The 288358-nt window shown below is 38.2% G+C and overlaps 1 protein-coding gene across 5 annotated transcripts; it reads right to left on the reverse strand.

The window, feature by feature from the left end:
- Positions 1 to 4356: 4356 nt before the first annotated feature.
- Positions 4357 to 155354, reverse strand: FAR2 (fatty acyl-CoA reductase 2). Of its 5 annotated transcripts, none has more exons than XM_076007530.1 (12): positions 155267 to 155354; positions 51193 to 51421; positions 33435 to 33610; positions 30581 to 30760; positions 23448 to 23625; positions 22051 to 22095; positions 20241 to 20359; positions 19403 to 19470; positions 13979 to 14150; positions 11503 to 11632; positions 6151 to 6278; positions 4357 to 5289 (listed from the first exon to the last, which is right to left on the reverse strand). In XM_076007530.1, exons 1-12 carry the CDS (start codon positions 155278 to 155280, stop codon positions 5127 to 5129), a joined length of 1602 nt encoding a protein of 533 aa, XP_075863645.1. In that variant the 5' UTR covers positions 155281 to 155354; the 3' UTR covers positions 4357 to 5126. The 5 variants fall into 5 exon arrangements, with proteins under 5 accessions (XP_075863645.1, XP_012603400.1, XP_075863646.1 ...); XM_012747946.3 differs by lacking the exon at positions 155267 to 155354 and adding an exon at positions 154594 to 154698; XM_076007531.1 differs by lacking the exon at positions 155267 to 155354 and adding an exon at positions 146709 to 146772.
- Between the last annotated feature and the right edge of the window lie 133004 nt (positions 155355 to 288358).

The raw sequence follows: 288358 nt of genomic DNA on the forward strand, positions 1-288358 counted from the left end.
TCATTTGAGTTTCAGGGTTTCTTTAAAAGTAGGAAAAATATTATTGATTTAAGATTCCTTTCAGTTAGGATTATGATACTTATACATGATTTTTAATTATTTCCATGTTTTCCAAATACCATATTTTAAAGAAATCTGTCCTATTAAAGCTGACTATAAAAGGAATTTCTTTAAAGCAATCCTGCTTTGCCGTTGATTTCCATTTTAAAGGTTAAGAAAGGCTTCTGTCTGAAATTCTTCAACTAGGGTCATATTTTTGGCAATAAAAGTATTATGATTCACACTGGATGATGAAGTGTATTTGCAAAATAGGATTTGTTAGGAACTTTTGACCTCACCAAGTGTTTCTTTTCCAGTGCAGAGAGCACTTGACTGACTTACCTATTACGCAGCTTTCTTATGCCTGAGGTATCTTCAGCCAATTCTCCTTTTCATTTTATTAGGGTATTCATAATACCTATATGTATATATATTAGACTACGTATTTAAAAGTCTGAGGTCTCATTATATGAAATGGATTTTTTAAAAACTATGTTTAGATACACTGGCCTACAAAGAAGATTAAACATTTAGGTGAATAATTCACTGTTGCAGTATATGTATACTTCAGCCTACCTCTTAGGAAAAGCTTAACACAAGATTAGTATTAACAACATTAATATCACTTTTCTCATATATTTTATGATAGCATAGAAGTTTTATAATTTACTAATGCAAACAAAATTTGCAGTCTTTAATAGTCTTAATTTTGGAATTTATAAAAGAATGACTTAAGAGCTCCTAATTTTTTAAGTGTAAGTAGAGATATGCTGTGCATTCTTTTTATGTCTTTGATTAGTAATCAAGTACCAGAAAGTGAATATGCAGTTCCTGCTTTAAAATTCAGAGTTTATGTTTGAGTTCAAGAGGCATATTGTTGATTGTTTAAAAATTACTTAAATCTGAGCCATAGGACCTTTAAAATCTCAGCATGCCTTTTAATCTAGTATTTCTGCTTCTGTTTTGAGCTCTGCAAACTTTCAGCAAGCCAAAATTGAGTTATTACCCTTTTTCAACACTAACAGAATAGAAGGGTTGCTATTTGTTTACTACTTATGATATAATGCCTGGATAAATGCTTGGGTGTCCCTTTATGATGATGATACAATCAAAGCATAGTTTTTCCCCCTTTCTGAAATATTTCTTTAGTGATGAAATTGCTTTGCATTTAAGAGGAGAAAACATGGTCGGGTGTGGTGGCTCATGTCTGTAATCCTAGCACTTTGGGAGGCTGAGCCAGGAGGATAGTTTGAGACCAGCCTGGGTAACATAGTGAGACCTCATCTCTACCAAAAAAGATTTTTAAAAACTAGTTGGCCATGATGGCCTGTAGTCCTGGCTACTAGGGAGGCTAAGGTGGGAAGATGACTTGAGTCCAGGAGTTCAAGGCTACAGTGAGATATGATTGGGCCACTGCACTCCTGCCTGGGTGACAAAGAGACACTGCATCTCTAATTAAATACATATATAGTTGGAGAACAAACTGCTCTGGAGTTTTTGGTTTTCTTTTGTTTTTAAATTTTATTTTAAGGAGAAAAAAGAACATAAGACATTCATTTAATGTCTCAACCACAAACATTTGCACTGTAAACAAAATGACAAATTATGAAACAATTTTCTTGTCCTTTTAATCCTAGGAGAGAAAATTAAGATCATGTACCCTCAAATAAGCTTCAGTTTCCTATATTTAAACTTTATTTTTCTTCATAAAACTATAGCAATGTTTATCACTTGGTTACATTTGCTTTTCCTCCAGGGAAGCTAAATTGCTGTATGTGATTGGATTTATTTTATATTTTTCATATTAAAGATGAAAGTGATAAAAATTGAACAATTGACTCAAAAGGTAGGTTTATAAACCTCTAAACAAATTTGAATACAAACAAGGTTATAATCAATGAAACACATTGTTTTGGCAACTTCAAATAATATTGGATGTTTAACAAAAGGAATTAGGGTAACTCTTCTAAATATAACTCATTTGTGCCTTTCAAATATAATTTAAAGTAAAACAACTCAGGATGAGAAGGCATGGGGAAAAATACACGTTAATGAGAGCTATATCCTAAAGCAGGTCTTCAGCAACAGCTTATATAACTATGTAATAAATGTTTAGAAATTCTTTGTATTCTGTTTTCAAGCAGTTATGCAAGTGGCTTTTTACCTTTAAATTCTTCAAGGTATTTTTCTAGAATTGACCCAGGTTGCCCTATTTCACATCTCACCCATTTACAGTTCCAGGTTGGGATCAGTATTTCAAATAAAGTAGGGACACATCTAAACTGTATATCGATGGGATGTTTCTGGCAAAACTCAGTTTCAGCTAAGATTCTTTTGCCACAGTAGTATCGATACTTCCCAGGGCACCACTGTCTAGCAAACCAATTGCATCCTAAAACCAGAAATTGCTAGTCTTACTTTGTTAATTTTTAAATTCTTTTTTTCAAAGTAGGCAGTGAGCATTTTTCCATACCTCTATGTGGGCGTATGGTACAATGGTTACTTCTTACTATAGGCAGTTGCTTATGTTCCCAGAATTAGAATAGCAATTCCAGAAAAGTAGCCATGTGGAAATGTACATCTTATTCCTGTGAACTTTGAAAATCTTTGATATTTTTGGAAACTTTAGGCTGTCTTTAATTTTTATGTTCACTGTGAGACAACACACTATTTGGGTATTATGAGGCCAGTCTACCTTGAGATAATTAGTTATTTAAATGAGGTGTTAAATGGAGGTAATGTTAGGCTAGTATAAAATTATAAGAGGTGTTTTTCTGAGGTGTGTGCCCATTTGCCTCAACTTTTTCTAGTATTAATTGCCTCAGGCAGTGGCTCTTCAGCTCTGTAATACCTGATTTTATTTAAGGTATCTTGTGATTACAGAATATAAGGATTACTAAAGGTTTTTAAATATAGGTGCCTTTTCTTTGTACTTTCCATCCTATTCCTTCCCAACATGGAGGTTCTTTCCCATTTCTTTGTATATATTAGGCATTCAAATAATTGTTAATTGGTCTTGATGTGAAATAGTTACATACTAGGGATTTTCTTTTATACAGATACCTACTTTTACTACTTAATCATCAAAAGAGAACTTGTGTCATTGCTCTGACGCCACAGGTAGAATACTCAGGTAAATGTAACCCTATTAATGGTGTCAGAAAAAGTGAAGCATTATGTACCTATATGTTAATTTATATTCATCTGATAGGTACTCCTGTGATTGAATTTGGTTGAAAGAGTACTTTGGAAGATTATTCCCTCCTTCGGGGGATGGATGAGATTTAATGCAATATTCAGCAGTTAAAGACAACACTAGAAGAAGGGGGAAATTTAATTCAAATTTTTATTTACTCAAAAGTCAAAATGTGAGTATTTCATTAGTAGAGTTATTAGTGAAACATACAATGAAAAGATAGTGAATTCTTAGAGCTATCATGTTTTAATCCAATCCCACTGAACTATATCTTGATTTCATGTTTATTGTATTAGTTTGTATCTTGATGTAACTCAAGTATTATGTAGACATCTCAAACTAAAGATCACCAGGTGCTTTGTTTCATAGCTGGGCTATGTGCCATGGAAAGTAGTTCCCAGAGTTTAGATGAGATTGGGAAAGACATTGCCCAGAAGAGTTCCCCTTACGGAGCTCGGGATAATGTAATATGGGGCTAGATACTGCCCTGGGGCCTTCTATACCTAAACTACCTGAATGTGCCTTTCTGAATATTACCAGTTATTCCAGAAAGTGAGCATAAATTTAACTGCCATTCTTTGTTAACATTTTATGCCTGTGTAATTTTCAAGTAGTTGTGTGATGGATTATTACTTTTTAGTTGCTTAAACCCCCAATACTACATTTGAATAATACTCCATGTTTTTAACTGGAAGACATGCTGCAATCCAACAACACTCATCTCAAATATGAGGAAAGTTGGCATAAAAGTTATTTAGTATAGGAATTTGAGAATATATGTAGTTTTTACTAGTTTGTATTATACATAAAATATCTTTAAGCAAAAACCACCTCTAAACTTAATAAAGTATTTACTTTTCTGCTGTACATTGTACAGTTATTGTGCAATTGGAATGATCAAGATATTAATAAATCCTCTGGTGATCACAGAAGAGTACTCTTCCCCACTTTATACAAGATGACTAAAACTAGAATTTAAAATTTTATTCAAAATTTTGCTTTCCTCAATGGCAAAGATCAAGTGTGACTGGGTTTTTACATAATTCTAGTTAGGACATTCCCCCCGCCCCACTCCTTGTTAGCTTCTCTCATTGAGGCCCGAGTGAAAAATAGCTTAAATATAAGGAGTTTGAAAACTTTAATGGACAAAAAGGAAACTCTTGAGAGAAGGTTATCAGGAAAATTGGGGATTAAAAAGATTTAGAAATAGTAATTGTCAAATTCAAATTATGAGAATCCTCAATGCAAATATGCTTAATTCCTCATTCTGTACATACTTGTTCCTTTTTAGGTTTAAGTGGTGGGCACAGTTAAGAAATGTGAACCCACTTTATTGATCCCCCCCACCCCTCAACAAGGATTCCTAGATAAAACATGGGAAGGCAGGAGAGACATTTTTCTTTTCAGGAGAATTATTTCTCTGTCAGCATTTGCGAGGATATTGAGGCCATTCTTCTACTCATCTTGACTTTAAATCTTTGTACTGGTAGGTACCCCAGAATGGTTCCAAGGTTAGTACTGTCTTTCTTTAGCTTATTTCAGCTTCTACCATGTGTTCTTCCATGTTTATTGAGTCTAAATCCGCTCAAGGAAAAAAGAAATATAGAACAGTGGGAGTACTTTCATATTTAATATGCAAGGGCATAGAACTTTAGGAAACAATTTGGAAATATTTTTTCCTAAAATATTTGTGGTTATAGGCTAATTTATGACTTTCCTTCTCTCACTGAAATAAAAAGAATATATAGTTAAGGAACAGGGATGAATATATAACAGCACATGTGACATTTGACAGCTTGGGCATGTTGTTACTTCCTAATCTTGAGAACCACAGTTTGCTGTTTTAGAGGTATCTGAGAGGTTCCGGATAAAAGGTGTTTCCCGAATGTTCTTAGACCTTGAGTGTGCTGGATGCCCTAAAGTAGGAAAGGAATTTGTAACAAAAGCTCACGATGAAGAACCAGACATTCCGGGCCATCTGAGATCTTGCAATGAGAAGGCGCCAGGCGATAAGGAAGAGTGCAGTATTAAAGAGGTAGTGAATATTTCGGAGCCTGGGGAACAGACATACATAACCAAAGTTAAAACTACCAGATATCCAGCTACATTACCTGAAGATAAATGTTTCTTTTCCTGACTGTGACCAGCAGATATTTATGAAGTACTCACAAGGTATGTGGCATGACTTGATGGCCTTAGGTTTTTGTATCTTTCATTTCCATAATGTTCTTGCTGAATAGTCAGATTTCCACCATATTTCCCTAATTTCTCTTGTATACCTCTCTCTGCTTGAAGCTATTTACAAGCATGACTCACTTAATCTTTCTTAAATATACTTTGATCATATTACCACCTCAAATTTTTCACTAGAGGGTAAATTCTAAAGTTCTTAGCCTGCTATTCAAGGTTCTTCCTGTTTGCAATCTGTTTCCATCCTTATCTGTGCACTACAAACCCTCTGCTTCAAACCAACAGAGTGCTAATAATTCTTTGTCCTGTAGGGATTATGACTGAAAGAAATTTCAGGAATTTGAAGGAACTGGAGCGTAAATTGTTTTTCTCAGGTCTCCTAACATCATGTTGTGATAGGTTGTTGTAGAAGAAACAGAAACTCGGGTTCAAATCTGCCTCCTGTACTCACTATATGTTACCATGGACAAGTTACTTGTGGTGGTTGAGCCTAAATACCTGCTTGATAAAATAGGGATAATAAGAAGACTACTTGCCTTTTAGGAGTGTGGTGAAGTCTAAATGAAACAGTGTATTACAGGCATAGTATAGAGCACAGGACTGGTAAAGCAGTGAATGCTTAAGAAATGTTAATTTCTCCCCTTCCCTGCTCAAATTTTATGTCTGATATAAAATCAGACACATGGTAGGTGCTCAATAAATATTAACTGACTGATTATACTCACCTTTTTAAGTGTTGCTTTGCTTCTGGGATCCCAGCCATATCTTCTTTCAATAAGTACTTTTTTATTCCTAAAACATAATTTTCAATGTATTCTAACCAGTTCAGCTGGCGCACATCAAAGTTGAATACCTGAAAGGAAACAGAGATTGTTGATTACCAAAATCATGCTGCTGAAAGTTGATGAGGTTTCTTTTATATATATGAGTTATGTTCCATTTGGTAGACATAGGTTGGAGCTCTCCAAAGGAGAGATTATTTGAGCAATTTTTTCAAAGGTACTGATAGTATAGATTACTATTGACATAGGAGTATTTAAACATGGGCCAAGCAAAACAATTGATATTTAGGAAGTCTTATGAGGAAAATTTAAAGGAACTGATATATTACTTAGTGTAGTGAAAGCTTATGGTTTGGCTTGGTATACTTTTTCAAGTAAATGAGGAGTAAATATTTTTAAAAGTGATGAAATAATACATTCGTGACCAAAACCTAAATTATGTTTTTTCCCTTAAATTTTGGTGTTGTGCCTTTGCCTGGCATCCTTTCTGGTAGGGTTACCAGGTCATTATGCAGATTAGAGTAAGCTTTGGGAAGCAAAGCCTTAAGGAATAGGTTAGCAGAACTTGTATTAAAAAAAAAAAGGAATGGTGGTGAAAGAAAAGAGGAGGGAGAAGAGACAGACTGATTTATTTATTTGGGAAGAGAAAGTTTGCCACATAGAAGATAGGTATTGAGAGCGACATTAAGGAAAGAAGATTAAAACAATTTTTTTGCATCATTAAAAAAATATTCTCTTTTTGGTTACTGAAATGCTAGAGTAAAGGTTTTAATTGCTTTCAATAGATTTTATTTCTTCTGTACTTTCCGTTGAAAATGATGCTATGCTGAGACAGGCTTGTGGGGCTCAGCCTTATATGGATTACAAATAGAGACAGAATGAGTCGAGAAGAGAAACCTGATAGGTCATTCTTGAGCCATGTAGGCTACCGCTAAAAAGAGCTAAATTGGGGAAAGAGAAGAAGAAAATGAGTTTCAAATGTGATTGACTATAAAGAATTTGGGGCAATAAAAGTTGTTAAACAGTGGAAAGAGTATCAGGAAGATTGTGGTATCATCTCTAGAAGTATATGAAGTATTAGGTACGTTTGGGTTTGGCCCTGTTGAAATAATATCAGATAAGAGATTGCATCACTGGGTGGATTTGGTTTTATAGGTATTCATTTGGTGTATTTGGAGAGACTGCCCTGGAAAATGAACTTGCACTAGCATTAAAAAGTTTCCAAGGCCGGGCGCTGTGGCTCACGCCTGTAATCCTAGCTCTTGGGAGGCCGAGGCGGGCGGATTGCTCAAGGTCAGGAGTTCAAAACCAGCCTGAGCAAGAGCGAGACCCCGTCTCTACTATAAATAGAAAGAAATTAATTGGCCAATTGATATATATATAAAAAAAAAAATTAGCCGGGCATGGTGGCGCATGCCTGTAGTCCCAGCTACTCGGGAGGCTGAGGCAGAAGGATCACTCAAGCCCAGGAGTTTGAGGTTGCTGTGAGCTAGGCTGACGCCACGGCACTCACTCTAGCCTGGACAACAAAGTGAGACTCTGTCTCAAAAAAAAAAAAAAAAAAAAAAAAAAAAAGTTTCCAATATTTAATAGATCTTAGCAAGTGGAGGGTTTGCTTATAGTACCTCAGTCCTCCCCATTGTGCACTTTTCTCTCTCCTTTGATATAACACACTCTCTGATCACTTTTTGCCTGTTTAAAAGCTATTATCAGCAAAGAGTTTCTCTTGTGTACATTGAAGGAGAATTGCCTGATTAGTCTTAACTGACTAAACTTAGTCCTCACTGTGAAGGATTTTAAAAGCAAAAAAGTCTACATTCAAATAAATGATGTTCTTAGAACAATAGCTGGCACAAAGTAGGCATTCAATAAATGCTTGCTGAATACATTAACTTTAATATTAATTTTAGAAGCCAAAATGTTTCTTTTTTGTTAAACAGCATTTTTTTCTGTTGTTTGAGCTTCATATAAGACTTGTATGAATATGACCAAAGTAAAATCTTAGTTTCCTTTTTACAGACAGCTACTCTTTGATGGAGGCTTAGATTGTACCAAATAAAAGGCATAAATTGTCAGAACCAAAAAGCCAGTTACCACTAAAAGTCAAGTTTATTGACCTTGACATGGATGTACTATTTTCTGAGAATCTCTTGGGTTTCATTCATAACTTGCATCTTTCCTCCAGAGTCTATAATTAGTTTTGTTCCCCTTTATCTAAGAAATGTTAAGCTTCTAAAGAATGTAATTGAATTTGACATCTTAAAGATTTAGTAGTTCTCTAGGGCTACTTAATTCTGTCTCCTTTATGTGCAAGTAAAATTTTTATATATTAATCACAGAAAACCAGCTTAGACCTGGGAGGAGAATAACTAAATATTAATATCCCCATTTAACATTCTGAGTATTCACTAAACATTTAGCTCATTTAGTAATGAGCTCTTTGCTGAGTCATTATCCATATTGCTTTTGGTTTATCCTCTCACCTTTCATGGAGAACTATGACAAGAAATAGCTTTTTAAAAGTTACTAATTCATTGGCTGTAGAGATGTTATCCATTGTGTCTCTTGCTTATAAACATTTCTTTTTGAGTTAAATGGTAAGAAAAACTTTGCTTCTCTTGGAACACTGGTTTATTTTCTCCTTTTGGACAATGAGTTCGATGAAACTATATTTTTCTTTTCACTTTGCCACCAGAAAGCTCAAGAACAAATTCCCTAACTACAGCAACTTAGTAGGATCTTTGAGATTATATATGAACATTCTGGTTTTTTTGCTCCAAACTGTGACTTCATATTCTGATTCATATTTTCCCTGGTTTTTGTGTTTTATTTCTGTTTTATTCTTTTATTGTATTTAAGATATCGCAAAGCTTTATGAAATTTGGAGTATTAACAAAGAGAGCAAATGTAACAATCTCTAGAGAGCTTCATAGGCGTGTCCAAGAACTGAATTGCTTTTTGAAAGTAATTCCATTATTCCTTTGGACATACTTTTTCACAATATCACTAAATATCATTTATTCATCTATATATTAATAAACAAGCTTTTATTTTTATACTGTTTTAACATTTCTAAGTTAGATTTCAACGAGGCCCTAGTTTGGAATTTTGATTCCATATGGCAAGTCAAACTGAATTCTGAGCCACACTGGAATTTGGCAATTACTTTTAGATCTATTACTTTTGAAAGTTAATTTGAGAACATATGTTAAATCCACTGAAGCTTTGATTGTTTCTTTTTGCAAAATTTTCAATCATTTTAAGTTGAAATAGTAAAATGTCAAAAATGAAACTAAGCTCATTACCTTTTTAATTATTTACATGGGTAAATTACATGGAAAAGTACAACAAGGATAAGCCTACATAAAATTTGAAGCTAATTAAAAAATATGATAGCTTGAGTTTAGTTATTTTTTATAAGTTGGTTTAATCATTTCAAACACTAGTGCTCGAAGAACTTTGTCTATACAAGGTATGTAAACATTTCTGAATAGCTCTATTTCATGTCAATTTGAGAGGTACTCAGCACTGATTTCAGATAAAATAGCCTTCTAAATTTCACCTGGTTTACTTAATACAGCATTTATGGTGTTTGACATTGCAAGTAACTCTTAGGTTCCATGGCAGAAAATAATTCTAGGGCTTGATTTTGAATTATGCTCCATGAGGTTGATATATAGAAGTAAAATCCTTAGTTGGTAAGTGAGGAGAGCTAGCCATCTTGCATTTACTTCTTAGTGTGACTTGGTTTCTTCTATATAATGTCAGGTACAACATAAACCAAGAAATACTTTTTAAAAAAATTTATTTCAGGCCAGGTGCGGTGGCTCACACCTGTAATCCTAGCTCTCTGGGAGGCCCAGGCAGGTGGATTGCTCGAGGTCAGGAGTTCAAAACCAGCCTGAGCGAGACCCCGTCTCTACTATAAATAGAAATTATTTGGCCAACTAATATATATATAGAAACAATTAGCTGGGCATGGTGGGGTGGCACGTGCCTGTAGTCCCAGCTACTCGGGAGGCTGAGGCAGAAGGATCGCTTGAGCCCAGGAGTTTGAGGTTGCTGTGAGCTAGGCTGACGCCATGGCACTCACTCTACCCTGAGCAACAAAGTGAGACTCTGTCTCAAAAAAAAAAAAAATTTTGTTTCTTAGTGGAAAATGTTAATCAAGAGAGTGAAAACTTTAAAATTTAGTTGAAAACTTTAATAATGGCATGAGGACATACTCGGGGAACACATGATTCTTTGAGGAAAAAAGAGCTAGGTACGAAGTATGGAAGATTTCTGTGTTTGTGAATTTCAGAATATGCAAAGATTTGAGGACTTATCCTTTATGGCTGCCAAGAAGCTAAAGAAATTAATGGTGTTCATACTAAGCAATTAAACTGAAGGCTTATCTTGAGAAATAAATGTCTGAATTGTTGAAGAAACATATTGTAGTAGGGAGGAAGATTGACGATGCTAGTGAGAGGGGAATACTGGGGGAGGGAGGTCTCAGAAGAGATACAGTGCATAGGTGTGTAGAGATTAGCTTTAAAAAGATAAGAGAAGGCACCGTGGTTCATGCCTATAATCTCAGCTACTAGGGAGGCAGAGCTGGGAAGATCACTTGAGCTCAAGAGTTCAAGACCAGTCTGAGCAACATAGTGAAAAAGCTGTCTCAAAAATTTAAAAAACTAGCCAGGCATGGTGGCCTGCACCTGTAGTCCTAGCTACTTGGGAGGCTGAGGTGGGAGGATTGTTTAAGCTATGATCACACCACTGCACTCCAGCCTGGATGACAGACTGACACCTCATCTCTAAAAAAATAAATAAATAAATAAATAAATAAGGAGGGAACTGTTTATTGTGGAGATGCCAAATGGTTTTCATGTGACAAGAACAATGGATGAAAGAGTTTATGAGCAATAAAATCATTATTTTTCATTGAAGTCACATGCTGTGGAGGGTCGGAGAATGACAGAGGTACTGAGGGTTTGTATAATATTAATAGAAAAGATGACTGCTGAGGGGTTAAAGAACTGAAGGTGCAGCAAATGAAACGACTACAGAACAGCAGTGAAGATTTAAATCCAAGAACCTAGGTCTCTTATGTACATTCAGCTTATTTCTCGTGACTGTGTTAATAGCATTGACTGATTTTTTTTTTTTTTTTTTTTTTTTTTGTTAGCAAAAAAGACCCCAAATCTGTGTATATAACCAAAGCTCCCTGTATTCATCAGCTTTCCAGGTCAAATAATTTTAAATTTCAAATGAGTAAGATTTTCCTGTTGTATAAGTTATTGCTGTACTTACTCTCTGGTCTTCAGGACTCAGCTCGGACATCAGCATTTCTGTATTGTATGTGCTCCATTCCCAGCTCCGGTTGATGAAATACTCTAGCATGGAAGTAGTTCTTAAAAGTCGATTCATGAGCTTTGTCATCCTGAGGTGAAAGATCAGATAGGAGCAAATATCAGCACACCACAGATGGCTGCTTCCCTGTCACTGTCTAAGGATAGATAAGAAATTATTTTTAAGAAAATATAAAAATTATCCCTCTCTCTTTCTCCCAATTCCTCATGAAAATTCTTTTTTTTTCTTCCACATTAACTCTGTCCATTCAGCAGGAAAGGAAAGGGGGTGAATCTAAAGGAGCTTCTACTAGACATTTTAATACCACCAAACTCCTCTTTTTTCGGATATCTCTTTCTAAACTATAGCAAACCTACTTTAAAACCAAGCTAACTATTCACCCTTAGTAACATATTGTTTATTTTTTGAATTCTGAAGTAGATAACTAGAAAACCTATTTTTCTTCTTTATTATATGTTCTTGGATTTTTTTTAAAAAATTGATGGGACTTGAGGTCTTAGTATATATTAATAATTTCTGGGCAGAAATATTGGCTATATTAGCATCTGGCAAACCAATACCAGTTGTCAATTATAACACAGATTTAAGAGAAAAGAATTTATCGTTAATATCCTAACACACAAACAAGTTCCCATAAATTAACAAGGATGATCCAATAGAAAAATAAGGAACAGAAGCAGGCAACTAACAGAGGGGAAAACTTGAATGTCCAATAAACGGATGTCTCCAGCAATCAGGGGAATGCAAATTAAAATAACAAAGAGAAAGAGTTGTCATTCCTTATCATGAGTTTGACAATTCAAAAAATTAATTTTTGCAAAGTATTGATGAGAGTGAGAAATACATACTGCTCTGTGCCCTCATACACTGTCGTGGCAGTACAAATTGACAAGAGTCTTCCTTTACGGCAACCTGGCAGTAGTCACAAAATCTACATACCCTTTAATCAAGCAGTCTCACTTCTCAGCATCTTCCCCAGACATAGGGGCATGTTCTACAAAGTGGCGTGCACACTGATATTCATTGCCCCGTTGTTTGAAGTAGAAAAAAAAGACAATGCTAGGCAGAATGACTTAGATTTTCATGAAAAATTAGTGAAAAAAGTTTGAAAATTGTATGATTGTTTTATGTATACTACACCTCAAAGCAAAATTATATTTAAATATATCCACTATGGATATAAAGGCATAGAAGATTACACACAAACACACCTGGAGAAGGATAAACCCCAAATTGGCTAAGTTTTAATCATTTGCACTGCTAATAAGGATGAATATTAAACGTGCTGAGAGAGACTTCCTCCCTTATAAAGGGACTAGTACGGAAGGCAATACCTTTCATGTTTCTGATTGTTGATCACAGGAATCGCCTTTGGCAATTATAATAGTGATGACTCCCATGACACGTGTATAATTATTCAAGTGAGGGATGTGTCCTATGTCACACAGCTAGATGGTGACAGCCGCCTTAGCATCAGCACACTTTGTTCCTTCTAATTTCTTCACTCATCTCTAGGTGGCAGTAAATCCAATTCAGAATACTGGCTTTGATACTCTTCTTTCCTGTCACTTTGTGACTACTTCAAATTCTTCCCTTAGTTTTTATTTCCTCATTTGTAAAATTGGGATGATAAGGATATCTTCCTTGGGTGGTTGTGAGAATGAAAATGGGATCATCGTGCATTGTCCTTAGTCTAAGAGTGCCACATAGTAAACGCTCAGTGAGGCTGTTATCATTACTGTATATTTTAAGAATATCTAACCATTTGGAAAACACCCTAGTGCCAGAGTCTCAGTTGCTTTTCTTTTTGTGTGGATGATTACTTGTTGAATTCAACAAGCAAGTTCCTCAACATTTAACTTCCTTTATTATGCAGGAGGATTTTCAACTTAGGAGTCTCTCAGCTTCTCATTACAACTGCTTTGTTTGTCCCTGAATTCATATGGGTTGAGTATCCCCCATCCAAAATGCTTGGGACCAGAAGTGTTTTAGATTTCGAACACTCCTGGATTTGGGAATATTTGTATATACATAATGAGAAATCTTGGGGATGGGATCCAAGTCTAAAGATGAAATTCATTTATGTTTCATATATACCTTATACACATAGCCTGAAGGTAATTTTATATTTTAAACAATTTTGTACATGAAACAAAGTTTTGATGACATTTTGACTGATCTGTCACATGAGGTCTGGTGTGGAATTTTCCACTTGTGGCATCATGTTGGTACTCAAAAAGTTTGGAATTCTGGAGCATTTTGCATTTCAGATTTTTGGATTGGGGATGTTCAGCCTGTATATATGTGTCAGATTCAGTTGTCCCCTTTGATCCTCAGCTGAAAGGAGTGCTATAGACTTTGGGGTTCTGATCGCCCATGCACTGAGACTCTCAAAGCCATTGACTCAGCTTCTCACCTGGGCTTCCTTCCAGTGAGCCGCAGATAGAAGTCATAGATGATGGCAGGGGCACGGTGGCTGACTGCATTCCAGTACTGGTTCATGAAGTTGTTGGATGTGAAGTCAGCATTTGGCCTCCTGAAAGCCCTCTCAAATGGGATTTTTTCAAAGGTTGCCAAGACTTGGAATCCTGGGGGAAAAAAAAAGAGTAAGTGCTAAGTCTATGAGAACATAAGCCCATCATAGTGGAAGGCGTTTGCAATGGATAAAAATAATAAAGACTAAGATTTTGCTATATGGAGTCAAGAATCAATTCTGAGAACCAAGTAAAGATTTTTATGCTGGGCAAGTGGTCATCTGCAAAATCAAAACATGTGAATGGGTTAAGATTTGGGTCCTTTTCTTGAAACATTTACTGTAAAACAAGTTGTTGGGGAAATAGATTAGTCAATACAAATACTATTCAGAAAAATGTAAATCCATAATTTAATTCCAAGGTTATCTAGTCTATTTTGAAAGCCCTAAGACAGGTGAGGAGCCTTATTTCCTTGGTTGAATCATTACTTGCAGAACCATTAAATAAGTTTCTTAACATTTTACTTAAGTCTTTATTAAAGGTTTAAGTAAAAGATTATAAAAGGCAGATTCCCTTGTGTTAACTAACTCACTTTAAATACCACAGTCTTTTACTACTTTGGTGTTTTTACTTCTCTGGGAGTATGTCAGACTCAATTGTCTGATCTGGTCTCCAGGGATTTTTCATAATAATATTTTTCTTTTTATAAATTATTTAGATTAACCTTAGTAAAAACTTTTTGTGTACATTTGTGAATTCAATAGTTCTTTTCAAAAGATACTCATTTGAATTCAATTTTGATTTAATCTATGTAGGTTTTTTTCCCAAAGAATATGCCTCAGCTCATTATTCAATTATGATAAAGATATCAGTTATTATGGTAACATTATTATTGTCCTCCCTAAAAAGATACCACCTAGAAATCTATATGAACAATATAGACCCTATACAGACAAGATTGTCAGGAAACATCCGGTCCATAGGTATATATGCTTGAAAAAGGAAGTCAATCAAAAAGTTATGCACAGTATATAGCATAAAAGATCCAGTATTGACATTGACCTTCTGATCTATATAGTCATGCCTGTTCAACATTTTCCACTTGGATGTGTAATAAACATTCATATTTAACAGCTCTAACATTGACCTCTTAATACTCTCACTACAAACCACCCCTTGCTCATTATATACACAAAACTTGCTTCTCCACAATTCTCCACCACTTCTAACTAAATGGTAATTCAGTATTTTTAGTAGTTCAGCCAAAAACTTTGGGGTCATCTTTTATTCTTCTCTTTAATGACCCCAAATTTGTCAGCTCTCTATTTGAAAACTATCCATTATTAAAATTTCTATTGCTATCTCTCTAATCCAAACCACCACTCTAGCTTGGAATATTACAGTAGTGTCCTAAGTGGGCTCTGCCACTGCTCCGACCCACTACAGTCTGCTCTCCAGAGTGATTCTTTTAAAACATAACTCTGAGTGTGTTATAGTTACTTCTCCATTCAGAACCCGTCAGTGGAATCTCATTTAGAGGGAAAGCCAAACTCTCACCCATGGTCTGTAAGGCCTTATCTACATCCTTACTCCCTATGCTCATCACTCTGCCTTTTATCTCCTGCCATTCTCCCTCTCAATGCCTCTCGGTCATAGCCATACTGGCCTCCTTCCTGTCCTTGAATACGAAAGAAGAGCTTTAGCACTAACTTCACGTATCCCTCTGCTTTGCCCCCTCATTCTTTCAGGTCTCTGCTAAGATCGTCCCTTATCAGAGAGGCTTTCCTTGGCCACCACACGTAAAATAGTAGCCTTCCCATTTTACTCTTCCCCTCTTTAGTCTGCTTCGTTTTTCTTCAAGCACTTAACCGTATCTTGTGTACATGCCTCCCTACTAGGATGTAAGTGTCGTGAGAACAAAGTTTTGTCCATTTTGTTCATACCCATAAAGCACCTTGAAAAGTGGTTGGTAGGTAACTAGTGCCCAACAAATATTTTTTGACTAAATGACTGAATGAATGTCTCAGCAACATACAATTACTTTCCATTTCCTAAATCTATCTCAACTCTTCCTTTAGTCATTCCAAAAATATTTATTTGGCATTTTAATACTTGCCAGACACTGTGCTAAGTGCTAGGGTTAAAAAATATATCTGACCTGTTCCCTGTCCTTAAGGAATTGGCAATCTGGTGGGAGGTGTGGATGATTAGTGATTACAATATTTTCCCTGAGTATTCTGCTACAATATGTTCTGGAGGAACATATTATATTGTACAATATGTTCTGGAGGAATTACAAAAGCAGCATCTAACTCTGGGTGCCAGGGTTGGTAGGGGTTGAGGGTAAGTTAGGAAAGGCTTTTGAGAAAGCTGTCTAAATGGCAGTAACCAACATTCACTGATATATTTACTGTTCTAGTCACTTTATCTCATTAAATCCTCCCAAGAGCTCTCTGAAGTAGAATAATTATTATTCTCATTTGACAGGTGAGAAAGTTGATTTATAGGGAGAAATAATGATTTTCCTAAGTTCATACAAGTGGTAAGTAGTGGAGTCTAGTAAGTTGTGGGACCTACACCAGCATATAACCTCTATATGGGCATGGATTTCTGTTTAGTGTTAAATCCTCAGCACAAAGAGTAACGCTTACTCCATGAATACAGAATGAATCAATGAGCAATGATTCAAACCTAAGTCTATTAGACTTTAGAGCCTAAAACTCTTAGCCATTAAGCTACTACTGTCTTTCTGACCTGAAGGACAAGTAGGATCTCATGCAAACATAGAAAATTTAATGTGACAATTATAAACTATACTTCTACATATTCACAGGTCAAAGAAGAAAGTAAAATGAAAAATTTTAAATGCTTAGAAAGTAATAACACGAATACATAGCAAAATGTGTGGGATACAGCAAAAGTTGCATTTGAGGGATATATAAAGCCTTAAATGCTTATAAGAAAAAACCTGAATATTCATGAGCTATATTTCTAAGTTAAAGGAAAAGAAGAATCAATTCAAAGATAACAGGGAAAAGGGTATAATAGAAGACAAGAAATCAGTGCAATAGAAAACAAAGCAGCAAAGAATCAATAAAGCCAGAAGTTGGTACTTTAGAAAAAAATAAACCCCTTTGGAAGAATAATTGAGAAAAAAGAGAAGATACACTCACAATTATTATGAATTAAAAAGAGAAACATTAACTATGGATATAGCTTATGGCAAAGGAACAAGATAATATCAAAAATGTTATGTAAATACATTTAAAAACTTAAATTCTTAGAAAAGAGACAAATATAATTTACTAAAACTGTTTCAAGCAAAAACTGAAAGTCTGAAAAATCCTTTAACTAGTGAAGAAGTTGAAGCAGTAAAAATCTTCCCACAACAAACCATGAATCCAGATAATTTACAGGTAGTTTTACCAAATTTTCAAGGAATAGATTATTCCAATCTTACACAAACACTTGTAGAAAATAGAAAAAACAAAGGAAATATACTTCAACTCATTCTATGAAGCTGATACACCAAAACCAAAATTAGACAAGGTCTGTATGAAAAAAAAAGGTAGAACCTTATTTGATTGAAGAATAGCTGTAAAAAATCCTAAACAAATTACCAGCAAACTGAAGCTGGGTTTATCCTAGGAATGGCAGTATAGTTTAATATTTGAAGCCTTTTGTTAGGAACAAGACAATGACATACACTATTGCCATTTCTATTCATCATTATGTTAGAAGTTCAACAAGAAACATAAAGACCTAAGGTTTAGAAAAATAATACTGGAATTTTTGCAGTCTATGTGTCTACATAGAAAACTGAAAGGAAATGCTATACATTCACTAGCAACAATAGCTTATAGCAAGATGGCTAGCTATGAGGTCAATGTACAAAAGTCAACTGCATTTCTATATACCACCCACAAATGATTAGAAAACATATTTTTACAAAAGACATTTAAATTAGCAAATAAAGTATAAATTATCTAGGCCCTAGGTATAAATCTGATAAAAGGTATTAAAGACCTCCATGCAGAAGATTAAAATTTTTCTTAAAGAACACTAACAGAAACAACTAAATGGAAAGAAAGCCCATGTTCACCCACCCAGCTGTCAATCCCTTTCTGTAATATCACCTGAGGCTATGGATATTAAACCTATTATCACATGGCTAGTGCTCCTAATATGAAACATTTTGTTCCCTCCTAATTGTCCTGATAGAAAACACAAGTGAATTTCAATTTGAATGCAAAATCAAATTAGTTGGTAAGAGCTTCCAGAAATGCTGGATTAGAAAGGATTCTTGACTGGGGGGGGGGGGGGGTGGGAGATACTGTGATCAGCTGACAACATCTGCTATGTGTGGGAGGAGAGTAGAGAAAACATGCATGCCGGGTATTTGTCATTCTTGGAAAGGCATTCTTCAAGTCAAAGTCTATTCATAAAACAAGCCACAGTGTCTAGCTGCCCTGTAACAGAATTCTCAGTTTGGTACCATGGCTTATCATTGGAGTATGTAGAGGTAGTGTTACCCCATGTAACAGGGAAAGGAGAGGTATGTTAGTGGATACTAAGGAATCCTACAGGATAGTTAAACTGCCTACTTTTAACCTTTGCCATCATTAGATGTTTAAGTCGTACATAGATTATAGACATTGAACAGATTCAGTCCCTTACACGTAGTCAAATCAATACTTTGCATAGTTCAGGGTTTCTCAGAGTGGGTTTCACCTGCACCAAGAATCATCTGGCTGCTTATTGAAAATACAGCTTCCTCAGCACCGTCTAAGACCTTGGTCCTAGGATCCAAGGAATCTGGATTTTTCTTCTCCCACAGCGACTCATTCACTTTTACAAATCACTAGTGAAGTGATTATTGTGCACTCATGAGCGGCAGGCTGCATACATTAATGAGTTGAGTTACTGATTTAGTAACAAAGATACATTATTTGGCTTTTCTAAATCTCCTTGGTCATTGATCATGTCACTTTTTCAGTGATATATCAAGCAAAGAAGGGATGTGTGTGTGCTGGCCATTGCCCCAAGGGGAAGGAATATTTTATCACCAAGATTGTTTATAACTGCCAACTTTTGCTTGGTTTTATCATTGTTTTTAAAAATCTCTATAGCCAGTGGATTCCTTATTACAATCATGCATAATGTTCCCCTCTGACTCCTTTATTTGGTATACCACAGTACATTCTAGTTAACGATTACACATTTACAATTGCTAATTATTTTTTCTCTTTACTTACTTTTTGTTTTCCTTTCCCACTATGCTGGAAGCTTCACAACACACTGTTTCTATTTGTCTCCCCTGTGGCAGACACTAGTGGTTATGTGGTTACATTGCTACAGGTGCTTACCCATTTTGCCCCAGTTACAGGGATTGAGGTTACCAGATGTACAATGGTAGACTAACGTTGACTTAGGTCTGGAAAATGAAATAAAAATTAGGTAAATACAACAAAATGGAGAACTAATGAAAGAAAGATAAGGGGAAAATAACATTTTGATAATTCTCATGACTAAGGCAGCCTTTGCAACACTTCCTTTTATCTTTTTGTATCTTCTTTGGGTTAATAAGTAAAACAGAAGAAGTGTAGGAAAAGTATGGGTGTGTGTGTGTGTGTGTGTGTAAAAGTCCAAGAGGTGTGACATATTATGGCACACACGTCTGAGTTCATATAAAAAAATTTAATTCTGTTTACCATTTACTGACAAGTGTACAACAATGTATATTTGAACTGAATGTACAAACCACCTTTTGTGTGTGTGCGCACACTAGGAAATTTTCCCACACATGGTGATCTGAACCTTTGGCATTTACCAGGAACTGAGCAGTTCAAGAAAATATAAAATATGTACTCAACTTCATCAAATTCTATGTCTTTTGCCTTAAAAAAGGAAACCGTGTTTTAGATTACTGAATAGAAAGAAAAGCCTTTTGGTTATATCAAGAGTCTTCTGGTTAATTGATTTAAAGGGTTTATTGCATCATGATCGACCAAGTACTAAGCAGTATTTATAAATAAACAACTCAAGGCCTATATAGATGGCATATTAGGAGCTATATAAAAAATTTAAATGCCTTCTCACATTGGAGGTCTGGTATGATGAAGTGCCTATTATTTTGAAAATGTGCCTAACATATTCCCCCTCCCCCTCCATCGAGTCTTTGAAGGCCCACGTCAGCATTCACACCTGTGAACTGCAGTGTACCATCCTACTGCTAGCGTGAGATTGACGACCGTATCAACTGGAATTAAATCTGCCACAGCCATCGGAGTAGCTTTTATGGCCCGAAGAAACCCTTTCCCAGCCTGTATAGGAAAAATAACATAAAATATTAAACCAGGTCTTAAGTAACAGCTGGGGCTCAAGTATATATCAAACAGACAATACTAGTGCTGTTAGTGAAAATAGCTACCGTTGATTCACTGCTTACTAGGTTATTGTGCCGAGTCTGATTTCTGTCAGCCCAGCCAAGCTTCCCAGCCAAGTGTATCTCAAGAGCTACTATTTCCATCAACCACTAGTAGTTCTCAGGTTCCTTTAGGAAATAAAATTCCTCAAGTTTGTGAGAGGTTAATATACAGAGTTAATTAACAAGTTTTCACATCTTAAAAATTAATTCATAAGACATTTTAATGATTAAGGTTTCCCAAATCTCCCCATTATTATTTGTTTACCATTTTCTTCAATGATTTTGTTTTCTGTTAGTGCTTACCCACAAGCAACAGCAGGCACTGAAAGTTTAAAAACATTTATTTGGAAAAAATTAATTGATGACATCATACCATTTAACAAAGCAAAAATGTTGGGGGGGGTGTGCTTGGGAAAAGGCCATCATTCTTTACTTTATTCCTCAGTATATCTCAGTTCACCTCACAGATCACTGATGTTATATAGGTATAAAAATTTTGAATTATTTGTGCTAATAATTTGTTGACTTTATGAATTAAGCTGATTCTTTATACTTTGCATGTTTCCAACATCGACTTGCAATGATTAGCACTTTCGTATGTTTCTGGGATCATTTTAAAATAATGATGTTCTAAGTCACCAAACATTGAACCCAAATAAATTTCGAAAGAGAAAGAGGAGAAGGTAGGTAGGGAAGAGAAAGAGGAGGGGCTGCTAGAAAAATCAGAAGAAAGGTTGTCACTGAATTTGATAAGTCATAATTCACTGTCTCATGTTCCTATTTTGGTTCATATTGAACCCAGTTTTGGGAAGAACAGAAGCAGAGTCTGAAGCACTGTCTGAGTCTCTAATTAAAGATTTACACTCATTTAGATAACTGAATTCCTAGTCATTGTCCTAAAGAATAAAGTGGTGGTTCTGGTCCTAAAATGCTTCAGTCTGAGCTGAAAGCACCACGGCTCAGCTGTGTCGATCTGAACTGCAGGAAGGTGTGCACCAGGGCTGCTAACCCAGAGAGCCACGTCTCTCCTTGCCTGTGAGAAGATGATTGTTGAAAAGGTATTTCTTGTATTCACCAAGTTTTATGCTTGAAAAATTTGCTCCAATTGGTAATTCTCTTTCTTGTATCTATTAAGAATTAGTGATGTATATCTCCTTTTCATACACACATGCAAACTCATATATGTGTTTTATAATCGATAATTTAATCTATCAGGATATGATTTTTACTGCGTTTTTAGTGAATTTGCTGCACCAATTCATGCTATTAATAAATATTAATAGCAAAAAGGGAAGAAATAGCTCCATCTTGTGGTAACTAAAGGAAAATCCTTGATGTTCAAGGATTTTCTAAAATAAAACATCTTGATGATATCACATTACCTCTGTTTTCCTGGTAATAAAATTCTCAAAGAATAGCAGCAATTTCAGCCTGCCTCTATCTCTAAAGGAAATCAGCATAATTGAGATAAGTTGCTACAATTTTTGTTAGTAAAGTGCCATTTATGTTTTTGGATCAATGAAACTATGCAACACTAAGAATTCTGTTACTAATTTCAAGGAGTTATTTCCTCTTCATCATACATACCGCAATAATGAGCCCACTAGGTCCATTTAGATTATCAACCCAACCCTAAAAAAGAGAAGATTTCTTCTGGTTACACATTTCATAAAGTTGTCATATCTTTGAAATACCTGCAATTTAATCTTAATAAATTTTAAACAGAGCCCTGAGACCCCCAACAAATAGAACTATATAACCTAGTATATTTCTAAGATCCCAAACAAAGATCAATGCCAAAGCACAGGCTGTTTTCTGCACTTGATTTGACTGTGTAGGAATTAAAATTTTGCCAGCATTGCTTTTCACAGCAGGAGTCATGGATGGTTTCCTGTTGTTTTATGACATCTTATGAGTTAATTTGGATCTTGTCTTAATATCAGGATCTGCTAAGCAATTAAAAAACCATAATTCTTCTCCACCTCAGTGTTGATTGTAAGCTCCTTAAGGGAACATTTCAAGCATGATTTGTAGAAATTATCCATTTCTTGAAACATTTCTTGTTAACATTTCTTGTTAATCCATTTCTTAACACCTGTAGAGTCCATACCAGATATATGTTCGTACATGTGTGTGTTAGCTTGCTTAAAGATGTTATAGGAAAGATTATGGTTAGGAGCAGTAAGAGGGAATCGTCTTGAGTTGGTTTCCTAAGCCCTAAGCAAATCAGATGACCTTGCTATGTCTGTTTCTTTATCTTACAGTGTAAAAGTCAAAATGTGTGTGTATACTGGGAGAGGAGAGAGAAAAGAGGAGAGGATAAAGGGACTAGTACTTATTCAACCTTTTACTAGGGACCAGCCTTTTACTAGGGATTAAGCACTCCTCATATATTATCTTATCCACTCTCCAAAGGAAATAGTGTTAGTCTAAGTTTTACAGAAGAGAAAACTTAAAAGATTGCATTGCCAGTAAGTAGTGGAACTCAAATTTATCTGGCCCCCAAAGCTTCACAGAGTTTCTCTGAAAATGATGGTATAATTCAAAGTACTTTCAAAAGGATATGAGAGTATACAGAGGTAAAAAAAATTAGTATTCCTAAACTGAGAACCCTCAGTGAGCTTGTGACTTTTACTCACCCTGGCAGTTGGAAGACTACCAATTTGGCCATCAAGAATGAAACTATCACCCATGGAAATTTTGAGACTAGAGTGAATTTAGAAGCTAATTTAAGATCTCTACCCAACTCCAGGACAGAAGTAACTCCCAGAAGAGCTTCATATGGGTAAATCCTGAACCCGACATGGAACTTTGCCCTAATATAATGAGTTCATGTTTGATTTGCTGAACTCAGCTATAAATCCTGAGATGAAAAAGGAAAACAAACAAACAAACAAAAAAACCCAGACACTAGTCAGAAAGTAATTGGGTTAGAAGAACCCTGGTTTGAAAGCAAAGCAAGGAATCCAGGTGAGTAGGCTTACTGGAAAAGGCTCCTGCCAAGTTGCTCCCACAATGGACGGCCTTACGATGGCAATGTTCAGGTTCCCGCTCTCTTGCTGCACCACCATCTCTCCCAAGGCCTTGGTGTAGGTGTAGGTATTGGGCTGATCTCCTATCAGCTTGGGGGTGATCTCATCAATAATAGAGTCGTCTAACCACCTGCAGGCAGTCAGAGTAAAAAGACTTCTAGCAACATACATTAAACAATAGACCAAAAAGAAAAGGCGAGGCACACAATCAAATACAACTTCTACCTTCTGGATTGAGTTCCAGAATTCAGAACAGTCACAGGATACCGTGGTTGAGTGTGTACCTGATCAAGTCATGCATGATGGATGAGCTGTTTGCTCTCCACTGCTAAGCCAAATCTTATCAGTCCAATCCTATGTCCTCTCACCCAGATAGATAGAAAGAGATTAATAGACACGATCTACTACTTTATTACTACTACTATATAATACAGTTTTTTGGGGGGAAATTAACATGCCTGAATACATCAGTGTGATTTTGATAATGTGTTTGATACATTTATTCCTATTTTATAAGACAGACATTACCCATACTATTTTGATTTTTGATTATAGAAAACCTTAACTGTTACCACTTTGCTGACATGACACATTGTTGAGCATTAAGATATGCTTGATGTTAAGACGTATTCAGAATTACAACGCCCAATTGTAATAAATCATTTGATACTGAGGAGGAACATGAGCACTGTCTATAATGTTTTTATTTTTCTTACTTTGGTTCTACTAGTGCTGAGTCTGGATAGTTAAGTGCCTTTTGATTTAAATTGAATCAGGAAAGTTTAAGATGTTCCTAGAATTAAAAGCAACTCAACTATGTAGAGAAGTAGAGACTATTTCAATTTTATGGCCGCCTAGGGGCTGGGAGAAAGTGTGGAATAATGCAGGTTCCTCTCCATCTTTATGCTACTACTACTGCCACCTCATCTCATTTATGGGCCAACAGTGGATCTAGGAACTGACACAGAAAGTGAGGGAGCAGGAGAAGGAGGAAGCGTGGATTACTGGAATACAAATGCTCCCCATCTCGGTGGAAGTCGCTCAATGAGAAAGCTCTTTAAGGCACCAGTCTCCAGACTTGCCTGCTCATAAATAAGAATTACACGGGACGCCTGTTAGAAATCCAGATTCCCGGGTGCCATTTTAGAACCACTAAATCAACCTGCAGGAGTGATAGTCTGATTGCTGGTATTTTTAGCGAGCCTTGGTGACTATTATAGTCAGGCAAATTAGGGAATCACTAATTTAAAAGAAGTCCACTTCACAAACTTCAGTCCTTAAGATTTGAATGCGTTGGCGTTAGCTCGCAAGAAATACATGGCATAAAAATTTCAGTAAGAATTGGAGTAAGAATTTCAATAGAATTGAACTTTAAAAGAAAGAAATCCTTGGTGCTAGAAATGTAAGGCATGACAATTATGCATATTCAAATCTGACAGCTAATTAGATACATGCAACTCCATATGCAAAGCAGTAGCCATGTCCTATTGGTTTTTCTTCCCCAAAATACATAAGCATTTTTTGTAATTGGTGTCAGGCCCTTGTTCCAGTCCTTCACACCACTTCTCCATCCCTGGTGATGGGTCGCTCTGCCCCTGGCTACTCCCCAACCCAAGCTAATCCACTGCGTCCCTCCAACCCCTATGACCATAGTAATATTCCTAAAGCCCACTTTCATCAACGTCTTTCTGTGGTTAAAACAAATGAGCACTCCTCCCTCCCTTACACACAACCCTCTGCATGGTATTTGAAACCCCCACAGTATGGGCCAGCCTACCTTTCCATCGTGATCTCTACCTGCTTCCCTGTACATAACACGTGTGCTGCCCAAATGGAGTCGTGGCTGTTTGCTAAGATGCCCCGGGCTTCCCTGCTCCAGTTGCTCTGCCTGGTAGGTGCTCTGTCTCACCTGTCCAAACTGCCCACTCTTCCAAGTCTATCTCATACGCCTGTCTTCCAAGAGTCCCCCCCCCCCACCTCCTCCACAGCACTAGACTTAATAGGTCCTACATGTATAATTTCCCCCTGTTCTATTCGTGTTGGATGTGAGCTCCTTGAGAGCACAGTCTATACTTTTTTTTTTTTTGAGACAGAGTCTCACTCTGTTGCCCTGGCTAGAGTGCTGTGGCATCAGCCTGGCTCACAGCAACCTCAAACTCCTGGGTTCAAGCAATCCTTCTGCCTCAGCCTCCTGAGTAGCTGGGACTACAGGCATGCACCACCATGCCCGGCTAATTTTTTTCCTATATATTTTTAGTTGGCCAATTAATTTCTTTCTATTTTTAGTACAGACCCCTCTTGCTCAGGCTGGTTTTGAACTCCTGACCTTGAGCAATCCTCCCGCCTTGGCCTCTCAGAGTGCTAGGATTACAGGTGTGAGCCACTGCGCCCGGCCGAGAGCATAGTCTGTACTTTAAGAAAGCATATTTTAATCATTAACACTGCCAAGTATGTGGGTAACCTGGAAAGACCATGGGCTTCCGCATCAAATGGCCATGAATAAAAACGGTCTCTGTGCCTTACCAGCTGAGAGACTTTCAAAGAATTACTTAGCCTTTCTGAGCTTTTTGCGCCTTTGCTAGCATAGCAGTGATAATAGCAACCCTATAAGATTATGTTAAGGAATTAGATGTCTGTAAAAGTGTCTTGCTCACAGTAATTGCTCAGTAATAATTCATTTCTGCACTTCCCTTCTTCATGCATATTTACCAGGTTTATTTACATATGTTTAATAAAGCAATAAATATTTATGGCTCCATTTTTCTAGCTCCTAACTCTATAGTTATTTCAGGTTTTTATACAGGTGCAAAAGCTCTTTTCTTTTCCACTGGTTTCCCTAAAAGGAGTTACCGTGGCCTGAAAAATCAGACAAGCAACAACCAAAGACCTATCTTTCCTGGTCCATTATGTACATTTTAAAAAATAAACATCCTACTTAAACTGTTACTCTGGAAAACTGGAATTTCACTGGCAATCCCCGATGCGTTTACATACATACACTTCTAAAGGTAAATATCACCAAATGGGTAGTAACAGATGAGTCAGAATGGTGACACAGTTGGATGGGGACAGAAGACAACTGCAGGGACAAAAGCCAAAGAAGGCTTAACACTGATTAATGGCCATGCTTCTTATTACTAAAATGTGTTTATGCTAACATGCTAAAGTTTTTGTACTAACAAAATCAAATTTCATCTTTTTGGAATAGTTCAGGACCAAGGTAATTCTGGCAGTTTTCAGTTAGGGGCTGAAAGAAGGGAATGGAGGGCTGACAATCTTAGGCTGTGGGATGGACAGAAAATGGGGGGGCCAAGCAAGGGGAGAACCTGAGGCCTGCAAAGGATGGGGCTGGGATGGCTGGGGTGGGATTTAAGTTCATGATTCCGTTGCCTTTATTAACAACACTGAGCAGTAACGCTATAGCCCAAGCAATGGGGAAACTTCCTGTCCAAAAATGCAAATCCTCCTTTATTTCCTAGAACTGGTATTCCCATTCAACTGATTTTCTGGAAAAAAGAAAGGCTCATTTTATATATTCACGAGTGATTTTCTTGAGATCACAAAGCCCAGAGCACAGCTTCAAGATCATTTTGTCTAACTTCTGTTTCCTTTTTAAAAAATGAGAATGACTGGAATACTAATAGGAATGGCAGCTGCTAGGCCCTATGAATTTACTGTTAAAAAAAAAAATTCCAGAGGAAATAGGAACCTAAAGACTTTGGAAAATAATTTTATTTTAACCACAAACCAATTAATAGAGAAGAAATCAGAGAAAAAATATTTTCTTAAAAGCAACTAAACCTGTCTTTAGATGAATTAATATTTATCAGAATAACTTTAATGCTATTTGTTATCCTAAAACTTCAGAAAATTCCATCTGATATAGGAGTTATTGAAACAGTCATAAATGATGGAATAGTTGGTGAGGGGTTGCTAGGCTTATTCAAAGTGTTATTCAAAACTTAACATACAGGTTTCATTTGAAGTTTAAGAAGAAAAAAATGGGCAATCAGAAAGAGGGGTAGGATGTGGAGATATAGATATTTTACACATAAAACCTCTGCATCCCAAAATATCAGCCTGTTTGGAATTCTGTCATCTATTCTTGCTTCTGTCAAAACAAACAAGATCCCAGCCAGAACAGCATGAACAGTGATCATCTAGTGCCATCAAAAACTTTTTATTCATTCAGCAAATATTTGAATTTCTACTACGTGTTGGCACTGAGGATGCAAAAAGGAGGAAGAAATATTCTCTTCCTTTGAGAAGCCCATTGTCTATTGGAGAATATAATAGATAAGCAACCAGATATTAGAACCTGTTAAGAGCAAGGGCTCGACGTAACCATTATATAAGGTATCCATGCAACAAAAACATCTGTACCTCCTTAACACATTGACTACCACACTGGAACAAAATTTTTTTTCCCTGGGGCCATAGTGTTTTATTATGAAAATAGAATAAAAACTTTGGAAACAAAATGATCCTTCCTAATTTAATGAAAAATTCGTTATTTTTCATTGTTCTCTCTGCATGAGTTATATGCAACTCACACAGCACTAGAATCAATGTTTACACTGCACGCCACTTGAGTTGTATGTGACTCATGACGTACTTACTGAATTTGTTTCAGAGAATTGAGTCTTCATATGCTTCATGAGGCCCTGGGCTCAAAACTAGCATGAGTTAACTACAACTCACATGGCAGTTAATGTATTAATATTTTGAAATTAAAAAAATAATAATTTTTTTTTGCCCAGTGTAATATGCATTTTAATTGAATACATAAAGAGCTAAATCTGGGTTTTGTATTATACATCTTTCAATTTTAGTGTACGATGTTGTAAATATCTGAAAAAAATGTAAAAAATAAAGACATATTGGACCTGAACAACAAAAAAATGAGCATTGGGTGCCATGGGAGAATTGGGGAAGGCTGCCTACGCTGGAGGGCTTCAGGGGAGAGCTTTGCTTTCTGAGTAAGAATTCCCAGGTAAAGCAGAAGTGGAAACAGGCTCAGGAACAGAGCCAGCATAAGCAAAGCCAGAGAACGAGGGAGAAGAGGAATTACTTCGCTGTGACTTTTTTCCTGTTTGGAAAAAAAAAAATCCCTTAATTCCTTAACTGCATTCAAAATGTATTCTGGTGAGATAAAATCAATTTTATTCCTAGTGCTGCAGGCTGCATATTTGCTTAAATAACTGTCATCCTCGGAGAGCAGTAAATGACAGATGGACATAACAACTTTTGTACAACTGTCATTTGCAGTTTGATCATAAATCATGCAGCAATTACCTGCCTTTTCTGGTTGGCACACACTGAGGGACAATGGGAAAGTGCTGCACACCTAAAGATAAATCAACTCTTCCTCTGGGAGGTGAGTTTATTCTTCTTCGAAACCTGGAGGTATTTAGTGTCTGGACACAGTTTGGGAGGGAGAAAGTGGGAAGGAGGACCTAGAGAAGCCCTTCACCTTGGGTGAACTCATTGTTAATAGCCTACCTCTTCTCTCTGGTGAACTCTCAGAGATTCCTTTGCTGTCTCAAACTGTGCTGTGATCTGTCAGGTGTTAGAGGAATTAGCAGTCGAGTGAGTCCCAGGAAACTCAGTCTGGAATCAAAAGGGCCCTGCCCCTTCCCTGGGCATATCAAATATTTAAGCATCACATCTCCCAAGAGGCAACAGCAGAAGAGGGCAACTAATCGATAAACAAATCAATTTCATCCTGAAAATGCTCTGAGGCTTTATATATATAACTTCCTGCATAGACTTTGGGCATCAGAGTATACCTGCCTTTTCTACAACTATCCTGACAAACTTAGGACTCCAAAACGTTTCTTTGCGCGTCATTTAAGCGTCATTTATTACCAACTTTAAGCAACCTCTAGAAGTCCTTTAGTTGACTTTCATCCTTCTTTGTCCTGGATGTTTTTAAATGATAGACAAAAATATCTATTCTCAGAGCTGGAGGAGATAAAAATGTTTGCCCTTAAGGGAATGAGCTCTTAATTTAGCTAAAACTTTTTAAAGAGCATATATTAAATATAAATACAGTATGATGTGAAATTACAAGGTGACAAATTCACTGTGAAATAGTCCATTTTTCTGCTGTAATGCTTTTTATGTAAAGTCTAAACACCCAAAAAGCTAGGTAATCTTAGCAAAATGGAGAAGAATGAAGAAGTGGAAAACAGAAACATGCTTATTCTGAGACCAGAGCCTGTCCCAAGAAGAAAGTTGTTTCTGTCAGTTGGCAAGACGACAAAAATACTAGACGTTATTTCTCCAGCACAGTAGGACAGTAAGGAAAGTATATCCCAGCCAAATAGGTCACGAGATTGTCACCTTCTGTCAGATCTTAGAGGAATTCTTAATCTGGATTAGTTCTTCTTTGCTAATCATTTGATTATCTGCTATTAGACCTTCCCTAGCACTGCAATAAGTGTTTTATATAACTTAATTCACCATCACAACTATAAGATGGACCCATACTACAAATGAAGGAACTGGAGCTTAGAGAGGCCGAGGAATTTGCTCAAGGTCACACAGCTAATGAGTTGTGGAGCTGTACGTCAGCCACAACGAGTAAGATGTGCAACATTTGGGGGATGGACACGCTTGAAGCTCTTACTCAAGGGGGGTGAGGGCATGCACAATATATGTAACCTTAACACTTGTACCCCGATAGTATGCTAAAATAAAAAAAAAACAACCATATATATAAGTGTGCATCTACGATTTTTCTCCTGAACGTTGATGCTATATATCATACTTCCTTTATTGAGTGATAATGCTGAGTTCATTAAGAAGTGAGAAACCACTTTCTATGTACAGTATTCCCAAGTACCCCATGCAATCCTGAACTATTTAGCAAAACTTTCTTTAAGAATTTCCTACCCACCTTCCCCCCTTCAGCAGTATCTCCCCACCGCGTGGGGTGAGGGCACTAGCAGGGCCAGGGGAGCGGAAGCCAGCACCTTTGCAAAAGCGTTTTGTTTCAAGGGCCTCCCACTTGGCTGCCTCGACTACAGAGAATCAAAGAGAACACCAGTCTGCCCCCCATCCCTTCATTTGGCCCCACTTACTCCATGGAGTCAATGATTTTTTTGGGTTCCACAGGGCACGGATAAACGACTTCGTCGATGTGCGTCAGGTTACAATTAGAAAAGGCAGTAGAGATGTGTATGAAGGCTTCGAGCTTTGGCATCTGACTAGCCATAAGCAGGAGCTGCTGGGTGGCAGTGACGTTAAGCTGCACGGCGTGTCTAGGGAAGATGGAGCAGAAGGAAATACAACGAGCTTAGGTCGGCACCCGGCCTTGCTGTCACTGCACCTACTACTGGCACGTCTATCAGATTTCGGTGGCTGTATCAGAGGAGCAGGAAGGAAACGATGGGTCGTGGCTATACAGTTATGTGATACTTGGAATGTGTTATGTATTAATGATGTTCTCTGTGTACGTGAATCCTATTCGCTGAAGCGTTGTGGGTATTGTATTTAGAGATCACTCAGTTCTCATCAACTGGAAGGTAAAAAAAAAATCACAATCCTTTCCATTTAGAAAGGGGTTTCTATAAGCAGCCACTAAAAGAACAAAAATACAAAATCAAGCATCTTAAGAAGTTGGAAAATGCAAATAAATTGGAGGGGGAGCAACAGTGGATTTGTGATACAAGTTGCTATTACTGTAAAGGTCCAGGTCAGACATGAAAATTGATGTCAAAATTCTAAACTGTAGCTACTAGAATACAAAACTATAGAAACACAGTGTGCAATGACAATGAAATAGTTCATTCCAGGAATACACATTTTATCCAATATATAAGGAAACCCACTAATCTAGTTTAACTCAAAAAAGAGAAAAACTATATGATCATTTATGTATATTTTGAAAAAATGTTAAATAAAATGTAATGTCCATTTCTAATTTAATTAAAGAAATTTGCTAAACTATGGAATGATTAAACAATATGTATTTCAATTTGCTAGCCAATGTTTAATAGTGAAAAGCTAGGGGCACTGTTTGTAAAGTCAGGGCTAGGAAGAATGCCTAAGCATCACTACCACTACTTAACATTACTCTGAAGTACTATCCTTATAATTAGAGAGGAAAATTAAATGAACAGATAAAAATATTAAAAAGACATTCATAAAAATCACTATCAGATTATGCAATTGTATACCTGTAAAACAAACAGAAGCAGCTCTAGAAGAAAAGCTGGGATGGACAACAAGTTAATTCAGTAAGGTGTCCACTTATAAAAATTATGTAAAAAAAAAAATCACTTCCCTATATATAAACAAAAATTAGAGAATACAGTGGAAGAAAGGCACACATTTGAACTTGAACATTAAAAAATATATTAATCATAAATGAATATGTAAAGAAAGTGATAAAATTTCATTATGTGCCAGAATAGAAAAATCGAATAAATGGAAACACGTATGTTGTTCTTGGCTAAAAGGAATCAATCTTTTAAATATGTTAAGTTTTTCTAAATTAACCTACATATACATGGTAATTCTAATAAAACTCCCCAAATTTTTAAAAACTTGACAAAATTATTCTAAATTTAATTAAGAAGTATAAGCAGGTGATAATAGTCAAGAAAATTTTATAAAAATAAGAGTGCTGTGGGTATACTTGCCCTAACAGAATAAAAAAATACAGTAATTAAAATTGTGTGATATTGGCAGAGAAAGTCTGAGTAAAGGAACAAAATAAAAAGTTTAAAATTTGGAATTTAGTGTAATAATTTCATTTCAAATAAAGAATAAATCATTTAATAAATATTTTTAAGACCTAATCATCTGTTAGAATGAGTAATAAAGCTACTCCACTTTCACACCTACATCACTCTTTTTGTAATAGAATTTTCCTGACTATTCCTCTTTATAGCTAAATAAATTTTAAATGAGTCAAAGATCTAAATGTAAAAATTAAACCATAAAAATACTAGAAAAAATTATAAATAACTACATAAAAAGAGTTAGAAGACATAAAGTTGTTAAAATATTTTGAACCTTATAAAAACAAAGAATAAATATGCTGAATCTTCTAGGAAGTCTTAAAATAAGAAAAAATATTTCAATAGAAAAATAGGCAAAGAACAATAAAATGCATCTCACAAAAGAATAAGATGCCAAAAAGCATTTAAACAGCAGTAACCTTTGTAATCATTAAAGAAATAAAAATCAGAACATGCAATACCATTTCTACTATCACACTGGCAACATTAAAAAAGAAAGAATTCTAAGACGTATTGTTGAGTGTAAAAAAACTAAGCATTCATTTGCACAGGGACAGTATAAATTTACAACCCCTTTCTGGAGAGCAATTTAGCATTACATGTAAAAATGTAAACTGTTCATACCCCAGACACATCTGATATGTATCTGACAATTCTTACTTCTTGGAATTTACCCTAAGAACAACATACAAAGGAGTAAAAAAATTTATGCACAGGCCTGTTCACTGTAGAGTTTATAACAGTGAACAATTATTATAAATCTGAATGTCCACCAACACAGAACTGGTTGAATATATTATATACATGCACAGTGGAATGTCATGCAGTCATCATAAATTCTAATATTTATTGACAATGAAAGATATCCAAAAATATAATTGAGCAGGTTGCAAAACATCATTCTCAATAGGATGCCTTTTTTTTTTGTAAAATCGAGCATATATTTTATTTATTTATTTTTATCGAGCATATATTTTATATAATCATAGATGCATAAAGAAAAGTGGGAACAGATGTTCTCTAGAATATTAAAAATTATTACTGGGTGTTGGGGTTTTAGAGAAGTTTTGTGTTTTTTTTTTTCATTGAGGATTTTTTTTGTTTTTACAGAAACCATAAAGAAAGTTACACGCATATGTGCCCATGCACAGAAATGTAGACAAGCCACAAGAGGGAAATGGGAACATACCTCAGTGGGTCATCAAAGCGTACAGTGGCGGCACAGTGGAAGATGATGTTTGTGCAGGAAAGAAGCTCTTGCATGTCCTCCCTGCTAATGGCAAAGTCATTCTGATTGAGATCTGCATAAATAGCTCTGATCTTGTCATGCACAGTTGGACAAACTTCTTTGACTTTCTCAAACAGCTGAAACATAAATATATTAATAGGTCATTGTACCAAGATCATCATCATCATCATCATCTTGTTCTCGTTTGTACTGACCCAATTCATTATACTTAAAAACTGGTTTTAGTTGTAATAATATTACCTAGAGAAGGCATTTACTCAAGAGCCATCTGCTTTATTTCATGCAATTCAGTCAGTTTAGTATAATTTCTGCTCCTTTTAACTAGAGAAATATTTGAAAAAGTCAGTTCCAATAACAAGTAAAGTGTTTATTTTGAATTTTTCCTCTGAGGAGAAAAAGTGATAGTAAGTCATCCACATCCTGCCTTTATACTCCTTTCCCCTTTTAAGGCAGCCTTATGTTTACACAGGGTGACAGTTTCCATTTTTGGCTGGGAAATAACTGTTTTCAATGCAAAATTACCAGCCTTTATGCAGCCTTCACAAATTACCAGCAAAATGACCAACAACTCGGTTAACTGGCCCAGATTAACAAGATGTCTTAGCAGCACAAACATAATTAGAAATTAATAAATCAAGCAAAATTATAACGAGACAAGTACAATTTTTATGTAATCTCATTTTAATACAGTTGGCAGTTATTGTCTAGTAAGAGAATTACATGAGCTCATGTACTTTTTATGGGATAATAATTGATTTTTTTAATATTCTAATTTACTTATAAAGGAAAAAGAAGAGCATTGGCAGGTTTAACTTTTATTACAATTATTCAAATAAGATAGAGCCTCACTTTCTCCTCCACACAGAAATTCTTAGATTCAATTGGTATGTTCCATTTTTTTTCAGAAAATATGATGGGCTCCAACTTATTTTGATTAAATGGAATTTTACTGTAGTGTTCGTATAGTATGTTAACAGTGAGGAAAATAAATGTACAACTAAATGTTTAGAAAGGTTAAGAGCAGAGAAATTGAGTCTGTGGTTTTTATTTATTTATTTATTTTTTTGAGACAGAGTCTTGCTTTATTGCCCAGGCTAGATTGAGTGTCGTGGCGTTAGCCTAGCTCGTAGCAACCTCAAACTCCTGGGCTCAAGCAATCCTCCTGCCTCAGCCACCCAAGTAGCTGGGACTACAGGCATGTGCCACCATGCCCGGCTAATTTTTTCTATATTTTTAGTTGGCCAATTAATTTCTTTCGATTTATAGTAGAGACGGGGTCTCGCTCTTGCTCAGGCTGGTTTCGAACTCCTGACCTTGAGCAATCTGCCCGCCTCGGCCTCCCAGAGTGCTAGGATTACAGAGTCTGTGGATTTAATCATAACATAGTGGCAGAGGCAGTCCTCTTCTCCCCCTAAACCACAAAACAAGGCTTTCATCTACTTCTTGATCCTGAGTAACAGGCTTCTCTCCATTAGAGACCTACCCCAGGTTTTTTTTATAGAGTAACAAAAAGTTGATCTCAGGTAGTCAGAGAGATCATGAGCTATTTGTATCAGGCAAGACCATGCTCAGAGGCCATCCTGGGAATCTAATGAAAATGACTAGAGAAGGGAATTAAATTCATGTATTGGTCTAGCAAGTTAACATACCTCCGTTTACCATTTTCCCCGTACTGCAGGGTCAGCCTTTTAGTGGGTGTTACTGCAATTCTGATACTAATTTGGAAGTTAGGTCAATCCTCAATGCTTCTTTGACATCCGGGATTGATAAGGTTGATAAAATGTCCTAGGCACATTCTCAACAAAGAGGTCATTTCTGTGTCTTCCAGAAAGATCTTTAACATTGCTTCCAATTTCAATCAATCACAAGCATGCTAAATGTTTGCTTTCCAAACCAGATGTTGTCCCTCTTGATATTTCATGTGAATTGTACAACAAACGTATGTTGAATATTTTTGGATAAGCTTATCAAAAATGGGTACAGTTTCCCTCTTTTTTGATAATTGAATTTGTAGGAGGCTAGCTTTGAGTCTGCATTATAGATTTTGTTCACTGGCAATTTATTTAGGGTTCTGTGGACTCTGACTTTGGCTTGTGATGACTTCTGGCTACTGAGAGCAGGAAGCGGAGGATGACTTCAGCATCCACCCTTCTCCCAGGGGGGTTCCTTGCATGTGAGGTAATCTGCCATGCACGGGTTTTCTTTTGTCTTTGGTTTTTATGATTCCAAAAGGCAGAGGATGCTTTTATACCATATTATGCTTTCAAACAACCTGTGCAATGTTGAACACACCAAGATAACACATTTACAGCAGTACTATTTTAGGAGATAATTACAATTTTAGGAACTAACGTCCCAATCTATGTTCCGTCTAATGATCTGTGTTTTCAAACAAGAGGGCGTGTCTCAATGAACACAGTACAATTTTTAAAAGTCTGAGTTTTCTGATCTGGATATTAGCTGATCATGGTAAGTTGAAATAAATCAATGAATAGGCTGTCTCAATTCAAACCACAGTATTAAATGAGGATTTCATCTTACTACATAGCCTTGCCTAATAATAGGACTTGCCTTGTCAGGAATCTCACTATCCTGCTATAACTTCTAAAATAATACTCTTTAAATATTGCCACACTCTGAACAGAGTGCTAGAGATGACAGACAACTGCCATCCAGAAGGCCAGAGGTTTTGGCCAGCACTTTTCAAAGAAGAGTTATCCACAAACCCAACTGCACTGGAATCACTAGCATGTGTGTTAAAAATGTAGATTCCCATGCCCCATCCCATACCCACCAAATAAAAAATTACTGGGGCATACCCAGGAGTTTGTATTTTGCATCAAGTTCCCCAGTAGATTTTAATGCATGCAAATGATGAGGATTTCTCCAGTTAGAGTGTTAACATGGACAATTGCAGATGAACAAATGTGTATGACTCACTTCCCTTTATAACAGCTCAGAACATTCTTCACATCAGTGGTTTTCAAACTGTAGGCACAGAAAAATCAGGGAACCTAGTTAAAAATCATTTCTTTACACCATCCTCAGAGACTCTGACTCAGTAGTTAAGATGTGTAACCCAGGATGTTGTATTTCTTAACCACTTCCTCAGATAGATCAGGTCTAGGTACCATACTTGGGGGAACAGTGACTCTGAAAATTCATGTCTATTCTTAAATTCGGGGCTTAAGTTTCCCCCTCTAGTTTGTAAATTCCTTGATTCTTATTCATTCCTTTACATTTGACATTATGCAGTTCATTGAAAAGACTCAAATTTCATTTGTTGAATTATAATAGATCCCTGTACAAGTAGTAATAGAACCATGAATGGGAGTTTAATTCCTGAAAGTGGTTACCAGCTCTTTTGTCTTGGTGTGATGAAAGATAGCAGATAGCAGCTGCTAAAAGAGGACAAAAAGTGTTCCTCGGGTCCACTGTATTAACTGCCAATGGGAGCTCAAAGTGCTCAGAGCTGACCCTCTTTATAATAACAAGACCAAAGGATAAGACAAAATGGTGCAAATGGTTCCTGGAGAGGCTCCAGCTCTTCTGAAAGTTTTTTTGTTGTTTTACTGATGTGAGTGATTAATTAAAATTAAGAAAATTAGATAAGATAAAAATGAATAAAAATAAATATTTCAAAAATTTCATTGAAAACCCACCAATAGAGAACTTAAATTTATTATTTTTAATTCTAAGAGCTTATCACGTTCCTTCTCATTGTATATAAACTCATAGATTCTCTGTTCAATCAGTGGCACAGGGCTGAGAAGAAAAAGAGTTGAGTAACTACTCCACCATCATCACAACTGAAGCAGAGGAATTTCTGCCTTTCCGTTTTATGAACCCTTGTTCCTGACGAGGGTAGGACATATTTCTGTGGTCACTGAAAGATAACAGCTGGGAAGTGATCTAAACATTTCAAACTGTAACAAAGCTACAAATTTATCTTGGAAAGTTTGGGAGTGTTCCATTGATTTGACATTACACAGGCAAGTATTTCTGTCTCTTAATTTGTTTTTAAACATGAGAGACTATCCTACTTACATGAATAGTCTTGTAGCCCAGAGGCAAGAGAGAAACTTTGTAAATGCTTAGAAAGAAAATTCAACAGAATGAGAAAATCAGAAAGAGAAATCTTTTGGTTTCAATAAACTCGTTGGGTATGACTTCTGTAGTCAGACACAGAGTTTTTATTAGAAGCAGGAATTGGATGAGGCATGGGGACATCTAATTTTTATAATGCTTTTGAAACAATGCAGAGGCCCTTACCTTGGACTTTTCTGATCAACGAATCATCCATATGACCTCACTTTGGAAATATCCACAGGAGTTTTGACCTCTACTTTCTGGGGGGGGGGGGGGGGAGGGTTTGAGAGTAGTCATATTTTTCCTAATCATGAGAGTCTTTGATCTTTATGCATTTTATTCAGTCCCTCTCTTCAAATATAACTACATTTAGTCCCAATAACCCACCAAAATTTGCTTAATATTTTTATCTTGTGAAAAAAGGGTAAAGACACTTAAACTAAATATGGAATATCCGATATCCCAAAGTGGAAGAGACACTGTAACATTTTTAAGAGAATTTTTAGAGTGCTGAGTAAAAGAAAATCAATGGATTCTGCAAATTAGCTCTAAATTGAGAACAATTAAACATAAGTGCATGTAAATTAAAGCAGAAAAGATCATACCCGAAGCACAGATTCACAAAAATGCACAAAATGTTAGAATTTTGCTAGTTCACTAGTAATTCCCATAAGATGTAAAGGATTAATCTAGAAGTTTTTATTGCTTTAATGAGGACCACTTCTATAAGACCATAAGGCAACATGGTGTGGTAGTGAGGTTATCAAACTTTGGCATTATAGCAGGGTTGCCTGGGAAGCTGTTTAAACAAACAAATAACAAAACCCCACCCCAGATGTCCTGACCTTGAAGATCTCATTCAACAGTTATGAGTTGAAGCTTGGGCATCTGTACTTTGTAAAAGCTCCCTAATGATTCTGACACCCACTGAATATGAGAACTATTGGTGCATTGGAAAGAGCTCAGGTTCTTTGGAGTCACGAAGGGGCTGGGTTTGAGCCCTCATTCTGCCATTTATTTGTTGTGTGACTGGGCAAGTTACTTAACCCTCTTTGGGCCTTAGTGTCTTTATTTGCATATTTATCTAAAATGCCAATCACCTGAGTATCTTCCTCTGTGATCTCAGAGAATTAGCGATTAAGCATATATCAAAATGCTTTCCTTAAAAACAATTTTGCATTTAACAAATTGTAGCACACATTACGTAAGTTTACTGTAATAAACGGTAAAGATGTCACAGTGTTCAGTTCATCGCCTTCTCCCCAGACCAAAGGTCAGTTTCACAGAGTTGTTCCTTGAGAATAAGTAGCAGGTCAAGAAAGGAGCTTGGGTGGCTAGGAAGATTGACCTCAACCTTAAGATTATCACTGCATTTTCCATGTTACAGGATGGAAAAGTGCTGCTACTAACCCAGAAGTGGCAAGCAATAGTTTCACCTTTCTGGTGGTACTATCATCCAAGAAAGTGGTTACCCGGGGCAGGCAATGCAGGCAGTAGGGAAAGCATGGGCTTTAGAGATAAGAGAACTGCATTCAAATTTCACTGCTTCAGCACAGATTACTTAACCTTGGATATATGACAACTTCCTTGGATTAATTTCTTATGTGTGATGCAGGAATAGGCGTACTACAGAAATTTCTGAGTAATAAATAGAGTAATGAAAGTCAGGTACTTGGCATGGTGCCTGCCTCTTAGTAGGTCCTTAATAATAGGAAAATCCTATCTCCACTTCCACAACTGTACCCCATTTCCAAAAGCTGTTAATCAGAAAGTTGTGTGTGTGTGTGTGTGTGTGTTTCTGTGTGTTGGGTCATGGCAAGGTTTCTGAGTATATAGTGTGATCCATATACTTCTGAGAACTGAATGTATTCCAGAATTATACTGAATTTCATGGCTCGATGGCTTTTTAAATGAAATGATTATGGGCAATTTGAAGTTTTTAAGAAAATGGCCTGATGTGATTAAAAGAGATTTTTAAAAAAGGAATGTGAAATCATGCCAGTGATTGAATTAAATTAATTTCATGAAAAGAAAGCAAGAAAAAGATTGAGAAAATAAATTGCTTTTGTTTCTGGAACTGTTTGTACATCCCAAGGACTGAATGAATTTCTTTTCTTTTTTTTCTATTCTTAAAAAAATGAAAATGGCCCACAGAAGAGAGGTTTAACATGCTTCAGATGATAAGAGTTGAGTCACTGGCAAACTGAAGACACAGTTACTTTTTCAAAAGTGTGCTTTTGCTAATCCTGGGAAATTTGAATTCCTGAGAAATTTATATTCCTTCTAGTTATCCCAAGTTGATAGAAGCCTCTTGCTTTTTGTGGGGTAGTTTCTTAGGAAAAATAAAGAACAGTAATGGAACAAAACTGGCTTTGGAAGTTTAAAATACAAACTTCTGTTTCTAATTGCCTTTGCCTTATAGAGAGATTTAATAGAATCATTAATGTCAATCAGAAATTCATTTTGGAAGTTGAGAACAAGTAGTACCCTTTTATACAGGGTGGCCTGGAGCAAACATGAAAACACTTTTTTTTTTTCTTTCCTTTAAACAAGAATTTTTGAAAATTAACAAGGAACTCATAAAATGAAAGTAATACTTCTATTGTGCACTTCTTAATAATCAACAATGTTACATTGTTGGGCTTTTTTTGCAGGTGTTATTTAGGTCAAAGTTTTTTTGCTTTTTTAGTTCAAAGTTAATTTGTTTACCTCTTAGGGATTAAGTTATCTTACACCTTCTAGGAACTACCAAACAGGGAAAGGATTCAATAAACTAGTTCATAAAATGTTACAATCTTCCATTGTCTTAAATCTAATCTGTTGTTCTGTGCACTGAGGACCCAGAGTATAACCCTGCATGGTTTATCACCCAGCACTCCCCATTGTATTTCAAAGTTGGTTTACCTAAGGGGCAACTGAAGGTTTATTGAGTAACTCATATTTTCCAGAGAAGATGACTTTAAATATCCAGCGCAACCTGCCAAGCTCTTTGTTTATAAATCTACTCACTAGTGACATTATTCAGGATAGTCCTTCCCTGGAAATCTTGAATTTTGTCTGTTTTTTTCAGATGATACATTCTAAAGCTGGTACAATATCATTGTAACCCTTCCCTCATATACTATTAAGATATACTGTGTGTATATATGCTCTCTCTTTATATACACACACACACACACACACACACACACACACACACACATATACACACATACATCTCCCTTAACAAGAAAAGTCCAACCATTTCCGGTATGCCCCCAATGAAACACTGTTCAGATTCTGAGCTCCTAGCCATTCTTAATTAACTGCATCACTCTTAATATAATTTCAAGTACTTGGGGTTTTATTTTCCAGTTATGGATATTGTCTTGATGTTTTCCTAAGGAATTATTCAGAGTAGATTATTGCACTAGAAACCTCAAAATGCTCTCAACATTTCTTTGAACTTTACAACTGACTAGTTTATTTGCAATTCATTACCTACTATAGTGGGGAAGAGCCAAGGCATATTCAAGATAGCAATATATAATAAATATCAATTAGAGAAATTGGTATTTTTCTAGTTTTGTTCCGATACAATGGAAAGCTGATAGGTTCAAATTCCATGAGCCCATTTTTCATATTGTTCCATTATTGTTTATTTGATCAGTCCTCTATTGTGGAACATTCGGATTTGATCCAGCTTTTGTTAGTATACTACTACAATAAATATATTTGTACATTATTTGTGTGTCTCTGGTTGTTTTCTTTAGAGTGCCACGTTAATTATCTTTGTGAGAAAGTCCTCAAGCATTCTGTTATTAATTCAGACATTTTCTCTTCTCTTGCTATGTCCCTTCAAGTGCTCCGAAAACACTTAAGAAAGTTAGTAATAAGTAAGAAAACTAATCCTCTAATTCTTCAGTCCCAGTTCTGTGCGGCCAAAGGATTTAAAAAAAATCCTCCCTTCCAAAGCATCTCCCCCATTTAATTGTCTCTCTCTGAAACCAGGCAAACAGGAAGTGAGAGGTGGTAGCTATGCATACCATGAAAGGAAAAGAATGAAGCAGATGTATGAATTTTGATAGATAGAACAGATGTCCTTTTGATCATATTTCCTGGGGATATAGTGGTAATCAAAGGAAAACTGGTAACATTTTTGTTTATTATGTTTTAAAGAAAAATTTCCAAGCCTCACATAGCTGACATGATTTATGTATCTTCAGGAACAGTATAGTACTTAGGACTGGTTAGAATTCATTCATTGCCATGCGTGACTGCAGAGACATAGTGCTTAAAAGCTGTACCAAGCCCTATTTAGGAATATGTCATGACTGCATTTAAATCACTCTGTTTATGTCAAAAGAGTTAAAGGTAGATGGCAGAATCTAGACTGGGTGGTCTTGATTCCCAGGAGATACTCAATAAATATTTGCAGAATCTGAGGTCTACCAGAAGAAACTCTAACCTGGACAGAAAAGTTGTTCAAAGTAGAAACCAAGAAGGATAAGAGTGACCATACACAACAGAAGGAAGACTAGGCTTGGACACAGACAAGACCATTGAGTAACCTCTGCATGGAGAATGGTTTCAGAAGTAGGTTTGAGATTAAAGGTCTCAAGTGACATGGAGGTGACGTTAAAAAAAAAAACAAAACAAACAAGCTCTTCTTCATTGCTTGACCCATTTCTAATCAGCTTGGTCTTCATTCCTGGTAACTGTTGTAGCATAGTGGGTTCTGTCTTATTTCATACTTTATTTGGTTAGTATTTTTTTTTTCGGGGGGAGGTGCAGGCTAGTTATTCCAAAGGTGTGGGCCTCCTCATCAACCTTCTGATATTGGGTTATTACTTAAGTGAATAATACCCATAAAACTTCCATTCCCTACTAATTCTGTCTGCTTTTATGCTTTCCTAATTTAAGATTCAGTGAGAGCAAAAGAGTTTTAGGTTTGGCAAACACTATACCATTTTCTCAAATGTTTTGGATTTGCTAAAACCAATAACACATTTATTGTCTATTTGTTTTCCCCTTGAGCCTTTAAATCTAAGGCCTTTCATTGTCTTTACTCTCATGTGTTGCCACTGTTATCCTTCATATCTGACTCAGTGCTTGACACTCAGTAGATGCTCAACTAATATTTGTTGAATGAACAAGTTTAATGCATTCCAGTTGTTTTGCCCAATAGATACTCCTCTTTTTAACTCACTTCTCTGTTAATCCTTTTTCCCATGTCTTTCACTTATGCCAAGCTGTCGTACTGTGTGCACGAACCAAGGGATTTCTTTTTCTTCCATAGCCCCCAAATTAGGGAATGACTGACCTTAAACCAGAAAACATCCATCGGTTCCCACCTTTATTCTTGCATAATGAATTATGAAAGCTGTAAAATCCTAGAGAAGACCACACTACAGAGGTGACAGCCAGGCAACAGCAAACCTGGAAGAACCTTCCAGAGGACGGAATCATTGACCACAAAAAAGCGCTGGAAAGGAGGGTTCCTTCCAGAGAGTTGATTCAGATCTATTTAAGGAATTTCCCTACCCCTCAGGGTAGGTAGGGAGCTTTCTCAATACCTGCCAAACAGGATTTCCTAAGGCTTATAGCCCAGGGATTGCTGCTGGCCTGCTACTCTTCCTTTTCTTGAATAGATTTCTGTGTTTGTTTAATTTGATTTCTTTCTTAAATTGTGGTTATTTTGTCTCTGTTCTACCATGATATATGGGGAGGTAGAAAATTTACCTTTTTATTTCCAAGCATGCCCAACCATGACAGATCTGGACCTGATGGAGTGTGGCCTATACCCTTAGACTTGGAATTGGTTGCAATAATGGCATGAGACTTTGGGGAAGGAAAGGAGGGAGGCAAATATTTGGTGACCTGAAAGGGAAAGCTATAGCTGAGCCTTTAATCTTTTCCAATAATCCAATAGATTAACCCAAAAATTAATCCAATAATCTTTTCTCCTGGGCCAACAGCTATGCATTTTCAAGCCATCCTTGTAGTCAGGTGCGGCCCAATGACAGTTCTAAAGAGCGGAATGTGGACAGAAGTGATGGGCATTTCTGGGCCTGGACCACATAAACCTTCCACGCGATGCCCAGTGTCTCTTTTCCCACGTCCCCAGCTGGATGTTGTCATTAATGGAGACTCTGGGTGGCTTCGAAGCCATGTGCAGAAGATGACAACCCTCCCATCCGCCTAAGTCCCTAAATGACTGTGGAGTGCCACCTCTTCTACCAATCAGCTCACTGAAACTGACAAACTTTACGTTTACTTATGAGTTTCTGATTATACTCTCCTTTCTTGTTAAAAAAAATTTTAAATTATAAGTTCTAATATAAATGTGAATTCTTAAATATCTTTCTAATGAAACAATGAATAACTGGTGGAAAAGAGAATGCAGGAATGTATACATCTTTCATAAACATGTGAAACTGATACAGACTATCTAGAGCAGGGGTCCTCAAACTTTTTAACAGGGGGCCAGTTCACTGTTCCTCAGACCATTGGAGGGCGCCGTGCACATTCCACACATGCGCACTGTGGGCCCGGGGCAAGTCAGCTGCTAAGCAGGACAGGCAGCAGAGGCAAAAACACCCTGTGGGCTGGATAAATGTCCTCCCGGGGGCCATAGTTTGAGGACGCCTGATCTAGAGGGTTTGGCTTAAGGGCTAATGAACAAAAGAACCTATCTGTGGTGGAATAAATCAGAGCTTATTGATAATGAAACTAATCTTTATATTGTACAATACAACATATTTATTTTATACTTAGGATCTCATTTAATCTTTGTAAATCCCTATAAAATAGCTATTGTTATCAGATCCATTTTACAGATAAAAGACAGACAGACTCAGGTGGGATAGGCAACTAGGCCAAGGTCTCTCTACTGAGCTGATTTGGGAGGGAGTATATGGAGCTTTAATGTTCTTGCATTCTATTTGAAAGAGCTTTTAAAATGTTCTATGCTATCTCCCAGTACAGATATAAGAATTAAACCTGCTAGTAACTTGTTATTGAGTGTTTAGACTTTCTGCAACTTTAACCATCCAGAACACAGCTGTGAGACCCAAAGAAAGAAAAAAAGAAAAATAGTTGACAAAACTCTCATATGTGTTATATCAAGAAAAAGCCAGGTTCATGGAATGGTATTTAGAATTTGTGTATTACACTTAGCATAATGAATTAACAAACTCAGTGACTTCATTTTCTCTTAAGTTACAATAAGTAAAATATTTTAAGATGATGAGAAAAATAAACACTGAAAACTTCAAGTTAACAGGGTGGAGGATGCCCCATCGAAAGATAGAACCTGCAAGAGTCATCTGCTGTAGGTTAAGGCAGGTCCTATGAATGTTAGCAGGTCCTGTATGTGTTCTCTCTTTCTGTTGTTTGATTCTAATTTATGAAAATTGAAGAAAGGGGCCTTGGCCTGGTCTGTATCAACTTGGTACGAAGGCTGTGTAGAATGAACGATGATCCATAAACAGAACTAATTCATTCCAAGCAAGAACAGAAGTGACCATGAAAAATTAACTACCTGAGAATTCTCAACATTCTCAGAGATGACTTTGAATTGGGGGTGTAATTAATCATTACTTTATTAAGGGGCAGAGATACCCAAGCTGACATATGATTTGCAAAGGCAAAGTAGAATTTTATTCTAAGGGTTTTGTTAATGTAAAATATAAAATAATCTGCTTTTTGCTTTGGCTAATCCAAAACATACCCCCAAAATTAGTCGTTTCCAATTCAGAGACAACTAGAGTTTGATAGTTCTTTTTATTTATTTATAAATATTTATTTTTCTAGATTTTATAAATCTCTAGAAAATTTTAATTTTCTAGATAAATATAAATATCTAGAAAATATAAATATTTTTTTATTTTCTAGATATTTATAAATATCTAGAAAATATTTATAAAAATATTTAAACTTATTTTATAAATTAAATAAAAATATGTATTTTATAAATATTTATAAAAATTTATTTTTCTAGATTTAGGGAGTACAAGTGCAGTTTTGTTCCACATATAAATTGCATAGTGGTGAAGTCTGGGCTTTTTATGTAACCATCATCTGAATAGTGTACCATTGTACCTATTACGTAACTTCTCATCCTTCACCCCCTCCCACCCTCCCACATTTTGATGGTATCTTCAAACCAAAAAAACTCCAACCAGCAGCCATTTGCTGAATTCCTAAATGCTTAGGACTCTACACATCTAGTCCAGCAGATGTCTTCCAGTTGCAATTTTAAAGCTTTTTCCCTATGTCTTTCATGATACCTCTAATAGTATCAAGTCCAGCACACAAGGCTAGCTTTCTATAAACTATCAGTCTCACCTACCTACTTTTATAAATACTAGGCCTTCACATAGGCACCTAAGTTCAACCTCAGAATAAAAAGTATTCCTCTTTGGTCATTAAAAATCTATCTTCTGCCTCAAAGGGATTTTGTTGTTGCAGTAAAACTATTGAAGTATGTATAAATGAGAGTTTTAAAATGGAATAATAACTATAGCATCAAAATGCTCATGAGATTGAGATATGGAAATTTATTATATCTCTATGCATTTCTGGTTTTGTAACAAAGGCATTATTCATACTTCCATAAATTTTTCACTTATGTGGTCAGACAGAAGCACACGCAGGGTCCCTAGTACATAGAGCCCCTAAAAGAAATGCACTCTTGCATTTTCTTGAATATACTAAACTCTTTCCGAGCTTTAAAGACACCATCTCTGAGTCCTCTTCTGGGCACATAATTTTAAAGCAGGTTTCAAGGTTGTTATTCTCTCTCAAAGCACCTTGTTCTTCCTTCACAGCACTTTTCAAAATATTTAACTATACATGTATTTCTTATAAAACTCATCTGCCTCACTGAACTTTGAGATCTATGGGATTAATCCTCAGGACTGGTTTATTTACTACTTTACCTGCCTGTTCCGCAGACACAGAGCAATACATGCCTGACAAATATTTGGCTCTCAATAAATATTTCTCATATTTGCATATTCATTCAAACTCTCCTGCTGTCTCTCTCTTTTTGCATGCGCGCGCACGTGTGTGTGTGTGTGTGTGTGTGTGTGTGTGTGTGTGTGTGTGTATGTACTTTCTTGTCATTTCTGGACTCCTAGGAATTTCCTTATTTTGCCTCTTGTTCAGGTATGCATTAAGATTATTTTATAAAAACATATTTTATCTAACATCTTTAGGTATTTTATATCAGAAGGCATTCTTCTGAGCTTCTATTCCAAGAGTTGGCAAACTTCCATAAAGATCCAGATAGTAAATATTCTCAGCTTTGTGGGTCATGTGATTTCCATCACATTTACTCAACTAATTCATTTATCTTTCCTATCTTCATCAACATCACTTGAGTACTATTTTATCATTATTATTATTTAAGTGGTAGAAAATCAGCTAGTAGTCAGAAAACAAAAAAGACCTTCCATTGTAGTGCCATGCTCTAAAAGATAAAGCTCCAACTTCCTCCCATATTTGAATACAAATTTAATGCTAATGTTTGCTGAGTTTTTACTGTGGTTCAGGCACTAGCCTAAGCTCCTTTCCCGTGTTAACTCATTTACATTGCACAACAGTACAAAAGACAAAGACGATCATTATCTCCGTTTGGAAACTGAGGCTCCATTATGTAAACCACACCACTGAGGACACCAGCTCAGGTCTGTCAGACTCCAGAAACCATGATCTACTCAGATGCTTGCTGCCTAACATCCACTCTTCTGTCTCATGATAAGTTGCTAATTATCACACAGGTGTCTCCCTTCCCTAGCAGTCCCTTGTGCCTCAGGAGCGAATGAACTTATCCCAGCTCCAGGGAAAGGCTTATTGATCTCATGTGCTCTTACCCTTCTGGACAATGACTGGCTTAGGTCTGAGATTTCCAAAGAAATGGGCACACGACATACCTCAGGCCACAGAGGTTGCTCAGAAATGAACATGCAACCTCAACCAGGTTGAGGAGATGAGAGGGTTTCTGGAGAAGAAGTTTCATCAGTCTTGGGAGAGAGCCTCAGAGAGAGTCAGCCTCTCTTCATCCAGAGATTGCCATAGATGGGTGTGAAGCCCGAAGCTATAGCAACCATCGTATTGATAATGGGGATAAAGCCAGAACAAAACAGCAGAGTTGACAGACACACAAAGCAAGGCAGCTAGAGCTCTAGTTGAGTCATAGTAGTGCACCAGTCCAGTGCTGGATTTTTTTCCACTGTATAATCAACACATCATCTTTGTTTCTTTAAGCCAATTTCAATTGGCTTTTCTTTCACCTGAAAGTAACCTGATACAATTATCTGAAGTCTTCCTGGATTTGGCCTCAGCATACCTTTCTAGTCCTTATTCACACTTGTCTGGGGCCAAATACATCACCCAGAGTTTCCCAAACATGCCCTACCATTCATGCATTTGCAAGTACAATTCTTTCCTGCTTAGAATGCCCTTTGCTCTCCTCTTCCTGGAGAACTCACATTGCATTGCAATCCTGCGTTTCATATGTCTGTCTCTACCACTTTATGTGGCCGTGTCATTTTTGTCTTCAGATCCATTGTGCCTCGCATGCACTGAACACACAGTAAAAACTTCAAAGTGTCTGTAGAATTAATAAAGTTGATGGGCAGTATGAAATCTGAATCACAATGGTGCTTCTCTACAAGATACTTAACCATTTAGATCAATGCTGCCTAATAAACCTTCTATGAGAATAGAAATGTTCTATACCTGTCCAATGAACTAGCCACTAGCCACATGTGGCCACTGAGCACTTGAAATGTGACTAGTACGACCGAGGAACTGAATTTTAAATTTCACTTTATAATTTATTTAAATTTAAATAGTCATATATGGCAAGTAGCTGCTACACTGAATTGCACAGACATAGACAACAAATTAAAAAATTTCAAAAGGTGGGAATGGGTCATTCTAAATGATTTTAGCTACTAAACTAAGGGAAAACATCTGGAGATGGTGTTATTTTGACTCTAACAATTCTTTTTATCTTAAAAGTTAAAAAAAAAATTAATATAATCCAGAGGTTTCTTTCACCTTTCAAAAGTTGTCCATCATCATAATTTAAAATAATATAAATTTAAGCTTACTTTATTGTGAATTTTCAGTTTCAAATCACATAAGAGCAATAATACCTTGTATCTCATAAGTACCCTTGTTGGGTATTTGCTTACTTGCACAGAGCTTTATCTACAGCTAATTAGTAATAACACCCTTATATTCTGAAGCATACATAATTTGTGGAGTAGAAGCTTTTCGGTCTTGGGACATCCAGAAATGAAATACAGCAGATTTTTTTTTCCCATGGAAAATCTCTCTACAGGTATCATATTCTACATAGTGCTAAGAAAGTAGGCATTTGCATAAGCAATGGATTGTTTTTTAATAGGTAGTAGAATCTGTTTTTGTTACCCACAAAATGTCCACATAGACATGGTGGTTTACACAGGTAAATTTTTCAGCTATATTATGCACATCAGATTTCTTTACTCCTACAATTCTTTAAGGGAAAAAATTATGGAGAAAAAAATCTACATAAATATACTCTAATTAGCATAGATTAGGAAAAAATGAGGCCATAGGGGATAGTGGTGAAGGCCATACCTTACGATGTCAGACCTGGATTTGAATCCTGAAAGCTTTGAGTAGGAGGGGAGAGAGAGAGAAAGAGAAAGAGGGGAGAGGCAGATCCCTGGGTAAGCAGGATATTATTACTGCACTTCGCAGATAAAGAAACCAAGGCTTAGCAAGGTATGTATCTTGTCTACTCTCACACAGCTCATAATTGGTAGTACCCAGGTCATGCTGATAAGTACCAGCTGATTACAAGATAGTTCCTTGCTGATATTCATGCTGCTGGTCCTGGACCACACTTGGAGAACCATTAAGTTTAGAAAAGTTAGCAACTGACCATAAATAGCCCAATAGGGGAAACAGGTATGGGAATTTGCAAGGTGGTTTCATAGATACTGTATATACAGCATAACCAAGATTTCTAGAACAAAAGCAATGTTGCTCTGTAATCAAAAACAGTGCGTTGAAAGGAGCTGGTAGGTAAAGGCTGGGTCAACCGTAAGACTCTCTACACCACAATATTTAACTAGAAATCCACAGCTGGCAACAAGGCCACTGGACTAGAGAGGAATGTCTGCTATGTGATGAAAACAAAAGTCCATTAGGGATGGAAAGCTGAGCACAGCTGTCCGGAGAGGGATCTGTGAGTTTACTCCAGGTTCTGGTTTTATGTCATATCAGCCTCTCAGTCTCATTCTTAAGAACCTCAGTTACCACGAAGGCAGTGGGACTGGGGGACTTGAAGTCCGACTCTCCCATGGACTAGGAGGGGACCCTTTGGTAAGTGAACACTTCAGGTCTCAGTTTCCACATCTATACAGTGAGGGTATTAATGGTTCTCACTTCACAGGATTGTTGCAAAGATACCCAGGGTAAGTCGTGGAAAACACGTCTGCACGTGCTGATATCCAGTAAGTATTAGCTATAATTGTCATTTGTCCCACTGCTGAGTCAGGCCATGACATGTAGGAGAGGCTTTTCCAATTTGCCTCATGGTTGGTACCAAAATCTTATGCTGGTGCCGGCAGAGAAATTTGATCATCCGTGTTTCTCGGCAGTCTATAATGTGCTGCGCTATCGGATACACTATTCGACATTAGTGTTCCTATACACTGGAAAGGAGATTTTGTAAAAAAAAAAAAAAAAAAAAAAAAAAAAAAATCTTTAAATTTTCCTTTTGCCAACCCCACGTGACCCTGTGACATTCCAAAGGGCACTGTGAACAAGACACTTACATTTTCTCATTTAGTTCTTATGGGAGGCAGTTGTTGTTGCTTCTAGTCTAAACACTGGAATTCTTAAGTTTTAGAGGTAGAGTGTCAAACATATGGATAAGCCTGAATTTGGACCCAGATGTGTTTGAGACCAAAGCCTCTACTGCCTTTAAATTTATAAATTAAAACATGAAAAGATATATATCTTTTTTCTGAGAGGAGAGAGGGTTTGATACCTAACTGCTCATGCACAGATACAATAATTCATCTCCAATGTTTTTATCATAGAAGAACTTATGGGATCATAGAATTATCAAGTTTCCATAAATAAAATATATAACAGATGAACCTTACAGAGTTCAGACAACTTCAAATATTACTGCATGGCTACTTAGTAATCATGTCTGTTCCAGATGCAATAGAAAAGAATACAATAGAAGAATATCCAAAAATTTGAATAAACACCTTATTTTTAAAAACCACCTAAATTTAGAAGAAAATTAGTGAAGGGTTCAGATGAACTTGTGGCAGATTTCAAGCCTGGAGCATGCACTCTGGGAGTTTTATTATTTTGATGCTTACTTAGTGCTCCAGAACATAGATGATCTCTTCACCTGCCCCAGGCTGAGTCCGGGCACTTTTTCCCCTCTTTTGAGAAAACACCCTGGGTTTCCATGAACAGCTGGCTGTTTTCTCTGCTCTCTTCTGCCTGCACAAATAGCCTGGTCCCCACTTGTAATTTGGGGCTATAAGAGAACACTGTAGTCAGTCGCCTTGCCCACCACACAAGCGTTTCCTATAAGGCATACCTTACTGTTCAGGATCTGGAAAACCCTCTGCTGGAGTGTCTGGCCAGCCTTGGGCCTCATGAGGATGTAAATGACTTTCAGGTCAGGGCTGGTGCGAAACAGCTTCTCCATCAGCACTTTGCCCATGAAGCCTGTGGCCCCCGTGATGAGAATGGACTTGCCACTATAGAAAGCTGCGATCGTGGACATGGTTCCTCCCTTTCTCTCTGACAGCTCTGGGAAGAGGTTCCTAAAAAGGAAGAGGAAATAACAAAAGATTACATTCTCAGAAGTTCTAAAAGGCAAAGTCACTGAAAATGTTTCTAGTGCTTCCAGGAGTTCTGAATGCAGAAAAAAGTAGGTCAGACAGAGTGAGAGTATCATGGCTTTTAGGCAACACGATTCACTTCAGTCGATATCTATCGAGCTTACTGTACATGCTAGACTTTATGCCAGGAACTGGGGGCAAGAAACGAGTAAGACCTGCTTCCTGCACTCAAGGAACTGCTTGCAGTCTAACGGAGGAGACAGACACACAAAGAGATTGTTAAAGAGAATGGTAGGTGCTAAAATAAAGGGAGCACACAGGAGGGGTGCATAGCAGGGTCTGGAAACTTCAGGAAAGCATCTGTAGGTGGTGACACCTAACCTGAAACTGGAAGGCAGAGAAGGGCTGGGGTCAGGGTGTTCCTGGCCAAGGAAAGAGCAAGAGCAAAGGTACAGTGGCATGGCACAGCGTGCTGTAGGGGGAAATAAAAGGAGCTCAGTGTTACAGAATTAAATGAGGAGGCTAAGAGCCCCACAGCCTATGAAACCAAAGCTCAGAACAGCTGTCACATTTTTTAAAAATTATGATATAATTAGTATTTCAGTTACAGGTTTACTTAGAGAAAATATCGGAGCAAATAACATGTTATTCTCGTCCTTGAGCTGAAAATGGGCTGAGTGCCAGCCTTTCCTTTACGTACTGCTTATGGGGCCGAGACATGGCAAAAGACAAAGGGCAAAGGAGGTTGAACAAGGGAGGCCACAGCCTCTAGGCTTTGGTGTGCCCTGAAATGGCACCATAAGGCCCCTGTTTGCAGGAACTCGGGGAGAGTGTTAGCCATCTGGTAGGAGGCCAGACGCAGCACTTGGATTCTGGGACGCTCAACAAAAAGCACTGCATGCTGTAGAAATGCAACACGAAGGGTTTTGTCTTTCAGTTCAGGTTGAGGACTGTTGACTGGAGGCAGCAGCAGAGAGCTTAGAAATAAACAGTGCTAGAGGTGTGGAGGAAGATCTTCCTTTTTGGCCACTAACTCAGTCCACTGTAGAAAAGGCTCCCACTGCCTGTGCAGACCTGGTTTGGGCGGATCCTGCAGAACACAACTCCAGGGACTGCCCTGACATCAAGGCTTAGGAAGAAGAAAAAACAAATAAAGGAGTCAACACCCTGCTCTTCAACTCTGGTCCAGATGGCTCCGCTAGCAACTCCTTAAGAAACAATGCCATTTCATGATCATAATTTATGTTCTGAGGATCTTGAGGAGATGTTCTCTGGCAGAACTCTCTGCCGCTGGGGGATAATTTACTCAATAATCAAGCACCTCCCATGCCTGACGCCACGCTAAGTCCTAAAGGCACACTGATGAATAAGGCAGACTCTCTAGCACGGGAAGCCAGCAATACAAAGGCAAATAAATATAAAAACGAGTTAACTACACACTGTTACTCATGCTATGAAGTAGATAAAACAGGGATCAGTGACAGAAATCACCCCCCAGTCATCAATACTATTCACTTTAGGAAATCTGGATTGCAACCCACATTAGCTATGTTCACTGAGTGACAAGTGAAGTCCCTTGTCATTGAGGATCGATGTGAGAACTATTATCGTGAAGAGTATTTTTGCATCTTGTGCAAACAGCAATTCATGTTTTTTTGTCATGTTACATAATGTTACTCCTATTACAATCCACCCTAGGACTTTGTCAACAATTTAGCACTTGGAAAAAGTGCTGAGTATTCTTGCCTTGCCTTCCTTGAAGCTCAGAAAAGTGGTATCCCCAACTCTGGAAGGCAGGATAGCATCCTAGATTCACATACGAGTTCTAAGCAAGACTATCTGAAGTCTACTACTTCCTAGCTGTATGACCTCAAGCACACTGTTAACCTCTCTTTACTTTAGTTTTCTCACCAGTAAAATGGGGCTAACAAAAGAATCCACTTAGAAGTGCGGTGGTAAAGATGAAATTAATTAATGCGTGTAAAACCCTTAGAAATATCAGTTGCTTATAGCATATACTTAAGTATTAGCTACTAGTATAGTCACTGGTTTTATATTTTTCCTCTTAATGATTTCTAGCTTTTCCTTCTGACATTATTTTAAATGTCCTATCTTATACATTTTATATGCCCTCTTTTATAAATAAGAGGAGACAATTTATAACTCAACAAATCATAACAGCCAGGTAAAGTATTTTCACCAAATGTAACTATAATTGATGATGAATCTTGTCTTTTCCTTTATATATAAAAATGTTTAGGTTACCACACTCCTTTAATATGATATTGGGCATAAATGAACATGGCTGGCCAGAAACTAGAGAAGGAAAACTGAGTTTGGATAGGGTGACTTACCAACTTCATTTAGGCTGAAGATGTCACTTGCTTGTCTTGTGACATCATAGACCCTAGCAGAGTCATATTTTCTAGACATGCAAACACACTGCTAAGATATTTTGGTCCCAGACAGTTTGGCAACATATGACTTAAAATTTTTGAGACAAGGTAAGATATATCTAATGAACCTATTTCTTATAGACAAAGGAAGGCTCAATTGTGTCCCCAAAGAATAGAATTTGCCTGTTCTGTCCAGAGTACCCAACACTTCCCAAACACAACAAAAACCACAGCAGAGTACGCCAAGTGCTTCAACAGGAAACAAAACAGAAACTTCTGGCCCTTGTTATCCAGTTATCACGAATAGGTGGCAGAGGAGCTATGGCCATGATTCTAATCAATTCAAGTGATGCTGAAAAAAATGTCAAAAAGAATTGCTCACCCTCGGATCAAAGCTGCATCAGACATATTTCTTCTACCTCTTGCTTCTATTGCTAAGATAAGTACTACTGGCCCCAGAAACTCCCATATAAAGTTTGAGTAATTTGTATTACTCAGATTTGTACAATTTTGTTCGGTCTAGGAATTTTTAACCTTAATATATAATTCATTAAAATAATTAAATTAATCATGCTAAAAAAACTAAAATAATTTTGCATCAGTAATGGAGTACATGCAACTCTACAAGTTCCTCCCTCTCCATTAGAACTGCTGACCGGGGCATGGCCTGCCTTTCATATCTTCTCAGACTACCAGTGCACAGAACAAAGGATAATTTCCTACCCCTCATGCTTACAAGATGGTTTGTGAGAAGCCCAAGTCATGCTGATAATCTCCAGATTATTAATCCTTCCAATGATCCTATATAATGCAGAATATCTGATGTTTGAATGAAAAAAGAAGGGACCTATGGGAATCAGTCTATATATTTTTATTGAATGCTTATTATGTGCCAGGAACTATCTGGCAATAAACAGGCCTTATATAGGTTGTATTCTTCATTTATATTCTCAAGTATTTTTTTCTCATAAAGATCACCAGTTTTCCATGGTCATAGTAGAAGTAGATGGTTTGTACTCTCCCTTTGGTAGTAAATTCTGTTCCCATTCCTAGAGAACAGATGTTAAAATACTGAATAATTATAGGTGTGTTGCTTTATACACTTGCTACAGATTTCAGCATATGGGAACTTTAATTATTGTTTAGGTGATTCTTCTGGAAAATAAAAAATTAGGATTCGAACACTTAAGGGAGATAATTTTTTTCCCATTTTACCAAATGTCTTGGTAGTTCTTTGGAGAGAAACATTTTTAAAAACAAATAAAGTACTTTGCCTCTCAGGAATCTTATTCTTGACAGGGGATTTTTGACCTTGGCATTATTGACATTTTGGGTCAGACAAAGCTTTGTTGTGGGGGCTGTCCAGTGCAAGGTGGGATGTTTAGCAGCATCGCTGGCCTCTACCCACTAGATGGAAACAGCCACTCCCCTCATCCCCACCCACTAGCCAGGTATGACAATTCAAAATGTCTCCAGCCTGAGCATGAGCGAGACACGTCTATATAAAAAAATAGAAAAATTAGCCAGGCATGGTGGCAAGTGCCTGAAGTCCCAGCTACTTGGGAAGCAAAGGCAGGAGAATTGCTTGAGCCCAGGAGTTTGAGGTTGCTGTGAGCTATGATGGGGCCACTGTACTCCAGCCTAGGCAACAGAGTGAGACCCTGTCTCAAAACAAACAAACAAACAAACAAAAACCTCTCCAGACTCTGCTAAATGTTCCCCCGGAAGAAAAACTGCCTCTCCCTTCAGAGTACCATTGTTCTAGAGCTTCCTTTTAATCTTCATCTTATAATATCAGCACATCCTATTAAAAAGTCAAAATTTAAGACTTAAAATTCTGCTTAAAAAGATAAATACAAATATGATCCACTGCCAATCCCTATTTTATCTCTATTAAATCGTTGATAACTAATTACATTTACTCAAGCAGATCTTGTGTGGCACATCTTGGTAAGAATTATCTTTAAGTATACATTATTAAATTATCTTTTAGAAATCATGAAAAGATATTAAAGACATGACGCAAAACTATTTACCTTTAATCCCACCACATTATTATATAATTACTCTCATTTCATTTTCATTAGTGTAGATGAAGGAAGATTTTTCTAGAGAAAGATTTCCTACTTTTTATTTCCACCAAATTTCTTTCAGTCTCTGTGCTATTGATTAGCCTATACCCCCAGCTTTTACATAGCTTAAGCCTTTTAATTTCATTCAACCAAACGTATAATGGGCAAACTCAAGAACTAATGGCGATTGAGCTAGCATGCAATCAGAGTACAAAAAAGACAGTTAGCATTGGTTGCTGTCTATGAATGATTCTAAGGATAATCAAGTCAATCTCATATATGGGGAGTTCTGTTGTTTTTTTTGGAGATTCAAAAAAATGCTGTGTGTGGAGACATATTTCATGTAGACCAATAGAATATTGATTGGCAATGGGCACAATAATATGGGCTGGTCTATTGAAAATAATGAATGCTATCTTGTAAAACTCAGTAAATGAAAGTTGTTCTGCTCTATCAAAATTAAACATTGAAATTATTTCAGTGTTTGTCAAATGAAGGAAAAGTATTTACAAAACAATATTCAATGAACAAAAAGGATAACACAAACTACTATAAACATAATGTCCATTTCAAATCCCTGTGATTCTATCAGTGGAAGAGATTAGAGGAAAATGAAATAAATGAGAGTAATTATATAATCGTGTGGTAGGATTAAAGAAAGATGAAGAGTTTTGCTTCATCTCTGTAATATTGTTTCATAATTTCTAAAAGGTAATTTAACAATATATACTTAAAAAAATAAAATTCTTAGAAAGTAGCGATAGCCAGTATTTCATAGTCTCTTCTTTTTTTGTAGGCACTAGAAGTATAAAGAAATCTGCAAAACAAACTTCCTTAGTTTATGATGCATTTAAATTATTTTTAAAAGTGTGGAGCCCAAATGACATTACACACTGTTATGGACTTAATTGTGTTCAAAATGCATATGTTGAAGCTCTCACTCACAATGTGACAGTATTTGGAGACAGGGACTTTGGGAAGTAGTTAAGGTTAAATGAGGTCATAAGGGTGGAGCCCTAATCCTATAGGATTTATGTCTTCACAAGAAGAGGAAAAGACACCAGAGAGCTCGCTATCTATGCAGGCACAGAGAAAAGGTCATGTGAGGACACAGGGTGAAAACAACACTCTGCAAGCCAGGAAGACAGGCCTCACCTGAAACTGATCTTACCACCACCTTGATCTTGAACTTCTAGCCTCCAGAACCATGAGAATATAAATGTCTGCTGTCTAAGCAACCCAGTCTGTGATATTTTGTTATGGTAGCCCAAGAAAACTATTACATACACAAATGCACGTGATAAGAGACATGTGCATTTTCTAGATTAGTGGAGTAAAATAACTCTTGACAATAATTCATATCAACCTTTTAAATCTGGAGTAAACCTTTTTAATGTAGCAAATGTATGTCTCATTTTCCCATTTTTGTAGCATTAAAGTACAATATTGGTTCTTGGTTTTTACAAATTTGTGAGGATGTGGACAGGTCTCTTAGGACGAGCTATAGGGACCTCATTAATCCAAGACTTAAGCATTTGCATACCAGTCACATATCTGTTTGTCAAGCACCTAGTGAAAAAAAAAACCTCATCAGAGATTTCTTTCTTTTTATTGCTTTAGTTTCCTGTGTGTATCCCACATCACACAATTCAGCAATGAATTGTGGGCTTGTTATATACAATTTTTCTGAGAGAACTTTGAAGTTCTTGGTGGAAGAATATTTACCCCCAGGGGTACTGTGGGCAGCTGCTGGGAATAGGCCTCGCTAATTGGATTAGCGGTCCTTCAAGTCAAGAAAAACCAATTTGGAAACAGTCCCAGCTGGGGAGAGGTAGACCAAGCTGGACTTAAGAACACCAAATTTAGCAATCACCTCAATACATTCTTCCTGGTTTGTTTCTGCTTCGTTCATTAGTCTTTTTTTAAAACAAACAAGTCTAACGAAAATGAAAAAGAAAAGGATATGAACTAAATCCACCATTTTAACAAAATTGATTAAACACCTGTAATTGAGTGTCTATTATATGTCACATACTAAGTTAGGTGTGGATAGTAAAGCATTATAAAAATGCAAGTTATTGTTATTTGTGTTTATAAGAAGTAAACATCAGTTAGCATCAAATATCAAGGGAATCACAATCAAATGTAAATTGATGCATTTTATTTCCTCTATTTATAAATTGAGTCACCTTACAAATAAAAGAATGGTTGACCTACTAACCCAATAAGAACAGGAATTCAACCGAACAGATAGTAAACCAAAAACATTTTCTATACTTTGCTTAGAATTAAAGACTTTGTAAAAAGAGATGACATAGATTATCATTGTATTAGAGTTCTCCAGAGAAACAACCAACAGGATATCTTCTATCTCTGTATCTATCAATATCAATATCTAGATATCTCTAACTATATCTATATCCAGAGAGAGAGAGAGCATATAAGAGAGAGTGACAGAGAAATATTTATTTTAAGGAACTGGCTCACACAATTGTGGAGGCCTGGCAAGTTCAGAATCTGCAGGGCAGGCCAGTGAGCTGGAGACCCAGAGAAGAGTTGCAGTTTGGATCCAAAGCCTATCTGATGCATTAATTCCTTTTGGGTCTGGAGAGATGAGTCTTTGTTCCATTTGGCCTTCAATGGATTGGATAAAGCCCACCAACATTCTGAAGGGTAATCTGCTTTATTCAAAGACCACCAATTAAGTGTTAATCTCATCCAAAAAACACCTTCTCAGCAATATCCAGAATAATGTGCGATCCAATATGTGGGCACAGTGGCCCAACAAAATTGAAACAAAGTTAACCATCCCAAGTCCACCTCTTATCAACTTGGCACCCATGTGCATTGCCTTAAACTGTACTTAACCTGCAGTTAGAAACAATAACAAGGTCATAATTCTACCTAACATAAAACTGCATACAAACAAAAATGCACTAACCCTTTCCCCAGAAGAGAATGCAAGGGTTGATGTTTGCTCTTTTCCTTGATATCCTTATAACTTAAATACCCTGATGAAAGGTTAACAATATTTAAACACTATGCTATAAAGTCAATATATCTTATATTACATGATTAAGGGGATTAAGAGAGAGAAGAAAAAATATCTATTTGCTATACAAATACACATCCATCACAAAATAAGGAAGGTATACTCATGACAATTACAGTCCTTGTTTCTGTAACTGGTCACATGGTCATAGCTGGTATGTATACCTACGTTTTTCCACTACTCATTCCACGTTGCTTTTGCCTTCAGCAAGCTCCTCAGCTGGCTGTGGTTCTCAACTTGGCAAAGTGACCCAAACCTTCATTTTTGAAGGGTCTGGGCCACAGTAACTTTGCCTGGGTTGGGGTGTTGCAGTTTTCTATTGACCTCAATCACAGGGCATGGTCACACTAAGAGACACCCCGAGGGATCTCCTATATTCCAGACATACTCTTCTTTAGCTCCATGGTGGAGTAGCAGTCCAATGTCCCCTTGGTAGTCGGGATCAACCACCCAAGCCAGCACAGAAAGTCCCTTCCCTGCCCGTTGATTCAGCCGTAAGGAGCTCAGAGTTGACAGTGACAGCCTTAACTTCCAGGTCAATGGAATCACTGTTGCGTCCCTTGGTGGAAACATTCCTCCCTCTGGAACTAAGACCTCTAGGCCAGTGGGGCATGATGTCATGGGGGCAGGAAAAAGCTTTGCTAGTGGCTCACTAGGGGTCATAGTGCGTAATATGCCACTCCCATTTCCAGCTCTTGATCTTGAACCCATGAATCCTGGCTACGGGAGAAACAGCACCATATACTAGACACTGATTCAGAGCATACACAGCCTTCTGGAGAACCTCCCACCACCCTTGATGGTAGCACTATTCTCCGCAATCTCTCCAGGAATGCAGTAATTGCATTTGGTTTCCTAGATAGAGGCAGTTCTAGTGACTTCTACTTGGCCTTTTCCACCTTAATAGCCCTCGCTCCATAGGTCAGGAAAGTAATGTAGGGATTCTGCCAGTTGCTGAGCATGTCTATTCCAATTACGCATTCCAGAACTGGGGGAATGACCACGGGATGGATTTGGGGTCCCACTGGGCCCACTGTGAGACAGACCTGAGCTCAAGCTAAATCAACCACCTGACTTCCATAAGCCCCTACTCTGACTGGAGGGCCACAGTGACATTTAGGGTCTCCTGGAATTAGTGTCATTTCAGAGCCTGTGTCCAGTTACCCCCCCCCCCAAAGTATGATTATTTCCTTTTCCCCACATCGCAGCCACCCAGGTAATAGGCTTTGGGTCATTTTGGGGAAGACTGAAGGAAAGATGAACAGTATACATTTTTGCCAGTGCATCAGAGTCCTTTCTCAAGGGAATCTGGTGTCTTCTTCATTCAAAGGGTTCTAGGTCTGCAAACTGGCTCAAGTCTGGGAATATTTCTGTGACCCAGCCAAGTTTACACAACATTAATCTTATATTTTCTCCTAACACACTTACCCTCTATGTTGGGCTTCTCTCACGTTTTTAATGAACAGAATTCTTGCTTGATGGCTTGGTAGCTAAATGTAAAATAATTATTGACAGGAAGGAAGTTTTATTTATTTGGTTTGGAATTACTTCCTTTGTTTTTTGACTGAATTATTCATTAATGAGATAATTTCATCTTTAAATTCTTCTATTTCTAGACTGTTGGAGCTTAAATAAAAACATAAACTATATGAAGTATAATACAGACACACTCAGAAGATCATTGGGCTAGGAATTAGAAAATCTGAAAACTAAATCTGATTTACTGCTAACTGGTCATATAACTGAATCTTGAATCCTGACAGCTCTGAGACTCAATTTTCTCTTCTGTTAAATAATATTCTACCTACCTTGCAGAACTATTTTAGTAAGCAAATAAAGTAATTTCCAAGAGAGATTATTGCTCCAACCAAAACAGAATGATGTCTCCTTGTTCAGGATGTTACATGTTAAGACTATTTATGCTACTTTGACCTTGGATCCAAATACCTTGTGGTTGTGTATTAATAAATATTGAGGATACATCTTGTTACCATGACTGGCCAGTTAAACACTTAAAACAGAGGCTGTATTTTATTCTGTGCAGTACTGTGCAATGAAAAAGAGCTCAATAAATATAGTTGAATCAATGAATGAATGAGTCAGGACTGAAGATACAAAAAGTCAGGGGATGGTTCACAAATGCTGATGGGCATTTGAGTCACTTGGAAGGCTTGTTAAAAACTGTCCTTTACGGGCTGGGCACAGTGGCTCACGCCTGTAATCCTAGCACTCTGGGAGGCCAAGGTGGGAGGATTGCTTGAGCTCAGGAGTTCGAGACCAGCCTGAACAAGAGCAAGATCCTGTCTCTACTATAAATAGAAAGAAATTGTCCAAACAACTAAAAATAGAAAAAAAAAAAAAATTAGCCGGGCACGGTGGCACGTGCCTGTAGTCCCGGCTACTCGGGAGGCTGAGGCAGGAGGATTGCTTGAGCCCAAGAGTTTGAGGTTGCTGTGAGCTAGGCTGATGCCATGGCATTCTAGCACAGGCAACAGAGTGAGACTCTGTCTCAAAACAAACAAACAAACAAACAAACAAAAAACTGTTCTTTACTAGACCCCATTTTCAATTAGACCTCTTTCTAATTTAGAAAAAGGATGGGGTAGGGCCCAGGTAAATGCATTTTAATGAGCACACCCCTTGATTCAGATGTAAGTGGTAAGAGACATGCTGGTGTAGGGTATTTGAATCTGTTCTGATTTCAGATCATTTGTAGTACCTTAGACTACATCCTTAATGTAAGCCTATGTTCTCTCCCTATGAATTATTTGAGTTTTTCTCCCCTTTAAAGTGGCACACAAAATAATCTGCTTACTTGAGAATTCACATTTCTAATGATAGTAGAACACGGATAATACAGGCAATAGCAGAGCTTGACTCCAGTTTGCTCAGAGCCTAAGTCTGAGCTCTGATGGTCTCCAACTGCACTAAGGTAATTTTGATGGAGAGAACTTTCTACATATTTACTATAACCATCAGAGCTCACAGATGTCACCCATCACAATACCTGCATTGGAAGAGGTGGAAAGGGGATACAGCTTTTCAAATAAATAACTAAAACTTTACAAAAGCATTTTTTGCCTTTTGGTTCCTGCTTCCCAATGCTAAAAGTTGAAACAAATGGCTATTTAAAGGCTCTTGAAAAATATAGGGCAAATACATGCACAGATAATAGAATAACACATCAATGATTCATAAACATAGTGTATTACCCTGGCATGGGAAGATTATATATCAAAGCATCCTAATTTCTTCTCACAAGACAGTCATTTCCTTGGCCATTCATGGGTTAAGTGACTTATTCAGGTCCATTCAACGAAAGTTTAGAAATAAAACTGGAGCTTTCTATTTCCCAGTCCATACAACTGTATCTTAACCTTTTATTCAATAAAGGAAACCACCTGGAAACAAAATAGTTTAAATGTGTGAAGATCTTTAAACAAGGCCTTGATTAAAAGTGGATTGATTTAACATCATGAACTCAGTCCACCAAAAAGACTATTGATTTATGGAATAACACTGCAAAATGGCTACAACATCATTGCACAAATTACTGTTTGCAACCAAAAGATTATAGCGGTTCACATAGAAAAGCACATAGTTCTTTTGCGGATATGTGAATTACCAGAATTTGTTAATGTCAATGATTAGACATGGTATTTATTAACTCTATCTGTCAAAAGAAAAGATGCAGCTTTAGTCACTTCATGTAGTATGATTCCAGGACCTTACTGATTACCATCTAAGAGCTAATTATTCTAGAACCATGTGGGAAGTCATATTTTTTGAAAAGGTTAATATAAAGATTATTTAATTATATGCAAATCCATACAACATGGTAAACTGAAAATCCTTATTACTTAATGGAAGTTACTGATCATAACCTGTCCCAATAAATTGATGGTCTCTCAAGAAACATCTGAATAAATGTTAACATACTATTCGGAAATATGCAGTTAGGCCTTTATGAAGAACTAATGCTGAATGAACGCAAATCCTTCCCCTGACAAAATTCTCTCCATAGAACCTTGTCAGAAGCATAGTAAGCCACACACAGTACTCTTATTTTTCTCTGATAATGTACAATGAAATCTATTAAAAAATCAGCAAAGATTTTAGGTATCTGTCTTGAAGAGAAGACACTTACAGATCTGAGAAAATTATTTTGTGTCTGTATTAAGCTGTGGATAGCAGCTATACAACATGAGAAGAAAAATACAGGTTTTGTACAACAAAGTCCAAGCTCTCAGAAAGACAAAAATCCATCAAAGCTGCATTTGGGACTCCTTATACCTGAGGGTTTAATACTACTTTAACAAAGAAAAAAAACAGCACTTTGTTCTCTCCTTGGAGTTGCTGTGTTATTTAAACACACATTAACTCCATTTTAAACTCTCCTTTATAATAGTAATTAAGGTACACTATCCAATCAAGTCACTTATGTCTTAAACATTTTTCATAGCATTTAGTGGGATTGTAAAATCCACTCACTGTTCTTTTTACCAGGGACGGGGACAGAGTATTTTTCATCTTTATTAAGGCTGCTGTTTTACAGTCTAACCTCTGTTGTCTAGTTTTTAATCTGACCCCTTATTTTAGAATCTATAGGCCAACGCAACTTATTTGCCCTGTTCTGTGTCTAGGGCAAACACCTATGTGTACTTATCAATCAAAAATGAATTTTTATTTCCTTTGGATTTCTATGTTCTCCGTCTTAAGCTACTGTAAGGGTGTGAGGCTAAGGGAAGATATAAGAAAGAATTTCCAATCTGGACTCCTGCCTGTCTTCCAAGGGCCTGCCACCACGTGCCATGATGGTAAAAAGCAAAACCCGGTGTACCTATATAACATATATTACAAGATAAAATATTAAAATATAAAGGTGACTACAGGGAGGAGTTTTTGCATCTGTTGGTGGTGAACAGTAAATCATTCGTGTACTGTAAATCATTCATGTACTGTGCAAGTGGGTATTAAATAAGAAGTGTGATTGGAGATGCAATCAAGAAGGTATGAATTCTTGATTCACTGGAGATGAATTCAAGAAGGTATTTGAAGCAGGGATGATGGCAAAGCAAGGGAATGTGAGAAAGTCCAACGTGTGTTCCCAGTGCAAAATGTGGCTGTGGAAAATAATTCCTAAAAGCAAGGAGGCCCAGGCTAGAAGAATAGATGATAATAGACTGTGGGAACTTCGATGCCTAAAGAGGAACATTTTCATAGGGACTGGAGATTTCTGAGCAAGGGAATGGCAATGAACAGGAGAGGCTGAGCATGGGAGGGAAACGCACGTCTAGGGTCTATTGCAATGGTCCAGGACAGAGGTAGGGAGCAGCTAAGCCAGGGGCAAGACCTAGTGGCTCTCATACTTTAGTGCAAATCAGAGCCAGTGGGCATGTTTACTTATTGAAGATTTGGACCCTCTTGCCCCCAACCCCATTCTGATTCAGTGGATCGCTGATGTAAAGAGTACTGACACTTATTTATAAGGCAGACGTGGGTTTGAACTTTAGCTCTACCAGTTACCAGCTAAGGTCTTAAGTAAGCGACTTAGCCTTTACCAGATGCTGTTTCCTCATTTGTATTTGGAACAATATTATTGGGAGGATTTATTTCAAAAGGGAGGACAGAACCTGGCATGTTTTACAGTTGGGTTGATGAGGCTGGAATGTAATATGGATGGTAGATATTTAAATACATTGGAAGGACATTTTATTTATCTCTTACATAAGTCTTATGTTCTATTTTGTATACTGGTGTCCATGATTTTCTGCTGTACAAGCTCTTTAAGGGCAGAGACTTTAGTCATCATTATGTACTCCAGACAGTGTAACTGAATGAATAAGTTCTGTCAGATCTTGTCTCTTGCTGCCTTTATGTTCATCATTGATTTAATATCATACCCTTGAGCTCTTTAGGGCAGGGGTAGTAGGTTCGCTAGTATCTCTAGTGCCCAGCAAACTCTCAGTGTCCAATCAGTGCTGCTTAAATGACCAAAAGGAAGGATAAATAAATGGATGTTTGGAGGATGAAGTGCACACCAGCCATGGCTAGATTCCAAGCCAGGTCACTTGTCTCTGAACTCCGGGTCTCCAGGGACTCTGCCATTCAAAATGCAAGAGGCTTTGCTTGTCACTTTGAGATGTACAGTCCCTGAAAGGCTGTGTGAACCAACTGGCTTGGAACATATTTCTGTGAAATCATTTGAATAAGCTTAGCATTGCAAGTTCAAAGTTGGCACCGCTTTACGTTGACACTAATAAGAAGCTACTTCACGTCATCTTTCTTTCCTGTTCACTGAACAGAGCTTTAAAATTCCATTTAATGTGTTCATTGGCATGTTCTTTCCAGAATTCAGCATTTTGGAGGAAGGAAGTGACCAAAATAATCATTCTTGACTTTGTATAAGTTCCATGATCAATCATTTGATTATTTTTTTTTTTTGTCCTTTTAAAGCAACAAAATTCTACACAACAGGATTGATTATTTTTTTTAACTCAGTCAGGCGTTAGGAGCCCTGATGAAAAAAGAACATACAACACTATCCAAATGACATAACAGATAACAGGCAAGGTAACACCTACTATCATCATAATAGTTATTTAATCTAGGCCAGGAAATATACTCATTCACTCATTCATTCATTCAACTGCTGATTAAGTGTATATACTATGTTCCAGGCTTTGTGCTACATGCTGGGGATACACTGAAGAACAAGACACCTACCTGCTCAGCATAAGGTACTTCGTCTCTCATCTTGTAAGAGCTCTTATTATTGAGCTTTTAACTACTGCAAATGGCTTTAAACTCATCGACATCCTCAGAACACATCCTAAACTCAGACCGACTTTAGATACCTATGAGGACTCCTGGAGTTTTCTTCTGGGCTTAAGACAGTTCATAGAAGTGAAATGACTGGGATGGGTAATTTCAGACTTCTTTGAGGAATTCAGGTATTTTGCCTATACATGCTACGCCATTCCAACTCTTTCCTAATGCCGCAGAAAAGGACCAAGTTATAGCAGCGTAATCTGAGCTTCCCCACCATCTACCCATATCTGATCCAAACTCCAGCAATGACATCCAGAAAAACACACCAGGCAGCAGTGGTTCCGAACACTTGGTGAGATTGTACTATTTACTGAGCACCTACTACATGATCACACTGTGATGAATGCTTCCCATTGAGACTGAATATACAAATGGGAAATAAAAATAAAAATAATAAAATAGAACTTTGACCTACAACCTATAGCAACCCGTCCAGGAAACCAGCCCCTTATCTGTAATAAACAACCCGAGAACCACTATAATAAGTCAGGTTTGCAGGAAGCCAGCTTGCTAACTATAGTGAAAATCCAGGAAGATAAATGATAATTTCTCTAACAATTGGCCTCAAACAGCCAGGACTTAACTCATAACTGACAGCTTCCCTAATTTTTGTTCCCACTTCCAACTTAGCACCAACCACAGAAAGCCAGAAATCCTCCCCACCCAACCAATCACAAGGCGCCTGCCTCTAGCCAGGCTTCTCGAAGCTTCTCCAGGCCAGTGGCCTCCCATCAAGGCACACGTGAAGCGTTCCCTTTTTCCATTGTCAATCTTTCTGACTCCCACGCCTGCCTTTGAGTCTCTGCTCAAACGCAAGTGATGGTGGCTGACTCCCTTGCTACAGCAAGCTCAGAACAAATAGCCTTTCCTTTTCTCATGGGGCTAGGTCTTCCCTTAGTCCCACACAACAATTATACCCATTTTATAGGTTATGGAATTTATGGAGATTAACTTTTAAACGGGCTACACAAGAAGCAGAGCAAGGGCTGTGAACCTAATCTCACTAATTCCGAAGTTATCCCATTAACCAGCACCCAAATGCAGAAGAGAGAGAAGAGAGGCTTTTCCTTCAGGGTTCTCTGCTAAATCTAATTTGTAATTGTGAGGACTTTTCCTCTTTCCTTAAAGGGAAGTGACTTAGAGGAGTATAATGATATTAGTCTGCAGGCCTGAGGGTTTAGCAGACAAATTCAATTCAGATGCACTGCTAAGAGTTTAAGGTCATACCTAGGGTGGTAATAGCAACTCTACTTCAGTACTTTTTTAGCATAAATTAAACACATGAATAGGACTGGAGCCCAGTAGGTGGTGAGATTTAAATTGCTCCTGGGTGGGGAAGGAGTTCTCTTACTGTGTTCCTTGTTGTGTCGTGAGGTCCCAGTGCTGTTCCTTTCTGCTGCCTCCCTGTGACTGGATTAGGGCATTTCACTTGCTGAATGTGGGCCGTCTCTGTGTAACTTCAAAGCATTTAAGCATAACATGCTAGCTTGAGGATTTTAGCACATGCATATTCACTAATTCAGCGTACTGGGTAAACTCCCTAGCATAACGGTGTTCAGAGGTCAAAAAGAGGAGTTGATTAAGAATGAGAAAAACTTAAAGAAAAGCAGCTTTTTTGGAGCACATAACGTGACACCTTATTTGTCACGTTGGGTCACCTAATTCTAAATGGAGTGAAGGTGCCAAGGGAAAGGCCTCAAACTCACATAAACTTCCTCTCCCACTGCTCAGACATCTTGAAGTTTTGTGTCCTAACTTGCGTGAATCCTTCTGTGTTAAATAAAACGTGCGCGCTGACACGGGTGTGTGCAAATACGCCAAGGCGAGGTCTACGCCCAGCATTCAGACTCAGCGCGTGGAGAAGCCCGCTTGGTCCCATGTTTGCTGTCTCAGCTGTCACTGAATACATGGCCTAAAGTGATTCCTCCCCTAGAGATTCTGGGGAGGAGAAGGGAGTCTGCTCACAGCACGGAGGGACGCACACCCATCAGCAATTCTCTCAGGAATAACCACTCCCTGGAGCAGCAGCTACCTCCTCAGGAATGAAAGTCAGGAAAAACAGCAAGCAGGAAATCCTGCTGCTGGAGTACACAACAGAAAAAAGGAGACTATTTGCTTTGAAGGTGTTTGCTCCGCTTTTTTATTTCAAATGTTGACCCAGCAAAGAATGGAAAGATTTTCCATTTCATACTTTTTTTTTTTTTTTAAATAGCTCGGGATACAACATCAAAGGAAACATTGAGAACATTGTCAGGTTGCAATAAAGTCTGCAAAAAACACCTCAGTGTGTGAAAATAAAAAAAAAAGAAATAAAGGGATTAGCTGGAGACACAAGAGGAGGGATGGGGAGAACAAACTTTTTTTTTTTTCTGGAAAGAAGTTAAAAAAACCGAGTAATGCATACACAAAAACAGAAACCATGATTTATAGAATACCTAGGTAAAATAAATCTAAAATTTACAAAAATTCTTCCTTCATTTTCTTGAGAAAGTCTTTCTAGATATTCATCAAAAATAAAAAGTCACAGTAATACCAAAGAAAGAAAGAAAAAGATAAAGAGGTGGAGAAGTGTATACATACACGTTTTAACATATACACACATAAACATCCACACATCATATATGTACACACACATACACAGCTTAACCTCTCTTCAGTACAAATTGAGAATGGCATTTTCAAAACTAGCTTTAAATATACAATGAAATTTCTAGTGCTTTAAAGAAGGATACATATACTCAAAGAAGTGTACACCTTGTGTCTGTGACTAATTATGCAGCTCAGCTACGTTTTTCAACGATGTCATCTCTGGGTACACTTACTAAACATCGCATCTGACTGACTACATTCCCCAGAGGGGCCAGAGAGCCTGAGTGCTGGCTGGAAATGTGGTTGAGGAGGGAGGAATGCCCAGGAAGAAACCTGGGCTGTGGAGTCAGGGGCAGGGCAGGGAAGTCAAAATTTCAATTAAAAATGAAAGTCCCTCCCATTGCTGGGCATCTACCCAAAAGATCCAATGACACTCTACAAAAAAGACACCTACACTCGAATGTTTATAGCAGCACAATTCATAATTGCAAGGCTGTGGAAACAGCCCAAGTGCCCATCAATCCAAGAATGGATTAATAAAATGTGCTATATGTATATCATGGAGTACTATTCAGCTCTAAGAAACAATGGTGATATAGCACATCTTATATTTTCCTGGTTAGAGCTGGAACCCATACTATTAAGTGAAGTTTCCCAAGAATGGAAAAACAAGCACCACATATACTCACCAGCAAACTGGTATTAACTGAGCAGCACCTAAGTGGACACACAGGTACTACAGTAATAGGGTATTGGGCAGGAGGGAGGGGGGAGGGGGGTGGGTATATACATACATAATGAGTGAGATGTGCACCATCTGGGGGATGGTCATGCTGGAAACTGAGACTTGTGGGGGGGGGAAGGGCATTTATTGAAACCTTAAAATCTATACCCCCATAATATGCCGAAATAAAAAAATAAAAAAAAATGAAAGTCCCATTTTGTGCCATAATCTCTCTGCGGCACCCTACCCTGAAGCAGGAAAGAGTCAGCTATCCATTGATGCTCGTGGTGCTCTTGGGAAACAGAGCAGTGTCTGTCACCGGAAATGGAATGGAAAGAGAGCCCTGACAGGGGGTGAGCCAGTCAGCAGAGGGGTGGGGCATCGGTGGAAGCAGGAACTCGCAGGGAGAGTGATGGTGACACTACACACCAGCCAGGAGTCCCAGTAGGCATGGAGTGGGGCCTCAGCTGTGTCCGTCACAGATTAAAGGGAAGGTCGGCCGCAGCCTGGCATAAAAACACCTGAAATTGTACTCTGTATAAAGCAGTGATAAAAGTGACTCTTGTGAGGTACACTGTCAGAAGCTGGATTAAGGGGAATGTGAACATCTTAATAGAGAAAGAATGATTTTGGAAGCTCTTGGAAAGATGGAAGAGGTAAAGGTGAAAAAATGTGGGCGGAAGATACCATCTCAAACCTAGGACAAAAGTAATTATCAGGCCAGGCATGGTGGCTCACGCTTGCCATCCTAGCACTCTGGGAGGCCAAGGCAGGAGGATCATTTCAACCCAGGAGTTTGAGGCTAGCCTGAGCAAAAAGCAAGACCTCATTTCTACCAAAAACAGAATAAATGAGCTGGGTGTCGTGGTGTGCACCTATAGTCCCAGCTACTTGGGAGGCTGAGGCAGGAGGGTCGCTTGAGCCCTGGAGTTGGATATTGCAGCGAGCTATGGTGATGCCACTGCACTCTAGTCTGAGTGATAGAGTGAGACTGTATCAAACAAAAAATAAAAAAAAACAAACTAATATTACAAGTAAGAGCAAGATGACTGGATAGTGGTTGTTTGAGAAGAACCGATATGAGGAAAATGATGAAATACTCAAAATATAACAATAAAATTTAAATCATCAAGAAACAAATCTCAGGGGATATATATTAATCCTCTATTTAGAAATATTTTCAAAATCTGAGCTCATACATGTAAAGGATTTATCGAATTTTAAGTCAAAATTACATTGTTGAAGGGTAATACTTCTGTGCCTTTGCACACTGGAGAGTTATAAGATCTTTGGGTTCTGATGACTTTGGGGCATTTATGACTTTCCAGCATCTCTTTCTCATTCTACTCTGTCATCACCTCCTTTTGGGGCAGGAACGTCCATCTCTATTGTGGGTAGCCTTTGTGGGGCTGTCACTCAGGATGCTCTCTCCTTCTCTGAGCCAAGGGATAGAATTTAAACTTTAAGTAAAAGGATACAAAGTTAAAAAAAAAATATATATATATATATATATGGAGTTGATTTACTAGCTGTGGCACATTAGTCAGATAGTTTAGCAAATTAATACTTGTCTTCTTGATGCAAAAAGTAAGACTTTGATAGCTCTTAGGAAATGGAAAAAGGCTTCCTGCCCTTTCTGAGACGACCCCAGTGACTCATGCCCTGCGAAATCTCCTTTCCTTGAGAACTGGCAGGTCCAGAGACTCGCTTCTAACCAATCACATGAAGCAAAGGTGGTCAAAGTTATCACCTCCATGATTGACTGTCACCTCATATGACGAAGGTGATGGGATTTTACAGATGTAATTAGAGTTCTTAATCAGCAGACTGCAAATAAATTAAAAGGGAGACTATCCTTGGTGGACCTCACCAAATCAGGTGATCCCTTTAAAAGAGGGACTGACTTCCTGAAGAAAGAGATGCTTCTACCGGGCTTTGAGGAAGCAAACTTTCATGAATTCTAAAACTGCATGATCTGGAAGTTCTAAAACTTCCATGAGTTCTGAAACTGCGTGGAAACTGCAAGATCATAATTACATGCTGTTTTAAGCTGCCAAATTGTGGGTAATTTGTTGCACAACAATAAAAAGTGAATACAGTTGTTGCCTTAGTTGGCTGCTTCTGCTTTCAACCAAAAAAACTCTAATAAAATGTTGGCTCTCCTTAAAAATTCCTTGGCTGAAGTCTGTGAAGTGTATGTGTATAATATACATAAATATAATATATAATATGTATATTATCATATGCAATATGTATTATATATGTATTAATGTATTATATATGTTATTATGTACAACATATTATATATTATGTATATTGTACATACACACACTTTTTGCACATTTCAGCCAAGGAATTTTTAATGTGTAATATTTTATGTATATGTGTGTGTGTATATATATATGTATATATAATTTTTTTTCTCTTTTTGGTCAGACAGGGTCTTACTCTGTTGCCTGGGCTAGAGTGCAGTGGCATCATCATAGCTCGCTGCTACCTCAAACTCCTGGGCCTAAGAGATCTTCTTCCTGCTTTAGCCTCCTGACTAGTTGGGACTACAGGCACATGCCACCACACATAGCTAATTTTTCTATTTTTGGTAGAGACTGGGTCTCACTCTATTGCTTAGACTGGTTTCAACCTCCTGGCCTCAAATGATCCTCCCGCCCAGGCCTCACAAAGTGCTGGGATTATAGGCATGAGCTGCTGCACCTGACCAGCATATTTTAATCAATAAGCAACAAAACCAGATATATTTCTCTTGGCATAAAATGTCACAAATGTTGATTTCTACTCTCATATAGTTTAGCAGGAGTAAAATAGCCCTTCCCTCACTATGATCGGTGAAACTAGCTGTTATCAAACATTTTTGTCTCAGGATGACTTTGTACTCTTAAAAATCATGAAGTACCTCAAAAAGCTTTTGTGTAGTTCCATCCACCAATATTTAGCATATTAGAAAAGAAAGCTGAAAATGTAGTTAGATAGAATGAACTATATTTGATAACAAAACAAAGTGACTATAGTCAACAGTAAGTTACAATATACTTCAAGATAACTACAAGAGTGAAATTGGAATGTTCCTAACACAAAGAAATGATTAATGCTTGAGGTGATGGAAACTCCAATTAGCCGGATTTGATTATTACACATTGTATGCCTGTACCAAAACATCACATGTACTCTATAAATATATATAACTATTATGTATACATAATTAAAAATAAAAAATTTTTGAAAAAGAAAACAGACATTTAAAAATATTTATCATTTAAAACAATGATAAGCCTATTATACGTTAAAAGAAATAACATCTTTTCTTTAAAAGTGACTTTATTTTCCATATATATGCGTGTGTGTATACATATATAGAGAGAAAGAAAGAAGATAGGCACTATTCTACATTTTTATAAGCATCTTTAATATCTGCCTTAATAGAAATAGCTAGATTTTCATATCTGTTTCTGTATCCAGTCTTGTTGCTTTATATTATTTTGGTTGAACATATAAAGAAAAAAAAAGGAGTATTTTAGAAAGCCCTTTTTAGATAATTGCAGATATTCTCCTTTGATATTATACCCCAAACTTGGCAAACTATAGTTTCTTAAAGTCCAGTACAATATAGAATCTAAAACCATATCAATGACCTTTTATATTCTGTTACATTAAAATCCACCGGTCTACATTGCTATTCAGATAAATATTTTACCCATGCCTAATTTTATGACATCACGCATTGGTCACTTGGGGAGAACAACGGTTCCCTTAGTTATGCATGTTGACACGTTTCATTATATATCGAAATAATAATGGTTGCTAATATCACAACCAATCTCATCAGAAAAGTCTTTACAGATTTGGAAGCTGTCAAGTTCACAGTGACTGAGACAAGTCTTCCAAAACATTAATTTTCGTCTGGAAACTCAAAGTTTATCCTTTGCAAAAATGCTGTCAGTTATTTTCCTCAGGGACAGGTTCACTTAATTTATTTTGAAAAAATGTCTGCCAAATATCCAAATATGAATAACAATAGTTTATCAGTGATTCTGTCAGGTAAAAAATGATATTCCATGAAAAGATTCAGCTACTGCAGCTTTCAATTCTATCACACAAGTGCTTTTCTTTGAAACAACCATCCTCCTTTGGAATGCTGCAGAAGCTCTTTCTATATACTTTCCATTTCATCACACGAAATATTAAAGGCATATGCACCAAGGGCTGAAATATAATTACTTTTAACTACTTCTTCAAGGATATCTTAAGTGAAATTGGCATTTTTTTGTTGTCGCTGTTAAAACTCTGATTGCCTGATAAAGAATACAGTGACTACTAGTACAGTTTGAGGCCATTGTCTCAATTTGTGGCAAATTTGACCCACTGTTGCTTTCCCCTTAGTGTAAATATCAACACACTAAAAAAAAAAAGGTAAATAACATTTTAGTGTTTTTATGAAAATAGTTTTGATCCTGTAGACCCCTGGAATTGTCGTGGAGACCCAGAAGTCCACAGACCGCGCTTCAAGAACGGCTGATCTAAACTATTAATTGAGGTCACTGTTCCAAACACCTTTGCGCTTAGCTCAAAGGTGAATTTAATAACTTTTTTCAGTTTGGGTTTAGAACTCATTAGGTATTTTCAAGCTGAAAGGAATTGCTGATGCTGTTTATGAGCACGGAAGTCCTCACCTTTAACTTAGTTAGTATACAAATGTGCTAAAATAAGGCAGGGAAAAAGTTTCTTTATATTTTAAGTTGGGCTAGTGATTTGTAAGAATTAAAAATATATCCTATCCCAACCAATCTAAATAACTTTTAACTAGCTTTCTTAAAGCTAAAGATGACAACATATTTTTAAGGCAGTTGACGCTTTGTTGCTCTGGTTTTCTTATGTTTCATTCACAAGTTCGGTCATTTTAAATTTGTTATCCCATGAACCAGAAATTAAGCTCCAAAGTTACCAAAGGGACCAGCATCTCTTCTTTTCTTGACCATGTCCTGGTTCCCCTTCTTTGGTTTAAGGGTAATTTGGTGTTTCAAGAGGTTGGTTAGGGACAATTCTTTCTGAACATTAAAATTTTAGTAACAAAAACACATGTGTTCTACTAGTCCTGTCTCTCAATTGGCAGATTGATTCCACAAAAGAAGTTTTTTTCTTTTTTCTTGGTACATAATAATTGCACATATTTATGGACTAGCTACAGTGTGATGTTTTGCTATATGTGTACATTGTGTAATGATCAAATCGGGGTATTTAGCATATCTAATACCTCGTACATATATCTTTGTGGTGAGAACATTCAACATCCTCTCTTTTAGCTATTTTGAAATATACAATATGGTTAACCATAGTCACTCTAGTGTGCAATAGAACACCAGAACTTATTCCTCCCAACCAGGCAACTTCATACTCTTTGACCAATCTCCCCCTTCCCCCCCTTCTTCCTTTAGGTTTCCTATTTTTTAACTCAACCTAGAGTTTACTGAAATTATTGGAAACTCAATATGGTATTGACTGTCAGCACTCGATTTCCTGGCAAACACATAACCCTCATCTCGTTTGCTCCCACCACGCATGACATTTTTTCCCAGAGCTGGGCACAGCCCTGGCAGAGCACAACGCCTGTGCATTGTAGATGCCCAGTAACATTGGTGGAACTGACTGGTATGCGTCCCCGGGCACATTCCAAAAAAGATGACATGTGGTAAAAAGTTCTGGCATGGTTTATATGTCTAATTACAAGAGGAAAAAAATCCAACCATTGGTAAATGTATCTTTGCTATAGACTTATTTTCTTTTCATGGCTTGGACTTCTCAGTGTGCCTCTGTACTGACCACTCACCTCAGGACTCATTAGAGGAAGTGGTTTGGTAATAGCCAGTTTTCAAGTGAATGCGTTGTGGAAAAATACTGAGATACACAAAAGCGTACATTTCCACAACACACAAATCTGTTAAAGTTGCATTGCCAGCATGTACTACAGTGAAAACACGATGGTGTTTTCTAATTGGCACTTGAAAAATTCCAGACATTGTTTGGAATGCCATCCTGACTTAGGCTCCTAACTTTCATTTCTAGTCTATTAATCTTATCTAGCTTCTCTATGAATGTCTTTCCTACTGCTAAATACCATAGACCCCCTCAGTGAGGCATTATTCAACAAGTATTTACTAAGTGCCCACTATGTAGCAGGCACAAGGTAAAAGTCGTAAAGAAGAATGTGCTTTCTGCTCTGTAAAATGGAAATCATGTTTTTTGTGAGGACGAAATGAGTCAACACAAGACTTAGTACAAGGCTTGGCACATAGTAAAACTAGGTTAAGTCCTATTATTATTGTTCATCTCATATTCTATGGGAGAAACATACACTTACCAAGTTATTGCAATAAAATGTGATAAGTACATGATGAGTACTTGAAATATATAAGATGGGTAATTGAAATAAATGATAAATAACTAAAATACACAATTGGGGTGTTACAAGGACACCTTGGATGGGCATCTGACAGATAATTGAGAGCTGGGGGCCATGGACTAGTCCCCTGAGGAGAGAATACCTGAACTGCATTTGGAAGGATAAGCATTACTATCAGGAGAATGGTGAGGGAAGGTGTTCTAGGCAGAGATAATGGCTGTACTCAGGGGCTATATCATTAAAGTGATGAATTTAACCCTTAAGGCTATAAGTACCACTGAAGAACCTTAAGAAGGGAAGTGACATGAGCAGATTTGCAATTTAGAAAGTTGATCTAGTTACAGGGTGGAGGGTGGATGAGATGAATAGAAACTGGAGGCAGGGAAACTGGGTAAGAGGTCTCGGCAGTAATTTCACAGAGGAATATTGAGAGCCTAAGTCAAAAGATAGGAGTGGAAATGGGGAAAGGAGGGATGGATATTTAAGGTGAAGAAAGTGAAAACATCAGGACTTCACGGGCACTGGATGTGGAAGGCGAGGCAGAGTAGAGATGACTTCCTGGTTTCTGGCTGAGGTACCTACACAGGTAGCAATGACATTAACTAGAAAAAGAAAAAACAGCAGAAATACTGGGTCTGCTGAGGGAGATTATGAAGGAAGTCTTTTGCAAAATTTCTCCTGCTTTTGGGTATCTAATAGAGCAACTAGATATTTCGAGAAGTTTGGGTTAGAAATTCTACTTTGGAGAGTTGGCACACCAGAAACATCCAATGGTGTGACATCAATATTTAAGTGACAGAGGAAGGACAGCCCAAAGAAGCATGATAAAGAGTGGACAGAGGAGGGAGCCAGGACACGGAAGACAAAGAGGAGATGGCTCATCAGTGTCAGATGGGGCAGAGGCACCTTAGTAAAGAAAGAATAGGGAAGTGTCCATCCGTTTCAACAACTGAGACATCATTGGCAGGCCTTGAAGCAGGGCAGGGGAGGTTCATTGAATTGGTGGGAGGCAGAAATGAAATCAGCAGGAGAGAAAGGAAGTAAAGCTATGGAAACTGTGTAACAGGATAACTTCTTCCAGAAGCCCGGCTCTGGAGGAAGGAGGTGATAGAATGGCCATAGGAAGTTTTGCTCATTTTTATTGTTTTGATATATGAGAATGTCTTTAAGCATGTTTTATACTGATCTAGAGACAAAACTAAACTAATAATGAGGAATAGGCTCTTGACATAGTAAAATATTAGGAACACTGATGGCGAGAAGTCCCCCAAAGAGAAGAGAGAAATGCAAATGCAATCTAGAGCCAAGTTCCAGAATTAGCCTTTGGCAGGAGGAGAGACATATATAATTTGTTGTAAATACAGATAAATGCATGCAGGCGTGTGATTGGCGAGGGGGCAAAAGGAAATTAACAACCTATATCTCAGATAGCTACAGAGGAGAAGGACTGTCCTAATGGATGTTCAATTTGGGGCTTCCAAAAATGTGATGGAAAGATTAGGAGGGAGGGAGGATGGGAAGAAAGAGCCATGAGGAAGGGAAGAAAACACAAATGGATATGGAGATGAGAGTGGGGGAGGAGAGATGACTAAAGGGTTTCACAGTTTGGATATTGGCCAAGGTTGGAAGAGATTTGACACATAATAGAACCAGGATAAAGCTATTTAGGGTCTATGCAGATCCCAGGAGTTGTTGGAAGGTTGATGACACACACAGGCTAAAGCCTTTGCTATAGCTTTCAAGGAGAAAGTCAGCGAGAAAATGTCTTTGAAGAAATCTTAGCATAGAATTTCAAACAAATATCCTGGGACCCTCACCTTATACTGGCAACTGCATTTGCATGTCTCCTCCCAGGGGTTAATTACACAATCCAAATTCTGTCTTTAAGAGATTCCCAACCCCCTGGAGTTATGCTCTTTTTCATCCTTCAGACAGACGTCAGTGTAATTGTCACTTCCACAGGGAAGCCTTCCCTGGCCTTCAATAGTCTGTCTAATTGGTAATTTAAGGACTTTCCAAACACCCTTCCTCTTTAGCACTCGTCACAGCCATAATTTTATGCTCATCTGTATGATGTATTGATTAAAACTGCCCCCTCACTAGACTTTAAACTCCACCAGGGCAAGAACCCTATCTGGTTTTGCTCATCAGTGTTTCCTCAGAACTTGTCTCAGAGCCCAGCACTTGGTAGACATTGAATAAAGACTTCTTAAATGAATGAATGAATGAATCAAGGAACAGATAGATTTGGCCTTTGAGTTTCTAACACCTTGACTTCACCAACCAATTTAGTTTTGTTCCTCGGGACTACTTTATTTTTCATTGCATTTTTCAAATTGAGAGATGAAATTGTCAGCAGGTAGATCATGAATTTAAAGTGGGCTTGCTAGAATAACCATTCCCATATGGATCACCCGGGGAGCTTGTTTAAAAATCAGATTACTAAGCCTCACACCTCTGTTTTTCATATGGATTAAAAAATACCAGATATATCTTTCAGGAGCCTCATACCTTATCTTATCTTGTTTCTCTATCATTAGAAGAATTAAAAGCAGACCATAACCCCAAAATATGTCAATTATCATACAACAGGTGAACTGCAAACTGAAGCTCAGCTTGCTATGCTCAGTGGGAAAGATGGGCTTTAGAATATACTCTTTCATGGGTGAAAATGCTTTTAAAAACAACCACTGTTGACCTAACTGCAAAGAACGTCCAAATTGAGCAACTACAGAAAGAACATTGCTGAGTTCTGCACATGAAAGAAAAAACCCTTAACAGTCTCCGTGTGTTTCTTCAGCCCAAGACAAAGACAATCTTTCAAGAGTTTCATCCTAATATGCAGAATGCCAATCGGGGACATCCGCACTTCAGAGGAGATTAAGATTTGCCAGAATATGATGGAAACAAGTTTGAATGAATCATTATAAAAATAATCAATTTTATAGCAAGTTTCCCAAATGAAGTTTTCTTTGATAGTACAGTACTTAAAAATAATTGCTTGTCTAAAATTTAAATCTTTAAAAGTAATTGCAATTCTAAGAGGAGTGCCACTTCCCACAAGAAAGAACAGCAGTATCACTCCACTTATTTTAAAATGAAAAATCCTGACTATTTTTTGTTTGATTTAGAAACAAAATAACCCACATCAAAAGCTGAAATGTAGGGCTATTAGAATATTTTGCTGAGGAGAAGGTAAGTTAGGTTGGTAAAGGTAATGAAGTTTGAAAAGCCTACTTTCTTAAAAGAAAAAATGGAAGCCAATTTTTTTGACCTTACTAAAGTATACTAATGAAACATACATAGTTTTTGACTATTGTTTTGTTGCAATATTAAGTCTAGAAGAGGGCAAATTTTAATTGTCCTGGGAAATTAGATGCAACAGAAAAATTCTTAGAAAAGTTTTCCTGTAGTCAAGAGAATACTGCTTTTTCAGACATTTCCTTATCTCTTATTTCATAGTGTTCTTGAAAAATTGATTGATTTTTAATGTAGTCTGTCCAGATAAAACTGCCCAGAGACAATCAGTTGCTATATTTCTGTCTAAAGGACAGAATGACATCTGGTCAATAGAGAAGAAAGTAAAGGAACCTACTTCTTACTCATAACTAAAATTACCCTTTCATTGCTTATTGACCCTAAAAAAGATTAAAAGAGTGAATGCATGTTAATTGTCAGAAGTTGAATAGATAATAAGTAATCACTGTGTCAGGAATAGTGGATGAACCATTATCATTTTTATATTGGCAATGTTTTGTTTCAGATATATTCATTATAATGTTTCTATTTCCTCTAATTTTAATTCCCTGCTCAAAAATTTTTAATAACTTCTATTAAAATTACCACTCAAAATGACTTAAATGAAATGTTTCATAGCTCTCAGCCACAAAGGAGCCAAATCTAGTGACAAACATCAGAATTAGAAATGTAACAATTGCAGGACATAGGTTGCCTGGCAGAAATCTGGGCACCTCCACACTCTGAAGAAATCTCTCATTCGTCACAAAGATAGAAAAAAGAAGTCTCTTATAAAAGGGGGAAAGTGACACTTGCTTTAAATTATATTTTCTAATCTTACTTCTAAAACATCTAAGTAAAATAAGTCTTCAAAAAGTATTATATTCCATGTTCTTTCAAACATATCATCTCACTGTGTTTTATATGCTGTGTACCAGGATATCTCCACCATCTTCCCAAATAACTTTAATTTTTGCTCTAAAAAATTCAGTAGTGTTCTACACCATTCTACAAAAAAAACTTACTTACAGGGATTTAGAGATGCTACATACAAGCTCCAAACCAGGATGGGACTAGAACTAAAGTGATTTCAAGGTGGAATGAAAAAAATATGAAGACTAGATACAGGCCGGGCGCGGTGGCTCACGCCTGTAATCCTAGCTCTTGGGAGGCCGAGGCGGGCGGATTGCTCAAGGTCAGGAGTTCAAAACCAGCCTGAGCAAGAGCGAGACCCCGTCTCTACTATAAATAGAAAGAAATTAATTGGCCAACTGATATATATATAAAAAATTAGCCGGGCATGGTGGCGCATGCCTGTAGTCCCAGCTACTCGGGAGGCTGAGGCAGGAGAATCGCTTGAGCCCAGGAGTTTGAGGTTGCTGTGAGTGAGGCTGACGCCACGGCACTCACTCTAGCCTGGGCAACAAAGCGAGACTCTGTCTCAAAAAAAAAAGGCCGGGCGCTGTGGCTCACGCCTGTAATCCTAGCTCTTGGGAGGCCGAGGCGGGCGGATTGCTCAAGGTCAGGAGTTCAAAACCAGCCTGAGCAAGAGCGAGACCCCGTCTCTACTATAAATAGAAAGAAATTAATTGGCCAACTGATATATATATAAAAAAAATTAGCCGGGCATGGTGGCGCATGCCTGTAGTCCCAGCTACTTGGGAGGCTGAGGCAGGAGGATTGCTTGAGCCCAGGAGTTTGAGGTTGCTGTGAGCTAGGCTGACGCCACGGCACTCACTCTAGCCTGGGCAACAAAGTGAGACTCTGTCTCAAAAAAAAAAAAAAAAAAAAAAAAAGACTAGATACATACCCAAACTCTCTGATAAGATGAGCAGAAAGTTACAAAAATATATGATCACTCCACAATACTAAATCAAAATTATTTCAGATGGATTAGAATTTCATTTTGGAAATAACTATCATAAATAGGTATTTTTGATATAGTTTAAAAGAGACTCCTGTAGCTTAACCCTTTTTCCTTCCCAGGGAAAATTGTAATATGAAGTTTTGCTAATTAACTCCTTAGAGGAATTTTAGTAACAAAGATCCTATCCCAGTACTTTTCAAACTTTCACTATAAGAAATGGAAAGCACAACAGCTTAAATCTGAAGATAATTCTCAGATCCTATGTTACTAAATTAATAAGTAAAGCAAGTACAGAGGCTTCACTATAGGTTTTGGGAACAAGACTTCTACCACCCCTTTCCCCCAATTCTTTCACTCTAAGTCAAATTAACTCATGGAGGAAACTCTATAATAAAACCAGAATGATATCTAACTTAGTGAAAATATCATTCAACAAAAGAAACCATAAGGATCACTAACATCTATTGAGCACTCACTATATTACAGATGATGTCCCACACGCCATGCAATTACTTTCTCATATAACCCTTACAATGACTGCATGAGGTGACAAAGGAGAATGCTTAGCTGAGAATGCTTAAGAGCAGGAATTTCAATCCAGGGTCTCTGTTTCCAGAACCATATAGTTTCCCTTCTCCTTCTGTATGAAACTAGTAAGATGATTCTGGCTAAGTACTCTCTAGGCTGAAGAGCATGTGCTGTCACTTTCAGGTGTTGTCTTTTGGTTTGGAAATAGGGAAACTGCAATCGCTTTTGGAATAGAAACGAGGTGAGGCCTTGAGGTGCCTAAAGGTACGTTAACGTGATAACTGTTGAGCAAAGCTGTGGCAGGTCCAGGTGAGGGAGAATATGATTGCCTTCATTAATCTTTGCTACTTGTTTATTTTGCAATTTCCACATCAGCATTTGTCCCACTGTCTTACTGGGTTAGTCAGAAAGCCCAGGGATCTATATAAGTTCTGATCCTTACTTGAGACTTACCCGTACTAAAAATAGTATTGTAGATGGAATTCACTCCAGAGCCCCTTCATCCAATTTCCTCACTGGAGAACAAATTATGTTAATTTTTTAGAGCATTATGTAATTGGTGCTGTCCTGCAATGGTAAGCTTCGATCAACAATAATACTACAGTAATAGTAACAACAATAGCAAACATTTTTTGTGCCAGGCCTTCTGGTAAGGACTTCACATATCATTGTCCCATTTGGTCCTCATAAATATACTAAAAGGCAGGCATTATTATTACAAATAAGAAAACTGAGGTTCAAAAAGGTTAAGCAAATTGCCCAAAAGTTCTTTATTTACAAAGTTAACTACTTGTTAATTCATGTTATTTTTATATCCTTTTGCTTCTAAAAAGGACATAAGGCAATTAATATTCATTTGGTAACTCTCTGATAGTTCTATATAAGCATGTATCTTTCATACTATCATAGTAACTCCACTTTGCAATTTAAATACACTGTTATTATCTTTTAAAAACACTGCTTAAATCTAATACATCAGGACTTTGGTATGTACTGGATTTGAACATGGTCCCTGGAGAAGCCAGATGAAGAAAAAAAACAGGTGAGATGTTTATGGAATGAGGCTCTGTTCCAACTCCCTTGTACCCAACAGGACAATCAGCCTTCTGAGTACTTTGGAGTTGATTAATTAATGAAAAACAAACACCCAAACCAAAAATCTATTGTCAGGCACAAGCTGGAATGTATAATCTCTGCTTTAAGTATAAAAACTAAGTTTTGTGTTTTAATTGATTTTTTCTAGTTAAATTCAATAAAATGATCAAATGCATTTGAAATATCATATTCTTCCCTGGAGCTCTCAAGTTCCCTTCTACTTTAATCTATGTTTGACTCCCAAATGAAAACCCTTAAACTATAAATTTGCACCAGATGTGCCAAAGTGACAGTTGGTGGTACACATTCTCACTGCAAAACTGAATTTCAGAGGCTGGAAACAACTATCTTCCTCCACTCAACACCACCCCCTTACCCAAAGTTCAGTATTTCATGTCATGCAGAATGAACTTTTTCAATTTTTTTTTTCATTCAAATGCTTAAATAATTTGCAACAATTATTTGGTGTGGACTTCACAGCACAAGGTGAGCCGAGTACTTATTTTTAACCAATGTACAACACTGCAGATTTCCTGATTCTACTTCACAGAAAATTAGTCATTGATTTCTTAGGATAAATGAGTTCTGGCTTAGCTATGGTGGAGACCAAGGAAAAGTGTAAATGAGGTAAAAAGACCAGTCTCTCATCACCCCAAGACTCATTCAGCTTGTCACTCCTATGAATAGCATTAGCAACATCTGAGATTGCATTCATTGCTTTTTTTTTTTTTTTTCCTTACCTTTTTGCTTATTTCTCTGGCTTCAGGTTTCTCTAGGACCAGAAGGTATGAATAGAAGCTGAGCAGAAAATGTGGCAGAAGAATTTAAATTATTTCTAAAGAGCAATGAGACAGCCTCTCACGGTATCCCAAGAGCAGCAGCTTTTCATTAGGAGAGCACTAGCACCTCTGGGAAGAAAGATTCATTGCACTATTATATCCCCATGCCCGAGGTCCGGCTCACCCCAAGCTGAATTGGAAGGCTCTGTGGGCTGGGCTTGCCATAGACAACTGCAATCACCTTTGTGTTGTGAAACACAAGTAATCCCCTCTGGTCCCAAAATGCCATTGCATCCCTCAGCACATCAGAGTTTGAGAAACATAACTTGGTTATCTCTTTAGTAATTAGGAACTGAGCAAGTTATCTTGTTAATTCATTCAATCAGTCATTTATCCAACAACAAAAATTATCCACGACCTGTTATGTATTAAGCGTTGCACTCTGTTTTGGAGACAAGGAGTCCTGAATGTGTCAAAATACACAGACTTGCACACACACATGTCATTCCACATCCCCTCACCTACCTCCCAGTTTTATATGTTTGCTCAGGGAAAGAAAGGGAGAAGAGATTTTATAGACCCAGGAATGCACCGTGGTTAACAGCACTATCTCAAAAGTTATGTTGCTATGTTTCAATTACAACCCTGACATATCTTAATTAATTTCCTTTTTCTTTTTGAGACAGGGTCTCATTCTGTTACCTGGGCTAGAGTGCTGTGGCATCATAGCTCACTGCAATCTCAAACTCCTGGGCTCAAGCAATCCTCCTGCCTCAGCCTCCGGAGTAGCTGGGACTACAGGCTATGCCACCATGCCCAGTTAATTAATTGAGTAACTTTGGACAAGCTCTGTAACTGCTAAGTGCTTTTGTTTCTCTGTCTGTAATACTGGGGTAGAGATAATATCATACTTCCCTGAGTATAGTGTTGGGGGGATTAAAGGGGATTAATTTACATAAATGATCTAGGAGAGTGTCTGACAGCTAGTAAGCACAGTATAAACATTACGAATATTCTCGTCGTCCTCTGAAGTCGATCAGATTTCCTAGATTTCCTATGGAACAAATTGTCAGCATGCATGCAATTCTGCTAAAAAAATGTTGTTCTGATGAAGACAGCTGGTGTCAGTTATCTATAATAGCATTATGAATAATGATGGAGCTTTTTTCCCCCAGGGCTAGAAACGAACAAGTACTGTATCTCTAGCATTCTAAAATCAGACCTTATTAATGGATAAATTCAAATTTAGAGAGATTAGGGTGACAAAGATTCCCATCTGGACCGAACTTTAGTCAGGCTCCTCTGAGCCCTCTTCTGAACCAAACCTTGATGGTGACCTGGTGAGCCCAGTTTTAGCAAAGAATCCTGCTAACCAGTTTATTGAGAATCCTCCTCACCCTTGTTAGCTAATCAAGTTCCTCTCCCTCCCCACCTTCCTTGATACCTTAAGTAAGTGTCTCTTGGTAATTTTTCATCTTACCACTCACCCTGCCCACTGGCTCTAAATCCCCACTTTGCCCCTATTTATACTCAGAGTTGAGTCCAGTCCCCCTATATATACTCGAGTCCAGTCTCTCTCCCCTATTGCGACAGTCTTGACCCCTATTACGATAGTCTTACATAAAATCTTCCTTGCCACTTAAAGAAAGTGTCAGAATAAGTTCTCTTTAACAATCAAAACAATGAAATAGCACTATAATTGAAATATTCTTCTCTACCCAGGGCAGTGGGGGAAAGTTCAATGAGATTGGAACAGTCTATGATGCTTGGAGACAGACTTTCTTAGGATAGGAGGGTGATGATCGTGGAGAATGGCAAATTCTAAAAGCCAGCTCAGAAAATTAGAAGTACTTCCCAGGGCATTATCTATAATTGTATTTCCCATTAAAAATAAAAGGTTTAAGGTCAACTCAGGTTCATCCTAATGCAAACTCATTTTCTAAGATTGGTAGTAATAATAATGATATATCCCTCTTAGGCATATAACATCATGCCTGGCTGTAAGATTAAATGGGGGGGAGAAAACTGGCTATGAGGTAGCCCATTTAGCAGGAAATAAAGTGACTGAAATAATTTGACAAATTGGAAAGACAAAAATGAAATCAAGTAGATGGGGTATTTACAGAAGTCAAAATTTGGCTCAGCTTGAATATACTAGAAGACAAGGAATTAATAAGTAGTTATGATATTTGCATTTTTCCAAATTAAGAACCACCCTTTAGTTTTCAGAATACATCAGTTCGATTCTAAAAACCCTAATTAGGATATGTGGAAGAGGTTAGTGAGAGAAAATGGTGATGAATGGAGAAAAAAATGTGCATTTACACTAATCATCATAAATGATTTTTTTTGCCATTTACTTTTTAAACAGGCAATCACTATTTTTGCCGGAAAAAAGTATTTATAAATAGAATAAAGGCCTTGGTTTTAAGCTTCAATTGTAGATATATCACTACTAATGTCAAATTCAGCCATCAATAGGGATATATAGTAAATAATTTATGACATTAAACTCCACCTCCCTTTAGGATTACCGCAAAGTAAAATCTTTCTGATGTCCTCAAAGACATTCACGCATAGGATTCCTAGAACTTCTGATTTATGGGAGAAAACTACTCTAAGCCTTGCACTTACTCCCAGAAACAGTTTGGATACTGCTCTAAATCTATCTGACATTCATTCACAGGGAAAATTTAATAGAGAAAGAGTCCGCATGTAAGAAGTGAAGGAGGCCCTTAAAGAAAAATTGACAAAGCCAGAGTCCATTAAAAACTAACCTTGAACATCAAAGAAAGCCCTGGTTCTAATCCCTGCTCTATTTCTAATTAGCACTGTGACCTCTGGGGCTCAATTTGATCATTTATAATGTGCAGGGATGATAATCTCTAAGTATCCCTCTAGCTTCAAAATTCTCTTGATTTGTAAGCGCAATAAGTACCATAATAAAAGGTTTGCTCATAAACACTTCAGACGTCTAGTTTTCTAAATCTGGCTTGAATGCCTCTCTTTATATCATTAAGTTTTTCAACCTCAAAAAGGAAATTTTTCTGTGTTTAAATTATAAGAAACACTAAAGCTTTTTGGATAAAGAAAAACAAATGATTCCATCACTTGCCTCGTTGAGGTCTTTTGAAAATGAAAAAGCTGCTAATTGTACCACAAATATAAGCATTTGCAAAATTACTTATATTTATGCAAACAACCCCATTTTAATTTTTAATGATTTAAATTGGTCTAAATATTAATTGTTCCTCTTCTTTTTCTTTCTTGTCTACTTAGAGTTACAACACATATATTATTATCAGATTAAGATTTTCTCATATTGATAGTATGAGCTAATTTACAGATTACCATTCTAGGTGTTGAGGTACAGCAGTGCACTAAACAAAGTCCCTGTTCTCATGAGACATACCTTCTTATCAGAGTTGTCCTGTTTTAATAATATTGATAGTCTTGCTTGTAGAAAAGTGTGAAGAAGAAAATAAAATACCACCTATATTAGAGTCTTTACTGTTGTCTCATTTGCTTCAGTATTTTTTTCCCCCCAAAAGAAATTGTAGCAATTTACATTCCCAACTGCAATGTAATTTTTATTTTATGTAACAAACACTATTTTAGTGTTTACTGTGGGCCAGGTAATGATCTAGGTGCTTTACAATATTAACCCATTTGATCTTCATATAAATCCTGTTAGGTAGGTAATAATATGCCTACCTTGGATATCGAATTCTAAGGTGGCAGGTTTTAATTTTCAGCATCTTAAAGGTACCACTCCATTATCTTCTGATTTTCATTATTTCAGGGGAGAAGTTAGCCATTTCCCCCTTTCTAGCTGCTTTTAAAATTGCTCTATTTTACAGTGATTTTCTAAGTGTCTTTTTTTTTGGCATTACCTAAGATTTTTTAATATGCGAGCTGACATTTTTAAAATCAACTTTGTAAAATTCTTGGTGATATCTGTTCAAATATTTCTTCAGCCCTATTCTTTTTCTTCTCTTTCTGGGACTTCAATTACATATACGTTAGATTATTTGATATTGTCCATTGGCTTTTTCATTCCTGGCCCAGTTTTACTTTCCATTCTTTTTTTTCTTGCTTTAGTTTGGATAATTTCTATTAATATGTCTTTGTGTTCACAGGTTTTTTTTTGTTTTTTTTTTTTCTGTGAAGAGTATACTATGAAGTCCATCTTCAGTTTGGATATTTATCATTCAGTTCTACAGTACCCATTTTATTTCTTCCTCCTCTTTTCCTTTCTCTCCTCTTCCTCCTTCCTCCTCCCTTCTTTGAGATTCCATTTTTCCTTTGAAATTCTGCATCTCTTAATCCATTTTATTTTTATTTTTCCATTAATTTAATATATTTATAATAGGTATTTTTAATAGCTTGCCTGTAAATTCCAACATCTGAGTCTTCTAGGAGCTGTTTGTATTGGCTAGTTTTTCCCCTTATCTATGGATTACATTTTCCTGGCTCGTTATTTTTTATTTTATGCTGAAACATTATATTTAAAAGAAACATAAAGACAGGAGTGAATGTAGTTTCCCCAGAGAGGGCATGTCTTTGTCAGACAGCTTGGGAGAGGTTAATCACTTCAGTCCAATGAGAAACTGAGTTGTGGGGAGGCTGAACTGAAATTTTAGTAAGTTCCAGCTCACGTCTGGTTTTGACTATCTTTAGGATGAGGTATGTCCTGTATTCTAGACTTCTTCACCTAGCACGACTCTGGGTTTTGAGCACCATGTGTTAACGGGAATCTCTCTTTGCCATTCTACCTCCACCTCCAGCTTGCTGTACTGCCTCCTCTGCAAACTCGGCAAAGTCCCATGAGGGGCAACTGGCAGCTTGGAAGGATCGGCTCTGTGTTTGGGGTTCAATTCTTACTGTTTCAATCTGTCTCAGCAGCTAAGGTGGCTGCTGAACATTCTACACATTTCTCTTTCCTTCAGAAAAGTCTCTGCCTAAGCCAAGACACATTCTCCATCCTCCCATACCTAGACTGAGCAGAAGCCTCCAGGACAGTGGCCTCTGGCATTCACCCATCTAGAAAAAGCTTGTCCCTCTCTGGGTTTTAATTTCTTTAGACCATTTTTATCTGTCGTTTTCTCAAGTTTTTAAGAGTGTATGATCATTTATCCATTTTTTCTTACATTCTAGCCAGACTTTTCCCATCTCCTGTGCTCTAATCAGGTGCCTGTTAAGGGTCAGCTATGTTAAAAAAGCAAAAACTACTTTTAAAATGTGTCTTTTTCTTTTAATCTTGAAATGCCAAACAGTGATTAGAGAGTCTCATTTCATGACAGAATAGCCCTGGTGTTGTATTGTTGTGTCCTTTGCTTTTCCTGCAAAGTTTTGTGAATATCTGAGAGTGTATCTATCACTGTACACCAATATGTGTGTGGCCCCTTGGATAAAATATAGTTTCTACTAGATGATATGAAAAGTTTAAGTAATTTAGGTTTACTGAAGCAAAATGTTGGACTTACTCTTTGGAATATTTTGGGGAGTTTAAAATATTGAAATGCCTGGAATTAACTTGAAATGCTATATGTTCTGGAATGTCAGTAAAAACAAACTCCCTGAAAAGGCTAACATTGCCAGCCTCCTTTATTGCTGGTTTCTCATTAGCTGCAGGTTGTTATGATGTCATGGTGTAAAATGCAGGTAATGGGGTTGGGAGATTTGGAAAGGTTCTGTAATGAGAGCTTATATGGAAAATATTCGTAAAAGTTCCTCTCTCTCTGAATCAAGCTTAAAATAACATGGATTCTGATCTCATTGCAGCATCTGCTGCCCACATGAGAGCAATAAGAAGTTCCCAGAGTAGGCCGGGTGCGGTGGCTCACGCCTGTAATCCTAGCACTCTGGGAGGCCGAGGCGGGCAGATTGCTCGAGGTCAGGAGTTCGAAACCAGCCTGAGCAAGAGCGAGACCCCGTCTCTACTATAAATACAAAGTAATTAATTGGCCAACTAATATATATAGAAAAAATTAGCAGGCATGGTGGCATATGCCTGTAGTCCCAGCTACTCAGGAGGCTGAGGCAGGAGGATCGCTTGAGCCCAGGAGTTTGAGGTTGCCGTGAGCTAGGCTGACGCCACGGCACTCATCCTAGCCTGGGCAACAAAGTGGGACTCTGTCTCAAAAGAAAAAGTTCCCAGAGTCAAGGAACCTAAGATCTCCATCAACTTGGTAAACTGTGTGTGACCAGAGCCCTATGGGGCAACAACTAAAGGGGAGTATGTTGTTAACATAAAATCATAACAATATTGGACACAAAAGAAGATATAATAGTCATTGAGTGGAACATTCTAAACAAGACTGCTGAAGGAAAGGGCTTTTTAAAAAGACTTCCCTGAAGAAAATTACTGTGGAGTAGCCTGGAGGTAGACAGCGTCAGGAGAGAAATGTTTCTAGACTAATTAATTTACGGTAATTCTCAACAATGTGGAAATCGTCACAGTCCTGTCAGGTTTCGGAGACTAGCTGAAGATCTGGGTAATATCTTACTTATTGAGAAGGGCAAAGAATACAGTTAGGGATGAAATTTATGGGAGCCTATGGTGCAATGTGGGGTGCCAGAACTTAGCCCAGAGGGCTGAGGTAGATTTGTCTTGGCTACGAGGATGCAGAGGTTGAACTCTACAGGGAGGAGAGAGAAAAAGAGGCCCATGGTTATATATTTAAATTCTCCTTGGAGCCCAAACTCATCAAGAGTAAGGGAAATCATCATTATACTCTTTTTAAAAAAAAAATTTGTACATATCACATATTCATTCCACGTAATGACTTTTCTTGGTTCATATGTTGACATACTAAACTACAACCACAGTGTCACTATGTGAGGGCTTGGTGACAGTGGAAATAAGACAGAATTTGTAGTTTGGATTCCAAAAGATTTAGTGATAATTACCTCAAAGATTTTATGGAGCCACTACTGACATCCTCAAAATTAAGACATTGAGTTTACCTAAAAGTGCATATTAGTAACTTATTATTTTTTATTTTTTTATTTTTTTTAGAAATGGAACATTTTTTAATAAATGAAATAAGTGAACACTATGATTGCAGTAATGCCAAACATTCACATATTGCCTGTATATGAGTAAAGTCATGAAAACGTTAATATTAAACACTGGTTACCCATAGTCCTGAATATTTTAAAGAGCCTCAACTAAGCATTCAAAATGGGGCAAAAAAATAGGGAAAGTGATTAAAGTTATTTAATCTTAAAAGAGAGAGTCAATGGATAGTCACCTCATTGGGCCTACATAATTAGGTTTGCTCTAGTTTATCAAGACTCAGAGTAAAACCACTTATTATTGTTTTAAAGACAGGATCTCACTTTATTGCCCAGGTTGGACTGCAGTGGCATCCTCATAGTTCACTGCAGCCTCCAACTCTTGGGCTCAAGCCATCCTCCTGCCTCAGCCACCTGAGTAGCTAGGACTACAGTCACGTGCCACCACTCTTGGCTAATTTTTTTTAAAAAATTTTTTGTAGAGACGGGGTCTCACTATTATTGTCCAGGCTGGCCTCAAACTCCTGGGCTCAAGTATCCTCCCACCTCAGTATCCCAAAGTGCTGGAATTAAAGGCATGAGCCACTACACCTGGCCTAATAACTTATTTTATTTTTCCTAACCTCTAAATAACTGTTTCTAAGAAAGCTGAGATTTCTCTTTCTTTGGAAGGTAATATTTCTTAATTATTTGATCAGTTTCCATGTCAAAAATAACGTACAAATGGAAAGAGGCCTGTATCTATCTATGGGACCTTACAAAAAAACAGCAGACCAAACATAACATCAATATACAGCTTAAGCTCATTTGCCAATCTTCTTACAAAAATTTATTTTTATTTTTCTTTGTTCTTTTTTTTGTTGGACACACTACAAAAGTATGAAGTTTGTTATTTTTTAAATTTAACAAAGCTTTATGTATTATTTTTTTTTGTATTTAAATTGGAAAAGACTTACCCGTTTTTGTTAATCGAATAAAACTCAAACTCCTCATCATACTCCAAGACCCCACACGAGCTGGGTCACGTCTCATGTCCATTTCTTTCTCATAACTAAATTTCAGGCCCTCTGATCATTGTTCTGATCCTTGAACATGCCAAGCTCATTCCTGCCTTGGGGATTTTGCATTTGCTCCTCTCTGAATGTAACACTCTTGCACTAAATCTTAGCATGACTGGTTTTTTTACATTCAGATCTCAGCTCAAACTTGCAGCTTCTTGCAAAAGACTCTCTCTGACTTCTCACTAATCTAACTCTATGCTCTGCTCTGTCATCTTCAGTCATAGCACCTAAGTTTATATTCTTTTTTATGTTCATATTCTTATTTTATGATCATATTCTCATTTGCTAAACCAACTATTCCCAAATAAATTTGTGAGAAATTCCCCAAATAAATTTTATGAGCAGGAACATCATCTGTCTTGTTACTTCTCTTTCACCAGCAATTCAGATACTTCTTGACACATAGTAGGCATCCAAAATGAAGAAATGAGTGAATGATTTTTTTTCTCTCTCTACGTAAAATGTGTAATAAAGTCCTATTTAGGCCTAGTTTATAAGCCTGAAGTCTAGATAGAAAAAAATATTGCATCAACATTTAATCAACAATTGGTATTCTCAAATACCATGCATTGAATCATTAATCAAATCAGATCAATATTCAATCAGTACTATTGTAATAATGTGTTCAGGCTGATAGCTTCTTGAAAGACAGGTTGATAGGATGGGTGCATTTGCTCACTCCTGTAATCGCAGCACTTTGGAGAACAAGACGGAGGACTGGTTGAGGCCAGCCATTTGAGGCCAGCCTGAGCCAACATAGTGAGTCCCTGTCTCTAGGAAAAACTAATTAAATAAGTAAATAAATAAAAACAAATTGGTTTTTTAAAAAGGAAAGAAAAGAAAGACAAGTTGACAAATTAAGATGGAAATCTATGCATTGGATGATGAAATATGCACAAATATGCAAATATTCTCAAATGTGGTAGCATTTGGGAAGATAATATAAGAGGAACTTTGGGCCATGGATTTGGGGTAATTCTTGAGTAGAACTTCAGATCATATCTATTATTAATCCAAAGCTCTTATACAACTTATTGGTTCGATTCAGACTTCTCCTATTAACTGACACGAGTTTGTCACTTTGGGGTTATTTGAGTGGAGCTGGGTAAATTCGTTTGAAGGAAATTTTACTTCAAGGGAGGCAAAGCATGAAGGATGGAGATAGTTTAGTTTGACTGGAACACACATTGTGTGGCAGGCAATGAAGGGGACAGTGCAGGGAGAATAAAATAATAGGTTTGGGACTGATTATACATACGCTAAATTTCATTACAGTCATTTATGGCAGAGGTCTTTATGGTTCAATTCTCATATTTCTCTTCATTTAATATTTCTATTAATGTTCTATAGATTCTATAGTTTCTGAAGCTGAATATTGCAGTGAATTTGTGTGGTTTTTGCCCATAGTAATTTCATTCCAATAATAGCTATTATTAGACTCCCGCTTGTCTTCTGCCTGTTTGTTGCTACAACAAAACATATACCAAAGGGTCTAAACTTTGTCACTTTGAGGGGGGGGGGGTGAGACACCAAATGCTTCAGAATAGGGGAATTACAAGGCAGAGATTTGTTTTAGAGATAAGTCTGATGGAATACCCACCATATATAGGAAAAGAGTTTAAAGCAGGGAGGACCACTTAGCACGACAGTATAAATTTTAGGCAAAAGACAACAAACCTAAGCTGTGCCAATGTTAGTAGGATGAAGAGGAAAGGATGAATGAAAATGACACTACAAAGGAAAAATGTTTTTTATTTAGCCCTGGTTTTGTGCCAGTTACTCAACTAAATATTTTATGTGCATTATCTTGATTGATGTAAGCCCATGATGTTAAGAAATGTGCCCAAGGGCATTCAGCTGTTAATTGCAGGGCAGAATGCAAACACAAGCTTGGCTCCTGCAAAGGCTAGTCTCTTAACCATGGGACTAAACCAATGGATATGAGTCTTTTTGTCTTTTTTACTTTTTAAATTTTATTTATTTTTATTAAGGATATTACAAACATTTTGGTTATATGTAATGCCATTTGTTCCGCCTAAGCCATAAGAAAAGTAATTAATAAGAAGCTTACGTGATAAAACTTGGTAATGCAGTTTTATGAAGGAAAAGGATGAATACTAATTTGGGTATCTTGAGGTTGCAGTATTATTGGCTAGGCAGGCAGAGGACTGCAGGAGATGGCAGCAACGCAGGTCTGGGGTTCTAGAAAGAGGTCAAGGCTGGACACAAATTTGCGGGTCATCTGTACACGGAATAGAACATAAACGGATAACTTCACCAAGCGACAGTAAAAGAAGAAATAAGAGGAGGAAATAAAAGCCTTCTGAGTAATTCTAAGCACAGAAGATTAAAAACGGCATAAAGAGCAGGTGGAAGTAAATGAGAAAGCCAGGGTAAAGATCACGATCATGAAGTGACACCGTCAAGGCTAGTTATTGATTAGTGTTAAACGGAATACGCTGGTCAGCAAGAATAGACACTGAAGTGGGGTGCTAGATTTAGCCACTGTTTTGTTCCTAAGAAAACATATTTGTTTTAATTTTAAGGCAGAAGTAGAAGCCAGATTATAAAGAATTTGCCTTATATTATTTTCAGGATTAGCTTCCTATCCTTTTATTGGTAGCAGCTTGATTAGCATGTATTTACTGTCAATAAATAAAATATTTCTGAACATACTTTGGGAATTTCTAACTAACATATTTTTAGAAAGCGGTTAACCAAAATATCGCTAATACAAACAAGGATATGTCAACCACAGATTTGCATGTAAAATATATTTCCTACATAGATCAAGCAAAGTCTTGTTGACAGGTCCTCTAGGTTTCTGTTAGAGCCAGGAGTATCTTCCCAATAAATAAAAGGATAATTCTGGGGAAAAAAAGTGTATTTTTGACATTGTCCCTTTCTCTCTGGTACACATTTTCTTTGTTTCTTTGTTTTTTTGTTTGTTGTTGTTGTTTTTTTTTTTTTTTTTGGTTTTGTTTTCTACTGGTAAGATTAACCAAGTATGATACCCACTTTCTTTTTCAGTATTGTACTTCTAAGGCTCCCCTCAATCTCACTCAGGATTTTCATTCTTTCTCCATTTTGTGGGACATGCAAAGGTAGGTCCCCTGCTCCATGATTTTCTATTCTCCTTAATAAAATTTTGTCCTTGTTCATCATTGTATTGCTTATAACAGGGGAAGAAAACTGAAAATAAATCCATGACAGTAGGAAATTAATTAGTTTAAGCCTTGTAATAAAATACTATGAAGCTATTAAAAATGGCTGAAATATAATTAATATTATGGAAAAAAGTCAATATATTAAGTGAAAAAAAATATGTATTGCCTATATTCTGGTTCATAAAATAAAAATTTTAAAAAGGATACTTATGGGATAGAACAGAATATTTAAAATTGGATTTCCCTGAAAATAAAATATGGCCACAAGTACCATGTGAAATGGTTTAGGGTAGAAAGCCCTTTATTGTGCCAAAATCTACAATCATTTAAGCGATGTGCTGTAGTAAGAGGTACCAAATGGTATATATACAGCTCACTTTTCATTTCTTTTGTCCTTTGAATGATTTATAGAGTATGTCATGTCTCAACACAAAGTCTGGATTTTCCATTAGGAGATTAAAAAAAGAAAAATCATGCTGGCATCATCCTTTTACCAGAAAAGTTTAGTAGGTCTTCTAACAAAGATGAAATGGGAGCCCCTTGAATCAGTGCTCATTATCATTACATGGCTGTACTCTCAGTTGATTAATTTGGTTTGACTGTATGACACTAAAATAAAACCTTCTGGACCATCTGTTTTTGTGTTTTCTTTTAGAATTTTTGATTGACATTTAAATGGAAAATTGAAGATTTGTTTATGTTTCATTTAAAAAGAAAAAGCTAACATGAAACATTTCCTCAAATGACCATAATTAAATTAATTTGATAGTAAATCAACTAATAAGAGAGCCAAAGCATATCAAATTGGGAATTCAAGCTATTAAAAATATTTCTTGTGAAAAACCACTTATTTATAAAACAATCTGAAACACTGATTTTTCTTTTTCTTTTTTTTAGTATATAGAGTATTCATGTCTCCATCAAGATGCTGTCAAAGCAGTTTTCCTCTAATTCAAATAGTGCTTTCTAAATAAACCCCATCAGCCCTCTACTGTCCCTGTAAGTCAAGGAGAAAAAAAAATTCTTCATTTTATATATAGAAAATCTAGCACAAGAGATTAACTCAATTATTTTAGGAGACTGAATAATTCATTAGGAAAATGGAAATAGAATGCAGCTCACACTCTTTCCTCCTTTATATAAAGTTATAGTTTTAGGTTATCATACACAATAGGCAGAAGACTGATCTCATGAGTCACTACGTTATTATTACAACTATTAACAAAGAGATAAAGATAGCCTTTTCTTATTATCAAAATCCAGATGATGTAGTCATCTGTAAATATGTGTATATACATGCATACACAATCTACTAAATTCACACACACACTAAATATTATGTTAGCACCATTTTACAGATGGAGAAAGCAGAGGGTTTAAGCACTTGTCTGGAATGTAGAGCACTTCTTAGTTGAAGAATAGGATATACCAAGTCTTAAAATGGCCAATTTCCTCAATAATATTTGAGTGTGATGTAAAAGCAATTTGTAAAAACAAGAAAAATCTTTGCTATATGGAAGATATGTGACGAACAGTAGGATTTTTGATAAGTAAGGTTCCCTCCTTGGGATCAAAAAACTAACCAACCAACCCAAACCAACCAAACTGAAAATTCAAAAGGGATAAATGGTTTAGTATTAGTATTAGGTACATATTCACTCATTCATGCAATGACCTGTCAGCTCCTATCATATGCCAGGCCTCTTATGGTACTTGACAATTAAGCCTGAACTTACCATCATCCAGCTTATCCAGTGAGAAAAATGATAAAGGAATTTTAATTAGTTTTAGTGCAATAGTACTGAATACTGTGACATCCTCCCAAAGCTAATATAATCCTACACTGCATTTGTTGAAGGAGACTATCATGAATAATGGCATAATTATATTCTAAACTGTACTGTTATGACCATAACCAAGATTTGGATGTTCTGTTTGAAACAGGATATGACAAACTAGGACATATTTATTATTATTAATTATTATTTTTAGAGATTGGGTCTCATTATGTTGCCCAGGCTGGTCTTGAACTCCTAGGCTCAAGAGATCCTCCCACCTCAGCCTCCCAAAAAGCTGGGACTAAAGGTGTATGCCACTGTGCTCAGCTAAGGAACACATTTATTATAATAAAGCTGATCACTGGCCGGGCGCTGTGGCTCACGCCTGTAATCCTAGCTCTTGGGAGGCCGAGGCGGGCGGATTGCTCAAGGTCAGGAGTTCAAAACCAGCCTGAGCAAGAGCGAGACCCCGTCTCTACTATAAATAGAAAGAAATTAATTGGCCAACTGATATATATATATAAAAATTAGCTGGGCATGGTGGCGCATGCCTGTAGTCCCAGCTACTCGGGAGGCTGAGGCAGGAGGATCACTCAAGCCCAGGAGTTTGAGGTTGCTGTGAGCTAGGCTGACGCCACGGCACTCACTCTAGCCTGGACAACAAAGCGAGACTCTGTCTCAAAAAAAAAAAAAAAAAAGCTGATCATAGAGGTTAAGAAACTCACAACTGTGTCATAAGACTAATGGCTGAAAGAACTCAAGGGCCAGTTTAAAGAATAAATGACTTAGGAAGGATGTGGTATCTGTGCAAACATTAAAAGGACACATGAAAAGGGAGTTAGATTTGTTCTTTCTTGCTTTAAGAAACTGAACTACAATAAATGAGTGAAAGCTATAGAAAGATACACTTCAGCTAATTTTTTCTATATATATTAGTTGGCCAATTAATTTCTTTCTATTTATAGTAGAGACGGGGTCTCGCTCTTGCTCAGGTTGGTTTTGAACTCCTGAGCTCAAACGATCTGCCCGCGTCTGCCTCCCACAGAGCTAGGATTACAGGCATGAGCCACCACGCCCGGCCAAGAAATCATATTTTAATCATCAGAGCTGCTAAAGATAGAGTGGGTTGTCCTCAGGAATTAGCACATATTTGCAAGCAGAGACTGAAAACCCACTTTGCTGGCCCACAGCTGAAGATACTCAAGTATCCAATGGATGACTGAATTAAGTAACATTATTCCTTCCCAACATGAGAGTCTATTATGATGCAAGTTAGAATTACACTGAATTTATCTTTTCAAAGTGTTTGATTCTATCAGAAGATTTAATATCTGGATGACCTTAATCAACACTGATGCTCACAGAGAGATCTTAAGTTGACTCTATTCCTGCCATAGTTCATATTACCTTGCTGTACTCATTGCTCCATTACTCGCTGTATTCGTTTCCTAGTGCTGCTGTAACAAAGTACTGCACTGGGTGGCTTAAAAAAGAGATATTACCTTACAATCCTGAAGGCCAGAAGTCTGAAATCAAGGTTTTGGCATAGCAATGATCCCTTGGAAGCTGCAAAGGTAGGATCTATTCCAGGCCTCTCCCCTAGCTTCTGGTATTTCCTTGGCTTGTGACAGCAAAACTCAGTTATGCACATGGTTTTCTTCCTGTGTATGTATCTCTGTGTCCACATTTTCCCTTTTTATAAGTCATACTGGATTAGGGGTCCACTCTGCTTCAGCATGACCTCATCTTCACTAATCATATGTGCAACAATGTTATTTTCAAACAAGGTCACATTCTGAGGTACTGGAATTAGGACTTCACCATATGAATTTTGGTGGGACACTATTCAACCCATAACACTCATACAGAACCATCTTTTTCAACCTATTTTTCTACAGCTATGATTGGGGAACTTCCAGGGGAGTTGATTCTTTAGGAATTCATCATTACAGCTAGGTCACTTAAAGGGGTCAGGTGCGTGCTTATGATGGCACAACTCCTGCAATGGGAGCGGAAAACCTGATTCTGTTCTTGAGCCAACCAGTTATTAGCCATGTACGTAACTTTTCTGAATATAGTTATCTCAACTTGCAAATATACTTACTTTGCTATGACAGACTTAGGTGACAAAGTTGTGATTGGTCAAATACAACAATATGTTTGCATTTCATAAATGTAAAGCACTTTTGTAAAAGTCTTAGAAAGAGGCTAGGTGGAGTTTATCTTTTTGACTGGGTTGTTTAAGAATATCCACAAGACATTCTTAAGAACAATGCAACTCCGCAGATCTCAGACCAAACATTAGTCCCACAAAGACCAGTCTGCTCCATGAAAACCTAAATATGTCTAAAAAAAATAAACGTATATATGTATGTACATATACATGTGAACAAAATAGGCATGAGAGTTAGCCTATATGATTTTTCCTATCAACAGGAATGATATATTTTTACAAGAGTCAAAAAAATTAAATTTGGAATGGCCAACCTAGTATTCTGCCAACTTGTTATCAAAATGAATATTTAAGTATGAAATGTCTGATTTCCTTAAGTACTAAGTTTGACAGTCGATATCTCTGACATTTCACTTTGACACTTCTTGTTTTATTTTTATTATGAAGGTACATCCTTAAGTCTTTCAAATGCACATTTTGGGCTTGTGATTATCTTTCAGATTTTTTATAGCAATTTTTGTGAAACCTTGGATAAGTCAAAAATTCGTGTTATTTTTGAAAGTGAGTTCTGTCATGAAGAAATGCAGCTCAGGCAGCTTGAAATATCAACCAAGTGTTGGGGAAGGATGTGGTTAATGAATGCACAGGTGTTGGTGTTTTGAGAAGTTCCATTCTGGTGATTTTAATCTTGAAAATGAGCCAGATGGGCAACCTGAGACCAAGGTGGATAATGATGAGCTGAAAGCTATAGTGGAAGCGAATCCATCTCAACATAAGCATGAATTAGCAGCAAGGTTTGACGTTACTATTCCAACAATATTGGACCATTTGAAAAACAAATCAGCAAGGTAAAAAAGCTGGATAGATGGATTAAACAACCATTACAAGAGAAATCGTCGGGAAGCTGGCCTTTCTTTGCTGTCATGACATAAAGGTGAACCATTTCCACACCATATTGTCATATGTGATGAAAAATGGATTCTTTTTGACAATCGCAAGTGTTTGAAACAATGGTTGGATAAAGATGAAGTGCTAAAACACACTCCACAACTGAATATTCATCAAACAAAAGCTAATGGTGTCTGTTTGGTGGACAACACTGGTATCATCCACTACAGCTTCATGAAACCTGGTTAACTGATTATAGCAGATGATGTCTACTGCAACCAACTGGATGAAATGATGAGGATTAAGCAACCAAGACTGGTTAATAGAGACAGGCCAATCCTCTTGCAAGACAATGCTAGACCACATGTCATACAAACAAAGCCACTCATACTACAGCAGCTGGACTTGGAAACTCTCATCCACCTTATTCACCAGATCTTGCATCAGCTGACTAGCATTTCTTCCAGGCTTTGGACCACTTCTTACAAGGAAAAATTTTCAGTTCTCACCAATTTGTGAAAAATGCCTTTCATGATTTCATGGCCACTTGCTCTCCGGGCTTCTTCACTGCTGGCATGAACAAGCTACCATTTAAGATGGCAAAACTGTGTCGATAGCTTAGGTGCATACTTTGATTAATTGTACTGCTTCTTGTTTGAGATATAATAAACTACACTTCTGATTAGAAATCATACATTTCATATTTAATGACCTAATAATATAATGCTTAAGTTGCTATAAAAGAGTCAGCCATTCTTATTGTTGTAGCTAATGCATCCAGATTTTCTACCATTTTTATTTATATAATAACATTTATAAATATATTTTTACTTGCAGTAATGCCAAACCATTGCCAACTGCAGAGATGGTCACTTCTGGCTTTGCTCTATCTGACCCATGCACTGGCGCTGGGGTGGCACAAAGAACCGCAGCATGGAAGTCAGTCTTGGCACAGACACTTAAAAACTCCTGACTTTGGACAACTCTTTGAGTTTGTTTCCTTGATTATGGTCTCTACCTTACAGAAAACATTGTAAACTGTCTATCCAAGGATATCAATGGTTATGATGCTGATAAGATGAAGAAACGTAGAAGAAACAAAATTAAATGGCTTGCCAATATCACAAAATTAGTGTATAGGGGAGCAGGGCTGGGGTTGAAATCAGCTCATCTGCTTTTGAGTTCACTGTTCTTTTACGTTTTGCGTTGTGTGTGTGTGTGTATGCTTTGTAGGTGAAAAGAATACTTTTTTTTTTTTTTAAACTAGCGGCAAGGAGGCAGGCTCATACTATTCATTTCTACCCAGCCTGCCTAGCAAACTCAACTTTCAGTTTTCTACCAGCAGAACTTGAAATTCGTGGGCAGAGATGACTTCCCAGAGTCTGAGTTGGTGAATTCACGACTCCCACTACTGACCCAAGCTCGCCTTCATAAACCACTAAAGGGTCTTGTCCTAAAGGAAGACATCACTTTCTGAACTGAACAGGTTCAGGTCTAGATGACTTGGAGCTCAAGTTAGTTCAATCCCAAAATAAATACAATGATCACTGACCCAATCCACCTCATCTATAGGAAGAAAGAAGAACGTAGCCAGAGAAGACTTTAAGCATAATACACTTGTAAAATCAAAAGCATTGCTAAAGACAATAACTGCTGAAAAAACACTGACACCAGTGGACAACATTATGTTATTCATTAAGCTATATGACCTTCCTTTTTAATTTGAAATATTGTATGATCCTTGGACTCTTCCAGTGAAATTCCCCTTGGATTTTCCCATTCCTTTTTCTGTGCCATTTTACCTTAGTTCAGGTCTAAATTACCTCCTACCTGCATTTCTTTTCTTTTTTTTTTTTTTTTTTAGACAGAGTCTCACTTTGTTGCCCAGGCTAGAGTGAGTGCCATGGCGTCAGCCTAGCTCACAGCAACCTCAATCTCCTGGGCTCAAGCAATCCTCCTGCCTCAGCCTCCCAAGTAGCTGGGATTACAGGCATGTGCCACCATGCCTGGCTAATTTTTTCTATATATATTAGTTGGCCAATTAATTTCTTTCTATTTATAGTAGAGACAGGATCTCGCTCTTGCTCAGGCTGGTTTTGAACTCCTGACCTCGAGCAATCTGCCCACCTCGGCCTCCTACCTGCATTTCTGCAACAGCCTGTCTTCTGGCTCGCCTTGTTCTCCCCTCCAGAACATTCTGTATATCTTCTCCAGCCTAATCCACCTAAAGCAGGTTGCTTTCCTCACATTAGTTTCTATTTTGCCACATCAAGGTTGCGTTTTGCCACTGGAACATTCGCCCATGATTTTGCTCATTTTCCTCCCACTACTAAGAAATTAAATCCTACTCATTAGTCCAATCCCATGTTTCAGATAAACACTCCAGCGCACATGATGATTTCCTTTTCAGAATGTGTACTGCAGCTGTTCTGAGTGCCTCTCACTTTAGTATTCATTCACTCTCTAATTGGCTCATATTTTACAATTTTGTTGCCAGTGCAAGATTGCCCAACACACGCTTTGCTCTCTTTCTCTTTTTTTGGTCTCTGGCACTCAGCTCTAGACCAGCATTTTTAATAAACACTTCCTGATATCTGAATAATAGAGAATTATATTTCTGCTTATGAAACCAACCACAGGAAACCTTTTTAGTAAGATCTGAGAGCAGGAATGTAAGTGATGAGTAAATAAGATTTGTGATAGTTGCATAGCCATATACCATGCCCTGTCAAGAAAGATTACACCATAAAACGAAGAGGTAACGGTCTCTGCCTCCTGGCCTCCAATATGAGACTTGCTCCTTCAACAGACCAAGTAGCAGGGCTGAAGTTCCCATCTCACTACAGTTTGGGCTACAGACTGCCCTGTCTAGCTTATGGGTGTTCAGTGATGCCGAGTGACAGTAGAGAGTGGGAACTGAGACCTTTGCGGGGGTCACCGGGAGTGCCAACGGTCTTCAAACTTCAATAGAGGGGAAGATGCACAGGAAGAAGATTTCTGTTGCTTTTAGAATGTGGTTTTTTCTTTTTTCTTTTTTTCTTTTTTTGCAAAGGGGCTGCAATTACGCTCCCAGCTCTTGCCCAACGGGGAGACGCTGAACTTCCAGTCAGTTGTGAGATAATATACTTCTTTTAATGCTAAAACACAAGCTGACTTAAAATAGTACTTTATACAGTTATTATATGAATAAGCAGAGACTTACAGTCAATGTGCTATGTTCAAGTTCCTGAATTAGTACAGTGGTATAAAATTTATTTCCCTTTTAAGATCTAACAGAATTTTATCTGCAAAGAGACTTATGAAATGCCAGCTGCAAGCCAAACCATTTCCTTCTAGTTAGGCAGCCCTTTTTTTTAAAAAAAGAAAAAAAAGAAAAGAAAATTGAATCCCTTTCTATCATCACCTATGCAACCTATTTCAGCCCAGCATTAGCCATGATATGACTGGAACTTTCCCCAGGCCTATCCTGCAGAAACAGGAGAAAGAGCAGAGGCACCGAAACCACCACAAGTAGCCAGGGGACAGGAGTCACGGCACAAGATTAATTCTGGAGGTGCCGGTGCCAATCCCTTCATCCTAGTAAAGGGGACGAGGGCCCAGGGTGCCTGCTTGACCTAGTTAGAGAGACGAACTTGCTGCCCGAGTGGTAACCAACCCCCCTCCCGGCTATTTTTCAGGGCAATTCTACACAGCAGTTGTCCTTTCTGAATCACATCCTCATAGTATCAGCCAAGATGCCACCTCCGAGAGAACGAGGAACCCGTGAGGTATTAGCTCGTGTCTACTCTTATTTTCTGTCAAACTTAGCTTTCCAAACAGGGGGCGGAAATGCGAAGTGAGGAATTATGTGATACACAGGAAATTCGAATCATTTCTCCAGCTATAAAAGTCGGGTGTTGTGGCTAAATATACCCCATTATCCTGAAAGCAGAAGAAAGATCGCCAAATGTGTTTCCAAAATTCCTTGGCCTGGCGTTCACGGTGACTTAAAAAGACTTTTCTGCCTTCTCTCTTTTCCTCCCTGACACCAACTTTTCCCCATAACCAAACTAGCTTTGTTCCTTTAAACTTCTTTTTCTTCTTCATGCATTCCTACTCCTCTTTTATGCCAGTCCCGTGGTTTTCTCACTTGGCATTTTTTAAAACCGTCCCCAGCTGGCTCTTATGTCCAGGGAAGGTTGAGACCCACTGGCCTATCGAAGGCCCGAGTCAAATCCGACTTCACCCACGACACCTGCCCGGGCTGCTCTGGGGCGCCAGGCACGGCTCCCTCCGCCAAACCCACCGTAGTTACAGGTTTTCAGTCCTTTGGGCACATAGGCATGAAGTGCCCTGTGTCATTTCATATTACTCTCTCTCTCCTTTTATTCTTATTTAGCACCTTGCCTATTCTTTCCCTTCCTTAAATGTCTGTGGGTCTTAATTCCCCAATTAGAGGTGGAAACCCTGAGAGTTGAATCCCACTGCACCTTCCACTTAGTTAGGGGTCAATAACCATTTTTGATTGCCTGAAAGGGGCCAGAGGCAGAGAAGCAAAGCCAAAGCATTATTTTATCCATGGCAGCACCAGGTGGGCTTTGCAGGAAGGTTGCGTGCCTTAAGAGTGCTGCGGGGTGGGCTCTCACGGTCTGAGGCTTCTTGCCAGGTTGGTTGAGGACAACGCGGTGTTTAGGAAATTCCGGCACGGTTTCTCAATCAATCTTAGCCTCAGTGAGCTGAGCGTTCGCAGCAGGTAAACTCTGGTGTCACTTTTGGAATACAGTGTCTTAACTGTCCCTGGTGTCAAATCTTATGGGAATATTGCAACAATCTGAAAACGTTCCAGTAAGCAATAGAAGTCGCTGTGATCCAAGACTCAAAAGGTGATAAAAGATCGTTTAATTCTGCACAAAGGTGAGGACTGCTGGGTCCTTTGCGGGATCCTCACCCAGTTCCTTGGGAAACAAGTCAGACAAACGAGTGGTGTAGGAGTGTTCTCATTGCCTGAACATGCTTTCTAGCGGTGCCAAGTGAGTACTGGAGGCTAAAAGACAGGAAAGCACCATTTAATAAATGGCATCTTTACTAGGTTTCCACTCCTGGGGGAGGGTGATCATTAAGATATAATCACTAGCCTCTAATAGAAGTAGGGGGAATTGATTTTCTTCAAAAAAATAAGCTTTTCATAATGAGGATCTGGTAGCCACCATCCAGAAAAATAAAATACAGCTTTTTTTAAAAAAAAAAAAAAGACAAATAAGAGAATAGCTAAGCTCTGGACCTCTCTAACATTTAACATTAAACATCTGCAGTCTCCTTTGACATTCAGCTATCCGACCTTGTTGCTCTTTCCTAGACACTGAGACTTTGGTGACTTTAATGAGTCACTGAGACCCTTTCAGGCTTTAAGGGTGCTGTGTGTTTTCCCCTCTAAGTGAGAACCTCTGATTTTGGTTAGTACTACTGTTTCAATCAGATTTAAAGTGTCATGTGAGGCTTTTTCTCCATTTCATTGGTCTTGTCTTCAGAGCCTGCTCTGTAACTTCTGGTAGCATCTGGCTATACTTTCGCCGTACACTTACTAAAATAGCAAGGGCTTAAAATAGGGAATAGATTTTAGTATTCACACTTCACTCTTTTTTTTTTTTTTTTTTTTTTTTTTTTGAGACAGAGTCTCGCTTTGTTGCCCAGGCTAGAGTGTGTGCTGTGGCATCAGCCTAGCTCACAGCAACCTCAAACTCTTGGGCTCAAGCAATCCTACTGCCTCAGCCTCCAGAGTAGCTGGGACTACAGGCATGCACCACCATGCCCAGCTCATTTTTTCTATATATTTTAAGTAGGCCAGTTAATTTCTTTCTATTTATAGTAGAGACAGGGTCTCGCTCTTGCTCAGGCTGGTTTCGAACTCCTGACCTTGAGCAATCCGCCCGCCTCGGCCTCCCAGAGTGCGAGGATTACAGGCGTGAGCCACCGCACCCCGGCCTTAATTCACTGTTTTTCTTTCATTTAATCATTCAACAAACACTACGAAGTGGAAATCTTGTGCCTTCAGATCAGTAGAACAGGTGGGGTAAGAGAGCACATGTATAACACATCAGGAACACTGGAAATTACCAGACCTGTTCTTTGCTGAGACCAAAGAAAATAATATTTTATTCCTATTTGACAGACCATTCTCCACGACCGCTGAAAATCTTCTTAATGATTCAGGCCCAGTAGGGGACCAATAAGCAGCATTTCCCGAACATGGTCAAATGCATAAGCTTACACGGCCACATCCAATCACAGGAACGTGGGGTGATTCTCAGAGACAGAAAGGAATGAATACTTCCAAATGCTCACTTTTACTGTATAATTCCATGAAGAACCTCAAATTTCTTCATGAAAGCAACAATATAACATATTTGTAATTGTTACAGTATTGTAAGGGAATTTTAAGTATAGTTCTGTGGAGAAAAAGGACCTTGTAAAAGCATGTAGTGCCTGTGTAGGTATATAACCCAGTCTCAGCCAGGCCATTTGTGCAAGTTGCTCTCTATGTTGACAAGGAACTTCACAGAGTCACTTCCTGCCTCACACTTCAGGTCTCAGCTTAAATGCCACATTGTCAAAGAAGCCCGCCTAAACGCCCGATGTACAGTAAATGAGTCTTCATTTTTCTCTCTGTCAGACTCTTGTCAATTTCCTCCATTAAAACATACGGCAATTTGTAATTGTCTCATTGTGTATGTACTTTTTGTCAATCACGCCATTAGAATATCAGCTGTATGCGGACAGGGGCCATGTCTTCATTGTCTCTCCAGGGCCAGCTTAGTCCTGGTTTAGAGGAGGTACTTAGAAAAAAACTGTGTGAAAAAGCTAACAATCTGCATCTATGTGGAGAACAAATTTATCTGCATTTTACCCGCAATGCCCAAGAAGCAGAAACAAGTTGCTCCAGGTTGACTGTGCTATTTGCCAAGTTATTGGTTACAAAACCATTCTGAGTTTTACCACTTTGGGTCCTACTGAAACACTGCATTTTACCTCCAACCTAATTTCAATCTGACTCAGAATCTTCTGCAATTTATGAGGTACTGGGTAGTATCAAAGGCCCTGCCCAATTACATTCTTTACTCCTACACTGAAATACAGTTTTTCATATAGGTAAAACAATATTATAGGAAATAAAATGGTTTTGGTGGCCTCAGAAGTGGACCACCACACAAACAATACAATTGCCATGACAAGGATTTTCTCTGGCCCCAGTACAACTATGTAGACCATTCCCACTAATTAAGATTAGTGATTTCACTCTTGGGTATTTCTCCCATGTACAAAGAACCAAGGAAACCTCTCACCTAGGTAATAGGTGGGTGGATGTGCAGCATGAATTGCTTTCTAAACACGTCCATCAGTTAAACAAATAAATGTTCATTTGAGAATACAAACAGTTCCTAGAGCAGTCCAGAGAGTTCTGTAATTATCTTCTGAGTATGCCCCAATAATTATGTACCACCCATCCTTATTTTACTTACAGAAAAGAAAATTCAACCATGGGGTGATTTTTGGAAAGCAGCATTGAATAAGTAGGCTTTGGACCAAATAGATGTGAGTGTGGGTTGTGCCACTTGTCCTCTCCTCACCTTGTTTTCCTCATTTGAAAATGATGATAACTCAGGATTAGGAGAGATTAATTAAGATAGTGAATATAAAGTACTTGGAATACTGTAGATACCAACTGAAAGCTAATTCCCCTTTCCTCAAATTATTATATCAAATAAACACCACCCCCCACATCCTCTATGGAGTATATTATAAACTGTCTACTACTGCAGAGGGAATCCCTTTTTCCTCAAAGTTATCATCAAAAGCCAAGAAAGAGACAGGAACAATCAACTCTATTCTGGTGCAGCACTGTCCACTGTGGCAGCCACTAGCCACGTGTGGTGACGATGCACTTAAAATGTGGCTAGTATAAGTGGGGACCTGAATTTTTCTTTAACTGTAATTAATTTTAATTTTATATCATCACATGCGGCTAATGGCTACCGTATTGGACAGGGCAGTTGTTGTGAAACAATGGGCTCAGGTTTGACCCAGCTATAGCAAAGTCATCATTCACAGTTAAAAGGATGAATAATACTATTATCCATATAGCTTATGACTAACTAATTCATCTTATTACACGATTCACTGTAATACAAGTGAAGTTCTTTTCTTGATGAGAGAAGTCAATCATTTGACTTCTATGCCCCTAACGATAGCCTACTTGTAGATGAAGGAGGCAGAAATCTCTTTTGAGTTAAGGGGCCAAATTGGTTTGGTATGACTAGCTGGAATCGGGCTCATAAAATTTTCCTTATCCAGAGAGATGATTTGCATATGAAGATGATGTGTGTATGAAGGAGGCCTCAAACTCTCTTTTATCCCTTATTCAGAAGGTGCCTGTATTCAAATGTAAATGTATATTCCCAAGTATATCTAAAGGCGAAGATGTCTATGAGCATCGTGTTTGAAACAGGTGTGCATTACAAAGGTCTAAAGGGAAGACTGTAACCCTAGGTGTGTGAGCTCAGGTATAATGATGGCAGCATCTGAGAACACTAAGGGGAATGAGGAAAATTAAAATGCATCCACATTCAAATCAGGAGGATAAGAAAACCCTCAAGCAAAAGGGAAAAAGAAAGACAAGAAGAAAATGTGTAGAGTGTCCAAATGGTAAAGGGGCTGGACCAGGGCTATGGCTGGGGTCGAACCGTCTGCAAGAGGCAGGAGAGAGAGAACATCCCAGACACAGGAGACTGTTCATTGACTGCTTTCAGACCACACTCATCTTTGTCACACTTTGCAGTACTGTATTGAATACTGAATACTTTCAGTACTCAGAGCACTTTGCAGTATTGAATACTTTCAGACCACACTTGTCTTTGTCACACTCTGCAGTATTGATCGCTCTTTCCGCTTTGATGTTTCTATGCCACCACTTGATTTCTTCTTACCTGCCTGGCGGCTGCTTCTTAGTCTCCTTGCCAGCTAATTTTTTTACTACTGGTCACTTGACATAGTTAGGGGAGACTGTGTTCTTCTTAGTGCCAGGGGGTGTCATTTACATTGTAGAATTCACAAATTCATTATAAATTCATCACAACAAGTTTCTGGCTAATAGCAGCAAAGGCACATATGACCTAGAAGCCCCTCCGATTTGGACCTTAAAGAAGGCTATGCTTCTTCCCTCGAGTGCCACCCGAGGTCCTTCTTTGTTTTTATTTTTAATGTAGCTACTGATGACCTCATTCACACAGGGCTTCAACTACTACTTACATGACACTTACAACTCTTAAATTGTTACACTACCCATAGCCCAGACTTCTCTTCTGAGCCCTACAGTCATCCCTAATTGGGTTTTCCATAGTTCTGCTCAGATGTCTCCGTGGTCTCACCGATACTACACGCTAAATACATGAATCAATTTCCACTCCTGATTACAGACACCACCATCCACCTGGTCACTCAAGCCTGAAACATGACAATTATCTTCCTCTCACTCCCCACATAAGATGGGGTCTATAAAGTCTGCCTCCACTCACCTCTTTCGTGTATGTCCCTGTCACATTCATCCTGCAGGTGCGTGGGACCTCTCGACGCCCCCCCCCCCAGGAATACTGCCATCTTTTATGTGACTCTCATCCATGCTGCCTCCACATTGCTGCCAGTGGGAAATGCATATATTATCACGCCCTCTCCTCCCGAGGTTTCTTCAATTTTTATGCTTTCTCAATGTGATTGAAGACATAGTTTGAAATTCCTGATCGTGGCCCATAATGTGGCATATGTGAGCTGGTCCCTGCATGCTTTTCCACTTTCAAATGTGACCACTCCCCCTAACGTATGCCTGCACCTGGGTGACACACATTACCTTTGGCTTCCTTCACAGGACCGGCTCAACCATTCAGACTGGGCCAATGGCCGGCCTTTACCTTTGCCAGGGGCAATCATTTCCAAATCTGTCTTCTTTAGATTTTAAGCACCTTGATAACAGGAATATGATTTTTGTCTTTGTATATCTAGCACCTGCCTAGCACCTGGCACTCAGAATAAATGTTTGACCAGTATGTGGATGAGCACAAAGGTCAAAAGAGATGGGAAAGGGAGGAAACTAATGAATTTAGGATGCCTCTGCATGATCCTGAGAGGCAGGGAGTGTGAGGAGGTGGGGTGGGAGAGGAAATAGTGTCTGAGATGCAGAAAGTACCTTGATGTCTAAAAATAACTCTGCTTTTTTTCTACCCTTTTAGGTAGAAATGTAGAGTGGATTGCATCATTGTTTCACAGAGATCTAAGATTTTTATGCTTCAGTTTTTTTTAAAAAAAAATCTATGAAAGGAGAAAAATACTTTGAAATATTAATACTCTAAAGCCTTTGTCCTCTATGACAAAGCTATGAATATTCATGATAAACATTAAAGGAAAGATGGTATGATATCTAAATGTAAAAGAATAATGGGAAAGAATATAAATACATTGCCTTTAAACAAAACTATTTCAAAATAGTAAGCATCAAAAGAAACTCCCCAAGCATATTTTTCTCTCTTCTATTCTTTTTTCCTCCTTAAAGAGTTTGTTATTTTGAAAAGTACACAGCTGTTCACAGCTATAAATAAAGAGCCAGCAATGTCACATCTATCTGAAATACATTTAATGTCACCATTGAGCTATGTTGATCATTTGCTATTTGTACAATCCAGAGAGATGAGTTTTGGGTTCATAAAAATGATCTTGTATTAAGTCTGAGATTTTGCTTTTTCTCAAGTATCAAATACCTGAGGTGTGTTTGCTTGTTTGACTGCCATGGTCAACAAAGCCTGTGAAAGAGTATTTCATTTCTTAAATGAACACTCATAGTTTTGGAAGAAGTCAATTCTCTATACCATTAGTTTGGGCTATAATAAACCATAAGGCTAGAAACTGCATTTCATAATTTCAAATATGGACATTTAAAAATATAATTAATTCAAAAGAACTTATAGTTTTAAAAGTTTACTTAGTCCACGTTTTGTTTCACTTATATCTTTCTCTATATTATCAGACATTCAGCAGCTGCTCAAGTAATTCTTAGGCAAATTATTTAATCTTTTTAACTTTCAGTTTACTCGTCAATGAAATGGGATTAATGCCCATAGCATAAGGTTGTTGGAGGATTAAATGAGATAGTGCTTTGTACTGTGCCTGGCACATCATAAACCACTCAATTAAAAGTTGCTATCCACCACAGGTACTCACCATCAAATTGGTATTAATTGATCAACACTTAAGTGCACATATAGTAACATTCATCAGGTGTCGGGCAGATGGGGGGCGGGGAAGAGGAGACTGGTATATACACACCTAATGGGTGGGGTGCACACTATCTGGGGATGGACATGCTTGAAGCTCTGACTTGGGTGGGGCAAAGGCAATATATGTAACCTAAACATCTGTACCCTCATAATACACTGAAATAAAAAAAATTTTTTAATTGCTATTATTATTTTGCATGTCTGATTCTTGTAAACCTTGGTTAAGGGGCTTTTTTATTCTAAACATATTCCTAGGAGTATAAGACTATGTATCTTATGTTTCACCTCAAAAAATGGGGTATTAGTTGAATAACAAATACAAAGAGATTCTGAGATAAATTGGAAATTCTATATAAACACAGCCAGTTGATAATGAGAAACTGCTCTAGTAAGGACTAAGTAGTTCATGTAGCAAATTCTTATCCTTTGAAATGATTTTTAACCTTGTGAAGAGTCTAAAGTTAGTATTGAACAGCATAATGCACATGATATATCAAATGCAAATGTTGCTTCATTTAACACCAGGGATTTTCATCAATTCTCACACAGATGTATAACTCCACATAGATTAAGAACCACTAACTCAGACTATTAGAATCGTAGAATCTACTTTGTTCTTTCACTAACAAGAATGTTTAAAATAAACAGTTTAAAGGAAGACCTTTAAGAAGAGATTTTTTTCCTCTGACTCTTCCTTAAATTTGCAGATGTTTTTCAAGCATACCCTGAATCTTGCCTGTTTCTCTTTGAATATATTCTTTTGCTCTGTCCTCAAGAGAATAAAACAACAGTTGGACACAGTCATTCAGAATTGATGTCAACTTTGCTACATTGACTCCTCATGCATCAAATGTTTTTTGATAGGAATTTTGACCAATATTCCACAATACATTATTTTCTTTTTAAAAGATGACACGGAGAGTAGAGTCAGTGTTCTGTAATAACATTCAGGATGAAATTTCATAACCCATAGAAAGAAGATGCTATCATCCAGTTTGTTAAAAAATTGAAAGTGATTGTATTAATAGATGGTGGAGAATACGGTTTCCTTGGAACACTATGGGTTAAAATAGTCTAATTATACCCACAAAAGATGGGTTTTTCTAACCTGAAGAGATCATCTAAAAAGATATGTTCATACCCAGGCTAAAGAGCAAGGACTGGGTCAGAAAATGTACCAAAGTCTCTAATGTCAAAGAACGTTTTGAAGAGAAATCTCACGAACAGAAGTAAAGAACAAGTATTTATAGGGTTCTTTTTTTTCTAACAGTGATCAAAAGGTAGAGTCACAAAATTCTAATATTCTGGAAACCAGAAAGGCTTATACCATCTTAGGACAGAGACTCTACTTAGACTTAACCTTATAACCATATGAAACATTTCAAGAGGATTCACTGTACTTTGCTCAATTTCCACATTTAAACAATCTTTTTCTTACGTATCTGAAGACCCAGTGTAGGAAAGAGTCTAACTCTATTTTCTGATGTTTGACTGCAGACATCTTTTAAGCCTCACCCTTTTTTCTTCCCTCTGTCCAACATCAGGACAAGCTGATAAGAAAGCCCAGGTATTGTTCCTTTGTCACCAGCCGTTAAGTCCAAACCAATCCTGACAACCCTCACCCCAGCCCCATCCCTTAACCACAATAAAAAGTCCAAAGGCAGTTTCTTTTCCTTCTTTCACAGCTCTCAAAATATTTTCAGATCAGCTTGAAAGACCTATCCTGCCCTTCACAGAAAGCCTCGTTGGTATATGGATGGCATAATCAGTCTAGAAACCCCAATCAAATTTTGGGTAGTAGGTCCATTCCAACTCTGTGAATTGGCCACAATACCCAATCAACATGATACTAAAAGGTGGGTCCCTTGGAATGTAGACGCAACCACGTTAGTACCAAGGAAGAAATCTGCATCTAGCTTAAACATCGATTATCCATGAGTTTGTATACTGAGAATCCATTCCACTGAATCTAATCAAATGCTAAAGTGATGCTGAACTGAATTTCAGAACTTGAGAAGTTGAAGACTAGCCTTTGGAATTTGGTAACCCTTCCAACAGAGTATAGAAGACACCTTCACTTTTTACTTCTATTAACTATAAGGAAATTCAATTTTATTCCTCTAAGACATAATGCATACTCCATATGAAAAAACAGTTCTACATTAGAAAGAGCAAACTTAAATGCCTTCAGGGGGCAATAGTTAACCTACACGGGGAGAGGTAGGGAAGACTGGTGTGCCAAGACTGATTTTGTGCTATAATCCAGAATAATCTGTCTCTATTGCACTGTCTATTGAAACACTGTGCTGTGTTTTAAAAGGCAAAGTAAACACTCCACACCAATTAGAATGCCTAAAATCTAGAACACAGGTAACACTAGATGACAGTGAGGATGTGGACCAATAGGAACGCTCATTCATTGCTGGTGAGAATACAAAACGGTATAGCTACTTTGAAAGATAGTTTGGCAGCTTCTTCTAAAATTAAATATACTCTCACCCTATAATTCAGCAATCATGCTCCTTGGTATTTACCCCCAAAGAGTTAAAAACATGTCTACACAAAAACCTGCACACAAATGTTTATAGCAGATCTATTCATAATCATCCAAACTTGAAAACAACCAAGCTGTCCTTCAGTAGGTGAGTGGGTAAACTGTGGTATACATCGAAACCATGGAATATTATCTAGTGCTTAAAAAAAAATATGAGCTATCAAGCCATGAAAAGACACGGAAGAAACTTAATAGCATATTACTAAGTGAAAGAAGCCAATCTCACAGGGACACATACTGTATGATTCCACACTTTGGAAAAGGCAGCACTATGGAGGTGGTAAAGGATCAGTGGTTGCTGGGGGTTAGGGTTGAGGGAGGACTGAACAGGTAGAGCACAGAGGATTTCGGGGGCCGTGAAACCACTCTGTGTGATACAATGGTGGAAACGTGACATTATATGCTTTCCCAAACCTATGGCATGCACAACACCAAAAGTGAACCCTAATGTAAATTATAGATTTGGGGTGGTGAGGATGTGTCAACGTAGATTCATTGATTCAAACAAATGCACCACTCTGCTGTGGGAGCTTAAGAACGGGGGGGGGGGGGAGGCTGTGTGTGTGTAGGGAAGGGGGATGTGGAAACTCTGTATTTTCCACTCAGATTTGCTTTAAAAAGGCTTTTTTGGCTGGGTGCGGTGGCTCACGCCTATAATCCTAGCTCTCTGGGAGGCCGAGCCGGGTGGATCGTTTGAGCTCAGGAGTTCGAGACCAGCACAAGCAAGAGCAAGACCCCGTCTCTACTCTAAATAGAAAGAAATTAATTGGCCAACTAACATATATAGAAAAAATTAGCCAGGCATGGTGGCGCATGCCTGTAGTCCCAGCTACTCTGGAGGCTGAGGCAGCAGGATTGCTTGAGCCCAGGAGTTTGAGGTTGCTGTGAGCTTGGCTGATGCCACAGCACTCACTCTAGCCTGGGCAACAAAGTGAGACTCTGTCTCAAAATAAATAAATAAAATAAAATAAAAAGGCTTTTTCAAAAAAAAAAATAAAAGGGGTGGTGGTGGTACTGCAAGGCCAGCTTTTGACCTCCTGCTATAAACTAAGGTGGAAAAGCTGCATAGCTAGAAGAATTTTAACCACATTGTTAACAAATCCTCTGATACCTGCAATGTAGAAGACAACTTACACATTTGTATATACATGAAAAAACAGTGTCAACAAAGGAACTAAAGCCTTTGATTCTCTCTTGCTTTCCATCTCCCCTTTCATTTTTATTTGTGTCAAGCTGACCCTCACGTGTCATTCATTAACTGTTATAAAAAGTGATGTTCAATTTATGGACCTCATCCCTTAAATAAATTTAGACATATTGGCAGATATTGGTATTTTGTGCACAAATGCAATATTTTATGGAACCGTTGAGCTATTTGATAAACGTATTCAAAATATTACTTGCTGAACTAGAAACCAGCAAATACATAGAAGGTGTTGAATAAACCCAAAGGTTTTGGAGTTACCCAAAACTAGGCTCGAGTACTGCCTCCACCAGCTATTAACCATGTGACTTGGGAAAGTTGGTAACAACATCTGTCACTGGAGAATCTCAATGATTAAAGTATATTGTACACATATAGCATCCATCATAGTGCCCAGCATACAGGAGGTGCTTAACAAAGGTTAACCCCTTTCTTTCCAAGTTAGTCTCCTTAATTTCTTTGGGTTTTAGTACTCTGAAATCTTGTAGGGGATTTATAAGCCTGATAGTTCATATTTACTCAGAATATTCAAATTTGCACAATCATAAAGGAAAGTTTAATTGATTTGAGGTGGTGCCATAATAAAATAATGGAGGGAATAACCAGAGTGTGTTATTCAGTCATTTTTGAATTTGATGTGATGGAGAAAGTGAGAGAATTAATGATGGTTATTTCTCACACGTGGCTACTCACTGGGCCATGGCTATTCCTCTCCTACTGCTTTCTGAAAGCCACAGGAAATCTACCTGCTTAGAGGCTCTAGCCAAAGTCCTAATCAATGGCCACAAATAGGCAACTCACTTCCCAATAAGTAAGACTCCTCTATTTACTTTAAAGGAGTAGTTGCCTCTATACAAGAGTTCGTTACCTAGCCGTGAAAAGCACTGTTATAAGCTAATTCTGCAGAAATAACCTCTGATGCTTGGAGTGGAAGAGATTCTGAAAAGAATCAGGCTTTTTACTTTCTCCTTCCCTAACAATCTTTAGTACAAGTTACTTTCCTTCAAAGCCTAAAACAAAGCAGCCTAGAAACACCAGGTAAATGCAATAGTCTGTTAATGCAGCTTATGGTTGAATACGGAAGTGTATCAGAGGTCAAATTTCAGTTACAGTTCCCATAGCAATTGTAACTTGGCCACTTGAACACTTCAACAATAACCACTCATAGAGTACCCAGATACTAGGAGCTCTGCAGTGTGTGTGTGTGTGTGGGGGGCTTTCTTTGGAAAGTTTCAGCTATTGTGTTGCATTTGTTTTTGGTACGTTTACACACAGTATTTCACAAGCATCATATTTAACTTCTATCACTGAAAGATCTTTAAACTGGCCTCAGTGGTGATGCCTTTAGCCACAGGTAATCTTGCAGTTGTCCATGTCAGCTTATAGCATTATAAATGTGTCCTTATATTTTTGTGGAGAGACACTTGTAGCAAATCCTGGATGAGCTGGGACACTGTTCTTAAACTGTGGTGTAAGTCAGAAAGTTAAGGAGTGTTCACCACTCAGCAAAGGAACACAAAGTAGGAAATGTATAAAAATGAAGGGCAGAAAGCTCGGAAATGATGGTTCCAAAGCAGAGGGTGAGGTTTTATGGAAACTACTAAATAAAACAACAAAATATTGGGTAAATATTGGGTAAATTTTGTTTGAAAGCAGAGGTATAAATGAGTTTTATAATGCACTTAGCTGGAGAACTATAAAGAAAATAAACACAGTTTCATAGACAAGAATCGGTAATCCCTGTACCTGTCTTCTTTATAGTCAAAGGTTATTATAACAACTCAGTATCATTCTAGAATCACAATGGGAAATGGTATGGCCAGTCTACCACGAAAGTGAAGGGAGTGATTCTGGAATATCTAGAACATAATTTGCCATAATCTAGCAAAACTATGGCTCATGGGACAAATCTAGCCCAAATCCTGTTTTTGAGAATGAAGTTTGATTGGAATACAGCCAGGCCCATCAGTTTGCATGTTGTCTTTGGCTGCTTACATGCTATAATTCGACGCAAAGCTGAGTAGTTGTAAAATAGATTATTAAGTTGGCAAAGCCTAAAATATTTACAGTAGGGGCCTTTACAGAAAGATCAGCCAGAAAGCTTAGACAAAAGAAGACATATAGATCCACTGTTCAGATTATACAACTCTCTGTTTTGGTTGAAAATAACTAGACACACACAAAAACATACATAGACTAGAAAAGACCATTTATTTTACTCTGTTCTTAGGATATACAGTTACCAAATCCCAGCCAAGTGATGGATAACTCATTCCCTTAAATTTTTCCAACAAGATGATATGACGGCCTCTTTTTCATAATCTAAGCCGCTTACTATATGGGCTCAATACACTTCAAAATCTATGTCTTGCTGGGGTTAAAGACTTCAACTTCAAATGTCTTGTATTTGAAATCCAAATAAAAAATATATATCTATATATATTTACACTCCTTACTTCAGGGGTATTTTAATTGAAAGTCAAGTAGAAATCAATGATTTATGAAATATTTATGAAAAATAATTACATAATACCCCAAGCATAATGTTATCATTTAATAACCAAGCTCTAGAGAAATGATAAAATGGTTATATTCAATACAGCATGAAAGAATGCCAGAAGGAGCTTAGTTACACATAAAATCGATCTTATTTAAAAAAAGAAAACAAGGTAAGACATAAATACTTTTATCAGCTGGAGGAAATATGGAAACGTTTATGGAAGTTTCAGCAAGGCAAATTTAGACAAATATTACTAACAAAAGTAGAGCCATAAGAAGAATTAAGGCATATAAAAGTCTGACAAGAAAGGCTGGACATGTGTACTCAGGTACCAACCTATGTGAATGATGAAAGCAATTAGAGCAAGTGGCAAAGAGACTGCATATTTTTCAGGGGGAAAAAAAAAAATAAATCAAGACTGGAATTATAAAGTGGGCAATTTAGTTTCATACCTAAAAAAAATACTCAAGTGACTCATGCCGAAATCAATTTGCAACTGCGTAAAAGACCAGAAGATACACAATAATAATTAACATGGCTTCGGCTTTCTGCAAAACAGTCTGTCAGATCAATCTCATTTCTTTCTATGACACTATGACAGGAACAGTAGATAGAGTCAGCTGCGGTCTTTCACTCAGTGGCTTACAACATATATCTGTAAGAAAGACACATGATCTCCTGGAGCTACAATATGGGGGCCATATCAGATTTTGAAAACCTAGCACAACAAAATCGTAACATGTCTCATGATAATTTTATATCGACTATATTATTATATATAGTATTATATATATTATAATATTATAGTATTATATATAGTATATTATATGTAGTATATATTATATAGTATTATAGTATATTATATATAGTATATATATTTTATATTGACTATGTAATATTAAATATGTTGAAATAATGCTTTACATAGGGTTAAAGAAAATATATTGTTAAAATTAATCTCACCAGATTAAAAATATCTTAATGTGACTATCAGCAAGTTTAATATTACATGTGGCTTGCATTTATGGCTCACATGATATTTCTAATAGTATTGTCTGATAGACTGTGCTGAACTCAGTAGATTATGGAAAAATTTCTTATCCTACACAAGCATCTGTTTCTCCTTCTATGTAAGAGGGGGCAGGGAGGTTGAGAGGCTGATAGGAGAGGAGGAGGACAGGACAATTCTTTCTTGGGTAGGTGTGTCCCCTGCATTTTGAAGCATGTTTAGCATTTCTAGGTCCCACCCACTAATGCTCCCCTACCTCTAGCCATAACAACCAAAAATACCCTTCTAGTATTTGCAATACCCCTGGGATGGGGCGGGGTGGGGTGGGGTGATATCAAACCATGTCAAAAACCAGCAGGCTCAAAGATAGCTAATGTCCTTCCCAGTCCTGAGTTTTTATGATTCTATAGTGTAATTTCATAAAACTCCCCCCTTTTTGTCTTGGTTTTATGAAAATTACTTTTTTATTAATGTATTTACCCAATGTCTAATGACAGCCTACTTGAGGGCTGAACTACAAAATTATTCTTAGTGTTGACCCTGTATAATGTTATAAGTTTGTATGAAGTTTATTTTCTGAGCATTCTAGCACTTAACACTTGCTACTTTCTATTTTATTCATTTGGAGTCATGCCTTGTGCTCCAAGCAGGATCATAAGCTCTGATAGCCGAAACAGTTTCTTACATAAACTTTCTCTCCCATAACAAATGAATAATAAATACCAGTGAAGTAAAGGGATCCCGTGGACAGGATAGCTTGCTGGACTGACTTAGAATCTAGTGTTATTTAATATTTTCAGCAGTGACTATGTTGGTGAAATATATCATTAATTTGAAACTTGACCATATGCTGCCTTGTGCAGTATAAAAATTTCATAGACTTAAATTCGTCCAAACTAAATAGAATTTGTTGAGGGCACAGAATTATGTCTTCCTGTGGTAATAATTACCTTTAAAATTAACTGTATGTAATCATATACATTTTCTAATTTAGGAATTGAAAGAACCATATAAAACAGACATTATCATCATCCATTTTGCCTAAAAGGAACTGAGTTTTAAGAAGGCTGGTAACCTGATAATAACGTCAGAATTTGAACCCAGGACTTGTACTCTGGTCATTTAATGCCTAGGCTCATGGTCTAGTTACCTATTCCTACTGAGAATTTAACACAGAAGAAATGGACTTTTAAAGCTGAAGGAGAATTAACTGAGCCTCACAAACTTTGCGGGTCAGAGTGATATACTAGAATATGCCATCGAAGGTTAAAGAACAAATATGATAGATCAACCTTTACAATAGATCTTGGGAATGAGCCCATGTAATTTATCACAGTGAAAACAGTGAATATAATTCAGAAGAAGTACAGATCTTGGACTCTGAGTGGTATTTAAGAATTCAGTGACAATTTAACTTGCCTAGGCTTAGGCTTCTTTATTTAAAACCTGACCTAATCTCTCCCAGAACTATAGATTCAAATTGATTTCTGTGGCCTGGATAGATAATTATCCCAGTGGAATTATGTAAGATCCTTTATAGAGGATCTTGGCCTCTCAGAGATTTTCTGCCTTTGTGTTCATATATTTTTTTAACTGAGGTGAAATTCATATAACAAAAAACAAGTCATTTTAAAATATGTATTCTGTGTTATGTGGTAGGGTTTAGTACATTCACAATGGTATGCGAACACCACCTTGGATCAAGTTCTAAATCTGTGTTCATATTTGAAGACAGTTTTAACATTTTTAAAAAGTTTTCTAATAAAATAATGAGATGGTACATATTCTGGAAATCTGAAGTTTTCTAGTAAACATTCATTTGGAATTAAACTAGCCATTTACTCCACAAATGATATATGCTTGTGTTTGATATGCAAATGATAAAGAAATAAGGTAGAGTGCTATGGACAACCAAGGCAAAAATGCTGCCGAGAGAATGTCCTGGGGAAAAGTCCTACCTCTTCATTCCAACTTATGGAGAAACATGAAAGTTACACTCCAGAACATTATAGGCATATGTCATACAGAATTTGGTTACTGTTAATTGCATCTTTATTGGGAAAAGATGTATTCCAGATGTATCTGGAAAGTATAGTTAACAGGACAGATGGTGAGGTGGCTATTCCACTGAAGGAGAGGGGTTTGTCAAAGATAACCCTTAAAATTTAAGCTCTATGTTCTCCAGTTATTTTCTTACTATCTGGGGCGCTGTCTCATGTTCCATTAGTTGTATACAATATAAATTCCATCTTTAGCAGTTTTTTTCTCACAGTACAGACTTGGGAAATTATTTTAATTTTGCAATAATGGACCGCTGCATATGTCACAATTTTTTTTTTTCCCAACAGTATTAAGGCAAGAGTTATAGGAACCCTTTGAAAGTCTTAGATGTAGTTACCACTGGCAAAAATTTTCATATCCCTGAACTGATCATTGATTTGCAATTCTGCATTTCCATGTGGCCTTTGATATAACTGCCTTCTAATTGCTGCAGCATTTCTTTTTGTTTTATTTTATTTTATTTGCTGTGTTGCTCAGGCTGGAGTGCCGTGGCTATTGATAGGTCCAACTGTGGCACACTATAGCCTTGAACTCCCAGGCTCAAGCAATCCTCCCACCTAAGCCACCCAAGTAGCTGGTGTGCATCACCCCACCTGGTTGCTTTAGCATTTCCTTTATAAGAATACTCAGGTAGAAGCTATGCCAAATTTGAAGGATATCTTCTAACAACCTTGCTACCCTATTTTCTTTCCTTATTTCCCATGAAATAAATCCGAAAAAAAAAAAAATTCAGACTTTCATAACTGAATGGCTGGTGATAGCTTTCACATAGGCAAGGAACACTAGAAGAACACTAGTTTGGAAGGAAGAGTATGAGTTTGATTTGGGCTGGGTTCAGTTTCTAGTCTCTTTTAGACAGTCAAATGTGTTAGGAATACAGAGGAGTTATTTGCATAGTAGATTGTAAGTTTAAAAGTTACCAGTACATAGATAATAGTAATCAAAGTGGAAGGAATGAATGAAATTGCCAAGAAAGTTGCAAAAGAAGGCCAAGGGCAGAATGTTGAGGAACCTTTAAAGACTGGATTACTGAGGTTTGAGGTGGGGGCGGAGCAAGATAGTGGACAAGAAAAACCACCAGCCAGAGTGTCTCTGCAAAAAAGACAGATGCTAGAAAAAAGTAGAAGCAAGCAAGCAAGCAGACAAGCATACATCGGATGAGGGTCGGAGGGAGGGGTACCGGAAACTACGGGAGACACTAGGGGAGGAGGTTACGGAGGAGAACTGGAAGGAGAGCTTCCAAGAGGCTTGGAGACCAGTGACAAGGCTAGGTGGAGTGGCCAACTTTCCCCTCCCTTGCATCTCAGACTGCTGGTGGGGTCCCCAGCAGTTGGAGAGACCTGCAGACATCAGCCAAGAGACGGCAGCTGCCAGTGAGTGGTAAGCCTGTTGCTTATGTGGCACCAGGCTCCCAACTCCCTCGTGGCACCTCCCTGTGCACAGACCTGAGCCGAGTGGCAGGTGCCATATTGCTACATTTTTCCCTCCCCCTTCCCTATCTGTGGATGCCAAGAGAGACAATATAGCCACCATCCAGAGGCATCTCCAAGGAAGGGGACCTTTTCTTTTAGGGCCCTACAGCTGACTGAGGGGTACACTCAGACGGTGAGCTTCCTACCTGCCAGCCTTCCCGGATGCTGCTAGCCTGGTGACTCCAGAAGAATGGGGTAGATCCTAAGGCTGATAGACATTGACCCACCAGCTTGGGCATCCCGGGGGTGAATTAGGACTGGCACTCCTCACCCTGGTGGGGTTAGAGATTGAATTCTGGGGCCCAGAAGTCAGACCTGCAGACCAGATCCCATTCATCCAGGTCTCGCGTTGCCTCAGGCACAGAAGGGATATTCGTGAAGAGCCTACTAGGGTGTGTGTGCCCTCAGGGGTGGTTCAGCGTGCTTAAGGGCAACCCTCCTCCCACAGGAAGGCTGTGTGCCAAGCCCAGGCTGTGATCCTGCGCAGGTAACCTCCTGCTCCACATAACAGCCAGGGGAGACCCGTTGGTGTAAGGTCTTGCCTATTGGCACAGGCCCAGGAGAAGCTGCAGAGTTGGGGAGGTTGGAAAGGAGCTAGGCCTGCTCCAGACTCCAGGTCTCAGATAGCCCCAACCCCACACACAGACTTTCCAGCCCCTCCATGACAGATTTGCCCAGAAGCAGAGAACAGACCTTTGACCCCTGCAAACACCATTTGTGGTGCTTGAGGGCAGGCTTACCCAACCCAGCTCTGCCCAGACTCACTCCCAGACCAGCCCTCACTGACAGGGAGAATAAGGACACATCTGGAAGTCCTAGGGCCCCAAACACCACCTGAGGCACTAGAGTGCCTCTTCAGAGGAACAAGAGGTGGTTACAGGACCCCAAAACAACATTGTAGCCTGCTCCTCCCAGCAAGCACCACCTATTGACAAGGAGGTTATTCTGTACACAATTTTATTGCATCTACTGACTCGTCATACAGGGTGTGGTGGACTCTCACCCACAGACACCACTTACTTGCTCAGAGACTAAACAGGGCATGTCATTATCCAAACGAAAACCTAAAGGTAAGAAGCAACAGCTGATCCAGATGGGAAGAAATCAGCAAAAGCACTGTGGAAATATGAAGACTCAAAGGGAAAGCACATCCCCAAAGAGGAACACCAGTCCTTTAGAAATGGACATCAACAAAAATCAGAACACTAAAATGACAGAAGAGGAATTTCAAACATGGATTCTAAGAAAATTCAATGACTTGTAAGAAAAAAATGGATAACCAACACAAAGAAACCGCAAAAAAAAAATATCCAGGACCTGGAAGAAAATTCACTAAAGAAATTGAAATAATAAAGAAAAATCAAACCAAACTCCTGGAAATGAAGAATCTATTCAGGGAACTACAAAACACAGTGGAAAGCCTTAAGAACAGGGTAAATCAAACAGAAGACAGAATCTCAGAGACTGAAGATAATACTTTCCAATTAAATAAGTCAGTCACAGAGATAGAGCAGAGAAATAAGAGAAAAGAGCAAAGCCTACAAAAAGTGTGGGATTAGGTGAAGAAACCTAATGTGAGGGTTATAGGGATTCCAGAAGGGGAAGAAGAAAACACACAAGGGTTGGATAAGCTATTTGAAGATATAATAGAGGAAAATTTCCCAGGCCTTGCTAAAAATCTAGATATCCTAGAACAAGAAGCTCAAAGGACCCCTGGGAGATTCAATGCAAACAGGAAGACATCATGACATACAGTCATCAGACTGACCAAAATATCAACTAAAGAGACCTTCTACAAGCTGTAAGGCAAAAGAAGCAAGTAACATACAAAGGAAAGCCAATCTGAATAACGCCAGACTTCTCTACTGAAACCTTACAAACAAGGAGAGGCTCGGGCCCCATTCTCACTCTTCTAAAACAGAATAATGCCCAGCCTAGAATCTTGTATCCTGCAAAACTAAGTTTTGTATACGAAGTAGAAATCAAGACATTCTCAGATAAGCAAAGACTAAGGGAATTCACCAAGACAAGACCAGCTCTCCAAGAAGTACTCAAAACAATGTTACCCACAGATCAGCACAATAAACACTCATGAATGTAAATCCACTCAAAAGCTAAAGATCAAAGGCCAATTACCACAATGGCTCAAGAGAGAAAACAAAGCAACAACATTCAACCCATCAGAATGAACAAAAATCTGCCCCACTTCTCAGTTCTCTCAATAAATGTGAATGGCTTGAACTCTCCACTCAAGAGACATAGGCTGGCAGAATATATAAAAAAAATACAAGCCAAGTATCTGCTGCCTTCAGAAAACACATCTAACCTGCAAGGATGCATTTAGACTAAAGGTAAAGGGGTGGAGAACAATATTTCAATCAAATGGAAGCCAAAAGAAGGCTGGAGTGGCAGTTTTTATTTCAGATAACTTAGTTTTTAAATCAAAAGTAATAAAAGACAAAGAAGGTCACGGTATAATAGTGAAGGGTACAGTTCAACAAGAAGACACAACAATTCTAAAAATGTATGCACCCAACTTAGGTGCACCCAGATTCATAAAGCAAACTCTACTTGATCAAAACAAATGGATAAACACCACCACCATAATGGCCGGAGACTTTAACACCCCGCTGACAGCACAGGACAGATCCTCCAAAAAGAAATAATGGACTTAAATAAAACTCTAGAACAAATGGGCCTGACTGACATTTACAGGACATTCTACCACCAAACCACTGAATATATGCTCTTCTCATCAGATCATGGGACAGACATTCTCTAAGATTGATCATATCCTAGGACACAAAGCATGTCTCAAACAATTTAAAAAAACAGAAATTATACCATGTATCTTTTCAGATCACACTGGAATAAAAGTAAAAATAAACCCTAAAAGGAACTCTCATTTCTACACAAAGTCATGGAAACTAAACAACCACCTGCTGAATGATCACTTCATAAAGAGGAAATCAAGATGGAAATCAAAAGATTCTTTGAACTAAATGACAAAGGAGACACAAGTTCCCCAAACCTGTGGGAAACAGCTAAAGCTGTCCCGAGAGGAAAGTTTATTTCCATAAATGCATATATCCAAAAGTCAAAAAGATCACAATAGACAACCTATTGAATCAACTTAAAAAGCTGGAAAAAGAAGAACAGACCAACCCCAAACCCAGCAGAAGTGAAACCATTAAGATCAAATCAGAACTAAATGAAATTGACAACAGGGAAACTATATGAAAGATTAATAAAACAAAAAGTTGGTTCTTTGAAAAATAAAGAAAATTGACACGCCTTTGGCTAGGTTAATGAAAAGCAGAAAAGAAAAATCTCTAATAAGCTCCATCAGGAACAATAAAGGAGAAATTACAACTGATACCATGGAGATACAAGATATAATTTGTAAATATTACAAAAACCTTTATGCACACAAACCAGAAAATGTGGAGGAAATGGACAAATTCTTAGAAATACACAGCCTCCCTAGGCTCAACCAGGAAAAAATAGAATTCCTGAACAGACCAATATCAAGTACTGAAATTGAAACAGCAATAAAAAACCTTCCTAAAAAAGAAAAGTCCTCGACCAGATGGTTTCACACCTGAATTTTACCACACCTACAAAGAAGATCCGGTGCCTATCCTGCAGAAATTATTCTACATCGAGAAAGATAGAATCCTCCCCAACACATTTTATGAAGCCAATATAACCCTAATAGCAAAACCAGGAAAGGGGACACAACAAAAAAAGAAAACTACAGACCAATATCCCTTATGAATATGGATGCAAAATTCTCAAGAAAATCCTAGCTAATCCAATGCAGGTGCTTATCAAGAAAATAATCCATCACAACCAAGTGGGCTTCATCCCAGTGATGCAGAGATGGTTCAACATACACAAATCTATAAATGTAATTCACCATATAAACAGAAGCAAAAACAAACACCATATGATCCTCTCAATAGACGCAGAAAAAGCATTCGACAAAATTCAACACCCTTTTATGATAAAAACACTTAACAAAATAGGCATAGATGGGGCTTATGTAAAAATGATACAAGCCATATATGACAAACCCACAGCCAACATTATACTGAATGGGGAAAAATTGAAAATATTCTCACTTATTACTGGAATAAGGCAAGGTTGCCCCTATCTCCACTTCTATTCAACATCGTGCTAGAAGTCCTTGCTATAGCAATCAGACAAGAGAGCAGAATTAAGGGCATACAAATGGGAGCAGAAGAGATCAAGCTCACTCTTTGCTGATGACATAATATTATACCGAGAAAACCCCAAGAATTCAACCAAGAGACTCCTTGAACTGATAAATGAATTTGGTAAAGTCTCAGGATACAAAAATCAATACACAGAAATCAGAGGTATTCATCTACACCAACAACAGTACAAATGAGAACCAAATCAAAGACTAAATTCCCTTCAAAATAGCAACAAAGAAAATAAAGTACCTAGGAATATATTTAACTAAGGAGGTAAAAGACCTGTACAGGGAGAACTATGAAACATTGAAGAAAGAAATAGCAGAGTAAGTAAACAGGTGGAAGAATATTCCATGCTCATGGGTTGGCAGAATCAACAATGTTAAAATGTCTATACTACCCCAAGTGACCTACAGAGTCAATGCAATCCCTATTAAAATATCATCATTTTTCACAGATATAGAAAAAATAATTTTACATTTCATATGGAACCAGAGAAGACCCCATATAGCAAAAGCAATCCTAGGCAATAAAAACAAAATAGGAGGCATCAATTTACCAGACTTCAAACTATACTACAAGACTATAGTCATTAATACAGCTTGTGACTGGCACAAGAACAGGGACATTGACCAGTGGAACAGAACAGAGAACCCAGGTATAAAACCATCCTCATATAGCTATCTAATCTTTGACAAAGCAGACAAAAACATACACTGAGGAAAATAATCCTTATTCAATAAATGGTGTTGGGAAAACTGGATAGCCACACGTAGAAGACTGAAACAGGACCTACACCTTTCACCTCTCATAAAAATCAACTCACACTGGGTAACAGATTTGAACCTTAGAAGTGAAACTATTAGAATTCTGAAGGAAAACATTTGGAAATACTCTTCTAGACATTGGCCTAGGCAAAGAATTTATGAAGACGACCCAAAGGTAATCACAACAGCAACGAAAATAAATAAATAGGACCTGATCAAATTTAAAAGCTTCTACGCAGCCAAAGAAACTGTCAAGAGAGCAAACAGATAACCCACAGAATGGGAGAAAATTTTTGCAAGCTACACATCTGATAAAGGGCTGATAACTAGAATCTATTTAGAATTCAGGAAAATCAGCAAGTAAAAATCAAACAACCCTATCAAAAAGTGGGCAAAGGACATGAACAGAAATTTTTCAAAAGAAGACAGAATAATGGCCAAAAAACATATGAAAAAATGCTCAACATCTCTAATCATCAGGGAAATGCAAATCAAAACCACAATGAGATATCACTTATCTCCTGCAAGAATGGCTTTTATCAAAAAGTTCCCAAACAATAAATGTTGGTGTGGATACGGAGAGAGAGGAACACTCCTACACTGTTGGAGGGACTGCAAACTAGTTCAACCTCTGTGGAAAGCAATATGGAGATACCTTAAAGTGATACAAATAGATCTACCATTTGATCCAGCAATCCCATTGCTGGGCATCTACCCAAAAGATCCAATGACACTCTACAAAAAAGACACCTGCACTCGAATGTTTATAGCAGCACAATTCACAGTTGCAAAATTATGGAATCAACCCAAGTGCCCATCAATATATGAGTGAATTAATAAAATGTGGTATATGTATACCATGGGGTACTATTCAGCTTTAAGAAACAATGGTGATATAGCACCTCTTTCATTTTCATGGATAGAGCTAGAACTCATTCTACTAAGTGAAGAATGAGTTCCCAAGAATGGAAAAACAAGCACCACATGTACTCCCCAGCAAACTGGTATTAACTGATCAACACTAAGGGGACATACAGGAATAACATTTAACAGGTGTTGGGCAGGTGGGAGGGGGAGGAGGGGATGAGTATATACATACATAATGAGTGAGATGTGCACCGTCTTGGGGATGGTCACACTTGAAGCTCTAACTCGAGGAGCCAGGGGGAGACATGGGCAATATATGTAACCTTAACATTTGTACCCCCATAATATACTGAAATAATAATAAAAAAGACTGGATTACTGGGATTTGCCAGCAAAAAACCTTGAGTGTGAGCAACTGGAGAGGCAGGAGGAAAACCAGGAGAGTGTTTATCATAAAGGCCAAGTAGAAGAGGAATTTCTAAAAGAAAGTACTGGACAATAGTTGAATACCATTGGGAGTCCTGGCTGAATGAGGACTGTCATGCAATTGGACTTAGTGGTGTGATGGTTGCTGAGAGTTGACTTTAGCAAGAGCCATTCAGTGGAGGGAGGGAGAAACTGGATTAGAGGCCAAATTGGGATGGGTCAAGGAGCCAATGGCAAGTAAAAAAAAAAAAAAGTAGAGACAATGAGTAAAGATCATTCTTTCTGAAAGTTTTTACTGAAAAGGAGAAGGTACATAATAACTCTGGAAGGAAGAAGTATGAAGGGAGGTTGGTTGTTTTTATTTTCTTCTTTGTTTGCTTTTCAGATGGGGTATTTTGCAACATTCTTAAATGCCGATGGATAGAATCTAGCATTGGGGAAAATGTTGAGATTAAAGCACAGGAAAGATAATCAGTTTGTAAAGTGCCTGAAAAGGCTGGAGGAGATACAATTTCAAGACCAGGTGAATGGATTTACCATAGATTGGAGGAAGGACAGCTCCTCTTAACACCAGAAAGTAAGGAGGAGCTGCTTTGTGTAATTGCAGTTCAGTTCATCCTTCTGGTGGGAGGCAATTTATCTCAACTCTCTCCCATTTTCTCTGTGAAGTCAGTCATGTTGTAAGAGTAAGGGTGGAGGAGAAGACTAACAAGTCTCCGGAGAACACTGAAAATTGGAGTGGGTGACCATGCTGACCAGGGAAGATACTGTTGTCATTGCTGTTGTTTTGGTAATTTTGTTAAGCTGAAAGTTTGAAGTAGGAGCATATTTTCCATAGAATATGCTAAGAAAACTGACTAGCTTTTTAGAAAACTCATAAAAATCTGCTTAACTCATAATGAAGTAGAAAAATAATATTAATGATATTATTTCAGCTTTAGTCACTCAAAGTAGGTGTTCAATAAACACTTTTATTAAAAAGGAAAGAAAGAAATTCAGTCATTAGTGGGTAACTTTGTGCACAAACTTCTAAAAGTCTGTTTCTCTATTTTTCCCAATTGTTACATATTTGAAAAATTGTAAGAAGATAAACACTCATAAGTAAAAAAAACAAAAACAAAAACAAAAACACAGGCAATTCTATATTTTATAGATAAGTACATAAGAATTAATGAATATTTAAGAGTACTAAAACTAGATACAATAGATTTTTATTATGAAAATATATATATGCTTAAAAAAGAGAAAAAGGAGCTGTCTTCCCTCTCTCACACTAAAAATATAGTGAGAGGATATGTCACAAACTGCTACTCTTTCTGTACACAGAATGATTAATAAACGAGAAAACCAAATGATTTCTCAGGTAATCCAGAGATTTCCAGGCCTGTATATTTTGTGGGTATAAATGGAGGTTAAGGGTGATTTTATAGATAGAAGATAGAAAGATAACTCATTAATACATGTGATCTTAGGAAAATGCATGTGATTTGAAGAGAAGAAAGATTGCCCAGATCTCTCTCCCATAGAAGTCTTTCTTGGGGCCTAAAAAACGCCATCAGAAACAATGAAGTCTCTGGTTAAACTGTAAATGTGTGTTCTGGAAGGGGTCACAACATCTTTCCAACTAGTTTAAGAGATTGGTCTAGTAGGTCCATGAGCGAATGAATACATTTAGATAAGGGAATGCCATCAATGTCAAGGATGTGGGGCAGAGTCCAGTTTGGGGGATCAGACCGTAAGTAGCATAAGGGCACTGGAAACCCACTTTTTAAAGAAAGCAGAGCTCAGAGGCATTCTGAACACCCTTGAGTATCTTTATGTCTAAAGTAGGTGGTACTGGACTTCGTCATATGATCATTTACTCATCATTTTCTCCACAAATTATTTCGGGTATGATGAGTAACATTTCCTGTATTGGGAAGTGAAACCATGGTTTGCTCTGTTTTGTTTTCTATCAAGAAAAGTGATATATCTACAGCTTCACATAAGCGTCCTGCTGTTATTTCACCAACAGTGAATGTGCCTTTAGCTTAGGTGCAGTCAGCACACCGTTTGCTGGTAATACCCAGCCTTTGAAGGATGTTTGGCTCTTCTGAAACTGGTTGACTTCCAGCTTGTCTTGACCCATTTTATAAATGGTTGTCTCAAAGTTCCTCTTAAAGAGAATTTTCCCTTGCAAATATGAGATAAACACCAATATTCACACTCCTCAGCCCACCTACTTTGAAAGGCATGTTTTTTTTTTACCCCCCCATCAGTTACTTTTCTCTTCTTGGCAGTAGTCATAGCAGAGTTTTAAATTTTATATGGCAAATGGCCCATCTCATTCCTATCAACAAGGATCCCTGCTGCAAACCTCAGTATCTGACTGATGCAATCGTAGCTTACAACTGATTAATTGATTCAGACACTGAATCACTAAAGTGGAGCAGGCAGATGGGCTAGGCTGAGTTTGGGTCTCAGCTTTTTCACTTATGATAAGGAAAACGTTCCTGAAATTAGATCAAACAAGCTGGAATGGCCACGGATTGCCTATCAAGAATCTGAGCAGACAGCATCGCAGGAGTCTTGTTCTGATAGGCCTGGGTGCGAATCCTGACTCTGGGAAGTACTTATCACAAAGTTCTGTCTTTTGTTAAGTGGGGATCATGCCTGGCTTGATGCTTTGTTGTGAGGATTGAAGAGAATGTATGTGAACATCCTGGCATCGAGATGCAGCAAGTGGCTATGAGTGGAAATCAAGTCTCTAAACTACCTAGCCCAATACTGCACACACAGGAGACACATAATACACGTTGGCTTCCTTCCTCTTTCCTTTTCCCATTAAATACCTCATCAACCTTCTGCATACTGACATCAGGATTCAGATGCAACGCAGTTCAAAGACTGTTATGGGCTGAAAGTGCTCCCCCCAAATTCAAAATTCAAACATTGAAGTCCTAACTTCAGAATGTGACTGCAGCTGGAGACAGGTCTATACAGGGGTAATTAAGATGAAGTCATTAGAATGCATCCTAATCTAATATGGCTGGTGTCCTTATAAGAAGAGGAACACAAACACATAGAGGGAAGACAATGTGAAGACACAGGAAGCAGATAGTTGTATACAAGCCAGAGAGAAGCCTGGAACAGATCCTTTCCTTCTGGCCCTCAGAAGAAAAGAACCCTGCCAACACCTGGATTTCAGACATTGAGCTTCTAGAACTGTAAAAAAGCGCATGTCTGCCGTTTCAGCCAGTCTGTGCTATCTTGCTACAGCAGCCCTGTGAAAACTCACCCTGTGAAATAAAGACGGAACATTCAACAAACACGTAAATCAGGCCATATACTGTCAGCAAAGAAAGCTATCTTTTCAGTAACTTATCTAGCAAAAGGTTTGTCTCGTTTCCTATTCTATATATACTACAAGAAGCAATATCAAAGAACCTGGGCCTCACCATACAAGAAAAACAAAGCTGTTCCCCCTTTTATAAGAAAAAAAAAAAAAACCTAAACATTTATTTTATAGGCATACTTTAAAAAAACAGTTATTACTTAAAGTTTTAAGAACATAAAAGAATGGCAGGATGAGGACTGAAATTTACTGAGAATTCTTTGTCATCATTATTTTTGTTACAATTGTTACGATACACCTGCATCCATTTAGACCATTATTTCTGAGGACTTAATTTTACACTGACTACCAGATGAAAATCATTAGTTCAGTCTTCACGTAGCAGACCATGAGTATGTGTTTCCTAGGTCAGGCCACTGGTTACATTTGTAATTTTCAAGGCAAGGTTGTGGATTATCCACTGCGTTTGTATTGCCATTGAGATCCTTCACATGAGCAGCGCAGGTACATGGAATTTTCCTTACTTGTTTTTGCATGGTTCTTATTCATAATGGCGATTTGTCTCCTGGACAGAATATATAGTTGCTGAGTTTCTTAGGCTTGTATTATAGTTGCTATCTAATTATAAAGTTGATAATTACATATAATCCTGGGGAAATCTTGGTACATAGCCATAAAAATGGGGATAATAATAGCCTCTAGGGACCAGAGCAAATGACCGCCTGAGAGTTTGTCCAGCTCTGAAATCCATGAATGTGTGAATTTGATTATGGTTCAGCCTACTGTGGCAGAGTTTTGTAGTTTCAATGTATTTCAACCCAATACCCATTTTTATCATTTGCAAATATATCTTATTACTTCTCCATCTGTAGGAGAAAACCCTAGGATAGCCCTTCCTATATTAGCCACAGGGAAATTGGTTATATTCCAATTTCTAGCTGGAAAACTCTGCCACTGGCAGAATTCTCAGTGACATCATTCTTCTATTTAAATTCTTTCCACCAAGCCATTTGTAGAATATGTTCTAGTAAAAATGTAAACATAAGCAGAAAAGAGCATCCCTTAAAAATCTCTAATCAAAGCCACAGCCAACTCTCTGTTGTTTTCTCTACAGATTATTTGGAATCTACAGGTCCCCACTTGTATTGTTACCCTGGATCCAATGCAGCCGGAATAGACTGGAATAAGACTGATGAGATTTGGGTCAAGTATCTGAAAGTCTGGGTGTGGATCCAAAAGCATTCAATTATTACCTTTAAATGATTTGGCTCCATTCACTGTTGCATTATTCATAAGAGTCCTTTAGGCTCTTAATCTGGGTTATTTTGAATTGACTGCACTGCATAAAGATCTTTGGCTCTAGATAGGACTGGCCATTGCTTCATTGTGTGAGATAAACACTTGGATGTCAGTCATTCTTGTTTAACCCAGGTGATGAAGGCTAGGAGGTCAGCATTGCAAAATTAAATTCACTGGTAGTTTATTAAAGAATACTAAGTCAGCCAATAATTTCTGCCTCCTCCACAAGCAAACATATCACTTTTTCCTCTGTAAAAGTATTCAGATGATTTATGTAAAGTTTCCTTTTCTTGCCCTTTTTCCCATTACATTGTTGTGTGTTCACATTGCCCAAGTGAACACAGAGCAGCTAAGGCAGAATCAAAACAGGAACACAGCCTAAGTGATTACACACTGGATTCAATATCTGGGGCAAAGGGAACACATTTAGATTTTGGTAGATTAGATTCTATAGCATCATTTCCTCAGCCTCTGTTGTAAGTCACTGTATGATTTCAACTTTTTGTCCAAATATCATGACAGTTGTTAATATGAGCATGACAGTTTCAGTTATAGCTCTTATTTCATTTTCTTCTAGAAGGTGTTTTCAGTGGTTGATCTAAACTTCATTTTCTCTAAATAAAAATGATGTGGGTTCCCCCCCCCCCCAAAGAGCTTTTTCTTTTCCAGGTTGAAAAAAAAATAATGCAAACTAAATAAAAATGTTCAAAATGTTGTCTTTGCCACTAGCAAATTACCTGTCTGCTTTTGTGCTTCTCATTCAAACTCAGCTGGAATTCAGAAAACTGGACTATCACAGGCAGGCGTCCTCAAACTACGGCCCGCGGGCCACACGTGGGCCCATTTGCTTTTTTACTTCAAAATAAGATATGTGCAGTGTGCATAGAAATTTGTTCATAGTTTCTTTAAAACTATAGTCCGGCCCTCCAATAATCTGAGGGACAGTGAACTGGCCCCCTGTTTAAAAAGTTTGAGGACCCCTGATCACAGGGCTTAGTGGCAGGCCAGTAGCTACACCACAGTTGGGAAACTAAGAAAAACAAATGAACACCTTGCCTTATTACAAATGATTATGTTTTGCAATTACTGAAAAACAAGTATCTTTTCTCTACTAGAAATTCAATCTTTACTTTAAACAAAGTTGCTAAGCATTTCCCCAAAACTTTCAGATGAAGAAAGAGCAACTTGGGGAGCTTAAAATTAAAATTTGATATTGAAGATCTTAAGACATGACCTCCTATGTTTAGTGCTTTTGAGAACTCATCTAACAAGTAAAAAGTTTTATAAAACTATAGGAGCGCAATTATTTAAAATTTCCAACCTTTAAAGTTTCATTCAACTGTGGTCACCTAGTTTGTTACCCTTGATATTAAATTTGAGTATTTTATTTTTCAATTTTTACGCTAGCCTTTTTATAAGATGAATACTAAATTATTACAAATATTAGTTTGAATTATTTTCTATTAATTTCTTTCTGAGCCTGTTCTTTAGAAATTAACTTTTGAAACATCTAGACATGCACCAATCAGGATGCCTCAGAGGGCTCAGTCCATCAGTGAACACCTACTCTCAGGCCCCAGAAGTGAGCTGACCAAGAGTACCATCAGGGTAACCCGACACTTGCCAACAGTAAAAGGTCCGTCATGTACCGTCACCGTGTCATAAATCTCAGTAATTTCTGTCAACAGAGGCGAGGGTTCATCTAATTGCACTCTCTCCTTTTATGGAACAAGAACCAAAGTTCAGCAACTCCCAATCAGCATCTGGTTCAAGTCAGGACAAACTATACAGGAAAGACTTCCCTGCCATCTGTGTTTACTTTTGACTCGCACGTTATCAAGATCCCACCTTCTGGTACTTTCTAGAATCCTGCATAAAGAAACCATTTGTATATCATCTATGATAATAAAATAATAAAAATAAATATGCACGTTTATTTTGACTACACTTTTTATGTATGATGCACCATCTCTCCAAGAATTTCATACTGCTCAGTGATAATGAGGAGTTTTTTTTCACAATTCCCATCACTATCCTTAAAGTTCTTGTTCCCCACATAAGGTTTAACAGTTAGTGCTCTGATAATATCTCCAGTTATCAAAGCAACGAGTTATGGTCACATTTTCATCTAAAGCAAACTTCCTTATTGAGGAAGGCAAAAATGTCAACGTAGAAGAAACTGACTCAATAATGCACGAAATTAAGTGTCAGGATAATGCATGAGCTATTGTTTGATTGTAGTATTTATATGACAACTTTGTGGAATGATTACTTAATCAGAAGAGCTAGTGTAAATCACCTCTGGGTGACATTCAACCATAGAAAGAAAAGTGATATAGAATGATGAGGGAAGAAGTGAAGGACATAAAAATAAGGGCATGTGTGGGAAGCTCATTTATTTGTTAGTGAAATGAAATGTCTGAATATATGCAGGATCTGAGAGGAATCAAAAACAAAGAAGAGAATGAAAATAAGTAGAACTGAGGTTCTGAAGAAGTTCAGAGGGAATACACTTTTAGAAAAGGTAGAGGGGTCAGCCTTGAATGGGGAAGGTCATTTCATCCTCTAAAAACAAGGAAAAGAGGGAAGGGTGGGTGTGGGGGTAAGATACATTTATAGGTTGGAGCAGAACCTGAGACAGATCTCTGGTCACTTTTCTTTTGGAGTATGAGGCAAGATCATATTTTGTCAGTTAAAGAGCTGTGAGTAAAGGAAGGGGCTCCTCAATATTTGTAACAACTGCTCCGGATAAGAAAGAAAACACTCTAGAAACCAGCAAAGAAGCTGAAAGCAGCAGAGTGTCCAGCTGAAGATAAAGGAGGGATGGTACGGTCCCTATTTCACACAGATACTTACTTGGTTTTCTCCAGCAACACCTGACTGCCTGTAAGGTGTTGGAGCAGGGAGAATGGGTGTTGACAGACCCAAATTTGGGGACAGCGTAGGAGTAGAGGGAGCTCGAAGGGAAGCAGTTAAAGGAATGGACCTAGCCTGCAGAGAAGGAAGCAAGATCAGAAGGAAGCTCACAGAGCATAAGAAGGGGTGGGGCGTGTGTGTGTGTGTGTGTGTGTGTGCGTGCGCGCACACGTACGTGTTGTGGGGAGTCAAATGAACGAAGATCTTGCTGAACTGGAACCATAGCTATAGGGAGAGAAAGAAACTAAGAGAGCTGCAAGTAAAAAAAAAAAAAACAAAAAGTCACTGTCCCAGAGTGAACTGACAGATTTAGCAATTTCAGATATAGCAGTCTGAAGCAATGTCAAAGCCCAAGGACTTGCCTTAGAAGTAGGTTTCTAAAAACTGGGTACTTTAGTGCTTAAAATGAAAACCAATGAAAGTGTGAGGTCAAGGTGCTAGAGTGCTGAATGTTCATCCACATTGACTTTGAAGTTAAAAATACTCTCAGACGTTGGAAAGGAGTGGACATATGTGAACCACAGATTTAATAAATAATCTAGAGGTGACAGGTAACAGCAACAAGGACTGACAGAAGCTACAGGACTTGCAAAAGAGAAGAGACAAGCCTTTCTTTTGGTTAGAAAATAGAGGTCTGCATTAGCAACACAGAAAGGCAGGATAACACTTGGACCACCTCACAGGATTATTCTGGGACTCAAGTAAAATGATGGATGTAAAAGTCCTCCAAAGAGTATAATGTATAATTAACATTATTATGTATACAACTATATGTTTATATATATTAAAGCCTATCAGGCTGGGTACAGTGGCTCACGCCTGTAATCCTAGCACTCTGGGAGGCTGAGGCTGGTGGACAGATCAAGGTCAGGAGTTCGAAACCAGCCTGAGCAAAAGCGAGACCCCGTCTCTACTAAAAATAGAAAGAAATTGGCCAACTAATATATGTAGAAAAAACTAGCTGGGCAAGGTGGCGCATGCCTGTAGTCCCAATTACTTGGGAGGCTGAGGCAGGAGGATTGCTTGAGACCAGGAGTTTGAGGTTGCTGTGAGCTAGGCTGACGCCATGGCACGCTAGCCCAGGCAACAAAGTGAGACTCTGTCTCAATAAACAAAAATAAATAAATAAATAAATAAATAATATATTAAAGCCTATCTACACACCTAAGACCTTATCAATCTTATATGCTATCAATATCACTTATTAATGTCAACAACTCTTGCAATGCCTCACATTTTACATTAAGTTCTTAAAGTATTTCAAGCACACATTTTAGTATTTTCTCACAAAAAAGCCTAGGAGATAAATAGTGTAGGTGTTATTATTCTCAGACGAGGAAACTGAAAAACAGAGACATTTAGCGATTTGGCTAAGGGCAATATCAGAGATGGAGCCAAGACTTAAATTTTGATGAGAAAAAGTCAGGTTCTTCTGCCTGCCATGGGTGATGAGGCAGCGTTTCACCAGGTGTTCATTTGCTTCCTGTTTTTCCTACGTCACAACATCTAGGGCACTTGTACACCTGATAACTCTCTGTCCCATGATTTTTTTTTCTAATATTCATATTAGAATATTAGAACTCTGGGAGCTCAAAAGTATTCAATTTGCAATGAGACTGTAGCCTCTACAGCTAATTTCCTCTTCAAGGGTCCAAATGTTTACCTATTGGTAAAATTATCTTCCAAACTGTTTCTTGGTAATAAAGACAAACCCACAGTTCTGTTCCTGAGAAATCTGTTCATCAGAAATGAACATAGAATCCTTTTTTTATTGATTTTCAGAAAAATATGATGCTACTTTTAACACAAACATGCCTACTATATGTTTAGAAAACAGCAGTGTTTCAATACCAAGGGCATTCCGTAGGTTAGCTCTTAAAGCAGATTTTTGAGTTGGAAGTTTCTCTCTTAACTGAAGTTATGCTTCAATAATGACTGTATTTTTATGTTAATGCTTGCCTAATGATTATATTTTAAACTTCATGGGCCTCAATTTCCTCATCTGTATAACATATGGATCCCCAGGATTGATGCGATAGTGTTTGTAAAGTGCCTCACACAATGTCTTACTATTTATTGAAAGCTTCACAAGTGCAAGGGTGATTTCAATCAGCCCTCATTTGTTATTCTGCATTTAATCGTTAGAGTATTTCCTTCCTTTGTGTGAAATCTGTCACTAGGGTGATACCCACAAGAGGAAACAGACCATTGCAAACTTGAGCCTGAAACCACAGTCTAACTTAGGAGAAGTTCGTAAACTAATTACCGAAAACATGAAGCAGACAGGGAGTGATCTCTTTAAGCAATTTACAAAGAGAAAATATTTGGTAGATTCACCTACATTAACAGTGAGAACGTCTGTCCTTCAAGAAAACACCAAAGAGGAAGTGAAAAGACAGTCACAGACTGGAGCATATATCATAACCCAATAGCATGAGTCATGATTCATATCTGTATGACACTGGGCAACAGCAGGTAAACAGTCTTTAACAAGTACTGCTTTTACTTAGGAAAGGTACATTTTTTTTTTTAGTTGTCTGTTTCAGTACTTCTCTAACATCTCTCTCTGCATCTCAGTTCATGCACAATTAGAGCCTCACCATACAAGCACATGAATGAATACCTGTCAAAAAGGTCGTGCATCTAGAACAGGGTTCCTCAGCAGCCTGTGTCTGTTCTGCTGCCCAGCTCAAGGCTTAGAGCTGGAGCTCCTTTCAGCCTCCTCTCATTCTCCCCTCTTCTGGCCTCTACCCAAGAGTGCACATATATCCTCTCCTCCTCGCCCCTCCCTGCAGTGCTAGCAGGGTGAATGCCAAGGGGCTGCAGGTGGTGGATGGCCAGTACGATACCAATGTTACGCTGTGAGGGAGGTAGAAACCAGACCTGCTGGGGCCAAGGGTCATGCTGGGGAATGGGTGAGGGTAGAGGAAAATAAAAGAAGAGGGAGAGGAAGCTAGCCTCAATCCAGGAGTTTTGAAGTTAAATTTCCCTTTGGAGCAGAAACTAATGTCTGTTGGGGGCACTGGAAACAAGCAAAATGGCAGCAGGTGCCAGGAGTGAAAGTGAACCCAGCTGTACTCTCAGGGACTAATTTGCCTCATCAAGGCCCCGTGCCTGCCTCAGCGTAAGAATGGGAAAGAGGCCTAAATCGGCACAGCCTGCAATTCCTAACCGCTCTTCCTAAATTAAGCTTGGTGCCATAGATTCTGAACATGCTGAATGGCCTTAATAATAAGGGAAACACTTGCATAGCACTTTGTCATGTGTCAAGCACTGTCCTAAGCACATGACACACACAAACTCATTTGCTTATCAATACAACCCCTTAGAGCAGCAGTCCCCAACTTTTTGGCACCAGGGACTGGTTTCAGAGAAGATAATTTTTCCACCCAGGGACAGGGGCGGGTGAAGGGGTAAGGGGGACAGGAGGGAGTTGGGTGAGAACTCAGGCACTGATGCAAACCCCAGTTCCTAACAGGCTACATGGCTGGGACCACAGCCTTGGACCGTATCTATTATTAGATTGAACCATATGAAATTACCAACGTTCAACCATTTTGACCTACAAATGGCAACTATGAGTGGTTCAACCTGCATTTTGTCTGCATTTTACAGATGCAGAACACTTAAGTAACTTTGCTAGGAAGTGGCAAACCTCAGTCCAGGCTACTGGGCTCCCGTTTCTGTGGTCATTACTAACCACTGAAATATCTGCCTCTGTACCATATTGAATTAAAATGGCAGAAATGGTCTCTTCCAACCTAAAAATTATATCCATGAATCTGTGCTTTACCATTCCCAGTCTCCACACACCAATTTCTTCTTGACTTATCTATTTCATTTGAAATGGTATCACTGCTCACTCAGTCCACTCACTGGAAATCTCACAATGGACTTTGATTTCTTACTTTACTTACTTTCTTACTTTTGGATTCAACCACCAGAATCCAAACCATATTTACTAAAGCTATCTCAGCAGGAGCTGCAGAATCACAGGGCATGAGAGCTGAAAGGAACTTTAGAGATAATTTAGTCATTTTTTTCTAATGCAGACATGGTCACTTAGCGAGCTGGTAGCACCATCAGGACAAGAGCCTGTACTCCTGAGTTCTGGTCACTGCTCTTCTCCATCCACCTCAGCTCTCATGGTGGACAAATGCCATAGGTGACACCTCTTTGCTTCTCTGGAACATCAGGACCAACTGTGATACCCTAACCTTCATACATGATAATAGCTTGATTCACTAAATGCTTACTCTGTTCCAATCGCTCTTCTAAACAAAAGTGAATCAGCACAACTCCCCTATGGTACTTACTATTATAAACCCCCTTTACCAAATAGGAAACTACAGCACAGAGAGATTAAAGTGGTTTACCTAAGGTCACACATTTTGTAGCCTAGCTCTAGAGGCCATGCCCTAGATCACCCGGCCATACATCCTTCATCCCAACCTACCTTTCATTGGGCAAGCCTCAGACTTGTTTGCTTTGGGAAGTGGTTCCCAATTCTCCTCTCTTTCTGGGCTGAGTTGAACATCCTATCTGCCAAACTCTCAGAGCTTCCATTCACATCACATTTATGTAATTAACTACTTATTTGTCTGTTGTCTCCACTGGATTGTAAATGATTTGAGGGCGGTAACTGGGTGTTACTCTTCTTAGTATGCACAGGATTTGATACAATACCTGACACAGTAATCCCTGGATAAATACTTGTTGAATGAATGTATGAAACAATGAAAGGCACCTAGCTAATCTCCCTGTCTTCAATCTCTCTCCTTATTCCAATGATCTTAAAGTAAGCTGGGGAAATATGTGAGACATTTCATGTGTGCGGGCAACTGAGACAGGTGAGTCCTTCATTTGTCTTCCTTAGTAACCAAATATAAGCCTTCTGTTTATTACTCTGCAAATGTTTGGTCATGAACTTTTCACACTATTAACACAGTAATTTTTTTTCACCCATAGTCACTGTATCTAGGATCCAAATTAGTTTTAAATATTATGTTTTGATTTTTGAGAGTGAAATATTTCCAAGAGGATGCATTCATTTGTTTTATTTTGCCTAACACGTTAGAATAGAAATTAGGTTCTTTCAAACAGGTTACATAAGTATTTGACCTTAACACTGAGCATCCTAGACAATTCATAGTCACAATGGACTTCAGAAATCTTTACAGTGATATGTTTCAAATGACTTTATGGTTATTTAAGTGTTAGCTCTAACTGAGGTGTCCAGAGTGCTATTGTGTCCCGATTTAAAATCATATGCAAAAATCTAATAAATGATGTTGAATTGACTGGGAAAATATATTTTTATTTCTTGCATTGTATAAAAAATTAATTCTGATGGATATTATATCTTAGGATAAAAGGCAAAACAATAAAGATTTTATTTATTTATAATCCTCCTGACTTATGAGTAAGCAAAAAAACCCCACTAACTATAGAAGAAGAAGAAGAAGAAATTGAACTCTATTAAAATTAAGACTTTGTTTCCATCAAAAGAAAAAATTAAGACAGTAAAAAGGCAAGCTATAGATTGGGAGAAGACATTCACAAAACAAAGGAATTATGATAGGCAAATGGGCAAAAACGTGGGCACTTCACAACAGAATTTATTCAAGGGGATGATAAATATATGAAAATGTGCTCTATCTTTTCAGTCATCAGAGAAGGTACAAATAAAACCACTGTGCCATATAACTACTGTCTCACCAAAACGACTAAAATGAAAATGACAGAAAATAGGATATATTGACAAGCATGTGGAATGAGGGGAATTCTTGACTACTCTGCTGGGAGTAGACACTGAACAATCACTTTGGAAAACTCTTTGGCATATTTTATTAAAGCTCTCTACATAGATTAATTTCACACCTAGATATGCCCAACAGAAATGTGTACATATGTTCAACAAAAGACATCCACAAGAATGTTAACAGCAGCTCTGTTCCTAAGAACGTTGCAGTCTTCATCAACAGTAGAATGGATAAAGTGTGGTATAGTCACATGATGGAGTACCATACAGCAATGAGAAGGAATAATCAACAAATACACACACAATCTGGATGAATCTTGCAAACATACTGTTGAGCAAAGAAGCTAGGCACAAAAATGTGTATACTACATGATTTCATTTATATAAATTCCAAAAGCTGGTGAAGCCAATCTATGCTTGAGTTTAGCTAATCTATGACTTAGAAGTCAGGTTACACTGGGGAGCAAGTGACTGGCCAGGAGCATGAAGGGAGATTATAGGGGGCCAGTGATGTTTCTTCCTCTCTTTTTTGACCTAGAAGCTAGAATCTGAGAGATGCTTGAGTGTGTTAAACTTAGAGCATTTATGATATATTTGCTTTTACGCAGGTATCTTATACTTAATAAATAATAAAAATCACACGCAAAAGAAATTCTTGGTGAAGTCAGTAGTCATTTCTTACATTCATTATTAATCCATACCTAAAATATATGTTGTTTTTTTTTTTAGCACAAAGTACTTTATATTATAGATAGTTTCATCACCATATTCCATTGTGATAAGGAAGAGTCAAATATTAGTTTCCTGGTTGTAATGGGTTGAACTGTGTCCCTCCCCACCCCACCCCCACCCTGCCAAATTTTTATACTGAAGTCCTAAACACCAACCAGAAGCTCAGTCCGTGACCTTATTCGGAAATATGATCACTGCAGATATAATAGCTAAGATGAGGTCACACTGGAATAGGGTGTGTCGGTAATCCAATATGAAGGGTGCCTTTATAAAAAGAGGAAATTTGGACACAGAGACATGCAAAGGAGGAGGAGGACGTGAAGGCACAGGGAGAGGACAGCCATCTACAAGCCAAGAAAGAGACATCTGGAACATATCTTTCCCTCCAACCCTGCCAATGCCTTGATCTCAGACATCTAGGCTAAAAAACTGCAAGAAGATACATTTTCCTTTGTTTAAGGCACCCAGTTTGTGGAACTTTGTTATAGCAGCCCCAGCTAATGAATACATTGGGAAGACGGACAAGTTAAGTAACTTGCCTATGAACTCCCAGCCGGATAGTCAGAAGTGAAGGTAACATTTGAGGCTTTTCTGCACTGGGAAAACCCACCTCCCCACACTCCACCTGAATTGGCATCTCACACACTTGGCCAGGCTGCCATAGGAAGTGGGAAACAATGGAAGTTGTTCTGAAGGGAATGGCATGATCCTTCCTCTGTTTTGGAACCAGGGAATGTAAAATCCTAAGCATCCAAACAGCTCTATGGATCCTGTGAGGAAGCCTCAGAAGGGATGTTTCCCCACCCTGCCAGGGGCCAGATCTGGAGTACTTCAAGGAGCTAAAACGGCTGGGTCCATTGTTCCTACAGCCGTGGCTTCCCATCTTGTTTTGGACATGACCTCTGTGAGAATCTGTTGAAAGCTATAAATGCTCTCATCAGACAAATGCCATACCCATTCAGATTAGGAGTATAAGTAAGGATTTTTAGGGCAGAGGACTGCTTTTTAATATTGCCTCCAGAAATAAAGATGGATAGCTGAAGATAATGGGTTTTCCACCTGTCATCTTAGAGGAAGTCAGCAGCTAACTGCCAACCCTATGGCAAGACTCAAAGGTATCATTCTGGAAGCCTCTTCACAACTTCTTCACAGTGGTTACATTTGCTCTTCCCCTCACACTTTTTTCCTCAGTAATTAGCAGGTAAATATTTAAAACACAAAGAGATTGTGTGTCTGTAGAAAAAAAGGAAAGGGACAGTGGAGGATACAAGCTATCCCTTATGCACATTTGGGTAAAGAGAAGACCTGGGAGAGAAAGAATAACTAAGAGGAGGGGAGCACAGGCTAATTAATCACCGGGACTTGTGATGAATAAAGGAGAACATTGTTTTCTTGGGAAGAATTATCATTATCTTCTGTATGGAATTTTTGATATTTCATGTGAACTCCATTTCCCATCACACCCTTATCGGTGTTAACTGCTGTGTGCTATGGGAAGTCAAGTTACTGAATGGGGCTGTTTAGAAGAGGGAAGAAGGGTAAATAAAGATACACAAACATTTTGTATTTATACACTGGGGGTTGTTACTCAAAGATTTCACACACTTCTAGGTTGTCAATGGTCAAATATTGCTCAAAGAGTAGAGGGTACCAAGTCTAAGGCAGGTACTATAACTTGTTCCCCATTATATATGCAAAGCTAACCATCCTCTCTGGCATATGGTAAACACTCAATAAATAATATGAATGAATATATAAATGAATGGAATAGAATGGTCATGAGATGTGCTGCCATAAAATTTGATACTAGCCTAGATGCACCCATTAAATAGATATGGGACATGTCACTTTATGTCTTTGGGATCAGCTTTCCTATAAAAGGAGAGAATTGGACCAAATGTAGATATGGTACTCAAACATTCTACGATTTAGAGTGTGAATATGCTTAGTTAAGACAAAGCTATTTGTAGTCACCACTATGTATTGTAGACAAGATAGTGTGATATATGTCAACAGATATAGTATGTCTAGGAGTTCAGGGAAGTCTAATTTGAGAAAATTTTGCTCTGCCCTAAAAGAAACTGAGACCTAAATTTACCTAAAGTGCAATCCTGTGATCAGCAATGCACTCAGCAGCACTTGCATAACTACTGCCTTGGGCAGAGCTGGACCAAAATAGTAGGAGGAAAAGAAGGAAAAGAAGCAATGTGTCACAGTTCTATTAAGGAGAAACTTTTGGCAAGTACAAGTTGCTGAAAAAGAAGCAAACTGCTCATTTGGATGAGAGAAATTAATTTTTTCAAGCCATCAAAGATTTGTGCAGCTTTGAGAATAGGTTGATAAGTGTTTCTCAATGCCCTGAAAGCTCTTTGGTAAGACAACACATGTCCATGGTTTAGAGTATGTGCTTAGCTTCAGGGCAGGTATGTCCTAAAGGTCCTGTGTAAATAAAACGCAATTGAAAGAAGATTCAATTCAGAATAAGACCATAGTTACAGTGCAAAAGAAATAAAAATACAGACTGACATAAAGTTGACTTTATGAATATTTATTAATATGTATCAGAAACAAATATTAACTTACGTGGACAGTTTCTCTTAAGATTTAGAAAAGTAGCTCTTGGTTTTTTATTAAGTGAACATTGTCCATCTTTAAGATGCTTTTATTACTGGCTAAAACTATGTTACTGCTATCCACATAACTTTTAGTATTAAATATCCTTTACTGAAAATAATAAGGAACAAATCTTTAATATATGCACATACACTGAATTGTTACAGCTTTTAAAATTCAGTCAGTCCAATTCTCTGGGCAGATTCCTTTGGTCTCTTGACAGTACTGTGCATTGGTGGACCTAACTCAGCGTAAAGTGTTTAAGTAGCTTCGAGTATTGTTGAGACCAGACACATAATGGTCTTCCTAATGTCTAAGGATCTTGCTCTGAAGAATACCCGGGGTTTTTGCTGACTTTTGTGGAATGTTTCTTCTCAATCGCCTGTGATAAATAGTGCACTATTTTTCTAAAATGACCTAAAACGTGGAGTGTTTTCACAATGACTTTTTCTCATTTCTTGGCTCAGGAAATATTATTCTTGCCTCCTGTGGTCATCCTGTTCTTTACCAGTGAATACTACTGACCCAACAAACTCTTCAGCTGAGGCAGAAGGATGAGTAAGTGGGTTGGAGAGGCTGAATTTTTGCCTTTTCTACACAAATTCACAGGGAAGGGTATTTGCTTTCCCTTCCTCCCTTCAAGTGTGTACTTTGATGTTTTGGGGCCATCTCCGGAGAAACCTGGGAAGTTAAAAGGCCTTAAAAGCAAGATAATAGCATGTCCAAAAGCCATAGAGGATACATATCATCAACTGCAGCTTGAAAATGCTTTTTCTGGACTGCAGAGGTTAAGGATACAAAATTATCTAGGATTTTTAAATAAACTATAAAACAATAAACCAATGTTATTCTTAGTATTTGACAACTATAGTAAGACTAATTTTTTTCACTGTTTTCTTAATCACATTGTTGGCTACACAAAAAAATATATAAAGTTCCTTCCTTAAATACAGGTGCTGAGTAAAGTGGGAAAATGACTATGGACTGGAAATGTCACCGGAAACCAGTTCTCTTTTTAAAGCTAGGTCTCTCATGGAAATATCCTAATGACTCTGATGAGCAATGAATGAGCCCCATATCCCATCCTATTTGAGCCCACAAAACAGTCCCATCTGAAAAGGTTTCATGACAGCAGTGACAGGGCTAAGCATCAAGAATTGAGTGTCTTATTTTCGGATTCTACATCCCATAGAAATACCTGGACCAGCTGTTCCAAAATTTTGCACCTATGCTGGGCTGGCTACTTGTGAAACATCTGGAGATCCTGGTTCAGTAGGTGTGGGGTGGGGGACAAAGAAAAGTGTATTTCTGTCACCCCAAATTAAGACTATCACCCTTTTAAACCATCCCTCTTCACACAGACGCAAGTGTGCATTCACAAAAGATACATTTGCCTCATTAATGAAGTAAAAATCAGAGGTAACTACTCACAGGAAATCCATTCTGCTCAGAGGTAGCAGGATAAAAAAGCTAAATAATACTAGATTTAGCTATGTCCTCTACTTGTTGAGGCTGTAGTTGTATTTATCAGAGTACTCATGCTTTATATAGAAGTTCAAATGTTTGCATAACATTTAAAAGCTACCACCTTCAAGATTATCTTCCGCTCTTCAGATGGGCATGTAACAGTAGCCACACTAATCATCAACAAAAACTGGCATTTTTTTGTGACTCCAATGACAATGTTTTATTTGTTAAATTAATATTATTTTCAATCAACAAATCAGAATTACATTTATGGGGTACAACGCAATTTGATATGTGTATATAATGTGGGATGATTAAATCAAGCTAATTATTATATCCATCCCCTCACTTACTTTTTTTTTTTTTTTTTTTTTGAGACAGAGTCTGGCTCTGTTGCCCAGGCTAGAGTGAGTGCCGTGGCGTCAGCCTAGCTCACAGCAACCTCAAACTCCTGGGCTCAAGCAATCCTCCTGCCTCAGCCTCCCAAGTAGCTGGGACTACAGGCATGCGCCACCATGCCCGGCTAATTTTTTATATATATATATATATGTATATGTGTGTATATATATACATTAGTTGGCCAATTAATTTCTTTCTATTTATAGTAGAGACGGGGCCTCGCTCTTGCTCAGGCTGGTTTCGAACTCCTGACCTCGAGCAATCCACCCATCTTGGCCTCCCAGAGTGCTAGGATTACAGGCGTGAGCCACTGCACCTGTCCTCTCACTTACTATTTTTGTGGGGAGACATTTGAAATGCACTTAGTAATTTTGAAGTATACAGTATACTATTATTTACAATAGTCACCCAGCTGTGCAACAGATCTCAAAACCTATTCCTTCCACCTAACTGAAACTTTGCACCCTTCAGCCAACAGCTTCCCTAGTCCCTTCAACTTCTGGTAACCACCATTCTATTAAATACCTTCTATGAGTTCAACTTTTTTTAGATTCCACTTATAATTGAGATCATGTGGTATTTATCTTTTCTGCCTGAATGCCAATAATGTTTGAGGAGCTACTAGGAAGTCAATTTACCTATTTTATTTCTACCCTCTAATATATAAAACAAATGAAAAACAACAAAAAAACTTAGGATTACCTGTGGCTGGTGAGTTTAATAGCCTAGAGCAGGGGTCGGCAAACATTTTCTGTAAAAGGCCAGATGGTAAATATATTAGGGTTCAGAGGTCACAATAAGTCATTGGTTAGAGCCCTAGAGCAGCCACAGACAATATGACTAGATGAATGACGTTTGCTGATTTCTGATAAAACTTTAGTTACAGACACTGAAATCTGGATTTCATATAATTTTCCCATGTCACAGAATATTATTCTCTTTCCGATTTTTTTTTCCCCAACCATTTAAAAACATAAGAACCATTCTTAGTTTAAGAGATATACCAAAAGGCAGGGGCCAGATTTGACCCTTGGATGCCGACCCCTGGGCTAGAGCACAGAGCTGACTAAGCCAATGGAAAGAGTCCACAGCTGTGTGAACCCATTTCTTCTGTTACACTCTGTTGCATGGTTCTCTGGTTGTAGGTAGCATTCCTGCCACCAGCCTACCAACGTGTAAACAAACATGCACGGGAACCAGGAAAGAGGATGTGTAAGACGCACTGCAAAATCACTGTTCCTACATGGAAGGGAAAATGCATTCGTGTAGGCAATAGGTTTCTTAGGCCAAACTAAGAAGAACGCCGCAGAGGTTTCTCTGGCCCGGCTCCTCGGCTAGCTGGCCTTCTGGGGAGGCGTGAGTTAGCATACTTGTGTAACCAAGGCGTTATCTCCTCATATGTGAACCCAGCGGATCACACTTTCCCATGGCATGCTGCCACTATCGTTCAGAGCCACGTATAACCGCTCGCCCTGATCTCGGCCATGCTTTTCGCCGCCGCTGTATCCACCCCCCCTGACAATAAAGAGCATCTCACCTGCCTGCTGCCACTCTTCGCCTTTTCTTCCAATTTCTGAAGCCTGTGCGGGAGCACACGCTAGCCACAGGGCTTCCTCCTCACACTACAGATGCCCTGGGTAGTCACACGGTGCTGCCCGGCAGGGGAGAGCTTACAAACATCAGATAAGGTCCAGATCTCCCACGGAACATGACAGGCCCTGTAACGTCTTCCCTACTATTTGTGCTTCAGGTTCCTTAAGGGCAAAATCTAGCCTGGACATATTGTACCTTACTGAGATCCTGCACAGCCTTGCCAAAAAGGTAAAAATTAACAACATAAATTTTGCTTTTACTCAGACTGCAGATCTTGTTTGTGAATGAATCTTAACCATACAGCAGAAATGGTTTCACCATTAACTTAATGCCTATTAACAAGGTCAATTCCAGGCTCCTGCTCTTCCCCAACTAAATAGCACTAAAGAGATGAGAGAAGCTTATGGTTAATAGAGAGCTGCAGATGTTAAAAGGTTTAATCTATTAATATAGGGCAGCATTTCCCAAAGCGCATTATGCTAAATGCTGACTCTGTTAGATGTTCCACCGGAAAAGCATTTCAAGGTCAAATAAGTTTGGGAAATGTGGTATAAAATATCCCCCCTTTCTTGATGATTCTTAATATGCATCGGTATATTAAAGGCTCTGACAATTCCTTCAATAAAACTGCTTAACTAGGTTAAATCAAGTGTTTCTCAAAGTTATACGATCAGGAAAGCTTTCCTTTCCTTCCCTAACTTAACTGTTAAGATACCAAGAAACTAATAATCCACAGCCTACATTTTGGGCAACACTGCAGTAGCCAAGGCAGAAGAATGAAAAGGTTTTAAGCAGGGGAGTGAATTATGTTTTAGAACAATCACTTTGGGGAGGATCAGACCTTTCTCCCATAGTTTTTCTCATTTTAGGAAATTACACCCTATGCCATCCATGTACTGAAGTCAGGAAAACAGCAGCTACATCTGTTGTAGTGATAACCTTCTAAAAAATTATAAAAGGCAAGCGTGGTTTAAAAAAATAATTCAAATAGTTCAGAGGATAAAGCAAATATCTCCTGGCTCCTTTCTCTCACCCCTATCCCAGCAGCTGGTATACCTACCAGAGGTCTTAACTGGGGTTATTAGTTTTCGTTTTATTTTTCCTGTTCTTCTTATGGCAACTTCACATTGTATGCATGTGAGCCTATTGTTCTGAATTAGAGACATTCAGCAGTCACTATTAAAGGAATCCATTCTCACACTTCTTTCTGCTTTAACCACCTCCCAAATCCAGTCGATCACCACGCTCTATCAATCCAGCGTTCAAAACCTTTCTCAAGGCCGGGCGCGGTGGCTCACGCCTGTAATCCTAGCACTCTGGGAGGCCGAGGCGGGCGGATTGCTCGAGGTCAGGAGTTCGAAGCCAGCCTGAGCAAGAGCGAGACCCCTGTCTCTACTATAAATAGAAAGAAATTAATTGGCCAACTAATATATACAGAAAAAATTAGCCAGGCACGGTGGCGCATGCCTGTAGTCCCAGCTACTCAGGAAGCTGAGGCAGGAGGATCGCTTGAGCCCAGGAGTTTGAGGTTGCTGTGAGCTAGGCTGACGCCACGGCACTCACTCTAGCCTGGGCAACAAAGCGAGACCCTGTCTCAAAAAAAAACCAAAAAACCCTTTCTCAAGTCTGTGCACTTCTCTCCCTCTTCCTTGTCAGTACTCTGGCCTGCACTCTGTCCTAATTGGTCCTACTTCCAATCTGGTATCCCTGAGGTCCATTCTCCTTATCGTGTCCATAAAGATCTCCTTAAAATAGAAATTAGGCCAGTCTCTGCCTTAAAAGCCTTCAGTAGCTTCCTACTGAAATCAAATTCGAAATCTTTATCAAGACTTATGAAGCATGGCATGCGCAGCCACCTGCCCCCACTGCTGTCCAGTAACTCAGCGGGTTCCTCACCAAACTCTGGCCACATCGGTGCCTTCTTTCTGTCCCTTAAACACCTCCAGCTTTTTCTCTCCGTAGGGCCTTCCCGTGTACAATTTTTTCTGCCAAAATCGCTTTTTCCCCTTTTATTTTTGATCAAATTCTCTCGTATGTTCTTTCAAATATCAATTTCAATCATTTTTTCTCAAAGAGCCCTTCCCAGAGCCCCCAACTGAGTCAGCGCCCTTGTTTTTTTTCCCCATAGCGTTCTGTTCTTCACACTACTTCCTGAAATTTGCTATTATATGTTTATTTTGTAAGTGTAAGTTCCAAAAGGATAGGGAACACATCTGTTTTGTTCACCACCAAATGTGGGGAAAATTGGCAAGGTGTCTGGTCACAGAATGGGCTTAATAATTATTTATTACATGAATATAGCTAGCCAGTGGGAATTTCTCTTACAGGTTTATCTCTTGCTTTTTCCTTACCTAAAACATTAGCTCCATCCAGATTTTCCTTTTTCATACACTCATCACCCAAAGCTTCATTCATTAATCTCTAATAGGACCAAAACTTTAAGGGCCATCTCATAAACCTTTTCTCTTAGGCTTCCCTTAGCATTTCAGCGTATTTCATTCTCTTCTTGGAAACCCATTGCACTTCTTCTTTTTTTTTTTTTTTGAAACAGAGTCTTGCTTTGTTGCCCAGGCTAGAGTGAATGCCGTGGGGTCAGCCTAGCTCACAGCAACCTCAAACTCCTGGGCTCAAGTGATCCTCCTGCCTCAGCCTCCCAAGTAGCTGGGACTACAGGCATGCGCCACCATGCCCGGCTAATTTATATTTATATATATATATATATATATATTTTATATATATATATATATATATATTAGTTGGCCAACTAATTTCTTTCTATTTATAGTAGAGATGGGGTCTCGCTCTTGCTCAGGCTGGTTTTGAACTCCTGACCTCCAGCAATCCGCCTGCCTCTGCCTCCCAGAGTGCTAGGATTATAGGCGTGAGCCACCGCGCCCGGTCTATTTTCTGCACTATTCATTTGGTGTCCAATCTTCTATTGCCTTGTAACAACGTATTAGCTGTTGTAAATTAATGCCTTATAGTCACATATTTTGTCTTGCTAATGATGTCCGTAAGTTTACTGAACACAGGACCCAGTACTCTGCATCCTAACACACACGGCATGCCCCTGCACAGTGTACTTTCTGCACCCACCCCTGACCCTGTCCCCATTATAAGACCCTAATATGGGAATTTGATCCATTTCCTCTTATTCTATTTTCTTCCTCAAGGGTTCTGAGTGTGTTGCCATGATGCTGGGAAGGACATCTGGGATAAAGATAAGTTCTAAGGTCACAGAGAAGCAGCCCAGGGCAGAGTCTTGGGACAGAGGAGTTGGCCTGTTTTCTCGATTCCTCTTTAACAGGCACCTGAGTTACAAAAGGTGTCAAGGGGTACTTGCTAAGGAACTAGGTGTATTTTATATTTGATTGGGCATTTCCTAGAATATTTAGAAGGGTGACTTGATCAAGATTTTTGAACATGTGGATTTTTTAAATTAAACGAAACAAAAAGGTTACCTCCTCAAAAAGTTTTCAATTATTGGCTCAATTTCTCACTGTTTAATTTTTGGATGAATTAGACCTAAACATTAATTTAATTCAGGAAGTATCTTTGGGATCTGAGAAGTTATTCTGTACTTTTAGTTGCCCAGTTCCAATCTTGTCCAAATAATGATATTTAAGGAATATTTAAAATACTGAATACCTTAGCTACCTTTTGTTTTATTTTTATTTATTTTTTTACCAAAATGTAAGGGTTATAAAGCCTCTGTAACTCTTTAAATACTTTCAACCAACTTTCCTCAAGCTACTTCTGAAAAATGGTCTACAAAGTGTAAGCCTGTAACAATACCATCTTTGTAAGCATAGAACTATTGAAGAATAGTCAGTAGACATTTTTAGAATTATCTTTTTACTCGGAGATAATACAACTCTTAAGATAAGTATCGAAGAAGACATCATCTATCATTTATCTTGTCAATGGGGAAACTGAGATATAGAGAGGTTTAATGACTTGTCCAAGGGCACCTAAGTAAGCAGCAGTTGGATTCCAGGTTTGCGCTGGAGAACTCACCTTAAATGTAGGATTTCTATAAAACTACGCTGTTATATTTAGTAAGTACTAGTTCAAGGTTGTCAGTCTGGGCTCAGGACATAATTTGCAGGGCCCAGTGCAAAATGAAGATTCAGAGCCTCTTGACTGAAAATTATTTTTATTTTTTATTTGTTTTAAGACAGCGTCTCACTCTGTTGCCGGGGCTAGAGTGCCCTGGCGTCAGCCTAGCTCACAGCAACCTCAAACTCCTGGGCTCAAGCGATCCTCCTGCCTCAGCCTCCCGAGTAGCTGGGACTACAGGCATGCGCTACCATGACCAGGTAATTTTTTCTACATATTTTTAGTTGGCCAATTAATTTCTTTCTATTTTTAGTGGAGACGGGTCTTGCTCTTGCTCAGGCTGGTTTCGAACTCCTGACCTTGATCTATCCACCTACCTCGGCCTCCCAGAGTGCTGGGATTACAGGAGTGAACCACCGTGCCTGGCCTTGACTGAAAATTATTAAGCCAGCTGATGTTGACAGCAGAACATTAAACTAAATGCAGGGCCTTTCTATGTGCAAAGAGCCCTGTGCAACTGCACGGTTTGCATTTCCATGAAACTAGCCCTGCCTAGGGTCTCTGGAAGCCCAGGAATGTGGGAGGTTGGGCCTCAGGAGGTCGTGAACTCCTGAAATCACAGGCAGAATTCTGTGTTAATGAGAATGTGTTTGTTTTTCATATTTCATAGCTTTTATTGAATTCTCAAAGCAGTCTGTAACCTCTTCAAGAATAATAAATGTTCTCAGAGAGCCCACAATGTTAGAATATATTCACAGAAACAAGCATGCTGGTGGTCACTGGGCATGATCTTTCAGAAGACGATATTTATAAATAAGCAGGTTTCATAAGTGCATGGGAATTAATACAAAACCAAGGAATGCTTAAAGCTGACCAGATCTTGCCAGAAACAAATGCACTTGAGAATGCACCTTCAGGAGATAGGAAAGCAAATGGTGAGATGATCAAGATGACCAATTCTTTATGAACATCACAGTGATACTGTGGTGCGCTATGAGCTATTTTATTTATTTCACCCCCTTAAAGGAAACTTCTCCCTCTTCTTCTATAATTGGATGTTACATTTAGCCTCCATTAGGGAAAGTATATTTTCATTTGCTTTTTTTTTTTTTTTTTGGAGACAGAGTCTCACTCTGTTGCCCCCTGCTAGAGTGCCGTGGCATCCTCATAACTCACTGCAACCTCAAACTCCTTCCTGGGCTCAAGTAGCTGGTGTTACAGGTGAGTGCCACTTTGCCCAGCTAATTTTTCCAATTTTTCTATTTTTTGTAGAGACAGGGTCTTTTTCTGTTGCTCAGGCTGGTCTTGAACTCATGGTCTCAAGCGATCCTCCCACCTCAGCCTCCCACAGTACTAGCATTACAGGTGTGAGCCACGGCGCCCAGCCTCTCATCTACTTTTAATTTCTCCAATAGCTGTAAAATCGACCAACTCATGGTGATTTGCATCTATTGTATAGACAACTATAGGGCCAATGTTAGAAGTCAAGGTAAGGTAGGAACTTGTTAATAGAGCAGGTGCAGAAGATGCCCTCGGAAATAGGAAGAGTAGTATAAAGACTGGATCCTGAGAAATGCTACAGATGAAATGTTTTAACAGTTGAGTCTGGTTGGTACACACCTCATGGCCATCTCTTAGAAATCTCACACACAAATAGCCCTAAATGGGAATTTTGCTGAAACACCTGCTCTTGCAGTTTAGGTGGCAGTCCTGAATTTTTCTTTAGTCCCTTGTTCTGCTTTACAACTTTTAGACTAAACATGCCCCTCAGTCTAATCTCCAACTCATATTATGGCGATGTAGACAGACAGGTAATTGAAACCACAGGGTAATTCTCAAATTTCCATTTCCAGAGTGTCAAACTTCTCTCGGTACAGCCTCTAACAAGCAGAAAAGCACGATCTGCTTGAGTTTCCTGGTCCCTTTTCCCATGCTGTTCTTGCTCGTGGCACCATGGGGCACTCTACATGATTCAATGAGTGGCCCAACTCTTGCAGATCCAATGACAACCTTGTTTGCACACACCAAGTAACTCACCCATGGAAGAAAAAGCGTTCGTCATCCTACCCACCCCGAGAGGAGGAGGAGGCTGGCAGGTGGGACGCATTCCTCTGATTTTTCCAGGATAAGGTTGGGCACCCATTGTTTTAATAAACTGCAACTGCCCCGCGGGTAGTCTTACTCACTGGGGGTGTGAGCAGCCTTCCCCACAAGCCATCTACTCCAGTTGGAGTCTTCTGGCACCTGCTACCCTGCTCTCTCCAAGATGCCCAAGCCGCAGGAAGAGGTCAAAAACTTCCTACCGGAGCAGGCCCCGCCCTGGCCGCCCCGGCCTCTTTCAGCTTCTGGTTTAAGACCCGGGCGAGGCCCGAGTGGGAGGGTTCGGACGCGCACGGCCTGGGGTGGGGCCAGGGGCGTGCGAGGACGCGCGCCGGGGGCCGGCGAAGCGCGCCCCCGCCGTTCCCCGAAACCGGAGGGGACCCGAGGCCGGCGCCGTTTCACACGTGGCCCCGGCGTTGGCGCGCTCTCTCCAGGAATAGCCCCGGGGGCCTCGGAGGCCTCGGCGGGTCACAGCCCTGAGCCGCTCTCCCTCGGTCCCCAGCCACCACGGCGGCGGTGCCGCCACCCACGTTAGCCTTCTCCGGTCCTCGCCGGCCCGTTGCCCTTCCCAGCCCCTGCGCGCCCCACCTTGGCGGGCTCCGCCGACGCCAAACGTGCCTAAGCGGCCGGCGACGACGGGGGCGCAGCCGGGGGCAGCTGGAGCGGGTAGAGCCTCGGCAAAAGCTTCTCTCTCCTCCCACCCGGCCTCGCACCCACCCTCCGGGAGGTCCCGCACGGACCCGCTGCGCCCTTCGTCCCGGGCCACCCCCAGCCCGGTCTTCGCCTGCAGCGCGCGTGGGCTCTGCGCACCGCAGGGCTGGGGACCCTGGAATACCTGCTCCTCCAGCGCGGGGGTGGGGTTCAACTAGTGGTCCTCCCGATCCGGGTCCTGCCCCGCGGCTGCGGGAAGTGCTCCAGCCGCGAGGAAACTGCTCTGGTCTTTCGGCTCCCAAACGTGACACTCTATATATCCGGCTGGGAGACTGGGTGTGGGGCGGGAGGAAACCACCCTCCCTCCGACCTTCCCGCCGCCGCCGCGGCCTCGGCGTTGGGCGCGGAGCCGGCGGCAGCCTCGGCCCGGGGCGGGAGGAGGGCGAGGGGCCAACGAGGGCCCTCCGGGCCGCGGGGCGACCGCATCGTGGGCAGGGCGGCCGCGCGCGCCGGCCCGCCCCGCGCCTTCCATTCATTGCGCGCCAGGCGGATGCGCTCGCTCACGGCTCGTGCATCTGCGTGGGGTTGTGTGTGGGTTTTTTTGTTTTTTCTCCTTGCTTTTTGTTTTGTTTTGTTTTAATCATTTTTTAATCAGTGGGCGAGAGGAAAGGCAGCTGGAAAGGCGCCCCTCTCTGTCCGGAAAAGGAGAGCTCCCGCGCCTCGAACGAGAAGGAGGGGAGGGAGGGGGAGAGACGGAGAGACACAGAGACAGAAGGGGAGGGAGGGGAGAGAAAGAGGAGAGACGAGCGGTGAGCGATGAGAGAGAAAGCTGAGGCTGGCAGGTTTGGAGGACACACCTTTCCCTGCCCATCTTAGCAGAACAGGCATCCCCCAAAATCCCGGTTTCCTCGGCTCATCTACACTGCACATCCCGTGGGAGGGATGCCCTTGTATCTGCTCCAGAAGGCTGGGGAGGCGCCCTGCGGTGACCCATGAGCGCAGTGGCTTTTCAAAACCCAGGGGCGGAGGTTTGGAGGTGGCGAGGAGGACTGGTGGGGCGGTTTGCGCCCACCCGGGGTTCGGAGGGCAGAAATCTGGCGGTGCCTGCGGGAGGTGGGGCTGGGGCTGGGGGTCGGGGTTAGGAGGTGGAGACCAGAAAGGGTCGGAGATGGGAGCTACAGCAGCTGGCCGGCTATGCCCAGCAGCGCTTCTCTGGATTTGATAAAGGAAAAAAAAAAAGAATTTCAAAAGGTGTTTCATTTCTTAGTCTGGTAGTGTTTTGGGATTTGGTCATTGTTAAATTTTAAACGGAAATACTGGAACTGTAGGGGAAGACTTGTGGAGGGATGGACAGGCACGTGAGTGGAACCCCTGCTCTCAACCAGGAAGTGTTGAAAAAAAAAACGACCAACGCCCATCCTAATTCCCTGGACAATGTGGAAGGTAAATTTCCGGAAAAAAAAAAATATATATATATATATATACTGTGTTAAGAAAAATCAAAAGGAAATATTGCCCTATATGCTGTTCTCATTCTCCTTAGTACAACAATTGACAGGCAATAAAAAAAATAAAATTTGATTCATGAAAGTTAGAAGAAACAAAACGAGCGATTTCATGCATTAAAAAAAAAAACAAATCACACCCATTTTGAATTCTCTGCTCCTGGACTCTTAGTAATTACATGTGTTAATCAAAGTGTAGCCTGAAGACACTGTTACTAATTTCCTCTGATGACTACCCTAAAGCAAGAAAAAAAATGTTAGGACCAAATAAATACACAGAACTCTTTGTTACTCCCCCCCCCACACACACACACACACTCAAGAATAAATCTGAATGTGTCCTCCAAACGTGTGTGACAGTACTTGAAAAGGTACTGTCAAATGCAGGTGAGAAAGTTGTGTAGAAATCACTTAAAAGAGAGCAGATGGAAGGTAAATTGTTACATACAACTCTTTGGAAAGCGGTTTAGCTATACATTTCCAAGCCATTCAGTTACTGAAAATTTGTTATTGTTCTGGACATTTTGATAAAAGATTCCTGCTTCTTAGAATGTATTCAAAGGAAATAATCCACAAAAAGAGAAATGCCATATAGACCGAGTAACATATTTATTACAGAGTTATTTATAAAGTAGAAAATATGAAACCGGCTTTCAATGGGATGTTCAAAAAGAAAACACAGCATTATTATAAATTACAGAACCATAATTTGATTAACACCATGTAAAATGTTATTCATATTTGTAGAATGTATTAGTATGTTAGGGCTGTCATAAGGAAGTAGGCAAACTGGATGGATTAAACTATAGAAATCTATTATTTCACAGTTCTGGAGACTAGAAGTCCAAGATCACGATATCTGCTGGGCTGGTTCCTTATGAGGGCTGGGAGGGAAAATCTGTTCTATGATTTTCACCGACTTTTGGTTGTTTCTTGGCAATCTTTGGTGTTTGTTGGCTCGTAGAAACATAACCCTGGTCTCTGCCTTCATCTTCATATGACATTCTCCTTGTGTTTCTATCTGTGTCCAAATTTCTCCTTTTTAGAAGAATACCAGTCATATTGGATTACAGCTCACCCTAGGGAGCTCATTTTAATTTAAGTAACTGAATCTGCAACAATCCTATTCCCAAATCGAGTCACATTCCGGGATTCTGGGGATTAGGACTTCAACATATGAAATTGGTGGGGGGTAGAGGGAGCCCAATTCCACCCATAACAGATAATTTTGCAAAGAGGCATTGGTAGTCCCCGAAAGATATATCATCCTGTGTTATCTCAGTGGGCCCTAAATCCAATGGCAAATAACCTTACAAGACAAAGACAAAGGGAGATCTGAGGCCCACGCACATTGGAGAAGGTGATTTGAAGATAAGGCGGAGAGAGATTGGAGTGATATAGAAGCCAAAGAAGCCAAGAAATGCCAACAGCCATCAGAGGATGGAAGGGGCAAAGGAAGATTCTCCCCTAGAGTCTCTGGAGGCGGGAACATGGCTTTCACTTTAGTTTCAGTCTTCTAACCACAAAACTGTGAAAGAATAAATTTCTATTTTTTTTAAGCCACCCAGTTGGTAGTAATTTGTTGTGGCAGCCCTAGGAAACTAATGTAGGCAAAGTGGCTGGGCTGTAATTCTGTGTATTTACTTTTTGATTTTTTTTTTTTTTTTTGAAGAGAGATGTATAGTTCAATACCATTTTGAGGGAATATTTTAATAGAGTTCTCTTAAAATTTTCATCCATTTTAGAAGGGATGAGCAAAGGACAGACTAAAGACTTCATCAACTTGTAAACCAGCCTCTCCAATAGGCCCAAATGTAGGTAAAACTGCCATAGGTTTTGATCTTCTACAGTGGGATCTATTATTCTGGAACATCAAACATGGTGTACAAGCAACTCCTGTTTGTACGAATTTAGCTTCACGTTGGTTTGGTCAGGAGGAGGTCTCCAGTTTTTTTTATCTCACAACCAACATTGCTCACGTTTCGCAATGTTGAGAAATAGATTATGACAATAACTGACCTTGACTTTCAAAATGTTCTCCCCCTCACTATTGCTTAGTAACTTACCGTGTCATTCAACCTCACAAAACAAATATCTCTTTGTAAATCCGCCTGGAGGTTCTTATTGAATATGAAAAATATCTACAAAATATGCCATACCTCAAATACTATGTCAGATCATTCCAAGGATGCTGTAAAATTGAAGGTTGTAAATAAATCTAATGATCCAAAGAAATGTTATTCTTCCTCAGTGCTATCTATTTAAACAAGTACTGTTTCTGTTCATTGAAACAGAGCTTTGATTTTGATCTATAGTAAAATTCTAAAAACACGGTGTTTTGGAACTGGAAAGCTGGTGACTGGGGCCTAATGTCTTATTTTATAGAGTTGGGGGCTGGGCTTGATGTCTTTTAGAAGGTCACTGAATTAGTTTTCTGTTGCTGTATAACCACATACCACAAACAGTATTTTATACCCATTTATTATTTCAAAGTTCTGTAGGTCAGCTGTCCAAACATGGTATAATTGAATTCTTTTCTCACAAGGTGAAAATCACAATGTCAACCCAGGCTGTGATCCCTTCGGGGACCCAGGGTGTTCTTCCAAGCTCTTCGTTGGTTGTTGGCAGCATTTAGTCCCTTGCAGCTAGAGGGCTGAGGTCCTCATTTCTTGCCAGCTGTTGGCCAGGGGTTTCTTCTAGTTCTCAGAGGCCATCCTCAGATCCTAACCATGTACCCTCTCACAACGTGTCTGCTTGCTTCTTTAAAGCCAGCAAGAGAAATTCTTTCTGTTTTCAAATCTCTGACCCTTTTTAAGGTCTGACATTAAAAATAAGGCCTACGTAGGATAATCTCTCTTTTGGTTAGCTCAAAATCAACTGATGTAGAGCCTTCACTTTCATCAGATAACATGTAATCACCACAGCAAAATCTACCATGTTCACAGTCCTGCATCTTCTCTGAGGGAAGGGACCATACAGGACATATAAACTAGAGTGTGGTAATCTTGAGGCCATCTTAGAATCCTGCCTCCTATGGTCACTTAGATGGTGGGTCGTAGCACCAGCAGTAGAGCGGAGTGTTTCTACTTTATGGTGGAGTTCCTTTTCTTTTGCATAAAGAAAATTATTTTTCATTGTCTTGGCCATTTTGTGAAGCAGCTAGTTATAGATTTTTACAGAATTTTTTTTCTTGCCTTCTTTTCCCTGCGGAAATATATAGATCTTTGAAAGTTACACAGTTTGTTTTCTGACAAAGCGTAACAAGTGAAGACTACACCCAGGTTTCCTGATTCCTTGTGTGCTGCTCAAAATCTGAGCTGATGGTTTCTTAAGCGTTGGATCATAAACACCAAGAGTCTTTTGAGAATGCCACTGAGAACGTGTAGAGGATTCATATTGGGAATACAACATGGTTACACCTGAATTAACTAAAGGCATATTTTCTCTATTGACTATTATGAAGACATAAAAACGAACAAATTTAAGCTACGTCAGTTGAATTGCATTAATTTTCAAGAAGTTTAGTTTGTGGAGAAAATTATAATCTGAAAAACATGTTTAATATGATCTTGTTCCTATTAAACCATAGTCAAATAACTTTGAATAGGTATGTATGTATATAGATATATATATAGGTCTATAGAAGCATGGGGAAACACAGGAAGGACAGAAACTAGATTATTAACATTACCTCGGCTGGTGGAAGAGGGACACTAACGCGTGTGGGGGAAGTAAGAGAAAGAGTACCAGGCAAAGATGGTAAAGAAAAAGGCAGACATTTATAAATCAAGGTCTCATATGGTCATATATGTGCAAAATTATAATTAAAATTTTTTAATTAAATAGAATGCTGGGAGTCGCCACTCCATCATAACAAGTATACAGCTGAGCAAACTGAGGTCACATACAGTCACTGGTCACTGCCCCCCAAATTTGGAGAGAGAACAGATAGAAAGAATCACAAGTTATCAAAGCAGAAATCAGCGTGGGGATGGGAAACCTGAACTGTAATTGATCAATTGCTGGAGGCTTGATACTGACAAGCCTGAGAGTTAAAAGAGTTAAAAACCCCACAAGGACTCAGTTGTAGGGGCCCCCGACACTTTTGTGATTTTACCTCCAGTGTCCCCCCATACCCTCATAGTGCATACCAAATAAAAATCTCCTCTTATTTAAGGTGTTGGGACAAAATTCTGTACCCTGTGAAATAACCCTTCTAAAATGGAAGGAAAAATAAAGCTGTTCTCAGACAAACAAAAATTGAGGGAATTTGTTACCAGTAGACCTGCCTTTCAGGAAATGTTAAAAGAAGTTATTCAGAGAGGAGGAAAATGGTATAGATCGAAACATGGATCTACATGAAGAAAGGGAGAGAGCCTCAGTGACTGAACAAGTGAAGGTAAGATAAAGACTGTTATTTTTCTTATTCTTTTTTTTTTTTTTTTTTTTGAGACAGAGTCTCGCTTTGTTGTCCAGGCTAGAGTGAGTGCCGTGGCATCAGCCTCGCTCACAGCAACCTCAAACTCCTGGGCTCGAGCGATCCTTCTGCCTCAGCCTCCCAAGTAGCTGGGACTACAGGCATGCGCCACCATGCCCGGCTAATAATTTTTTTTATATACATATCAGTTGGCCAATTAATTTCTTTCTATTTATAGTAGAGACGGGGTCTCGCTCTTGCTCAGGCTGGTTTCGAACTCCTGACCTTGAGCAATCCGCCTGCCTTGGCCTCCCAGAGAGCTAGGATTACAGGCGTGAGCCACCGCACCCGGCCTCTTATTCTTAATTGATCTAAAAGATAGTAATTTGCTTAAAGTAATAATAGCAACAATATATTTGATACATGCATATATATGTTTGTGTGTGTGTGAAATGAATGGCAGCAATGATATAAGGCAGGGGTCCTCAAACTTTTTAAACAGGGGGCCAGTTCACTGTCCCTCAGACCGTCGGAGAGTGCACACTGTGGGCCAGGGACGAGTTGGCTGCTAAGCAGGACAGGCAGTGGCGGCAAAAACACCCGGAGGGCCGGATAAATGTGCTAGGTGTAGTTTGAGGATGCCTGATATAAGGGATGGAAGAGAGGAACTTAGAGTATTTTGTTATTAGGAGGTACTTGCACTACTTGTGAAGTGGTATAGTGTTATTTGAAAGTGGACTTGGATTAATTGTAAGTATATTTGTAGACTCTAGGGCAACCGCCAAAGAAAGTAAAAAGAAATTAAAGAGATAAGAAAAAGCCAAAGTGTTTTATCTACGTTCACACACTCAACCTTTCTGGCACCAGATGTATGAGAGTTTTTTCTTGATCCACCAAGGAATTCTCCAGCAGATATCAATTGGCTGTCCTGTAATTCAACTCAACTCTGACACTCTCTACCTGGAGTTAGAGTCATATTCCACATGTTAAGGGCTCTGTGCATCAAGACTTCCCACCCCATGCCAGATACCCATTGCTAGTAGTAGGTTGTCACCTATACTTTTGACCAACTGGATGTAAATTGTGGGTTCTCACTGCCTCTCCTCCCGTCCATTAATTAGTTAGAGCAGCTCATAGAACTCAGGGAAACTATTTATTATACTTTTACCAATTTATTAATAAAGGATATAATGAAGAATACTAATGAACAGCCAGATGGAGACATGTATAATTGAGAGGTCTGGAAAGGTCCCAAGCACAGGAGCTTCTGTTCCCATGGAGTTGGGGGGTACCACTCTTCCAGCACATGAATGTGTCAGTCCAGAGGCCCTGTGAACCCCATTGTTTTAAGGCTGTTTATAGAGGTTTCATCAAGGAGTCATAATCAATTATTAATTCCATTTCCAGCCCCTCTCCTTTTTCTGGGGAATTGGTGGTAGGACTGAAAGGGCCAAGCTAATCATGGCTTGGTCTTTCTGGTGACCAGCACTCTGCCAGGAGTCCACCAAGAGTCACTTCATTGGAACAAAAGGATGCTCTTGTCATCTAGAAAATTCCAAGGCATGCAGGTGCTCTGTGCCATATGCTCCTATTACTCAGGAAATTACAAATGTCTTAGGAGGTCTGTCAGGAATCAACGTCAAATACCAAATATTTGGACAACATATTCTCCTCGTATACCCATCACTCAGGAAATTATAAGGGTTTTTGAAGCTATATGCCAGGGACTGGAGCTGGAGAATAATATATATATTTATTATTATCACAGGAAGTATTATGGATATACTAAGAAAGGAGAGCAAATGGAATCATATAAAATGCTCAGTTAAAACTTCAAGAGGCAGAAAAAGTGTAGAAGACAAAAATAGGGCTACACAAAGGGCAACAAATAGAAAACAGTAACAAATATGGTATATCAATACCAATATATCAATATGCAAAAACATGAAGATGCAGAATCCTGAAGGAAGAAGACTGATGGCCCTTCCCTTATTTTACCCTCCCCAGAGAAAGAAATTGCCTTTATTTCTAGGAGAAGGACCTTGTAACACTAACTAGAATTAGGTTACGGAGCCACAGAAGAGATCTCCCTTATGTGTCATGGGACAAACGAGTGTGAGAGTGACTACACTCCAAAGAACAAATAAATATATTCATGATGCTTTGTATCTCTGTGAAGCCTAAGTCAGCAATGTTCCATTGTCTACACTGTACACAAGAATAGCATCTATCATTAGGGCAAGTCTCTCCAAATGCTGAATCATGGTTCGGGGCATTTTGACTTTACTCCCATGGTTTGTCTATATCTGTTAGCAAGCTTTGTACCTAGTCTAGATATTTTAATAGCCACAAGTAGAGCTAAAAAACCTGCCATATAAAACCATCCTACCTTGACAAATGTACCTTTAAATGACAATTTAAAAACATGTGTGTAAAGCCATGACTTTTATATGACTGCAGTTGCTAAGGTAATCAAGATGACTCAAAATATTATTATAGTACATATGTGAATGTTCATTTGATGGGCTGGCAATGTTTGGGTGAGTAATAAAATAAAGATGTACATAATTCCAAATTATTTCTTATTTATTTCCAGAAATGGATTTTTCTTGCCTGCATTTAAACAAATTACTAATTATATTATTAAAGCCAAAATAATGTCATAATTTGTATTCTATTTACAGTAATTATCTTGTAATAAAGTAATAAAATAAAGTAATAAAGCTTATAACTATTTTCCAAAAAATGTGGATTAAGTTAAATGCAGAATTTGAAAAAATAAATATATTTTTAATGCTTTAATAAAATTTTTAAATTCTTTATTTGAATCAAAAGTCAAACTGCAAATTAAATTATTGAATATCAAAGTTTTGAATAAAAGCTAATTTTTACATTATTGTTTTGAAAAATCGAATAAATCTCATTAAGAACTTTTATACAAATAAAATTATTCCCAATTCTTGTATTCGATGTTCCTCTAGCTTGCAAGGCAAGAAAAATAAATCAAACCAGTAACATGCTATACAGTTACATAGCATGTTACTGAGATCTACATATATAAAAATGTAAGAGTAATGTAGATTGTTTAATATGGCTAATTTTCCTGAGCCATGAAAAGCAACTGCTGCAAATACTACACTAATAGGGAACCAGAAATTGGAACATAAGAAATAAGACATTTAAGTCTTAACACGTTAAGGAAAAGACACTTTATGCAGGAGTTCCCTGCATTCATGGTCTCTGAGAGACAGGATGTGATATTCATTATTTTATCTTTTCTGTGACCTAAATGCTTCTGCCACTCAAATTTTTCTCACTTTCCAAAACCATGTCCATCTCTGATGCTAGCAATGGCACAACTCAAAACCTCCATGGCATTTGGATGCAGTCACATCTTGTCTTGAGGATAAATGGCAAGAGATGTGTGGACAGTATTTTCTGGGACCTGAATGATGTTCCTCATGGCAGGGGGTGTTTGCACCAGCAATGTGCCAGTAATAAATACCAGATCCCCAGTGACAGAAGCACCTTTGCATTATTTAATGTATTTGTTTTTGTGTGTATTTGTGATATGCAGAACCCTCTGTAAGGCAATCCTTAGGTAAGGACACCCTCTTGCTGGCATCCAAGATCACTCTTAGACTGTATAAATGAAAGACCAATGGGAAAGGTGCTAAGCATCTAGATATAAGATTTTCAACCATGATATCGAGAACCTGAGAAGTGGTAGAAGGGACCAGGTAAGGAGGAAGGATGCTCAGCAGGTGTCTGACCTGGCTTAAGGAAGAGCATTAGTGATATAGAATCCAGCCATAGTACTGGGCTCAGATCATTGCACAATGACTGACAGGAGCAAGAGAAGAGGTATAATATTAATACAGGTTTTATTCTTCTTTTTGCTGTGGTCACAAGTGGTATAGTTTCCCCCCATGACATATGATGGTTTAATACAGGTTTTAGTGGAAGAAGATCACCAGCTCATTCTTGTAGATGTATGATGGTTTGGGTGACTGCAGCTCATTCCACAGCACCAGTTCTGCTTAACAAGTGCCCCACCATGCACTGTCATTCCCTGCAGGTGGGGTACAACTGGGATTTGGGAAGCCCTCTCCTAGTAACTTCTATAATTGGTTGAAGGTTGAAAATAGGTGGTGAGGAGAAAGGGTGAAAGAGACAAGTCTTCCACCAACTCATGATATTCAAGGTATCAACATATTACAGTGAATATATTCTGACTTGGGCCTGAATTCCAACAGACCTTGGATACTATTACAAGTTGTTATCTTTTGTCCTCCATAACTTTGGTTAGGAACAGACCTGCTATTAAATGCATAATCACACAATTTTCTGTGGCCTTTCCTTAATACTTTTCCAAGCAGAAAATCTGAAGTTTTCAGCTGTGTGCTTAATAATTACTGTTTTCTGAACTTCAAGTCTCAGGGGGCATGTTATATTTCAATATCTTTTTTATCTTCATGCTTCATTGTTACAAAGGCTATCCTAACTTTAGTGTTTGGCGCTTGTAAGTTAAAAAAAAAAAATCTTATCCCTACCTATATCTCTCCAAATAAATACTATCAAGTTTTACTCTTTTAAAAAAATAGCCATATTTAGTGGAAAATTTTCTTGGATTTTATAAAATATTGAATATGAATCATCTTTGGGTAAAAATTCTGACACTTTCCTCTTCAAAGTTTTATTTATTCAATTAGCTGTCCCATGTTCAGGTGCTAGTTATTATGCGATAGGGTGCTCAGTTTCCCTCTTTAAGAACTGCCACTGATACATAAGGGGGATCCTCCATCAACCATCATTCATTCATTCATATTATTCATTCAGTCATTCATAACAAATATTCATGGACCATTTGCTATGTGTCAGGCAGTGTCCCAGTTTTGAAACTGGGACAAAAGAATCAAAATTCCTGCCCTCTTCTAGATGATAAATAGAGAAGACAGGGATTAAACAAATAATCCTCCAAATAAACATCTGATAGCCAATTGTGACAAGTTCTGTGAAGGAGAAAGACCAGGACTCTATGAGAGAAAATAAAGAGGAAACCTGATTTAGATTCGGGAGTTCAAAGAATACCTTTGTAGAATGGCATTGAAGTTGACATTAAAGGAAGAGAGAGAGAGAGAGAGAGAGAGAGGGAACGTTTTGGACAAGGAAAACAGGCATACAGGGGAAGTGTAGTACTCGGTCTGTGGTTTGAGATGAGTTAGGAGAATAGGCAGAAGCCAGGTTATCCAAGGCTTCGTAGGTTCTGGTAGAATATTTGGACTTGATATTCCACCAGAAGTACAACAGAACTGTGGAAAGATTTTAAGACTCTGCCCTCATGATCGAAGCTAATTGATCCAAGAGTCATCACCTGATTTTAGCTAGACCAATCAGATTTTCCCTTCCAGGAATTTGGATTTATGAACAAAAACACATAGACTTTGAAAGTTTCTGGAAGCTCAGCAACTCTAGGCAGCATTGTAGAAAATCCATGAATTTCTGCTACTGAGTGCTCAGAGCTTCTTAGGTTCTTATCCTTCTCTAAGCTTTTTTTTTTTTTTACTCTTTCCTGAATTCTAATAAATACCTCAGTATTCCCATAAAGTTATTTATTATTATTATTTTGAACAAATTAGGTAGATTTCATTTATTTTAATTTTAACAAAAAACTTAACTAACAATTATCAATTGATGCATTTCTATAGTGGCTTTTAAATTTTGTCAGTGCTGTTAGGTGACTATCCTAAAGAACAAATATAGAAAGAAGATGAATTAGGATGATAATTTTGTTGGTATTTCTGGTCATCATTTTTGCTTGGTTGAACTAAGATGCTTTGAAGCTTTGGGATTTTTTTTTTTTTTTGACACTGAATGTACAGGGTAAAGGAATGGCTTTTCTCGGTTGATACACTCAGATCCTTAAAAACAAGGATACAACTCAATTAAACCTGGAAAGTCAAAAAACGTTTAAAAAATAGATAACTCTTCCTTTTCCTCTTTTTGCTGCTTCAGGAAAATTTTTGGTTTTATCAGAACACTGGCATTATCAAAAGCCCTGAGTGTTATAAAACAGGTCCCGCAAGGACTCTCTGTTAAACCTTAAATCAATAGGCTACAAATTGGTTAGAATTAAGTAATCTTCAAATATAGCATTAAATCTTTGCTCTCGAGCAATTCTGTGCCCTTATTCTTGAGTGACTTTGAGTCTAGTGGGAGGAAAAGATATCACAAATCAAGCATTTGCCGTGATTAGGCTTGGTGAATTCTCCCTGGGATATTCATAGAAGACAAGTGTCTAGAATCAAAAAAATAAATTTGAAGTTCAAAATAAAGCACCACATTATCTCCATTATTTCATCTTTAATGTGAAATTTATCATTTATGAAAATGAGGACAAAAACGTTTTGCAAATTTCACATGGTCTTGATGCACTATTATAAGAAGTAAAAAAAAATCTAATTTATCTTTTTCTCTTTCTTGCTTACGTGTTTGCTTTTGTTTTTAACTCTTGCTGTCATTATTTTTCTTTTCTCACCTGTAAAAATGGGGATGATGATGCTAACTCTATAAACTTGCTATAATAATTAAATGAGAAAAATCTATGTAACAATGAATATCACAGTGGATAAACTAGTAGATTTTCAATGGATATTTCTCTTTCTTTTCTTTCTGGTCAATTAAAAATTGTATCAAATGAATTGTGTACACATTGATTAGAAGATTAATCATGAATCAGAAACTACATAGCTTACAGAAAGAATCAAAGCAGATGCTTATTATCAAACACCAGATTAGCCTATGGAAATAAAAGACAACAAACATACGGCAATTGATTTTGCTAATGCAGTCATGTGTTGCTTAATGATGGGAATACGTGATAAGAAATGTGTTATTAGGCAATCTCTTTATTGTCTGAACATGATTGAGTGTACTTTCACAAACCTATATGGTATAGCTTACAACCTACCTAGGCTATATATGGTATGGCCTATTGCTCCTAGGCTACAAACATGTACAGCATGTCATACTGTACTGAATACCATAGGCAATTGTAACACAATGGTAAGTATTTGTGTATCTAAACATATCTAAACACAAAGAAGGTACAGTATAAATACAGTAAATACAGTGTTGTAATCTTATGGGTCCCCCCCCTCCCACCGCCATGGTCTAGCTCCGTGGCCTGGTAGAGTACAGTGTCATAATCGTAGCTGGCTGCAACCTCAAACTCTCAAGCTTAAGAGAAGCCCACACGTCAGCGTCTCAAGTAGCTGGGATTATAGGTGCATGACACCATCCTTGGCTAATTTTTTGTAGAGGCAGGGTCTCAGTATTTTGCTCAGGTTGGTCTTGAACTCCTGGCTTCAAGCAAGCTTCCTGCCTCAGCCTCTGAAAATGGTAGGGTTACAGGCATGAGCTACCACACCTGGCTGGTAATCTTATGGGACCACCGTTACATATGGGGTCTGTCCTTGACTGAGACATTGTTAGGCCATGCATGACTGCAGTTGTTTCTTCACTTTAAAATACATTCTTTAACTGATTGATGTCCTTGTTAGGGACTATACCAGACCAGAAGGACATTTATCTCCCTACAAAAACCAAAGCTTCAGTGTAGGCATAACTTGTTATTTCTCCATTTTCTCTAAACCCAGAATGTATCTATTGGCAGTCATGGGTATGATTGTTAAAGAAACCGAATTGAGAAAGCTTAACCATAGGCTAAATTGAGTAATTTGCTAATGTAAATATATATTTGGCAATCAGTTAACTTTAGTCGTGATGTGTGTCTGAAGCTACATAGTGCCCAAAGACTCCTCTGAAGGGCGAAACAGGCCAATATAAGTTAATTAAGAAAGCAAATTACTTATTTTATTTTTTAACAGACACTAATGCAATGTTTTCTTTGCTCCTGGCTCTAAGAGCATCATACACATTAATTAATTTAATCCTCATAACAACCATTTGCAGAGGGCACAATGACTATCTCCATTTTGCAAATTAAAAAAAATGAGGCCCAGAGAAATGACTTGTTTAAGTTACTGTTGAATGAATTTTGTCTATTCTGGTTTCTGACATGAACTTGCCCTCTGTCTTTGGTCTTCTGACTTGCCCTATGAAATAGTGCTTACATTACCTATAGTCTTTCGGGTTGCAAAAAAGAGACCTGACTACGCTATATGAAAGGGCAAGGGCTTAAAAGGATTGCCAAGAAGTGAGAAAGCACCAAAATCTATTTTAGCAGCTTTGGAGTCAGGCTGGGTTCCAGGGCCTCTGAGGCCCGCAGGTACACACAAAGGCATCAGCTAGAACAGAATCAGTAGCTCATTGCTAATCAAGACACAACAGTTCCCCAAGTGCCTCGGTCATGGTATTGTTCCCTCAGAACAGTTAATCTCATTAATCCTTGCTGCCTTTCTGTATAGCATTTAATGTCTGACTAAGGGCATTTTTTCACCTTCTCATATAAAAGAACTTTAAGGGATGGATTTTGGTATCAAGGCAACTCTGGCAGTTGACTGTCTCAATAGTATCCATGGCTATTTTTGTTTTGGGCACCAATACCTGGTTCCTTCAGTCATGACTGGAGTGGCAGTATCGCATTATCTAAGGCTTTGCAACTTCACAAAGACTCATCTAGAGCAACTTTTCTCCAGAGGGAGCCCTGGGTCTGGCAGACACTCAGGGGATTATTCTCCTGTGTAATGCAGGTTTCCAAAACCTCATACTGATCTCATTGCCTAGCCTGACTCCTTCAAGAGGAGTTCAGTCAAGGCCACATTTAGTCCTTAGGTGTATGGTCTCTTGCATTTCAACAGATTTTTGGTTTCTTTCCCTATGACTGCAACAATCCCTTGATAATACTCCTATTTATACCTCTTGCCTGAACTCCAAATTTCCCATGTCTACACTATACTCATCATCATCTTCCCCCAGACCTGTTCTTTCTCATAACCTATTGGTGAATAGAGTCACCATCCTTCCAGTAGAGAAGGGAGAGAAAATTCTAGGTTAATTATTTTCAATATTCACTCAGCTTTCCCTTCATCTCCTGAAAGTCTATCAATTCAGCCCTTTTCTTCCTATCCCTACTGTCTTCTCTGTAGTTCATGTCACCATAATTTCTAGCCTGTGATTGCAATAGTCTCTTATGTGCCCCAGTCTGGATTCTTTCTAAAGTTATTTTTTCTTAAGCAAAAGTGTTATTCTATTAATCTTCTAATGAAAAGTTTTAATGCATTTCCAGAATTTTAGCTACTTTAGGCTTGTACTTATAGTTCCTCAAGATATGACCCCAAACACATGATTGTGTTTCCTGCCACATTTTCCCCTGAATACTTTGCTGCAGTCTCATGCAGCCATCTTCACATTTGTTGTGAAAAAACCATCCCATAACATGCCAGAAGCCTTCAGAAATGCTGCTTTCCCTTCCTGGAATGTTTGCCCAACTTCGGGATCCTCTTCTCTGTCTTACTAACCAGGGTGTGGCACTCACCAAGGTGCAAAATTTAAGGAGGTACAAAAAAATTCAGTAATGAAGATAATTGATATGTTAATGCAGTATTTTAAAATTTAATTAAAATATCCATGATAAAAAAGTATTAAAATAAAGACAGGATCTATTCTTGTCTTTAATGATTCTGCCTCACTTACCACATACTTAGTATACCCTAATCATGGCCGTTGTTCCAATGAAACTTTATGAGAATTAGTGTTCGACCTGCTGGCTATAGTTTGCCATGAAACTTTTAAAAATATTGCATTAAAGTACCATATATATTGATTACTGAGTATTTTGAAACCCCTTAAATTTGTGCCTCTAATGATATTGAACCAATAATAAAAAGTATCCCGACAAAGAAAAGTCCAGGCCTGGATGGCTTCACTGCTGAATTCTACCAAAGAAGAAGAAAGTTCTTCTACTTTCAAAGAAGAACTAACACTAGTTCTCTTCAAATGATTTCAGAAAATTGAAGAGGAGGGAATTCTCCCTAACTTGTCTTATGAGTTCAGCATTACCTTGATTAAAAAAAAAAAAAAAAAAAAAACAGACAAAGAATGCAACAAGAAGAATGAAATTAGACTCCTATCTCTCATCTCCTGCAAAAATCAACTCTAGATAGATTAAAGACTTTAACATAAAACATGAAACTCTAAAACTACTAGAAGAAAACATAGGGAAACATAGGAAAAATACTTCAGGACATTGGTATAAGTAAAGATTTTATGGCTAAGATTTAAAAAGCACAGGCAACAAAGCCAAAAATAGATAAACATGAGTATATTAAACTTAAAAGCTGCTTCACAGCAAAGGAAACAATCAACAGAGACAACATATTGAATAAGAGAAAATATTTGAAAACTATTTATTGGACAAATGGGCAATATTCATAATCAACAAGGAACTCAACAGTAAAAACAAAACAAAAACAATCTCATTAAAAAGTAGGCAAAGAATAGGAACAGATATTTCTCAAAAGAAAACATACAAATATATATGAAAAGTACTCAACATCATTAATTATCAGGGGAATGCAAATCACAACCACAATGAGATGACATCGTACCCCAGTTAGAATAGCTATTATTAAAAAGACAAATAATAACAGATGCTGGTGAGGATGCAGAGAAAAGGGAACTTTTGTACATTGTTGGTGGGAATGTAAATTAGTATAGACACTATGGAAAACAGCATGGAGATTTCTCAAATAACTAAAAATAGAACTACCATATGATCTAATAATACTTCTACTGGATATTTATCCAAGGGAAAAGAAATCAGTATATCAAAAGGATACCTGCACTTGTGTGTTTATTGCAGCACTAATTACAATAGCAAAGATATGAAATCAGCCGAAGTGTCTATCAACAGACAAATGGATATAGAAAATGTGTTATATATACACAATGGAATACTATTCAGCCATAGAAAGGAACAAAATAATGTCATTTGCAGCAACATGGATGGAACTGAAGTTCATTGTGTGAAGTGATATAAGCTAGGCACAGAGAGAAAAACATTGCACGTTCTCACTCATGTAGGCAAGAAATAAATCAATCTCCTGGAAGTGGAAAGTAGAATGATAGACACGAGAGTCTGCAAAGAATGTGTGGTTTGGGGAGAATGAAGATATATTGGTTAATGGGTACAAACATACAGTTAGATAGAAGGAATGCATTTTAATGTCTGATGGCAGACTAAGATGACTATAATTAATAACAGTGTATTGTATATTTCAAAATAGCTAGAAGAGCAGACTTGAAATGTTCCCAACACATAGAAATGATAAATACTTAGGGTGATGGATACACTAAATACCATGAATTGATCATTACACATTCTATATGTGTAACAAAATATCATATGTACCCACAAATATGTATAAATATTTTGTATCAATTTAAAGGAAGATTCAGCTCACACATCACCTCATTTAGGACACTTGTCCCTTGCCCATTTGATGTGTGTCCCCACTCTCCAAATGATCTTATAGCGTACCTCTGTTATAGCATTTTCTATACTACATGCAATTGTTGGCTTCCTAGTGTCCACCTCATAACTAAATAGTATGTTCTTTAAGCACATAAACAGCAGTGGTGGGTTATCTCCCCAATATGTCAATAACAACAGTTAATTATTTTTGAGCACCCATGTATGCATCATATGTATCTTACACTAAACTCTGTATCACACTCTGTACCAACCACTTTCAAACTTTATTTCTAATTCTTACAACTTGTAAGGTAAGATTCCTATCATAATTCTATAAGTTTAGAAACAGAAGCATACAGTGACTAATATTTAGCCAATAATTAACTGGTGGAGCCAACTTTCAAGCTGAAGTCTGTTTCTAGATCTCACGTATTTCCCATTAAAGAATTTTTCTCATAGTGTCTATGCATACGGGCTGTTGAGCAGCAGGCAGCTCGAAGACAATACAGATGATGGGGGTGTGAAGGCCCACTTCAAGGTCTGTGTCCTTAAAATTCCACATCAGAAAATTTTGTACTATAGTGGAGCTACTGGTCTAAGAGTAAGCTGGTGTCACTGTGCAGTGGGGTGGGGCAGTCCTCATCACCCTGACCTGGCAAGCCCTTAAAGAAGGTTGCCAAGGGATTGCCACTTTTAAAGTGCTCGGAAGCAGGACCTGCAGTGGGTGAGCAGAGCAAGAGACGTGTGCCCAGGGAGCAGCTTTTCTCAGCCGCTTTCAAGTGGTCTCTGAGTTTGCTTATTTTTAACTTCGCTTTGTTTCATTGTTTTCGGAAAACTCTAAATTATAGAGCTCAAACATGCTCACTGAAAAGCTTAGAAAATACAATACTTTTTTTAAAAAGTAAAAAGAAAGATTGATCCCACCATCCTGAGATAGGTTTGGTGAACATTTGTTGTATATCCATCTCAAGATTTCTTTGTTTCTTAGTTTAGCATTGCTGCCAGGTTGCTGGCTTTGCTCTCGCTTGTTTGCCATGATGGCTTGCTTCTGATTTTTCCCTGTCCTCCTCCAGCTTGGGACCACAGCTCCTATGACAGCCCACTTCTGTCCTAGGCACACTCCGAGACTCAGTTTCTGCCAGCTTCCATTAAGTAAGGTGCAAACAAGATTTTGGGGTACACAATTACATTTGACTCTCATTTGTATTATGGCATAAAATAGATACTATTAATATTAGAAGAATCTAGCATGCCACAGTTTCGTATAGTTCAGGCAATTTCACCATCTGCAAAGCATTCAGTGACTCCATTGTGGGTGCCAGGACCACTCCATATTATGATTTAAAACAAGCGTCCTCAAACTATGGCCCGTGGGCTACTTGTGGGCCGCCTAGCACATTTATCCCATACTCTGGGTGTTTTTGCCGCTGCTGCCTGTCCTGCTTAGCAGCTGACTCGTCCTGGGCTCACAGTGCACACTCTCCAACAGTCTGGGGGACAGTGAACTGGCCCCTTGTTTAAAAAGTTTGAAGACCCCTGATTTTAAAAAATACCCCCTGCTTCCCTTTCTCTTTGCCTCTAAGGTAGGACCAGCTCTCAGCCTGTGTAATTCAGAGCCCCATCTCACACTCTCCATGTCTTCACCCTTCCTCCTACCTGCCTTCCACAGATTCTGGTCTTCCTCTCTCTCTCAGTTTTCTGTATCCTATTTCTTTTTTCTCCTTTATGATAATTTGCTATCCCCTGCCCATGGCATCACCTCTATTCATCTCTCTTAGCTAACTATTCCCAATTCCTCTCCTGTTTTCTTACTCTATAAGCTGTGTGTTCATTCCCTATCCTCCAGCCCTTCTGCAGGCCTCCAATTGGTCTAACTGAATCCAGGTCACTTATGGCTTCAGAATACCATCTTTATAGTACACGTCTTCATTTTTCAAGCAACATAACAGAAGCAGATTTTTGCCACTTCGAAAAGTAATTACCCCCCACACACATTAAAAATTCAGTATAGACAACTCTAACCTCCTTACATAATCATCTTTCTTTTGTGGACATTTTATGGCTGACACAACTGAAAAAAATTAGTAGGAGTCAATTATAATTAGGAAAAACAATTCAAAATTGATGGCAGTAGAGAATGGTAGTAGCAGCTTAATTTGAACTTTGTGTGTGTGTGTGTGTGTGTAAATGTGAGCAAAACTGCATTTCTACATCTATGTTTTGAAATACTTGATCTCTTTGAAAAGGATGTAACAATTTTCTTATTCCACAAATAAGAGATAAGAGAGATGCATAATGTAACAGAGTGATTAGTTAAAAAATTAATTTATTGTAAAATCAAGCTCTTAAATTCTTTCTTCCACTGGTGTTTGACTATAAGTACAATTCACATTTAGTACTTCACTGTAACAAAATGAAAATGCTTAATGAACAGCCTTACCCTCTCTTGTTATAGGATCTTGGCATGAGATCAGGAAAGACCTGCATTCCAGACTTGAGACTTCAGATCTTGAGGACAGCTGAGATAGGGTGGTCTTTATTGCCTTTTCTATAATTTTATGTTCTGTGATTTTTTTTTTCCTCCTGTCTGGAGGGTTGATTTTTTTGTTCTTGGCTGAGAAGGAAAGAAGATGAGTGAATGCTTCAGTTCTAAGAATTTTTTTCACATAAATCAGGAGTTATTCGTGTCAACAAGCTTGGGAGATTATTTAGCAAGTTCCTTGGCAACAAGCCTTTCAATATATTTTAAAGTACTATTATAGATGTAGGGACTCAATACTTGCTTGTAAAATGAATGAAATGAAATAAAATTCAGCTGTGTTAATGTCAATAGCATGATTTTGCCTCAGCATCTACAAAGAACTTACAATAGCAGGGTTTTACCTTTAAAAATTGTTTTCCTGTTCTTTATTTTTAAGTAATCAAGACAATTCTTTTATGCACAATATTCTATCTGAAAAAAAACTAACACACTAAAGCAAATAACTGTTTTTTTTTTTTTTTTTTTTTTGAGACAAGAGTCTCGCTTGTTGCCCAGGCTAGAGTGAGTGCCGTGGCGTCAGCCTAGCTCACAGCAACCTCACACTCCTGGGCTCAAGCGATCCTGCTGCCTCAGCCTCCCGAGTAGCTGGGACTACAGGCATGCGCCACCATGCCCGGCTAATTTTATATATTTATTAGTTGGCCAATTAATTTCTATTTATAGTAGAGATGGGGTCTCGCTCTTGCTCAGGCTGGTTTCGAACTCCTGACCTCGAGCAATCTGCCCGCCTTAGCCTCCCAGAGTGCTAGGATTACAGGCGTGAGCCACCGCGCCCGGCTGCAAATAACTTTTTAAGACCAAAAAATAAATGAGTAGTGTTATGTTTGTGGAAAAGGAGTAGCATTAGATCATACTCCATTCTAAAAAGAATTGGTAGCTCTGAATCTTACAAAACGTGGCAGTTTTGTCCTTTACCAGATAGCTTTTTGAATTGAAATGGGAAGTTTGTTTTATTGAGATTTATGTCTTGGCAGCTATGTTCAAGGCCATGGTGTGAAATAGAACATGGGCATTTTCAGTTCAAAGTTTTCTTAAAAAGCCATGATGCATTTGAGGGTTTTCAGGAACATTGACTCAGCACCTAGATCAGAGTGTTTCCTGACCTCTATTAGCTTCCTATTTTGAGACCAGATGGAGCATTAACACACTTCACACCACTCTTTTAGGATCTGTCCCATCTACGTCAAGCTGCTCAGGAGCTGAAAACTCAGAAGAGGCTTAGTAATATCCCAGGAAATTCAGGACTCCGACTAGGCTCAGTTGAGAAGTGGAGTGTTACTGGGCTTCCCTCTTTCTACTTGTGAGTTTTCGTGGTAACAATGACTCAGACCAAAAGCCACTGAACTGATAAATAGTAATGGAGAAACTTTCAAAAGCCAGAATAATCGCTGGATCATTCTTCCACCTCCCAGCCCTCATCTCCTTTCTTCCTCATCTAAGGTCTATATGCAATTAAAACATAGAGTGAGATCTATGCTGCCTTCAAGGAACTCATAGTCTAACAGGAAAGGCTGACCCCTATTCTATAACTATAATATAGTGTCATAAGTAAAATTCTAGGGGACATCTGCTCTTGTAGAGGAGGATGCATCAACCGATGAAGTGTGGGGTATAAGGGAATGTTTGGTAAGAGAAGAATTCTTGGAGATGAGCAGGAGGTGTTTCCCTGACGGAATGAGGCTTTGGTATAGCATAGGGAAAGCACATCTGTGCAGAAGAAAATAGCATGTGTACTTCGGAAACAAGGTAGGAGATCATGGAGTGTGTGTGAGGAACCATAAGATAGTCTCTATAACTACAATGCCAACGTGGGAAAGGGGTATTGAGGGATATAGAGCAGGGAGCTGCACTGTGAGGCTCTAGGATGTTGTGCTAAGGGGCTTAGCTCTTATTCTATAAGTCCTGGAGATGCCTTGAAATGTTTGAGGCAGGATAATGACATGAGTAGGTTTCATTTTTGATAAATCACAGTGGTAGCTGTGTGTGGGACAAACTTGAGAAGAACAACCCTAGAGGCAAGAAACCAGCTGGAGATCTGGAGTAATCTGGAGATATTGGCAATAACCACTGATTTTCAGTTTTATAACATTCGTAAGAAAACACTGGATGAGGTATTGTGAGGCATGGGTCCTGGAGCCAAGCCTGAGTTTGAATTCTGGCCTTACAGCCTTATCACTGAATGACCCTGGGCAAGTCACCAAACTCCAAGCCTCATTTCATTCACATATAAAATGGGGATGAAAATAAATCCCCCTCATGGGTTACTGTGAACATTAACAAGATAATCAATGCAAAATGCAGAGCACAGTGCCTGGTACTATGTAGCACTTTATAAATATTAGCCATTATGATCATATAAAATAAAGAGAAAAAGAAAAAATAGGTAATGTAGTAAGGGATAAATGACATTTCTGAACAATCTAATTATTTATTCCAATCTAATACCATAAAGAATGATTGTTTTTCTCCAGCAAGGATTCAGGGTAAAACCTTATCAGAGTGAAAAAAGTACAGGGAATTTAGTTTTCTGCGAAGAAAATCCTGCCCTTATTGACATGCACTCTAGTTTTCAATATAAAGTTCTAGACTTGGCATGGCCTTGTGTTAAGTTATATATAGGAAAAATGCAAAAAAAAAAAAAAAGGCATCAGTATTTCTGCAATGTGTTCACTGGTGATGAAAAATATTTGGCATAGGCAGTAGCTACAGATCCTATCAGCATTTGAAGGGCTTCACTGCCCAGAGATGCTTAAAAAATCTCAGTACTTTCTGGTTGGCTTCATAAGGTCTCATAGTATCTTTCCTTGTCTGGCTAATGGCAATAGAGTGAAGTACAGATGTGAGTAGTACAATGTATTCAATCACTTTTATGTATTTAATCTTTTTATTTTTCAATCTTTTGGATTTTTTATTTCTTGTCTTTTTAAAATTTATTTCAAAATATTAAGGTGGTACAGATGTTTTAGGTTACCTGGGCCATTTTTGTAATGCTTGAGTCCTGGCTATAAGTGTGGCTGTCACTTAAATAGTATTCATATTACCCGTTAGGTTGGTTTATTTCCCTCCTCTCTCGCTGTGCTTGCTTTTCACTGAGTTTTACTTCCCTCTGTGCACATGTGTGCTCATTGTTTAGTTCCAATTTAATAGTGAGTACATGTGGTGTTTGCTTTTCCATTCTCGAGATACTTCACTTAGGGGAATGATCTCCAGTTCAATCAAGATTGTTGCAAAAGGTATTAATTCACCCTTTTTTATTGGTGAGTAGTACTCCGTGGCATACATATACCACATTTTGTTAATCCACTCATGAATTGATGGACACTTGGGTTGATTCCACATCTTTGCAAATGTGAATTGTGCTGCAATAAACATTTGACTGCAGGTGTCTTTTTGATAAAATGACTTCTTTTCCTTTGGGTAAATACCCAGTAGTGGGATTGCTGGATTGAATGGTAAGTCTACTTTTAGTTCTTTGAGGAATACCCATACTGTTTTCCATGGAGGTTGTACTAATTTGCAGTCCCGCCAACAGTGCAGTAATTAATATAAATGTTCCTTTCTCTCTGCATCCATGCCGGCATTTATTGTTTTTGGACTTTTAAATAAATGCCATTCTAATTGGGGTATGGTGATGTCCCATTGTGGTTTTAATTTGCATTTCCCAGATGATTAGTGACTTTGGGCAGTTTTTCATGTTTATTGATCATTTGTCTTTCTTCTTTTGAGAAGCTTCTGTTCATGTCTTTTGCTCACTTTTTAATAGGGTTGTTTTCTTTTTCTTGATGATTTGCTTGAGTTCTTTGTAAATTCTGGTTATTAGCCCTTTATCAGATGTGTAGCTTGTGAATATTTTCTCCCATTCTGTAGGTTGTCTACTTGCTCTGTTGATTGTTTCCTTGGCTGTGCAGAAGCTTTTTAGTTTAATCAAACCCCATTTATTAATTTTTGTTGTTGCCATGATTTCCATTGAGGTCTTTTTTATAAATTCTTTGCCTAGTCTTATATCTAGAAGAGTTTTTCCTACATTTTCCTTTAGAATTCTTATGGTTTCATGCCTTAGATCTAAGTCTTCTACCCATCTTGAATGAATTTTTGTGAGTGGTGAGCAGTAAGAGTTCTGTTTCATTATTCTGCGTGTGGCTATCCAATTTTCCTAGCACTATTTATTGAAAAGCACTTCTTTTCCCCACTGTACATTGTTGTCTGCTTTGTGAAAGATCAGTTTCTTGTAGGTAGATGGTTTTATATCTGGGTTCTCTGTTCTATTCCATTGGTCTAAGTCTCTGTTTTGTCCTTCCTTTTCTAGTTCCTTGACGTGTGACATTAGATTGTTAATTTGTGATCTTTCTGTCTTTTTGATGTAGTCATTTAAGGCTGTGAATTTCCCCCTGAGGAATGCTTTGTCTGTGTTCCAAAGATTTTGATAGCTTGTGTCTCCTTTCTGTTCAGTTCAAAGAATTTTTTGATTGTCATCTTAATTTCATTCTTTTATTTTTTAACATTTTGGTTGCATTTTATATCTTTGCCTCTCCCTAGCAAGGGTTAGAGGCATGCCCTTCCCCTCCACAATGCTCACCACATCCCGCAGATGTGGGTCTACCTCCCCAATCCCCGAATCCCTGGTGAACACCACCACCCTTTGAGCACCATAGTGTTAATCAATCAGTACCAATTTGATGGTGAGTACATGTGGAGCCCATTCCTCGAATCTTGAGTCACCTGACTTTGGATAATGGATTTAAGCTCAATCCAGGATAATATAAGTGGTACTAGTTCACTGTTGTTTCTTAGAATTGAGTAATAATATTCCATTGTAAGCATATACCAAATTTTAATAATCCACTCATGAATTGACGGGCACTTGGGTTGTTTCCACGTCCTTACAATAGTGAATTGTGCTGCCATAAACATTCGGGTGCAGATGTCTTTGTTATAGAATGTCTTATGCTCTTTTGGATAGATGCCTAATAATGCTATTGCTGGATCGAATGGTATTTCTATTTTTAGCTCTTTGAGGTATCTCCAAATTCTTTTCCACAAAGGTTGCACTAATTTGCAGTCCCACCAGCAGTGTAAGAGTGTTCCTGTCTCTCCACGTCCTCACCAGCATTTGTTGTTTTGGGATTTCTTGATACAGGCCAATCTCACTGGGGTTAGGTGATATCTCATTGTGGTTTTGATTTGCATTTCTCTACTGAGTAGAGATGTTGAGCACTTTTGTATATGTTTGCTGGCCATTATTCTGTCTTCTTTGGAAAGTTTCTGTTCATTTCCGTTGCCCATTTCTTGATGGGGTTGTTTGATTTTTTCTTGCTAATTCTTTTGAGTTCTAGATAGATTCTTGTTATCAGACCTTTATCAGAAGTGTAGAGAGCAAATATTTTCTCCAATTCTGTAGGTTGTCTATTGGCTCTAATGATAGTTTCCTTGGCTGTGCAAAAGCTTTTTAATTTGATCTTAACCCAATAATTGTCCAGCATAAGGTCATTTAATTTCCATGACTTTGTGTAGGTTTGATTGTTTCTCTTGCAATTGATTTCTAGTTTTATTCTGCTATCATCTGAGAAGGTACATGATATGATTTCAATTTTTATTTTTTATATTTTTGAGACCTGTTTTTGTGTCCTAATATATGATCAGTCTTGGAGAATGTCCCATGTACTGCTGAGAAGAATGTGTATTCTGTAGTTTTGGGGTAGAATGTTCTGTAAATATTTGTCAGGTTCATTTGATTTAGAGTTTGGATGTATTTAAAATTTATAATTTTATTTATTTATTCTATATTTAATTGTTTTAAAATATGGGAGTTTAAAACAACTTGGAAAGAAAATTCCCTTCACTTTCTCTGGTGATTTGTCCTAGCTTTGAAAATGGAACCTGGTCAATTAAGGCTCCTTCATAGAGTCAATGTGTTAGTCACCATAAAGATGACAAAAATTGTAGGGGAAGTTTTACCAGGAAGTGCTTCTATTATTATTATAAAGATAACAGTTCTCTCTAATTTTAGTTCATCTGCAATCTTTTTTTAACTTATGCAATTAACCAAAAGCAAATAGAAATTGCTTCAAGGAAAAATACTCATATTTTTATAGACTAGTAGACTAAAATGATCTAACTCAAAAAAGAAAGTAGAAAATAATTAGAAAATCCAGGCCAGAACACATTTTTTTGTGGGAGTTTTTGGATGTTGGGACAAAGATAGTAGAAAGCAGTACTTTAAAAAAAAAAAATGAAGTGTTAACACAAAAACACAAAGCTAGAAAAAATCTAGATGACCTTTGGTTTGGCCATGACTTGTTAGATACAATATAAAAAACATAATCCATAAAAGAAAAAAATTGACATATTGAACTTTATTTATATTACAAACTGCTCTGTAGAAGATGGTATTAAAAGAATGAAGTCACAGAATGAAAGAAAGCCTTTGCAAAACATACATCTAAAATAAGTGGTACCCCCAAATATATAAAGAACTGTTAAACGCACAAAAGACCCAAACAACCCTATTAAAAATAAGCAAAAGATCTCAGCAGACATTTCACCAAAGAAGATACTCAAATGGCAAATAAGCATATGAGAAGATGCTCAATATAATATGTCATTGGGGATTTAAATTAAAATAATGAGACATTACTATATACCTCTTAGAATGGTGAATATCTAAAACACCAACAACAAACACCAAATACTGGTGAGGATGTGAAGCAACAGAACTCTCATTCATTGCTTGTGGGAATGCAAAATGGTATAGCCACTTTGGAAGACAATTTGGCAATTTCTTATAAAACTAAACACAGTCTTATCATATGATCCAGAAATATGTTCCTTGGTATTTACATAATGGAGTTAAATACTTATGTTTACATGAAAACCTGCACACAAATGTCTACAGAAGCTTTATTCATAGTTGCTAGAACTTGAAAGCAACCAAGATGTTCTTTAATAGGTGAATGAATAAATAAATTGTGGTACATGCAGACAATCAAATATTATTTGATGATAAAAAGGAATGAGGTTTTGAACCATGTAAATCATGGAGGAAACTTAAACACATATTACTAAGTGAGAAAAAGCCAGTCTGAAAAGGCTGTGTGCTATATAATTCCAATTATATGACATTCTGAAAAAGGCAAATAGAGACAATAAAAAAGGTCAGTCAGTCATTGTAAAAAATGAAGGGAAAAGTGCACCTGCTCTTAGGTAAAATACATAAATGTAATTTCAGACACTTCTTTATAAGCTAGTCTTTTGACCTGTGGAGGAAGTTTGCAAATTAATTTTTTAAAAAAATCCAAATACAAAGCAAAATTTCTATACTACTTTACCTAGAAATGGCTCAGTGTTTTAGAACCTTGAGATAGAGGACTGACCGATACATTTGGATGCTTTAACTGTGCTATACTATTTGAATATGGGTGTAGAACTTTTTAAAATGTGTCCCAAGGAAATGAAAAAGTACAGTTTGAAGAAAAGTGATTTACAAGATATTGTCTATAATTGAGTACAGTAGTCCCCTCCTTATCTGTAGGGGATGTGTTTTGAGACCTCCAGTGGATGCCTGAAACTCAGATAGTACTGAACCCCACATATACTATGTTTTTTCTTATATATATGTACCTATGATAAAGTTTAATTTACAAATTAGTCACAGTAAGATTAACTATAATAGCTAATAATAAAATAGAAGAATTATAACAATATGTCAGCATCAACCCTATTGTGCTTTGGGGCCATTATTAAGTACAATATGGATTCCTTGAACATTAGCACCATCATACTGCAACAGTTGATCTCATAACTGATTCTCATAGTAACAGAGAGTAGAATGATGATTACCAGTTGCAGAAGGTAGGGGTGGGAGAAAAGGAGTCAGATTAGCTAATATGTCTGTTGATAGACACTTAGGTTATTTTCATATGTTGGCTATTGTGAATAATGCTGCAATGAATACAGGAGTGCAAATATCTCTTTGAGTTAAGTGATTTTATTTCCTTTGAATATGTACTCAGAAGCGGGATTGCTGGATCAGATAGTGATTCTATTTTTAATTTTTTGAGAAACTTCTGCACTGTTTTCTGTAATGGCTATACTAATTACATTCTTACTAACAGTGTGCAAGGGTTCCCTTTCCCCCACATCCTCACTAAAACTTGCTATCTTTTTGGTAATAGACACCTAAGAATTGTGAGATGATATCTAATTGTGGTTTTGATTTGCATTTCCCTGATGATTAGGGATGTTGAGTATCTTTTCACATACCTGTTGGCCATTTGTATATCTTCTTTGGAAAAATGTCTATTGGTTCCTTTGCCCATTTTAAAAATTGGGTCATTTGGCTTTTGCTATTGAGTTGTATGGATTCCATACATATTTTGCATATTAATCTATTACCAGATATATTATTTGCAAATATTTCTCCCCTTTGTATGATGCCTTTTTATTTTGTTGACTATTTCCTTTGCTGAGCCAAAGCTTTTAGTTTGATACAGTCCCACTTGTTTATTTTTGTTTTCTTGCCTGTGTTTTTTGTACCAAATTAAAAATATTCTTGCCAAGACCAAGTCAAGAAGTTTTCCCCTGTGTTTCTTGGAGGAGTTTTATTGTTAAAGGTCTTACATTTACGTTATTAATCCATTTTGAATTCTTTTTTGTGTATGGTATAAAAGAGAGGGCTAGTTTCTTCCTTCCTTCCTTCCTTCCTTCCTTCCTTCCATCCATCCTTCCTTCCTTCCTTCCTTCCTTCCTTCCTTCCTTCCTTCCTTCCTTCCTTCCTTCCTTCCTTCCTTCCTTCCTCCCTCCCTCCCTCCCTCCCTCCCTCCCTCCTTTCTTTCTTTCCTTCCTTCCCTTCCCTTTCCTTTTCCTTCCTTCCTTCCTTCTTTCTTTCTTTGCTTCTTCTTTCTCTCTTTCTCTCTCTCCTTCTCTCTCTTTCTCTCTCTCTCTCTCTTCTTCCATATGACTATTCGACTTCCCTAACAACATCTATTGAAGAGACTATCCTTTCCCCATGGTGCGTTCTTGATGTCTTTGTCAAAAATTCATTGACTGTATATGTGTAGGTTTATTTCTGGGTTTTCTATTCTATTTCATTGGTCTATGTGTCTGTTTTTCTATGCCTGTATTGCACTTTTTTGATTATTATAGACTTGTAATGAGTTTAAAATTAAGAAGGGTGATCTCTACAGCTTTGTTCTTGCTCAAGATCACTTTTGCTATGCAGGGTCACAAAATGTGATTCCATATAACATTTAGATTTATTTTTTCTATTTCTATAAAAAATGTCATTGGAATTTTGATAGGGATTTAACTGAATATGTAGATCACTTTGAGTAGTATGGACATTTTAACAATATTAATTCTTTTAGACTACGAATATAGGATATGTTTGCATTTATTTATGTCTTCTTCAATTTCTTTTACCAATGTTTTAGAGTTTTCAGCGTACAGATCTTTTACCTCCTTTGTTAAATTTATTCCTAAGTATTTTCTTCTTTTTGATGCTATTGTAAATGGGACTACTTTCTTGATTTCTTTTTTGAATAGTTGGCTTTAGTGTATGGAAATGCGACTTATTTTTGTATGTTGATTTTGTCCTGCAACTTTTCTTAATTTGTTTACTGTCCGGAGCCACAACTCCTGATGACCCAAAATGGCTGCCACAGCCTCACATAGCCAGCCTGAGATGGATGCCCGGTTGTGATCAGGAAACAGAAAGGGCATACTTTTTGTTTCCCTGAAATGACGTAGCACCCAGACCCTCTACTGCCTTCCTTATATGGCTATTCTTTGTCCCTCGGAGAGACCCTCCGAGCTACTTCCTCCTTCTTCTGGCATATAAGTCTGCACTCTGCTCCTAATAAATGAGACTTGATCAGACTCCTGTCTTGTCTCCATTTCTTGTGTCTTATGTCTTTCCCAGGTCCCACTCCCTCCTCCGAGGACCCCACTAATAACTAGTCCTGTGGGTCGGAACAGTTTACTAATTCTAACAGTTTTCTTATGAAGTCTTTAGGATATTCTGTTTATAAGACCATGCTATTTGCAAATGGAAACAATTTAACTTTCTCCTTTACAATATGGATGCCTTTTTATTTCTTTCTCTTCCCTAATTGCTCTGGCTAGGACTTCCAGTATCATGTTGAATAGAAGTGGTGAGAATGGACATTCTTGTATTATTCCTAATATTAAAGGAAAAGCTTTTAGCTTTTCACTATCAAATATGATTTTGCTGTGGGTTTGTCATATATTGCCTTCAATATATTGTGGTATATTTGTTCTATACCTAATTTGCTCTGGGTTTTTATCATGAAAGGATGTTGAATTTTACCATTACTTTTTCTGCATCTATTGAGATGATCATATGATTTTTCTCCCTTCATTTTGTTAATGTGATGTTTCACATTTATTGATTTGCTTATGTTGAACCATTCTTACATTCCAGGGATAAATCCCACTTTTTCATGGTGTATGGTCCTTTTAATATGCTATTGAATTTAGTTTTATAGTTATTTTGTTGAGGATTTTTGCATCTATGTTCATCAGGAATACTGACCAGTAATTTTCTTTTCTTGTAGTGTCTTTGTCTGGCTTTGGTATCAGGGAAATGCTGGCTGTGTAAAATGAGTTTGTGAGTATTTCCTTCTCTTCAATTTTGAAAGAGTTTGAGAAGGATTGTGTTAATTCTTCTTTAAATGTTTGGTAGGTTTCACCAGTGAAGCCATCTGTTCCTGAACTTTTCTTTGTTTGTAGATTTTTGACTGTTTATTCAATCTCTTTACTGCTTATTGGTGTGTTCTAGTTTTCTGTTTTTTTCATGACTTAGTCTTCATAGATTGTATATTTCTAGGAATTTATCTATTTTTTCAAGGTTATTCAATTTGTTGGCATATAATTGTTTATTGTAATCTTTTATGATCCTTTGTATTTCTGTAATATCAATTATAAAATGTCCCCTGTTTCATTTCTGATTTTAGTTGAGTCTTCTTTCTCTTTCTTTCTTAGTCTAGCTAAAAGTTTATCAGTTTTATTATCTTTTCAAAAAAAGGACTTAGTTTTGTCAATCTTTCCTGCTGTTTTTCTAGTCTGTATTATATTTATTTCTGCTCCGATCTTTTTTATTTTTTTTACTAAATTTAGGCTTAATTTGTTATTTTATTCCTAAATTGTAAAGTTAGGTTGTTTATTTACTTTTACCACTGAGTTTTATACTTTCAAATGTCTTCATGTTAATAATTAGTATTCTTTTCTCTCAGTTTAAGAAATGTCTTTACCATTTCTTGTAAGGCATGTGCAGTGGTGATGATGAACTCCTTCAGCTTTTGATTGCCTGAAAAAGTCCTTATTTCTCTCCCATTTCTAAAGGGCAGATTTGCCAAGTAAATTATTCTTGGTTGTCAGTTTTTGTCTTTTAGCACGTTGAATATATCATCCCACTGCCTCCTGGTCTGCAAAGTTTCTGCTGAGAAATTCCCCTGACAGCCTCATTGAGGTTCCCTTGCATTATTGTGTCTTACTGCTTTCAAAACTTTCTTTGTTCTTTGATTTTTGATAGTTTGATTATAATGTGTCTTAGTGAAATCTTTGTGTTGAATCTGTTTAGAAGTCTTTGAGTTTCCTATACCTGGACATTCATATTTTGCCTCAGATTTGGGGAGTTTCTCCCTTTATTTTTTTAAATAATCATTCTGCCTTTTCTATTTTCTCCTTTCGAGACTCTCTTAATACAAATATGGTTCTTTTAATGGTGTTTATACACCACTGGTGTATAAATGTGTATAAAATTGTGTTTTATATGCCATACACTCTCTTAATACAAATTGGTTCTTTTAATGGTGTTTCATAAGTTCCACAGTCCGTCTTCTATTCCTTTTTATTTTTTTTCTCTTTTCTCCTCTCACTACATAATTTCATATGATCTGTCTTCAAATTTGCTTATTTTTCCTTCTTTTTGGTCAATACTTCTGTTGAACTTCTTTATTGCATGTTTCAGTTCAGTCATTGTATTCTTCAGGTCTAAAAATTCTTGTTTTGTTAAATGTTTTCTTTTTGTTAAACTTCTCATTTTCTTGCACTTTTTCCTGATTTCATAAATTATTTATTTGTTTTATCATATAGCTCACTCAGCCTTTTTTAGAACAATTATTTTAAATTCGTTATCAGACAATTTGTAGATCTCTATTTCTTTGGAGTTTATTGTGTTACTTTAAGTGTGTCATGTTTCTCTGATTCTTTGTGATCCTTATAGCCTTGTGTAGGTGTCTGTACATTTGAAGAGGCAGACTCTTTTTAGAATGTAAAGACTGGTTTCTTTATGAAAAGACTTTCACCTAGGGGATGGAATGTGGCATACTGGAGTGTGCTTTGGCACCAGGTCTATTAGTGTGGAGTGCCAAATGTGAGGGCTTATGGTGTCTCCAAGTCTGTGGGGATGTGGAGTATCTAATCAACTCAGGCATCTGGGTTTTTTTTTTTTTTTTTTTTTTTTTTTTTTTTTTTTTTTTTTTTTTGAGACAGAGTCTCACTTTGTTGTCCAGGCTAGAGTGAGTGCCGTGGCGTCAGCCTAGCTCACAGCAACCTCAAACTCCTGGGCTCGAGTGATCCTTCTGCCTCAGCCTCCCGAGTAGCTGGGACTACAGGCATGTGCCACTATGCCCGGCTAATTTTTTATATATATATATCAGTTGGCCAATTAATTTCTTTCTGTTTATAGTAGAGACGGGGTCTCGCTCTTGCTCAGGCTGGTTTTGAACTCCTGACCTTGAGCAATCCGCCCGCCTCGGCCTCCCAAGAGCTAGGATTACAGACGTGAGCCACAGCGCCCGGCCTGGCATCTGGGTTTTATTGACATTGGCAACTGGGTGGTCCTTGGTAGCAATTGCTGCAGGAGGTCTACAGTGGCAGCAGGTATTTTTGGGTTCCTGAAAAGACTCTCTGAGTATAGCAAGAAGGTACAGGAGCAGGCCATGGGTATGGGAGCTTGGGCCAGTAGTAGGCATGTGTTTGGCTATAGGAACTGGCTTCAGGCATATGTGTGGTGGTGGAGGTCAGTGCCAAGAGCAGGAAATGGGGCCAACTACAGACACATGCACGACTCTTAGGGCCAGTGGTATGCGTGTACATAGCTACAGGACTCAGAGCTTGTGGCACGCATGTACATGGCTGCAGGGGCCAGTTGCAAACTTGCACATAGCAGTGGGGGCTTGTAACAGGGCTCAGGCTACAGGGATCAGCTTCAGGTGCTAAGCACACTGGTGAATAAAGGAAATGTAGGGCAAGACTGGCTGCAAGTGCACATGCGACTGCAAGTGCTGATATTGGCAGTAAATATGCATGTGGCCACATGGGCCATCTGTTTGCACATACTTGGCTATGAGACCTAGCAATGGGGGGTGGGGCCAACTGCACACATGCCCATGGCTGTGTGGTGATGGAAGCTGGGACCTGTGGTGGGGCCCAGGCTGTTTGTTGGCTTGTGCACTGCACTGTGGCTATGCTAGGTCACTGGGCTGGGGTTTTCTTGGCAACAGTGGCTGGTAAGGCTCTAGGGATAAGGTGGGGAGAGGATTAGCATCTTAGGCAGCTAGAGACAGCAAGGGTGATAAACTGCTGAACTGCAGGGTGTTAGTGAAAGCTAAGGAGTCCCCTGTGACTTTGCTGGCTGTTGGTTTTCTTGGTGCTGAAAGCTGCTGTGTCCTCTGTAGAGCAGTTGGTGGCATTTGCAATGGTGAGCGCTGTGGGGTCCTCGGCAGTGAAATCTGTGTGTATGTGTGCATGTGGTGGTGGTGGGGCAGTGTACAGTGGCCCTGAGGTCTGTTGAGGTCTTCAGTGGAGAAAGCTCCTGGGGTCCTTTACAGAACAGGGCCCTGGGACCCTGATACTGATAACCCCCACCCTTCTTTATTCACATCATCACCAGATGTCTCAGATTCCTCGATCTGCCCAGCAGTCTGCATGGGAGGAAACTGAGGCAGGTCATTTAGGCAGTGTTCTGAATGGCTGGGGAAGCTGTGTTTTCACCCCGCTCTCCTTTTCCCTGGGTGGTGGGGGTACTCAAGAGCTAGGGCCTTTCATGTTGAGTGGTGCCAATCTGGGAGATATGATGACGCAGACCAAACAAAACTGTTCTTCTTATCTTTTTTTGTGTGCACTTATTCTCAGGTTTTTTTGTTGCACGTGTTGCTGTAGCTTTTTAAGTAGACTCCTAGGCTCTTCTGTAGTAAATTTTGTTTTTAGAAAGCTAATTGTTGTTGTTTATGGTGGGGACAAAGGCTGAGATCTCCTGCTATTTTGCTGACTTCCAGAACATTTCATCATTTCTAACTGAAACTCTGTACCCATTAAATAACGATTCCCTATTACCTCATCCTCCTAGCCACTGGTAACTACTATCCTACTTTCTGTTTCTAGGAATTTGACTATTCTGGGTACCTAATATGAGTGGAATCATACAATATTTGTCATTTTGTGTCTGGCTTATTTCATTTAGCATAATGTTTTAAAGTTTATCCATATTACAGCATATATCAATTTTTTAAAAAATTATTTGTTTTTAATAGACTTTACTTTTTAGAGAAGTTTCAGGTCCACAGAAAAATTGAGTGGAATGTATGGAGATTTGCCATATTCACTCTGCCTGCCCCCTGCACAGCCTCCTCCGTGACTATCAACATTCCATACCAGCATGGTCCATTTGTTACAATTGATAAATTTCTATTGACACATCATTGTCACCCAAAGTCCATAGTTTACATTAGGGTTTTCCTTTGGTTTTTGTACTTTATGGTTTTGACAAATGTATAATGCCATGTATCCACCATTGTAGTATTGTACAGTACAGTTTCACTATCCTAAAATTCTCTGTGCTCCACCTGTTTTCCCCCTCTTCCTACTAACCTCTGAAAACCAGTCATCTTGTTACTGGCTCCATAGTTTTGACTATTCCAGAAAGTCATATAGTTGGAATCATACAGTGTATAGCCTTTTCACATTGGCTTCTATCACATAATAATATGCTTTTAAGGTTACTTCATGTCTTTTTGTGGCTTGATAGCTCATTTCTTCTTATCATTGAAGAATATTCCATTGTCTGAATGTACCACAATATATCTATTCATTTACCTATTAAAGGACATCTTGGTTGCTTTCAAATTTGGGCAATTATGAATAAAGCTGCTATAAGCATCCACATGCAGGTTTTTGAATGAATATAAGTTTTTAACTTCTTTGGGTAAATACCAATGAATATGATTGTTAGATCGCATGGTAAGAGTGAGTTTAATTTTGTAAGAAACTACCAAATTGTCTTCTAAAGTGACTACCATTTTGCATTCCCGTCAGCAATGAATGAGAGTTCCTGTTGCTCCACATTTTTGCCAGCATTTGGTGTTGTTAGTGTTTTGGATTTTGGCCACTCTAATAAGTATTTAGTAGTATCTCATTGTTGTGTTAATTTGCAAGTTCCTATTTATGTATGTTGTGCATCTTCTCATGTGCTTATTTGCCATCTGGATGTCTTCTTCAGTGAGGTGGCTGTTCAAATCTTTTGCCTCTTTTTATTTGGGTTGTTTTCTTACTTATTTTTGAGTTTCAAGAGTTCTTGGTATGTTTTTTATACCAGTTATTTCAGATACACGTTTTGTAAATATTTTTTTCCCAGTCTATAGCTTGTCTTCTCATTCTCTTGATGTATCAGAATTTCATTTATTTTTAAGGGCAAATAATATACTAATGCATGTATATATCACATTGCATTTATTGGTTTATCTACCTATTCATAATTACTTTTTTGTGATTATAAATAATACTACCATGAATATTGGTGTATAAATATCTAACTCCCTGCTTTCAATTTTTGGGGGTAGATACCCAGAAGTGGAATTTCTGGATATCTCTTTGCTTTGAAAAATTCCTTGATAGCACAACTAAGCAATTATACTCAATTTTTATTTCTGTGAACAAAGTAGTCATGTAGCACTCACAATAAGCCACCATTATAACAATCTTTGCTCTTTGTGTGGCTTTACCATTTCTTGTTAGTAAGTGAAGAATGAATCAGCAGTCTGCCAGCTTTAGGAAAGCAATTATGATCCTTGACTACAAATGGATTTGCTTGAAGGGAAAGGGAAGTGATTAGAAGCAAATGGCAATTTATAAAATACCTCTTTAAAAATATAAGTGATGCCTCATTGTTCCCAACTGAAAGGATAAATCCTGATTTCAAATAGAGGTCTGATAAAAGTAGATTAGAATAAAAAGCCCTAAAAAAGGATCACAGAGAATCCAAATGAAATCTAATTCCCTGCTTCCTCATAACCTAAAAATACCAAAAGCGGCAGCAGTATAATATGGTTATATTTTCTATGCAAAAAATAAAATTTTCTATTTTTCTTAAAATGCCAAGATATAGGGATTGCATGGAGATTTGCAATATCAACATAAAAAAAGAAATTCTTTTAGATATGTAGCCTTTGGCTAGGGTAACATTTTATCAGGTGTGCATTGAAATTACATTGAGTTTATGATCTGAATATAAAGCATGTATTTTGTATCTGAAGTCTAGAAAATAATTATGACTTTTCACTTAATATCTTCTAAAAATAAAAATATATTTAAGTAATATAACTAAACTTTATATTAAAAATATTATTCTTGGACAGGTTGAAGATGCTGGACTTCACAATGCTGCTGTCATGAAGGCAATCAGAAATGGCAAATAGATATCCACCTTTGGATTGATCATCTGAGAGTACTGGGAAATCATGGACAGGAGGCAGGAGTGAAGTGAAGAAGGTAGAAGTGGGACAAGCTGCTCAGCAGCACGGGAGGTAATTAGGGGAGGTGTCTACAAGTAGGAAAGGGACAGAGGAGAGAATGCCCAGCTCCATGCATCCCCTGAGGATATTGCAACTGAAGTGGCAGGAGCCCCCCCCCCAACAGGCCTCCAGATTGATACAGAGACTGATTGGAGCCTGTGCAGTTGTGTTGCTCCTGAGAGAAGGGATGGCTTGCAAGCCCTGGGCACTGCCACTGGTGCCACTGTAACATGCCAACCCTGGAATAATACTTTTGTCCAGGGGTCAGATCTGTGACTACTGCTGTACCCTTGCCTCTGCCAGACAGGGAGGCAGTAGGGACTCCTAGCACTCACGTGTGCCTGTGGATAGATGTTGTACATTCCTGCTGCTGCTACTGCTGCCGGGGTCCCTGGAGTGAGAAGGAGACATTGGGCCCAGTGTCCACTGCTGTGTCCTGGGTGATCCCATTCAACCACACTTCCCATTGGACTCAGTGGCACATGTGCTCATAGCCTTTGATGTCCACTGTCCACTGTTGGGGAAGTGGAACTACTGCCACCATTGCCACTACTTGAGAGGCCTCCAGTGCAGCCACTGCTTTTGGATCTGGGAAGACTGTATGTCATGGACCTGTGCCATTTTCCACAGGTGCCCTGCAGGCACCCTCTCCTGCCCATGCATCCTTCCCCACAATACCCTATGGACCAGCTCCATCCCACAGAGGTTCCCTGCCTGATGGATCTGTTCTGTCCCAGGGTCCTGCTCCACCCTGTGCTTGGCACTGGGGGCCCACTATGCCCTACACCACACTCTGCACTCACCTTGCTCTGCCCACATGCTTGGCACCTCAGCCACTCAGGCCTACATACATGCACCCAGAAAACCTCCTCCATCCTGTGCTCTTGCCCTGTCCTGTTGGCCAGCCCCACTTTGTGTGCACAGCTGGCACTAGAGGTCAGCCCTGCCACAGTGGCCCAGTGATAACCACAGGGGAACAGGGGAGATGTAGCAGAGCAGCTGTTTATATTCCACTAAAGGTTCATAGTACATCTGCCCATCTCCTGGTGGTCAAGCTTCTAGAGTAGGATCCAAGCACACCATCCAGGGACCCATCCTACCTTTACCAAGAAATGGAGGTCCCAGCAGAGGAGAACAGGCACCATATCTGCTATCTGTTTTGAGCTGAGAGAAGAGGCCTCAGATGAGAAGGAACCAGCATAAAAACTCTGGCAACATGAAAAAACAGGATGTCTCAACATCCCCAAAGGATCACAATAGCTCTCCAGCAATGAACCCCAACCAAAAGGAAATTGTTGAAATCATAGATGTGGAACTCAGACTATGGGTAGCAAGTAAGATAAATAGAATTGGAGAAATGGTAAAAAAACAAACAAACAAACAAAAAAAAAACCAAAAAAACATCTCAAATAAACCAGAAAAATAATTCAGGATATGAATAAAAAATTCACAAAGGAGATATATAACATTAGTAAAGAGATAATAAAACTTAAAGGAATGAAAGAGTCATTTAGGGAATTTTAAAATATAGCAGAAAGCTTTAACAACAGGCTAGGCCAAGCAGAAGAAAGAATGTAAAAGCTTGAAGACAAGGATTTTGAAGTTACCCAGTCAGTAAAATATGTAGAAAAGAGAACAAAAAAGAATGAACAATCACTGAGAGAAATATGGGATTATGCCGAACAAACAAATGTAAGAATTATAGGTATCCCTGAGGGAGATGAAGAAAAAGCAATTAGGATGGAAAACCTATTTGAGAGAATAATAGAGAAAAAAACTTCCTTGGTATTGCTAGAGGTTAGATATCCAGACACAAGATGGTCATTGAACACCTGGAAGATTCATAGCAAATAGGACATTATCAAGAAATAGAGTCATCAGTCTGACCAAAGTCAAAGTGAAGGGGAAAATCTCACAAGATGTGAGATAAAGCCAAATCACTTACAAAGAAAAACCCATCAGACTGACAGCACTTCTCAGCAGAAACCTTTCATGCCCAAGGGGATTGTAGTTCCATTTTTAGTCTTAAACAGAATAACTGCCAGCCAAGAATTTTGTATCCTGCAAAACTAAGTTTCATAAATGAAGGAGAAAGAAAATCTTTCCCAGATAAGCACACACTAAAGGAATTTGTCATCACTAGACCTGACCTACAGGAAATGCTTAAAAGTATTCTATACATGGAATCAATACCTAGCAGTATAAAAACATTCCAAAATTAAAGTTTACAACCCTTATAAAACATTAGCACAATGAGAAAACAAAGCAAGTAGGTACCACTTAACATGATAAGCTGAACAGTATTGTATATATTGATGCTAACATTGAACTGTCTCTAGTAGATATAAGCAAAGAAATAAACAGCAACATCATAATTATTGGAAACATTAACACTTCACTGACAGAACTGGACAGATCACCAAGGCAGAAGATTGACAAAGAAACACTGGACTTAAAGAGAACTCTAGAACAAATGGACCTAATAGACATCTACAGAAAATTCTACTGAAAGACAGTAGAATGTACATTCTTCTCATCAGCACATAGGACATTTTCCAAGATAGAACATATGTTAGCCCACAAAACAACTCTCAGCAAATTCAGAAAAATCAAAATCATTCCATGTATCTTTTCAGATTACAGTGGAATAAAAATAGAAATCAACTCTAAGAGGAACTCTCAAATCTATACAAAGTTATGCAAATTAAACAAACTGCTGCTGACCAATCCTTGGGTCAATGACAAAATTAAGGTGGAAATCAAAAGATTTTTTGAACTGAATGGCAATCATGGCACAAGCATTTAATATCTATGGGATTTAACACAGTCAAAGCAGTGTTAAGAGGGAAGTGCCCAGCCTTAAATGCTTACATCTAAGAGACAGAAAGATCACAAATTAACAACACAATATTGTACCTGGAAAAACTAGAAAAAGAAGAGCAGACCATACCCAAGGCTAGCAGGAAAAAATAAATAACAGAGCTCAGAGCAGAACTAAATGAAATGGAAACCAAAAAAACAATACAGAGGATCAATGAACTCAGAAGTTGGTTGTTTGAAAAGATTAACAAAATCAATAGACCTCTAGCTAGATTAACCAGAACCAGAAAGGATCCAAATAAGTTCAATAAGAAATGAAAAAGGATACATTACAACTGATACTATAGAAATACAAGATATCATCCACAAATTCTATGAAAACCTTTACACACATAAACTAGATTAGAGGAAATGGATAAACTTTTGGAAACACATGACCTCCCATGCATGTATCAGTAATAAACAGAAATCCTGAATAGAAAAATAATGAGTAATGAGATTGAAGCAGTAACAAAAATTATCCCAACAGAAAAAAGCCCCAGACAAGATGGATTCACAGTCGAATTCTACCAGGCCTACAAAGAAAAAATGGTACCCATTCTGCTGAAACTATTCCATAACATTGAGAAGAAAGGAGTCCTCCCTAACTCATTCTACACAGCCAGTATCACCCTGATACCAAAGCAAGAAAATGACACAACAAAAAAAAGAAAACTACAGACCAATGTCCCTTTTGAACACAAGATAGAAAAATCCTAGAGATGTAGAACAATGGAACAGAATAGAGAACCTGGAAGTAAAGCCATATAGGTATGACCAGCTGAGTTTTGACAATGAAGACAAAAACATACACAGGGGAAAGGATGTCCTTTCAATAAATGGTTCTGGGAAAACTAGATAACCACATGCAGAAGAATTAAACTGGATCCCTCTTTTTCACCATATATAAAAATTACCTCAAGGTGGATTGAAGACTTTAATGTAAGATTTTAAACCATAAAAATTCTAAAAGAAAATGTAGGAAAAACTATTCTAGACTGTGGTCTGGGTAAAGAATTTATGAGTAAGACCACAAAAGCAAATACAGCAGCAATAAATATAAATAAATGGAATTTCATTAAATTAAATAATTTCTGCACAGCAAAGGAAATAATCAACAGAGTAAATAGACAATCTACAAAATGGGAGAAAATATTTGCAAACTATACATCTGAAAAAGCACTAATACCCAGAATCTACAAATAACTCAAACAAATCAGCAAGAAAAAATGAAACAACCCTATTAAAAAGTGTGTAAAAGACAGGAACAGAAGTTTTTGCAAAAAATTAGACAAATGACCAACAAACATATGAAAAATGCTCAACATCACTAATAGTTAGGGAAATGCAAATTAAAACTACAATGAGATACTACCTTACTTCTATCATGACCTATAATGGCCATTATTAAAAAGTCAAAACACAGTAGATGCTGGCATGGATGCAGAGATAAAGGAATGCATATACATTGTTGGTGGGACTGCAAATTAGTACAACCTCTATGGAAAGCAGTAATGGAGATTCCTCAAAGAAACAAATGTAGACCTACAATTTGATCCAGCAATCCCATTGCTGAGTATCTGTGCAAGGGAAATAAAGTCATTTTATCCAAAAGATACCAGCACTTGAATGTTTATCACAGCACAATTCACCATTGCAAAGATATGGAATCAACCTAAGTGCCCTTCAGTTCATGAATGAATAAAGAAAAATGTAGTTTATATATATACTAAGGAGTACTACTCAGCCATAAAAAGGAATGAAATAATGTCATTTGCAGCAATGTGGAGGAAACTGTAGACTGTTATCCTAAGTGAATTATCTCAGAAATCAAAAAACAAACACCATATGTTCTCGCTGATAAGTGGGAGCTAAGATATGGATACATATGGACACAAAGCAATATAAAGGATATGAAACCAAGTAGGGGGGAGGGCAGGAGAGTTGGTGTGGGATAAAACTTACCTATTGGGTACAATGAACACTATTTTAGTGGCAGGCACACCAAAAGCCCTGACTTTAGCATTATACAAGATATTCTTGTAACAAAAACACATGTATGCCCTTAATTAATATTTTAAAATTAAAAACAATGTAGTTAAAAACTACAGCAAAGTGTTCATTGCTTTCCTATGATTTGCATGGTACTCTGATTGTTCAGAAATCCAAAATATTTCCAGGTCCAGGTCAGTATATCTCATTCTGAGTGTAGCTCACAAAGTTCTGTCTTCTCTCAAAGTCAGGATTTTAGACTGAACAGAATGTTCAGAGAGAAGAGAGATTGAAAATATTGTTCAATTTTGATCTGTAGTTCTGGCTTGTGACAAGATTTGAACCTTGTTGCTATCTTTTCTTATTCTCAAGCCCAAGTAGCAGTGGAAACATTTAATAATTTAATTTTACAACATGATTTTCCCAAAGATTGATTTTCCTTTAAGGTTTAAGAATCATGTCATGTAAAGTCAAAACACTTTTTTCAGGCTTTGCAGAGATTGTTTAACTCATTATGTGATGAAAATATCTTCCAAGGGGCTAGTTTTTGTAGCTGTTCTTCGCCTTCAAGGTATGAAGAAAAATCCGGGCCACTATCTCCTTGAAATTGCTTTTGCAATGTATCTTCCAACTAAAACAACTTACTAAGGAACACTTTGTCAGCTAAGCCACCAGATTTTCTGCGTGTAGATTTATGTTTTTAGTCTAAATTTCCACAATGTTTTTTTTTTTCTAGAGCAAATTGGTCTTTATTTAATAAAGAGCATTTGATATTATCTAGATCATTTTTCATTTCATTTCCAAGAATATTTGATACCAGAATTCCTCTGTGAAGAATGAAATGTATTGTAACTAAGTCAGAATTTTCAATTTTTTTTTACAAAAGAGGTGAAACTCATGAGTGTATAATCAATCAATTGAAGGAACACTGTCAGTCTAGATGTCAGCAGGGGGCACAGACATTTTGTTTCTAGATACGAAACATTTGCTTGTTTCAGGCAGCTTTTGTAGCAGAACCAATTTCTTGAATTTCACCAGTGTATACAATTTTTACAAATACTATACATCATAGCATTTATTGATTAAATCTATTTGTTCATTTAATAAATTAGATAGCAAAGCTGTTGTTCATCAGTTTATTACACAAAGTCTCTTGAATTTCACGTGACATGTGATCAATATGTTGACTTTTCACACTATTTGAGAGGAAACCTGCTCAATTTTTTTTCAAATATTTCACCAAACATTTCCATCTCCCCAAAAGGTTTTCTCATGTTCTTTTGCAATAAATCCTCTTCCCTTATTTCATGTCCCCGGCAATCACTGATATGTTTTTTGTCACTCCAGTTTTGCCTTCAGAATTTCATATAAATAGAATTACTTAGTAGGTTCTCTTCTATGTCTGGCTTCTCTCAGTTGGTATAATGCTTTTGAGATACATCAATTTGCATGTACTATAGTATATTCTTTTTTATTGTGGAGTAGTGTTTTATTTTTATGAATATACCATGCTTTGCTTATCCATTTACTAGTTGATTGACATTTGGGTTGCTTCCAGTTTTTGTCCTTCCTATTTCCATATAAATTTTGTGAACATGTACATTTTTTTCCTCTGGGTGAGTAGTTAGTATGGATTTCTGTGTCTTACTGGAAGTGTGTGCATAGTTTAAGAAGCTTCCAAAATATTTCCCAAAGTGTCTTTATCATTTTTCATTCTCATCAACAATGAGTGGGTTTAGTTGCTCTACAACCTTGCCAACACTTGGTGTTCTCAATTTGTTTACTTTTTAACATTTTAGTGTGTATATAAGGATATCTCATTGTAGTTTTAATTTGCATTTCCTTTAAGATGATGATCACTGTCTTATGTGCTTATTCAGTACTTCTATATATCTTTTGTGAAGTGTGTTTAAATATTTTTCCTATTAAAATATGTTCTTTTATCTTTTTATTATTAGTTGGTAAGGATTCTTTATATTTTCTGTATGCCAGTCCATTTTCTGATACAATGCATTTCAATATTTTCCCCAAATCTGGGGCTGACTCTTCATTTTGTTAACATTATTTTTTTAGAGTGCAAACATTTTTAACTTTGATGAAGTTCATTTTATAATTTTTTTCTTCTATAGTTTATTATTTTTATCTGTTTTAGCTAAGAAATCTTTGCCTAGTCTAAGATCACAAAGACTGTTTTTCTGTGTTTTCTTCTACAAGTTTTATAGTGTTGGCTCTTACATCAGTTGGGTGATCTAATTCATCGTAATTTTTGTATGCAGTACAAGGTTAGAGCAGAGGTTCGTTTGATCATATATGGATAGGAAATTATTCTTAGTCATTTGCTGAAAAAATTGTCCTTTTCTCCATTGAATTATTTGGCACTTCTACTGAAAATCTATTTATTTTACCTATGTGGTTTTATTTCTGGACCTACATTTTTGTTGCATTGGTTTATGTCTATCTATATGTCAGGATTTCACTGTATGTTTATTGTAGCATTACAGTAAACCTTGAAGTTAGTATACGTCTTCCAGTGTTGTTCTTTTTTGAAGTTTGGATACTCTAGGCCCTTTGTATTTCCATGAAAATTTATAATCAACTAGATAATTTCTACAAAAAAGCCCTCTAAAATTTTGATTGGCTTTGTGTTAAATCTATATGTTTATGTAGGGAGAATTGACAATTCAATTCAATTAATTTCAATTGACAATTCAATTAATTTCTTTGAAATTGACAAATTCAATTGTCAATTGTCAAATTGACAAATTGACAATTCAATTCAATTAATTCAATTGACAATTCAATTAATTTCTTTCTATTTTTAGTAGAGATGGGGTCTTGCTCTTGCTCAGGCTGGTTTCGAACTCCTGACCTTAAGTGATCCACCTGCCTCAGCCTCCCAGAGTGTTAGGATTACAGGCGTGAGCCACTGTGCCCAGCCTCATGTTGGTTTCTTAATAACAATTATTACTCATCTTCAAATGGAAAGTAGACATTTGCTAAAAATAAATTAATAAATATGTAAAATAATACATGCTGTGGTTAGGAGTGGTTGAGGATAACAGCAAAGTATTTTAAATCACTAGCTCTGTGTTTAAAACTACTGAAGAATTTAACACTACTGAATGTTCTAACCCATAAATATAGCATATTTCTATACTTAAATCAGGACTGCTTTAAATTCTTAGCAACGCTCACACATATTTTGTTTAATTTATTTCTAATTATTTCATATTGTTTGATACTGTTGTAAATGATATGCCTTTAAAATTTTAATTTCCAAATGTTCATTGTTAGCATATAAGAACACAATGGATTTATGTATATCAACCGTCCGTCTTATGATTTTACTAAACTCGCTTATTAATTCTAGTAACTTTTTCATAGATTTCTTAGTATTCTGTACAAAGATGATCACGTCACCTGTGAATAAAGACAAGAGATGAAAAGCCAGAAAAGGAAAAAATAAATAGAAAATATTATAGAGAAAAAAAAATTGTAATAAACCCAATAAACATCATGGGAATACCTTGAAGAACCTTGAAGAAATTTTATAAAATTAATTGGAAAATTTGAAAAGAACAGAGATATAAGTATGATTATAGAAAAGATGGTAAGTATGGAAGATGATAAGGAGATCTAATTTCTATATAAGCTGTATTCAAAGAGAGCAAAGCAAATGGAATTAGAAAAAGGCTCACATAGTAGACTATGTTCCATTTTAGGTACATATATTAAATTCATCTTCTTTATGTTGTTTACATAATCTTTCATAGAAGAAACTCTAGCTGCTGATTAAGTATAGCTTTAGAGTTAAATTCACTTGGTTCAAATTGTTGCTCAGTTTGTCACTAACTCTGTGACTTTGGGAACACGATTTCATCTGGGTCACTTAGTTATCTTATTTGGAAAGTGGAGAAAATGAGATTACTTTTCCATAGGCTTGTTCTGACCTTTATTATGATACTTTACATAGAGTGCTTCATATGGTGCCTTGCACAAAACAAGCATTCAATAAATGTTATATTATTAAGTACCTTTTCTTGGTCTCATGTGTTTCACTTAGGAATATTTCTTAAAAAGGCAACAAATAACCATACCCAAATTGCTCAAATCATAGCAGAAAATTTATTAGATCTTGAAGAGATCAGAGAATGAATTCACCCAAGGTAAAAACTATGTGTTCAGGACTTAGTTTCATTCTCTCTCTCTCTTTCTCCTTTGTTCTCTCTCCTCTCCCCCCACTTCCTTCCTCATCGTCTCTCTCCTTCCTGTCTTCCTCTCTCCCTCTCTCCTTTTCAAATTAGCTTCTTTGATGTTGGTTCTGATCTTGGTCAGGAGCTCCCCTTGTGGTAGGAAAATAGCTACCGGCAGCTTCCAGAACTTCTCATTCACATGGAGATAAAAGAGTGAAAGACTTTTTCTAACCCAAATGTTGCATAGAAATAACAGCTTTATTATGAGATGACCAATTCAGGACACATGTCCATTCCTGGACTGATAACTATGGCTGAAACAGTAGCTGTAGAACTAAGGGTGGAATCATTTTCTTTCAAAGCATTTTGGTTGTATGAAGGCAGACAAAAAATTCTCTTACTAAGAGAAGGGGAAATGGATGACAGGCAGCAGAAACCAGCAAATATCTATGACAAATCTTATCCCATTCATTTTGTCTCATCTAAATTGAGCTCACAAGGTTTCCTTATCATGAGGAGAACTACTCTTTATCTATATTCTTGGATAATTTCCTCTATTTCCTTTGGATAAAGTATGTTCTTTATCTGCTTTTTGGTTATGTGTTTTTCTTTTTGGCACAGTTTTTATGCATTAGTCTCATATTGGTTTCTTTCTCTTTTTTTTGAGACAGAGTCTTACTCTGTTCCCCAGGCTAGAATGCCATGGCATCAGCCTAGCTCACAGCAACCTCAAATTCCTGGACTCAAACAATCCTTCTATCTCAGCCTCCCGAGTAGCTGAGACTACAGGCATGCGCCACCATGCCTGGCTAATTTTTTTTTCTATATAATTTTAGTTGTCCAATTAATTTATTTCTATTTTTAGTAGAGATGGGGTCTTGCTCTTGCTCAGGCTGGTTTCGAACTCCTGACCTTAAGCGATCCGCCTGCCTCGGCCTCCCAGAGTGCTAGGATTACAGGCATGAGCCACTGTGCCCAGCCTCCTGTTGGTTTCTTAATAACAATTATTACTCATCTTCAAATGGAAACTAGACACTTGCTAATAATAAATTAATAAATACATAAAATAATACATGCTGTGGTTAGGAGTGGTTGAGGATAATGGCAAAGTATTTTAAGTCACTAGCTCTGTGTTACAGTCTAGCTATAACTGCTTCCACTCCCTCCTTCACCCCATCTCACCTCCAGAGGTCTCCCTTGGCTAGAACACCACACTATGATTCTCTTCCCTTGCCTCCTATCCCCTCCAGTCTCCACCTCTCCCCTCCCCTCTCTTACTTTCTCTCTCTCTCACACACGCACACCCTACCTGCCTTTCCTCTACCACTTACAGCATGATTTGTCTTCCTACTGAATTCACCCTGCATTCTGAGATGTCTCCCTCCCTAAGGACATTCTCCCATTCCCATAGAGTCCTTACATCCATGGAGCTCAACACTCTAATAAAAGGAATTTTTGAGTTGTTCATGACGTGAAATTTTGGAGGAATCAGTTGTCCTCGTCTAGATCCTAGGAGGCAAGGGTTGGCTCTCTGGACTCTCTTCTCTCATCTTAGTCTAGACTTCATAGTAGTTGGCAGATATACCTCCTAGTTTGTGGTTTGCGGTCATGTCCTTTTCCATGTCTCATTGAAGATAATTTTCCCTCTACTTTTTTGTTTGCTTTTGGTGGAGTTTGGGATTGGAGAAGAGTAAAACATCTTCCACTTCCCTTTCTTTAACCAAAAATCTTCTTCAGAACGATTTCAGTCTATTTGAGATGTTCACTTGGATGTCCCCCAGATACATCAAAACTAAAACCTTAAAAAGTGTAAACATATTTCTTCTTGCCTTGTACTACAGTCTTTTTCCTTCTTCAGTTTTTCCTATCTTGGTAAAAGGCAGCACTGTGCCCCATTGCCTTGACTCTGGAACTCTAGAGATTTTCTAGACATCTTTCTCTTATTTGCAACACCTAATGGCTGCCAAGTCTTGTATTTTATCTCTTTTATACCTTTCAAATCCATATTTCTTTCTCAGTGCTCATTGCCATTTCCAAGATCCCCCCACTTTGTAACTACTATTCTCCTTCTAGGCTGGCCTTCATGTTGTTTAGACCATTTTCCAGCTATGTTGTAATGCTAAAGAATAGAGGGAGGCAAGGAAGGGGGTGTACAGTATACACTTTCTCTTCCAAATCTGTTCTTGAACAACTTTCAGATACATCACAAACTGGTCTCTGACATGAGACTGGTATGAGTTCATCTTTAACATGTGACAAAGTCTACACTTCTGTTCTTAAGAAGAATGATGTACTTACCTGTGTTTTTAAAAACAAGGAAGAAATAGTTCTCATTTTTTCGAGTGAATCTGCCTATGTTTTAGCAGTGATGGAGACAGGGTGGAGCCCTGTTCCAACCTGTGATAGCAGAGGGCATGCATGAGTAGGGAAAAATAAAGTTTCAGTCTGTCCTTCAGCCCATCAGTGAAAATTATTAGAGGACATCTAGTGGTGCTTTGCAGAAATTCACTTATACCAACAAATCTTATATTTGAATATTAATAGCACTCACTATTCCAGGACCTTTTAACCCTTATAACACAGGCACAATAAGACAACAATGTACAAACCAAACCTGGTGTTAAGTCTTACTGATTTGGTCAGTACAGGTTAACTGGTATAACAGCCAACTTCCAAATTCTTAGTGGCTTAATATAATAAGTTTATTTTGCATCCTCAAAACAGTATAGATGCTCAGTCGGTGACCTTCCACATAACGATGCAAAAAAAGACTTGATCACATGCAAAACAACATACCTTATGTTTGCATAATAAGATTCAATACCATAAAGATACTACTTCTCAATATAAAATAAAACAAATAAATAAAACAAAATATGACATTGTATGTTGAAATGAGTATGGAATACATGGCTGTATAAAATTGCCAACTCATTAAACTATACATTTAAAATCTATGTATTTTACTATCTATAAATTTTACCTCAATTAAAAAAAATTAAAATAAAAGATCGTCCAATAGAAAGCTGGAAAAGGCGGTTTCCAAAAATGGCGGAGTAGAGATAACCCTCCGGACTCCTGCTCCCAGAGAAGGAGACACAGATCTTGGTCTCCTACACGCGAGTGGATCTCCCCACTACAAGGACAGCATCAAGAATCCACAGAGGTGCAGCGAGGGACTCTCATAAAAGGAAAAACAAGGTGATTGGGAGATAAGATGGTGTTCTCTGGAGAGCGCAAAGCAAACAATAGGGCATGTGGGAGGGCACTGGCCTGCTGGGCCAGCGGGTAAAGTGGGATCAGACCCACAGGAGAACTCCTTGCTTCCCCACTGACCTCCACACCCCCCAGCCAGGGACCTGTCTAGAAACTGGTGCAAAATCGCAGCAGGAGAAGAGGGTGCTGGAGGGTGCGGTTGATGGTGAAATGCGGTGTGGTCTCCCCTGAGCCCCATGCTAGGACGGCTCCAAGACGGAAGGAAACTGATCCCCGAGGACCGGGGAGGCGATTAGAGGTCTCACCTTGGGTAACCTGTGAGACTAACTGGGGGCTCTAAGCAGGAACTGTCCCTGGCGAATAAAACTGCACAGGGCGGGTCAGTCTGAACAGGCGATGGGGCAGGCGGCATGGAGGAAGCTACAGGGCGACCTATTGACCCAGGCTCCTATCCCGGCACCGGCCGCACCCTAATCAGTCGCCCCCAGTACTGGTGCCCTGCGAGTGGGCTAGCAGTCGCCATTGAGGAGGTCCACAGCCCAGCCGTCAGTGGGCAAGTCCCCCTCCCCCGCCCAGCCTAGAGTCTCTCCTGGCAAATCCCGCCCCTACACAATCTGCAATCGGCTCGCCAGGCCTGGCTCAATCAATGAACTACTGAGAAGTCTAACAGCCTAGGGGAGTTACAGCCACTGGGGCACAGGGGTGCAGGGCAGACTGGGGAGATACTTCCTCCCCTCAGCCTGCTTCTCTCTTGCCGAAAGTGGTAAGCTCCACCCCTGGAGGCAGGTGAGACAAGAAAACCCACTCTCCCCCAAATCTAGGGAAAAACCGCTAAAAATACCCCTGTCAAGGGAACCTTGCAAGTGTGGTGGAAGAGCTCCCCCCAGTGGTTGATAAAGAAACTACAAAGAAGTAGATGACAGGGCTCTAGTAATTGACACAGATGGGGAAGGCCCAACGGAATTCAGAAAATCAAGCCGAAAATACTCCCCCTAGGAGATACACCAGCTCTCAAGAAATGGAGTCTGAACAAACCCAAAACACTAAAATGACAGAAGAATACCAAAATTGGATTGTAAAAAAGCTCAATGATATGCAAGAAAAAATGGATAACCAACACAAAGAAACTACAAAGAAGATACAAGAATTGGAACAAAGATTCACTAAGAAGATTGACATCTTGAAGAAGAATCAATCAGACATCCTTGATATAAAGAATTTATTCAGAGAAATTCAAAACACAGTGGAAAGCCTCAAAAACAGGGTGGACCAAACAAAAGAAAGAATCTCAGAGATTGAAGACAACTCATTCAAATCAAATAAGTTACTCACAGAGTTACAGCAGAAAAATAAGAGTCATGAGCAAAGCTTACAAGAATTGTGGGATTATACGAAGAAAAATAACCTGCGGGTCCACTGGATTCCAGAGAAGGAGTAAGAAGAAACCCCGGGGTTGGATAAGCTTTTTGAAGAAATAATTGAGGAAAACATCCCAGGTCTAACCAGTAACCTAGAATTAGAAATACAAGAGGCCAAAAGGACTCCTGGGAAATACAATGCAAACAGGAAAACACCACGCCATGTAGTCATCAGACTGACCAAAATATCAACAAAAGAGATACTCCTACAAGCTGTTAGGCACAGGAAGCAAGTTATATACAAAGGAAAACCGATCCGAATAACTCCAGATTGCTCAACTGAAACAATACAAGCAAGGAGGGAATGGGGACCCACTCTGACTCTTTTGAAACAAAATAATGCCCAGCCTAGAATCTTGTACCCTGAAAATCTAAGCTTTATATATGAAGGAGAAATTAAGACATTCTCAGATAAGCAAAGTCTCAGAGAATTCACCAAGACAAGACCAGCCCTACAAGAAGTACTCAAAACAGTGTTACGCACGAAACACGGATATAAAAACTATATAAATAGTTTATATATAAACTACCAAATATAAATATAAAAACTACCAAATATAAAATATTGGTAGTTATAAAACAAATATAAAAACTACCACGAATATAAAAACTACCTAATATAAAAACTACCATCAAAATGTCTATACTACCCAAACTGATCTACAGATTCAATGCAATACCTATTAAAATCCCATCAGCATTCTTCACAGATATAGAAAAAATAATTTTACACTTCGTATGGAACCAAAGAAGACCCCGAATATCAAGAGCAATTCTAGGCAACAAAAACAAAATGGGAGGCATTAATATGCCAGATATCAAACTATACTACAAAGCTGTAGTAATTAAATCAATATGGTATTGGCACAAAAATAGGAATATTGACCAGTGGAACAGATGTGAGAATCCTGATATAAAACCATCCTCTTATAGCCATCTAATCTTTGACAAAGCAGACAAAAACATACGCTGGGGAAAAGAATCCCTTTTCAATAAATGGTGCTGGGAAAACTGGATAGCCACCTGTAGAAGGCTAAAACAGGACCCACACCTTTTACCTCTCACAAAAATCAACTCACGCTGGATAACAGACTTAAACCTAAGGTATGAAACTATTAGAACTCTAGAGGAAAAAGTTGGAAACACTCTCCTAGACATCGGCCTGGGCAAAGAGTTTATGAAGAAGTCCGCAAAGGCAATCACAGCAGCAACAAAAATAAATAAATGGGACATGATCAAACTACAAAGCTTCTGCACAGCCAAAGAAATAGTCATGAAAGTAAACAGACAACCTACAGAATGGGAGAAAATTTTTGCATCCTACGCATCCGATAAGGGACTGATAACTAGAATATACTTAGAACTCACGAAAATCAGGAAGAAAAAATCAAATAACCCCATTAAAAAGTGGGCAAAGGACTTGAACAGAAACTTTTCTAAAGAAGACAGAAGGATGGCCAACAAACATATGAAAAAATGCTCAACATCTCTAATCATCAGGGAAATGCAAATCAAAACCACAATGAGATATCACTTAACCCCAGTGAGAACTGCCTTTATCAAAAAATCTCCAAACAATAAATGCTGGCGTGGTTGCGGAGAGAGAGGAACACTCCTACACTGCTGGTGGGACTGCAAACTAGTTCAATCTCTGTGGAAAGCAATATGGAGATACCTTAAAGAGATACAAGTGAATCTACCATTTGATCCAGCAATCCCATTGCTGGGCATCTACCCAAATGATCCAATGACACTCTACAAAAAAGACACCTGCACTCGAATGTTTATAGCAGCACAATTCATAATTGCAAGGCTGTGGAAACAGCCCAAGTGCCCATCAATCCAAGAATGGATTAATAAAATGTGGTATATGTATACCATGGAGTACTACTCAGCTCTAAGAAACAATGGTGATATAGCACATCTTATATTTTCCTGGTTAGAGCTGGAACCCATACTACTAAGTGAAGTATCCCAAGAATGGAAAAACAAGCACCAGATATATTCTCCAGCAAACTGGTATTAACTGAGTAGCACCTAAGTGGACACATAGGTACTACAGTAATAGGGTATTGGGCAGGTGGGAGGGGGGCGGATATATACATACATAATGAGTGAGATGTGCACCATCTGGGGGATGGTCATGATGGAGACTCAGACTTTTGGGGGGGGGAAATAGGCATTTATTGAAACCTTAAAATCTGTACCCCCATAATATGCCGAAATAAAAAAAAAATAAATATAAAAAAAACAAAAAAAAATTAAAAAAAAAAAACTACCAAAATATAAAAACTAACAGATATAAAAATACGAATATAAAAACTACCAAAACCCCAAAATTAAAAGCCAGATATTACAATGGCTCAAGAGAGAAATCAAAGCAACAACATCCAACCCAACAGAATGAACAGTAATCTACCTTACCTATCAGTTCTCTCAATAAATGTGAATGGCTTAAACTCTCCACTCAAGAGACATAGGCTGGCTGAATGGATAAGAAAATATAGGCCAAGTATATGCTGTCTTCAGGAAACACATCTAACTTGCAAGGATGCATATAGACTAAAAGTAAAAGGGTGGAGATCAGTATTCCAAGCAAGTGGAAGTCAAAAAAAGGCTGACGTGGCAGTTCTAATTTCAGACGATTTAGTTTTTAAAGCAACAAAAGTAGTGACAGACAAAGATGGTCATTATGTAATGGTGAATGGCACAGTTCAACAAGAAGAGATAGCAATTTTAAATATACATGCACCCAACTTAGGTGCACCCAGATTCATAAAGCAAACCTTACTGGATCTAAGCAAATGGATTAATAGCAACTCCATAATCACCGGAGATTTCAACACCCCACTGACGGCACGAGACAGATCCTCCAAACAGAAAATTAATAAAGAAATAATGGGCTTAAACAAAACTCTAGAACAATTGGGTCTGACTGACATTTACAGGACATTCTACCCAAAATCCACTGAATATGCGTTCTTCTCATCAGCTCACGGGACATTCTCTAAGACTGACCATATCCTAGGACACAAAGTAAACCTCAAGAAATTTTTTAAAATAGAAATCATACCATGTATCTTCTCAGATCACAGTGGAATAAAAATAGAAATCAACCCTAACAGAAACCCACATTTCTACACAAAAATGTGGAAATTAAACAACCTCCTACTAAATGATTACTTCATAAATGAAGAAATCAAGATGGTAATAAAAAAATTCTATGAAGAAAATGACAATGGCGAGACAAGTTATCAAATCCTCTGGGACACAGCTAAGCAGTTCTGAGAGGAAAGTTTATTTCCATAAATGCCTATAACCAAAAGTCAAAAAGATCACAAATAGACAATCTAATGAAACGACTCAATGAGCTGGAAAAAGAACAGACCAACCCCAAACCTAGCAGAAGAAGCGAAATCAACAGGATCAAATCAGAACTAAACGAAATTGAAAACATGGGAGCTATTCAGGAGATTAATAAAACAAAAAGTTGGTTCTTTGAAAAAATAAACAAAATTGACACACCATTGGCTAGGCTAATGAAAAGCAGAAAAGAGAAATCTCTAATAATCTCCATCAGGAAAAAAAAAGGAGATATCACAACTGATCCCAAGGAGATACAAGATATAATTTATGAATACTATAAAAATCTTTATGCACACAAACTGGAAAATGTGGAGGAAATGGACACATTTCTAGAAACACATAGCCTCCCTTTGCTCAACCAGGTAGAAATAGATTCCCTGAACAGACCAATCTCAAGAGCTGAAATAGAAACAGCAATTAAAAATCTCCCTAAAAAGATAAGTCCCAGTCCAGATGGCTTCACACCTGAATTTTACCATACTTACAAAGAAGAACTAGTACCTATCTTGCAAAAACTATTCCACAACATTGAGAAGAACGGAAACCTCCCCAACACCTTTTATGAAGCAAATATTACTCTGATACCAAAACCAGGAAAGGATGCAACAAAAAAAGAAAACTACAGACCAATATCCCTAATGAATATAGATGCAAAAATTTTCAATCTTAGCTAACCGAATCCAGACACTTATCAAAAAAATAATCCATCACGACCAAGTGGGCTTCATCCCAGGGATGCAAGGATGGTTCAACATACGTAAATCTATAAATGCAATTCACCACATAAACAGAAGCAAAAACAAAGACCACATGATTCTTTCAATAGATGCAGAAAAAGCTTTTGACAAAATTCAACACCCTTTCATGATATGAACACTTAATAAAATAGGCATAGAAGGAACATACCTAAAAATGATACAAGCCATATATGACAGACCCATAGCCAACATCATACTGAATGGGGAAAAATTGAAAGCATTCCCACTTAGAACTAGAACCAGAAAAGGCTGCCCACTATCTCCACTTCTATTCAACATAGTGCTGGAAGTCCTGGCTACAGCAATCAGACCAGAAAGTGGGATTAAAGGTATTCAAATAGGGGCAGAAGAGATCAAACTTTCACTGTTTGCTGATGATAGGATATTATTTTTAGAAAACCCCAAAGATTCAACCAAGAAACTCCTGGAACTGATCAATGAATTTAGTAAAGTCTCAGGATACAAAATCAATACACAGAAATCAGAGGCATTCATATACGCTAACAACAATCTAATTGAGAACCAAATCAAAGACTCAATTCCCTTCACAATAGCAACAAAGAAATTAAAGTACCTAGGAATATACTTAACCAAGGACGTAAAAGACCTCTACAGGGAGAACTATGAAACAGTGAGTAAGGAAATAGCAGAGGATGTAAACAGATGGAAATCCATACCATGCTCGTGGATCTGCAGACTCAACATCATTAAAATGTCTATACTACCCAAACTGATCTACAGATTCAATGCAATACCTATTAAAATCCCATCAGCATTCTTCACAGATATAGAAAAAATAATTTTACACTTTGTACGGAACCAAAGAAGACCCTGAATATCAAAAGCAATTCTAGGCAACAAAAACAAAATGGGAAGTATTAATATGCCAGATATCAAACTATACTACAAAGCTGTGAGTAATTAAATCAATATGGTATTGGCACAAAAATAGGGATATTGACCAGTGGAACAGATGTGAGAATCCTGATATAAAACCATCCTCTTATAGCCATCTAATCTTTGACAAAGCAGACAAAAACATACACTGGGGAAAAGAATCCCTTTTCAATAAATGGTGCTGGGAAAACTGATAGCCACTTGTAGAAGGCTAAAGCAGGACCCACAGCTTTTACCTCTCACAAAAATCAACTCACGCTGGATAACAGACTTAAACCTAAGGTATGAAACTATTAGAATCCTAGAAGAAAATGCTGGAAATACCCTTCTAGACATCGGCCTGGGCAAAGAGTTTATGAAGAAGTCCGCAAAGGCAATCACAGCAGCAACAAAAATAAATAAATGGGACATGATCAAACTACAAAGCTTCTGCACAGCCAAAGAAATAGTCATGAAAGTAAACAGACAACCTACAGAATGGGAGAAAATTTTTGCATCCTACGCATCCGATAAGGGACTGATAACTAGAATATACTTAGAACTCACGAAAATCAGCAAGAAAAAAATCAAATAACCCTATTAAAAAGTGGGCAAACAGAAACTTTTCTAAAGAAGACAGAAGGATGGCCAACAAACATATGAAAAAATGCTCAACATCTCTAATCATCAGGGAAATGCAAATCAAAACCACAATGAGATATCACTTAACTCCAGTGAGAATGGCCTTTATCAAAAAGTCTCCAAACAATAAATGCTGGCCTGGATGCGGAGAGAGAGGAACACTCCTACACTGCTGGTGGGACTGCAAACTAGTTCAATCTCTGTGGAAAGCAATATGGAGATACCTTAAAGCGATACAAGTGAATCTACCATTTGATCCAGCAATCCCATTGCTGGGCATCTACCCCCAAATCCAATTATACTCTACAGAAAAGACACCTGCACTCAAATGTTTATAGCAGCACAATTCATAATTGCAAGGCTGTGGAAACAGCCCAAGTGCCCATCAATCCAAGAATGGATTAATAAAATGTGGTATATGTATACCATGGAGTACTACTCAGCTCTAAGAAACAACGGTGATATAGCGCATCTTATATTTTCCTGGTTAGAGCTGGAACCCATACTACTAAGTGAAGTATCCCAAGAATGGAAAAACAGGCACCACATATACTCACCAGCAAACTGGTATTAACTGAGTAGCACCTAAGTGGACACATAGGTACTACAGTAATAGGGTATTGGGCAGGTGGGAGGGGGAGGGGGGTGGGTATATACATACATAATGAGTGAGATGTGCACCACCTGGGGGATGGTCACGCTGGAAACTCAGACTTGTGTGTGTGAGGGAAAGGGCATTTTTTGAAACCTTAAAATTTGTACCCCCATAATATGCCGAAATAAATAAAAAAAAACAAAGAAAAAGAAAGCTGGAAAAGAAGAGCAATAAAGGTTGGGGGTGGAGGAAATGCCGTATATTAAAACTCATAAAATCTCAATAATTAAAAGAGTAGTACTATAATTTAAAAAGTAAATAATTAAAAAAGAGACAGATTAGTATGAGCATGTGAATAGACAGATTAATGAAATAGAAAACACAGAATTAAACTCAAGTGGTGCATACAGAACTTTTAATAAACAATAAACTAGCCATCAGAAATCCAATCAACTATTCAATGAATGTTTTGGGGATAACTGTCAATATCTGTATCTATTGGAAGAAAGGAAGAAGCAAAAGAAGGGGAAAGAAAAGTTATTCATGCTTAAGAAAAACCCCTCATGTATTGTATTAGGGTTCATCAGAGGACAGAACCAATAGGGTGTGTGTGCATATGTATGTAAAGCAATTTATTATAAGGCATAGCTCATGCTATTAGGGAGGTTAACAAGTCCCAAGGTTGGCAGGGTGAGTCAGGAAGCCGGAGACCTAGGAAAGCTCATGGTGTAGTTCCAACGTTGAAGCCTGGCAGGTTTGAGACCCAGGAAGAGCTGATGTTTCAGTTCAACTCTAAAGTCGAGAAAAAGCCGATGTCCCAGTTTGAGGGCAGATAGGCGGAAGGAATACTCTCTTACTGGTGGAGGGTCAGCTTTTTTGTTCTACACAGGCCTTCAGTTGACTGGATGAGTCCTTCCACATTGGGGAGGATAATTTGCTTTACTCAGTCCACGGATTTAAATGTCAATCTCACCCAATACCCTCGCAGACACACCCAGAATAATGTTTGACCAAATATCTGGGCAGCCCATGGCCCACTCAAGTTGACACATAAGATTAACCATCATAGAAGGTTTACAGTCTCTATATATTCTCCTTCCCGAAATCTTGGTGTCACAAAGGATTATAATATTTGGTTTGAAAAGGCCCCTAGAAGAGATATTTATTGCAGAATTTTGCAGCTATATTTTTAATATGTGCACAGAATTTCTCCTCTACCTCTTACTGAATAGGCTCCAATCTACAACATAATATTTGGCTAATGAATAAACATAGAGAAGCATTTGCTGTTTTCATAAGATGGGAAGGCATCAGATCATGTCACTTCTGGTTACCCATTAAATTAAACTGGCCACTGGCCATTGATTTTTGCATATTAGGATGCTATCTATAACACTGTCTCTAGCCATCAGAGCCCCTGATAAATAGGGACACACACTTCTTATTCTTTTTTTTTCTTTAGTAAGTTTGGATTTGATCTGTGCTTTGGATGATCATTGGTGGTTAGTTTACTTTGATAGTTAATTTGATATCAATATTATACATTGACATTGCATCAATATCTGATATTGAACTGACTCTGCTAGTTCAGTGAGTGAACAGAGACCACTCAAAGGCACCTGCAAGAGTGAAATCATAAAAATATTGTGGAGCATAACGTAGCTCTCATGTTTGGATCCTGCATGCTCCAAAATTATCCAAGTTATCTCCTAATTTGAAACAGGCATAAGTTTTGAAGAGAGGCCTTTCTGAGTGCCCCAACCAGTGCCACTTTTAACCATAAGGGCACCTTTCTACAGAAGATTTTAGTCTTGGGGAAAGAAATAACTGAACTGCTAACAGGGATCACTGTGGCATGGTTTAGCTAATTGGCATTAATCCCTCACATGACTCTCTGATTTTTGCATCTGTTTTTTACTTTGAAGAAATTCAAAACCATATTGTGTGGTGTCTTAATTGACTCAAGAGAAAATCTTTCTGGCTTTTGGTGAAAGAAAAAAAAATCAATAACCAACCATAAATACTGAGTTAAGGCATTCTAGTTTCTATATCTCCTATATAGCTATATTCTATATCTCCTATAATTACACTTTATCAAATAAAACTACCAAGAATAAGCCTTTTAAATGACAAACGGTTATGTAATATGGTTTTGTAACAATGGTTTTCCCAATTACCATGACTGGGACACATGCCTATTACACCAGTAGTATTCTTTGTTCCATCGGTTTTCCCCATAGTGCAAATCGCCTGTATCTATTTGTGAACTGGAGGAACTCGTGACTACCTTTCTTCACTTGCAACTGTTTTCTCTGCCTATCCCCGATCATCATGGAAAACTGAAGAAAAAAAAAATAGAGTCCTTATAAGAATAATGAAACTGAAGTCCCTCTTGGGCTTACCAAGGAAGCAGCTGTTGAAAGATAATGTGGTTCTTTTGTTTCTCTGGTAGGTTCCCAGGTGGAGAACAAAACTAGCCCCTGCTCTGCTGGGTAATGGATTTTGATGTTTCCAGGAAAGAAAATGAAGTCGTTATTAGGCAATAAAGAAAAATATTTCCTTCCTCAGTATAGGTTTACACTATTCTGTCCCTGCAAATGGATATCTCCACTAGATTAGAGTGTGTATATATGTCTTTTAATAGATTCAATAGTTTAAAAAAAGTAGGAATGTCTGCATTTCACTTTTCTCTATGTTGTTTACTATTATAATCCAGGTGTTCAGAACAGAATAGTGCCCACCACGTTGTAGGTGTTAAACGTTTTTTGATATGTCGATGAACACCTGACTTTGTAGAGTAAGATTCATTCTTGATACAAATTATAATTTTACATATATATACATTCATGCTTAAATCCACCCACGTAAATGTTTCAGTACATTAACCAAAGTCAACTTCACACTGTGAATTATCTCCTCCTTGATTTTATTTTTTTCCTTTGGAGCTTGCTTCCAGCCCAGTGAATTCAGTTCTGCCTTTCATCATCGGCAACACCCCCTGCCCTCAGGAGGTACAGGAGTTCATGGGCGAGAGATGATGCTATAATTGAAGACAATTTCTTACCTGCGTGTGTTGGGGCTGATGAAAGGATGCTGCTTTTACAGCATATCTACAGATCATCTAAAAGCCTCTGTCATAGTAGTGGCCCTAGAGGGTGGGTTTCGGTTTGTTTTGGTGGTCAAGTATTGTATCGTTCACCTTGTTTAGAATTGCCAGTGCATGGTGATGACAAAAATCAGACCAACTTTTAATCAGTTTTAAAATGATTTGTAGACTATGTACCTCTTTATTGCCAGCACCCTGACTGGACTGCCACTGTTCTGTAAGTTCCTAATTCTAAGCCTTTTGATGTGCGCCTTTGAGGTAAGGACACTGCAAACTCTCAGAGGAGCTGAGGGGCACTTCAATCTGTCCCAGTATCACTCTTCTCCCAAGATGGGGTCTGATATGGAATATAAAATGGGGCCACTGAAGTAGAGGCAGAAATTATAGTGGCAGGAATAATAAAGGTTAAAATGGAACTGGATACAGGCAAGGTTTTCAACCAGGTTTCTCTGACTGTTCTGCTCTCATGTCTCTTAGAAACTTTTCAGGAAAAGATCCTTGGGATCTCTGTATTTCCTGCCTGGCCACTGAAAAACCAAGTGGACCTTGGGTGTGCCTGTTTGTGGAGGATATTCTATGTCCATATTCTTCAGGGAGATAGCTGGGGTGCTGGGGACAACGGGAAGTGGATGGCCAAGAACTCAGAATCCGACCTCTGACTATCCGTCTTACCAGGAGACATTACTAACCATAGCATATGCCGTAGCTGCCTTTGGAGAAGTAATACACTTTGGGATACAATGATGTTTTTTTTGGTTTAAAATAACACAATCTTAAACTCCTAGTCCAACAATCTGCTTCCTATACATATTAATTCGTAGATTATCTTCTTATTCAATCAATAATAACAGACAAGGAAATAATTTATGTAAATTACATTTTCCAAGAATGGATGTGGAACTACAAAAAGCTAGACAAATAGAAAGTGTTCTGTACAGTGTGCTACTGTTTTAAAAGAGTTTTCCAGAGAGTGGGGAGTATTTGGAGGGAAGTTAAGGATTATTCTTCTGAGAAGCATAGGAAAAGGCAGAGAGTATTTTGCATTAAGACTTCAGAAACATTATGTTATTCATCAATCAGAATGATTCTTGAAGATAGATTTCTTTGAACAGGCAGGACAGCTGGTGGAAGAAGGGAGTGTCATGCAAGGGTTTACGTGGAGAAAAGGAATTGTAGGAGAAGAACAGTATTTGGGGAATGAAAGCTTTTAAGTCTACTTAGAATTTTCATGAGCTTATTGTCCTTACTTCAACATTTTCTACCTTCTGTTATTTTATAATCACAGTATAATTTTTATTCCCTTTGTAAAGCATGCCTAGAAAAATAGACTCAACAGTCAAAATAATAAAATGTTTGATATCATTATTAAAGTTTTTAATGGAATAGAAAATTTGATTTAAACATGATTTAAATGGTTAGCAGTCTCTATTAAAATAAATCTTCCTGGAGCCTAATTACTTTTTCTCTTCTTATAAAATATTTAACTACTATTATTCTCCATGGATGAGTCATCTTCATTGAAATTATAACGTTCTGTGTCTTGGCATCTATGTGTGTCTATGTATGTGCATGTGTGTGGAAGCAAGTATGTGTACATCAGCCAGGGGCTTGGTAAAAACCAGAATTTGTTCATATGGTTCAAATGAAGAGACTTTAACAGGCTAACAGTTGATAGGCTTAAGGGGTTAAACAGGTCGTGCTGTGGCACTCAGACTAGCAACAAAGAGAAGCTGTTAGTCCTTTGGGACCAGAGGAGGATATACAGAGTGACCAGAGCCTGGCAGGAGCTGTGATTGAAAGGGACACAGCTGCCACCAGCGATAATAGTGTCAAGCAGAGAGAGTGATCAGAAAAGGAATGTCCCAACATTTTTCTTCTTCTGCCTTCCAGTCACCTGCCGGCCCCTCTCCTTGGCCAAATCCAACTGGAAGCCAGCCATCTGGGAGTTCTTGGGATACGATTCATGGAGACCAGCCTACCTGATACAGAGAAGGGCAGGAAACAGTGAAGAATGGATCTGGGTGAGGGAATTGAGAAAGACTGGCACATTTTATGCCTTTTGTCACATTAGCATTCATTCTTGTCCATTACTTAGAAGATGAAAAAATTGTCACCCCCAACACTGAAGAGACACAGAATCTCATCAACTATCAGATAGTAATGGAATGATGTATTCAGTTATAACTTCAACTGAAATTTAAATTGTAACATTCTCCATCATCACAACCTTTCACAGAAGATATTAAGGAAAGAGGAGAAAAATAATCAACACAAAATATGCATAATGACTACGGTACCTGGCTCTGTCTCCCATTACTAGACCAAAGATTGTTGTATTTTCTTTCTTCCAGCATCCATTAAATATTCTCCTTATACTCTGCTAGCATTTCAGTAGACATGTGTATTTATCAGGTGTAGTGTCACAAGCCTTCATATCTAAACTATCTGAGATCATAGTCTTATCTTTATCGAGTTGTGGCAATTTCCTATTGAGAAAATGGCTTGCACGCAGGTGGTTTAAATGGAAAGTGATCACAGGAAGCAATAGTGAAAAATAAGGGAAGTAAAACAGGGAAGGGATGAAGGCATTACAGGGTGGGCATTATCAAGTTAGTCATGCTATGGATGCCTGGTACTCAATCCTGCAGATCCATCTGAGGAGCCTTTAGACTTACATCTCAGAACTGGCTTTCCCAGGTATAAAAAGATAGGAATTTATTGTTTGGTTCATAACCTCAGGAACAGTGCTTTGTTGCTCCAAGCATTGTCACATGTGTGTTAACTTCCATGGGTTAGGCATGCAATGAGTGAGTACTGAGTAGATTCCCACAGATGACCCCTGCTGTACATCCAAGAAACCACAGGACAAGAAGCAAAAGGCACACAGCAAAGGCATGAGGTGAGGTGCTGTCAGTTTGCAGTTGCACAGAGCTAGTCCACAATTTGTGGAAATAGTCACAACAGGAGTGGGTGGAGTAAGGGTTGGAGCTGTATGGAAAAGAAGTGGGACACAAGATATATCACATAGTATAATGCAAGCACCAACCAAGTACATAGATAATAAAGCAATAACTAACAATGTTGAGAGTGGAGTCCAGAAAACCATGAAAGAAGTGTTTAACCTGAATATGATTTTGAAAGATGATTATTGGGCTTGGGGGAGGGGCATTTTAGAGGGATCAGTATGTGCAAAGGCCCACAAAATTAAAACCATGTAGTGTGTGGGAACTTAAAGTGTTAGTTTTCTCAACATCCCAGATCTAACTATTCTTTTTCATGTAGTGATCTTTTAATTATATTTTAAGATACTTTGAAAAATAAGCACATCCTCAGACTATATGACTTTGGCAAGCCTATAAATATATTTTAGCTGCCATTTCCTCATCTATACAAGAAGCATGTTGGACCATGTAATCTCTAATGCCTTTTCTGGCTCTTTGTTCCTCTGCACATCATTTTACGCATACTGATAGCATTACACACGGGCAGGTAAAACGAGTAGCTGCTGGAAATCAGCTCATATAAACGTGTAAGAAGTCTGTCTACCCAATGGTAGAATTGTCTAGAAATGGATTCTGGAGTAATAAATGTGGGAAAATGTGGAGGCTACATTATTCCTTTTGCTTAAGCATTCATTATAACTCATGTAGAAAACTCCCCACTTGTAATGTGTAATGCAGTCTTCGTTGCTCAAGCAGCATCCTAAATATTACCTGTATTAAAATATTTTGTTTTTAAATTTCTTACCCTTAAAATATAACTTGCTTGATCATGTAGAAGGTGAATTGGTGGGAATAATTTGAACTGGGAGAGTTTGATAGTTATTTTCAAGATTATATTAGTCTCTGCTGACTAGTTCTCTTGTCATGGAAATAACTGTAGGAGAAATAATCTGGCTTACTTATAAAAACTAAATATTCTGCAAAATGAATCATAAAAATGTTGTGTTTGTTAGCTTTTTAAATTAGCAACTAATATAAGTTGTTTTGGATTAGGGTAAGAGGTGTAAACAAAAGCATTTATATACATAAACTAATGTTTACACAATATTCCAGGTGTGATAGGTATGTCATAGGTGAAAGGTACCAGTGTTTCCTGGAATTCTCTAAAACTTTGTGATCCACTTTAGGCTTTCTCAAATCTATTATACTTATAGTATAAAACAGTTACATTGTAATTGGAAACACTTCTGAATCACTTTCAAATTTGCCAGCTAGTAAGAGACACAATTCTTTTATTCATGGTGATTTGAACATTGACATACTATCATAGTTCATGTTAAAATATCTCATATATCCATCTTTAGAGCTTCACAAATTCACATCTCTCGAAAGAAATATGTATTGTAAGACTGAATTCGCAAGGTACACCTAAAGCAAAGGCTGGCTTTAATCTTTTCTCAGTGCTATGGGCCCAAATCAGTGGTTTTGTTAAGTGGCATTAACAAAATTTTTAAACTATTATTGTACCAACAATGAACAAGTAGAATTTGAAATTAAAAACATTATTGTTTAAATGAACATCCACAAAAATGAAATACTTAGGTATAAAACTAACAAAATCTATGTAAGATCTATATGAGAAAGTTATAAGACTCTGATGGAAGATATCACAAAGAAATAAATGAATGGAGAGATTGCCCATGGTTGTGAATAGAATAACTCAATATTGCCATGTTATCAGGTCTTCCCAATTTGATCTGCAGATTCAATGTAATACTAATCAAAATTTCAGCAGGTTATTTTGTAGGTATTGACAAACTTAAAGTTTATAGGGATAGGCAAAAGACTCAGAATAGCCAAAATCACTATTGGAGGAGAACAAAGTTGGAGAAGGATTCTAGACAAGTTATGCCAGAAAACCTCTGTGTCTTGGTCCTGCTTGCTACCCATTGCCTTACTCTGCATTTGCACAGCATCCAAGAAACCTTTACAACTTAGCCCCTTTGAAATACTATATAGAAGGCCATTCTTAACATCTGACTATTAACAAGTATTCTTATTAATAGATTCTAATCTTAACTTCACAACCTCTTATGTAACTAATCTGAGCCAAGTCTAACAGGTGCTCCAAGAATATGAAAATCAGCATTTACAAGCTGATGCTACAAAATACACCACCCAAGTTCCCCCAGGAGGATGAATTCTGCTCAAATCCTTGGAGGAGGGGTCCCTGACAAACTGGATGTCCCCAAAATGAAAAGGCAAGTTTTAATGAGTACCCCCATGGCACTTAAGTTGGAGAGAATACAATAGTGGGTACACTTGTCTAGGTCAAGCCTGTTTCTCAGTCTTTGCAGACAGAAGACATCACAGATGCTGGTCAAGACTCCTATTCCTGCAAACTCATTGAGGACTTCAACTATCTTTTCAAAAGACAACCACTAGGCCATTGCTCAGATAAGTAAATTTGCCTTTTTTGGTTTGATTTGTGAAGCTATTTGTTGGTTAGCTTTACTTTTGTCCCTTTACATGACTTATCTGTTTACTTGCATTTTTCTACCTACTTACAATAATTCTCACTGTTGGTAAATACTAACAGTCCCATTACTTTTAACCCCTCTGCTTCAGATAACCAAATCCAAATATGCTTTTTTATGGCTAGATTCCCTTTGGAGTTTAACTCAAGAAAAATGAGAACAAAATATGTATATTTAAACTTGCCAAACCATGTGCTCCAGGGCTAACCTTACCAACTGCTGGGTCTGTCAACAAAACCCACACACTTTGCCTCCTGACCCACTTACCTTGGTCCATAAAAAGGGTTAATTTTTCCCTACCATTTTATTAGATGGGCTCCTGCCATCACTCCTATTTAAGAACTCCTTACTCCCAACATTTCCAATCCTAGTTGGCCTTCCTTTATACTTCCCTTAACCAACGCCTACAATATTCTTACTTTAGACTACAGAGCCCCAAACCCAGGCAAGCCCCAGCAATGCAAGCCCTGTGCTAAAAAAAAAATGGCAAAAAACCAAAAAATGGCTATCAAAGTTCCTGCTCTTAGGAAAAGGCCACACAACCTTCCAAAATAAAAATTCCTCTTGCCATTATAATTATAGTCAAAACACCTTAGTTTGATGCCAGCCATATACTATTACTTGCCCTAATTGCCAACCCTATACTGTTCACATTCCCACCCTCAGTTGGCTCAAGGTGTCTGAATTTGTGTTTAAGCTAGGTTATTTGAATTGAAGAGACTAGAACCATCTTATAAGCAGAAATCTTACTTTCCCCTCTAATGCCAATAATTCACAGCCTCAGTGGGCCAAATTAATACAAATACTTAAGAAAAGCCTGCCAGTTCGGTTGTGTGCACCTAGAGGTATGATATTTCTCTGTGGGCCTTGCCTGAGACCTCACGCAGGGAAAGACTTTGACTACCCCTACCTAGAAAATACCAGAAAATGCACAGCAGGGAATGCAAGCTAGGATATCTGACATCAAGTGAAATCCAAGTTTATTGTAAGCCATATATTGCCTGGATTAAGAGGGCCAGTGGCCTAATAGTGGCTGGAATAATAGGCACAGTCTACTTGCTCCTTGGAGTGGTTTTATCTACTGTGAAACCATCCTCAACAACATCACTTCCCCTTTAGAAACCACCATTTATAATCATGAAAATGCAACAAACCAGTTGACAATCTCCCTCAATTCACTTACAAATTTAGTTTTAGGAAATCAAACAGGATTAGATTATACATTGGCCACCAAAGGAGGGGTTTGCACTGTATTAAACTCTTCCTGTTACACTTAGATTAGTACCTCTAGCCAAGTCTCTACAAATTTACAAAAAGTTTATAAGACGGCTGAATGGCTGCACAAGACAATCAAAAGGAAAAGACAGATGCAGCGTCTAATATGTGGAAGAAACTATCCTCTTGGTGGCCTAATTTTAGATAAATGATGTGGTCCTAGCTAGGACCCTTTATAGTCCCCATTATAATTGTAATTTTTGCTCTCCTTTTCTCTCCTTGCATTATTAAACTTTTAAAATCTCTTGTCTCTCAGGTTGTCCAGACTACCACACAATGTGTCTTGACATTCCAAGGGTTCCACCTCATCTCTCTTCAGAAAGATGAAGAATGAGACTATCAAAATCCTCTTAATCAGGTGGCTTGTTCCTTCTATCAACACCCACCTGACCTACCTGAGGGCCCCAAAAGTCCCTCCCACGTAGTGAGGTGCCTTAAAGCCCATGCTCTGACACCCATCCCATTAACAGATAAGGAAAAAGATGTAAAAGACTTTGGTGTCCACAGGCAGGGTCAATTCTCAGTACCAGCAAGAAGCAGATTCAGAAGATCTTCCCTCAGCCTCTCTTGTAAGATTCCAAGGTCCCAAAGCTCTTAAGTAGAGGGTAGAATATTAGAGTAGCAGACTAGGAGACAGGGCTGAGACAGGATACAGAGGCTCCAAGATTGGGTGCAGTGTTAAAGTAAACAAGCCTCAGGTGGAAGCTCACTAGAGGGCTGATTACCCCACAGACAAGAACCAGCTGCAACCAGCTTGTCAATTATCTCTTTCATTATACATGAACTTTGGCTAATTATAATATCATTTACATTGCAATTTTAAAATTTCTCCAACTTGGAAATTGCCATGACAGTTCCAAGACAGCCACATAAACTATAAAAATAGGAGGGAACCCAATTGTAGAAATTATTACTCAAATTCTTAGTAAAAGCCAACTCTTAGCTTTAAGTATTCCTCCTCTCAGTAAGACTTCAAAAGACAAAAAGCTACTTTCTCCTGGTGCAGCTGCTCTTTTCAAGACTACCCACTGTTTCTTTCTTGAGAGTGTACTTTTACTACCAATAATAATAATAATAATAAAAGCTGTCACTTGTTTGGCTTATGTGGTGCATCCTAAAATTCTTTTCTCCCACTGATCACCAAGACCCTGGAAAAACCTCCACTTGGAGGTTGCTAACAGCTTCAAAGTGATTTTGAGTCTTGTATGAAAAATAATAAAATAAAGAACAATACAGGGACTTCTAGCTGTGACAGAGTTGCTAATTTAGAGAGCAGAAAATGATGGTAAGAAGCTGTTTGACTGACTATTCTGTAGAAGCAGAATGCAAGCTGACTCACCCTTAGTTGATCACTCACATAACAATTAGTGGTGCTCATTCTTCAAACTTGCCTTTCCTCCACACCTTTGCTCATGCCATTTTCCCCACCCAGACTGTCTTCCTTTTCCCAGCTTCATGAATTGAATCTTTCATGGATAACTCTTTAGCAACCTCTTCCCTGAAGCCTTCCATGAACATCTAGGTAGAAGTTTTCTCTCCATTCCCTAAACTTCTTTTAAAATCTCATATTTATTTCGAGTACTGACTTAGTATATAGTTATTTGTGTATTTATTTTGACTGCCATATTTGTAAACTCTTGGAGGGAAGGAAATTCATTGTATTTTTCATTATAATTTACAAAAGGAAGATGTTCAAAGAGGGGGTATTAATAGCTACCAAATGAATAAATAATTATGTATTGAATACTTTTTACCTCCAAAAGCTTTCCAACTTGTTACTGATGCCTAAGATTCAACACTTAGAGATACATTTCACTGACTCAAGCACTGTAGATATTTCCATAAAGGGAAATAGTTCAACATTAATTAGTTATCACTGACTACATAGTGTGAATTAAGGTATATTTGTAAAGTATGTCTGGGCCATTATGAGAAGATGAGGATTTGGGGTGATGGGAAGGAAAGGGCTACCGGAAGAGGGGAAGAGATACGTGAGAAGGAAGGCAAAAGCCTTCCAGACAAGCCAGTGGTAGATCTATATCTATGCTTTCTCTAAGCCCTGCTAGGTATAGATATTCTCACGAAGGAGCTCATCTAAGAAAACATGTTTTTAAACAGTTTTTTGGTCTCAACTTAATTCCAACATGGAAATGCTCAAATCTAAGGCCTTCCTGGAACTTGGTAAGTATTGGCAATCTGATTCCTTCCAACCTTTTCAAACTGGCTGGATTGTTTGCTTGGAAGTGGGTAGGTTTGTGTCCACCACATTAAAACATTTGTCATCCCTCTGTCCATCTGCAGCAGTTGTTATGGCTGTCTTGCCGATTAAGCCCATTTGGGGCTTTCTAATGGAAGCTTCAAATAGTGGCATCTGTTCTTCATCATCTTAATCTGTGGTCATTTTCCTGAAAGGCCAAAGATGGCCAATTCATCCTGAGACTGGAAATCAATATGCCTCTAACCTCATGTGGCCCAGATTTTTATGAAAACACATCCATGGTTTCATTCAGAAATGTTCCACCTTGCTTTGATTCCTGGAAAAATAGAGATCATTCTAACACTCTGCTTTCCAGATGGTTCTGTCTTTAGCTGACATTCAGCAGTGAGCCAGAAGCCAGTTCATTACGAGAGTCCTGGGGAAAGGCTCTCACTGGTACACCACTGGGGCTCCTGACTGTCTTGTCAGATGCCAGTGCAAATGGCCCTCTGCTCAAACAGAGATTCTGACAGGTTGAACAATGACAGGCATTTCTTGGGTTGCCACAGCCTTGAGTGATTTTTAACGGAAGAGAGATTTCTTTGATGAGTTAATTTAAGGTTTCTGATGCTGGGTTGTCTTTAGGGTTAGACAGGAGATGTAAGGAGTCTGTACATTCAAAGGAATAAATTCATACAACTTTCCATCCCTTGTGCCATGTTTGACTCGTATATTTTGTGAGAGTCTTTAAGATAAAAGAAGTACATTATAATAAAAGGTAATCTTTATCAGGTGCCTTAAGTTTGCATGAATGACCTTTTGTGTGCCCATATAAAGCATTTGATACTTAAAATATCATTGAACCTTCCCAACAAACATAAAAATCAGTGTTGTAAGTCCTGAAGACAACTAGAATTAATCAAACTATTAATATTAAGAAATACAACCTCTTCTCTCATATTAATAGGAATTCTAACATAGGAAAAATTTTGAGTTGGATAATCCCATGGCTGAACCATATCAGGTTATTTTTTATCCTTTTTTTTTTTTTTTTTTGAGACAGAGTCTCGCTTTCTTGCCTAGGCTAGAGTGAGTGCCGTGGCGTCAGCCCAGCTCACAGCAACCTCAAACTCCTGGGCTCAAGTGATCCTCCTGCCTCAGCCTCCCGAGTCGCTGGGACTACAGGCACGAGCCACCATGCCCGGCTAATTTTTTATATATATATGTATTAGTTGGCCAATTAATTTCTTTATATTTTTATAGTAGAGACGGGGTCTCGCTCAGGCTGGTTTTGAACTCCTGACCTTGAGCAATCCTCCCGCCTCGGCCTCCCAGAGTGCTAGGATTACAAGCGTGAGCCACTGCGCCCAGCCTTTTTTATCCTTTTTAAAAAAATTTTTGCCTCAATCTTTTGCTCTGAACTCAGTGCTCCAAAAGGTGGTAGCAGCTCTAAGCAACTCAATCATTCTATAAATATTTAATGGAAATCTAATTTGTGGTGGGCACTGTTCTAGGTACTAGGGATATGATAGTGAATACAAAAGATAAAATTGTATGCATTATCAAGTAAATGTTTTATGAATATTTTCTTTCAGTTTGTGGCTTACCTAATCATTGTCTTGATATCTTTTGATGAGGGGAAATTTAAATTTTGATGAAGTCCAATATTAAAATATATTATACTTTAAAGGTTATTGCTGTCTAGGCTAAGAAATTTTTTTGGCTACTTCAAGGTTTCAAAGTTATTCTATATTTTTTCTAGAAGCATTATAGCTTTAGATTTATAATGTATAATTTACATTCACTTTTTTTTAAGTACACAGCTCTTTTAGTTCTGATGAACTCATACAATTCTGTAACTACTACCAAATCACAGTATAGAACACTATCACTATCCAAATACATTTCCCAATGTCCCTTTGAAATCAGTTCCCCACTCCACTCACAGTCCCTGACAAATACTGGTCTGTTTATGACACTGAATTTTTGCCTTTCTCCAGAATGGAATTACATGATACACAGTCTTTTGAGTCTGGCTTATTTCACAAACCATAATGCATTTGCACAACACTCATCTTACATCTTTATCAATAGTGAGTTCTCTTTTATTCCTAATATTCTAGTGTATGGAAAAAGAACTTTTGGATCCATTCACTACTTGAAGGACATTTAGCTTATTTCTAGTTTTTGGTGATCATGAATACAATTGCTATAAATATATACATGCAAGTTTTTTCACGAACATAAGTTTTCGTTACTCATATGAGTCATATTGCTGGATCATACATGGTAAGTGTAAGTTTACCTTTACAAGAAATAGTAAAACAGGAGGACATAAGCTGCATGGCAGAATAGGAGGCTTCTGACTCTTCCTCCACCCATGGATGCACTGAATAAACATCTACACATTGATAAATCCCCTCTGAGAGTAAGTCAGCAACAACTTGAGAGACTCCTATGTACTGGTCAACTGAGGAAATATCCACATTGAAAAAGTTGGAAAAGGTGAGGCATACCCAGACACAAACCTCTTCTTGGGTACTGTGCTGTACAGTCAGGAAGGAATCCCTAACACCCAGCTTCTCTCTGGAGCAAGAAGAATTTGGGCCACACATATAGTGCTCTAACTCTGAGGTTCCCCATGGTTTGGCTCTCAATTCACCTTGCTCTGACAGCAGAAGGGGTTTAGGCATCATACGTCTCCCTAGATCACAGTATAATGTGTTGGTTTTAAATGAGTGTGAACGCACTTCCAGGGGCTACATTACTTGGGACCAGTACACAGAGTTGCTAAAAAGCATAGCTCCAAGTTTCTACCCAGAAAGGGTTTGCCAGTGTACTCTTCCAACTGCTGCTGCTGCCAATTGAGCTTCTAACTGGACTACTTCATCATGGAGTTACCTTGGCCAACAAACCATAGACCTTCTAGAATCTGAATGGGAACTTAGCACTTCCTGAGCCTTCTCCTATAGCTCACCCCACTGATAAATCCAAGTCTATAGATTCTTCCTGGAAGGATTTGTTCATACATGGAGTACCCCAACTTTTAAAGTTCCTACCAGAGGCACTGCATCCTAAACCTCCTATTTCTGGGAGTGGAAGGGACCAGGTATAAGTGAGTCTCCCTAGAGTGCAGTACTAAGAGGTGGTTTTAAATGGGTGCACAAGCACTTCCTGGGGGGTATACCTCTGAGGAGAAGTACAGAGAAGGGCTGAAATGCACAGTGCCTAGTTTCTGCCCTGAGAGGTTTGCTGGCATACTCTTCCAGTGGCTGTTTGACAGCCTGGTTTCTAACTAACTGGCATCAGAGAACAATGGGGCTGACAAAAAACAGACCTCTGAAAGCCTGAACAGGAGGTCAGCACTTACCAAGCCTTCTCCCCCAGCTTGCCTCAGCAATAAATTCAGGTCTACTAATTTTTCCTGGAAGGAGTTTGTCTACATATCAAGCACCACAACTTCTACAGTTTCCACCCAAAAGATTGCCTCCTTAACCACCTAGCTCAGGGAGTTGATTAGGATTTTTATTCCCAAGTCTCTCTAGAACACGGGAAGCAAATAGGAAGACATACAATGGGCTCACTTGTAGCTGCCATTCCTCTAGGATCAGAAGGTACAGTCTGAAAGAAAGTTTAGATATTTTCCATGGATCTTCTCTCCAGTTTAGTACAGAAAGAGTATAAGATAATGCCTGCTGTCAGCTTCACCCTGAAGATGGAAGAAACTAGAACACACATCTAACACTCCAACTTTTTCAGATACATCTAGAAGGTCTGGTTTCAACCTTACCTATTGTGGGGGTTCTGATAGGACATGTATATCTTAATCTTCTGGCAGCACTAAAAACAGAGATATCCATATGTACAAACATAAATAGTTGAGAGGCATCTTAGAATTTCTAGCTGGACTAATTGATGAGGTTCTTCTCCTACATGAGGCCAGTCTGACAGGACTGGGAGAGGCTATTACCTCATCTAGTACAAAGAAACCAATACAGATAATCAAGGAAAATGAAGAGAGAAGTAAATAAGTTTCAAAAAAAAAAAAACCAATAAAATAAATCTCCAAAAAATGATCCTAATTAAAATGAAGATATGTAATTTACTCAACAAAGAATTTAGAATAATGGTTATAAAGAAGCTTACTGAGGCCAGAAGAGAAATGCAAGAACAAATTTAAAATTTCAGCAAAGAGATAGAAAGTACAAATGGAAATCACAGAACTGAACTAAAAAATATAATAATAGAATTTAAAAATTCAACAGAGGGTTTTAACTGCAGACTATATCAAGCAGAAGAAAAAATCAGTGAACTCAAAGACAGGTCACTGGAAATCATCGAATCTGAGGAACAAAAAAGAAAAGAAAGAAAATTAGTGAAGATAGCTTAAGGAACTTACAGGAGTTTGTCAAAGAGAGCAATTTATGTATTATTGGAATTCTAGAAGGAAAAAAGAAAAATAAAGGGACAGAAATATATTTAAAAAATAATGACAGAAACTTCTCAAGTGTGGGAGAATAGATATTCAGATCCAAGAAGTTCAAAGGACACCAAATAGACTAAATCCAATGAGACCCACATGAAGACATAATCAAATTGTCAAAAGTTAAAGACAATTTTAATAGCAGCAAGGAAAAGATAACTTAGTACATACAAGGGAACATCCATAAAACTACCAGCAGATTTTTCAACAGAAATCTTGCAAGCTAGAAGGGAGAGGGGTGATATAAAATCTGAAAGAATAAAAACTGCCAAACAAAAATGCTTCACCCAGAAATCTTGTATTTCCAAAATGAAAGGGAGATAATTATTTTTCCAACAAACGAAAGCTGAGGGAGTTTATCACCACTAGATCTACATTAAAAGAAATACTAAAGGGAGTTCTTTAAGCTAAAGGAAAAGGATGCTAATTAATAACATGAAAACATATGAAAGTATAAAACTTACTGGTAATTTAAGTACATCAAATTCAAAACACTAGAGTACTGTAAAGACAGCATGTAAATCAATTATAACTCTAGTATAAAATTTAAAAAACAAAACTGTTAAAAATAACTATAGCTACAGTAATTTGTTAAAAGATACAAATAATAAAAAGATATAATTTTTACATCAAAAATAAAATGTGGGGAGCGGAAGAATAAAAGTATGGAGTTGGCATATGAAATCAAAGTTGAGTTGTTATCAGCTTAAAATAGGCTGTTATAAGTATTAGATGTTTTATGTAAGCAAAAACTTATAGTAGACATACTGAAGACAAAAAGAAGAGTCAATGCCTATCACTACAGAAAATCATAAAACTACAAAGAAAGACAACAAGAGAGGAAGAAAGAAATAAGGGATCTATAAGACAACCAGAACACAATTAACACAATGGCACTGGTAGCAATGAGGCAAGAGAAAGAAATAAAGGGCATCCAAATTAGGAAAGAAGTCAAATCATTGCTGTTTGTAAATAACATAATTTTTTCTCTAACATATATAGAGAAAACCCTACATACATCACCAAAATTTTGTTAGAACTAAAAAACAAATTCAGTAAAGTTGCAGGACACAAAATCAACATACAAAAATTAGTAGCATTTCTATATACCAATAGAGAACTACTGGAAAAAGAAATCACGAAAGCAATCCCATTTATAATAGCTACAAATATAAAAGTAAAATATCCAGAAATAAATTTAACCAAGGAGGTAAAAGATCTGTACGATTAAAAACTATGAAACATTGATGAAAGATATCAAAGAGGACACATAAATGAAAAGCTATGCTGTGTTCATGGATTAGAAGAATTAATATTGTTAAAATGTCTGCACTTCCCAAAGCAATACACATATTCAAAACAATCCCTGTCAAAATACCAATAGCATTCTTCACAGAAGTAGAAAAAACACTTCTACAATTTGTAGGGAACCAAAAAAGACCCCACCAAAATGGCCAAAGCTATCTTGAGCAAATGAATAAAGTTAGAGACATCATGATACCTGACTCTTTTTTCATCTAAAACGTTTCCTTCTTTCTGAGATGATCTGGCAACTGATATTTCTAGTCAGCCATCACATCAATTTTTTATAGTTTTTTTTTAGAGATCTTTTACTTTTTCATCTAAATTTATTCCTAGGTATTTCATTTTTCTGTGGCTATTGTAGATGAGATTGTTTTCTTGATTTCTTTTTCAGATTGATTGCTAGTAGCATATATAAATGCTACTAAGTTTTGTATGTTGATTTTGTATTCTGCAACTTTACTGAATTGTTTATCAGTTCTAAGAGGTTTTTGGTAGCTTCTTTGGGTTTTTCTAAATATATGTCTTCTGCAAACAAAACTAATTTGACTTCTTCCTTTCCAACGTGGATGCCATTTATTTATTTCTTTTGCCTAATTGCTCTGGCTAGGACTTCCAGTACTATGTTGAATAGAAATGTTAAGAGTGGACATTCTTGTCTTGTTCCAGATCTTAATGAAAAGGTTTTCAATTTTTGCCTATACATTTTAATATTAGCTGTAGGTTTATAATGTATGGCCTTTATTGTGTTGAGGTATATACTTTCTATGCCCACTTTTTTTTTAGAGTTTTTATTGTTGGGGTTGAGAAAACAATACCCCAAATGAAGGCCTCAGAAACAGCCTCAGAAACAAGTTTTCTCTGACCTTTCCCTATCCTTCTCTCAGTTTCCTTCCTTCATTCCTTCTTTCTTTCTTTCTTCCTTTCCTTTCCTTTCCTTTCCTTTCCTTTCCTTTCCTTTCCTTTCCTTTCCTTTCCTTTCCTTTCCTTTCCTTTCCTTTCCTTCCCTTCCCTTCCCTTCCCTTCCCTTCCCTTCCCTTCCCTTCCCTTCCCTTCCCTTCCCTTCCCTTCCCTTCCCTTCCTTTCCTTTCCTTTCCTTTCCTTTCCTTTCCTTTCCTTTCCTTTCCTTTCCTTTCCTTTCCTTTCCTTTCCTTTCCTTTCCTTTCCTTTCCTTTCCTTTCCTTTCCTTTCCTTTCCTTTCCTTTCCTTTCCTTTCCCTTCCTTCCCTTCCTTTCCCTTCCCTTCCCTTCCCTTCCCTTCCCTTCCCTTCCCTTCCCTTCCCTTCCCTTCCCTTCCCTTCCCTTCCCTTCCCTTCCCTTCCCTTCCCTTCCCTTCCCTTCCCTTCCCTTCCTTTCCTTTCCTTTCCTTTCCTTTCCTTTCCTTTCCTTTCCTTTCCTTTCCTTTCCTTTCCTTTCCTTTCCTTTCCTTTCCTTTCCTTTCCTTTCCTTTCCTTTCCTTTCCTTTCCCTTCCTTCCCTTCCTTTCCCTTCCCTTCCCTTCCCTTCCCTTCCCTTCCCTTCCCTTCCCTTCCCTTCCCTTCCCTTCCCTTTCCTTTCCTTTCCTTTCCTTTCCGTTCTTCTCCTCTCCTCTCCCTCCCTCTCTTCTTTCCTTCCTTCCTTCCTTCCTTCTATCCTTCCTTCATTTTGTAATATCTTTTTCATGTTTTGGTGCTAAGATTTTTGCCAGCCTTGCATATTCCCTCAGCAGATTTCCTCTAGAGTATCCATGGTCAGCACCATGTTCTATGTCCACTCTATGTCAAATAGTGACAAGGCAAAGCCTTCATAAGCTTGGTTTAGACTACTAACGATTCATTCATGAGCGAGGGGCTGCTACTAAAACTGTACGGAGGAGGATGGCTACGCAATCAGAGTTTTTTTGGGAGGGGGAAAAGGAATATCCCTTATAATATATGCCACAAAAGATATTATTACTATCATCCTCATTGACAGAAGGGGAAAAAAAGAAGTTTAAGAGATGAAGTAGTGGGCTACCAAGGTAGACAGTGAGCAGAAGTTCCAGAATTATGATATAATGAAAATAATACTACTCTGCACATCAGAAAACCTAGGTTATAACTTTATTTAAATCACTAAATAACTAAGCAACCTGTGGCTATTCACCAAAACTCTCTGGGCTCAGTTTCCTCATTCCAAAAATAAGTTCTAAAATAAGCTCTATGAATCACACATTTGACAAAGACAGCCTCTTACATTATGTTCCCTAAATTTTTGTTAACTTGATGAATGAACCATTTGTGACCAGAAATATAAGAAACCGAATGCCGATATCAAACATATCAGAACAGAAAGCTACTAGAACATTGATTTTGTGTAAGAAAGTTGGATCGAGAAGAGCTGAAGTTAGAAGCTAAGTTTACATGAAAGCTATTGTAAAGGCCCAGATAATTCCATATTCATTTTCTTTTTTATAGATGTATGATTTATATAGTTTTAAAATTTCTACCACTTTATGTTGAATGAATATAAAGAATTAAAGCATCAAGATTTAAAGTTATGAAGACATTTGGAGACATCTCCTTTAAAGGAGACATAATGAAAATAATATAAGCACATCTGAGTTTGACTATTGTTTTTGCCTCTTACTAGCAGACTCTCAGATTCTTTACCATAAGAGGAATAAGGGAGTCTGGTGAAGATAATAAAACTTATAAAAGTTATGCAAGCATATATATTAAATTAATGGCAAAGTATCTGTACCTAGTAGGTGTTCAATTATTTGTCCATCTTCCAATTTCACTTGTGAATGATGTCTGTAAGTGTGCTTCACTATGAAGTGGGTATTTCTGGGCTGGGCTGGAAAGCCTACAATGTGAAGCTCTGGTAAGGTAATATTTTATTAATAATAAAAGCTAAGGGACATCTTCTGTCCATAAATTAATCAAGACAGTGGGAAGGGTATCTGGGGAGGGAGCTATAGCAATTGGATTTGGATCATCATGGCTTTGTGTAACTATGTCTCTCTCCCACTGTCTCCTGACCCCATCCCTGTGATAAATTATTTAAAGAAAAATTCTCAATTGATTTTGACATCTGCCCTTTATTGTTAAGAGTACTTCTCACTGCAAATAGCAGAAAATCCAGCTAACACTGGCTCGGATAAAAAGGGTTTATCTTCTCACATAACAAGAAATATGTTGTAGCTGGTATTGGTTTAGCAGCTTACGAATATAGGATCTGGTATCTCTGCAATTCTCTTGACCTCGTCTTCATTTTCACGCTACATCTGCCAATGTTACAGGGATCAAGTTCACGTTCAAGTCATGAAGTACCAGTGATGATTATGTCTGTCCCTTTTATCAGTGAAGAAAAGTTTTCCAGAGGGTCTCCCAGCAGACGTCCACTTCAGTCTCTTTGGCCAGAAGGACACAATATGTTCATCTGCAGCTGCAAAGGAGGCTAGATAAAAATCAATGTAGGTGTTCCCACTTATACAGAAGAGACGGACACGGAGAAGGTTAGTTCATAATGGATGTGGCCTAACCAACCAGCAGTGAATACTCTAGTACTCCTTACCAGGTGCTTAGAATTGCTTCCTTAATGGAATTTTTCATCTACTGCACAGTTAGAAATTTTACTCCCAGGATTTACATAGCTGTGGGGAAAAATATATTCTACCTGAAAGTTTAAGGTCTCAAGTAATAGCCAGAGCTAGCTTTAATTCCACACGTAATAACTGATTTTAGAAACTTGGGAAGACTAATACCTTCCCTAGTTTTTCTTTATTTGCTGATGTATGCTCGAATTTTTAGTTTCACCCTTAATGAGCCATTTATTCTAATTAAAGTATATAGAGCATCTCTGATGTAACTATTGAATGTTAACCTGACTTCCAGAATTTTACAATTGCTTGTAAAGTAAGAAGTTGAAAGTAGAGTTGCACTCTTCAGTGCATTACAGCACTGAAGAGAGCAGAATGTGAGAACCAAAGACAAATTTCATCCCCTTCACAATTTTGCCCAGAACTAATCCTCATAGCTAATCCATCATAACGGTTTATACATTATCTGTCTCTGGAGTAGCCAGTGGTTGAATTGGATTCTTTGCTTCATTTTTCAGGAGAGTAGATACCAACCAATATCTGTCCCCAGCTTATCTCCTGTTACTCTTCTACAGAAACCAAAGTGGCTTTCCTTGATAGTATCAAAATGTCCTGTGTACTTTGCTACTTCTACGTGTTCAGTTAGTGTAAACCCCACCCAGAATGCCCTCTCTGCCCACTGAAATCTTGCTCATGGTCCAGTGTCATTTTCAAATACTCCCAGTCCTTTCAGAGTATATGCAGTCAGAATTTCTCTTCGTGATACTAACCATATGCCACCTCGTATGGCAGATATTGGGTCACATCCCTATTAAACTGTAATGTCCTATTACTTTGAGAGTGATAATTCATCATCTCTTTAGTGCCCAGTGAGGCAACTATCACATTATAGCCACTTAATTTTTACTCTAATTGTTGAATTTTACTGTATTCGTAGAATACACATAGAATAAATTTCTAGAATGAATGGATAAATGGAATAATATTGTGGCTTGAAAAATCATTGGCCTGAACAGATTATAAACCTCCTAAATCCCTGCCAGCACCAGCACCAGCACCAGGACCAGCACCAAATGGTATGTGCACGTTTTTTCATGAACAGCTCACTCTTGGCACTTTGTGTTTGAGTTGCTGCTGTTGTTATATTTTAGAGACATCACCGAAAAGAATAAATGAAGAAGGATGACAATATTCACTAGATTATATAGAAAATGAGAATTCTGGGAATTTTGCACAAAGATATATGACGATCAGTCATTTATTTAGATCAGTTTTTCAGAGAACTAAGTTGCTCATCTTGGTTACTTGCAATGACTAGTGTTTGCTCATTTTATCGTAGCAACCATTCCATCTGGTGATAGCCAGTCATTGAACTGAATTATCCTTTCTTTGCCAAGAGAATAGATGACTTAATAAAATTGTGATGTTTCTACATAATATTAATAACATGTCATGCTTTTTTTTTGGGGGGGGAGATCATTTGCTCCAGGCAAGAAGACTCATAGATGAAGTTTCCTGCCTGTCACTGAAAATTAACTTAAAACAGATCTATAGTAATTGGAAGAGTGACTCTGTTGAAAGATAAGAGATGACCATTGACCAGAGAAAAAGTTATTCAGTGGTTCATGGGTGACACAAAGACGTGTTACTCCTGAGTCTTGCTGATGTCTACAGATGCTGCCAGTATACTAAATAGAGACCACTCTGAAAAAAATCATTATGAACAAAATATCACTGGGAGGATATACATTTTTTTAAAAAAACTTAATATAAATAAGTGGGAATTTTCAATTTTCTTTCCCTTAAAAGGATGCCTATCATGACTTCAAAAATTTGAAGTGATTCAGGCTTTGCATTTTTAAAAGTAGATTATTTTTTTCTAGTATGTTTCTGATGAAGGGATTTCTCACCCACAGAATCTAGGAATTCCTGATTTTCAGTGGTATAAACAGTCCTAGGCTAAGAGTAAAACAATTGCTAAAGATTCTACCAAAGTCCAAAATTGTTTTTGAATTAAAGAGATGCTAGACATAACTAAAGGAGGATTTTGATCTAGTTAATTTCAAAGGTGTAGGGATGCTAATTTACTGCTTCTGTCACTGCAGGTGCTTCTGAAACTGTGCAGGAGCTCCCAAGGGGAAACCTGGAAAAGCTAAAGCAAGGGGACCCATTTTTAGATCTCTACAAGAATTCAAAATGAAACTGCACATGGCCCACCTGCAGCCCCCGCAAAAGATCTTCCAATTACAAAATTTCCATCCAATCTCTTTTCAAAATCCTAGCTACAAATAGTAAGTCTTCCCTTTCTTCCTCTTGTTTGGGCTTGGGTTTCCTTTAGATCTGTGATGCTGCTCTTATTTCATGAAATCAGGATTTCTTACCTTCTAGAGGCTGATGTACTGATTTGAAGAATGATTCCTCTTTTGTCAGGATGTCAACCGATTTTCCAAGGCCATATTTCTGAAATAGGCTATCTATGCAGTTTTTAAGGCCAACTTCATAGAGTTTACATTTCATTATTCTAGAAGGAACCGCAAGATATTAGTGACTGCTAGTTGCCTTCCTATGCTATGAAAGACTTTTATTACTTCTACTTCTATATTTAGGAGAGTTTCCCTGTTTCCCCATCAATATTTAGAGAAACAAAACTTCATGCTCCTATACTATCATCCTTCTGCACCAAAGACTCTGCTAAGCTCAGTGAACACTTCAGAAGTGCCCAGTTCTGAGTCATCTGAGGCTTCGTTCATCCTTTACCTCTGACTTGTGGTCGTGGCCAGGGCAGAATGTTCAAGTTCTTCAATCTCAGAGGCAGATGAGCCTTGGAATCTGCTAGCAAAGGCCTTGGGCTCAATCTTCTGTAAGTGATCAGTCCTGTAAAAAATCTCTTTCCACTTCATCATGGTGTCCTTGGATGGCCCTCAACAAGAAGATCAAGACTGCAGTGAAAAGAAAATATACCACCTTGCTCCTCTAAAATGAAGACTCAATTATAGTAATTACATGTACTTTTATATTCTGCTTTTTTACGCTTGACTTTATAACGTGATTTTTTTTAAGTTTGAGACACAGTCTTGCTCTGCTGCCCAGGTTGGAGTGCAGTGGCATCATCATAGCTCTCTGTAGCCTCAAACTCCTGGGCTCAAGTGATCCTACTGCCTCAGCCTCCCAAGTAGCTGGGACTACAAGCACACACCACCATGCCCAGCTAATTTTTCTATTTTTTTGTAGAGAAGGGGTCTCACTCTTGCTCAGGCTGGTCTTGAACACCTAGCCTCAAGCAGTCCTCCTGCCTTGGCCTCCCAAAGTGCTAGGATTACAGGCAAGAGCCACCACACCCAGCTTACAGTATGATAATTTTTAATATCCTCAAATAATTTTAAAATATGAGTTGAATAGCATGTAATATGTTAAAATATAGCTGAGACATATTCTGAGACAATTTACTTAATTTTTGGTAGAGTGTCAAATATAGATTATATCTATGTCTTCATTTTTAGACATTGAATTGCACTGAGTATCTTATTCTTAATGGTTTATTTATTTACTTATTTATTTTTGGCTCTATCTTGGTTTTGAAGTTTCCTAACTTTTCCTTTATCTCCTCTCATATTTATCCATAAGGTTTTAGGACATAGAATGGAAAATAAAACAGGGACAGGACCTTCTGGTTTTCTAAGTAGCAATCGATTGCTCCAGAGAACAAAGCAGGAGAAAGGATGCCTGGTGCTAACTCTCAGGGCTGGCTCACTTGGTGCTGGTGCTCATTTAGGGTCCCTCTGGGTAGTAGGAACCACTTCCCCTGTGTCTACAGAGAGACAGTTGAGAGGATAGTAGGACACTCCTCATTTTGAACTCAGAGGTAGAAGCTGCTCTGAATCTGCTTTGTCTTAAAGTGGCTTCAAACTTTAGTTCACACAGTTGGATGTCACTGTGACATGGGCAGTGAAAGCCAGAAATTTGGACCGTCGGTTATAGTTTTGGACCCCTGCCAAGCATGCAGTGGCTTTTGCACTCTATTTGTGAGGTTGCCCCCATGCTTTTCTCAGTATTCTGAAGCTTCTGTTTATTTAGATGGTTCTTTCTTAGTACTACGAATACATTTTCCTCTGTGTGCACTCTCACTCTTTAACTGAACCTCTGGCACCCTAAGTAACTTATCCTGGCCCAAGACAGTCATAACTGTGATGATAGATGGTTTGACACAATATTAGAATCATGCTGTACTGACAACATCCCACTTTAAAGGTGCACCGTGCAAGAGTATGAGAAAGCCCTAGAACAGAAAGTGAAAAGATGCACCAGGATCTTGGTTGGCCCATGCACAAACTCGGTCCAGAAATTCAGGGCAGTTAATATTTGGCCAGAAATAGAGTAGAGAGCAGTATTCAAGGATTAAAGACTCCCATTCTTTTGACCATTAAGTGACAATTCTTGAAAATATTTTGCGTGCTTCCCTTGAGGTCCTCATTGTCTGGAGCATGTACTTTAATACTAGTCCCTTATAGTTCCTTCTCTTCCTTCCTTGTCTCACTGTCTTCATCACTTCCCACCTGTATCCTGGGATCATATCTCAAATAAAATACCCTCATCCATGTCCTTGTCTCATCCTCTGCTCTCAGGGAACCCAAACTAAAACAGTTGGCATACAAGTGGTCCTTCAAGGTCTGTTCTCAGAATTGGATTATAGAACGGGTTCACTCACCAGCCAGGCACAGTGAGGAAGGCATTGCTGGTTTAAGTAGACAGGTGACAAACTCTGGGGTAGTCACAACTGCTGGCATATTGTAACGTTACAATTACTAAGATGCTCACGAGTGTTGGACTTGGAGGAGGTTCAGATATAAGGAGAAGCAATGGTATGTATCAAAGATTGGCCTTCTAGAAGCTGAGTCACATATGATTCACTACCTAATTTTGTATGTAAAGTTTTGTTGAAACACAACCATGACCATTCAGTTATGCGTTGCCTATGGCTAATTTAATGCTACAACAGCAGAGTTTATAGTATTTGCAACAAAGACCATATGGCCCACAAAACCTAAAATATTTACTATCTTAGCCCCTTATAGAAAAAGTTTGCTGACTCCTGGTGTATAGCATGGGCTAACTTTAGTGGGACTAGATTTGTTGACTGCATGTTTATCTCCAGAGTTTCTAGAAGCACAGTATTGACCCTTGACCAAAGCTATAGGATGCGCTGGGATAAATCATGATTTGCATGTGTGCTGTGAGTTGTTTGGGGCCAAAAGCTAATTACCAGTCAGCATTGCTTAGTAGTGTAACATATGCTACACATGTTTTGGATTTATGATTTGCAGCTGGTTCCAATAGAACCTGTGAGGCTTCGGTGCTTGAGGCCGGTCACATGGCTAGAATGTGCCATGTGTAAACAACTCCTTATAAAAGACTCCTGCCATGAGCACAAATGCGTACTGTTGGTATCATAAGTGGGACTGCTGAACATAGCCCCGACTCACACTATAGAGAAGTGGCTAAGACTGTTTTGGGGGAAAAAGAGGGAAGACGAGAAAAAAGATTAAAATGAACTTTTCTTGGCTGAAATGGTTACCAAGTCACCTCTAGTTTGAAGTGGCAAAAACTTTGTGCTCTGTGATGGTGGAAAACTTATTAATGGTGTTCAGAGATGAAAGATAGGTGGAACCTAGGGAAATAGAAAATGGATTAGAAGGTATATGAAGGCTGATATAAAGTGGAAAAGAGTTTTGTTAGTCACTTAGATGCTACCAGTCACTTTAGCAAAATTAAAAGGAAAAACTCATCTGTTGAGAGACAAATGAGATTAATATTTTTGCATTTTGGCCAGCAAATTGAGCTCTGACCAAAAGGATATGAGCAGATAGTATATTTGCGATAAACGCTAGTCCTGTTCGACCATGCTTTACAAGAAACATGATAAGCGTGGGAAATGCTGGAGGACAATAGAACATAGAACTAGAGGATATACAGTTAAGAAATTGAGCCATTTTATGGATGAGTCAAAGAACCAAGGAATGTGAGTAGGACTGGCCCCTCCTTACTCTCAGGTACGCACTTAGTGAATTTGTATTTTACGAACATAACCTTTGTTGGACCAGAGGCTCTAGTTCCCCAAGGAGAAAGGCTTTTACCTGGGGACAGGGTAAGAATTCCATCGTTCTACATGCCATCAGATAGCATGTAATGAACAACATGACTAAAAAGGGGGGGAATGAGTAACCTGATTTCTATAGAGAGTAGTTTGCTACTACACAGGGCAGGTGGGGAGGATTATGTCTGGAACTCAGGGGAGTCACTGGTTTTGCCTCTTGCTGTTTCTATGTCCAGGGCTAATAATAAATAGGCAATTACAGCAATTATTTCCTGAAAAGGGAAAGACAACTAAGGGCTCAGATATCTCAGTGATGAAGATCTGCATCACCTCTGCAAGAAATACAAATAAGCTAGAATGCCAAAAACAGTGAGAAAAACATAAAATGGACAGTGAAGGAAGGAGATAATAAATGTCAATTATTGTCTTGGGACCAGTTGCAATAGCAAGGACTTCAGCTTGTTCACCTAATCTGCCTGTATGAAGTCTTTAAAGACGTCGTGGCTGGCCACCACCTCGAAGCAGACAATGTGACAGATTGGATTTAATGGAGATCTTGAGCAGGTCAGAGGGCTGTGAAGGGTGGATTGTATTAGACAGCTCTTGTACACAGTTTCATATATTCTAAAGCTCACATCTTATACCTGCCATTGTAGTGGAAACCAGATCTGCTCAGATTTTGACAAGCTTCCTCGAGTCATAACTTGATAATGTCTCAACTTTGGCCTCATGACATGTATTTTCTGCTTTCTGCCTCTACGATTTCTCTGATGCTAGAGTTTGGAATGTCTGTGGATATTAGTTCAACAGCACAGGAATTGGGAAGTGCAAGAGAATTAAGGTTGGTAGGGCCACACGTGACCAATGGAAGAGAGGAGCTCATGGATAAATTCATCCCTCTTTTGTCTCTTGAGCAGAGAGCTCTGAGATATATTTCATAAGTTTCCTTGGATAGTTTCATAAAATCAAGCTCCAAATGCTTGAAGCAGTAGCAAACTTTAAAACATATCCTACAAATGTCTTTTTTCCTCTTTCCTCATCCTTTACACCTATTTCCTTGCTCACATTCTCAAATAAACCGCCTGCATGCAAGGCTTTATCTCAAACTCAGCCTTAACAGAAAAATATTTGATTTCCATTATGTTGGGATTATTTGTCAACATACCTTTCTCTCTATTAGACTATAAGTTCTTTGAAAGCAGGAATCACTAGGTGGTCAATGGGTATTTATTGAATGAGTTGAATAAAAAGAAATTCAATATGCATAACTGTTTCCTAAGTATGACCCTGGCATAATCTATTCTCATGACAGAGTAAAGCATAAATTTCCAGCAAAAATGAATTTATTTTAAAGATGAAGACCACCTGTTAAACAACGTTGGCTGTCTTTACCATTATAGACTATCTTAAGTCTATATTCCTACAAAACAAAGGGCAGTTAAATATATGAGATGGAATATCTGAGGACTGGCTGCTATGATGTGGCCTCACTTGGGAAATAATAAAATGGAATAAAAATAATTAAAATTAAAGGAAAGCTGCCTACTCCTAGAGTTAGATGAATTTGTCACACATGAAGGAAAGAGCTAGTCTAATTAATATAATTGCAACAATTACAATAATAACTGCCATTTGTTGTAAATCAAGTAAGCATGCATCAAAATGCATGCATCAAAGTGTGCATCAAAATGCATGCTTTACATGCCTTTTCTTAGTTAATACAATCTCATGCAGTATAATTTTTATACATGTGGAAACTAAGATACGGAGATATTAAGTAACTTGCTCAAGTTCATACAGAAGAAAAATGTGTCAGGACATGAACTCAGATTTCCTTACTCTAAGAAATGTGTTTTCTGTCACCATAGTGTACCTCAAAGATACACACGAGTGGTCTATTCATTCTGCACACAAGTTCAAGATTTTATCTAAGATGCTGAATCAACATTATTTTTATCTCTGACCCAAGATTCCTGACTCTATATTCCACATCAAGCAAAATAACACTTCATACAAATTAAAAGATAATAGGAGTGAACCTAGATATAGTATATGAAAAAGTCCCAGTGTATTCTTAATTATTTACTAGCACATCTAATATTAAAGGTACAAATGAATAGTATACAAAATGATTTGTATCTACATTTGTCTGACTTCTGAGCTTGTGAATTAGTTGACTCTGCCATGTGAGTATAATTTAATGGGGAGAATAAACACTCTGAGTTCAGAGACCTGGCTTCTAATCCTAGTACAACCATCAATACTTTAATTATTTAGCCTTCTGTGCTTTAGTTTTCTTCATTTGTCACATGAGTACCTGCTCTCCATTTAACCACAGAGTTCTTACAAGGTTATTAAAAGGAATGTGGTTTGAGAAAGCTAAGTGCTATTTAAGTGTTTAGCACTATTAATCATTATTTTCCATCATTAAATTTGTTATGCATCTGCTATATGACCCAGCATTATTCATTGTATAAGATCATCTTTCTTATAATCAAAATAACCCCTTAACCAAAAATGTTATTATTGCCCTTGGGGTTAATATTATATTTTTAGAGATGACACAGTGAAAATATGCTTAAACCTCTGAGAATGCATAAATGTTTTCTTTTCCTCTCTTTTGCTATTAAAGAAGCCATTGAATGTTCTGGACAAATGCTTCTTTTGGGCAAGATTTATAGCTTCATCGGTTCAATTTCTCTTCTCTTGGAAACTTTGTGATGGTTTGTGTAACCAGAATCCTTAGAACACTTGTTCATGATGCAGGAACAACGTCAAGTATAGTTGTTGGTCAAATTTCTATTTGTTTTCCAACTCAATTTAGCTGCCACAAGAATGGTTAGGCTTCTTTTAAACTGAAACGTGGGGAATTTCCATACAAAGCAATGATACCATGCCTCTACACTCCCTTCACATCAGTGAAGAATGGAGAAAGGAAGAAATCACCTTCGTGGGAATGGAAATGGAGGCTTATTGAAAACCAAATTGAAGTTGACACACAAGCAGACCATAAACTCTTAAGAAGGGAGACTGGAGGGTCAGGATACAAAATTATTGCACATAAATCAGTGGCATTCATACATGCCAATAACAGTCAAGCTGAAAATCAAATCAAAGGTGCCATACATTTAACAATAGCATCAAAGAAAATTAAATATTTGGGAATATATTTAATGAAGGAGCTGAAGTCATATATAGGGAGAACTATGAAACACTGAGAGAATAAATTGTACAAGATGGAAAACCCTACCACGTTCATGGATTGGCAGAATCAATATTGTTAAAATGTCCAGACTACCTCGAGTGATCTACATAATTAATACAATCCCTATCAAAATACCATCATCATTCTTTACAGATCTAGAAAAAATAATTCTATGCTTCGTATGGAACCAGAGAAGACCTCAAATAGCCAAGGCAATCTTAAGCAAAAAGAACAAATTGGGAAACATCAGTCTTCAAGCTATACTACAAGGCTATAATAACTAAAACAGCATATTAGTGGCACAAGAACAGAGACATAGACCAATGGAACAGAACTGAGAACCCATATACAAAACCATCCTCGTCATCTAATCTTTGACAAAGCTGATAAAAATATACATTGGGGAAAAGAATCTCTATTCAATAAATGGTGCTGGGAAAACTGGATAACCACATGCAGAAGATTGAAACTGGATCCCCACTTGTCACATTTCACAAAAATCAACTCACGACAGACAAAAGATTTCAATCTAAGGTGTGAAACTTTAAGAGTTGTAGAAGAAAATGTTGGAAAAACTCTTACAGACATCAAAGGCAAAGGCATCAAAGGCAAAAAATTTATGAAGAAGACCCCCAAAGCAATCACAGCAGCAACAAAAATAAATAAATGGAACCTGATCAAATTAAAAAGCTTCTGCACAGCCAAGGAAACTATCATTAGAGTGAGTAGATAACCTACAGAATGGGAGAAAATGTTTGCATTCTACACATCCGATAAAGGGCTGATAACAAGACTCTATATAGAACTTAAGAAAATTAACAAGAAAAAATCAAACAACCCCATCAATAAATGGGCAAAAGATATGAACTGAAACTTTTCAAAAGAAGACAGAATAATGGCTAGCAAACATATAAAAAAGTGCTCAACATCTCTAATCATTAGGGAAATGTTATTCAAAACCACAATGAGTTATTACCTAACTCCAGTGACAATGGCCTTTATCAAAAGTCCCAAAACAACAAATGCTGGCATGGATGTAGAGAGATTGGAACACTCTTACACTGCTGGTGGGACTGCAAATTAATACAACCTGTATGGAAAGTAATTTGGAGACAATCACAAAGAGTTAAACGTAGAAATACCATTTGATCCAGCAAACTCATACTCAGCATCTACTCAAAGGAAAAAAAGACATACTATAATAAAGACAACTGCACTTTAATGTTTATGGCAGCATAATTCTCAATTGCAAAGATGTGGAAAAAAGCCAAGTGCCCATTAATACATGAGTAGAATAACAAAATGTGGCATATGTATACCATGGAGTACTACTGAACTACAAAAAATAATGGTGAACTAGCACCTTTTATATTATCCTGGATAGAGCTTGAGCCCATCCTTTAAAGTGAGGTATCACAAGAATGGAAAAACAAGCACCATCAAATTGGTACTAACTGAGCAACACTAAGGTGCCCATGTGGTAGTAACATATTCACTGGGTGCTGGTCAGGTGGAGGTGGTGGGGGTGAGTAAACTCACAACTAATGGAGGGGGAGCACACTGTATGGGGGAAGGGCATACTTGTAGCCCTGGCTTGGATGAGACAAAGGCATTATATATAACCAAAATGTACCTTCATAATATTCTGAAATAAAAAAAATTAAAAAACAAAAAAAAATAAATACAGAAGAAAGACTGACTCATCTTTATTCTTTTTTGTTCCCAGGACCTAGCAAAACACATTAGCAACATTTTAGTAAACGATTAAAAGAAAGAATAAACAGAGATTTACCCTAAGAAAATGCATTCGCTCAATAAAGGGACTAATTGTGAGGCTGAAGTTAGAAAAATCAGGATTCTAGCTCCTTCCTCTTACAATCAGTATGTTTAGTGACTTTCTTAAGCCTAATATTTCTCATCAGTAAAATGTGGATTCAACTATCCTTCATATGAGTGACAGACAGATCTAGCTAAAATGCAAATCTGACCAAGACACTCTTGCTTAAAGCCTTATAGTCTCCTGGATAACAGGAGCAAAAAATAACCTCCATGGTCTGACCTCTGCCTTCCTTTTAGGAAAAGCTGGTTGGATAAATAAATTCTCAAAGTTGCAAAGCAAAGGAACTGGAAGGTTTATAAGCCATAAGAGTTGACTGAAAGAACAGTCATGAATATGTAGAACAGCTTTGTATCAGGTCAGCAATGAAGCTCCAGATGTTAGGAATGCATTCGTTGCAAATATCGGAAAACTCTACCACAGTGAGTGAGATAGACTGGCAGGAACATCAAATACAAAAGCCCCAAGGAGGGAAGAAGTTTGGCGTGTTCCACTAGGAAAAGGTACAAAACAGGCTGGAGAAGGTGACCAGGGTTAGGTCAAATCACATGAAGTCTTGCATGCCTTTATTAATTGGTTTGAGCTTTATGCTAGATGCCATGCGATAAAGTGGCACGGTTTTTAACCTGGTCAGAACAAACATGCGGTGAGAGACAGGAAAGAACCAAGAGTTTGGTTTCACAACTGAGTGAATGGTGAACATTTACTACATGGGGAAGGAAGAAAGAAATGGATTTTGTTGGTTGTGAAGGCAAAAGGGAGGAAATTGGGAGTTTTATTTGAGACATATTAGCTTAGAGATTCCTATTAAACAGACATTGCTATAAATAGGTTAAGTAATTACTGAATATCAGAGTCTGGATCCCATGGGACAGATCTAGGCTGGAGAAAGCATATAAAAATTAGGAGTTTCCTTCCAGTGTTTACAATGGAAAATTTCAATCTCTCCTCCTGGAATCCTAAGGGATAGAACATCTTTAACAAAGCAGCTTTTGTTTTTGTTTTGTTTTGTTTTGTTTTGTTTTTTGCTTTTTAAATTTGTTTCCTATATATTATATGGATTCCACATAAGATTTTATTTTAAGAAAGTGTTTGAAAAGTCACATCATAATAGCAGCATGTGTGTAGTGCTTACTATTTGCCAAACATTATTCTAGTGTACACATATATACATATATATTACTGTATATATATATATATATATATATATATATATATATATATAAACTAATTTAAATGTCACACCAAACTTGTACCATGGATAGCATTATTAGCCCTATTTTATAATGGGAAACTGAAGCAGGGAGGTTAAGTGACTTACCTAAAATTGCAAAGCTAGAGGTAAAGCCAGAGTTAAGTTGGCACTCCCAACCACTATCAAAGAATAGTACTGGAAATTTCTAATAGTGTATGCAAGGCTTTAACCTTTCTTTGCTACCCCATTGAAATACCCCAAGAAGCCCATGTTCCAACTAGCCTGGGTTGTGTACTGTTTCCCCAAGTCATTTGCGCTCTTGCCTCTATGCTCTTAATCATTCTTTCCTCCAAAACCTAGCTAAATGTCAACATTTTGATAAAGCCTTGCTCAGCTCCTCATCTTTTGAAGGCAGAATGTATTGTGAGCTCCCTTGAAGTTTTAGAATGCTATGTTCATGGTCTAGTTACACCAATTATGATTCTTTGTGTGTGTGTGTGTGGATGGGTCTATCTCCTTCCTCTCCCACATTCAAACAGAGATTGTGAAAACCTTAGGGGCAGCAACACTTCTACCTTGTTTAACTGAGCTCCCTAAGGTCTCTTAACTTCTGAAAACTGACAGTCTAGAAATGAATATAGACACACAAACAATTATATAGCACAATAAAACAATTGTATAAAGAAGTGGTGTTTCACAGATTCTTGAAACAGATTGCTTAGGTTCAAGTCATGGTCCTGCCACTTGTTTCCTAAACTTAGAGAAGTTATTTACCCTACCTTTGCCTCAGTTTGTGCATTTGTAATATGCAAATAATAACATTAATTATTTCATAGTGCTATTTTAGGGATTACATAAGACATACATATAAGCAGTGATTGGAACATAGTATGCATCTGATAAAGGTTTGTTATTCCTATTTCATTATCTTTATTACAGAAACATACTCCAAGGTTATTGTCCCCGGTTATTGAATTTTGTATTTATAGCACTTTATTTATGAATGGCAGCACCTGTTTTTTTGAGTGGATGATTCAATTAATGGACAGACTCTACCCATTGAATCACAATTAATACAACAAATATTTATTGTGTATCTGCAATGTTCTGTTGCTATGTTACTTTCTGAGGTTTTATTAGTGACCCACATAGACAAGCTTTCTGCCCTCTCAGAGGTTACAGTCTCACTAGGATGGGGTGAGACTATATTTGTGGAACAAACAAATAAACAGGCAAACATATAATAGGATAATAATAAGGAATATGATAAGGGAATTACAGAGTGCTATAGGAACAGAAGAGAGACCATTTCTCAGATTTGGAATGTCTAAATGTTATCTAAATTAAGTCCAGCAGCTACCCAGGTTAGCAAATTGGTGGGAAAGAGAACACGAGACTGAATGGTTAAGCAGAGTACACACAAACAGGATGGAAGCCAGGGGAGAGCAGGACCTATTGGAGGAACTTAGAAAGCTCGGTGTGACTAGACACAAGGCAGCAGAAAGCAGCAGTCTCAGGAGTATTCTACTTAGATCTTAGGAGTATTTTAGTTAATTTGGGCTTTACTATAAGATAAATGGTTAGTTATCAAAGGTCTTGATCAGAATTGTGCTTTAATGATATTATTCTGGCTGGAGTATACAGAATAAATTGGACAAGGCTGAGACTGAATCCAATTTAGAGGCTATTGCAGAAGTCTAGGAGGCCAAGATTGAAATGGGACTCAGTAAATTGGAGTGAAGATAAAGAAATGAAGGTTGGCGGTAAATCACTGAGGCCTGGTGGTAGATTAGAAATGAAGGTTGGTGAGGGAGACGGGCAAGTCTAATGTGATGTTTTACTTTCTGTGAGACAATTGAATAGATAGTGATACTGAATGTGAGGATAGAAAATGTGGTGGGCTAGACCTGGCAAGAGAATGATGCGTTCAGTTTTGGATATACTTGGTTTCAGTTGCTTATGACATTAGAAAAAGAGAAAGCAGCTAGTTGAATTAATCAGGACTTGGGTTTGCTAGCCAGCAATTGAATGAATAACTGGAAAGACGACCGAGGATACTGTCCAGGGTTTCATTGAAGTGATAGTTTACGGAATTTTACTAGATGAAAGGAAGAGAAGAGAGAAGGTCTGGACAAACAGAGAGAAATAGATGAGTGAAAACCAAAGGAATATGGTCAAAGAGTAGGCACAATGACCATAATAAGTAAGTAGGAAGAACAGAAGAAGAGGCTGGGCGTGGTGGCTCACGCCTGTAAGCCTAGCGAATTGCTCGAGGTCAGGAGTTCGAAACCAGCCTGAGCAAGAGTGAGACCCCCGTCTCTACTATAAATAGAAAGAAATTAATTGGTCAACTAATATTTATAGAAAAAATTAGCTGGGCATGGTGGCACATGCCTATAGTCCCAGCTACTCAGGAGGCTGAGGCAGGAGGATTGCTTGAGCCCAGGAGTTTGAGGTTGCTGTGAGCTAGGCTGGCGCCATGGCACTTACTCAAAGCAAGACTCTGTCTCAAAAAAAAAAAAAAAAAAAAAAAAAAGAACAGAAGAAGACAGGTTACAGTTAAATTATTGGAATTTATGATTTCAGGGATGGGCCCCTCCAGAGGGATAACAAGGACCAAATTGTAGTCATGGGAGTCAGAAACAGAAATGGAATAAAAGCACAGGTCAACAGAGATGAATACACCAAGAAACAAAGGGGTCAGGGTATTGTTATGTATCATCCAAGTGCATTTCTCATCATTCAAACGGTGGCAGAGCTCCAGAAGGGGAGAAAGACTCTAAAAACGGCAAGGCATGCCGTTAGTCAATGCGCTGCAGCACGTGGACTGTTCGTAGATGACACCAGGGAGGGTATGTGGAAAGCAGAAATAATAGAAATCCGTCTGGGATTTAGACTTTCAAGCAGTCTCTAGGGGAGTCCAGATATACTCCAAATTTAAAATATTATTTTAGAAAGAATATGGGCAGGGCAGATAAGGAAGCCGTGCAACAGAATTCGCCGGTGGGCCGCGTTCCCAGAAGTGAGGTGGAAGAAACTTGCTATCGGCACAAGCAGCCTGTGTCCACCTGGGAGCCCCAACCACTGCAAGCAGTTCATTTCTTCCCTGGTTTTGAAAAATTGGCAACTGAAGGCAGAAAACAGTGAATGTAAGAAAACATTTACTAAGAAACTCCTAACGAGAATTTATCCTGTTTGAAAGGCTATTTTTGAGACCAGATTTTTTTATTTTTTAAAGAAAAAAAAATGGTTCAAAGCATCCTCCCCCCACCCCCTTTCAGAATTTAGGTGGAAGGAAATGTAAAAACAAATCAGTAAAAAGAACTGGAAATTCTCCACTGTCCTGGTGTGTTCCAGTGAAAACATCACGGGAGGTGTGGAAAACTCCACAGGGCAACATTTCATAGGATTATAGCATTTTTGAGCTGGAAGGGACCCTGGATCAAATGGATCGGTGCTTCGTTTTAAATGAGGGTGCCCCGAAGAGGCCAACGGAACGGAAGGTAGTCAGTCTGAAACACTGCTAATTAGCAAAGTCAATGGATTATTTCCCACAAACTGATGTGTTCCAATGTCATTGAAAAATTAAAATTCTAATAATTGCTGTGACAACTGTAGATGAATTTTATTATGGAAATATAACTCTGATCAGAATTTTAACAATAATTTTACTGCTAATAAGACCTTGCTCTTTTATTAATAATAGTTGGTTTCCATAAACTTATTATGTAATCTTGACTCTGAAACTTTAACATAGCATTATAACCCCGTGGAATGGCATACCTTTAAACGAGATCCATTTTGCTGTTAATGCAACCAGCAAATCAGAAATGATGGTCATTAGGAAGCTCAAAATGATTTGTTCCTTTAGTGCTGTAACTTACTACTTTTCTCACAGTCATTATGCGATAGTCTAGATTTTTCTTCTTTCACTTAAATGCTTCATTTATCTATACCTAACAAGTACCTAACACAATAAATTAAAGAGAAGGAGGAAACACTATCTTGTCACTGACAATGACTATAGGAAGGCAGGCAAGTGCCCAATCTAACATCCTCTTCTCTTCACCATCTGACAATAGGGCAACACTGGCTTAATTATATCTCCAGGCAAATCTCACTCTGGCTTTGTTCTGGTATCCTAAGACATTTTCAAATTTTTTACGAGCTGGACTCTTTATCCAAATGAAATCTTACCGCTATGTAAAATAGATAAAAGCCAAAGCGATGGCATGTGGCCCAGAGCTCAGCCCACATACGTTTCCACTTCCCAAATCCCCATCCCTCACGGCTGAAAAATTTTTTGGAGCTGAGTTTGAAAACCAGTGCCATAATGGCATCTATAAAAATCCCAGGCAAAGAAATATTTTTAGACTAGTTTGTTTATTTGCACACACACATACGCTCCCACACACACGCACACCCACCACTCACATGCATATACACAAGATGTGTATGTACAAACCATACACAAAGCAAGACCTGGCTGTAAAGGTAGTACTGTAGAAACCAAATATTAATAGAAAACTTTATGTCTACTGCATCTGTAAATGTTATGGGGAATGGATTTCAATCATTTACAAGGGTTTATGGTACATAGCATGGTCTGGTTTACACAAATTGACACTGGCTTCTTTTGAGCAAGAACTGGATTTTATTTATATGCTGGTTGGAACCTTTGACTCACACGATCAGACACTCACATAACCCCTTTAGCTTAAAAAAAAAAAAAACACCCAAAACTTGGATACACAAGAGTGAGGAAGGTAGAGTGTTGCAGTCTCCTTTGTGGATTGTGGTTAGTGTAACAGGATCGTGAACAAAAGGGTCATAAAACCACACAGTTTGGACAGGGAACACTTCAAAGCAGCAGCTGCCTTCAAACCAAAAAGTTTTATACAGGGAAATTGAGCATATGGTTAGTTAGTGTCCTAAGATGACTTGGGTGAAGACTGGAGACCTGAGGGAAAGGTGAAAGGTATTGAAAGAAAGATGCCGTCTTTGGCTGAACACGTACTGTGTGTAAGAGAATTTACATGCATAGTCCCTTCTATTCATACTACAGCCCTACTAGGTTTATCTCCTGTTTACAAAAGAGGACACTCTAGTTTAGAAGTTGATCAGTTTGTCCAAGATTGTGCAACCTGTATTTGTTTTATAACATCACACTGTTTCCTTACTTTTTCACAAACTTACCAAGAATGCTCTCACCTCAAGCCCTTGGCTATCTGCTGTTCCTTCTGCATACAGTTCCCTTCCAACAGTTATCCTCTTATCTCACTCTCTTGTTTCACGCAGGTCTCTGCTGAACTGCATCTTCTTAGTAGGGTCTTCTCTGACCACCTTTCATAAGCTATTACTCCTTGTCACTTTCTATTCACCTACTCTGCCTTATGTTTTATGGCATTTATTGCTACCTGATATTATATTCTATAAACATTTACTTATTGATTTACCATTTGTCTTTCACAATAGAATGAATATAAACTCCATAGAATAAGAACCTTGTTTGTATATTTACTGCTTTAGCCCCAGAATCTGGCACAATGTGTGTCTGGAACATAGTGGAAGATCAATAAATATTCCTTGATAAACAAAAGAATGAATGTATTAAATTTCTTAATTGAATAACAGGCAGAAGAGCTGGATGTTTTATTCTAATTTTAGCCTTTTAGGAACTTAACACATTAATTCTTTGCTTATGCTTTGTTTGAGTCTCTTGAACTTCCTGGACTTAAATTGTCATTTGTAAGATCCTTTCTTATAGATTGGGTGGTACAGTGTACAGCTGTTGGTGATATAAGTACACATACCTCTTCTTTCATGGTAATTGCATCAGAATATTCTTTGGGGGAATGCCTCTTTCACATTCTTAGTAAATTGATTTGAGTGGATTCTTTTTATCTGCAGCTCCATGGATGGGCCTTTGCTGGCTTAAGTCAATTAGCATAGACCATAATTTTGGCCAATGTAACTGTATGAGGGATGGTCACATGTCTGATATAAGAAAATGAAATCAAGGAGGCACTTTTACCTCTGCCTTCTGGGAAAAAGGCATTCTCAGACTTCTGAAAAAGTTACTGACAGAGATGATCTTTTTTTTCTTTGGGCGCATGAACAAGTGATTGGGAAGATGTTAAGCAGAAAAATCCTGAGTCGTGATTAGGGTTTATTCAATGAATACTGAATCTTTACTATGTGCCAGCTGCCAGGTACTATTTTAGACATTGAGAATATGGTAGTTAACAATAAAGACAAAGTCTTTGTTCTCATGGAAATCATATTTTATGGGAAAGACAAACAAAATAAATAATCGAATAGACAAGACAATGTCAGCTAGTGATACATAGTATGAAAAAAAAAATTAAACTGTATTACCTAATGGTGAATAAATGAGGGGCTTTTACCTAGCAATAACAGGTAAGGCCTTTCTGAAGAGGATTTCAAGCTGTCCCTATACCTGCCCATTTTGTGCAAAGTTAAGAAAGATTAATAACTCAGTTGCTTTATTTTGAGTGATTTTGAGGACAAAGGCATTTTGCCCTCAAAAATTTAATTTAAAATTATATGTAAAATTTAATGTAAAATTATAAAATAAAAATTGTGATATATATTGTGGTCAATAACATTATGATACTACCATCTGTATCTTTTAAAATTTCTTATCAAGCATGTTAGAAAATGTCTTCTTTCATCGACCTGTACTGAATGAATGTGATCATCTCTAAACCCATCGCACAATCCAGGGTTATGGACTTCACTGGTTGGACTAAGCCTACCCATGGACCGGAGGGTGGAGTCAATCCCACCAAATTGTCAACCCTATTGACTGCTGTTAGGGAAGTTAAGGTGTATTATAGAGGAAACATCATGAGAACAGCCAGAAAAATGGGAGACTGGAATAAAAAAGACCATGGAAGCTATAACCTCTTCTCCCTGTCCCATGCTGCAAATGTGCTGAATATTTGGATAAGCATAACTCCAAGAAAAAAAATGTGATAGCCCCAGGTGTCAGAACTCAGAGAAAACTCAAGGCAAAGGAATAATCCGGAGCTGATAACAAAGTGGTGTAAATGAGCACAAGTCCTAACACAAGGCATAGGATAGAAAATATGATCTTTAGTCCATGAAACCAATCCCCTGTATCAGTCGCAATCTGGCAGCTTTCAGGTCCCATCTATTTATGAAAAAAGGACTAGAAAAACTCCACCTACTAACCTGGGAATAGAAACCCACAACAAAAATGCCTGTCATTCACCTGGGAAGGTGAACAGCAAAAAAGTCACCTCTGGTTATCAACAATCCAGGTTGACAAATTAGCATTTGTCAGAAGAAGTTAACACCTTGGAAATCTTTTTAAGAATAAAATTCAAAATCATTCTGAATAAAATTCAAAATCACAACCCAAGGCGCATAAGACTTTCACAAGAGGAGAAAAAACATGGAAGATGAGCTGACAATCCAAATTTAAGTAACCCACAAGGAAATAAACCACTTTGAGGGGCGATCATCAAAGTCAGCAATTACTTAAAAATGACGGTAACAAAAACAACCTGAATTTTCTAGGGGACAGAGCCTGGATTCTTAGGGCCAGGAGCTGAGGTGGGAATTCTTGGAAGCTGGGCCAGCGTGGAATGTAGTCAAAGCCCCAGAGGCTTGGAGCAATGGCTGGAGCAGCTAAGAGTGCGGGTTGCTAAACCAGAGTGGCAGGAACTCTGTCTGGGCCAATAGGCAGTGGGAATTTCCCTAAAGCCAGCCAGATTCCAATAACATCAGGGTTGAGGGGATATTGATTTTCAAAACGGCAAAGAAAGGGGAAGCTGAGTGTCAGACACCTGCTTTGAGCCAAAATAATTGAAGAGTGAGAGAGTGTCCCTGTATAGGGGAATACATGGCTGACAGCAATGTGGAGAGTTGCTCAGAATTGGCTCAGAATAGGACTCTGAAAGATGAAAATAATGACTTCAGAAACCAGACGATCAAAAAATGAGAAGTCAAGCAATCGTGGCGAATGAATGTCAACAGAAACAATATATAAAACACTTAAATACCAAAAGACTGACAATATCAAAATTAGCAGATGCTGAAAAATTCTTCATAAAAAGATTGTAAAAAATAAAATATGCAATTACAACGATGACTGTACCAAAAATAGCAAGACTAAACAGATTTTTCTTTTTTCTTTTGTTTTTTTCAGCTTTATTGAGATAAAATTGAGGAATATTATGAATAAATGTGCAACTTGATGGTTTAATATACATACACATTGTAAAATAATCATCACCACCATCAACGTAGCTAACATAGCTGTCACCTCACATAGCTACCACTTCACTTTTCTTCTTTTTTGGTGATAACTCTTAAGATCTATCCTTTTAGCAAATTTCAAACATGGAATATGATTTCGTTAATTATAGACATATTGCTGTACATTAGATTTCCAGAACTTATTCATCTTGCATAACTGAAATGTTGCACCCTTTGACCCACATGTCCTGATTTTCCTCTTCCCTCAACCCCTGGTAACTACCATTCTACTCTCTGCTTCTATGAATTTGACTATTTTAGATACCACGGAGAAACTTTTCAATGACAGATGGAAACTCTAGGAATAAAAACTATTGTGGTTATGTTTCAGGTGCAAATGTAAGAAGTTTGAAAAAGAGCAATGGAATATACTCCACGTGTTTAAGCCCATTAGAGAAGAATACTTTTCTCAGGGAAAGAAAGTGGTAAGACAGGTTGGGGAATATTTAGGGTTGCCAGCTGCTCTTTCTTTAGTAAATCGTTTCAGGAAGAAGTAGGAAGCATATATACATATATATATATATAAAATATATATGCATATGCATATGTATATGTATATATATGTATATTTTAACCTTCATGTTCTCCAATCCGGTTTTACCAAAAATAAAGATGATATTTTGATTTTAGTCTTGTGCCTGATTTTTTAGTTCTACTTCTTTTTTGATATTCTTTTAACTTATTTTTTAATGTTTTATTTTGAAAGTTTTTAGCCTGCTTAAAACTGTAAGAATAAGGCAATGAATACCCATATACTTTTCATCTAGAATCATGAATTGTTAATATTTTTTCACATGTACTTTAATCTCTCTCCATAAATATTTTCATATTTGCATATTCTCAAAACCATTTGAGATGTTGAAGGTATCATAAATCTTCGCGCCTTAATACATCAGCATATATATATACCAAGAACAAAGATTTTCTCTTATATAATCACAACACTATTATCAAATTCAAGAAATTTAGCACTGACACAATACAATTACCTAATATACAGTCCATATTCTAATTTTGCCAATTGCCACAGAAATGACTTTTATAACAATTGTTTTCTCAGATCTAGGTTCCAATAGAGGATTACACATTGCATTTGATTGTCATGTCTCTTTTGTCTCCTTTAATCTAGAACAGCTCCAAACTCATCCTTTCTTTGGCTTTCTTGACATTGACATTTTTGAAGACTAAAATTCAGTTGTTTTGTGAATGCCCTCTTCATATGGGTCATCTGATTGCTATCTCATTACCAGTTGCAGGTTTTGTATCTTGGCCAGGAATGCTGTATAGACAATGGGTACCTCTCAGGTTATCCCCTTGGGAGGTATGTGACCTCAGTTTGTCCCTTTAGAGATGATGTAAACTGAGTACTTGGTTAATGTGATTTCTCTACAATAAAGAAACCCCTTTCCTTTTTAATTAATATGTAATCTATATGTACATAGTTTGATCCTGTTCAACAACAAACTCTGACCCATTGGTTGTAGTTTCCGCCGATGATTCCTAACTAAACCAATTATTGCTATGTTGATGGCCAAATGTTTTGTGCCTTTTTGTTTTGACTGGATCCGAATCTGAAAGGACAGGGAAGTGGTTTTTCACTCATAAACCCAATGCCTGGTACATGAGCCTGGAAACCTGGAGAAATATACATACAGGGTAGAATGGAAAGAAAAGGTGTCTTAAAGTTGCTTGGGTGGAGACTGTTAAAAATAGGCGTAGCCATTCTTTGAATTTGTGGGCTGCAACAGTTTATATTGCAACTGGTGTCTGTAAGCATGTCATCGGTTTTAAATAGCACTACTAGCTTTTGAGGATTAATCCAACCTTTTTTGTGTGTGTGGTGTCTCCAGGTGTAGAAGCACATCTGGGTTTAGTAAATAAAGGCATTCAGTTTAAGGATCAAGGTAATTAGGACCTTCAAGTGAATGAGTAGATTTTGGAATCAGGAAGAGATTAAGATTCCTTCCCATAGGTCAAAAAAGACCCTCTTCGCTCTGGAAAACAGGCCTATTTCTTGACAATGTCAACATTCCTCAAGGAAGAAAAGCACCTTCCAGAGCTAGAACAGGTTCACCTCAAAAGAGGCGGAGCTTCTTTAAACACCTCTGCCAGGAGGGCACAGAGCTCTGATCTCTGCTGTTCGATATCTTTGCAGTGCTGGGCCTGAAGACATGAGAATGTAATTGAGTTTTGCTTTTAATTCCCCCGCCCCAATACATTTCGTTTCCTAGCTTGTGCTATGAGACAAGACTTCAAGAAGTTCTGGTTCTGTGGCAAAGAGTCAGAGGTGATGGGAAGGGAGTTTCAGACTGCCACAGGGAAGTCATGTTTATTTAGTGGCTGGAGAATAAAAGCTGAAAAAACGAGATTTGGGGAAAATTATATGTCTTAAGTCTCTGCTTCTTATTGAAATTTTAAGGAAAATTCCAGGAGCAGCAATAGGGAGAAGCAGACATGAGTCCTACAAAACTGGTATGGACTGGTTGGCAGGGCTGTGAACAAAATGACTTATCTTTGCTATTGTCTTTTTGTCTCTTCACGTTCCCAGTGGATTATAAAGTTATGAATTACTTATTGTAATCATTTCCTGCTCTCTTGGAGTTATTGAGGATGGATATTATAGCAAAAATAGTCCAAAGAGGATTTTTATTAATAGAAGAATCAGTATAGCAAGCCCTGGTCCCTCGTCTTCTTCTGGAACATCATCATAACTCTCTAACCCCCGAATTCCATCCTGAAGTTCTTGCAACTCTATTTCCTATAGAACCATTGGCCCCAATCTCTCATGTCGAGCAATAGAGCTCTCATGGGGGGGCTGAAAAGGGCTGCTCATCTTCCTTACCGCTCTGCGACGAAATGCATGGGTTGTGCGGATATGCTGCATAGCCACGCCCATCACTAGGTCTTATTTTTGGAGTAGGGCTTATATTGGGCAAATGCTTAGAAATCCTGCTAGGGCTTATTTTATGGGTAGGTCTTATTTTTGGGGAAACACGGTACTTGTTACCAGTATTGGTGAAATACCATAGGCTGTAGCAATGGAAAGAACCCCAATTCTACCCAGATATTTAATTGAAATCACTCTGGCTGAGGTTGAGCAAAGTAAAAAATGGTGAAATGAGGAAAGAAAAATTTTAAAAAGCCTTTGTGCTTTACTATAGAAGGAGAGAAAGGATATTTAATTTTTGGCTCTTACTTCTCTCGAGGAATTTATTCCTGGAAGGATATTCATACTCAAACTTGGAGACATTTTAATATTGCTGGAACTATATTATTATGGGGTAATTTTTGCAGTCATTTGGGCTCTTTACATAAGTTCTGCTGAACTATAATAATGGAGAATGTGCCTGGACACAATTTGCAATGGGAGGGAGATCAAAGATTTTTGGCTTCTTGTGCTGAGTGGCTTTGTGTGTCCCTTAATGTGTGCCGTGTTCTGATTCATCTCATGGAAAATTACTATTGCCTCCCTCAGGTCTCAGGATGGTCAATAAAGAAATTGGAAGAATGGCCACACGAAGGAGAGATGTGGTCCTGCTTGATAAACTGTGGGACCTCTCCCCTAGGGCCCAGCCATAAACAGCATCCTTGAATGGTTAAGCTTATTAGGTTAAAGAACAAAAATTATAGAAGGCTAGGGAGAGACATGTTCTCTCTCTTCTTTCTCTTTCTCTCTCCCTCTGTCTCTCACTCGTTTTTCTCACTGGCATGGCTCCCTCTTTGGGCAGCTTGCATCCTCTTTGTTCCACATGGAAAGCCCTCTGGGGCAGGCCTGTGAGAAAGGGCAGGTTAGTCCAATTTAGGGCAGAGGAGTTTGAAGCCCATTCTAATCTTGGGTTTATGCTTTGGCTTCCAATCCAGCTGATACCGGTACTTTGTGATTTTTCCTTTGACTCTCAAATCTATTTTCTCAATTGCCTCAGCATCTAAAGGGGAAAGGGAGCCACTAGCCTTTGCAAGTGGCACCAATGACCGCTGCAGCATTGTGAGAGACTGAGGGAGTCCACAGGACAGAGACACAGGCACAGGCTGCGGCGTGCATGCAGCATGGACAGCCAGACAGAGGGAGGCGCTATGCTCAGCTGGTGATGCCTGCAGGATTACCAGGTGCTGGATGCTCTATCCAGGGCTTTACACCTACTGTCTTATTTAACACTCATAAAAACTCAACACAATGGATATTATTAGTAATAGTATCTCCAAGGAGAGTAGTTAGGCTTTTGCAGAGGTTAATTGTATGGAAGAAAGCCTTCTAAGCTAGTGGTATTCAAAGGTTGTTAACTATTGTCCACAATAAGAAATATATTTTTCATTGTAACCTTACACTCTAATGCTTACATATTTGATTGAATCAAAATGTCCAAACAAACTCCAAAGCCAGTAGTTACCATTTACTATCTGCAATGGTATCTGAAATTTTTTTCTTCTTTATTTTTTCTTAAAATATCTGGTTCAAACAAGTAAAGTATTTTCAAGAGCCATTAATTATTACCCACATATCATTTTTTTTAAATAGAAAACAACCGTTCTGAGTAATATCATGTCACATAAATCTGGGTTCAAACCCTGCTTTGATCACTTCTGAGTTGAGTGACCCAGAGCAAGTCACCTCTCAGAGCTTCAGATTTCCCATCTGTAAAATGTGATTAATCCTTACCCTCTGAGTTTGTTCAGTAAGAAAACAGTAATGTGTCAGCAGCTCAGCTGAACTATAGAGAGCTGAGTCATAAGGAGTCAAAAAAAACCCCAACACATTAAAGACAACAAACAAAATGAAAAGGACAATCCTTTAATCACTCACTGCCATGGTAGAACCAATGTCTAAAACTGGAGAAAGCACTAGCTCCTTCCATCCCATATTCCCTGTGCAAATGATGCTCCAGCTGAGGGTCAGGTGGATCAGCGCAAATGTGGTGGTTGTCTCACTGCTGAAGGACCTCTGAACAAGAAGCTTCTGCAGTTTTATGGACCAGGTTCTGTGGAGAGGGCAAGGGAGAAGGTTGGAAGTAGAAAGTATTGTGTACTGATGCAGAGTGGAGGAAAGTGTCTTCAAGTTTTCTCCCTCCTCCCATTGATGAGGAAGCCTCAGCAGAGATGCCCTGAAGAAAGCCTAGGCTGAAGGACCCAAGTGAAGACGTTTCCCAGTGAAGGCACCGCTATGGTTTGAACGTATCTCCCAAGTTTCATGCGTTGGAAACTTAATCCCCAATGCAACAGTTTTGGAAGATGGGGCCTAATAAGAGGTGATTTTAATAATGATTTAATGTTATCACAGGAATGGGTTAGTTAGCTCAAGAGCAGGTTTATAAAAGTGAGTTCAGCTCCTTCTTCTTCTTCTGCCTTCCACCATGGGATGACACAGCAAGAAGGCCCTTCCCAGGTGCTGGCACCTTGACATTGGACTTCTCAGCTTCCAGAACTGTGAGAAATAAATTTACTTTCTTTATAAATTACCCAATATGTGGTACTGTGTTATAGCGAGACGAAATGGATTAAGACAGATGCTAGGCTACAAATGCAAATGTGGGTGAGAGCAGAGGGCCCTGAGTCCTTGATTGTAACTCCCTCCAGAGACTGCAAGGCACTGGCTGTGACCAAGTCTGATGCAGAGGGCAGGTTTCCTCCAGAAGGTCTGCCAGGTAAGGCCTTTGTAATTGCCTGTGGTTGGCCCTGAAAAATCATATGTGGGAATTTGGCTGGGAATCAAACTCCTTGTACTATGTAAGAAGAAATAAGCTCTATATCCAGCAAAAATACCTTCTCCATAGGGTCACTGTGATAACTAAATTAAATGCATTAAAATTAACACAATGCTTATAATAGTGCCTGGCACATAGTTAATGCTATACTTATTTTTTAATTAAGCAAGTGAAATAGCAAGTGTTCAATAAATGTTAGCTAGTTTGCAATTGTCCAGAACCTGACCAAGTATTTCTGCCCCTTCCATTTTGCTCCAAGTCATCCCTAGATGATTGCATTGGGGATGCAAGAATACTGAACAATGGACACATGAAAAAGAGAGGTGATTTTTTTCCCTTTGAAATTCAATAATTTGTATAACAAGGAAGGGATAGTAGAATTATTACTAGAATGTCACCATTTTGCAACCCCAATAATTAATGTAAACTACTCCTTGATCATCACAAAACTAAAGATAAACAGAAATTATGTTAACTCTTGAAAGAAAAAGCCAATGAAATTTAACCTGTGCCTGATCAAGCATCTAGAACTAGCAACCAATTTACAGGGAATTCAGAGAAAAAAGAAACATATTAATTGACATCAATCAACAAAATCTAGACTGTGGGAAAATCGCACTATGTTGAATAGAAGTGGTGATAGTGAGCAATCTTGTCTGGTTCCAGTTGTAAGCAAGATTGCTTTCAATTTTTCCCTGTTCAGTATGATGCTGACTGCAGGTTTGTCATATATGGCTTTAATAAGTTTGAGGTATGTCCCATCTATGCCTATTTTGTTAAGAGTTCTTATAAAAAGGTGCTCAATTTTGTCAAATGTTTTTATTGTGTTAATTGAGAGGGTCATATGGTCTTTGTTTTGCTTTTATTTATACGGTGATTACATTTATAGATTTGTGTATGTTGAACAATCCTTGCAACTCTGGGATGAAGCCCTCCTGATCATGAGGAGTTTTTTTTGATGTGCCCCTGAATTCAATTTGCTAAGATTTTATTGTGAATTTTTGCCTCTTTATTCATAAGAGATATTGGTCTGTAGTTTTTGTTGTTGTTGCTGAGTACTTTTCTGGCTTTCGTATCAAGGTGATATTGGTTTCATAAAATGAGTTGGGGAGAATTCCTTCCTTCTCAATGTTGTGGAATAATTTCTACAGCATAGGTACCAGTTCTTCTTTGTAAGTTTGGTAAAATTTGTGTATAAACCCATCTAGTCTGGGACTTTTTTTTTGCTGGAAGGATTTTTATTGCTGCTTAAATTTCAGTGCTTGATATTGGTCTATTTAGGGATTCTTTTTCTCTTGATTCAGCTTAGGGAGGTTGTGTGTTTCTATGACATTGTCCATTTCCTTCACATGGTCCAGTTTTGGGGCATAGAATTTTTGTAGCATTCAAACATGATGTTTTGTATTTCCATGTTATCAGTTATGACTTCTTCTTTTTCATTTCTAATTGAGCTTATTAAAGTCTTTTCCTTTCTGCTTATGGTCAATCTAACAAGAGGCTTATCAATTTTCTTTATCTTTTCGAAGAACCAACTTTTTGTTTCATTAATCTTCTGTATAGTTCTTTTGTTTTCAATTTCGTTCAGTTCTGTTCTGATCTTGGCTATTTCTTTTCTTCTGCTGCATTCAGGATTGGTTTTCGCTTCCTTTTCCAGTTCCTTGAGATGATTCATTATATTCTTGATTTGTGATCTCTCTGTCTTTTGGATGTGGGCCTTTAAGCTATCAGTTTTCCTCTCAGGATTGCTTTTACTACCTTCTACGGATTCAGAGAGCTTGTGTCCATATTATCATTTAGTTCAAAGAATCTTTTGCTTTTCATCTGTATCTCCTCCTTGACCCAACAATCATTCATCAATAGGTTATTTAACTTCCATGACTTTGTGTAGAAATGTGTGTTTCCGATGGAATTGATTTCTAATTTTATTCCACTGTGGTCTGAAAAGGTACATAGTATAATTTCTATTTTTTAAAAATGTATTGAGGCATATTTTGTGGCCTACAATGTGGTCAATTTTAGAGAAAGTTTCATATGCTGGGGAGAAGAACATTTATTCAGTGTTATTTGGGTGGAATGTTCCACAGAAGTCTGTTAGCCCCATTTGTTCTAGAGTTCCTTTTAAGTCCATTGTTTCTTTATTTATCTTCTTGGAGGATCTGTCCCATCTGTCAGTGGGGTGTTGAAGTCCCTAGCTATTATGATGCTGCTGTTTATTATTTTCTTTAGGTCCAGTAGAGTTTACTTTATGAATCTGGGTTCACCTATGTTAGATGTATAAATATTTAGGATTGTTATGTCTTCTCATTGGATTGTTCCCTTAACCATTATTTAGTGATTGCCTTTATCTTTACTTTTGTTGATTTCAAGTCTATGTTATCTGATTTTTTTTTTTTTTTTTTTTTTTTGAGATAGAGTCTCACTCCGTTGGCCGGGCTAGAGTGCTGTGGCATCAGCCTTGCTCACGGCAACATCAAACTCCTGGGCTCAAGCCATCCTTCTGCCTCAGCCTCCTGAGTAGCTAGGACTACAGGTATGCGCCACCATGCCTGGCTAATTTGTTCTATATATTTTTAGTTGGCCAATTAATTTCTTTCTATTTTTAGTAGAGGTGGGATCTCGCTCTTGCTCAGGTTGGTTTCAAACTCCTGACCTTGAGTGATCCACTAGGATTACAGGCATGAGCCACTGCGCCCGGCCTTTTTTATACATTCAGCCAGTCTATGTCTCTTCAGTGGGCAGTTCAGGCCATTCACATTTATTGAGGAATTGATATTTGGGGCAATTTCTGTTCATCCTTCCAGATAGACCCTTATTGTATTGTTTTACCTCCTGAACCATTGTGGTGTGTGGATTCTGAACTTTAGCTTTTGGGAGATTTTACACTGGTGGGTGTCTAATGTGCTAATCAGTGCATAATGCAGCTCTGAGTATTTCCTGCAGGACAGGTCTGGTCTTCAGAAATTCCTCCTGTGATTGCTTTCTCTGAAAGTCTTTATTTCTCCCTTATATAAGAAGCTTAGTTTTGCAGGATACAAAGTTCTAGGCTGGTCATTATTCTGTTTTTGAAGACTGAGGATCGGTCCCCTCTCCCTTTTGGGGACAGTTAGTCTGATAGGTTTTCCTTCATAGGTTACCTACGGTTTTAGCCTTACTGCTTGTAGGAGTGCCTCTTTCATGTTAATTTGGCCAGCCTAGTAGCTATGTGACACTGTGATTGCCTTTTCATGATGAATATCCCAGAAGTCCTGTGTGTTCTTGGATATGTCCTGGATATGTAGATTTCTAGCTAGACCAGGGAAATTTTTCTCTATTATTCCTTCAGGTAATATCCAACCATTGTATATTTCCTTCTTCACTTTCAGGGATTTGTGTGATCTTATGTTGGCCTCTTTACATAACTCCACATGTCTTGTATGCTTTGTTTATTCCTCTTGTTTCTGTGTTCTTTCTCTTCAACTGATTTGTTTAGATCATAGATGTTATCTTTAAATTCTGAGATTCCTTTTTATGCATGATCCAGCCTATTATTAAGGCTTTCTACTGTGGTTTGTAATTCCTTGAATGAATTTTTCATTTCCAGAATTTCTGTTAGGTTTCTTTAATGCTTCAATTTCTTTAGAGAATTTTTCATTCATTTCCTGCATTGCTTTGGTGGCTTCCTTGTGTTGGATTTCTATTTTCTCTGGTGTTTCATTGAGCTGTCTTAAAATCCAATCCATATTTGAAATTCTTCATCTGTCATTTTAACCATTTCATTTAGATTCTTATCCATTGTTGAGGAGCTATTTATTTCTTTGGGGGGATTTTATTGCTCTTATTTTTTATGTTCCCAGAGTTCTTTCATTTATTCCTTCTCATCTGTTCTCTTGGTTGACAGCTGGGGGTGCTTTGGCTGGTTTATGGCCCTATCTCTGAGTCCCCAGAGATTGATCCCTGATCATGCCAGAGATAGTAGTGCTGATCCTGAATTGCCTTTGGGGTGTTTTAGCAGGTTTGATGAACCTCTTGGGCTACTTTTGATCTGTTGTGTTCACCTCTTCCTAATAGAGTATAATGAGTTTGCTTCTGCAGCTTAAGCTCTGAGCTGGTAAATTGTACTTGTGGGTATGAATCCACTGCTCCCTAATAGCTTGAGAAGGAAGCCACTATTTTTAGCTACGAGTTTGTCCCCACTATCGTTGATTGTAGTTTGCATGGAGGAACCAGTTACCAAGGTAATCTATTATGCCTGTGGGAGCCTCTGAGACTTTGCTTAATTTATTTATCAATTCCAAGAATCTCTTGGTAGAATCTTTGGGGTTTTCTAGATATAAGGTCATATCATCAACAAAGATCAATAGTTTGGCATCTTCTTTGCCGATTTGGATACCCTTGATTCCCTTTTCTTGCCTGATTGCTCTGGCTAGGACTTCCAGCACTGTGTGGAAGACAAGTGGTAATAGTGGGAAACCTGTCTGGTTCCTGTTCTAAGCAGGAATGCTCTCAACTTTTCTCCATTCAGTATGATGTGGGCTGTGGGTTTGTCATGTATGGCTCTTATAATATTGAGCTATGTTCCATCTATGCCTGTTTTGTTAAGAGTTCTTATAATAAGTGGGTACTGAATTTTGTCAAATGTTTTTTCTGTATCTATTGAGAAGATCATATGGTCTTTGTTTTTGTTTTTATTTATATGGTGAATTACATTTATAGATTTGCATCTTTTGAACCATCTTTGCTCTCTTGGATGAAGCCCACCTGGCCATGGTGGATTATTATTATTTTTTTATATATAACTGAATTCTATTTGCTAGGATTTTATTGAGAATTTTTACATCTATATTCATAAGGAATATTTTATTTTTCTGTTGTGTCCTTTCCTTGTTTTGGTATCAAAGTGATATTGGCTTTGTGGAACAAATTAGGGAGTTTTCTTTTATTGTTGTGTCCTTTCCTTGTTTTGGTATCAAGGTGATTTTGGCTTTATAGAACAAATTAGGGAGAATTTCTCCTTTATCAATGTTACGATATAATTTCTGCAGTATTGGTACTAGTTCATCTTTGTATGTCTGGTAAAATTTAGCTGTGAAAGTATCCAGTGCAGGACTTCGCTGGAAGATTTTTTTTTTTTTTGCTTGTTCATTTTCATTACTTGATATTGGTTCTGTTCAGGAATTTTATTTTTTCCCAGTTGAGCCTAGGGAGGTTCTGTGTTTCTAAGAATTTTTCTATTTCCTCAACCTTTTCAAGTTCATGTGTGTAGAGAATTTTATAGTATTCAGAGATGATATTTTTTATTTCAGTGTTATCAGTTGTAACATCTCCTTTTTCATTTCTGATTGGGTTATTAGGCTCCTTTCTTTTCTGTTCCTGGTTAATCTAGTGAGAGGCCTGTTGATTTTGATTATCTTTTCAAAGAACAAAAATTTTTTTTGTATTGATCTTCTATATAATTCTTTTGTAATTGATTTCATTTGGTTCTTCTCTGACCTTAGTTATTTTTTTTTCTACTGGTTTTGGGATTGATTTGCTCTTCCTTTTCCAATTCCTTGAAACAATTCATTAAATTGTTGATTTTGATTTTTTTCTTTTGGATATAGGCATTTAAAGGTATTCATTTTTCTCTTACGATTTGCTTTTGCAGAATCTCATAGATTTCAGTAACTTGTGTCCCCTTTGTCATTGAGTTTGAAGAATCTTTCACTTTCCATTTTAATTTCCTCCTTGACCCAATAACCATTCAGCAGTAGGTTGTTTACTTTCCATGACTTTATGTATAGGTGAGTGTTTCTGTTGGAATTGATGTTTAATTTCATTCTAGTGTGGTCTGGGAAGATACATGGTATAATTTCAATTTTGTAAAATTTTTTGAGGCATGTTTTGTGGCCTAAGATGTGATCAATCTTAGAGAATGTTCCATGAGCTGATGAGAAGAACATATATTTAGCAGAGTGGAGGTAAAATGTTCCATAAATACTTGTTGGCTCCGTTTGTTCTAGAGTCCTGTTTAAGTCCATTGTTTGTTTATTCTATCCTTGGAAGACATGTCCTGTTCTGTCAGTGGGGCATTGAAGTCCTCATCTACTATGATGCTGTTGTTTATCATTTTGGTTAGATCAAGTAGAATTTGCTTTGTGAATCTGGGTGCACCTATGTTAAGTATGTAAATATTTATAATTGTTATGGCTTCTTTTTGAATTATTCCCTTTGCCATTATATAATGATCATGTTTGTCTTTCTTTACTTTTGTTGATTTGAAGTCTATGTTATCTGGTATGAGAATGGCAACACTGGCTTGCTTTTGGTTTCCATTTGTATGGAATATTGTTTTCCATCCCTTCACCTTCAGTCTGTGTGACTTTTTGTGGGTTAGATATGTTTCTTGGAGACAGAAGACACTTGGCTTGTATTTTTTATTTATTTAATTAGCATGTGTCTCTTAAGTTCAAGCCATTCACATTTATTGAAAGAATTGATAAGTGGGGTGGATTTCTGTGCAACCTATTGCCTATAACTTTATTGCTTTGTTTTCCCTTTTGAGTCATTGCAGTATCTGGGGTTTGATCTTTAGCTTTTGGATGATTTTACACTGGTGGGTGTCTAGTGTGCTGATCTGTGTATAATGTAGCTCTGAGTACTTTTTGCAGAGCAGGTATAGTTATGACAAATTTCCCCTATGTTTGCTTGTCTGGGAAAGATTCAATTTATCCATCAAATGGGAAATTTAGTTTTGAAGGCTACAAAATTCTAGGCTGACAGTTGCTCTGTTTAAGAAAATTTAAGATAGGGGCTCACTCCCTTTTGACTTGTAAGATTTCTGCTGAGAAGTCTGCTGTTATCCTAGTGCATTTTCCCTTTTAGGACAGTTTTTCTTAAATCTAGCTCATTGTAGAATTTTTTCTTTCATGTTCACTTTGGCCAAGTTGATTACTGTATGTCTTGGAGATGTCCTATTTGCTATAAATCTCCCTTGAGTTTGATGACCATCTTGCGTCTGGATGTCTGGACCTCTGGCAATCCTAGGAAAGTTTTCCTGAATAATTCCCTTGGATAGATTTTCCATGCTTTTAGCACTTTTTTCCCCCATTGATACCAATAATTCATATGTTTGTTCACTTTCCATGGACCTAGGTATCTAAGTGATTGCTCTGCTCTTGTTTTCTCTTCCCTGCCTCTTTAAATGATTGGGTTAGCTCTAGAGCCTTGTCTTCAAGCTCTGAGATTCTTTCTTCTCCTTGATTTAATCTGTTGATAAAACTTTTGTTTTGAAAATCCCCAAATGACTTTTTTATATCTTTAAGTTTTATTATATCTTTTCTAATTTTTTCAAGTTCTTTAGTGACTTTTTCATTAATTTCCTGAAATTTTTTTTTTTTTTTTTGTTTCTTAATGTTGGTTTTCAACTTTCTCTTCAATTCCATTCACTTATTTGCCATCCATTTTCTGAATTCCATTTCTGGCATTTCGACAATTTTCTTATAGTTGGAGTTCTCTGCTGTAGTTCCATTGTGATCCCTAGGGGGTGTTGATCTGTTTTGAGTTTTCATGTTGCCAGGGTTCTTTCACTCGTTTCTCCTCATCTGAGACCTCGTTTCTCAACTCAGGTCTAATAGGTTTGCAGGACTCCTGTTCCTTGCTGGAAACCCTCTTGCTTGGTTATAGTAAGGGGAGGTCACTAGATGGCTGTATCTTTTCCCCCCTACTCTTGAATGTTTATTCAGCAAAGGAGAGGTGTGTGCACTAGAAGCCTGTAATGCAGCTGTTCTGATTTGTACTGTTTATCTGCAATCGCCTCTGCTTAAACTTGTGTTGGTTGAATGCTGTTTGGGTTAGGTGATGGGGTTCACCAGATAGTTGTAGGATGTTAGAGTTGGGACCTGGGCAAGACCCTCTTTACTGAGGATGGTGTTGTGGAGATTGCTTTATCCAGGGTTTCCCCACAGAGGTAACAGCAGCACCTGGATGTCTTTCTCATGGGTTCCCAGGCTGTACCTGTTTGCTCAGACAAGGTCACAGTGTACTGGTGGCTTGGAGCTGGCAGGGGCGGGTCACTGGGGGTTGCTGGACTTTGGAGCAGTTCTCCCAACCCTACTGTGGTGGTAAAGGCTCTGGTGTGGGGTCTTGGGGTGTGGTGCAGTACTAGAGACTTGGGGATTGTGTCTTGGGCCTGGCAGTGTTCTGGAGGCACCAAGGCGGAGCCTTGGGTTTCATTGTGAGTGCCTCAGAGCCGGTATTTTGGAAGAGTCAGAAGCAGACCGTCTGAGCAGGACCAAGGAGTAAGAAGCAGGGCTATGTGGACAGTGGGACTGCTCCAACCTGGAGGGTGCTGTCAGGTGCAAGTAGGCAGGAGGCAGTTGGGGCCTGGAAGGGGGAGTTGGGGCCTACCAAGTGGCTGGCTGTTTTGCAGGCTCAGGGGCCCCATGGATGCTAAGCCAGAAAGGTAGATATCAGTTCCAGTGGCCCAGGGACTGTGGAGCTCTCCACTCCTCACCCAGGACCTGTCAAAGCAGTTGCCCACTGCCTCTCAGGTTGGAACCTACTGTGCCCCAGACAATTCCCATGCTCAGTATTCATTGTGCTCTAGGGAAGATGTTCTTGGCTTTAAGCCACTGGGTACAGCTCAGGGAAGTCACAAGTCAGACCACTCCCTCTCCAGCCTGGTAGAAACCTGGTGTGGTGCATCCAAGAGCTCAGAATGGCTTAAACTGCTGCCTGATTCCCACTGTGCCTGTTGTCTGGCGCAATGGCTCTGCAAAGATTCCAGGCAGGTCCCTAGTCTGACCAAGCAGAGGTCTGTGGGGGTGGTGGTCTTGCAGATCAGCTCATACTGTGCCAGTACAGTGAGCACAGCAGCATCTTAGAACTCTATTCTCCTATTGTTCCCTACTCGTTCTCTGACCTTGTTATGTGTCACTCTGTCACCTTACCCCCCCCCCCCCAGTACCTTATATTGCTTCTCTGTGATTTCACAATGCTGCTTCAGAGAAGAGCAATCCATATGTAGGCAGCTGCCTGCACCTTTCACTTCTTTCCTTGGGAGGGGTGTGCTGACGGGCTGCTTCTAATCTACCGTTTGTTCCCGGGGGTGAGCAAAAGTTTTTAATTTATTAATTTGTTCTTTTAAAGTGTATGCTTTCTGTCATATTTAAGAAATATTTGCCAAACCCTGGGTCATTAAAACTTTCTCCTATGTTTACTTCTGGAATGTTTATAGTTTTAGCCCCTACATTTAGGTCTGTTAAAAAAATCTATTTACACTGCAAAAAAATGAGAAAATGTGTTCTTGAGAGAATAGCAAGTGTATAGTTGTGCAATTCCAAGGTAAAGAGATTACCTGTGGATTTAATCAGCTATCTCAGCAGAAGCCAGGTGTCCCCATAGAGCTATCTGGCTGAGAACATGCCTTGTCCCTCCAGAGAGGGGAAGAATGAGATCAGCAGAGATCGGTGGGGCAGCCACTATCACAGGCTCAGAGCATACAGTCTGTCTCCTCTTTGGTCTCATGGGGGAAGCCTCTTCCTTGGCTTTGGTGGGTCAGGCTGCCCCCACCTGAGGCCTCAGGGGTAGGATCAACACCCATAGCCAAGAAGGTGGAATCATTGCCCCAGTGGGCTCAGAAAATGAAGCTATCACTCCAGTGGTCACATAGGGCAGAACATCTAGCCAAAGAGGATTATTCTTAAGCCTTACAACTAATGGAATTTACCTTGCTAGGTTTTGAACTTGCTTGAGACTCATCACCCCTTCTTCTTTCTGATTTCTTCCTTGTGGAATGGGAATGTCCATCTCATTCCTGTCCCACTGTTGGATTTTGGAAGCATATAACTTACGAGGCTTCACACATTTACAGTGAGAGAGGAATTTTGACTCAAGATGAAGTTTACATTGAGTCTCACCCACACCTGATCTATATGATATTTAGATAAGACTTTGGACTTGGAATTGATGCTGGAATGAATTAAGATTCTTGGGGCTGTTGGGAGGGAATGAATGTATTTTGCATGTGAGAAGGATATGAATGGGTGGAATGTTATGGGATAAATTGTGCCCCCCCCCCCAGTTTATAAATTGAAGCCCCAACTCTCAATGTGGCTGTATTTGGAGACAAATACATATAGGACCCAAATCTGATAGGACTGGTGTCCTTATAAGAGACACCAGATCTCTCTTGCCCTCTCTCTCTTTTTCACTCTGCATGCACATAGAGAAAAGACATCTTGTGAGGACACAGTGACTATCCACAAACCAATGGCAGAGGCCTTAATAAACACCAACATTGCTGGCACCTTGATCTTAAAACTCCAGCTTCAAGAACAGAGAAAATAAATTTCTGTCATTTAAACTACCCAATCTATGGTATTCCATTATGGCAGTCCATACAGACCAATATATTCTTCTTTTTGTTTTTTGACTTCCTGATTACACTAGCTAGAAGCTTGTATTAGAGTACTTTAGAGAAATAGAACCACAAGATGCATACACATATGTATTTCTGTATTCACACACTTATACACATACATATCTATATATAGTGTGTGTATATAATGTGTGTATGTGTGTAGATGTATGTGTGTGTATGTGTATATATGTGTGTATATATGTGTGTGTGTATTATATATATATATATATAGTGTGTGTGTGTGTGTGTGTGTATGAGTGTGTGTGTGTATGGAGAGAGATAAAGAGAGAGAGAGAATGAGGAATTGGCTCATATAATTATTGCAGCTAAGAAGTCCCATAATCTGACATCTGCAAGCTGAAGACCTAGGGAAGTCAAAGGTATAATTTAGTTCAAGTCTGAAGGCCTGAAAACTGGCAAAATCAATAATATAAATCTCAGCCTGAGGGCAGAAGAAGAAAAGCTGTTCCAGCTCAAGTAGTGGGGCATAAAAAGAAGTCAAAACCTCCTTCTTTCACCTTTTATTCTATTTAGGCCTCCAACAGATTGGGTGCCAATTGCCCAAACTGGGATGGCAATCTACTTTACTGAGTTCAGTGCCTTAAATACTAATCTCATCCTAAAACACTCTTATATACACACCTCAAAATAATGTTTAATTTGGTATTTGTACCCTCATAATATGAGGAAATAAAAGGAAGAAAAAAATAATGTTTAATTTGGGCACTCTATAGCCCAGTCAAATTGACACATAAAATTAATCATCTCATCAATTGTATAGATCTTAAAAATCTAGATTTCTGTTTTTATTAAATTTTTCTATTGCTTTTCTGCTTTCTATTTCAAATAACACTGCAGTTGTTCTTCTACTCAAATGAAATATGGTCTCTCATTTTGCTCACTCAGCTCTATCTACTACTAATCAGTTTTCTAGTCCCTTGACAACTTTTTAAAAAATTGACCAAATATATAAACTTCCCAAAGGTAACAAATTTTATCTGAGTTGAATCTGTGGCTCATTTTATTTATTTTTTAATTAAAATTAAAATCAATATAATTTGTCAAATGCTTGTCATTTGTATTTTTGAAGATATTTTCATTAACTTTGATATATGAGTCGTGACTAAATTATAAAAATGAATTTCATCAAGAAACAAGGCTCAATATGCAAATATTAACAATGACATGTATTGGCCCTAGGCAAAAAATATCATTACTAATGAACATCATAAAACAATTTATTATTTCTCAGAAGACAGTTTTTGATGCAGATTAAAGTCTTGGCAACATAGAAGTTCAGAACCAAATGGACCTCAAAGAAGACCTTGTAAAATCACATATCTGATCTTTGGCTTCCCTGCACTACATCCCTGACAAACTCAACATGGACTTGAATGTCTCTTTGACTTGTAACTCACTTCTTTTGAAACAGTCTATTCTATCTTTTGTTAGTTCTGAACTAACATTGATCTCAAGGCAATTTCTCTGTAGCTTTCATACAATGACCCCACTTGTCCTTTGGGGTCATAAAAAACTAGTCTCATCCTTTGTCCACATGAGAATCCTTCTTATGTTCGTAGAAAGCACTATCTCCCCTGAGAATTCTTTTAGAAAGTTGGTGGATACTCAGATATCCATCCTCTTAGGTATATGTTGCAAGACATATCAGCTGTGTTTGGATTTTTTCCTCCCCAGTTAAAAGTATTTTCTTCAAAGTTACTGTCATTGTGCAGAAGAACAGTTTCAGTTATAACATAGACATTTAGAAGCCATGGTATCTAAACAATTTTTTTATTAATATGAATAATCTTTGCTTATTTTTCATGCATTTTACATGTTGTTTTGTGATCTTTCTTTTGGTAATTTAAAATGAAATGCTTCCTTTGGTGTCTTAAATCCTGGATATGGCTGTAAGTTGATATGCACTAAAGTGGATATTTTCGAGGGGAAGGAGTAAACACAAAAGAAACAATTACTTTTTAAAGTTAAAAGGTCTTATATGCAATAGAGATTGCCTTGAATTTTAAAACCATTATCTTAAAAAAAGCAACATTTGGGATATCTCAGATATCAAGTGTTGGGATTATATGTAATATTTACCATTGATTCAAGGTTGATTTTTGTTGCTTTGTAAATAAACATTTAGCATATAAAATACTGATCAGAAAGGAGGAATGAGCAATCTTTTGCTCTTTTTTGAGCGTTCCAAGGAGAATTGCAAAGAATTTTCATAGAGTTCACACTACTGTTTTTTTTTTTTTAAACCCTAGAAATCTTAGCCTTAGAGATGTTGCAAAGAGAGTGTCCCTCGCTGGTTGTGGGCATTTTCAAAGGCTCATCGCCTCTTTCTGGTGGAGTTGCGCAGCTGGTTTGCTGATAGCTTAACTTTAGGTGACAGTAAGCAATGACCAGAAAGGAGTGGGAAAGCCAAGAGCGAACGAATGATCAGTTGCCTAAAGATTTCACTGTCACAAAATATTATCCTTTCCTATCTCTGGTTCTTTCTTTATGACATTTCTTCTTCAAAGCTAAATCCACTCCACGTTCAAAGTCAAGCTCAAATATTACCCCCTATGTGAAGTCGTCTTTGGTCATGTGAATTGAAGCAATCTTTTTCTCCTCTCTCCTGTAGCACTTTGGTTATTCTGTTCACTATCCTCCCCCTGCACATGCTGTCTACACTCACAAGCTATCTTCCTTGTCGTCTGGGAGGTCGCTGGAGCAGAGTTTACATCACAAGTATAATATTTTTGTATCAATTTCCTGTACTCAGGATGTGTTAATGATCTGAATCCATTCTCAACTTTAAAATGGGAATAATAAATTAAAACCTTCACATTTTTTTTTTGCTGGATGTTATTGTTGCATAACAAAAGACTCCCAAACTTAGCAATTTAATATGAGCAGTTTGTTGTGCTCCTGATTTGTGGGTCGGGAATTCAGGCAGGATGTTTCATTGTAGTTCTGAGGGTGGCTCATACAGGTGTAGTCAGAGGTTGGTTGGGGCTGCCATCATCTGAGAGCTCAACTGCCCTGATATGCAGGATGGCTCGCTTACCTGGCTGTCCGTTCACCAGAGCTCTGACATGCAGATTCTCCAGGGTGGCAATGTAAGGGTAGTCAGATTTCTTGCATGGAAGTTTAGGGCATTGAGTGCAAGGATTCCAGCAAAGAAGGTGGAAGCTGCATTGTGATTTATGATTTGGTGTTGGAAGCTCACAGCGTCACTGTTAATGTACTCTATTACTGGAAGTGGTCATAAGCCCACCTAGATTCAAGGGGAGGGGAATTAGATTCCACCACTTGATAGGGGATGGCGAGGTGACATTGTAGAAGAGTAATAGAGTTAGGAGATGTTGTTAGGACCACCTTTGGAAAATAACAATCTGCCACATATAAACAATACATGTAAAAACACTTTGGACCTCAAAGCATTCTGGGCAGAGTTGCTCATATGTTTTCTTCTGTGTCATCATATAGCCTCTGATCTTTCACCCATTTATTTCTATGCCAGGCCTGATACTTACCTAGTGAGTTCAATGTAAGGTCGGTAGCACAAAATGCTAATATGCAGGCATTGGGCAATCATCTTCAGAATGGCTTTGAGTTTTTTTTGTCTTGCTACTTCACTTTCTTTCTTTCTTTCCTCTTTGTATCTTTTCACTACTTTTACCTGCGTTGTTGACCTTTTCCCTCCTCATTATACTCTCAGAGTGTCCTCATCTTCTCATCTCACCATGACTGGGGAACAATAGAAAGGACTTAAGAACCTGAAATGTTTGAAGGAAAATTTTCAGTTTAAGAAACTCCTAACCACTCTTCATTTATTTAGTGATAAATATGAAGCAAGAGGTTTTTGATGAATAGAAACATTTCAGGCTTCATAGCAGAAAGTTAGTTTTAATCCTTTGATGTTTGCCAGTTCTTGTAAAGAATATGGACTCATTATCTTAGCCAGGCGTCCTCAAACTACGGCCCGCGGGCCACATGCGGGTGTTTTTGCCCGTTTGTTTTTTTACTTCAAAATAAGGTATGTGCAGTGTGCATAGGAATTTGTTCATAGTTTTTTTTTAACTATAGTCTGGCCCTCCAACGGTCTGAGGGACAGTGAACTGGCCCCCTGTTTAAAAAGTTTAAGGACCCCTGTTTAGGCCAAATGCCCTTTTGTTTTGTTTTAGTTAAACGGAGAGAGGGAGTGGAGGGAGAGAGAAAGAGAGACTGACTCTGACTCTTTTTTTGCTTAGAATGCAGGGGAATTTCAATCAAAACACCCTAGGAAAGTACCTAATACACAGTAGACCCTGAGCAAACATTTTTTTATAAAATAGCAGGATATAATCAACATTTATCTAGCGCTGATCATGTACCAGACAGACACCAATTAGCAGATTCAAAGAAAGAAGTGTGAAGAGTCAGTCATCAAACAAGTTGGGAAAAAAAAAACAAAACAAAACATCTAATCCCAGAAGTAAACATCTAACAAAACAATTCTGTTCTTTGTAAGATCCAAAGCATGGTTCAACTAAAAATGATGATCTTTGAAGAAGTGGACGGAGTTAGCATTCTTAGGACACCTTCTGTGTGAGTTGATCAGCACCCCCGTCTCTCTGAATCCCCAAAACAATGCTGCAGAGAGGAACACAGAAGGGGACTAAGGGGACAGAGAGGGGCATGAAGGGTCCAAGGTCTTGCACTTTGCAAGGAAAAGAACCAGAACAAACTCAAATGTCCAACATCAACTCCAATTCTCTTTCCTTGGCTGTGACCCGCAGCCTCAGGATAGCAAGATTCCCTTTCCTCTTTTTGCAAGATATTTCCCAGCTTAAACTTAGATGCTATTAAATGACTAGAGGTGATGAACAGGTAATTCTGTGATGTTGAATGTACCTTTTCTAAGGGACCATCTGGTGCCCAAACTGATCAGAGTTCAGTTTTTCCAACTGCCACTGGAGGGCTCCCCACTGTAAGCTTTATAGACAATCACCAGGTACTACTTAAACACGTTTTTGGTTTTTGGCTCTCTCTGAAGTTTGATTAACTTCTCGCTTTTGGGAGTTAGTAAGTGACTATGTCACTCTTAAAAATGAGACATGAGGCCGGGCGCAGTGGCTCATGCCTGTCATCCTAGCACTCTGGGAGGCTGAGGGGGGTGGATCGTTTGAGCTCAGGAGTTCCAGAACAGCCTGAGCAAGAGCGAGACCCCGTCTCTACTAAAAATAGAGAGAAATTAATTGGCCAGATAAGAATATATAGAAAAAATTAGCCGGGCATGGTGGCGCATGCCTGTAGTCCCAGCTACTCGGGAGGTTGAGGCAAGAGGATCGCTTGAGCCCAGGAGTTTGAGATTGCTGTGAGCTAGGCTGATGCCATGGCACTCTAGCCCCGACAACAGAGCGAAATTCTGTCTCTAAAAAAAATTTGAGAGAAGAATAACATTTGGATGGAACAGATGGAGTCAACTTCAGGCAGAGGTCATATAAGGATCCTGCCACAGTTCTTTATGTACCCCTGGAGCCAGGCCACCCACACTTGGCTTCTCATGTCCTGAGACCACATGTAATTCAGTCAATCCACCTGATCCTCTGACCCACAGCACTGCATCTGCATTGTGTCTCTTTTGCTCACTGCCCTCTACCTTGGACTCTGCCCTGGGGGCTGAGGTCTCAGCCAAAACAGGGACCTAATTTGTCTGCTGCTGGAGCCTTGGAATATCCTTCAGAGTGGGCCTCTCAGATCTTTACTTTGGGGCTGTCTTAAAGCAAGGGGAGACCCATGAGAAGGACCAAGGAGGTTCCAGTTTGCTTTCAGCCAAATGTGTTCCCAACTCTCTATAACTTTTCCCTGCTAGTTAATACGCAACCCTGCCTCGTGCATTTATAGCTTAAAATTACAGAGAGGAGGAAATGTTGAACACGGTGGAATGTATTGTGAAGGGAAGAATTTCATATGTGATTAAGATGAGACTTTTGGGCCAAGAGTCAGAGCCCTCCAAAATGTACCAAAAAGATCCACCGAATGTGGTGTTGGACGGGTCCTAGATACTTGAACTTTTGAATAGCGATTTTAGGGGATCTATCATGTTAGAAAGTTGTTTGGAAACTAAAGGGGAACTTTAAATAAGGTCTTCTGGATTAAAATCCTGCTGAAGTTTAAACCAGAATTTTTTTCACTAAAAAGTGAGACTCCAGTGATCTTCAACAGGATATTGATCTCCATGAGAAGAAATCAGGACAGGGTGATGTCCTTCATGACAAAATCAGGTGGACAGAAGAAATAGTTACATGCTTCCTGGTTGTGTGCAATCAGTGACAGTGGACAAAAATAGAGAATGATGGAATGCTGCATATCAGTTTAGAACTATGTTTTCAAGACCAGCACCCCAGTGTAAAGCATACCCTCAAGTTGACCAAGAAAATGCACATGGTGTATTCGTTTGGAGCTTCTTGGTCTACTTAACCATCCACACTTCTACAAGTTGAAATCTTTGTTTTCAATGTAGAGATGGAGGGACAGCCGCATACAACAGGCAAGCAATTGACTCAGGTTTGCCAAATTAGTGGTTGATGGCAATGAAAGCAGATCAGTTCTCTTTTTTTTCTTAAGTGTATTTAACATTACGTAACTAGGTCCCACTTATGTACTTTTTATCTGCTTACTCCAGCATGGAGTTTAGATGCTTGAAGCCTTTTAGCAGGAGACCTATATGGGTCTTGCTAGATTAGATAGCCGGCTTTCCAAAGAATCATCCACCCCACCGCCCCACGGCCCCAAGTGGTTTAAGAGTATGAATCACAAAAGTCAGGGACAAGACCTCGGGCCAAAACCTGGGGTGTAGATCAGACAGTCCCACTGAATCACGTTTGACTAGTCCAGTCAGAAGTCAATTAAATATCCACCAACCTGTAGGCCTGACAGCAATTTTCCACCCCAGTGGGAGAGAAGCAAGCAGTAGTGTCTGTCTCTGTGGTTTGGTTCTAATGACATTAAATTGCCAACACCAATCTCTGCAGCTTTTATCTCAGAAAATCCCACCCTTGGAAGTCCATGTTCTGCAATTCCACCCCTGGCCTGGATTCTGGGATTCTGCTTGGATGGAATGTAGAGTAAGTCCTACCCTGGCTAGATTTTATCCACCATTACATCGTTATGGCTAAATAACTGTAGGTGGGAAGGGCTTTAAGACATGGACTACCAAGTGCCAAGGCAACTGCCTCTGCACCACTCAGTATTAATTATTTAATTGACTAACAGGAAATAGATATGTAATACCCAGAGAGCTTAGTATTATCCTAGGTTCAATTTAATCTAATCATCAGTATTTCTGGAAAATGCCTATGTGGGTTTTTCTCAGTAAGTGCAGTCAGCAAGTCTGAACAGTACCCTCCTCTGCCGCCTGACACAGCTATGTTTAGACTCATACTTGGTGACATTGCATCACCAAGAGGGCTTCGGTGGTGCTCTGGGCCAAGTGAAATTGGCTAAATGGCTAACACATGCCTTTATGAAACAAAATAGAAACTTTTCAGATGAAAATGAGCCTGAAAAAATTGAGTACCCCATCTTGAAACTTGAAAGAAATTAAGCACAGAAACTTACACTTCTCAATCATCAGAGACACAGCATATAAGGGAAACATTTTTAAACAGAGATATAAGGGAAGGCAGTAAGAGAAGCTATCTCTGTATAAGGCTGTACATATTTAGACAAGTCAGAGAATAATTTCTGTTGGCTCTTGGCACTGCTTTTTCACAGCATGGTTGGATAGTTTGCTGGATACAGAAGCTGGAATGGCACAGAAGAATAGAATAACCCTGAAAAGTCTCTCAGCATGCAGTTTATAAGATCCAGGATGTGAGGTAGAGAAGTAATAATCACTTAAAGAATTCACCCTTTTGGAATAATATAGAAAATAAATGTTAGCTCCGAGCCCAAGAGCTAAACTCTGGAACAGAGCTGTTGTCCATTAGATTAAAATAAGGGACCAGGTAGGATTGTAAATTATATGGTGTCCTTTGCATTTCCATTAGAGGGCATTCTTGCTACACAAATTCCTGGCTTTTCTTGTCATCAGAGAACCTTTTCTTCCAAGGCAGGTCTGCATGATAGGTGGTCCAAACTTGCCGACCGTATGCCAAGCAAGGTAAGAGAAGTCAAGAGGAAACAATATGGCATTTCTTTTTTTCCTGCTTTCAAATCAGAAGTGCATACCCAAGGTTAACAGAAAGCAGCTTGGGCCAAAACTGTTTTCCTGGGAATTTCTTCATTTCACAGACCTTGTACACAGTACTTCCATGGACTGCCAGAGCCTTCCCCGGGGAGGCTGAAAGGGGAGACAGTTGATTTTTCAGGAGATTGTGCAAATGCAGCCAAGCAAACAGGAAGGTGCCTTGAGTCCTAGCTGGGGGCTTTTCCTCTCCATGCGCAGTCACTGGGGCCCTGTGTGTTGGGAACGAAGCCAGGACAGCAAACTGAGCACCTCCCTTAGCATTCCCCATCACTCGTGCTGCTTTCCCGGCCAGTGGCTTCCCCAGTCGTGGCCTGGTCACAGTACATACGTTTGTGTGTGTGTGTATATATATATGTATAGCATGCGTGTAGAGTTATACACATGCACACATCCCTAAATCAGTACTCAGAGCACGCACAGGGCACTGGACTTGTTTTTAGCGTGCTCAAGCTTTGCAGTATGAGACGTGAAGAATGATAACCAACAAAGAGGTTGATGCTTTCCCTGGCTGGGAATGGAGCTGCTCACTGCTCATGCTCTGAATGGGAGAGACCCTTATGGGAAGTTACAGTTTCTGATGGATGGCATGGCCCTGCGGACAATATGCATATATCTCTGAGTGTGCACATGAGGACGAGACATAGCGAAGAGGAACTTGCTGCCTGTCATGGGAGGGACCGGCAGCACTGTGTCCTAAAGGTAGAAGACAGTTCTTTGCTGCCCAGGGAAGCTCTGCCTCTAAGGCCATGGGGACACTCAGTGGGGTGAGCTCATAGGAACAGTTGTGCTCTCACTGCTCACCCTTGGGTGGCTCAGTCCAGGTCTCTGTGCCTTTTATAGGTTCCCCATAGGCAGGATGATGGAGTTGGGGTGAGGATTCTTTATTGAGGCACTGGGTTGGGAAGCCAGGCAGTGAGAAGAGATGCAATGAGGCTGTCATTCACTTTGGGCCTAAGAGGACAGTAGCTAGGATTTCCTCCGGCTTGGAAAGAAAAAAATATAGTTATGTTATACTGTTATAAAAATGTTTAATTTTTTAAGTGGCTGTAGAAAATCCTATCAGGAGAGTAACAGGAAAGTAGCTTTTATGGGATTCTTAAAGCACAATGCTGGCACAGGAATGAGGAATCTTGGGAGAAATCAGATGACTAAATTTGTCCCTCATGGGCTTAAGTTGGAGACCCTGGGCAGGAAAATAAAGCCTTCAGCAAGAGGGCAAGAGGGCAGGGCCTGGGAGCAGTACCCTTGGCAAGACCCTGATGTAGAGTAATAGTAATTATAGCCCTGGGAGGAAAAAAATCTTGTTCTTCTCTTCACAGCCATAAACCCCTGGTTTTACAACTGAAGCTCCTGGCCCTGGTTCTCATTTTGGGCTCTGCAGCAACAAAGCACCTTTGGCCCAAATCTCTGACTTTCTATTTTTAAAAAGTAAGGACTTAGGAGTCCTGGGGAGCCTATAATTTACCCAGCACTTGAAACAGTCAAATCTACCCCAAGGCGGGTATGAAGCTCAGATCTTCCTGCACAGGTTTTGATGGTCCTACCAAAGCACTTAAGGTTTTCTTTTATGTGCAGCATAATCATCATAATTCCCTTGCCGAGTGCATTTTATATCTCACGCGATGTGAGATAGAAGTGGGTGTGCTCATAGATTGAATGGAGAGCCTAATGCTTGGTTCTGTTTATAGGCCTTCTGCTTGCAAAACATGGGATGGTTTGCCAAGTTTAGAACCCCCTGGAAAACTGTGGATTTGGAGCTCCAGATAGAGTTCCAATTTTTTTTTTTTTTTTTAAGGTTCAAGTTCTTTTAACTTTTGGCACAAACATGACTTCCTGTTTCTAAGAAAAAAAAGCTTTAAAAAGTTCCATTAAAAGAACTCCTAAAGAGCCCTGGACATACAGTGGTTTTCACAAAACAATATTTTGATGAGTTAAGTATAAATGTATCAGAAACATATGGATTAAATTTCCCTTGAAAAAGGAAGGGAAAAGGCAGGCCAAACGCACTTCAGGGTTTTACAGAACCCAAAACACTTGAAAAGTACTTTGAGGTGTTTGAGTAAGTCCAAATTTAGAGGATTCCCCACCACCCTAGAATGGCAAACTCACAGCCAGGCAGACACCCCTTTTCCAAACTGTAGTGGTATTTGCATAGGTAAGAAAACACACGGCTCCTGGTGCATCACTGCAACCCGGAACCCAAGCAGGGGTTGCCCAAACCCTGAGCAGACATGTCTCACCCCCTTGCCCAAGTATTTCAGCCCTGAGCAGTGAGTTGCATCAGGAAGTAGTTGGCTGTGCTTTTGGGGGCATGATTATAAAATACAATTCCTTACATATAATATTGCAATAAAGATGATTCAGATTGGATGAGAACCAAGGGAACCAAACTTTAATTGGACCAATTGTGAGGAATGGAAACATTCCCTCAATTGCAGGTTTCTCCCTTCTCCTCTGCAATCCTGCTCCTGCTTTTGTCTCGTCTGGTCTTGGCTGGGACCAGAAGGAAGAAGTCTCAAAGAAACAAAACAAAACAAAACAAAACAGAAAACCCCAAAACAAAAACCCTCCAGGAAACATGTTTTCACAAGATTTCTGGCTCCATTCATTGAAGGCAGAAGTTTGAATAGGGTTCACAGAAGCACCACAGTTTTGAGGGCTTGGGGGACCAGTAACCTTTCTTGGGAATCACCTACTTGCTAAGGTTGACTCTGGGGCATGTGGTTCCTGCTGCAGAAAACAGCTGCCTTGGAAAGGGAACAAGGGCCTGCAGCAGCGTGGCCGCCTAGCAATTCAGTTTTTCCAGTAAACCAAGAATCCCCAGGGACAGTAAAGAATTTCCCCTCTTTTTCCATCCTGTTAACTGTCTTAGAAGATGATGTAGGGCATCTCCCTTTGCTTCTCAAAGATCCCTTTTTTTCAGCTGTATACTAAGCTCCCGGTTACCTACAACCTGACCGACCACCTTCCTGTGAATAAATAAGGAAATAAAAGACCGAGACTGCTTCCCACTTCTCTCTGTGGGTTGATTCAGTTCAGGTCTTCCTTCCTAGTCACATACAATCCTCCATCATCTCTTCTTAAGCCTTGTAGGGGATTTCCAGCAGTGGGACTATTTATTGTTAGGCAAGTCCAAATAATAAAAAAGCTGGAATCCCAGAAGTTCTCAGACCTTCCAAGGTCAAAACAGATTTGAACTAGCTTGAAGAAAGAGTACTGTAGTTCAAAGAGCATTTGGCTGGGCATCAAAAGAGATGGGCAAAAGGATTTTTTTCTCCATAATTAAGGTGTTTATACTATTAGTCCCTCAGTTTCCCCATATTCCAGAAAGGATACATGTATATATTACCTGGAGGATAATTGAAATGCTTCAAACTCCTTGAGGGCAAGGATGTCTGATTAAAAAAATTAATAAACTACATTATACAAAACCTAGAATTATGCTGAAATCAAGTACAGTACTGAGGGTATTAGGAAAATTGTTTCATTTGTACTTTCTGTAGCCTACAACAATAATAGTAATTATTTATGTGGTATTTGTTTATGTTAGGGATTTTCAGGTGTTTTATGCATATTAACTCATTCAGTCTACACAGCAACACTAAAAAGTAGGTTCCTTTATTGTCCTTATGGGGAAACCAAGGCACAGAGAAGTAATTTGTCTCATTTGCCACCATAGTTTTGGTGGACTCCAGGCTTTGAACTAAGGAGGTAAACTCCATAGACCATATTCTTTAACGTCTCATATAGTTAAGAACTTTTCTCTTCAGGCTAGATTACCTCAATCTTACTTCTGAGTTTGTTCTCTATTCTTGAAAATATCCTCATGAATTTTTCTTCCTCTCTTGTCTTTTACAAGAAAATAATTATGTGGAAATGAAGTAAAACACACACAAAAACATTTTCTCGTAATTTGCCATCTCGATATGCACTGCCTAGCGGAGACTGCCTCAAACAAACGGGCTTTGTTTTGGTGTGGAAAAACTACCGTGTAGGTTGATGTAAAGACCTATTTTTTACAAATGTTTCGTAAGAGAAAAATGGTCTGTCTCCTTTCATTAAAAGAAAATCTGTGAAGTCTCTGGAAAGGCAAGGAAGGTATACAGACACCTATTGAAGTTGGTGTAGAAATCAATTCTGAGGAAAATCTCTGGTGAGCTCAGTGTCTTAGAAAAGATCCCGTATGTCTGGTTTCATCAGAGAATCTTGTTGCCCACTGGATGGGCGAATGTGGTGAGGGGCTTTCTTTTACGACAGGGGCTCTCAGAAAGCTTCTTCTCTTGCTACCAAAGGCCCTAGCAGAAACAGGAGAGAGTGTTTAGGATATTTGGAGCGCTGCAAATGTACACGAAATGGTTTGTGTGTAGGTATTGCTTGCAAGTAGAAGAAAGCATCTGCCAAACTGTGCTTAAGCTTCAAAGTGCTGCCGAAGCCCTATGTCCCTGGAAGTCTATTTTGACTTTAAGGAAAGGCTTGTGGTAAGTTATGTTTCTATGGAAATAAAGCAATTAGGTTAAACAGCAATTGAAAACTATTTAGTGAAAAAGATACCCAACGGTATTACTTTTCGTTTTACACTAAATTGTGCATTATTGTGTCAATTAGCAACTAGAGAACAATGTAAATGTATACTTAAGCTTATTTTTTAATGAAGTTTATTTTATTTTGAGAAAGACAGCATGATTGGACTGGGTACCGTAATGTGAGATCCAGTTATATTGACAGAGGAAAATTTTCCTGTGTGATTTTTGAAGTTGTGTGTAAAACACCATGATTCTGCTGGAGGCATCTATTTAAATTTCAGATCCTTTCTGGGATAATAATAACAGTTTCAGACTTGCCTTAAAAACAGTAAAATGCAATGTGTTGATTATTGATTATTTACAATTCTTTTTTTGTTTTTTTTAGAGATGAGGTCTCATTTTGTCACGCAAGCTAGAGTGCAGTGGTGCTATCATAGCTCTCCCTGCAGACTGGAACTCATGGGCTCAAGTGATCCTCTTGCCTCAGCCCTCCAAGTAGCTTGGACTGCAGGCATGTGGCACCATGCTGCCTAATTTTTTTTAAAAGATTTTTTTTGTAGAGATGGGGGTCTCATTATGTTGCTTAATCTGGTCTCAAACTCCTGGCCTCAAGGGATTCTCCTACCTTGGCTTCCAAAAGTGCTGGGATTACAGGTGTGAATCACTGTTCCTGGCATACTTTACAAGTCTTTAAAGGAAGAGTGGTCTGCTTGACAAAAGCTGAGAACAGGGTTAGGATAAATGATCTTTAGAATTCACCATTCTCTTCCCAATTATATACTTTCCTTCTCTTCCATTAGAGTGTGCTCCTTCTACCTCTTTTTAGGATTGATATAGTATAGTGCTTCTCAAACAATTTACCTGGGCTTCATGTTAAAATGCAGGTTCTGGGTCCATGGGTTTAGAGTGTGGCTCAAAATTCTGTGTTTCTAACAAGTTGCTGGGTGAGGTTCATGCATCTGGTCCAAAGATCATCATCCTTTGAATAAATAGCAAGTAGAGTGTGACCAACCTGTGTGTGTGTGTGTGTGTGTGTGTGTGTGTATGTGTGTGTGTGTGTGTGTGTGTGTCTGCAAGAGAGAGAGAGAATGGTTAGTGATGTAACACTTGCCTGATTTTTCCTCCTTTTTTCAAATATTCAAATCTAAAAGTTGAAATTAAAATACAAAACAAAATAAAGACCTTAGTCCTCATCCACAAATATCCATTGCATGAAAGCAGTCAGTCAATCCAAGCAGCAAAGACAGAAGAGAGTCCAAAGAGAGTCAGAGTTTAACTCTTCTCGCCGCTGATCCACGTGGATTGCACTTTCCCTCTTATTTAATAAATGGTGCTAAGAAGGTAGCAGACCTATCACCGTTACTGAGGGCATTTGCAGCACAGAACCCAGCTGCCTTGCTGATATTTTTCTTCCCACCCCACCATGTGTGAGCTCCCACTTCCTCAAATCTTCCATACTCATCTCTCAGTAAGTTATGTGCTTGTGACAGGTGACTGTCTCGGTACTCAGAAGCCATCATGACCCAACTCCGTGCTCACCTAAGAGTTAGATTGCCTCAGTTCTGCCTGAGGAGCAATTGCCAGTTCACTCCAGTCCAGGTCTGTGAGTCCTTTTTATCTCTGAGCAAATTCAGGGGTTCAAGTAAAGGGCAAGAGTTATACTTTGATTTGGTTCCTCTTAATTTGTACGAAGATGAATTCAACTCAATTTTTCTCTCATTGCCTTTTTTCTCTCATTCTCAATCCTTTTTCTCTTCTTTATGATTAATAAAAACAACTGAGAGCAAAAAATTATATATCTGTTCAAGTGAATATATTATTTTATTAACTTCAGATGAGGGAAGGCACAGGCAGACTATCGTGTTTCCCCGAAAATAAGACCTACCCATAAAATAAGCCCTAGCAAGATTTCTAAGCATTTTCGCAATAGAAGCCCTACCCCGAAAATAAGACCTAGTGATGGGCATGGCCACGCATCCAGAGGTGACCAGAAAGGTGCGGGCAGCCCCACCAACAAGGTCGGCTCCCCCTGTCAGGTCCCGGCCATCCTGTGCGTGCTGCAAGCTGAGGCTTTGAGGGGAAAATAACACACCCCCTGAAAATAAGCCCTAGGGTGTCTTCTTGAGGAAAAATAAATATAAGACCCTGTCTTATTATCAGGGAAACACGGTATATTCTGCATCTGATGGTTCAGGAGTAATGCACTAGGGTCCCGAAGCGGGTGAATCTTCCCTGAAATTCCTAAGCCTTGAGGTATCCTGGCAGTTTCTATAACATTTGCCTTTTGACAAGGCCCAGGGGGGAATGAGGCAGAGAGAGAGGACACACAGAGAGATGAATTGCCTACTCTGGGAGTGGAGTGGCTGGTCTTCGGAAAGGACTGGGACAGTTCACAGACAGGGAAAGACAGCACGTGTGACAGAAACAACCTGGAAAAGTGACAAAGGAACGAAAGAGAGACAAGTAAGAGAAGGAAGTCTTGCATCTTGTCCCTCAAATGAAGCTGAGTTTAAACACACACTTTTGGCCAAAGATGAATTATTTAAAGAGATAAGTCATTATTACTACTGAGGCCACAATTAGACAATGAATTTTCCAAGAAGAAGAGAGGTTAGATCAGGAGTTTCTTAAGTGCTCCCGGGAAATAAAAGAGAAAAGTGTTTCTCAAAGGTGGTAAAAAGCTGGATGGCTAGGGGTCTGGAGAGGAAGGGAGAGTGAGGGAAAAGACAGAATGAGCATGCTGCTCTCTGGAAGCTGGTTTCTGCCCATAGCTGCTGTAGCGATTCAAACTTACAAAGGGCTCCCTACTCTTCTAAACTTACTGTTCATTTTCCAGAATCTCACTCCATCAGTGACACTGATTTAACTGAGCTCTGAAAGCCAAAGCACAAAAGGAAAGTCCATGCTCTTAAAATGCCAAGTTCTCCTCCTAGGGTCAGGTGGAGGGCATCCTGACAAATCAGAAAAAAAAAGAGAGTCTCTTTTCCGCAGTCTTTGTTTAAAACAAACAGTTATTTGGGGCTCTTGTATAAGTTTGAGAGAGAGAAAACATCTTAGAGGCAATATGGTTTTACGCCTCTTATTTTATAGGAGAGAGAGAGGGAAGTAACTAGCCCCTGGTTACATAGCTGGTGAGTGATTTGATTAGAACTTGGTTATTATTTCATTTTTTAAAGCTCTCAGCATAGTATTGTGTTTCCTTTGCTTTCCATGTATCAGCTTTCTTTCAGTGATGTTTTCATTAAATATAGAATGAAGTCAAACAAGAACAAGATTCAAAAAAAGAAGGTCCACGTTAAAGAAGCTTCCACATGTTAATGTTGCTCTTCAAATAGTGATGATTTTAGGGGACACTTAGGGACCTCCAGCAAATTTCTGCTCTCCAGCTGGCTGAGCATTTCTGCCTCAGAGATTAATTAGGAAAGGATAAAGAATCATGGCATTAGCTTTGACATATTTCCTCGTCACTCAAACTCTCCATGGGTATTATGATGTTCCCCTCGGTCACCTCTGACTTCAGAAAGAATTAGGGCTTGTGTGCTTTTTATTAGTTTGGATTTTGGTTCTCAGCAGGTTACCTATGAAAGCTTCTGTGGGAATTACTCCTGATCAGGATAATTTCCATTAGGGGTGAACTGATCAACCACAGACACACTGTCCTCTGCACAGAGCAATAAGGCTCTTGGGACCCCCGTTCATGCTCCAACCTTGAGATCACTTTGCTGTTTCCCCTCGAGCAGATTCCAGCAGCAGATACAATCTCAAGTCTCAAAAGTCAGAGCTGGAAACTAACGACAACTTGGCTGTCAGTAATCTGGGCTTGAACCTGCTTTGGCATGGGAGCGGATAAGATGACCTCATAGGTCTTTTCCATCTGCAATTTCTGTGAACCATTGTTCTTGGGAATAGATGATTTCATAGGCTCATACATATTTGTGTTTGCCTACTCTTCTGTTCCTTGTATTTGTTATATTTTACTTGGTTACCCTGGGAAGAACAAATACGTTATGTAAGTCCAGAGACACTCAGAGGTCAAAATCTGCAAAGGGCAGAGTTTGAAGTGATGTGGTCAAGAAAGAGAGAGATGGTGGTGCAGAGGAAACCTGAGCTCACAAGTGCTTTCTAGATGTTTCCAGAGCAAAGCTTGAGGAAAGTACCAGAATGCAATGTCTTCTGGTGCAGTGAGAAGGATACAACTATGGAGACAGACCTAGTTTGAACTCTGACTTACTGACTTCTAACGATCTCAGCTTCCACACAGATAATGGATTCAATAATACTTACCCTGCTTATTTCAAGGGGGCTGGTTTGAGAATCCTATGAGAGAATGTGTGTTTGCGTATTATAAGTGTAAAGTGATATATAAATTAGGGATACTGTTACCATTTAATTAAGTGATTGCTATACTCAGAACTGAATAGAAAAAGTTTGTATATAAAGAGCTATGCCAAAAACAGCTATGTTTTCTGAAAGCAATTTTTGAAGAAAGGATAGAAATTGACAATAGGAAATTAAAGTTAATCAGTACACAGGAAGAAAGAGTAGTAAAACCTCAAATGTTCTCATCTTCTGCTTTGCTCGACATGTTAAGTGAAAACACATTCCAAACTCTGAGAAATACTGAAAATCACCATTGATTTTTTTTTTCTTATTTCTTCTAGATATTAAGGTAATATTCTAAACAGTCTTATATCCAAAAAGCTGATCGAAGTAACCTAATTCAGTAGAGATTTTTTTCTGAGTTGCTTCTAAGTACAAAATCAAGACTTAGAGGGGGAAAACACATTAAGAAGCTATGCATCCTGTCTTCAATAATTGCAATTTAAGTGGGAAAAATGTGCTCACAAATATATCTAATATTTCCAATGGTTAAAATAGGATCAAAGTGATTCTCCCAAAAGAGTTTTTCTTCTATTTTATTTCCTCTCAATTACTGATTGGTGCCTAGGGGTTGTCTTATGAATTGATCTGCTCACTACTCATTGGCCACCATATTGCAAACAGCATTTACCATCCTTCTCTCCTATTCCAGCTCATGGCGTTAATGCCACCTGGCTTCGTCTAAAGCCACAGAAGCCTCTGACAATGCTGGTCTTCAGAGGTGCCTCATCTACCAGTCCCTATTTGAGGTGCCACTACAACCCATCAGTGTCCCTACGGTGGTAGTAGCACAAGTAACATTAAATATACAAACCAGACAGGTACAGAAACAGAGCATAACAGGAATGCCTAGTAGGAACCTATTAATTCTGCTCAGCTAGGAAGAAAGTAGAGGGGACACAGAATGCTCTGTCTGAAAGAACACATTTATTTTTTAATAGGAACTGTGGATTAGAATGTCAACAGACAGAAAGGGGAGAAGGGCAGCCAGGACTATGGAAGTGTATGGACGAAAGTACGGAGATGTAAGACTTCCTAACGTAGTCTAGGAAAATAAATAAGGATATCTCTCAAAAGAAGCATAACAGAGTGTTAAGAACAACAATAGGAAGTTATAATAAGGTCCAACAATGCCTACAAAAGAGGGGATGTGCATTTCTACTTTTCTACCATTGTACCTTCCTACAGTGAGAGGTGGAGTTGATAGCATTTCCCTTCTCATTAAACAGTAAAACAGGAGTCCAATTAAAATCTTTTAAAATACAAAAAGCCACCAGAATTTGAATTAAAATCCATCTGAGTGAAGTCCTGCAGTAGAGATGGGAGGTGTTGAGATAGTAACAAAGCACATTATCAAAATGCCTGGACAGCTAATCTCTCAGGCTCAGAAACCATAACTATCATCCACAGAAGTCCCCTGGTGATAGCAAACACAATCTAAGTTCAGTTGTCTGAGATTTTAGATTGAACAGTTTCTTTGCCATGACCAAGAAATGTCTGATATAGTAATTAGTACATTTGTTAAATTGGATTTTAAATACCACTACATTTTCCAAAATGTTGAGTCATTTTAATTATAGGTTCTGCTTTAAATCCACAGAAAACACTCAGGTTTTATTCTAAGGGATAACAATTCGTGTTGAGATCCATGCTACTGCACACACACAGCTTTATCCAATTTAAGCAACGTGGTTTTCTTGCACCATCAACCATGACACTAGGACAACTTGGAGGTAGCCTTTTTGTATTAAGAAGATTCCTTTCCTTTTTGAACCATATATTCTTACAGATCATTGTTTATACTTCCTCCCCCATCTCCCTACAACACTCAGTAGAAGGGGTGCCTGTTGATTTACAATCTCTGCCAGAGACTCCAGCAATGTTGTTCTGGTTTGGGTTTTTTCTTTTTCTTTTTAGTGCATATGATGTTAGCTGTGCTCTATATTAAATTATAAGCTCTTAGAGGGTAGAGTCTGGCACTGTTTAAAAATTAACTGTGAATTAATGCTTTGAAATTATGGTGATTATAACGACGCTGTCTTCTGTTCCACATTATCCATATTGGTTAGTCAATGTCCAAA

Source organism: Microcebus murinus, chromosome 10 (assembly GCF_040939455.1).
Source record: "Microcebus murinus isolate Inina chromosome 10, M.murinus_Inina_mat1.0, whole genome shotgun sequence".
NCBI lineage: Eukaryota > Metazoa > Chordata > Mammalia > Primates > Cheirogaleidae > Microcebus > Microcebus murinus.

Bases quoted from the DNA above. Each gene is read 5' to 3' on its own strand.
- FAR2 (XM_076007530.1), bottom strand. The intron at 22,096-23,447 runs GTAAGCCTACTC...TCTCTTTTTTAG, and splicing joins CTTGGCAGGAGCCTTTTCCA to GGTTGGGTTGATAATCTAAA. The intron at 14,151-19,402 runs GTAAGCACCTGT...TTTTTCCCCCAG, and splicing joins CTGTAACTGGGGCAAAATGG to GATTCCAAGTCTTGGCAACC.